Source organism: Nilaparvata lugens, chromosome 8 (assembly GCF_014356525.2).
Source record: "Nilaparvata lugens isolate BPH chromosome 8, ASM1435652v1, whole genome shotgun sequence".
In the NCBI taxonomy this organism is placed as follows: Eukaryota; Metazoa; Arthropoda; class Insecta; order Hemiptera; family Delphacidae; genus Nilaparvata; species Nilaparvata lugens.
Window position 1 is genome coordinate 13,044,908 of NC_052511.1, and position 288,358 is coordinate 13,333,265.

At 34.9% G+C, this 288,358-nt stretch overlaps 1 protein-coding gene across 1 annotated transcript; it reads right to left on the reverse strand.

Moving 5' to 3' along the window:
* Positions 1–16,981: 16,981 nt before the first annotated feature.
* Positions 16,982–209,952, reverse strand: LOC111054115 (alkaline phosphatase, tissue-nonspecific isozyme). Its single transcript, XM_039433984.1, has 10 exons — positions 209,713–209,952; positions 170,893–171,394; positions 117,131–117,363; positions 80,268–80,442; positions 67,418–67,596; positions 25,074–25,281; positions 22,713–22,847; positions 20,298–20,492; positions 18,928–19,247; positions 16,982–17,714 (listed from the first exon to the last, which is right to left on the reverse strand). Exons 2-10 carry the CDS (start codon positions 170,975–170,977, stop codon positions 17,499–17,501), a joined length of 1,746 nt encoding a protein of 581 aa, XP_039289918.1. The 5' UTR covers positions 170,978–171,394; positions 209,713–209,952; the 3' UTR covers positions 16,982–17,498.
* Positions 209,953–288,358: the final 78,406 nt, after the last annotated feature.

The following is a 288,358-nucleotide window of genomic DNA, read 5'->3' on the forward strand; positions in this document are numbered from 1 at the left end:
GCGGATATATATGGTCCATTGCCCATGGCGCAATACGGAAAAAATATATATTCGTTCTTACATGTGTTTTTTCAAAATATACCATGCTATTTCCCATAGGCAAATTGACCGGAGAAGTTTTGGCCCGATGCATAACGGAAAGATGGACAAGTGAAGTGGGAAAGCCCAAACGAGTACTATCAGACAACGCAACCTATTTTTGTAGCAAGCAGTGGAAAGAAATACTTCACCTGGCTAATATTAAATGGTCGAGGACATCTCTTTACAGCCCCAGCGCTAATCCGGTAGAGCGACGTATGGCAGAGATCTCTCGTTTTATGCGGACGTACTGTAATGAAAAACACCAACAATGGGTTAGGTATATACCATTTTTAGAAGAATGCTATAATAATAGCCTAAATGAAAGCACCGGTCGTACGCCTTACGAAATCATATTCGGTAAAAGGAATAATACATTTATCGAAAAATTAATTGATTTTCCAAGCTCAGAAGTGAATAAGTTAACAAACCCTAATATCCATCATCTGGTAAGGTTAAAGCTAGAGCAGAAGGCAGATAGCAGAAAGAGATTCCACGACCGAGCATATAAAATATTTTCATATAACATTGGAGATGAAGTTTTAGTAAAGAGCCACAGGTTATCAAATGCTTTGGAGAAAGTAACTCGCAAATTCTTTTTAATTTATTCAGGGCCATTCACTATAGTAGCCATATCGCAGCATAACACAGTTCAGTTACAAGAGAGTGAGAACATGCACATTGTTTGGTGGGAAAATGTAGCCAATATTAAGCCATATCACAGAATTTGAAATAAATATGATAAGAAATCAATGAAAACATTATTATCAAACCGATTACTAACCTTCCTTAATAATTTAATATTGGTATAGGACCTCGTGGCAACAATCCAATGTTTAATTCCTTCCAGCCGTTAGAAGCCTGCAATAAGGAAAAGAACAATTTTTAAATATGTAATTAAATTATATACATCAGATAAAAAAGGACACAAGCGGGGATAATAAAATTAAAATTTGTTAATTACCTTTTTAAGAGAAAAAATTGAGCAGTTAGGTTAGTTATGAAAGTCGACAGCAAATTCTGATGTAACATGTAGCACTATGAAATGTAGAACAGCGACCAGCTGAGCAAAGCCACCTAAATCAAATATGTGACGTCTGTTGAACATATGTTTATAAAAAGAAATACTGTACCCAAAAAGTTATTTATTATTGTTATTTATTATATTTATTAATGTCGATATATTTATTTATATGTTTTATATTTATTACTTTTAATTATGCCACGTTTGTTACCTGAAAAAGACTTAAAGTGAATACCAGCTACCAAAACCAAAGAGCCATTAGCAAAAGAAAAGTATTGTACCTGATGTATAGAAAATTATTTATATTAAGACCTAAGAAATACTATAAGATATAAGCCCAGAAGTTTTGTGAATCGAAATTATTGTCTAAAAGGAATCATTTGTGAGAATTATGAAATGTGTGTAGTTAGGTTGGCGGCCCTGCAAGCGGCGAATTTAAAAATTACTATATGTTAAGTGTTGTCAGGAGGAGTACGTTTAGAAGTTTATATTTATGATATTTTATGTGTGTTGAGGAGGAGAATTTGTTATTGTATTTGATAAAGGTATAAAGGAGATGCAGCAAATATGTCTGCGAACTATGATAGAAGTATGAGAGTATAATTTATAATAAAGTATAGTGTATATCGATGTATTGAAGGGTGGGTTTTCATTAAAAACATTGTGATTCTCAAATATTTTGAATTCAAACCCAGGGGCGCGTGTAACATATTAAATCTGGGTAGATAAAAAGCCCTAACAGAAACAGTAATAGGTCTGAAATAAAGTAACTGGCTAATATCGCCAAATAGATAATAACTAAGATTAGATAGCATCAGCTTGTTCTGGCTAAATGGTACAAGAACCTAAAAAGGATTTGAAGGGAGTTTATTGCTCAAAAATAGATTATTATATAAAATATTTAAAGATTGAGGTTATGTACATGTATTCACGGATCGGTGACCTAGAGATCGATCAAACCGAGGAACGTAGAATCTGACCAAAACCCCTTGGCAGAGCTTTATTGCAATCAGATGGTGTGCAATATGAAAAAACACCCGTCCACGTGGCTAATTATTAGGTAGCATGGAATTAATATTAATGTATAGAATATTAACTAGCATGCAAAGAGCATAAATAAAAAACCAAATAAAAATAATTTAATGTATTCAGGAAATAAGAGTTACCAGGCGCATGAATACCGAATAAAATTTGCATGCACCAATAGTAAAACGGCAGTTAATAGGCGGCAACTGTAGGCCAGTTCAAAAATATTTCTATATATTTATATAAATGTACTAGATTTTGTGTTAAAATTTGTGTAATCTATGTTATCGATATGGCTCGAATGCAAAGAAATTATTAATCATATAATCTAAGCAATATTTTGGTATTTTTTGTAAGATCTATTTGAACCTAAATGGCGGAGGACTAAGATATTTAAATTTTATGCTAATTTGAAAGTCGGAAAGAGGATCTGTAAAACTTGAGAAGGAAGAACCAGCACTCGCCAGCCAAATGCCACCATAAGAGGACTCCAAATATTTTAGAGCATAGTACCTTGCTAATGATTTTGTAAAAGTTAAAGTTAAAGTAAATTATTAAATTTCTTAAAAGACTTCGTGATGCTATTGTGAAGCAGAAGTCATTTTCATTTTGAATTAAACTTATAACCCCTTGGAGGAGACGATTCCGGCTACCATATTCCCGGACCACATGGAGTTGGATCGACATCGGCGGCTTACAAGAAGATTTTCGACACGTGAGTGATTAAATTTGAATTAGTGATGGGCGCCCTAGTGCTTCGAATTAATCTGATGATCAAAGCTAGCTCGCCGAAAGGGTTTTTATTATAAATTGAGAAATTAATAAGAGTAATACTTGCGCAAGTAAAATTAGTATTAAAGGTATTTATTTGAAAGAAAAATATATAGATCAATATTTTAGAAGTTTCTATTAAATCAAAGAAGTACGAAATCTAGGCTATTAAAACATATGCATATAATATTTAATTTTTTGCAATACAATTTGCGATAATTTATTATAGTTCTAATTCACTAGATGAATGGCTCTACCTATTCCGTCAGGTGCCGAATCTTGCACCCTGAGATAAAAATATATATTCGATACAAATAAATCTACTAAATACTAGAGATTTTAATATATATATATATTTGGATTATTAGTGGCTAATTTATCAAGCTGATCTTAGAGCACACATTTTTTGATTGAATTATCCAAGTCGACAAGTATTAGCAAGTGCATATCGCAGCTACATGCAAAAGAATGCATATGATTTTAAGATAAAGGCACATGGTAATGATTCGTGCCATAAATCTAGAATATAAAGTTTAGCCTGTGATATTTTTATTGATTTCAATTATTGTTCTATTTTTATATTATATTTTTATCGCTCTTTATATATTTTTTGCCTCGATCTATTTTTTGCATTATTTGTTTAATATATGTATGAACATTCATGGTGTGCAATTTATTTTTTATTCCTCAACACTATAGTATAAGTATCATATTTATATATATTTATTATTTATTGAATTACAAGAGTTATAGGAGAAGCTCATACCTAAGCCTATCAAGATTTTTTAAGACTGAATACTATTAGAAAACCACGACCTAATTATATCAAATCTCATGCTTTACCGACTGATGCCAAGCAGGAGGCTAATCGTTATTTAAATATAAAGAATAACGTGACATGTTGTAGACGCAAAATCATCATAAAAAGTCTGTTGAACGTCCATTCTATTGCTGAGTCTTCTTATTTGACTGAGGGAATTTTCCTGTATTCTGTCCTTGTTAGTTCTATTCTCTATGTTCTATTTCTCTATGGAGACCTGAACAAGAGAACGATTTTAGATTCTGTAGAGAACAGACATTATTCTCTGAGCTGATTCAATCATGACATATTCGTCTTGTTTTTTGTTCTCTCCTGGAGACTAAATTATATAATCGGGAATCATGTATTCCATCAGTTTTTAATCGCTTATCTTTTCTTCAATAACTTATTTATGAAGTATTTTATTTAATTCAGAGCGGTTGACTGCTGCACTTTATTATTATTGTAGGCTATGGATTAGTGACAGTCGAAAACCCATTTAAGGGTGAGTAATGAATATTTTATAGTATTGTTGTATTGTCTTTATTTTAATAATTTTGATATTACGTTGATGTATCAGGTAACAACCCCTGATTTAACAATTTTTCGTTATCAATTATTTTATGAATTTTACTGAATTTTGCAGTCTTACATCTGAGATGTATGACGATATCCTAATGTACAAGAAAGTTATACTAAATGGAATATATTCCTATTTTTTATTGATACAGTCATTTATATCTCTGACCTTTTGTAATTGTGAGTAAAGTTTGAAATACCTACTGGTTGTACATCAACTGTAACTCTGTAACTGTTCATCATTCTTTTAACTAGTAATTTCTTTTCATAATCCCATTCATTATGGATTTCAAATTCTACAATTAAAACCTATAATATTCCTCTAATTTTAATATTTATGTAAATTGTATATATTGTATTCATTAGATGATTTCTTGAGAAATCATTCATTGAATACAAGTATGTTATTCTAGCATTACTAAGTAGTTGTGACTTGTGTTGCAGGTTTTTTTTTTTGTGTGTGTGTGTATTCTTGAATACTCATTCGAGGATCGTGCTGTAAATATGCCTCGCTGTCAAACGAGGGCTTACGAATTCGCCGACCGAGATGGCCGGTGATATCGGACATCTGACCTTGCCGTGCGGGGCTGAAGGACGATCTTCGATCTGACGCCACTAGCCCGATGCCTGGAGGCCATCACCCTTCATCCTCATCCATCACCCTTTGGACACCGGACTCGAGGACGACAGATCCTAGATAAGTACTTGATACAATATCAGATGTGCCCCGTAAATTTGGTCTCTTAAAGACATATTGTATTTGGTCTCTTAAAGATGTATTGTATTTGGTCTCTTAAAGACATGTGTATTCGGTCTCTTAAAGACAGATTGATTATTAGATTATCCATGTAAAGATGTATTTTGTAATATTCTCTATATTATTCTCATCATTATAAGAGCAGTCAGTCAACCGCATATCTATGTTTTTAATTCCAAGACCCTCAAACCACTAGAATTAGGATCGCATTATTGATCAGATAAAAATCGGCAGACCTCAGGGCCTAGCAAAATTTCAACAACTAAGCCTTCTCCGACAAAATCATCTGTCACCAGGAGAACGGCTTAGGAACTATCTATGCTCAAACATCACAATTCCATGCATGTCACATTGAATATTACATTTTTATATTAAACTGGCAGGTATTCCGTGCTGCGTAAGGTACTGATTAAAAACTTGACAAATTGATAACTTGACCTAATTAATTTTTAAGAATTTGAAATAGGCCTATAAGCATTCTCGGTGAATTGGAAATGTATATGCATCATTTCAAGTTAAACAGTCCAGTAGTTCAGACGAGATGATGCGTCATCCGAGAATTTCCTATCCTGTACGTGTATAACCTAATTCTTCCCTTTATCATATTATTGATTAAAATCACATTACATAGTAATTTAGATGAGTTGGTTCGTATGAGTTATATTCAGAAAGATTTAGATTTGCTAAATCTTAGTTAATCTCATTCGAAGGATGAAACGAACGTGTTTTAAATTCATCAATACTGCTTGAAAAGTTGAAAAGACAACTGGTCATTTCTGGGAATAGGTTGAATAATATAATAAATTGAAGTCGACATAGATTCGTTGATCTATCAACACGTGGAATTGAATAAAATTACTTTAATTTTATATAAACTGTAATTCTTCATAATTAAACAATTATGAAACTCTATACAGATCAGATTCTATCCCGTAACCTGCAAAACTCCCTCTATGCCAAGTATTACCCTTTGTTATCGGAATCTACGCCATTGCAATATATTAGTTTTTCCCTGTGAAAAACAATCGACGAACCATGAAAAGGAAAAAATTGTGTTATTACAGAGAAAGGAAAGGGTTTAACAATTGGAGTAAATTAGCTTCTGAGAACTTTTATGGTTAGAAAGATCAGAGAATCCTTCTTTCCATAAAATTGAAGGGAAGAAACACATATTCCTGTAACATACAAACTCTGTTTGATCTTCAGTACGGTGAATTTTGTTCTTTAAAGCGTTCCAGTGGAAACTGGGGGCGTCTGAATGATTCATAGAGCGAATATTTATCATGCGAATATATATCAAAGCAGTCTCAGGGTTGGGCGGTGACTAATTCATCCAGAAAAATCTGAAATAATTCACAAGAACGAGGAAAATAGAACGAGGAGGGTGAATGGTATCTTGGTGACGAGTCCCACTGATTGGCAGTGTGCCAAAAAACAAGAATGCCATGGAAGAGAAGAGTTACGAATGAAAATACGAAGAAAAACTACCAGACTGACGGTTTTCACTCCAAAATAAAGGATGAGATACTCCCTCTATAACATTGGAAATGTATTATCTTTCTGCATGTGGGAGAAAGATTGCTCTGGAAATTTTTCTTGACAAGAACACAATATTCACTGGCAATAAGAGGCAGATTGAATATCATTCTGAATATTTCACATAATGCGGAAAATATATCGAAAATTTAAGGTATTTCACAGCTAAGACTTTCAGGAAATCCACTGTTCATCTAAAAGTTTGATAGGAGAAACATAGTATCACGGAGGAGTATAATGTACTGTATATTATTTCGTGGACAAATATTCACGTTTTTTACAAAAGTATTAGAAAATACAATATTGATGTTGTTATCGATATTAATTAAGAATACTGGAAGTTGTCATCAACCAGAAACTTATTATAATTATCGGGGTATACTGATTCCAGTTGTTCCATTATTATTAATATTCCTAATAAACTCAAACTAAAGAGCGGAATCGAGTAAGCAATATATTTGATAAATGACTTGTAGGATCTATCAACTTCTGCCATTGCTTAAGATAAGATATGTCACTCTCACAATAATACCAGTTCTCTTTCAAAGAACTGGGTAAGTTTGAGTATCTCTCTCAACTGGTTCTTCATTGAATTATGATAATTGTAATTCGATTCAATCCAAAAATCATCTGTAGGCCTGCATGTACACGTTACAATCATTAGATCAGCGATGGTGGTCCAAACATTAAACATAGCATTGACCATTCATTGCGGGATTGGCTTTTCTAAGTTGATGGTAAAAGTTCGCCTGTACAGGTTGTTCATTATTTATTTCCAGAAAATATTTCCAATCAAACTTAGTATTCCAGGGTGATATCATGATTATCGAAGGATTCATTAATTTTACGGAATACATCATGATTATTAGAAATTTCAAAAACCAAACATCCTTCAGAGTGGAAAATATAAATAGAACCGAGATTAGTTTTGAAGTTTTGAGCGAGTTACAATACACTTTTCCCATGATAATGGAATAAGATTGTGACTCCAATCCGAGCTGAATCACCAAATCAAAAACCTTGTTTCTACATAACTCGAGTCTGCGGCCTAATTTAATGGAAAGTGGATGAGAGGCTGGGAAAACACTGCATAAAATAAGCACGCATGTTATATGGGTCTGAAAACGGGGGACAGTTTATCCCGATATACGTGACAAAGCTGGTCGGTAAAGAAAATAAGGAAAGAGGGTGTGAGAGAATAAAAGATAGATGTGAAGTGAGAGGGAGAACGGTCACAGCGGTCTCGCAAAGGGACCGCGCGAAAATTTGAAATGCAAAGAAGTGGTCCGCAACCCGCAACAAGCCGCTTTCGTTAGACCCAGCCTCGTATTATTCCGACTACGTAACTGTGTTCCACTTGTTCTCGGGTCAGATCTCTGTTTTCATACAAGAAAATTGTGTCAAATCCCAAAGCAAACTTGATATTTTCGGATAAATGGGACATATGCTATCAGGATACCATCTAGGGTCCGTATTTTTTGCAATAAAATATCAGATAACACACTGTAGTCCAGTCACGTTTAATGATTCTATTTTGTTGATTTTTTCTATTGATAAGATTGATAACCAAGTGTCTCCGAATATAATGGCAGCATTCTGTGCAAACAAATACTTTGGTTGTTGTAGTTTGTAACGTTATCTTTTTCGCCAGTTATTCAAATTTATAATCTTACAAGTTTTATTTAACTCCAGAAGAAAATGATGCTCCTTCTAGGGGATTTTAGAAAATCATATGAGAAGAGAGTGTTGTATTTTGTAACTGGATACTTTTAACCGTATAAAAACTGAAGTTAATATACCCATGGCATCATTTCAGTAAAACGTTGAGTTAAAATAGTAGAGGAAATTGAATATTATAGTTCTATTTCATTACGGAACAGTTAAAAATCTTTGATGGACGTGTAAAATGTCTAAATAAATTTATTAGAAATTATCCTTTGAAAGGCTATACCTGTCATTTCTATTTCTGAACAGAGTGTACATGACTACAATACTGTACTCATGAAAAATACCTTCGAGACTTGATAATATCAGCAATTTCCATTTTAAGCTATTCAATTTTCTATTCCCTTTCTCATATTTACTTACTGATGCAAAAATACTTGAATAATCGAACATCTACTCAACTTCCAATTCATTCAATTTTCGGATTGATAAATAACTTCACAAAGAAACAAAACCTTTAATTTACCGTCATGTTCTCTTTCTAATGCACCTTGATATCAACTAACATTCCATTCAACTCAATTTTAGTATTCTTCACTCTAATAGAAATTCAAAAAGACGAAAATTTCTCTCTCCTTCCAATAGTGTAACAACTAGTAGTTTTTGCACTAATATAATAACCAATCAACAGCAGACATTAGGTCATTACGAAGACATCAGCCAAGATATTATGTAAGTTAGTTTGCGATGCGCCCGATCTATTAGACAGCCTGATGCATTGGCGGAACCACATGTGAAGCCACCCTATGTGTGTATTTCCATACCGTTACGTCAATTAGCCAAGGCATAGTAAATGCCTTCCTGCTGTTGTGTATGACAAGTGACCTGAATTCGAGTAATGGATATCCATCATCGTTATGCTCGTCTCACACCACAACTGAGAGATGCTGTTATGTGCACTGTGAAGTCTTATCTTATATCTCATTAGACTTCACACTTCAAGAGGTGCACTGTCTCATTACTTGTGACAAATCGGGTATGATCGTAGGGGAACATGTGAATTGAATGTGATCGGAGGAAGAGAACTCATTCATAGACAACATGGATTTCATGATCATAGTTTGAGAATGTGATAGTAGATTGCAAGGGATTCCTATAATTCAAATAGGAACCTGAAAAACGGCTAAAGAGACATTAACATGTTGTACATCCAGAATGACAATGTTCAGAGCTTTACTATATCTGATCGACATGGTCTATGATGAATCGTATCCTCTCTTGAGAGTAGAGGATAAACAGTATGGATTCATTATATAAAATCATCTATTCGAATTTTCTTCGATGACACGACTGGTTGCGGGTATTGATCCCATTATCAAGTGTCCAAATGAATAATATTGGATATACCCATAGAGATACTACTGTATTCCTATCATTATGAATCACAATTCTTAAAAGTGACTTTTTTGGAGACTATTATTGTATGAAATATGACAAGCATTGGGATTCATAAACTGATTCAATAACAGTCATATGAAACTCGTCTTCGATTCTCTCACACTCTGATTTCAAGTTAATCAAACTCTACAAGTGTTTGAGAATTGATTCATTGATTGGATGAATGATCGTCTAACTAGCCTAATCATGAATGATTGGGAATTGCTTCGCATATCAAGTTTTGGAATTTTTCTCCTCTTCTGATCAAACTTTAGATGGACTTGTCTGACTACTTGGATTATTAATGGAAAGAAAATCAATTTATCATCCCAAAAGTGCTCAAAACGTGATTGCCCATTCAAAAATAATTCTGAATATTATATATTTTTGAGAGGGAATCAATGAATGGAATAAGAAAGTTAGACATTTACGAGATGATCAATGGATGATTTTACTCTACGAAGAAAAGATGAAAAATATTTACCATCCAGAATTTTCTTCAGGGTTTTTTCTATCGCTTGATAACTCATCCAGAAGCAGCGAGAAGGCTGATCTGAAAGTTGATCACGCGGAAAAATATTGAAATTTCGGAGGCCTACTGTTATCTTTGAAAAATAAGAATATCAAAGAGATGTATGTTGATGCAATGCTGGAAAAGGTCTGAGGATGTATATTATTGGAGTAAAAGAATGTTCAATAGCTGGAGGCTTGATTTTAAAAAACGATGTAAGTCTGTGTAAGTAAAACGTTGGTTGTACATCGTTACAACAACCATTAATATCTCAGACTGATTCAGCTTTGGCACTGAAATCGACGGCGTATTGTAGCAAGCGAGGCACGCCTCAACTGATTCATTTGAATTTGATAAACGCTGAATGGTACCGACTGGCCTTTGTGTTTTGTCTGTGCCGATGTGTGCCCAGAACAGGAAGATGATCAATGAATCAACTGCAGACTCGTCCCCGTTCTTATAGTACCATCCTCCTCCTTCTCATCCTCCTCAACCCCCTCCTCATCATCCTCCGACTCGAATATAACCTTCTCCCCCTTCTCATTCTTCTCCTCCTCTTTCATCCTCCTCATTCCAACCACCTCTCTGTCATACAGAACTACCCCTTCATTAGCAGTCACAAACCTAGTGGATTTATCATGTGAGAACCATTTGTAATATTGTGGTTGAGGATGATAATTTGAACGTCTGTTTGAATCTGTTGACTGAAATTATGATTGTTTTTGTTGAAGGTGAAGGATGGGATGATCTCTTCCTTTTAATCTATTTCTATATTATTGTTATTGTATGGTTATTCAATGTCATTATATTTTGTAGGCCAATAATTACTTTTTTCCAGTCACAAAACGTAAGGATGGGAGAGGCACTTGCAATAGATTGTAGTTTGTTCAAGATGATAATTTTTTATCTGTTCAAATCTGTTAGCTCCAATATTATTACTTTTGTTCTGTTGGAATGATATGTTATCAAAATTAGGAAGCTGGTCAGAATGTCTCATGTCGTGTGAGAACTTCGTATAGCAGATTCCACAGATTTGTACACTTCATTACATAACCACAAGTTTGATCATGTGTTTCTTATCTCGATCAATTTCCATGATTGATGGAATAAAGTTATTTGATCCTTAAATTTCGCTTCAACAAAATTTCTACTTTTAACTCACTATGTTGCTATGAATGATTGGTTCTATGTTGGTCCCTTCTCTGTTTAAAATTGTATGATATTATAATATCAAGATTATTTCACTCTCAATTTACATCATGCTTGTACCTACTCACTCGGTAAAGTATCGACGAAACCTCATAGTTGAATTAAATTATCTTATAGATCTTCCATAATTATTTTTTGAATCCAATTCATTTTTGGTAATCTTGGAAAATGATCTTGGGTAATTTTAAAATCATGAATGAATCACTATTGATAAAAAATCGTTGTGAGATGCTCTTCTTAGAAATTGGCTCCTAATTCATGAAACAGACAAAATTCTGAGAATACAAAATCCTTGTTCATTCAATTCCTAGGAAAACTTATTCAATTTTCAATTCCTGGGAATAGTGACATAAATTTTCATTCATAATTTTTAACTTACAACGAGTATCAATGTGATAATCTCAAGTTTTTGTTTTTACCCTATTCCACTTGATTATTTTCCTTTGTTTTTCCTCCCTTTCAAGAATCATTGAGTTCTCTCATTACCATTTTTCTCAGATAACCGTATATTCCAGTTTAATATTCCTGCTGATTTTTTGATTGATTTATTCAACATTCCGTCTCCAGGTATAATTATATCGATAGAGTTCTTCATTCATCATCTTTTCAGTGTTATAAGTTTATTCATTTATTTTCCATATTATTCTCCCGCTTTCTAGTTGATTGATTCAACCCTTTATAGATTCTTCATCTAGAATCTACTTTCCAAATTATTTGATCAAATTCAATCGACAGTACCTGTTCCAAGTACAAATCCAGCCCACATTCCCATTCACAAATCTCACGAGAATCCAAGCTGAAAGCTAATGTGAGTACTGGAGTCTGGAGCTTCTCATCATGTGTCTTGCAAGTGGAGCGCTCTTAACAATGGCTGCTGAGTGAGGATTGTAAGCATATTTCGACGTGAACTACAAGGTGAGAGCCGTAATGAAGAATGATTCTACAGTGATTTAGCGAAGATGTATTTGCACTTCTCGACATCCGGTGACGGAGAGGGTGAACTCTCTTGTTCCGCCGTGACAGAGAAAGGTGAACTCCCTTGTTTCCAGTAATATATCTTATGAATGTCAACCGGCTCTCAAAGTGCAGGCACGTTCTCTGTCTCTGTCACTCGCGCTGAAGAGTGATGCTACATACGAGGCAGATAGCACTGATATGTCAGACAAATGACAGACTAAGATGTGATGTGATTTGTGAAATGTGCAAATGCGAAGGCATCGCTCAAGTCATCTTCACGTATCATTTGGCTCTCGATCCCAAATGTTTAAGTCTCAAATTCCATCGAATTCAACGTCAACATGGTTTATTTCGAATGATAGGTCTTGCATGAGTGATGGATTCCTGTTATAGTTCAATTTGATAGTTCAAGCTTGTGATAGTTCTAGTTCGGCTTGAGTGATGGTTACGAGTACTACTGCAAAGTGCACTTCTGAAGATGGTTCTATCAAAGTGATGGTGAAGTAAGATGAAGGTAACGGTAAGAATAATCGTGAGGTAGTTTCATTATCGAAGAGAAGAAATTCAGAGACTGAAAATGAACCTTCCTGAGATACAAATCATGCAAACTGTTCAACAAGAAAATTATCACACAGTGAAGATTGAACAATAATATCACTTATATGGTAGCTTCTAATATTTTGATGAATTATTGCATAGGTATTGTTACAGACGATTTACTACGAAACTATTTCCGCTTAACAAACATGCAGAACTTATAATTAAAATAATCAATTCTATTTTTTCATAGAGAAGCTTACAACTTGTGTGTTAATGGGTATGAAATGATTTGAAACATTTCCAAAGATAATGGGAATTGCACCCATGACCGACTCAGAGATACCACGCTGAATATGTTGAACTGACAAATTGGAGTTGTGGTACTTTGATCGTCTAGGTTTAACTGGTATGAGCATCCAAATGGTTCACGCTACAATAATTGACTCGAGTCTCAGTAACCACTCCCCCCCTCCCAGTAACAGTTTCAGTATCGAGTTTCAAGTCTCCACCATTATTGATGGGAGCTCTACTGGTCAGACTTCAACCTTTCTTGTGCCGGAATAAGGGTTTGATGAAGTGTTCATAAATCTAATGACTATGAAAGTCCGTGAGATTTGCAATCTTCTATAAGATACAATATTTTTGACGCTTTTCTTACCTCAAGAGAAATCTTCAGGATAGCTTGAACTCCATTGAGCACTGAAGCGACTCAGAAAAAATGAAAATTATCCTTAGTAGATACTAAAAATTTGTTCCGATGGTAGAAGAATAGGGGAATCACAATTTAATAAATTATAATGCAGTTGATACAATGACCTGGAACAAAAGAAGCAACTCTTTGGATTGAAGCTCATTTCATTGTTTCTGATACAAAAACGATGGTCATCATTAAGCCAGCTTCCAATAATAATTGAACCAAGAATAACGTTGAGTTTGAGGTTACCTCTTCCAAAGTTCATTCATAACGAAAGCTGATTCAATTGAGATAACTCCATTTCAGGATCAGTGAGCATTGCGGTGCGGTGCGATGCACAAGTAGGCTTCCTGAAAAAATAGGTAGTCATCTTTGTACATAATCACCAGGAACCCGATATTATTTCATTTATATTGCTTGGACATGAAGCAGTCCGTACCAAACTAAGTGTTGCATGGTCTACTGATCATGGGCGATTTCAAAAACTTTTAAGAGGCTTAGAGAAAAGTCGAGATATCCGCGAATTGTTATCTCAGTTCTCCAACTTTTTTGTAACGGAAGTTTGCAGTTTTTGTAACCGGGCGTCCAGAGAGGATCTTGAAACTTTTCCGGAACAAAAATGAGACTGAGACTCAACCAATGCCATCTAATGATTGACTTTTGGATTCGTTATTGAACTCTAAACTCGTGGAATTGTGCCGGCTTCTGACTCTCCATTGATTTTGCTCCATTGCTTTTCATGACTGTACGTCAATGAAAGTTTGCAAACAATGCAATAAGAACTTTTTTCGGACTTTCGTTTGATGTCATTTGTGTTTTGAATCAGATCTTTACTTGGTGAACATTGCGTTAAATGCAGTGAGTAATATAAAGTCGGAGGAGAGGAAGAAATTTCTATTCCAGAAACCAATTTATTGCTTTTCGAATTAGCATAGTATCTCATCGTAAGTGTTGATTTTCTCTGCTTGTTTCAAACTATTTAATTGGTATTTTGAATCATCGATTTAGTGGAAACAACAGCTACCCAGATTATGTGTGGAATGAAATTATCAGCAGTGCGTCAATCTTTCATTTTTTTAATAGAATTCCTTATTTTGATCAATACTTTCATAAGCAGGATGATGAATTGACATAAGTTGAAAAGTACGTTCTCTTAATCACGTTCAGCGATATTGTTGCAATTTTGCAACTAGGGAAATGGGCAAATTTATCCTATTCACGATGGTCTCAGACTCTCAAAATCCATTTCCAAGTGTATTTTTACTCATTTCTTGATTCTACTTGCAACGGTTGGAAAAATCAGGGGTTATTGATGATGAATGGAGTTTGAACTGTGGAACTGTGTGGATGAACTGATTACTGTTACACCAAATAAGACTCATGATGTCGACATTACTCCTCTGAAGAACCTCAATTTTTTATTTTTCCATTGGCTATACGTAGGATTGATGAGGCATTCAATGTTTGTTATCAACAAACATACCATCATAGAAATTATTAAAGTGCAGTTTCAACCTATGGTTATGAAACTATAACTAAAGCCTCACCCAAAAGATGTGATATTCTACTCAGCGATACTTCAAAACATACGTGTTATAACATCTCAAACTAGTTCCATGTTCACCTACTTTGATAGTTAGAAATGTGCTTTATGTGAGTTTTCATATGCTATGAACTTTTTCAAAGTTGGCTGCTACTCGTCAAGAAAGTAGCAATGAAAACTTCAACAAGCTGAAACGGCTGTTATTAAAAGCTTAAGTGGTCTGGAATTAAATTCTCAGATAAGTTACACGCCAGTCATCAAACTTAAATTGTCTTTCTCTGTTTTCAAAGGTGACCTAGACGCTCTAGAGTGAAGTGCACACTTTTTGCCAGGCACTATTATGTCTATATATCTGGCTAGATGTATCTACTAGTGGAGGCGAGATGGATTTATGAACTATTACAAAGTATGAAGTTGCCGATTACGTGTAATTGAAAACAACTTGGCGAAACGTTGCCATTTATCCTGCAGAAGAGCACCAAAGAGAGAGAGAGAGCGATGAGAGAGGAAAGTAGGAAGAAGGGTTCAAGACACATCCTGTGAGAAAGAGGAAGAGATTGGTACCTAGCGAAGAAGTTTGAGAGAGAAGAAAGGTGCTAAAGCGACTGCAAAGTGCCAGTAACCGTTTAGGACATTAGGGTCTGGAGAAGATGATCAATAATCTCTGTTGAGCTTCTAGTCGCGTTTTGAGAAAATTCCTTCACACCACGGCTCTCTCAGCAATCATTCAATTTTTAAATTGCTTTTCATGGGAAGAATATTAGTGTTGATTTTCTCTTCGATGGAATGATTTGACATTAATCTTGTTTCATAATTTAAGTTAGTTAATTTGTTCTTTTAGTCAATCAATTAAAATAATTTTAATAGATTTTGTACTCAAAAAATGTATTTATTGTTCCTTGTCTCACATGAATCTATTCTCTCTAAAACGTTTGACTTTGGGCATTGTGAGTTTTGAGAATTAGAATTGACAAAATTATCTATTCAGATTAAATTATATGAATTGATAAAACATGGTACAATATATCCTTAATTATGACTGTTACACTAACTTATGAAAAAATGAGAATGAAGGCCTTGTTTGAAGATAGAAGATAGAAAAGCTCTTGCTTTCGATGATAGATCGATGGTGAGCAATGGATATTGTGAATAAGTTTTGTAATACGAGTAGCCTAGGTTTAAAGTTTCTGTGATATATTTGCAATTTATTCAATTTGTAAGTTATGAGAAAATTCAAACGAATGAAATATCATATCAAGGGAAGGAGAGTTTTGGGCAGTGCCTCCTATTGATCCTCCCTCAATCATTTCAATTAGCATAATTGTTCATCAAAAAATGAGAGAATGAATTCTATGTCTTGTATTGAAGATTAATGATTCAAAGTATATTTTGTGTCACTATTTTTGTTATAAAGCTTTTCGTTTCAATTTCTAGTTATTTTAAGGATTTTTTAAGCAGCTCTCACCAGCGGGCAAAGATTTTTCTTTTTGCTGGTGATGCCTAGAAATTTTAACTAATAAATTAGTTTTCTCTTCTCTCATGTATATGCATGTATGTGTTATATTGTATTATAAACATTTTATTTTTATTTTTGCTCATGTATGTATGTGTATGACTAAATTATTGTTTGTTTTCTTTTTGGCAATAGATGAATTTTATTTGATTTGTAGATGTCAAATACTAAATCAAATTCAAATCTTATACCAATGAGAATAATATGTCACATACAATAATTTGACTTTGAAGTTGAGTTCTCTTTTCTCATGAAAAGTGGTAGTTTCTTACGGAGTTGTTGAGAAACATCGCAAAGGGTACAAAGTGGACTCATTTTGGAAAAGTAATGAAAAATTCCAAGTAATTGATGCAATTCTTTATTTACAAAATCTGACACGTCATCAACACACCAATTAATTCAACAATGAAAGATTCTTGGCGTTCTTTGGTTTCACTGGGTAACAATATATTTCTCAATGGAGCACACAAGTCATGAAATTGTTCGGTGATCGTAAATCAACTACTATTATAGCAAACTTCAACAAACCACAAATATAGAATAAACTTTGTAGTATAATGTTTCTCTCAGTCACTCATAGAAAATACTTGAAGCATTCTTACTGTGTCTTCTTAATCTACATCACTTCCGCACAAGAAATAGACAGATAAATTGGTAATATTTCCACTCATTTATACACACCCTTAAACCTAGTTAGAAAGTTATTTTACACTGTACAAGAAATCAGGCCAACTATGTTACAATGTACACTGTTCCATACCAATTTCACTTTTGAGAAAATAATGGTTTTTACAAATAGTTTCAATCAATTCCACTTTTTTGAGAAGATTTCTTCACAAATTACAGCTTAGACAGCCAGTCAGGTTATTTCGTAGTGGATGAATGCGGTAAATGTCAGTAGTGCCACATACTGTAGGAAGTAGTTGAAGGCTTTCACACTGGAGTATTGGTATGTTTGAATAGCATGGCTTGCTCCACTGTCACTCATTTCGCTACTGGCCAAAACGACGGCAGGACTGTCTTTGCTGCGTCCGCTGGCTGATGTCACTCCACTCACTTCGGGGGGACCACAGGTCTGTAACACATCAAAACATTCATCAACAAACTGCAATCTGAGATATGCGATCTAGAAGATAAAATCTAGAAACTGGATTCGTGGCATAGAAAATGATACACTACCAGCTAAATAATTCATTTATATCCTAAAAGCAGTGTACAGTATCTACTGTCTTTGATAAGTTCAATTTCGTAAGTATTTCTGACATGACAGTAACAAATAATGATATGAATAATTCATATTAATAATAAATAATTCATTTATATCCTAAAAGCAGTGTACAGTATCTACTGTCTTTGATAAGTTCAATTTCGTAAGTATTTCTGACATGACAGTAACAAATAACACTTCTATGATATGAATCACGTTACTAGCTGTGCAATACTTCTTATCCCTAGCTGCACTTATGAAGTGTACGACTTATCATATCTCATACTCATATCTGTATTCATCTTGAATATTTCGAAACTCTTGAAATAAATAGGTTCAGCCTCGATCAAGATTTGCATGTGGAGTTGTCAATGTTGTGACTTCGAAAACTTCTTGTAAATATTTTCCATTATTGCCAGAGTGGTGAGTTTCTACAAAACTTAAGTCAAAAATGAGAAACAGTCTCTGGCGTGAAACAGATTACAGTAATTGACAGCTGAGTCCACAGCTAGCAAAATATATTGCTAATCCATGAATTATTTTCTATCCTTATAGAAATTTTCGAAAAAAGCGGTTTTCAGCAATAAAACTTTCTAAAACGGTATGAACATAATTGGCCAACGGATCATGAATCAAAAACTATTTTTTTCCTTGAAACACTCTTTATTTGGCGAAGTTATGACGTTTTTAGTCCCCCCTACCACTCAACCTTGAAAATTTGTCATTTCAACAAACAAACCGAAGGTTATTCAGTAATCATTAATAATTAATGTTTTATAATAATTGTTTAATAATTATTATTGCTCATTTGATAACAAAAACAAAATTCATTTGATATGTACTCAAACGAATATTTTAATACTCTAGAACTAAATAAATGATCTACGAGAGAGGAATAATCAAGTAAGTACGAGGAAATATCATTAAACGGTATTTTTACTCTATGGATCTATACACTACAACTGATCTAGATATTTCTGTTATCATCTAATGTTCACTGATGTACAAAATAATTTCAGTTCTCATCGATCAATGATACACGTTAATCAAAAGCTATCAGTGTTATTTTAGTTGAATTTACCTGCAAAGGTCTAGTCTGGTTCTCGACGCACCGCTGTGAGTACTCGCCGAGACAGGCGATGTAGGCGATTGCGTGCGGAATGTAGCTCTGGTCGACGGTGCCGCTGAACAGAACGGACGCGAGAGGCCCTCGTGCGTACACGGGCACATCCTCGCCTCCGTGAGTGGCCCACTGGCGGGGCACAGCCGAGCTGTGCACGGCGTTCTTCTCGGCCGTCGTGTTGGTCGGCACAGCCCGTGGCGCCGAGTAGCCCGGTCCGTTGCCGTACAGAATCGTCGAGTACGCGTTGCCGTCTATGTCCGAGTTCTTTGTGTCCATGCCTGGAACAGTAAAACACAATAATCATAATGAATAATTGGCTATCAGAAATAAACACCAGAATCTGGTTCCCCTTGTTCTTGTTCTCTTCGCAAAGATCTTTTAAATCCAATTTTTTTCTTTTATTCTTGCTATTTTGAGAAAGGTTTTTGAGCTCTTATTTTTTATTATTATTTTGATCTTGTTATTTCCAATAAGTTTTTCCAAATCGTAATTTTTTGTCACTTTTCTTCTTGTTTTTCCACAAAGTTCATTCGATACCCACCAGTAGCATAGATTTATATCTTATAAATTCACGCACGCACTTCTCATTACACACACACAAAAAAGTATATGTGGGCATCATCCGCAATAAATAATGAAAGAAACATATTTTCAAAAGAGAGATACAAAGTTTTGTAGATTAAAAAATAGATAGTGAATCTGCCGTATTATATATAACAAACACAAACATTTTCTTGATTTTCTAATATTTGTCTTTTTAGGTTGAATAAAATTGAAATTCTTTTTCTTCTACTTTTTAGTATTTTGTGAAGTGCATTCTCTAATCTTTTTCATCATTTGAGCTCTTAATCCACCCCTCAAGTCTCTCTGAAACACTTTATTATGTTGCACTTTTGTTTTGCAGTTCATTTTGTTGCACTCGATTAATGACTTTTCCTCCATCCACATGATCGCTCTTCTTTACCCAACTCTCATAATATATGAGAATTCAGTGATCCTTTACTTTTGATCATCTATCATTTCAGGCACCTAGTCCCTGCAATTAAGCGAATTGATTATTCTATAATCACTAAATACTAAACGAACAACGATCTCACTTTGAAAGCTATTTTGATTAGTTAAATTGAAGCAATAACAATTACGAAGAACAATAACTCCGCAGAACAACATATTCATAGGATATAGAGATGATATAAATCGATATTGCGGACATTGAACAATGAGACTGTAGCAGTGAACTGCTTTCCAGCACGGCGAGTGATTGCAATCATCTCAGGGTAATGTGTGTACTGCACTGTGCAATCATATTATAATAATTGAATGCTCACCGAGAATGGGATTGCCGCGTGGTGTGGACAGTCCACCCAGCGTCATCACGTTGCTGTGATCCGACGTGACGACAATCAGTGTCTCCGACAGATTCACCAGCGAAAGTACCACCAGCAGCGCAGATTCCAAGACAAGCGTCTCGTCCAATGCCCGGTACGGGTTGTTGTAATGGTGGGCGTGGTCTATTCTTCCGCCTGTTGGACAAAAAATATCAATTATGGAAATGTGAATGATATTGTTTTCAAATGTCGTTGAAGGCTTCAAATGAAATTCACACATATGAGGCTTTTCGATTGTGGACTGACAAATGGAAAGTATTCCCACTAGAAGTGAAACAATGATGTTGTTTCCAAATTTTGTTGGTGGCTTCGAAGAAAATAAAATATTATGCTTTTCGATGATAGACTGACAAAGAAAGACTGAATACTATGTTTTACTTAGAATAAAAGAATGATATTGTTTTCAAATTATATTGTTGTTGGAGGCTTTAATGAAAACTTAAATATGAGGCTTTCTGAAGATAGACTGACTAAGAAAACGTAAATACGCACACAATTGCTTCCAGTTACAAGCCTTGTGAATTGAAATACTAGTTATACGGAGTGGCATGAATTTGAAGAGTGAAATAATCTCGCTATGAGAGGCATGAATTTGGAAAGTAAAACTATTATTCTCTGGCCAGGACTATGAATAATGTTAAGATAACACCAGTCGAAAAATCGGAGAATAAAATTAGGAGAATCAAAAACTATTAAACATAAAAAGCTTGTAAGTAAACAAGAAGGTCAATCCAGAGCTCTCAACTCCAAGTAGGCTAAACTTTAAGGTTGAGTGACTCGCCAGTTTCGATAACCACTCACAATGTGTGAACCATAATCATGGTTCTCATCAAAATATTTCGAATATTTCACCTTATTTCATCTTTTTGGAGCTAAATTTTGGCCATTCGAGGTATCGATTGCTCACCAACACATGTTCACCTTCTTTGAATATTGAAATTGAAAAACAACGTTGCGAACAGAACGAGTGAGTCAAGGTGTAGATTTGGGTTTCGATAGGACCCACTATTCAGCTTTTATTGGAAACATATTTTATGACCGTTCTGTTGTACCAACTGACCGTTCTGTTCGTTAAGCTAATACAACAGTCTAACACCACACAACATCGAATCCTTCAGTTCTCGTTTTAATCGACTGTGAAGCAATAGTGGCAATACCTTGTCACTATAGTTATATACTTTTTGATGTCAGTGCTTCAGTATTTCGATTCAAATAATAATAAAATAATCCAGTGCTGCTGTTTTCCTTCCAATTCCAAACTGCAATATACATTCACAATGTCTATTTGCAAATTTAACAAAACTTTAATCTATAATTCTAACAGAAGCTAACATCACTTCATTTTACAGTTCAAGGCCCAAGCTTAATAAAGGAATGAGTATCTAGGAAAGTGTGAGATCTGAATAAATGGATATGATTTCAAGCAAATATGAGAATGTCAAATTGGCGTTACATAATGTGTTAGCGTGACACCGTTTTATGGTGTCAGAAGCGTGATAGTCGATCTGTTTAGAAATTCACACGCGAATCTTGCAGACTATTACAAGAGAGGGAGATATTGTTTGATTTATTTCTATTCTTATCAACATAATATAACCCTGCCGAAGTCAGAATACGAGCCAAAACGTACGACGTTAAGACTTGAATTTATTTAACCTCGTGAACAAAAAATATATATTATGTTGCAGTTTTTCAGTACGGTAATTATTATTGAAAAACTGCAATATAGAATATATTATTACTGTATATTTCGTTATATAATAGTTCTGTAATAATTGTTTATTTCAGATATTATATTGTGGAAAAATTTCCAATTATTCTCACCTACTTTTCTAAGAAAAATTCTAAAAGTTTATCAGTTTGAAATGTGCTTTTTTCAATCTTTCAAACACGTAAACTACCATTTTATAAAAAAAATTGAATTTTATGTATCTTCGATTTCATAAATATCCGAGAAACGTTATGATAAACCTATCAAACTTGTGAGAGTTCATTGACCTCGAAGTATACAGCTTATCTCAAAGAAAGAGGTTCAATATTCTTGAATTCAGAAAAATTATATTATTGAATTGATCCTTCGTCGTTCATGACAGAATTTGATAAAAATGTTTTTTAGTAGGGGTATGATACAATATTGATGATTTTGAATTATAAATTCAATTCAAATTTTCAAACATTTGCAGTATTGATGCATCTTTTGTCTGTCACATCTACTATGGCAGAATGATTACTAGGTCACCTTTCTCTCCTCATTCCAAAAAAAACACTATTTTGATTGATCAATCTCGTGGATTCAATTGGAATAACTTGATCACATGCAGATCTTGTGGAGGTGAAAAAGCAGTTTTCACTTACTTTCAACGAACAGAAAAAATCCACGAGGGTTCTTCAGCAGAAAGTCAAGCGCCTTTTTTGTCATTTCAGCAAGTGATGGATCGGTCTTATCGTCTCGATCGGCTTCAAAATCCATATGGGAGTATGCGAACAAACCTGCAGGCAGAAAGAAGATTTATCGTACATGTACTTTGTTGATTATTCATGAATATTAAACGTCTCAGTCCCATATCATCAAACAGTAACGTATGGTACAGAAAGAGAGTTTTCAAAAAATAACTTGAAGTAGGCTGTAGTAGGCTCAGTAACTTTAGTAATTTCAATAGCTTCAAAAATAGTAAATTTACAGCCTTCTAGAATTGAAATAAAAAAAAGAAGGATGTTTTTTATAATTTCCTCTTTTCGAATAATGTGAAGAGTTGAAGTTTGGAGGAGAATATAATATGTCGAATACATTTTACAGGAGAAGAAAAATGGAGATGATTGTACAAGAGGAGATAATATTGTAGATGTGATGAGATATTTATTTGGAATAAGTTTTGAAGGAATTTGAGCGATTTTGAATATTCAATAATGAGGTGTATTAATTTTAGTATTTTTCACAAAGGATTATTATGCGATGCGGTGACAGGAATACATGATTAAAAGCAGAGGCAACTGATAAAAGTATTTTTCTTTACTCTATGATAGAACTTTGTAGCTAAATAAGAATAAAATTGAATTGGAAGCTGTCAAGCCAAGTGCCCAGTATAGATAAACTGAGAAAGAAAGTTATCGAACTAAATAAACGCCATACTATTGAATTTAATCGATTTTGCATTCAGGTGCTCTTACTCCTTACAGTATTGTTTTACCCATTTGAGAATTTTATGAATATTATTATAGTTTTTTTTTGGTAGCTAAGCGTAGTACATTGTTCCATGTTATATATTATAATACTAGACTTCTACATTCAGTTTTGACCTAAACCAACCTATGCTAGCAGAAGAAATACAACGGCGTGTTCCATTGTGACGTTATGCTAATGAAGGGAAGCTGTGGTGCTGTGATGGTTGCATACACAGCTCCTGAAGGATTTGTGCTATACGCCGAGCACAGCAGAACCTCTTAGGAGGTAGCTAGCGCACTAGAATACTAACATAACGTTTGCAGCACTACTATTATAGTAACTCACTGGGACAACGGGAAATGTGACTGGATTCACTGACGTTGCAGTAATTATTATTCTGTTAACTGAATAATTCAGTAAACTATTCAAACTCAATCAGAGTTCAATAGAAACAATCAAAATCATTCTGGTTGAGGGTGCTGATGCTAGTTAGAAAATCTTGTTCTCATTTATTTCCAGCAAATTGAAGAAGATGAATCTCTGTATATTAGACATGCTAATGAACCATTGGGAGAGCCTTAAGGTTGAGTATATTACGAGCTCTTATTATATTGAGTATACGTGTATATTTTATCGCTTCACAGTTATAGAATCTCATTGTACCATGAAGAGTTTGAAATTTTGTTTTAAATCAGGATTTATTTGTGTAAAAGTTATGGATCCTCAATATTAGTTTTGTGAAATCCTATTGGAAAGTGATGAGAGTTTGAAAACCCACATAGACAAGTTGTAACAACTTTAGGGGAGTCCCAAGAAGCTTGAGTCCTAAAACCACCGCAGACACTTTCACTCACACTTGGGTGCTCAATTTAACCGGATTATTTCAATCTACTCTACAACACCTTCAAACTGTGCTAATCCTTCTTCCAACTCAAACTGGATAAGTCTTCCACTCGAGATATTTCAATCAGTGATGATATATTATATAGGTAAGATACTACCTATTTGTATTCTTGTTTTTTAAATATTCTATTAATATTTTAAAGGGTACTATGATTTTATCTTATAAAGTAAGATACCACATCTATTGTTTGAGACTACCAAGTTATCAAGTAGAAGATATGAATAGTCAAGAAAGATTACTACTAGAAGTGGTGACTACTTTATCATTGTTAGAGAATCATAGTATTCAATTAATTTTTAACTCTATTGGATTGAACATAACTTGACAAACATCATGAAGTGATACTTCCACAATCTGGATTGTGGGACTTCTTGTGATTGTCAAGTTCCATTCAATCTGGTAGAATTCTTAAAGACAGCAGAAATCGTATTTCCAAACATCGATGTGGCTTTCAAACTAACTCTACTTCTAAAAATTTATTTGTTTTGATGATTAGATATTGATTTTTCTGTTATCGTACTATTCTGTAAATGAATAAAATCCCATTACATTTCATTATAGAAATCAGCAAAATTTGAACTAATTAAACGAACAAATGAAATTTATTGAAGATAAATAATTTACTAAAAATGATTTGGTTGCTGCTCACCAAGCAAGTGGTCAGTCTTGGCCGGATCAACTTTGTCCATCTGCTCCTTGTTCCAGACGTATTCGCCGCGCAGGTTGCGCCGCTTCTTGTCGCGCACCCAGTCGTCAATCAGGTTGCGGCCATCCAGTCGCCGCCCCTCCTCAGCAACCAGCTCTGGGTCCTTCGCCACCTTCGGCAGCCAGTGTCTTCGACCGCCTCCCAGCAGAACCTGAAACATTCATCAAAATGAATTTTTTTCAGTTTTTAGAATCATTCACCTGGAACATAAATAGAATACCAGGCTGTTTTAGTTGTCTGAATTCATTTCATTTCAGTTTCAGAATAAATTTTTATGTGGAGTATTGAGACAATAGAGATCCTCTGTTTATTCTAGCTCCTATGATTGAGTACTCACAACTTTTTGATGAATTGATCACATAATATTATGGAAGTTTCAATAGAATATTCATTCATGAAATTTATCTTCATTTATGTATATACTTTATATATAATTCAGATAAAATCAACAGGCATTCGCCTGAAAACTGCTTAGACTGCTTAAACTGCTTAGAAAACGTCATAATCCAGAGTATAGAGTAATAAATAATTCTCACAAGTAGTGATGAAGAGTATAATAGAAAAAACTTATAGTTATATAGAGTACGAGAAATAGTGGAGGTTCACTACACTTTTCTTCGATTGAAATGAGAATTGGAACCATGATATGTTGCGATCAATTTTCCAATTGAACAAAGAATGTAGTAGTTACAATGTGTAGTAGACATACTCTTCTTGAATCTTCAATTGAATCTACCGATAAGAAGGATGTAATAAGTTTTCCATTTACAGTGATTCATGTAATCTTATACTAATCGTTTAACTCATAAATTACTCTGATACTTGAGTAATTGTTTTCAATAAAATAAGTAAGTCACGAATATATTATACATAATAATCAACTTAGATCTTTGTGGCGAGCTCTATATAGCGATAACATTAGTTGTGGTCCTTCATTCAGTTCAGATTCATCCTCAACTCAATTCTGGAAGACGACAATATAAGCTCTTCGTTTCATGCTGTGGAAATTCGCGCTATGAGGATTATCATCAAGATATTAATATTGATAAACGAATCAGTGTTCTGGGACTCAATAGTCACGTCCTCATTTCCACTGAGTGGTATTTTCGTCTGAGAAGTCTATTCGCCATTTCCATTCTAATGACTTACGGGAACTGCTTAATGTGGAATGCTTGAAGCCAGAGTCCTTCACATTCTCTCAGACCTATCCAGGGCTTAATGATATATCCTGTAGCCGTGTGGTTATTCTCGGTATTCCGGAAACATTACTATGCAGCTTATATCATGGAGGCTGTAATATTACCCCGAAACCTTAAAAAATCTTGAGATTTTTGTGAAGAACACAATGGAATGTTCTACCTCCTCCAGTGTTTCCTGTCGTCTGCACCTTTTCATTTTTTCTCCTCTTATGCACCTTTTTATTTTTTCTCCTCTTATGCACTATGAACCAATTCTACAAAAATTGCGATCATATCTTCCAGTCGACGCGAAGAAATGTTGCAGATTTTTGTGACTCTCAATTCAGTCGAAGGTGTTCTTCTCATTGGTGGCTGGATATCTCTCTACGATGGGATGATGAAATAGTTTGATATGCATTGTTTGCGTACTAGTATTGTTATTTGTAGGAAATGTCAGAATCAATTCCGAAAAATACGGGAACGAGTACGGGATACGAGGAATACGGGAGGACAAGTATCCTCCACCAGGACAGGTATCCTCCACCAATAAACTAAGAATCGACATTTGTATCTGTATCTATTGATATAGATATAGCGATTGCTGTGACGTTTACTTATAGGAGTGGCATATCTACACGAGTGGAAAATATTAACCTGTCATTCATATACCAATAATATAACTTGTTCAAGATTAAAAGTACTATATTCATATTTTGTTGCTTTAGTTCTAGTTTGGCTCCAATTTTATTCTAGCAGTTTGACACTGAAACCTTTATTTTCACATTATGACTCACTTGTGACTTTGACAACTTCAAAGATTCTCATTCAATAATAAGTATTTCATTTTGAAGATGTTTCTTGAAAATAATGACTCTATCAATTGAATGGAAATGTTGTCTTATAATTATTTAATTCCAAGAGACAAGGCAAGTGTTAGATTGCAGTAAAATTTAATTTTGAAGGAAATATGGTTTTGACTGAACGATTTCATAGAATAGAGGAGAAAAATGATGACAGGATTAAAATAAATTGGCAATTGTGAGAAACATGTCCGGAGCAACAAGGACTTGATCCCTTAGTTTGCCATTATCACCACTCTGTGATGAAAGACTTTCACAACAACACTAATCCCTTCCACTTATCCCTGAATCAACAGAAAGTTTCAGTTCTTGTAGAATGTATACAAACATACGAGATGTTAATCTCCTGTAGAATAAGTTTTGAAAAGTTTGTTCACAGAGGACTGTTAATCCTTTGTCATACAGGACGCTGAATCCAAACAAGCCCGTGCATAAATAAATCAAGTTCTGTATTTACTTGAAGATTAGCACAACATATCATTCACAGTTCCCTTGGCAACAGGAGAGCTTTTTAGTGTGAGCATCTAGAGAACAGGAGACAGTTGAATAAAAAATGCAAGCAGAGCGTGTATCCTTTGTGCAGCGCGTATCAAAACCTCGTTTCCGAGGGATTTAAGGCTAGCAGTTTTCTAAAAGTAAAGGTTTAACGGAATTTTCAGCGTTAATTTTTTATAGTGGCCGGCGCTCGAGTGCTGAGGGGCCCTGCAGCAGAAGTGCGAGTTGAAATAACAAAACCACAGATAAATTTCGTGGCCACTCACTGCGCTTGTCGGGGAATACGGCCACTGCACACTGTACACAATACACCACACGTGCAGTGTGAACCAGCCCTACACTCCTTCAGGCAGTTTGCAAATTCTGTTATAACCATCATCGGAATTTTCGATCATCAATTTTAAAACTCCGGCTCATGTTTTGGATATCAAATGCGGTAACTGGGTCAGCCTCTATCTTTTCTTGAATTGGTTGATGGTATATTATTGGATTATTTTCTCCCACGCTTTTCTGCTATAATATCATGACGAGAGAGATAAAACTGGTATTGATCAGACAAACAAGCAGTACTACCAAATCATAGACTTTGCATTGTTATATGTTGGAAAAATTCAGCTTAACACTGGAAATAGGGGGAACTGAATTGATTTCTACCAGGTGTGATGTACCAAAGGATTGTACAGCCCTCGAATTATAAATCAATTTATTCATAGGCCGTTATACGAGCAAAACAAATTCCATCACTAGGAAAGCACCACAATCTTATCTAAGGCAGATAAACGACGGTTATATGACCTACAGAGGATGAAACTAATAAATCAGTAATTATATACCTTTTCAGAAATTTATCAACGGAAAAAACCATATATGTTTGTATGTTTATTAATTTGATCAGTAATGCAATATTTGAAGGTTAGAATTGAACCAAAACATAACCCGAAAACAGACCAAAGCTAACTTGTCAACAAGTAGCCAATTGAGAAGGCAGTTTGATTAACGATCGATCGTAATAGTTATATAATATCAATTTTGTTTATTTTTTATATTATAATTTCTATGCCGAATGGGCCTAAATATTTATTCAATGAACTGTCATGAAGATATATTTGTTAGAAATATGATGACAAATTAGCTTAGCCAATATATGATGATTGAGGGTCGATAGTCCAACATATAAAAAAACCATATAAACAAAAAAGACATATTTAATTATTATTATGTCCATCATTATTACAAGCATGTATATTTTTATATGTCTTATACTTCTACTTTATGTTATAAAAGCATGTCTATATTCTACAAAATCATTAGCTACCCTTGAAGTTATTTAACAAATGCATATCACCATAGATGTAATTTTATTATTCATTTGTGTATTCTTATAATTATATGGAACCAAATGATAATTTAGAACAACCTACAATCAGGAATTTTGCCCCATTTAAAAGCTTTAAAGTTGGACACATTTACACCACCCATTCAGTGTATTGGTTACGTCACAGAATGTGACCAATCCTGAATTAGTATGTAGATTTGGCGAGATAAATTTCGAGGAGAAACTCAAGTAGAAATTAGAAGAAGAAGACTCGAGGCCATTTTGCGGAAATCACCAGTGGGATACAGACCTAGTCCACATACTTAATTGTCTAAAAGCTTTAATTCCTGTTTTAATGTAATTCAATCTCTGTCTTCCTGTTTTAAAAATTTGTTCTGAAGTTCCTATAATAATTTGTGATACAAATTTTTGCAATTTCATTCAAATAAACCCTGAAATTATAATAGTGAGGTCTGTTCGACGTTTTCTCGCCATGCGGAAGTATCCAGCCGGAACGATATATTCTACAGCCGAATATACTTCGAAAACAAAAAATTGAAACAAAAGTCTACGTAAGTTATTCAAATATATAAAAGGGGATCCCCATCAATCTACGAAAATTATACAGCGTATAAATTCGTCAATTTGGGGAAAGTCATGACTATAGATTTAAGGGTATAAAGTTATCATAAATGATTTTTATTGTATCAAGTAAATTTTAATATCCATGCTGTACTTAGCCAAAGGGTCTATTTTCCTTAGGCAAAACCCCACCCTGATAATAATTTTAACTATTCATTTATTTTATTTCCTGAATTATAATTTTGTATTAATTTACTTTGCCTATTTGATTAGTGCAGTTTATGACCTTTTCCAAGGGCTATCACCCACTTCATTTTGTTCAATTTGAGAGTACTAAGTTTTCACATAGTATCTATAATTCGAAGATTCAAATTCGCTATCACTCAATATTCATTCTGTATCAGTTGGAAATTATAATTGGTAAAATCTGTTCATTTATTTATTCAATATTTTGCTGTAAAAGTATATCTTCCAGAATATATCCATATTACCGTTTCATTAAACTGGGTTTACTTCATTACACCTCCAAATTCGTTCTTTCTCGACTGACACATATTGATCGTGCAGGACACATCCTGTTTTGCAATAGTCAGACATTATCAAGTAGAGTATCTATTATTAGAATATTATTTCTTCGGGTGGTAAATGGTGGTCGATATTCTTATCAAATAATAAATCATTTTATTGGAAATATCCTGCCGAATCAAATAAAAAATCGACTGCCACTAGCCTACCACACCGAGGTGTAGTGGATCCAGCATTCACATCCAGTCAACGTCGCAAGGAGAGGTAATAGGTCGCATAGACAGCATTAGGATTAAACTCGGTACTCGAAATATTTACTATTTTGGTTCAGCATTTTGCCATCATATAACCTATAGTATTTATCAGAGACCCGGTTCGCATGGATTTGCTATTCTGTCTGTTGTCTTGTGCGGTCTAACATCTCTTCCAACTATAATACAGGTATTAGAATCTAAGTATATTGGTTATTATTTGGAGAAGAAGCTCACTCCAAAATTACTATCTCTGTCTGATTCTAGTGACAGCATTGATGATATTCGGCAGATTCAAATTGGACTGCATTTTATTACTGAATTGGATTTAATTCTATTCCACTACATAATCACCTACAGCACTAAGTTAGAAATTTACAGTCCTTACTTCGGCTACCTTTGTAGACCGCCAAACCATCCATCTAGCAAATTAGTTTTTCAAACCAGATTCATCCGTAAACTGTTCATTCTATTTAGACACTCTGAATTTAGTGATACAACTTCCCCAGCAAAACGAAGGTTAGTCAACCTAACCTACAACTACGAATTACCAAATTATAACCTCAAATTCCACAACTGTTCATTTATCTTTTTCAATCCAATCATTTCAGTTATTATTTTTCTTTTTATTGCACATTCATGCCCCTCCACGGAGCGAAATAGGCTACAATATGTGCCGACACAAGATGAGGCACTTAATACTAAGAAATCGTATTCATGATTGAAAATTATAATCTTGGTCTATTGTCTCATGACTCAAAGTCATTAATTATATATTTTTGTGTCCCCCCCATGGAGCTAGACTGTGACACATGACGCTTCAACGTGGGACAAGATCTTGACACAGGGAAATAGAGTGATGAGGGAAGCATTTTTATTCTTCCCTATCATTTCTCATTTTCAAGATAGATGAGTGTTCACAATCGATCGCCACAAACAGTGTTCATTATCAATTCCAATTAATCAACAAGTGTGCATTCAAGATACCTCAAACCAATCAAAATTTTAAAAACAATAAGATAAAATTAATCCCGAAAAAATTAAGTTTCACTTAATATCCATTCCATACATCTATTGTTTGTCTGTAATTTTGTAATGATTCATGTTTGTTTATTGTAATACTCATGAGAAGCTCAAGAACAATGGAATGTTCGATTTGGATAATATTAAGATTTGAAAGCATTTCAGATAGTGGATACTCTTTCGCATCTACTCAGTGTTTGTTCAGTACATGGAGATGGAGCTGGAGGAAAATTAATTTTTATTATGTGATATATTTCCGAGATGAATATGTATGGTTGTAAATGTAACAGTATGACTGTCGAACAGGTACCAGATTCAGATAGATTTCAAAGAGTGGAAATGTCTTATTAAAAAACTGATACTAAAGCTGATATCAATTGAACAAGAATCCAAATTCTCATGCTCTCAACTACACATTAATTTTACTACTGTACTGGATCTCAGCTTTCCAGCTCAGATGAAGAATATTTTTTTCAATATAACGCTCATCAAATTGAATTACCTTTAGCTAGTTCTCTTGTAGCTTCTATTCTCTTCTGTGTACAAAAGTCATCAGAGGATGTAGTAGCATTCATGTGTATCAACTCTCAATTTATCAGTTCATTGTATCAGCATTGATTTAACATATTTTGTTGCTTATTGTCGAGAGAAGTATTTTAAGTTTATCGACTTCACATTTTCAAATGCCTATATCTCTTAAGTGGAGCACTTTGTGAAAAAAGGAGAGAAGACACCCCGATATGAGGTGCAATTGTCTCGGTAAGTGAGTTGTATTGGCTAGTTTGAGCTCCCTTGACACACTCCCAGCAAGCAGTTGGAGCCATGTAGAGCAATAGCTGTCCTCAATAACATTCCGAACCCGAGTTGTAGGCTCCGGTTATTGCATCGAATTCAGCCGGGCCATTTGAACACGCTTATAATACAAGGCCTATGTTGCTATAGGGTCTATTGTCACAGCTGCGAACAAGAATTGAAGGCTCTAAGGGTTGGCAGATCTCTAATTTGAATCTCACAATTGACATTATTTCGAAAAGCTACTTTTTACCCTGTAAGTATCTGCAATTGAACAGAAAAGTGTATATTTCAGGGGAAGTTTGTGTTTTGTGGTCCCCGAAATGGTTCTATGATAAAACGGGAATATCCTATTCTGGAAATGGGATGAGAATAAGTGGAAATAGGATAAAAATCATTGAAGACAACGAGTCATGAAGACTCGCCCCGAAAAACAAGCTTACAAAGGAGATAAGAATCTATGACTCACTACTCGTGAAGAATGAGAAATAACTTGAATAACCATTACAATTCAACTATGAAAAATCTGGTGTGGTACACTCACACAACTTTCCTTGCTCATATTCGAAACTACGATCAGACTTTTGTATATGTGTATATATAATTGTTTTCAGAGTACTTTTTCCTTTGTGTAAATTGTGAAATTCAATGATTTTTTTTAGTCGTCATTTTTTTAAAGTCGTCAAAACAGCTGTTCTACAGATGAAATATCTCGACTATGTGTTCTTTTTATGAACTGCTCTACCTACCTACCTCATGCACGAGAAGGAGGTTACAAAGTCCATTTCTCAAGGATGGGGTGGACCCCCCATTAGTTTCCCAGAAAGGAGACTCATGCCAGTTAATAGAGCTGATAAATAACTATACAGAGTATGAATTTGAAAAAAATCGGTCAAGTTATTTTGAAAAAATCGTGAAAAACATGGTTTTTTAGTAATTATCCGCCATTTTTCTCAAGAATATTACGGAGCTCCTGCAATTTTCCAAGGAAAAAACTCATGTCATTTGATAGGACTTATGAATAGCTACCCATGGCTTGAATTTGAAGAAAATCGTTAGAGCCGTTTTCGAGAAAACCGTGAAAAACCTGGTTTTTGTTCATTATCCGCCATTTTTCTCAAGAATATTACGGAGCTCACAGAATTTTCCCAGAAATGAGACTCATGCCAGTTGATAGTGCTTATGAATATCTATCCATGGTATGAATTTGGAGTAAATCGTTAGAGCAGTTTTCGAGAAAACGGTGAAAAACATGGATTTTTAGTCATTATCCGCCATTTTTCTCAAGAATATTACGGAGCTCCTGAAATTTTCCCAGAAATGAAACTTATGCCAGTTGATAGGGCTTAAAAATAGCTATCCATGGTATAAATTTGAAGAAAATCGTTGGAGCCGTTTTCGAGAAAACCGTGAAAAACATGGTTTTTTAGTCATTTTCCGCCATTTTTCTCAAGAATATTACGGAGCTCCTGAAATTTTCCCAGAAATGAAACTTATGCCAGTTGATAGGGCTTAAAAATAGCTATCCATGGTATAAATTTGAAGAAAATCGTTGGAGCCGTTTTCGAGAAAACCGTGAAAAACATGGTTTTTTAGTCATTTTCCGCCATTTTTTCCGCCATCTTGAATTGAATTTTATTGAATTTCTTATTGTCGGGTCCTCATGGTATAGGGACCTTAAGTTTAAAATTTCAAGTCGATCGGTTAATTAGGAATGGAGTTATCGTGTTCACAGACATACACACACACACACATACACACACACACACACACATACACACACACACACATACACACACACAGACCAATACCCAAAAATCATGTTTTCGGACTCAGGGGACCTTGAAACGTATAGAAAACTTGAAATTGGGGTACCTTATTTTTTTTGGAAAGCAATACTTTCCTTACCTATGGTAGTAGGGCAAGGAAAGTAAAAACTGATGTAGCTCAATGTTCGTGATGGAATTGATAGAGTATTTTAACTCCTTTTTGTATTATATTTTTATCTTCACTGCTGGGATTACGTTTATCAATTAACCTGCTCCGGTACCCATCCTTTCTCGCCTCCCTACAACTGTTTTTACAGAAGGTTTATAATGTAGGACTTTAAGGGGCATTCCTCCAGGTATTGCTATATATTATTTTTATATGAATATAATTAATTCAACTCTTTCGAAATTCAATCTCACACTTCCAAGATTTAAAATTTAGCTCTCATTATACTATTATTGGTATATGAAAACTATGATGGATTTGTTTCGTTCAAGCTTTTTCCAAGTAATTGGCTTATACATGTACGGGATAGGAAATACACTATTGTCGCATTATCAGTCATCACTTATGAACTGATTAACTTGCAATTTAACATACAGTATATATTTTGAATTTACTGAGGATAAATATGGAATTATTTTCATTTTAATCAATCAATTAATTACAATTGAATCATTTAAATTGATAAATTGAATATTTCTTTCTAAGTTCACGCTATAATAAAAGCCCAACCAGGGAGAGGAGCTTTCTTCAACAGAAACATTGGTAACGATTCAGGAATGAAAAGTTGTTGGGTCGAGACCAATCATACTCAAGTTTCGTGCAGCCAATTTCAATCCTTTTAAAAATTCTGTATCAACGTGATTTTAACAAAATAATAAAATTATTTTTTTTTTCATTTTTCCTACACAAAAAGAGATTGTTTCTCACAACACACAATTTTAGACGATGCAAATCACGGGTAGCCTGCTAGTAATTTATTATCTTAACTCATCAATGCTCTTTTATGACGTGAAGAATAATTTGAACGGCTTTATCTCATGAGTTTCTTTGTTCTTGAATTAATATTCCAAATAGCTTCACAATATTTTGTCGATCCTAGGCCATACATACAAAGTATCAAATTCAAGTCCATTGAACTATCTGGTTTCAAATTTATATTCCAAGTTGCCCTACTACCATAGGTAAGGAAAGTATTGCTTTCCAAAAAAAATTAAGGTACCCCAATTTCAAGTTTTCTATACGTTTCAAGGTCCCCTGAGTCCAAAAACATGATTTTTGGGTATTGGTCTGTGTGTGTGTATGTGTGTGTGTGTATGTGTGTGTGTGTGTATGTCTGTGAACACGATAACTCCATTCCTAATTAACCGATTGACTTGAATTTTAAACTTAAGGTCCCTATACCATGAGGACCCGACAATAAGAAATTCAATAAAATTCATTCAAGATGGCGGAAAAAATGGCGGATAATTACTAAAAAACCATGTTTTTCACATTTTTCTCGAAAATGGCTCTAACGATTTTCTTCAAATTTATATCATGGATAGCTATTTATAAGCCCTATCAACTAGCATAAGTCTCATTTCTGGGAAAATTTCAGGAGCTCCGTAATATTCTTGAGAAAAATGGCGGAAAATGACTAAAAAACCATGTTTTTCACGGTTTTCTCGAAAACGGCTCCAACGATTTTCTTCAAATTTATACCATGGATAGCTATTTTTAAGCCCTATCAACTGGCATAAGTTTCATTTCTGGGAAAATTTCAGGAGCTCCGTAATATCTTGAGAAAAATGGCAGATAATGACTAAAAATCCATGTTTTTCACCGTTTTCTCGAAAACTGCTCTAACGATTTACTTCAAATTCATACCATGGATAGATATTCATAAGCACTATCAACTGGCATGAGTCTCATTTCTGGGAAAATTCCATGAGCTCCGTAATATTCTTGAGAAAAATGGCGGAAAATGACTAAAAAACCATGTTTTTCACATTTTTCTCGAAAATGGCTCTAACGATTTTCTTCAAATTCAAGCCATGGGTAAGCCATTCATAAGTCCTATCAAATGACATGAGTTTTTTCCTTGGAAAATTGCAGGAGCTCTGTAATATTCTTGAGAAAAATGGCGGATAATTACTAAAAAACCATGTTTTTCACGATTTTTTCAAAATAACTTGACCGATTTTTTTCAAATTCATACTCTGTATAGTTATTTATCAGCTCTATTAACTGGCATGAGTCTCCTTTCTGGGAAACAAATGGGGGGGTCCATGAGGTGCATGAGGTAGGTAGGTAGAGCAGTTCATAAAAAGAACACATAGTCGAGATATTTCATCTGTAGAACAGCTGTTTTGACGACTTTAAAAAAATGACGACTAAAAAAATCATTGAATTTCACAATTTACACAAAGGAAAAAGTACTCTGAAAACAATTATATATACACATATACAAAAGTCTGATCGTAGTTTCGAATATGAGCAAGGAAAGTTGTGTGAGTGTACACACCAGATTTTTATATTTGTAAAATTTTATTGTGTTTATTTGTTTCGTAATTCTTTGTAATTTTGTTTTGTCTAAGTAGTAATTTTGTTTAAGTAGAGGATGACGTCTTTAATGAGCAGTTAATCACTGTTAAATTTTGTAAAATGTTCATGCAACCAACATTAAAATTTTATCTACACGTGGCTTCTTAGTGAGATTCACGTGTTAAGTCAGTGGAGATTATAGGAATTAATTGTTGCCGGTTTTCCGTTTTCACAGCCTTCTACAGTAGCCTTCTGCTCTCCTTAAATTCATCGAACTCATTCAATTTAAGACATCATATTATTTCATTCAGCTTATTCAAGCATTAAATTATTGTGTATAGTGAGGTCCACGTTATAAAGGCAGTGAATAAAGATTGGAGAATAGCGATGCCGATTCTCTGCATTATTTAATTATATTTCAACACTGTCAAAAACATAATTGACATCGTTGTGAACCTAGAAAAGGATAGTACCACCGGCTTTGTCGAATAATAGACAAGGATAGCAAAACCAAAGTTGATCAAATACTGTCATTATAACGTGGATCTCACTATATATATTCAAATAGAAGCTTCTTGCATGTACTATACAAATTGAAAATCATAGCAATCTTTTAATTGTTTTCAAATGGTGACACTCAGACCAGTCGATTCTAGTCTCCGCGACCTCATGACCTCGAGACTGAGCCGAGCGTCGACTCGACATGTTGGTCGAGCCTCGTCTTCAGTTGCATAGTATCGTGCATTTTCTATGAATAATACGAATTATTTTGATAAAATAATTAATATAAAATTTGTTAGGCTACATGCAAATTAGTGTCGAATTAGATCTCAAATTTCTAATAATTAGTTTTGAGTTTTGATCGGATAATATTGCATGAGTTGCATTGAAAGTAACATGACAGGATCACATTCTATCGATATCTTTTTGATACTCATTCTCATGATCTTTAAATCTACAGCCTGAAAAAAGACTAAGAAATAAACGGAGAAATTATTCACGAATGACATAGAGAGATCTGACAACGCGTCTGAGCTGGTCAATTTGTTTTGAGATTTAAAGGTGGATTCCTAAGCTCACAAGTGACGACTGGAACGACTCAAGCCGCTCTGCTGGTGCCGAGCTAAAGCCGTTCTCCAGTAGCAGAGTAGCTCTAGAGAGAGCGGGCCGCTCTCCGGTCTCCTAAAACTAGAACTGGTACAGTGTAGCCCAGTGTAGGAATACCATCCGTGTTTTTCACATCATAGATGATTAATTTTCCTGTTTATTACAACAATAATTTTATTTTGTTCGATATAAGTAATGATGCTACTCTCTTATTACTTTCCTTGCCCTATTACCATGGGTAAGGAAAGTATTGCTTTCCGAAAAAAATTAAGGTACCCCAATTTCTACATTTCTATACGTTTCAAGGTCCTCTGAGTCCGAAAAAGTGATTTTTGGTATTGGTCTGTATGTGTGTGTGTGTGTGTGTATAAGTGTATGTGCGTCTGTGTACACGATATCTCATCTCCCAATTAACGGAATGACTTGAAATTTGGAACTTAAGGTCCTTACAATATAAGGATCCGACACGAACAATTTCAATCAAATGCCATTCAAGATGGCGGCTAAAATGGCGAAAATGTTGTCAAAAACAGGGTTTTTCGCTATTTTCTCGAAAACGGCTCCAACGATTTCGATTAAATTCTTACCTGGAATAGTCAGTCATTGATAAGCTCTATCAATTGCCACAAGTCCCATATCTGTAGAAATTTCAGGAGCTCCGCCCCATCTATGCAAAGTTGGATTTCAGATTCCCAATTATCAGGCTTCAGATACAATTTAAACAAAAAAATTTGAATGGAGAAGATTTAGCATGAGAATTTCTACAATAAATTGATGTTGAGTAACATTTTCACCTAAAATTGAAATTAAGCTCGAAATTCGAGAAAATGTGATAATCCAATTGCAAACTTTTGGCAACTGTTGATTCTATTAAATCATTCACTATGAAGAGATATCAGGCCTCGTATGTCTCCAGCGTTATTGTCCTGTCACCAGCTGGCTTAGATCTTTGTTTATGAGTAGACTTGTGATGCGCGTGAACACTAGCGTCAGGTGATCAATTCTAATAATGGTAAGGAAAGTTATGTGAGTGCGCCACACCAGATTTTTTTCATTCTGTATTCATTGAGTAAATCATGTGTTAAACTGTATTCTGTGTGAATATGATGAATTAAAATGTATAAGCTGTTTCTGTATGGAATGTTTCCTGTGAATATGTGTTTTGTATGGAATGTATGAACTGTTTTCCTTGGAATGTATTGAACCTTTCCAAGGGCAGATCAAGGTCAGTAGGTCACATTAAGTGTACACATGAACATCGTCTCTATTCTTTTGTATTATAATGGAACCAACATACAATACATCATAGCGATATAACTGTGTGATTTGGTCGCCCACGAAGTGGAAAATCCTGACAATTCTGAGTACAGCAATAGGGAAGTGAGTGGGAGAATTCAGAAGCTGTATAAGCTGAAATCAGCCATGTCCTTCGCAAGTAATAGAATTCATCTCGACACAACTTTCCTTGCTCATATTCGAAACTACGATCAGACTTTTGTATATGTGTATATATAATTGTTTTCAGAGTACTTTTTCCTTTGTGTAAATTGTGAAATTCAATGATTTTTTTTAGTCGTCATTTTTTTAAAGTCGTCAAAACAGCTGTTCTACAGATGAAATATCTCGACTATGTGTTCTTTTTATGAACTGCTCTACCTACCTACCTCATGCACGAGAAGGAGGTTACAAAGTCCATTTCTCAAGGATGGGGTGGACCCCCCATTAGTTTCCCAGAAAGGAGACTCATGCCAGTTAATAGAGCTGATAAATAACTATACAGAGTATGAATTTGAAAAAATCGGTCAAGTTATTTTGAAAAAATCGTGAAAAACATGGTTTTTTAGTAATTATCCGCCATTTTTCTCAAGAATATTACGGAGCTCCTGCAATTTTCCAAGGAAAAAACTCATGTCATTTGATAGGACTTATGAATAGCTACCCATGGCTTGAATTTGAAGAAAATCGTTAGAGCCGTTTTCGAGAAAACCGTGAAAAACCTGGTTTTTGTTCATTATCCGCCATTTTTCTCAAGAATATTACGGAGCTCACAGAATTTTCCCAGAAATGAGACTCATGCCAGTTGATAGTGCTTATGAATATCTATCCATGGTATGAATTTGGAGTAAATCGTTAGAGCAGTTTTCGAGAAAACGGTGAAAAACATGGATTTTTAGTCATTATCCGCCATTTTTCTCAAGAATATTACGGAGCTCCTGAAATTTTCCCAGAAATGAAACTTATGCCAGTTGATAGGGCTTAAAAATAGCTATCCATGGTATAAATTTGAAGAAAATCGTTGGAGCCGTTTTCGAGAAAACCGTGAAAAACATGGTTTTTTAGTCATTTTCCGCCATTTTTTCCGCCATCTTGAATTGAATTTTATTGAATTTCTTATTGTCGGGTCCTCATGGTATAGGGACCTTAAGTTTAAATTTCAAGTCGATCGGTTAATTAGGAATGGAGTTATCGTGTTCACAGACATACACACACACACACATACACACACACACACACACATACACACACACACACATACACACACACAGACCAATACCCAAAAATCATGTTTTCGGACTCAGGGGACCTTGAAACGTATAGAAAACTTGAAATTGGGGTACCTTATTTTTTTTTGGAAAGCAATACTTTCCTTACCTATGGTAGTAGGGCAAGGAAAGTAAAAACTGATGTAGCTCAATGTTCGTGATGGAATTGATAGAGTATTTTAACTCCTTTTTGTATTATATTTTTATCTTCACTGCTGGGATTACGTTTATCAATTAACCTGCTCCGGTACCCATCCCTTTCTCGGCCTCCCTACAACTGTTTTTACAGAAGGTTTATAATGTAGGACTTTAAGGGGCATTCCTCCAGGTATTGCTATATATTATTTTTTATATGAATATAATTAATTCAACTCTTTCGAAATTCAATCTCACACTTCCAAGATTTAAAATTTAGCTCTCATTATACTATTATTGGTATATGAAAACTATGATGGATTTGTTTCGTTCAAGCTTTTTCCAAGTAATTGGCTTATACATGTACGGGATAGGAAATACACTATTGTCGCATTATCAGTCATCACTTATGAACTGATTAACTTGCAATTTAACATACAGTATATATTTTGAATTTACTGAGGATAAATATGGAATTATTTTCATTTTAATCAATCAATTAATTACAATTGAATCATTTAAATTGATAAATTGAATATTTCTTTCTAAGTTCACGCTATAATAAAAGCCCAACCAGGGAGAGGAGCTTTCTTCAACAGAAACATTGGTAACGATTCAGGAATGAAAAGTTGTTGGGTCGAGACCAATCATACTCAAGTTTCGTGCAGCCAATTTCAATCCTTTTAAAAATTCTGTATCAACGTGATTTTAACAAAATAATAAAATTATTTTTTTTTCATTTTTCCTACACAAAAAGAGATTGTTTCTCACAACACACAATTTTAGACGATGCAAATCACGGGTAGCCTGCTAGTAATTTATTATCTTAACTCATCCAATGCTCTTTTATGACGTGAAGAATAATTTGAACGGCTTTATCTCATGAGTTTCTTTGTTCTTGAATTAATATTCCAAATAGCTTCACAATATTTTGTCGATCCTAGGCCATACATACAAAGTATCAAATTCAAGTCCATTGAACTATCTGGTTTCAAATTTATATTCCAAGTAGCTCTTCAAACAAGGTGTGACAATATAGTTTTCAAGTTTATTAAATAAACGTTTGTAATTTCAAATTCAAATTCATTCATTTGCCATGGAAATTTTCAACAAATAATTGAAGAAATAAATAGTATCAATTACAATACGGCACTACCGCCAAAGAACAGCTTGTGCGTCGGCAGTGAGTTCCAACAACTCAGTCAATAACTCAAAGTATTTCTCTCAATACTTTAGCTGTTTTTTACGAAGATCATACTCAACAAGACAAGCTTTGACATGAGTACACACACACAGCCAACCAAGCAACCACTTGTCAACAGCGGAAAGCATGCTTCATAGACTTCCTGACCAACCAAGGCATTGCCGAGATGGCAATGCATGGTGGCCCGGCTAGGAGACTCAATGGATAATGGCCTATTATTCAATACCTCTTTTGTGTGTTTGATATATGGAGTTCCCTTGTCGATTACCATTAGAAGGGCACTGCAAGGGGTACTGAAAAGAGGGGTACGTGGGGGAGGGGGGGTTCAAAGGAGGGGGTCACTGGATGGGGTCACTAGAGAAGGTCACTAGCAGGATGGAGTTCACTGGCGATTGAATGCGCTTGCATTATGTCTATTAGAGGATCTGCATAGAATGGCCTGCATAAATGAAGCTCGCCTCAACAAACAACGCTCAGGTTTAATAGCTATCATAGATTCGTGTACCGTAATTTCTTGATTCATTGCTGGAAGGCCAGAGATATGCCATTGGTGGTCAAAGCAAATGGAAACTTGAAAATGGTTCAATTTTATGAAATGTACAATCACATGAGAATATGTAGATACATGTAAATCGAGAATCGATGTACACAAAGTACCCTTTTCAAACATATATCTCTATCAATCACAAAATGTTTCAACACTAAAGCAATTTTCAAGTGAATCAACCATTTTCGCTTGAAAATGGCTTTGGAGCTCAAACATGTGGATAATAGAAATATATGTTTTGAAGAGGTTACTTGAGTGTTGAATTTTCATGTGAAATAATAACCCTAAACAAGAAAGTGGAAAATGGAGATATTCTTTGAAGATGGGTATGATATGAATATGATACATGGTATAGATATGTATTTTGTACATATTCCAAGTAATGCACCTCAAACCATAACACCCAAATTCCTGAAAATTATTCCACATGAATCAAATTAGCTAATTTAAACTCTCTGCTTTACATCACGTTTTCTATTTGGCCTTCTCATCGATTCAGTCACCTACCACCCATTTGTCCCCTGTCAGATTTCATGCTTAGAGGGATGCAATTTCTGTCCTGAGGAATTATAAAATAATTGATAAAGGATGATATCGAGTTGAGTTCGTATACAATATGTCTCCGTGAGTTGGGACGTTCTCCGTGATAGGTGATTCATCTACCAATCATTATTGCTTGCTCAACACAAAAAACATACTTTGCTGCTCTTAATTTCATTAGTTTTAGTCTACTTTGGTTTCATTTATCATTTTGATAACTGTGTAACAGACGAAACCGGTATCTCGATACTTTAATAGTTCTGTTGTTTTGATAATTATCTCGGAGTGTACTCATTTGAAAGGCACTCTAAAACCGAGAATATGAGTGCTCTTCACTTCTACTCAAATACAATCATGTCTCAAGTTACTCTCACTGTTCAAAGCCTCTTGAATTCCTGTGCTAGTTGATCCTTCTCTATTCAAACTCAACTTACAACTTTCTAAGAAAAGTATCATCTTTAGTGCTTCATTTTCCAAGAAACTCCCTAATAAATCACTTCATTGTGATCAAATCATTCCTTGGAGCAAGATTTTATCAATTGATTTCAACTTAGCAGAGTTTAATCTCTTTCCTATAAGTTCTCATATCACTGAAGTGGGTCTCCACATGTTCCAATTTCCACGTATCAGATTCTTAACGCAGTTGCTTGCTCAGGAGCTGAACTTGGAAATTGATACTTTGAAGGCTAAGTCCTAGTTGGTACGAATTCCCTCAGGGGCTTAAACGAAGTCCCGCAACTGATGAATATGCAGCAGGTTCAAGCAAATTATACAACGTTGTAGAAATTTTACAAGGTGCATAAACTCTGATCGCTTCACTGGATGTCATCCAGCGATCTTCTTGAAAATACAGTCTTCGATGAAACTGGAGCGTCTGCACGTTAATACGTTCACTTTTAAAATTGTGTTTTGTCTGATTCTGAGAATTTAAATCTCCGCATATAAGGATAGGATCGTATAACAATATAGAACGAGTACATAGTAGACCACTCCTCCTCATAATATACTGAAGAATTGTAGATTCAACTTTAGCGAGTAAGTCGTTACATGAAATGATATAAGAAGAATATTATCTTGATGAATATTGAATTTAATGTCTACAGAGTACAAATTTCCCACTTTGAGAATATAATCAAAATTTTTAAAAATCATAAATAAATTTGGATGGATACAAATTTCTAATAATTAGTTTTGAGTTTTGATCGGATAATATTGCATGAGTTGCATTGAAAGTAACATGACAGGATCACATTCTATCGATATCTTTTTGATACTCATTCTCATGATCTTTAAATCTACAGCCTGAAAAAAGACTAAGAAATAAACGGAGAAATTATTCACGAATGACATAGAGAGATCTGACAACGCGTCTGAGCTGGTCAATTTGTTTTGAGATTTAAAGGTGGATTCCTAAGCTCACAAGTGACGACTGGAACGACTCAAGCCGCTCTGCTGGTGCCGAGCTAAAGCCGTTCTCCAGTAGCAGAGTAGCTCTAGAGAGAGCGGGCCGCTCTCCGGTCTCCTAAAACTAGAACTGGTACAGTGTAGCCCAGTGTAGGAATACCATCCGTGTTTTTCACATCATAGATGATTAATTTTCCTGTTTATTACAACAATAATTTTATTTTGTTCGATATAAGTAATGATGCTACTCTCTTATTACTTTCCTTGCCCTATTACCATGGGTAAGGAAAGTATTGCTTTCCGAAAAAAATTAAGGTACCCCAATTTCTACATTTCTATACGTTTCAAGGTCCTCTGAGTCCGAAAAAGTGATTTTTGGGTATTGGTCTGTATGTGTGTGTGTGTGTGTGTATAAGTGTATGTGCGTCTGTGTACACGATATCTCATCTCCCAATTAACGGAATGACTTGAAATTTGGAACTTAAGGTCCTTACAATATAAGGATCCGACACGAACAATTTCAATCAAATGCCATTCAAGATGGCGGCTAAAATGGCGAAAATGTTGTCAAAAACAGGGTTTTTCGCTATTTTCTCGAAAACGGCTCCAACGATTTCGATTAAATTCTTACCTGGAATAGTCAGTCATTGATAAGCTCTATCAATTGCCACAAGTCCCATATCTGTAGAAATTTCAGGAGCTCCGCCCCATCTATGCAAAGTTGGATTTCAGATTCCCAATTATCAGGCTTCAGATACAATTTAAACAAAAAAATTTGAATGGAGAAGATTTAGCATGAGAATTTCTACAATAAATTGATGTTGAGTAACATTTTCACCTAAAATTGAAATTAAGCTCGAAATTCGAGAAAATGTGATAATCCAATTGCAAACTTTTGGCAACTGTTGATTCTATTAAATCATTCACTATGAAGAGATATCAGGCCTCGTATGTCTCCAGCGTTATTGTCCTGTCACCAGCTGGCTTAGATCTTTGTTTATGAGTAGACTTGTGATGCGCGTGAACACTAGCGTCAGGTGATCAATTCTAATAATGGTAAGGAAAGTTATGTGAGTGCGCCACACCAGATTTTTTTCATTCTGTATTCATTGAGTAAATCATGTGTTAAACTGTATTCTGTGTGAATATGATGAATTAAAATGTATAAGCTGTTTCTGTATGGAATGTTTCCTGTGAATATGTGTTTTGTATGGAATGTATTGAACCTTTCCAAGGGCAGATCAAGGTCAGTAGGTCACATTAAGTGTACACATGAACATCGTCTCTATTCTTTTGTATTATAATGGAACCAACATACAATACATCATAGCGATATAACTGTGTGATTTGGTCGCCCACGAAGTGGAAAATCCTGACAATTCTGAGTACAGCAATAGGGAAGTGAGTGGGAGAATTCAGAAGCTGTATAAGCTGAAATCAGGCCATGTCCTTCGCAAGTAATAGAATTCATCTCGACCCTGCTTTCATGTATATCTACAAATTAAATCAAATACTAATTTACTTGGGACGGCAAGGTGAATTGAAGAACTTCTTATCTGCTAAGACTTACGAAGTGGCTGTGCTGGAGAGTATGATTTATGGATTTCAAAAGGGATTGTTCTGCTTGCTTCTACTTGTACGTGGTTTCGAACGGGAAAGGTTGGTTGAAAGAGACAGAAACCCCATTGAAAAGTGGGTCGAAAGAGTTGGAGGAAGGAAAGGAACTTTGGAAATGAGAGAGGATGAAGATTGGAAGAAGAACAGCTGTAAGTAGTCGCTTACTTCGAATTTAATACTTTACACGTGACATTCCGACTATCCTATAAATTTTACTTTCTCAAGACTTTCTGTTACAAGATTTATCCTTGATCAGGGAGATCTCAAATAATCAGAGAATCTTAAATAAGAGAAACCTTATTCGTACAATTTATTATTTTATTTTCCACAAGTGTTCCATGAAATATACCTGTACAATATTAGTCGATATTTTGATTTTTCACATACTCGCTCACTCACCTTTTTACTATCCACAGACACGAAAGTCTCAGCTGCTTCAGCCAAGGATTAATTATCCTTTTAATGTCGTTCAGCGAGTTTTCCCAAGGATGAGACCTAGTGCAATCGAATTTCCATATCATAAACCTACTATGTTCCAAATTTCGTGAGAATCGTTAGAGCCGTTTCCACAAATAGCCGTTTTTTATCCATTGAACATAAATAACCAGATATAAATATGAATAACCAGATATAAAATTACACAAATTGCTCGCTTAATATAATAGAATATCTGTATGTGACCGGATCTCGAAAACGGCTTTAAAGATTCTCACGAAATTTAGAACAAAGTAGGTTAATGTTATGAAAATTCGATTGCACAAGGTCCCAACCCTGAGATAACTCGCTGAAGGACATCAAAAGGATAAATACGTCCTTGGAAAAAGAGCTGGAAATTTTGTCGTCTGTCGATACCGTAATGGAAGAGTGCATGTGTGGGATCATCCAGCTGATCTCACGAGAAGAAAAATTTAGCAAGAAAAAACTTATTTTCATTTATTTCTATTTTTTTAAGAAAACATACTTACTTCAGAAAGTCCAAAATAGTAACTAGATGCTGTTAGTGTAGAATAGTACATAGTATATTAACAAATATTGTAGCAAACATAGTATATCATTCTAAATCGAATTCATAGTATATCTATTTGTAATTAATTGATGATATGTTTGTTTTTTGAAGTGTGAATAAATTGTTATTTTAATGAGTGTTAACCTAGATTTTGATTTGGACTGTAGTATAAATTTGAAAAGGGACAGTTTTGGGCATAAGCCTGTTGTGCCTATTCATATAACTGTAAAAATAATTGTACGACTGAGAAGATTAATAAATAAATATAAACCATAAATTCAATCTTTCGTTACAAATTTTCTATGCTTTTAAACTCCAGAGCGAAGCTCGGTACCCCGATATTACTGTTAATTTGAGCTATATAAATTTGAAATTTATGGTTTTCATGTTTGATTTGGACTAAAATTGTATATAGAAAATATTGTACACATGAAATTCTAACCCTATTTTGGACTGTTTCATCACCTATGAATTTGAAGAAAAAATAGCACAATGTCTACCTTATTATTTTATCTACCAATGCTATATGTAACATCAGTTTTACTTGTATCGTGAATAAATGAATGAATGAATAAAAAAAGTGAGTCAAATTGATACTTTGAACATGTTCCGACGAAGATCAAAAGGATAAATTATCCTTATTCATAAACTATAAATGACAATGAATCTCTTCTAAAATATTTTTGTTGTGCGTTTATTCATGAAGCGATTCGTAGTTCTGTTAAAGTAAAGCATGATTATAGAATATAGAAACCCTCTCTGATCTTAAAATCTATTGTTGAAGAATTTCCAGCTCTCAAGTCAACCAACAGACAGTTTTGCAAAAAAGACGTATTTTCTAGTGATAAATTGCATCAATAATGTTTGTAACACTCGATAATAGAGAAAAGAAATCTATATTTTTGAACTTAATCTTTATTAGAGATTCAGTTCATCTCTGATTGATGAACTACTATCGAGGTACATGACCGATCAAGAACTTTACTAAGCAAATCCCCTACTCAACAAATTGAAGAACTTCAACATATTCATTTTGATCGAAATATAAATGAAAACACAGCTGAATTATTATAAATTTTGAACAGACCGCTAGATATAGTGATATTGGAATCAAGCAGTTCAACAGTCTCTCAAGGAAGTGAAAAATCGGGTAATAAAATATTTGATACCGTTTAACACAAGGCGAAATCTCCAATATTTTTCAATTATCTATTCTCTCCATCTACCACTTTCAAATTTTGCTTTCATTTCCAATTAAAACTTTTCCAACGTAAGTAATTATCCATTCTCCCTTTTTACCAAGTTGCGATTACTGAATTTGCTCCAGTCAAGTGTAAATGGAAGCTGGACCGGAGCAAACGTGAAGAAATCGTTCTTTAATCGCTTCCTGGTGAATTCTTCATTGCAGCTTACTTTCTTCAGCGACTAGCTCAAAGTTGTTCTATCTTTCTCGCCCACTCCTCAACTTAGTATCACTCTATCTCTATCTATACATTGATGAAGGCAGACCCTGGACTCCTACGGAAGCTACCGGGCTACAAGGCAAGACTGCATTTATATTCTAGGGCGGCCTTTCATCAAGGGCTGTACTGCAACTACCTTTGTGAATTTTGTGCCTGCTTTCTCACAGCTCTATAAAATATTAATGGACTCCAAGTACACACACACTGCTCAGCTCTAACTCTATTAACGCTGATGTGTGCTCTTTCCTGTAGTGGAAATCACTTAAAACTGTCATCATGCTTCAGGAATAACATCAAAGCTCCATATTCATCCAACGCTGACAATCTCCAGTGAGTCTGATGATTTGTGCTCCAGTAAGCTCTTCTACAGCTGCCGGCCAATTAATTGATCCAAGCCAGGAAAGCCTATTTCCAAACCTTCGTGTACTAAAAAATCTGTGTGTTAATCTGAGTGTTTTATCTACTCCATTGAGTAGTTCATGCATTTTTATTGACATAGAACATCGAAGTGTTAATTAAATACTCGATTAGTAAGCAAGTTTTCCCTCACCAGAGTTCATGCAATTTGAACAATATTCTGTTGAAGCTTTATACAATTCAAAGCTGATTTTCATACTTGGATGATGAGTGATGAATTATAATTGATAATACGGCAGTCATTGAATTTAACATTTTATCAGAGATGTCTATAAGTGTTTCATGATCAAATAAAAACATGAATCATATTTTTTTTTCACTTCAACTATTTTATTCACACAAAACTTAAATTTCAATACTCATGGCATCATCATCATTAGTAATTGTAGTAGTTGTAATCAAATTGAAGCTATTGAAGCTTTAGTTTGAACTATTGATTTTGAATTGAATGGAAAGAAGAAGAAAAAGAAGATTTTTAATTGAACTATGACTAGAAAATACAACATAATACGTTAGACTATTTTGTACTTATTTTATTTTCGTTATGAATGCGCTCAAACTGGAGTGAAATAGAATAAAAATACTGGAAACGTTGGTAGAGCTGAGGAGGTTCTCTGTAGGTTACAATGAAAAAGGTCATTTCCAATTCATTGATCAATAGAACTGAGCTCTGAATAAAAAAATATACCTGAAAATTCAACTCCAGGATAGTGAATATGTACTTCAAATAGTACATATAGAATAGTGAATAAATGGACGTTAAGTCCAAAAATAATTAATAGTGAAAAGATGAATGTATATTCAAGAAAAGTGATCGAGATAGAAACAGTAGTGTTGCAACAAGGAATGAAACACAAACCATAAAGCTTTCCAAAAATGATCAACCGCATTTATAGAGCGGCTGTGTCTATTGAAGAGCGTCCATATTCATCCAACATACTCATTGTGCTTTTTACAACGTGAAAAAGATGTAAACTTGCAATGAAAGCCAGTGTTCACAGTGAGCTTCGAGTGTGTGGGTGAAAAACACTTGATTCTCTTTAATTATTCACACGTTTGCCCATTGAGAGCTTTCAACCCGTTTCACACCACAAAACTTGAAACGTTCCGTGCTGGATCAGATTCACTACCAACTGTCAGCATTCTTTACTAATAACATCATTGGTTTCCATTCAACCAATGCTGAGAGTAAAGTGCTCGCCATAGTGCTCTTCATGATAATCAGTCGCGCTCGTTTGAACATAAACGCTGCCAGATATTTGGCGTAATACCAAAAATTGGCTCGTTTTTTGGGGCTTAGGTGGATTGTTTTGCAAGTACAATATCTGAAATTCATAATACAAAGGAGCTATTAATTGATTGCAGTGGAAGTACACTAGTATCCAAGGCAAATCAGCCATTGATTCGCCTGTCAATTTTTTAATACAACCACCAACTTGACTGAGATAATATCTTGAAGCTGAATTCATCAAGTTGGTGGGTGGAATAAAACTGCAGTTTGATCAGAACAGTGATACTAATTTCAATGAAATATTAAATTTATCTCCAAAGGAGTATACATTTTTAATGAGATGATCCACATCATGTACTTCTGTCTCTATTATCAAATTACTAATCGAATCAAGGCAAAATATGCTATTCCAAAACCCTCAATCTATACTCCGCTCTCTGAATTAATTTGACCTTGATGGAAGAGTGATAATCGAGAATTTTCTGTGATATTATGCAGATACATACCTTACTTATTATCTAATAATAATTAGAAGTAGCACACCCAATTCTATCAATTATTCCACTGTATAAGAGAATGTGTTCTGATAGGAAATGAGTTCTATGATATGATTGGAGAAATCACACCTCCCAAATAGTACGCTTCCTCATTATTGATGATAAAATTCATCATTTTTTGAAGCATGATCATTTATTTATTTAGTTATATATGTATATATATCATAAGATATCAAGATGTACGAGTTCAACAAATATATATATATATATTATATATATATATATATATATATATATATATATATATATATATATATTATATATATATATATAACTAAATAAATAAATGATCATGCTTCAAAAAATGATGAATTTTATCATTATATATATCATGATATATATATATATATATATATATATATATATATTTGTTGAACTCGTACATCTTGATATCTTATGAAGATATCTTATCATCTTATAGATAATAATAGATAATCTTCAAGATAAGACTTATCTTAATAATACTGAAGAATAAAATAAATTTAAAAGAATGAAAAATTATCCATTTCCAATTTGCTCTTGGAAGTGTTTGGATTTCCTGCTCCATTCCAAAAAAATCGTGTGGAAAATTGAAATGATGAACCAGCAGAGACGTTACAAAAACGTCACTTGCGTCTTTTGTAGGCTCAGTGGTGCGAACAAAGTTATTTTCACCGAGCGATCAATCACAAGCTCTCCAACCCCTTGTCAAAAGTGGGAAGATATCAATTGAAGGGAAAGTTCTTCACAGGAGTTGAGGGATGGAGGACAGGATGACACTCTTTCTTCATGTCCACGAAAAAATTCCAGGCGATAGGTCTGAGGAAAAAGATTATTTCCATTCACAATAACAATTCTTGTTATGAATTTAGATACCTTTCATTTAGATTGATTTCAGTTGCTGTATGTTGTAGAATTCAGGAAACTTCAGCCCACAGAAACAAATTTCGAGAAAGTATAGAGAAAGTGGACTAGTATTCTGCACAAGTGGAGTAGATTGCAGAGCAACACGTGAAATATTCACTTGAAACTATACAATTGCTAGCAAGGTGATTGAGAATTGATATCAGCACTGAAACTGAATAATATTTTTTACAGTAAGAGAGAAGACCTACGATGAACCACCATCAAGAAAGTGAAGTAGTGAAGATATTCGCACAAGAAGAGTATAACAAGCAGTAGATTCACTTTAAAAGCTCCAAATTCCATACACTGTGATTAAACTTAGAATAATAATATTGTAAGGCTCATGCTATCCTTTCTCTACGACAAAGAAAAACTGCAGCTCACGAGATGATCCACTGTTCAATATTGATAGTTGAATAGTAAAGGTACTACTTGCAAGAGTGAAGTAGGATCAGGAAGAGATTCACAGGAAACTATATAGAAGGGCATAGAAGGTGATAGCCTATTTAGTATTGCTACCAACACTAAAACAAAATGAAAAAGTTCATGTGTTGTGAATGTAAAGGTGCGTACAGACTTGAGCACCACAAACACGCGCATTTCACTTTTCATCAGCTGAATCTATTGTTATATCTTTATCTTACTGTTCAAAAAATACAGTTATAATCAGCTGATGAAAAGTGAAATCCGCGTGTTGAGTCTGTACTCAGCTCAAGAGAAACTACAACAAGCAGAAATGAACCACTATTGAGAAAGTAGTGAAGACAGTACTTGTAGAAGTGAAGTAGAATCAGCAGTAAATACACTGGAAATTATACAACTAACATGGAAGGTTATCAATAAAATAAACCACTATTGAAAAAGTACAGAAGTGGAAATAGTACTTCCAGAAGTGAAGTAGAATCAGCAATAGATTCACTGGAAACTATGCAACTGGCATACAAGGTGATTGAACATAGCTAGCTGCTCTGAATTCAGACGTTGAATGCAGCCTAGAACCGCACACAACACACAAGGCAGGGAGGGGGAAGACAGACTGTCATGTGAAACAAACTTTTGAAACGTACTCCCCAATGGAACCATGAGCAACTCGTGTGCTACAATAGACAATCTGAAAAAGTCGTGTTTTGCCGAGTCAGCTTTCGGCTCCTTTGAATCTCTAGTGGAATGTTTCGAGTGTAGTCGGCGAAAAAAAATTCTGCAGCAGACTTTGAAAGCAGATCCATCTTTTGAGGGCAGCTACAGGATCGTCTTACAGGTCGGAAATGTTTCTTCCCAGCGTGTTGAAACTGTTACCGGAGAAAGCTGTTTTATTATACTACTAAAACTTTCTAAACTGGAGCTCATTCTTGAATGAATAAATTTTCACGCTCACAACAAAACCTGAGATCACTGACACTTTATTAGCAGAAGGTGCATTGAATTTCTATGAAGATGATGAAAAATTGAAGCTAACAAATTATAGCAGATCATTCACACTCAAATATCAATCCAGGGAAAGATTGAGAATCATTCCATTATGCAGCACTTGAATCTTCTCAATTTCTCAACTTATTTAACATTTTTTATCACCTGATAACCCATTATTCAAAATTCATGAATATTGCTCCAAGCTATCTTGGGAATTATAAATTTTCTGGGTACATAATCACATAATCCTACAATACCAGCATCGCTTCATTCATTATCAAGATCATTGGACGAATACAATTTGAAATCGATAAATCAAATAATTATGTGAAATATTATCCAGATTTCAAATAATTTAGTGAAATTCATTAGAATCTCTCAACACAGTAATGTATCATTTTTTTCTTCTTCTTCTTCTTCTTCTTCTTCTTCTTCTTCTCTTTCACCATCACATAAGATATATTTTGAATGTACCCTATTTTCAGTGACTCTCAACGAATTTCTTGTTCTCTCCAGTTCTCCACGGATATGAATGAACAAAATCTATGAATATATTCGCAACAAAGTATGTCGACTACATGTGAAGATTCGATTACCCTCAGTTGAGGAGTAGTCAAAGGTCGTAGAGCACAAGTCGCCGCCAGTTCACATATGAAATACGATTCCTGTGAGGATTGGAAATATTGAATGTATCTGGAAAGTCCGACAACAAGTCATGACTGGATAAAATGCTCCGCTTTTATGTGAACACTATAGAATCGGCCAAAGGTCTGCTTGTGACGTATGACTCCTTTTGTTCCTGCACCGCCATTTCTCCTTTTTTATCTGCCCTCGATTCAGTATTTACAATTCACCCTGGAGACAGCTATAGTCACATTTATTTAGAATGGGCAGCATTGGTTATATGGAAAACATTGATGCTTCACTATAAGAAGTGCTGACAGTTAGCGGTGCTTTCCAGTTGGGTCGGTCGGTCACCCTTTCCTTCAAGCTACGACGACGACGTTCTTTGCGATTTACTGTCGAATTATTTCTGGATTCTGGTGAGAGTTGTCTTCGAATAGATTTACAGTACACTGATCTCTTGAAATACACTGATTCAAAATCCATTATGTTTGTGAAGTTGTAAAATAATTCGCCATACGAAATAGAAATCCTTTGCTCCGCGTAAAACCGTCTCAGTCATGATAATAAATTTTAAGATTCTGTTACACAGAGTTTATGATTTAATGACTCCAACCAAAGAGATACTTCTTCAAATGTTTATCTGAACCGGAATTGTGGGTTGAAAGTTTTTAAATATTACAGACTGGTATCATCATACTCCCTTAGAAAAGTTTACAGAATGATAATCACCATTCACTAGAGATATTAAATTTCAAAAATATAATTTCCATGTGCTTTTAGTATATAGTTCGAAATACGGAGAAAAGGGTCATTATTTATTCTCATCATGAAAATCAGTTTATTCTCATAGGCCTATATGTCAAGTAGTGATACTAACAAAATAGTTATTTGTGCAACTAGTGCGCAAAGTGACAGTTTGCTGCACCGAAAGAAACGTTTACGCACGATCCGAAGGCGAGGGCGGAATGATTTCTTGAGTGCAGCAGAGGAACTTTGCTCACGTATTTCACATTAAATGTGAGAATTGAATATGAGAAGTGGTTGAATATGGGTAAAATGATGGCTGAAATCTATCAAATGTTTGTCTGTATAAGTTTGCTATTAATAACAACTTTAATTTTTTTTAAACTTGATTATCCAATTGAAAATTTAAAAAAATATTTTTTGAAATAATGAATGAAATTAATAATATTTAAAATGTATAATTTAATGAGTTCTCATTTTTATTTATTTGAAAATCAGAAAAAATATAGATAGAACAAATTCGCATTCAAAATATACGTCAACAATGTCAACAGCTGATTGGGATGGCAAAGTTATACTTTGCGCACTAAAGCGTAAAAATGATTCTTTGCGTTCTGTAATCAGTGCAGGAATTGTCACTTTTTATGTTAACTGTAGGAAAAGTAAATAATACTTTTCATAATATAGCATACTTTTCATACATGCTCGATTATTTCAATAAGCTCCCACTCATTAATAATAATTATTAGATATAAATTGGCAGGATTTGATTTTTCGAGTATGATTTTATAATAGTTACTTTTCTGATTCAAACGTTTTCATCTTCAAGTTGTTCACTTTTATTCATTTCAATTTTTATTCCAATTTAAAAGCACACTGGCAAATTCAAGATGTTGAAATATTTGATATGAAGACGTATATAGGAGTCTTTTTATGAACAAAGTAGTGTTTAAAGTCATGATTTTATGTCATAATAAAAAATAATAATATCGTGTGACCTGGCTGGCTCAGGTCTGGTGTAAGAGTTTTCTGGTCGCAACTGATCAATTCCAGGGCCTCTGACATGACCTAACGACTGCTTTTTAGGCAGCCGGGACCTTCGACTTAACGTGTCCATCCGAAACACGAGAGTGGCCCGAGATAAATATCTTGCCCGGGCCGGGAATTGAACCCGGACCTCTGAATCATTAAGCCAGCATCCGATCCACTCGACTACGGCCTCTCCAAAAATTATTGTTTATGCCATAACAAAATAATCTCACTGATACTCCTCTTGTGAATATTCATAAGGTGAAAGATTAGGCTTGTATTATATCAGTGATTATACAAGAAATTGAATTGTGACCATTAAGAAAGCATGGAAGGCAGAGGCAGCAAGTAATGAGGAAGTGTTCAGTAGTTGATAACAACAACCATTAGAATATCATTTGAGACTCTCAACAATGGGCTGTGCTGGTAGTGGAGTAATGTGCAGAGTGAGAGAAAGTGAGAGGGACCGATGAGATATGCGGAAGCTATGTATGACTCTCTGCTCCAATGGAGAGGTGGCCAAATAATGAAAGTTTTGCTATAAATTATCCTTTCCACACAATTTGCGGGGGATACTCTCGAGGGAGTTGAATAGCCTCTACTGTACGCAACACACTTGCTGATAATAAACATGAAGATCCCGGAGCCTATCATGTTAGACTAAGAGAATCAATCCTCTTATTTATTTCAAATGAAATAAAAACACACATATATAGTTAAATTCTACAGTGACTCAGTCGATTTTTTTTAAATAGAAACAAAATGTTCTATTTAAAAAATGAACAAGGATAAGTGTCGAGTTTTGGGAGAACGTTAAGATTTCCCTTATTTGGAAGAAGTCACTGTTTGTGGATCTAGCAGTTTCTTAAACATATAATCAATTTCTTCTTGTTTCATGCATTTTAATTTGAGTATTTTCGACCCCTTTTCCTTTTGCGTCCATTTTCTCATCGACTGTCGTAAATACAAAAGTAGGTATATTTTTGTATTAGTATCTGGCCTCATTTTGAAAACATAATTATTCTATTACTTAGAAAAATGAATGAATTTTATTCATGAACTTTTGTTTTCTCTTCGATTCGAATTTGTATTGTATTTCTGTGGTTTGCTGTTTGTCATAGGTCTTCAGAACTGACAAAGGAAATGAAACCAATCAATCAATCTTGTTAATTGGTTGATTATCAAATCAAACTTGGTTAATTTAACACGATCTTAGTTATTTTGTGTATGCGGTTCAAAATTTAGAATCAAGTTAGCTCCTCCATTAACGGCAATCTGAAATTAATTATAGATTTACAATTTTCCAATTCGTAAAGAAATATTGAGGGTTTGACTGAATAGTATACTAGTTAATCAATGTTATTGATTGTTTCTCTATGATTTATTGTTCACCCCCAGAAATTGTAATAACAGTAGATATAAAAGAAAATATCATCACATATCAACTATTCTTTTCATATCCTAAGGGATGATGCATAACATATTATGAAAAATTGGTCATGATCTACTACTATTTTCATAAATAATCAATTTTTTCTGTGATGATTTATCATTCCACCCCAGCAGGAAACTCATGAAATATTTGCAAAATTTATCAATAGTAGAGTTTCTATCGGTCTCATATTGGAACCAATGATGAGGGTTTATGAAGAAAAGTGGTAACATTTAAAATTCACCCCTCTTCTCACCAGAACTATAGTAGGAAACGATTAAAATCCCATGAAAATATTTTTCCGATGATGTTGAAAGCTTCGATGATGGTCTGGTAATAATAGCGTGGTCACGTGATTGATCGCCACTTAAATCGATACTTAGTATGGAGCATCAATACTTCTATACCTCGAAGGACTGTTGAATTATTTAGATTGAATTATTTATAAAAAGCTTTGGATCGGGGAGCTGGCGCCTGAAATATGACAGGAGAATCCCACGGGCCAAGAATCCATTTTGATGATGATCGGCTCGCCGCTTTGCCATAAAAAATGCAACACCTTCACACAACAGACTCCAGCCGACTGCTGAAAAAGTCCAGAGTGGACCAAGATGACATCATGACTGATGATGTTGGCCTCATCTGTAGGCTTTCTTCCTTGACGACATCGCAAATCGTCTGAAAAAATGCCGCTATCAAGTCACCGGATTCGAGTTGGTAGGTAAATTTTGTCGTGACGGAGTGATTGACAATACTGCGAGACCCTTATACCGTCATGCAAGAGTAGTTTCCCCAACACAGCATGTATTGACTCGGCTATTGAGGAAATAGCTTTTTGGTGACGTGGAAAAAAATTACCATTTCCAAGGCAGGATTTGGCCTTGTAATCAATCTGTCTCCAAAGAATGAGAGTAGTTATCAACAAGACAATACAATAGTGAAAATCAGTAGGTGGGTAATCAAAAACAACCAAACCGGAATCAAAATAGTTCAATTGATTCGTAGATGTGACTACTTTGTATATTAATGAAACAATCTGCTTCGAATAATAATGGTTGAAGGTCCTAACCTTATTATTATTTATTCTTACTACATATTGGAAATTGAAGGTTAACTCTTGTACTCTCATACTTGTAATCAGTAACAGTATCACATTGGAAATTCCTGTCAACTGGCAGAAAATGAAACTAGGAGACATAAACTATAATTTCCCCCTCTAATATTGTCAATTAATTGTTTTTTCCATTATATTGACAATGTAAAACATGACTGGTGGACCGATGATAAGAAAATGCTCTAAAAAGACCCAATGATTTTACCTGTCCATATGATTTACAATGGTATTGAAGATGTCGCCTTACAATACTCTTCTCCAGTTTATTCGATAGGAATTCTTTTTCATGGCACAGTCTCTGCCCGACCAGGTACATGAATCATCTAAGTTTTTCCCCAAGAAGGTAGAATCCCGGTTGACAAAGATTTGTAGCTTTGGACCCTTTTTTCAGTGGCGTCTTTACGTTGATTAAATTCGCACCGGTTTCTGGGGCCGGAGAAATACCTCTTATGAATCAAGGATTATACCTCTTGTTCGACTTCGTCTCGAGATCCCTGCTTTGTCGGTGATAAGCCTCATCTCACCTTTCAATAACTACAAAAGCTGGAAATATCTTATTAGACTTGGTCTCAATGAGTTCACAGCCAGAATTTTCCTTCAGATGTAGAATCTGCGAAAAAATATCATCGTAAGGGGGAAAAAGAATTTAATTATCCAATGAATGACTAGAAAAAGGAACTTTATAAGACTTTATAAGACTCTGGATAAAACTTATCATTATCTAAGGTGTTCATTATGTGAAAGACTAAAAAGTACAAAAAATACGTAGCGAAAGAAAAAAATTATTTCCACTCATATAGTATTCCTGTAGTATTCAAAAGAAACACAATTCACCGGTAATTTTGAATATGTTCATTACAAATTCAATCATTCCATTCATCAAAATGCATCAAATAAATCCACTGATCATATTTCAAACCCATCTGATTATGGTTGATATAGCGGAGCATGAATAAAAATGAATTTAAAGTGGAGCTGAATCAAACAAATTTATTGATACTTTATAAGATATTCATTCGCATGCGATAGCGTTACTACGTTCCTTTTCTACCCATGACATATTATTTTTCAATACCAGCATCAAGTTCACCATAGAAACCCTAGTAATGCAATTTTGATTGTTACAGATACAGTAATATATGTATATTGAAGTCTCTTAGAGAAAAATATCAAAACAGCATTCCAGGAGCGAAAGAATTGTTTTTCATTTTCCATCAAGAAGGGAGATCTTTTTGCTGCCTACTGGATCACTATCAACCCTGCGGGTCACAAAGCGTAACGTATATATCTGCTGGAGTCACATTAATAATTCATCGATTCCACCTGCTCTCAGACGAAAGTGACAACGTTATTTAAGAGACTGTATTTTGAAAGGTCAACTTGTTCCACCTAAAATGGAATTATTGTTACAGTATTGCCGAGTTTTTCTCAGATCCTTCAAGTAGAAATGTGTGTTTTGGGAAAAATAGTAGAATTATATATAGAATTTGGAAGTGACATCTTTCAAATTCAAGTTCTCAAGTTAACTCGAGTCATAACGTGTGTTTTTATTCTCTTTGAATTGTTTTTTTTCAGATATGGAGGTTCTGGAGAAATGCGTTCACTCTCCATTTGCCTTTTGTTATATCATAGAGATGTCTAGAAGAGAAAGACTGAGAATGATTCAGATAATAATGATTTCTCTATATGAGCTCAATTAATTAGTTGTATCATTCGAGGGGTGAGATTTGGAGAAAAATATTTGGTTCCATTACAATAATGGAAACTGTCTTGGATTTGAATTTTGGAAATTGAAGTCGCATTCATAAGTATTATCTGAGCACTGTTGAAATATAAAATAGTATTAGCAATAATATTCAACAGAATAGAGTTTTACAATATCAAAAGAGATCCTACATAAAAGTCGAAAGAAAGTATGTTAGGCTAAATTTACTATTTGAAGAGAATATTATTTTAAGTGAATGTGAAACATGAAGCATGAAACATGAACAGTGGAGTGTGAACCTGTTTTTTCAAGTGAATTAAAATAATAGTTCTATTTTCATGCGATAGATGATGATGTTATCAGAGATGATCATAAGAAATGATGATTGATGATTCTTGAGAAATGATGAGATGATTTTAGAAATGATCTTCTTCATGACCTTTCCTCCACTCATTAATCATTATAATATAATCATCACTTGAACTCAATGCTTATAAAATAAAATTAATCAAATTCATATCCCTCTTTGAGTGAATGGCAACTTGATTAGATCTTCATTTCTGATAGGTTTTCCTATAGATTTATCTAGTGGAATTTGAAATATTGTTTCCAATTGTATAAATAAATAAAGTTTAAAATTCTCTTTTATTATATGTTATTGTATTTTGATTAATAGTTTTATTTACTTATATATTAATCTTATGTAATTTTATTACATAATATGTAATCTATTTTTTTCTGTTCTTATGTAAATTTTTCTTCTTTTGTAAAGGGTTGTGTGGCAGAGAGGACCAGGAGTCCTAATTCCGCCCTAATAAAGGCATATAATCAATCAATCAATCAATCTTTCACTAATATCATGGATTAATTTTACTATCTAGTTATTCCAAGCTAATAATTGGGATTCAAAACCTAATCGCACAGAGCGCAAATAACGATCTTATTAGGATGCATTTATGTGGCCCAATAATGATAATAATAAAGTGCATTGAAATAGCTTGTCAGCAAGAGAAAAACAATGGCGTTGGCAAATGGAGTATGCCATTAAAACACGACCACCATTAATCGAATATGCTATGAATTACCACCACCCACAGCCAATAAAATTTGTTTATGACTCCATGAGGAACTAGCAGTCAGGCCAGATGCTTGTGAGCACGGGTTTGGCCTGGATTTTTCAATAATTTTCCGTCCCAATCTTGATTTGGCTCACTACATTCGGTCGTTCAATAAATATTCATCTGGAAAACGCATCCGCTCGTAGTTCTTGATCACCATAAAACGAGTCACAACAATTGTTTTTCAGCTGCAGCCAACTACAGCTAGAAGCTCGTGGCCCATTAATCATGACAACTGCACAACTATCTGTTGCATGGGTGCAGTTTTCCTTTCCGCTCAAACTGAATAGAGATGGAGATCGAGCTCGTGTGTGAATGAAAATTGAATTAACCCAGATAGTGACCCAGAAACTACCAAGAAATATGACTGGAGCGCATGACCATGACGCGCAGAAACTTGACTAATAAAAAATGGGAGTTGAGCTTCAGAAACATTGCTAGAACTGAATCATTGAGTACATGACGCCTGAAAATTGACGGGGATAAAATGGGATTTGAGTTTTAGTTGCAATAGGTATGTTTTCTCAATTCCACCGAATAATAGAATTCAATCATAATTTTGCTCAATCCGTTCATTCGTCATATCCTAATTGAGAGAAATTAATAAATTGCGAAATAATAAATTATGTTGTGCGATTACAGATCGAGAAAAATCCAGATCGTTGAATAATTATTATAAGTTCATTGGGGATTGAATTGAGAGTAAGATCAAATGTATAGTATTAATAATTATTGCTGGATTATGAAGATAATTTCGTGTGATTTGGCTGGCTCAGTGTTTTTAGTCTGGTGTCACAGTTTTCAGGTCACATCAATCTGATAAATGTTAGAGCTTCTGACATGACCTAACGACTGGTTCAAGGTACAGTTACTGTACTGTTTATATAATAAATGTAGTTGAAGGTAGCCGGCACCTTGCTAGATTCATGAGGTTTTTGTATTAAGATTGTTATTTGAATCAATCCCACTCTCATATCACGGAAATCCAGTTTATTTGACATCATACTTATGAACACAAATCAATGAACTATTTCATAGATCCATATCAATTTCTCAAATATCTTCTAATCGACCCCATTAATTTCAACATCTCTTCCAACTCTATTTTATAACTGTTTTCTAATCCACATTCGAGATTGAAAAAATTAATAATCACTTTGCAAAAAAAATTGGCAAATCTGTTGAATCTTCACCTTTCCAGTGGTTTGATTATATAAAGTTTCTTATCTATAAGGATATTGTTCTCATTATCTTAATACAATTTGGAATCTCCATTCCATAAATATAAACTGATGCAACTTCTGTAGAAGTAATAATATTACTAATGGTCTGTTTGATTATTTTCCACGTGGAACCAACCTTTGACACCTCGACAATGTTTTTCATTCGCTCGAAAAGTGGAGCGATCATTTAATTGCATATGAAAACAATTCCTGAAACCAAATCTCAAACCTAAATAGAAGTGGAAGGTAAGCCAAACAACAAAAGTCCCCCCATCACCCATGTCACAAACTCATAACTTACAATGAAACAAGCTCCATCCATATGCTCATGGTTAATAATTCAATCGGAATCAGGAAACCTCTCTTATTTATCAGAAATATCTCAAGACATACTCATAACTCTCCAAGAAACAAGCTCAATTTCCATACAGCCATTGGCAATAATTCAATTTCACCCAGGAAACGTCTCTTATTTATGTCGCACAGTATTCATTCAACTGCATAATCTGATGTCATTTCGTGTCAAACCAGAATTAAAACGACGTTGGCGACAAGGATCTGATTCGAAAGTGGACTCAGTCATGCAAATACTGAACCTCCTTCAAACATGAATTTGAATCTATTGCATGTAGACAGGACTGAAAAACATTCGAACGTTTTGTTGTATATTGTTGGTTTGAAATATCTGCAGTCATAATTCAGCTGAGCTGATCAGTGCACTACATGAATTATGATTGAATAAGTTAAGGGTATTCAGAATTAATTAATTTACATTTTTTCTCCCGTTGAATTCCAAGTGGATCCAGTAAATTGATGCTTATTCGATTATTGACTTGGAAATTCAATCATATAATATAATAACATATAGTTTTTGACGCGCTAAATTTTTTCCTTTGAAATGAGCGTTGTTCAATGAGGTATTTAAATACCTGGATGAGTTGGGTGAGTTGGATATGTTCATAATGTATGTTCTTGAATAGCAGTTGTAGATTGTTTAACAAAAACTCACATTTTTCCAGTGTGTACCTCTAATGTTGTCATTTGAATAATAATCAGAGATGGAAAAATCATACCATGTGCAATAAATTGCTGTTATAAGTAGTCTTCGAATAGAGAGTGAACATAAGATTAATAAACATTTCGCATGTACTGCTACTGAAAAAACTACATTCATCAACAGAGAATTGCATCGATATTATCTTTCATTGAATGAGAATTCCTCCACTATTTCACATTGATTGTTATAAATTCCCAACGATACCCAAGAAAGGAGATTATTTCAACATCTATTGCTGCTCTAGTGTTTTTCAAAGCCTGATAGAGATGTTGCTCAAGTTCAATCCTAGTTGGATAACAAAAGATAATATCATAGAATAAGAATAGAGGAGCATGTACCTATGCTTTCGATGATAATATCAAAAAAGTTCTGTACTTGAACAGAACTATGCTCACTCATATAATCGAGCTGCTTTGTAACAATTGTGGGTGGAATTGAGCATCGAACAATACAAGACAATACCAGATGTAGTTGGAAAGAACTAATCTCGCTGACATGATGGCGTTCCTTTGTAATAATAATTGTAATACCCGATTGTGACGTGGGCAACAGAAGGATTGAGGATTGAGGGTAGACAAGAGTTATACAAGCAGCGTCTAGTATCATTGTGGAGGAGAATGGTTTGGTCTCTGGCCAAAGTAAATGTTGTAGTAAGTTGCCAAGCATTGTAGTCTGCTGGATAGAATATAAAATCCACATGCCTGAAGCAAGAAGCAGAGCAGAGCATAGGTTAGCAACGAGCGGCAGCCAAGCAGAAATACCGAATTCAACGTGGAATTATTCGCGCACTAGTATTATGATATCCGAATTGTAACGTTGCCATTAGTTTGATGTTTCCTTCCCAGACCTTTCCAACTTCGTTCTTGACGTTCCAAAGTTTGAGGCTACCATGCATGGTTATCCTGTGTTTGTATTTTCATGAATATTACTGTATATACTCGGGAATGCTGATGCCCTGTTATAACACACGTGAGATCCTCTTGCAACTTACAACATCGACTCAATGCGAAGCATTCAAGCTATATGCTTTATATAAATGCTGACAGATCAAAGTGAATCTTACTAAACAAGAAGTGCTCGTGCTTTTGTTGCGAGTATGCTCGCGTTCCAGCTCCCGTCCGAATAATCTCTCGAAAATATTCGTCCGAAAATGTTTGCAAGTATTATTGCAGATGAATGGTTGAGAATTCGCTGTTGATTCATTGATTCATTCTAATAGTCCGTACTCATTTCATTAGCTCCACCTCAATGTGTAAATTGATACGTTAACCTACTTTATCGAAAGGGAAATCCTTGTTTGATACATAGGATAGTTCATTCAGATTTATTCGAAAAATTCAGAGATGAGAATGTATGAATGGGTGATGAGTTTTCATAATTTATTGTCCCATTCTGTTTGTATGAATGAGTGAGGAATTTTCGTTATTGACCTATTCTGTTTGTATAAATGAGTGAGGAATTTTCATGATTGACCTATTTTTTTTTTGTATGAATGGGTGATTAATTTTCATGATTGACCAATTATGTTTGTATGAATGGGTGAGGAATTTTCATGATTGACCTATTCTGTCTGTATGAATGGGTGATGAATTTTCATGATTGTCCTATTCTGTTTGTACGAATGGGTGAGGAATTTTCATGATTGACCTATTCTGTTTGTACAGAAAAGTGGAGCTACATTCAGTTACATTTTCACCCAGAATAGCCCATTATAATCTATTAATTTTCCATTTCCGTGAATCAATTATGTATTATTTAGTGAAGTGACTCCTATTATTGAATCTTAACGGAAAATGAATAATATTGAGAGATAATCAATTATTAATTGATTCAGTGCTGAAAGAGAATATTAACAACTCCTCATTGCATTTGATAGATTATAATAATATACAATAATAGAGCGAATAAAGAAAATAAAAATCTCAGTACCCTTTTTTGAAATATTTTATCACTTTTGTTTCAAAAAAGGGTACTGAGATTTTTATTTTCTTTATATTTATATTACAAGTAGCCCTATACAGAAAATAATAATAGAGTATCTTATTAGATTGAATCCTAAATAATATGCATCTCAATAGAGCATCTTATTAGATTACTTTGCCCAGGGAATTTCATACCAAGAACCAGAAAATTGAAATTAATATTTTTATACAACTAGTAGTATCTCAATCAACAATTATGGATTTCTCTTTAAAAGTCAATCTCTATGTGTGTATAATTGGATTCTAGATGTGTATAATGCATGTCAAATGTTGACATCTAGTACAGTGCTAGAGAATCGACTAACCGAAACTATTTCTTCTTTTCTAGCTCCAGTAGAATCAAGACTAGATTTTTTGCCCGTTTGAGCCATTTGGCAGCCGAGATTGCTCTGCTCCAGTACAGTATTGGCCCTTTCAGTGCAGCTGTTAATTAATCGTACACGTTGGAAGAAGGAAGCCTGCATTCTCCTTTAACTCAGCGCTGACTTCCAAGTGACGATAACTCATCACTTTAATTAAGATTTTTCTTCTAGCCGTTTCTTGGACGTCTCTTTCTCTCTGCCTCCTCTGTTTTCATTATCAGCCTTTCACGTTATTGGGCCTGGTCCAATGCCAGAGAAACCTCCATTCCAGACTCACGACAATCTTTTCCTCAAGTACGAGAGATTCACTTGACCAAGTAGTTGAAGATTTCCGAGAAATTACAACATTTTCCAATTTCTTCAATCAAAAAGTGATTCTCTCTGATTCGATTAACAACGGGAAATACTCCAAGACTATAAATAGATTGAAACTTTTTCTCTGAAACGATGAGGGGAATTGATTGAATTTTGTAATGGACATTCTCAGAAATGACGCAAGTCTGCTACACATTAAGTAATCAATAAAGGAGAACCGACTTGAGAAGTAATACTGAAAATGACAAGTGATGATGTCTGATGAGGAGGTTGATCAATTATTGATTATAGGAAATGTGCTTTTCGTGGCTCATGAGTTTGTTTCAGACAACAATCCATAACCTATTAGGTGGGAAAAGATCAATGAAGAATGATTCTTCAATGCAGGGGATAATTTTGTGTAATCTGAATATATTATTAATATTACTTCATACACGTCTTATACTTGACTAGAAGATGTTCGAATGGATGAAAATGGATTGTGTGAATGGAGCTAAACGGATTCAATTTCAGGTAAGCTATAGATTGAGACTATCTATGCAACCAAGTGTTCAATTCGCAATCAATAGACAAGATATTCTTTTTAATCTATTGGAAGACAATCACCATTCATTATTTGACGTTAAATTTCTTTCACGACTGATTAGATCCAATTATGATCATTATCACCATTCAATATTTCTTCAGTTTTTCATTTTGTTACATTAGGTTTGTACTCATGATAATCTATTTATTATGAAGAGTAATCCTATATTCTTTCCATTCCAAAGACCTATTTATTTTTGAATATGATATATTTCCAAGACAAAAATTCAATAATGAAAAAATTGAACATTATCTTTGTTTAGTAGCAGCTAAAATTCCGAAATCAGTCAATCACTTTAATAACTAAGAAAACTAAAATCAGCGCCTTTACATCAAATCGATGTGAAAGTATGAGAATTCTATCAAAGTTGTTTTAGTGGCTCAGCATCCCTTGGGCTTGTGTCGAACTTCAGGTACATACAATCAACTTTTTCCATTGTTGTTGTTTGTTGTGCGCCTGCGCACTTCATGAATCATAAATGATTTCCCCTGAGCGTTTGACGTTTCTACTATAGAGAAAATATCAGAATATTACACCAGCAATATATTTCTGAAAAAAAAACATCGACGATCATTCCCAAGGAGTTTGTCTTCTTTCTATCTCACTCAGTATCCTCGTGTTATGGGAAATGTTAATCTTCAACGACTGAAGTATCATTAGAAATAAAAGTCTGAACCGAAAACCAGAAGGAATAAAAACATGAATGTTTTTAAAAAATGATTTTCCTCGGACTACTATACTATGAAGGTACTTACAGACTTCTGCGCCATGAACACGCGCATTTCACTTATTTCATCAGCTGATGAAACTCATATATCATAAATCTGAATCTGAGGCTCAACTCACACTTACGTGACTCAGGCCGAGAAGAGACTCGACTCTAGTCGAGAGCATGTGTTTTCAAATGGTGACAGTCGCGGGGACTAGAGTCGACTGGTGTGAGTGTCACCATTTGGAAATATTGGTCGAGTCTATTCTCGACCTGAAACGCGCAAGTGTGAATTGAGCCTTACTGCTTTTGTACAAACACAGATATAATGAGCACAGTATCAGCTGATGAAAAGTGAAATGCGCGTGTTCGTGGCGCATGAATCTGTACGCACCTGGAAATTCAACATTCCAATTTTGCGTTAATTTTTTTTTAAATAATTTTCCACAATTCAGCAAATTGTATTTTATGTCTTTTATGGCTTTAGCCTCCTTTATTATTTTCCATCTTCTATATCATTCTATCTTTTATAATTAGATTTCCAAATACTTTCTCTACTCAAATAAGATAAATCGATGCAGACTCTTCTTCGCACACAGGCACCGTAGCCCATGTCAGGCCTTATCCAGGTATAGGAAGTCCTGCCTATGTGAAGAATGTTCTTTCTCTGAATTTCTGTTACTATTATTCAAACATGTTTGTATCATTGAAGAGGAAATGAATGAAAAATTGAATTAAATTCGAGAAAAATGTTAAACAATCAATGCAGATAATGATTTTCAACGAATTTTACACAAAATTATATCACAGAATGCAAATTACACAACAAATCATAAAATCAAACTACAAAGTGAAGTAATTATTGTATGATTAATGTTTCAAATAAGTGGGTACTCACATTAACATGTCGTCCGGGATCATCTTCGACGAGCTGCCTTGCGATGTCCTTGCAAGACTTGCGGGCTGGCGGCGGGACCTTCCCGTCGTCCTCCCAGTAGCGTGACGCGGCGTGACCATACAGAGCAGCCGGCGTGGCGTGCGTGATCCGTGAATTGGTCACGATGCCGGTTGCTTTGCCTGCAATCACGTCGCAACACATAAATTAGTCCGGCAATTATTAGATCAATGGATTGCGGAGGGACTGCGTGCCGTGTCGACTGGCATTATGCGCACTTTGTTAATGGCTGGCTTGTTGACAAATCACGTGAGGCTGTTACGTTCATGAATGAGAGCGATTAGTTCTAGTGGTGAATGGGAGAAAATCCAGCAGTAAATTGAGATGGTCTCCAGGAATTGGGTTCATGATTTTCAACTAGGACTATTGAAATTTTGAAAAACTTTCCTGACAATTGTTAATTGTTATTGCTAAAAGGAGAAAAAAAGGAATCAGGTTGATACTGTGATGATTTCTAACTGAAGTTATTGGAATTTACTATTTGAAAAATATGTTATTTTGTTATTTGGAGATTATTATTTTCAAAAGTAATGTCTATCACTGACATGAAAATTATATCAAATGGTATTATGAGATTTCGTCTTTATGAAATAAAATAGTGTTGGTAATGGCTGATAGTCATAGTAGAGACCCAGGTTGGGACCTAGGTTTGGGGTTCTCTGTGACGATGGTTTCGAAGTAACAGTAGTGGCAAGACCGGGTGCAAACTTCAGCACGGTCCCACATCCTATTGCTGAATTTACAAAAGAATTCGATTTAAATGACAGGGTAGTTGTACTGGCTGGAGCTAACGATGTAGTAAATAATACTAAACAGCCAACTGAATCGAATTTCCAACCAATTATGGAATTATGGACATTTCGAAGCGCACAAATGTAACTATATCAACGATTCTGTGCAGATATGATAAGCCTCTTATGAATGTGAACGTCGTCAACAAGCTGAATTCATGGCTATCAGAACAGATTCCCAGTAGTGATGATTTAGACCTACTCGACCTTGGCCACTTTGAAATAGGGGATTACAATCGTCACGGCCTTCATCTAAATAAGAGTAGGGGAAAGACAATAATCCGAAAATACATACGAAATCATCTGGTGTTGGTGGACACACTAGTGATACAGTTGTAACACTTGGAAAATTTCACGGTGGTGCACAAATGACTAGATTAGATACAGAAGGAACAAAAATAACATTTCGAGTCTGGGTGATGATAACAGTAGAGGACATTTTTTATAGGATGCGAAATTTTCCATGTAAACTGTCAGGGCCTTTCAAATGCAAAACAGGAACTGGAAGCTATGTTATCATTTGGAAAATCTAATATTGATGTATTATGTCTGAAGAAACACTGGTTATGAGATAGCGAACTGAAAATGATGTCATTGCCTGGTTACACATTGAAAGCTCAATACAGCAGAATAGTCAAAATCTGAGGTGGATCATGTATATTTGTGCGAGAGGAATCGATGGTTGTTGTAATGTTAGAAATGATTTAGCATCTTTGGCGTTGGAGAGTGTATTTGAAATCTCGGCAGTAGAAATAAAACTGAAAGCAATGTCGAAAAAAATAATAGTCCTATGTGTTTACAGAGCTCCAAATTTAAACTGCGACATTTTTATTGAATTGCTTCGGACTGTACTTTCAAGGGTTAGAAAAGGAAAGCGAAAACTGGTGTGTCTTTGCGGAGATTCAATACTCATAGATTATCATAAAGATGATAAGAGCAGTAATATTCTTAAAAACCTTATCTCGACATTCAACCTGAATAAAATAACGAGTGGTCCTACACGAATAACTACAAATACTGCTTTGGAAATGGATTATATAATTACAAATTATATGCCTACTTTATGTAATGGCGAAATAATTCCCTGTACTTCTCTGACCATGAAGGGAGCAGTATTGAGTTTCTTACCAACAGTCCAAATTATAAACCTGATAAAACATTCAATGGTAATTACGAGAAAAAAGGAGAGAGGAAAACCATACGAGTCATTAACGGAACTAGTATCGAAGACTTGAATTGTGGTCTGGCCAATGAAAATTAGTACGCCGTTCATAATTGTAACAACGTTGAGTGTATTATGTTAGCAATTTGTTATCTATATAACTGCAACAGGTACGTTCCGGAAAAACCAGCAAAAGCGAAACGAAAGCAGCAGTTATCTTGGATAACGCCGGGCATAAAGGTCTCCAGAGATAGGTTGAAAATATTGAATTCTCTTTTGAATTTTTTGAAGAATTCAAATATGAGGAATTCACTGATCCACATTATTACAAGAGATGGTATACGATATTTTAGCTTCGCATCCTATTACAAAATATACAAGAGTTTATATAGAAAGGTTTTAATAGCAGCCACTTGGACATTGGTTAGAAATGAGTTATCCACGAGCAAAGACCTAAAATCTGAAACCAATATGGCCACTGATACTGGAATATTCAAAACAGGTAACGAGGCCGCCCATTTAATGAATAATTATTTTGTAAATACGCCACTAGATATTCCTTAGCTTATAGCTTACACAAGAAAACAATATGCACAACTTTCTCAATTTCTTGGATGACTTTCACCAAAATAGTTGAATAAGACTAAAATACTTCTATTGAGCATGAAAGAACTTGGGGAAATAATAAAATCGCTTAAGAATGAAAAATCTTATCATTGCTAAAACATCTCCAACCACTTTATTAAAACAATCAGCCTTGCCAATATTAAAGCCACTAACATTTATTTTCAATAAGTCAATGCAGGTAGGTTATTTGCCGTCAAAGATGAAAATGTCAAAGATCGTTCCAATTTATAAGAAAGGTGATAGCACCCTTCCGGAAAACCACTGTCCTGTTGCCAATCCTCCAGTGTTTCTCAAGGTTTTTGGATATGCTGTCTTAGGACGATTGAGAAAGTACTTAAACGAAATAGGTTTGCCCTCTTCCAAGCAATTCGGATTCAGGCCAGGTTTTTTCTGTTAATGATGCATTATTCTCCCTAATGGACGAGATATTGATTTCGGTGGACAATAGATCAAAGGTAAGCGGTTTGATAGCTGATCTATCAAGGGCATTCGACTTGGTTAATACAGATATTTTAATGGAAAAGTTGAAGTTTTATGGTCTTGAGGGTCCGGTACTTAAGTGGTTTGAGTCTCACTATGAGAATCGATTCCAGAAGGTTGTAATAAAGTCTCACCCGTGAGTTCATAGCTCTAAATGGTTAAAAACAAGAAGCGGAGTACCCCAAGGATCTGTTCTGGGACCCTTGCTTTTCCTCTTATACATTCATGATTTGCCTTCTTATCTCGAGCCAGCTCACTGTTTTCTATATGCAGATGATGTCAGCATCTTGCTGAAGAATGATAGTCAATCCGAAAAGGAAGCACAATCTCAAGAGACCGTTCATAAACTCGATAAATGGCTAGCTGCCAATATGTTGTGCTTAAATTATAATAAAACTAGAGAGATTCCATTCAGGACGACGAGAGAATTTGATTTAAGGATTGATAACTGCGCTATAGAGTTCGTTAAAGACATTAAAGTACTCGGAATAATCATAGATTCAGAGCTCTCCTGGAAGCCTTATTTGACATACTTGAAAGGAAGACTGAATTTGGCAATTTTCGCTATTAGAAATTTAAAATCACTCATTAAAAGAGAAACTCTCTGAGAGGTATATTTTGCAATATTTCATTCCCTCTTGTCGTATGGGCTTGTTTTCTGGGGCAATTCTAGTGGTATTATCAAGATATTCCGAATTCAGAAATGGGCGTAAATAGTAATAGCAGGAGAATCAATAAGAGATAGTTGTCGGCTACTTTTTAAGGAATTTAAAATCCTACCATTGCCTAGCCTATACATCCTTGAAACTATATGTTTCATGAAAAAATATGAGAGCTCATTCAATACGGGAGCATTATTCCATAATTATGAGACAAGATACAGGCGAAACTTAAGGGATGATGCCCATCATACGGTTCTATATGAGCGAGGTGTAAAAAGCTCTGGTATAAGATTATATTATAATGTATTGCCACGACGTCTGAAGGAAATCACAGGGAGGGAGTTTAGAGCTCAATTGAAGAGGGAGTTACTGGATATATCTTCATATTCAAGGGAGGAATTTATTGCTCTTCATGAGCAACGTTTGGGAAGTCACGTTAAGAAATATTAAAATATGACTAGTTAGATAATGGACTCAAATTTTGACGAATCCGCATGCCCCCTCCATGGGTGGTCAATGGATGATTGATCAAAAATTATAATAATAATAATCATTATTATTATAATTTCAATTATGCGCATATTTCAATAAGAGGCTTGGAAACTTAGGACTGAAACGTTCAAGAATGTGCTGGATTAGTGCTAGTAGCAAAATTAAATTCTCAATAGTTAACTATAATTTAAATTCCATAATTTGAATAATTATAATCGAATTTCGTCAGTTTATAATTCATAAAGGATTTATACTTTTGTATTTTGTTTTGCAAGTTGGCAAAACTGCTGTTGAACAGCTGAACTGTTATGCTGTATTCCTACTGAATGCTTCGTCACTGACTACTACATTGGATTTTAGCATTGTCTGACTTAGAATTTAAGAAATGGTTTCTTCTTTTCGTTCAGTATTTAATTATCTTCCAACATGATTTAATATTGTCAAAATAGGCTTCGGCTTTTTTTTACTTTTAATGTTTTGATTGAGTCTTTTCTTTAAAACCCAGATGGGTAAGTTTAAAACCTTTTTCTGAATTTGTAGATCCTGAATTAGCTTGAAGACTTTTATCACTTTCTCATGTTCTTGAAGATTCATCTATATTATTTTTAAAATCTTGTTATATTTCTTTATATTCTGATCTTTATTCCGAATTCATTCTGGTAAAGTAACTACTTCTTCTAAATTTCGGTAAGCTGCATCATCAGATTTCTACATTCTCTTCAACTACATTCTCTTCTCTTTGCAAATTAATAACTTGGAAATCTTTCAAAACGTCGAGTGAAATATTAAAGGGGTAGCGCTACTTCCTAAATTCATGAACTCTAAATTTAAATCTATATCAATCTATTGTAATTCTTTACTTTGTGACAATCATAGTTTCTTCTCAATTTTCATATTTGTTTAGAGGAATATATACTATTTTCTTGACTCTCTCAAATTTCGAATTTTCTTAACCTGACTTCTTCCATGATATCGAGCTGCTGACATGATCCGCCGACTCTGGGGTTCATTGCATTCTTTCTCTTGTTCGCAAGTAGTTTATTATTAAACTGGTTGTAACATAGTGAATTGAGGTGGAGGTAGTGATTGAGATTAAATGTAAGAAGAACTGCAGAACAGTTGAGTTAATACTGTAATGATTTTTCCAACTAGGCTGCTTGAATTTTGAGATTATTACTTGTTATTTTCGAAAGCATTGTCGATCTCTGCAATATTGGAATCGTTTGTGTGTAGGTGCGAAGCTCATAAAGATTGATATAAGAGCTGCTAATTTATTCCCTGGATATGAGATTCAATGAAATATGAAAAAATCGAGACGTATCTGTGAAGACTTCAGAGAACAGGTATGTTGCATGTTCATAGATATTCTGAAAACACCAGTCTTATAATTATTGTGATGACTATTTTTTTATGCTTGCTTCTTACTCACCGACCATAACAGCTCAAAAATACACATGATTTGAGATACAAATTGAATATATTAATACGATACATATGAAATATCCAATACTCGATGTTATATTATTTATTTAAATCAATAACATTGTATTTAATTCTGTAGAAAATTCCTAATATGGGATACATAGGCTTACACTTGAACTCGAACTGGATATAGACTAGGTTGAACTCAATTTTCAAGAGGAAATACAATATCATAAATCATTCCAAGATAAAATATTTATCCATGGAATTTGACATAAATAATGTTTCCAGTGACCAATCGAGGATTTTTTTATTTTATCGTAGTGGTATCATTATGATGGTATCATGAGTCACTTGCAGAAGCTGCAAACTACGATGCATATTCACAGGAGACAATATTCTAACCTTTGATCAATAGACAAATAATGTAAATAAGTCAGAATAACGTGCATTATATTCTCCCATGTTATTTGAACTTTGCTTCAGTACTGTGAAATGGAGCGTAACGTCGTTTCCAAGCGAAAAAGATCTCTCCTTCCAATAAGTAGTTTCTCACACAAAAAGCTGTACAGTGAGTTGAAGGTTCCTGTAAAATGGGAAAGTTTTCACTGCAGAGGAAAAACTTGTGCTCTAATGTCAGTGAAAGGTGCACTAGATAGCATACAAGTACTTGCAGCGTTTTTTCAGAAAGGAAATGATACTCTCAGCTCTTTCCCTGAGGAAAATACCCGTTGGAGATTAAAGACTCACCTGTCCGGTTGCTTTAGACATTCATCCGTTGGAGCTGGCAATAAAAATTGAATGAAGAAGTAGCTCAAGTGCATGTTTTGGACCACACATCCTCTTCTCTAAACTATTTTCATCTCTCTCATTGCTATTCTCCTACGATCCCATCAACGTATACAGTTTTCCCTCTCTCTTCAATACTGTACATTCTCCTCTCTAAGAATAATCTTTTTGCCTCACGCAGGCATTGTTCGATGTATGACGGGATTGGAACATTGACATATTTCCACCATCGGGAATAATTTAGTGGTGGACTTATGCTTCTCAGAAAAGTCAACTCGAGCTTGTGAGCTTGACCTAGAAATAACGAGACGCAGTGAAGTGTTTTTCAATAGCCAATATCAATTCTAGCTCCAGGTCTAGTGCATTCTGAGTTGAGAAAACTGATCCATGGTAGAATATGAGATATAGAACTAGAATATATGAGAGAAACAGCCTGATAGAGGAAAAGTGGAGCAGGAAATGAAAATATGAGATGGGGAAAAAGAGAGTATAAAATAAAATTGAATATTAATTGACTTTTATTGAGGGCAGAGCTGGCCCTCCAGGCTCTCTCTAAGAGAGAGAAGGAGAGAAAGTGGGAGATGAGAAGAGAGGATAGAAGTAATTGAATATGGAATAAGTAGAATAAGATGGAGGGAGAAATGGTTATTTAAAAAAAATGTCTAGACATTCAATGTCTATCGAATGTCTAGACGAAATAAAATTGATCGAGGGAATGTTGGAGGCAAGAGATGTGGAATTTGCGAGAGGGAGAGAAAAATGGGAAGTAGAGAAAAGAACTACGAGTATTATAAGAAGAAGGATAGTTTTGATAGTGACTTACATTCTTGCAATTTTATAGAAAATTCTAAGATACGTGATCCTGTTCTTGAAGACTTGTCACATGGAACGAAATTACGTTTCTCTCCCATTCAAATCCAGTTGAATATCATGAATTTCAAAACGAGTTCAACATCGCAATATCGAAATAACTCTGTTTCCCAATCCTTTTCCTATTACCACATAGCAATTCCATTTCATTCCAAGGCTGTTCCAAGATCAATTGAAATATGCAAAGAAGTGGAATAAAGCATTGGTGTGTTTATGGAGATTGATATGAAACAAAAGAAAAACAAGTTCCCATCACAAAATATTTAAGGGTATACCTACAACAATAACATATTAATCTTCCGAATTTTTGTATCTGTGAGATATTACAGGACAAATGAAACCTTGATGACATGTTAGAAGAGTACTTCTCGTAATTATCACGCTATCCAATTTCATTTTTCAATGAGATCGTTATCGAGCTCATCATAATTTATTTAAACTCATGACTTGCATTTGATTGCTTGTCAACACATGACAAATCAATTTGGTGAGGAATCATGATAGGCTATCAATCAATACATTGATAGTATTATCAAATTTCTAAAACTCTTATTATTGAACCACTCAGTGATCTAATGAAGTATCAGATTTTATTCTCATTACATGTATTAAAACGTCCGAATGAGTTTTAAGGCATTTTGCGTCATTTTCAGGATTGAGTATCATTATCATAGAATTATCATAAAACCATCATGAATTTAATACCTTGATCTGAGAAACGTGTCTGGATTGCACAAGTAGTTTTTGGTAGGCCTACTGTTGTGAAATGTGAAAGTGGAGTTAGATACTGTATTGGATCAATAAGTGGAGCTGGTTATCATGATATGATAGTCGAATTATAATATAATCCTTAGCACCTGGCAGAATAAGTTGTATGCTCATATGCGTAGAGTATCATCGATTAATATCTGAGTACTTGGAAAGTTGCGTTGAAACTCAATGCTTAACACATCAAAAGCAATTAGGTATTACAACTTCCCGACCGTTTAAAGGCTTGCCTGCCAGGGGGACATAAAACCAACCATTTTCATACTCGAACCACCTGCAATTAGGGCGAATCTTATTGGAAAATCATACAACACTTGCTTTACTGTACACGGAACTTTGTTATTAGACTGCTGGTAATTGTTCTTTGTTTGAATCAGCACAATGAGAAGGACTAGCACAATTTCTTAGGACTTACAACGCGATCGTTTTACCCCACTGCAATCGGCAGCTGAAAGCTATCTCCTGTTCTTAAAAGGGTTCCGGTACACGCAATTCGTGACTCGAAAAGCCAATAAAACTTTCGTCCATTCTCATTTTATACTAAAATCCTAAATGCCCCACATTTTGAAAGTATTGTTCACTTCAGGTTCATATAGAAATAAATGAAGGGGTTTATTATACTGTAGTTGAACTTCTAAAATGAAATGTTTTCGGCTTTTTCAATGCTTGCAAAAATTATATATATATATGAGCAAATTTTGCTTACAGCCTTAGCTATCTCTCGCATCCCATATGTCAATTTTTCCTCTCAATTCAATCCTCTTCAATCAGATTCCGGTCTATCATATCAGAATATACATGTTTGGGTCATAACTCGGGTGGTCAACCTCTTTTACTCCGTCCAGGTGGGTTCCAACTGTGCACTCTCTTTGGCCATCTCTCATTTTCAAGTTTCTTATCTCATCCATTTTTGATATACCACAACTCCTCGGCAAGAAATCCATGTCAACTGTTAATCCCATTTATTATTCTCCCTAGTTTCTGAGCCATGCAACAACATGCTTTCGACAATTGATTAGATAGACAAATATTGATACTAGGGTCCAATCAAATACATAACGATTGGAACATTGATGCTTTAATGATTCAATTTTGGTATAGATGGAAATAACAGTAAAGTAATTTGTAGATACTAGATGATTGATGAATTATTCAACAAGAAGAAAAACATTTGGGGAGAAATCGATTTTTCAATTTTCTGAGTGCTACAGCATATCATGATTCAACCAAAACTCATAATATTGATAGCATATTTTCAGTTTTCCGCCATAAGGCTCCTCCCTATCGTATCATACAAACAATATTGTACAGAACAAAATCGTATCTTGGTAGGAGTTGAGTATGCAGTACAGTATTTTCATTATTTCTAAAAATAATTCCAATTTTTTTTCTCCAATTTCAAGGAATGAGTTCAGTTGAAATCGAATACTTCTAAAATTCTGAACAAGATTAAATTTGGTCTATATACGTTCCATGCTCCGAAATTCGATAATTGGATTATAATGCAGTAAATGGGAGTACACCTTCAACGTTCCACGGAATTTACTTTACCTGTAGAGTAGAAAACAATTTCGGTTGATATCTCACCACAAAATAAAAACGAATCACACCTCGTCAACACAGGCAGTCCTCTTGAGGTGTGAAAGCTTCGCCTTTCTTTTCAGCCAATAGGCGTTCAGTATACAAACTATGTGGAGCAACAACTGCATCTCGAATAGTGGAGAAAGACATTGGGAAATAATAGAGAGCGGATTTCCGGTATCTGCTTGAGGCACTCGCGAAAAACAATGAACGTGAATGTGTTTGCTGCCTCTGAGAAAAGCGCTTCAATAAACGCCATTTTCTTTCCCTTCAGGTTCTTCTTCAAGATCTCCGCCCCTCATTTCACTGTCATATTTCTCTTCTGCTTATTCTTATCATTCTATCCTAATTCCTTGTTATTTTTAATTTTTGTCAAAAAATCTTCTGAGTTTACTCCTTATTGAATACTTTCTCTTTTTTAAAGATCATCACTACTCCACCTTTTCCATTTCTCCTTTTTCGAGATGTGAACGCTACTCTATAATACTTGCATCTCTCAACTTCTCCTTCTATCAGCTTCATGGTAATCCAAAGTTTATTTTTCACAAATGTATTGTATTGTTCACATTTCCATATCATTTTGTATTTTGTCATCTTATCATTTATCTATCCATCTATCTATCTATCACTCTCCCTCCCTCTTTTCCACTTCTCCTCGTTTCTCTAACATTCACATGATGCTTACTTTAACAAGATTCTACTAGAATTTCAAGTATTTAACTTCATTATCATTTCGGTCCGACTCCTCATTTTCTTCTTTAAAATCCTCTGTCTTCTTTTTCTTTTACTCCTTATAAAAAAGATTAAACTATTGCCTATTCCAACTCACATTCAGTTTATAATAAACAAATTATATATCAAATTATTGTAATAAAAATGTTATTCAGTTCCAATAATATTTCATCAATAAGAATGTATTCAATCTAATAAAATTTGTTTTGATTTTATCCATTTATGATAGTAATAATGATTGCCACCTTTTCCGTGGCCTGCCTACATATATTTTGCCTACCGGCTGATGATTGAAAATTTTCATTGGGAGCCTATCAGCTGACATTGGTTCAACATGCTCTTACCATTGTTGGCGATACGATGCAACTATCTTTTCCTTTGTCTTCTTTTCCTGTTATCTTATTGTGATTCTTCCACCTTATAAATCTCGTGACTCATTCACCAAACCCCCATTGCTCTTCAATCCTAAATCATCCTAGTACTCAACTAATCCCAAATATTTTTTCTCCGTCCCCAAAACCTCAAATTCTCTTCCCTACTCTCTCTTCCAATTTATGTAGATGCATAACAATATGATTATTATCTATAGTTATTATATTACAAATTGCTTTTGCTTTTTCATATCATATACAGTTCAATAATTATTTTCTTAGTCTATATTATGTAAATTCATCTATAATTTTGCTGTATTGTAAGCTATTAGTAAAAGTACTCAATCAATCAATTCCACTCACCCTTCCAAGTTCCAACCTTCTCCAACGCTTACCTCTCTTTTTCACGATTTGATGCATTTTATTCATTCAATTACACTCATTTTCCTTCTCCACTCTTTTTTTGTCTTCTTCAACTTCTTCCACTCATTTTCCAGTTTTCAACTTCTTCAACCCTCCTCCCTTTTCACTTTTCTTTCTCCACTTATACTCCTCCTATAACTCTTCCAGTCTCTTCACTCTTTCTGCTTTTTCCGCTACACCTCCGTTTCCAATCCTCTACTTACTCCTTCTCCATGCGAATCTTTTCCCTTCCCGCACTCTCACCCTCTTACTTCCATTACTATATTCCTTCATCACATCAGAAAACTTCTATCCTCATCCCGCTGTACCCTTTAGTTCCAATTTCTCCCTACAACCTTCTTCTTTCTTTTTTCTCTACACTGCCCCTCCATCTTCCTTCATAACATCGTCAGAAAGTTAAGCGACGGTGGGAAAGTAGCAAGCAGCAAAGAAGACATCGCTTTTTTCTGCAAAGTCATAAAGAGCAGATGCTAGGAGAGCTGCAAGCCTGGAACGGGTGCGGCTCCGGTGGAGGAGGATTTTATAACGACACTCAAAGTCGATAATAGGTTTCTTTATCGTGCATTATCCAACTTCGCTTCACTGTTTAAATCGTAAACGGGCCTCGCGAGTAGCTTAGAAGTGTCATCAGTATTTCCAAGAACAGAGGAGGGCACTTACTAAGGAGTGTTAAGTCGTATCGATTTGAAGAGTCCACAGGAAACTGAATCTGTAAATGGGATTATTATTAGTGAAACAGTTACGTTATGCAGTTGGAATTGATGATTTTACTGCATTTCTCCTCAACCACTAGTGATAGTTCCCTTTATTCCTCTCTATGATAGTTGCAATAATCGATTCAATTGCTATTCGAAATTTAAACTGGATAGAAAATGGTTGATACAAGTGTCGCTGTCTAGGAATAAAATTGGATAGAGTAGATTAGAATAATCATTGAAACTAGAAAAGCACAAAGTCTATATGTATCTTCAAAAGGTTGAGAAGACTTTAGTGATGAGGAAGAAATTGAATGAGTCAAGTGGAGAAGTTGGACTGTGGTAGAATATCATCAATTCAAATGATATCTAATTTTCAGTCCTCTGAGCAATCTTTGTTCAAATTGGATAATCTAGTTTGCTTATATGATGTGGTTCATTCACACCAGGTTTTCTCGAAAGTCTATTAACTTTTAATTACGAATAATTTAGACGAGAACCAATCAGAGAGGCCTTTTTTTTTAGAGAAATCTTCTCTGATTGCTTCTCGTAAAATTCAGTCATGATTAACCTTTGATAGACTTTTGTGCAACCGGGCTTTCGAGTTTGAACCATCAGCTGATTCAATCCAAAAGTTAAAGCTTCCTTTGTGCAAACAGCCCTTAATCATTCATATCTAATCGAATTCAATTTATTATAGGTTATTCAATAGCTTATCAAATAGCTAAATCACAATGATACATTGTATTCTAGGTACATTGCTAGTTCTAATCTAGCCATCCTATGAAATAAAAAGTGAATTTTAGTGTTGCATGTATTGTTTATTTTATATTGTTCATGAAGGGACGGATTCAAGGATCCAGAGGTTCAAAGAACCCCACAAATCAACCGAAGCTTAGGCATGTATTAGGCAAGGTATTGAAAGTACCTTGACTCTGAGCCCAATCGACAAGCGAGTCTACCCTGGCCAGAAGACTTGAGGTGCAATTCTGGAAGCGGCCTCCGGCGTCCAGACCGACTGTCTCTAGGCGAGCCTTCACACCACACACCAGAGCAGTGGCACAAGCTGACGACTCACCGATCTGCCCATCCAAGTTGTATGTCTGTCAACAAAAATGCAATAAATGATCCGATTGAAATTTTGATTAACATTTGAAGGTTTTGGGCATTTCAACTCTCTATTGAGAAGCGTTTACATTAGTAAAGTTCACTTGAATTCGAGTTTTGTATAAAATGAATGTATTTTGCAAACTTAAAGTCATGTTCACAAGAACATTAACTTGAATCCACTACACCAATGCAGTTATTTCTTCAAGTTTTGTAGATGTTGAACATTTACGTATTGAATTCAACATTAATCTTGTAGGTACAATCAAGCCTACAATTTACAAATGGGAAATATATGAAAAAAGGGAGATGAGAACAGTTATTAGGCAACTTTGGATGTATAGAAACAACTGCAAAAAAGTATGCAAAGTTAACTCTGAAATTGATAGGATTTTTATAGTGATAGGATTTTGGTTATTCATACTTTTGAAGCTATGAGAAATTGAATTCGAGTGAATTCGACTTCAAGTTTACAAAACCGCCCATTCAGTTAAAACAATTCGACTCTACTAAAATTGGCTGAAGTAACGTATGAGATACTATGAAGGGGTTTTCTTTCATGAGTTTCAAAATAAAATCAGTGGTTTCAGAACTTATTCGATTTGGGAATGAAGCCAATTAATACCCAACATCAGAAATAATGGATAATTAATCATCCTTCATTTATACTTGAGACAAATTCAACCTCCAGACTTATTCTTGAACATTCAGATATTATAAACTGATCACAAATCCTTCACAAACACAGATATACAAATCCATGAAAAGCTGAATTCAGAAGGAGTTCTTCAAAGAAAACATATTTTCTTCGAAATTGTGTGGACACATAAAATATGGGAAGTTGTTCAGAAGTTTTAACAACGGGTTGGTCCAGGTTCAAGTTACACATCATTCACGTTATTTTTCCACAACTTTTGCATGTACAACCAAATATATATCATAGCTGGTCCGACGACAATGCACTTTATACACGACCCTCGCGAACGTGCTCCACAGAAAAAAGCTCTAAAATTACCATACACGGGATGAATTGAAGGGGATTCAAAAGAGTGAAAAAAGGAGATCAAGTACCTACGTGAGGAAGAGAGACGGACTACACGCTGAGCGTGAAATTTAGTGTTGAACGTCATAAGAGGGAGTTTTCATCTATATATCATGTTTTCGTGGAAGATTCACATGACTCAGACGCCCTCAGAATTTGAAATATATTCCAAGTCAACTGCACTACGTAGATGTATTTTATAATGCAATACGGTCAGATAATAGTGTAATAAATAAAGTCGTTCCGACACATAAATGGCGTCGAGATGTTGTCCAGTGTAGTTGGGGCTTGTTTTTTAGCAGGATAACCTGAACTGAACAGTGTCCACTGTGTATGCATAGGGTGATGACAAGTGAGGAGTCAGACACGTCATTTTTGTCTGTCACTTTTCAATCCACTCCAGTTTTTTACGCGGTATGAAATTAATAAGATCACCGTCCAAATTTCTGAACTGATTATCGGATGAGATGTCAAGAAAGACTTTACCGACCATCATACTTCTACTTCGTTCGAGTGTTTATAAAGGCATGAGGAGTATGATTAATATTTTTCCACTGACGAACTGCTAAGCAGAAAAAATCTCTTTTACAACATATTAATCAATTCCATTACAGATGTGAATATCAGCTCTAGTGGAAACTACTTCCTACTTCAGTCTCATCCATTCTTCAACTGATTTACATTCGTATGCTATGCAGCTCACCCCAACTATTCCCATCGACACTTCCACATTCTCAGGTGACGTCATTCTCTTCGGAATATAGCATCGTTTCACTAACTAGTATGGAGTGCTCAAAGCTGCTTGAGAATGTAAATCTCATGCTGTTGCCAGCTAATTGATAGTTAATTGATTGACGTTCCTCTCTATGATATTATTTGCCTCATGATTCACTTTGCACTTTGTATCAAGTTTGTAAATCGTTTGAAAAGCAGTACATTAGCAAATTAATACATGAGCAATTTATACATTCCTTCCTCAATATTATGCAAAGCTCTGAGATCCATTCAATTACTTGCAATAATTATATCCAAAGGATATTCGATCGAAGAAGGGTATGCAATTGACATGAGAGCTACTTTTATAATATAATGTGATGTGGAGTGATAAGTTTGCATTGACATTTTCCATCATTATTTTATAAAAATATCACTTTCACATCACGATAATTGCAATTCCTCCTCTAAAGCTATGCAAAATCAATATGATAATAATTGGTATAGCTTTTTTGAAATCAACTACGGAATTCTTGGTTTCATGGAATGAATTTATTAATTCGCTGTTTCTGCAATATGATTAGGATTTGTAATGATCAGAATATCATATATTATAATTGAGATATAATTAATGTATAATCAACACTCTAGAATATTTTTCAACTGAATAGTAATATTATCCGATATTGATCTTTTTTTTCGATCTCTTTCCTCTTGCAATCGTTTGATTCCATAGAGTATCAAAATAAAGTTACATTAGTAACTCGTTAAACAATGGGTTGAAATACCTCAGGCATTCTAATATATTTGAGCTACAACACTTGAGTTGTGCTCGTCGCCTTATTTACGAGAAATAAATGATATCATCTCCTTCTAAAAAGCTGCGTTCACTTTGATATCTGGCTTGACTCATTAAAAACTGTACACAACCCAATCAAATTTTATTAATGAAATTCAAAAGTCAATCCTATTTCCCTCAATCCCATAATATATTTCCCACAATGCTTTATCTGGTATAGTAAGTACATCATAATAGGTATATTATAGACATCAAGTGTTAGAAATTTTGCGAGAAAGTTTCGTTATAATAATTGATTCAATTAAATTCAAATACATGGATGAATTTGGATAAGAGTTTAAACCAGTAATCCAATCCGCTATATAAACGTCTATTCATTTCCTCGCTCATTCATCACTGACAAAACTCGCAAAAATTATACACAGTCGAGATATAAAAGTAAACTATCATAAAAATGAATAAACAGTACTATTATTGTATCTAGGCTTAATATTATGCTACACAATAATATTGATTGATACATGTTCATTTTGTTGGTAAATAGTAGTGAAGACTGATTTGGGCGTAATGCCTGTAGTCTTCCTTGACATTGTAAATAAATAAATAAATATATAAATAAATAAAACTTACTTTTCTGATGAAATGAATCAAAATATATTTTAATGAATGCACTTTTCTCTCAAAATAAATCGTAAATGAACGATTTAAGTGATATCGATCAATATAATATAATATAATGCATATTGTGAAATGACATAGATACGTCGTCCTGTTTGCCATGGTTGTCATGTTGTACATGCACTCCTACACAACACTGTTGCTCCATGTCAAGCACTATGGAATACAAGAAGGGCGGTAATCCCAAACATCTCCCAGTAGGAATATCACAGTACAAGAACAAGAAACCGTTGCACTGCACAACGCTCCCACCAAGAGATATGTGAAGAGGTGGCTTGGGAAGTTTTTGGATGGTGAAGTGTTGCCGGAGAAGGGAGCTTTTTGGGTGTGAGTTTGAAGTCATGAAGCGGTCCCAATGTAGAAGCACCACACGGATGTTTACACAACGATAACTCTCGTAATCTCTCGCAACTCTTAGATTCTGGCTTCGAAACTATCCAGCGCTGTAGCTTCCTTTCGAGACGGGTCTCGATTCTTGCTCCGACTCACAATATGATGGTGGGTTTCCAGTTACATTTACAAGAAGTTGGGTTACGCTGTTGAACAACAATGTTTGACGAAGGAAAAAGAGGGAGTGATGTTGATTGTCAGGCAAATGAGTGAGAGAGCTGAGTTTGCTCATTTATGAGATGAAAATTTAAGTGTTTTTTAGTCGACTAGTGGTTTTTAGTTTTATGAGTCGAAGTTTTGAATAGTTTCACAGTCATCGCAAGACTGATTCCAGAACAAATTTCATCAGCATAATAATTTAAAGTCTGCTTACTATAACTTTTATTATATTCATGAGTTAAAAATCGATGAGATCCTTCTAGACTACATTGTAGTTCCTCGTACTGATGAGTTTCTTGATAACACTATGTAACATGGATTTATGAAGCAATAACTACAGTCAAATAGAGCTGCAGTTTCAATATTGAATTCGAAAAATATTGAATTTGCCTTTCTACAGACAGAGTTAACAAAAAAATTATTGCATATTCTTTCATAAGAATTACAAGAACCTTCATTAGTGTATTGTTTCTATAGTCAGAAATTCATGTCAACTTAGAATGAATTCATCTTGTCATGATCATTCTGAAGATAAATCACAACCGAATTGAATAGTTTATGGAGCTACTATTGAGTAGTAATAAAAGTTGTTATTATTATTAGTATTATTATGGGATAGAGAGCCAAAACCACTCAACTCTATTGAACAACGAGTATGAATCCAAAATAGAATCCAAAGTATGAATCCAATTATAGAGTTGACATTTTATAACATAATCAAAAATCGTGAAGAGAGTTCCTCAGTCCTGTAGTCTCTAATTCTTATTGGTTTTTTATTATAATAGAATTGATCGGACTCACATTTGAGATTCTGAATTTTTACTTCATAATACTTGTTTCTTCTCTTGACCTTTATTCAGCATCTTCACTTCCTCTCTTTCTCCACAAAATCTATTCCCCTTATCACGGAAATCTCCAAAGTACTAATCAATTGTATTCTCAATTTAAAATGAAAATCAATAAGTCAGTTCATCTTGTTTCTTCTCGGCTCATCAATCGGCATCATGCTTTCCATTTGTTCCGTTGATATATGACATGTTGGTTTAAGTCAGACTCCCACACACACATCACACAGACCAGTGGAACAAAGCGAATTCCTATTCGGGAGCTCACTTCTGTTAAACCCACACTAAACTTCACTTCTATCTGCTAGTTTGTAACAGAATCTCCAACTTCACAACAATCTCTCATCAGTTTTCAAATTAGAATCAGTTTGCTGGTTGAAAACAACTCACAAAGCACATAAAATCCATCTATGCCTGTTCAACTTTATCTCTTCGAGACAGTTCATTAGTGTATGCAAACTCTTTGTAATACAAAGCGTTGGGAACTCAGAAATGTGAGACAGCTAGTTTTTATAAACTGAACAAACTCCTCCCCTTCATCCAACGATATGAGAGAATTGCTTTGTGTTTCCAAATTATTCTGAATTCCAGCTATTAATCAAATACAATGCTTGATGTTCATCATTACCTTTTTCATGAATACAACCACCCTCTATTAACGATAAAATTAACGTTATGTACTTTCATGGGTATAACAGTATCTTAAATTATAGGCCTAATTGCTCATCTGAAAAGCAATATAGTATTCAAAATTCAATTCGACGATCCAGTTCCATTAATAATGAATTTAGTCAGTATTTATTCACATTCTAAAAATAAATGTATTCTTTATTCCACAGTGTATACATGAGACAACTGCGAACTGCGTTGTATTGTAGTTTTTGAATACTCGATAAACTCTGTACAATTTCTTGCTTCAATTTGATTAGCAACCGTGATTAAATTGAAAAACGTGTAGGAGAAGCGGAATTTTTGAATCGTTACAACTTGTGATGAAAATTCTAGCAACGTGAGAGAGTCGTCAACAGAACAAGTCAAACAGTTCTGACTAAACGGTAGCCATGAGGATTATGTCAACATAATTATGTATTAATCAAATTGATATCAATGTGAATGGGGCAATAATCACTTCAAATTTGAATAATTCAATTTCTAACTGCATCATGAGATTTTGGATATCTGAATCATATTATATAAAACAACCATTTCGTATCAATGGATATAATAAATTATTCCAACAATTCAATTCTTGATCTTTCCCATCTTCTGTCATCAGAAAATCATTTCCAATTATTCTATCTTGATAGTAACACTTATGGAAGAATATTTTCCGAGCATGAAAGAGAACTCTCTATTGACGTGAATCCACATAACTCTCCGATTCAACTGTTAGTTAACAAATAAGCATGAGAATTGAGAGAGATGCTGAATTTTGAATCAATTCCAGAAACAATTCATTGTTGGCTGGAGATTTGGGGTTTGTCCAAACCGTTCACCAAGGCATTACGTAAAGTCTCCTTTTCAAAGCACTGAGTCTTTTTGCTACTCTTTAAACAATCTTATTGAGTTATCGAGGAATTCTGCCACATTTCCAATGATTTTGAGCAAAACCATTGAGTTTGTTCAGAGGATTGTGGATGAAGTGGAAAGAGATGAGAAGGGGATGACTAGCAAAAACACAAGTACTGCAGTTGTAGAAACAAAGAAAAAAGAGATACGTGAGAGACCAAGAAAAGTAAAAGATAAGAAAAGGAATGAGAAGAAGGTGAAGAATGAGCTTACTACAGCAAGTGGGAAGAGAATAAGTTTGGGGGTCAGAGACAAGTTCGAAAAGGAACTAGTGGCAGAAAATGATCTGACTAAAAACGTGTAAAAGCGGATGATTGTTAGCGAAAGTGGGTTAGATTATTAGAGAGCAACGGAGAAAGTCGAAAGAAGACAAAGAAAAATTCGAGGGGAAGTTGGAACGATGTCAAGTTTGAAAAACAATGGTGTCAATGTGAACAGGGGAAACTGTGTTAGTTTCAACAGTCCCTGCCTTGTTCAATGGGGACGATATTGGTGGTGCTCTCTGGAGGAAATCTAGGGGAAACTCAAATGGCAACAGGCGCCAGCCAAGGCTAGTGATAATCTGATAAGCGGCTATTTGTTTAACTTTCTCCAAGTGCCACACCACTTACTTTAAATAGGGACAAAGCAACTATATCCATTCTTGTGTTCCACTGTACAGTTTACAGGGTAACTGTAGATCTACTGTACCACATTTGCTTCGAATAATTTACTTGGTCATAGATATTATAATGATTTTGTTTTCATAATCATTGTAGATGTATGGGTGTATACTATTGAATTACTACGTTTATATTTGAATGAGAATTTAATAATCTGACTCCAATAAATAAAACTACAAATAATACGGTACAATCACATTATTGGCAGGCCAGCTACAGGAACTTTCGGTAAGCACGTGTTTTCGGTAGGAATTTTGGAACTAGACTGTCTCCTCGTGGAAGGTCTAATATCTATTAGCAGGAAAGGGAGGTGAAAGTTACAAAAATAGGAAAGAGAGTGGGAGTGTTAAGAGTGAGACAAAGAAGGAATGGATGTGAGTTGTGAGGGGTGGAAATACTATGCAGGTATGTGTTGGTGCGACGGACTTGAAAGAAAGGAGCTTGGACAATGGTAACAGAATGGAAAGGAATAGGGGAGTGCAATGTTACTGGCCTGCGAGGGTTCAATATGCGAACAATAAGCAATACAAATACACACATGGAATACAAATATATATATATACAGTTTTTGAATATAGGCTCTATCAGCAACACCAATCATTGAGAGATTGTTCAAGGAAACTATAACTCAATTTGACGAAGAGATTAGTGAAACTAGAAGAAAATTTCAAGAATTTGGATACTCTTCAGTTTGTTTGTTTTAAATTTATTCCATTTCTTGAAATTTTCTTCTAGTTTCACTAATCTCTTCGTCAAACTGAGTTATAGTTTTCTTGATTATTCTTTCAATGATTTTGAAAACAAATGAAAACCGTTGTCTCTGCTGAAGTGAACTATTGTTCAGTCAAACAGCCGAGAAGTTTGTTCACTTCCTCGAAATTTATTATTCAATTGCAAACTGTTGGCAACTGTTGATTCTATTAAATCGTTCACTATGAAGAGATAGCAGACCTCGTGTGTCCCAGCGTTATTGTCCTGTCACCAGCTGGCTCAAATCTTTGAATAGTAGACTTGAGATACGCGTGTACACTAGCGTCAGGTGATTAATTTTCATAACGGCAAGGAAAATTGTGTGAGTGCGCCACACCAGATTTTTACAATTCAGGGAAGACAATAATTTTTACAATTTAGGGAAAACAATATCATGATGGAAAAAAAAGAAAAGAACTTTAATAGCTTAACAGCTGTGGTTGAAGTTCAACATTATTGTATATAATAATATATTATATATATCCATTTATCAACTGAATGGATTTATTCATTCCTTGAATGAATTACTTGATTTGATGAGTGCCATCAGGAGAAGTGCATGTCCCACCCTGCACTGGTCTACATCGTCAAACCTTCACTTATTTGTATTATTAGTGCGGGTCTGATGAATGAATTCCAAATGGGTACTAGTGTTCGAAAAAGTGATAGTCAATTACAACAGGCAAGTGGAGTTTTGAAACCACAGTACATTTAACTATGTAAAGAAAGCACTGCTGATTTGGTTCTCAATCACAGAGCACGAGAGCACCGCAGCTGTAGCTATTCAACTGAAAAAACTCAAACCGAACTCATTCATCATCATCAATGCCGGTTCGCAATTGCACAGTTCCATTCTGAGCTTGCATGATTCCATCCTGAGCTTGCACAGTCCCATTCCGGGCTTGATTCCATTGCAGGCATCACTCGAGCGATGCAAGAGTCAACAGAATATATCCGTCTGGCTCCAAAATTGAAATTATTCCAAAGGGGCCAGTCTGGTGTGGTTGAGCAAACAAAATGGCCGATTAATCGGTCAAAAGCGGAGAGGAAACCACACGACGACCACCGTCGCGGTCCATTGGTGCAATTGATTCATTTCGTTCGCACGCTGAGGGCTCCTACCCTCTGCACTGCGACCTACCCCAAACAATTCCACACAGGCTGGCTCATAAAGGCTAACGTGCTGTCTCTCTCACTCTCTCACTATCACATTACCCCACTTCATTTTAGACTATACGATCAAGACATTCATCTATCATCATGGACCGTCTATTTACTGTTAATAATTGATTGGCAAACCTAATATTATGAACAAGTGGTGTTGTTTCCCTCGGTGATTGGTTGTACCAAAGACATCAATATAACGAAAATTAGAATAGAAGTATCCTATATACAATAATGAATACTATTCTATTTGTATATTTTATGGTATTGATGCTGTGCTATGCTTATGATGATAGAAATGAATTCAATTGCTGTTGATGAGTGAATGTATTCACTTCTATTCATCTATGAATTTATTATGGAAACTGCCTATTAATAAATTATTCAACATCAAAAAAGTACGCCTCATTTCTGTTTCTATCATTTGATTGATTCATCTGGGAAAAGTTGATTCAAATTAATTCAATTATTTGCATTCCTTGCTATTGATGGTGTAAATTAGAGGAAACTCTATGTCTAATATTCTATTCAATGACAATATTACTGTAATATTTTAACAGTAAGTAAGAATACTTGCCTGGAGTTCTTAAAAGTTCCATTTTACTGTTCAATGACATTCAAATATCTGAAGAAAGTTTTTCGTGGAATAAGAAAGAATGTTTAATGCTGTGTGATATCAAACACACTTATTTTGTAGAGAATAGCTTATTATTTGATTCTATTTCAATGCAGACTTAATATTGTATAAACTCGGTGATAGTATGTCATTTCAGATTCCACTCATGCATTGTAAACTCATCCATGATCTCCATAGGTAGTTGGGTCCCAACAAGCCATAAGTATCACACTGACATGGTTTTCATGTAATAATCCATACCATATTTTTATCAGGATACTAAAAAATCGATTAACGAAAATATATATTTCAGAATAGGTTTAATTGGTACCAGAATGTAAATAGAATGGAGGAGAAGAAGAAGAAGACTGAAAAATTGCCTGGTTACATCCAATCATAATATGGTTCAGCTATTACAGGAAAATATCCATTCAGCTCGGAAGCTGATCAAATACAAAATAAAAGCAAAAAGGCTATAGATAGTACCGTATTGATAATAGTACTACTTCTTTTTCATTATTATGTTGGTAAATTGTTTTTCAATTTCGAACACTTGACTGCTAATTGGATTGATAAGGGATAATGATACCAACTATTCTACAAAATTATTCGGGAAGGATAGAGACTTCTAATTTCCTCTGGAGAATGCAGATTCGAAATGGCCACAGCCTCAATACCAGCGAATCGTCATCAATTCGAGCCACAGACATCGCACTCCGCGCAGCGATCTCTTTGTGCTTTTTGAGATTCCTTTCGCACTCTCACCCGCCACTCTTCTTTATTTCTTTCTCTTTTGTATGGCAGCCACAACCAACGCAAGACGGACGTGTACTGAATGAGAAGATTGATGAAATTTTTCGCAGAAAAAGGTCGACAAATTGGCACGAATAGTAATGGTGCGCTGTCATATGGACCAATGTAATTGTGCAGTGGATAATTTATTTTGAAACTTTCCAGGATATCATCATTATTCATCCGGAACGAATCTAGCGAATGTATTTCAAGATTTATTGTAATGCTGGAAGAATGCCGGCACTAATAGAGTTACATTGTGAGAAAGAGAAATTTGATAAAATACACCAGCATTTTCTTGTCGTACTTGTTCCAATCTCTTGGAATAAATTATAATGGTCTTGTTCGTTGGAGAATATCCTCCAGCTCCATTCTAGTTCATACAATGTCATTGAATTTTAGCACTTGGATCAACTCCTATTTCCGTTGAGAGAACTCTTAACTTTTGAGAAAACTGAGAAATCCCACTTATAGCATAGAGGAAGGATAAGTGTATAAGCTATTTGTTTGTCTCTGCTTGTACTTATTGAATGAGGAGTCATTTCTCTCATATAATTCCATCCAATTGGAGAAAAATACAGTTATACACTAATTGCTATCTATAGAAATAATGATTATCACTCATCTAAATTTTGATTCCGCAATTTACAAATTTTTCAGTGAACGATAATTTCCCTTCCACTAATGTCGTAGAAGACGAGTCGATACAATATTGACCTATATTCAAAAAAAATAAATGTATATTGAAGGTCTATGACATTCATCCCTCTCATATAATTTCATCTCAATGAATCACATTATACTTTATTATACTTTATAAACCCAATTATATCAAATTTAAAAAAGATGTAAGAATTCAGAATTGTAAGCTCACATATCCCCGGAATAATTATATAACATGCATGAATTCTGAATCACTCTATACAAAACATACAGTCATACAGAGTAATAAATGAATTCTTGCTTGTTGACCGAGGGTCAGGTTGTGCAGGTTTAATGAGAAATGGCAGAGAAAGCATCATATCTAGGAGTTATAGATGAAACAGTAGGTCTGATAATAGTTTGTTATTTGTAATAGAATGTAATATTCAAACTGTATATCATGCCGATTAATATCCGTCTACATTGTATTGGGTTGTGGAGAGTGATACATTAGAACTATTATTGAACTGTATTATATTATATAAGCACATTCATAGGGCTTATTTATGAAGATAGACAACTTTGGGAAATTGTGTCCTGATACTCCTGATCAAAAATGTCATCAACTCTTGTAGTGAGGAATCTCGATTTTCAATTCTCGGTATAGGAATTACAGCAGAGAAAAGAGCCATCAGCTCTTTACTAGTGTCATGTGCTCTTCCATGAGGGAAAGGGCCCACATAGTGGCTCTCTTTTATCAAGCCATTCAATAACCACTTGCCACAGCACATTGAAAATCAGCTGGTAAGAAAAGTTGCACATCTAAAAATATCGACATGAGATTCTCCAGAGGTCAACGCGTAACTTTCGTGCTCGAAGGGTCAATCATCTTTTCTATTCAGCAAATTTATAAGTCTGACATTTTTTGTAAATATTACCATTTTCTGTTTGGGATTTTCTACCTGGAGAAACAGTTCGGGATTCAGTGGGGTTACTCATTCATATTTATGTGACAGGTTTGAGGAAAACTTTCTTTGAGGAGGAAAAGTGGTAAGTCTGCGTAGACGACTCTGTAATCCTCCAATTACGAATTTTAAGTCGCAATTTGATGATGTTGAATTGATTGGAGTTGGGAATTTTTTCTCTCTTACCACACAAAAAATATAAGATATTACTTTCACAATCATGACTCTACAGCAATATTCAATGGTTACCGAGCTCTATCCCAATTTTATACTTCAATATTAGGAATAATTAATATTGCTGATTACAAAATTTAGGAATTGTAACTGGAATTAATGAGAGAAGTGAATCTTATCTCTCATGCAATAACAGTTTTTCTTGATCGATTACAGACAGAGGTCAAATGATATTTTCCCTGTTAGATATAATGGAGTCACTCTAGAAATCTATTGCTGAATTTGAATTGAAGATGAACTCATCCAAAATTATATTCTCAAGCTCATTCCCAAGAGCTTAAAATCATACTTATTTTTAAATATATTAAGTGATCCTGGTGTTTTTTTTAGCTTTCTGAAATCAAAAGATATTTTTCCAAAATGATTTTTATGTGATAATGGATATCAAGCATAAAACATAACAGTATTCCGTAATGAGAGATTGTGGTTATGTCAGCTAAGTGCAACTTCCCACGGGAATCCCCTCCATTCTAGCCATACGCTAATAATAATGATGATTTCTTGAAATTGCATTCTTCAATACTGTGTTGAATTTGAAGATGATTAGTTCACATGACGTAATCAATCAGACTTCGAAATGATTAAAAAAGTTGCTTCTTACATCAGTAACAAGACAGAACTCCCATCTGAACGAGGAATTTTAATGTTAATTTCTTAAGTGTATTTCAAATTATTCACTGAGTAAGTGGCTGTCGTAATGGATGTCAATGATTTCTCATGTAGTATGCGCTATTGGATTATCAAAGGCTCTTCAATATATTCTACCAAATATACACGATAATGATACTCTACGGAAGAATATTGCCTCGTTAAAGTCAATATCATCACTATATCTTATCTGCTTGTGACCGTTTTGCTCAACTCCCTGACAAAAAATATTATTGATACTTGGCTATGGAGGCTGTTGTTTTTTTAAGTTTTCAACTGCTTGAACACAGTCCATTCATTGTACCTTAATGATGAATCTAGCGATATTTGATTCTATTTGTTTGTTGATCCTAATTGTCCCTATAAAATCCTTCATCTTTTTTATTACACTGAACAGATAAATAAGAAGAAGAAGATTAATAGAGACACATCGATCTATCGAAAGTACCCTCATTAAAATGATAAATGAAAAAGAATGAAGAAGTATATGATAGAGGGAATAGACTAAGAAGGGAACAGAAGACAAATGGAAAATTGGCGGAAAAGAAGAAAGAAGAACATTTAGCGAAGCACGTCGTCGTTCCTTGACCCGAACTCCAAATTAGAGTTGTCCAAGTTCATAAGTCAATCTCACCTCACCACCCATAGGGTTACCTCCAACAAACTTCAACAAGTCTGCACGCCCTAAATGGAGCTGCAAAGATTTTCAAACTTTTTGAGTTATTTTTGCTGAAGTCGGACATTTGATTGATGGCAAAACTACTTATTGATTAGGCCATACAATTTTCTACTTTCATACCTTCCTAATCTTCATTTTGTCAGCATCAAGATATTCGACAGTTTCTATTATACATGAATTCCAAAATTATACCTTTGTTCGAAAATATACCAATATGATAGAATTGAGCTGCTTGTGATGAGACACATTCTCAATACCTACCAGAAATACAGTAGTGATTTATTGATACTTGGAGAGTAAGTTTAATATCATATTAGTTAATGATTTATACAACAGAATTATAGTACCCTTAAAAAATTGATAAAATATTAATAAACAAGAATACAAATTGTAATGTAACTACTAGTTTCGGTGATCACACCATCGTCAGGTTAGAAAAATAAATGTTTACCAAGTGTGAAGGGAATCCCCTTCATGGCATCCATGTCATTAGCATTCGTAGCCTTGGCAACCCTTCAGACTAAGAGTTTGTAATCTTGTTTTACGATTAGTCATTAATGTTCAAGTTTTATTAAAGAGAAGATTAGTTCACTTCAAACAGTATAATTTTTCATTTTATTTTTAGCATTGTCAGTTCTTTACATGTTTAATTAGTAAACATTTATTTTTATAACCTGACGATGGTGTGATCACCGAAACTAGTAGTTACATTACAATTTGTATTCTTTTTTATGATATTTTATTAATTTTTTAAGGGTACTATAATTCTATTTTATAAATACAAGAAAGTAGCCCTGAATTCATAAATTTTAGCTAATAATATTATTTAGTCACTATTCCTTCATGTGTAACTTTTTGTCAGTATTCATTCGTGCACATAAACCTACTATGAAGAAGTCACTGACGAAATAATCATGGATGAATGTGAAATATAACATACTTCTCAATTATAAATTATAGAACACTTGATTTTTCTGGAAATTGAAAGGCTTCTCCAATCAAAGACGAATATCCAGTAATTCAACAATTCGACGTATATCTCTATGATAATAATTATGAAGAGTGGAGAGAGAAAATCGAGGAGAAAGTAAATTATCTTCACAAGAGAGAACCCTAGGAGGAGTGGGAGTGATGGAGAGTGAGGCTAGATGATGTCAGAAAGTATTTTCAATTCCAACAATTATGAAGCCGAGGCTAGAGTAGCTCCTTGCAGGGTAAGTGAAAGGGTTGTGGCTCCCTCTCAAAATTACCAGGGCTCATATCCTTTCTTCACCAGACCACTAATTGATGTCTGGTTTTTGAAAAAAAAACATCTTTACAGATTCAGCGCTCTCGTACCTTGGAAATTCCGCCGCTCATTTTTAGAAAAGGTTCAAGAGAACTCCTTCTCTCATTAACAGGGTTTCCGGTTCAAAAATGGGAAAGATATTGCAAAAGAACTCCTAACGACCCTTTTTTTGAAGGTGCAAATAGCAAACTCCGCGTGGCTAATTAATTATTTTGCTCATTTCCTGAGGCCAGCAGAGGTGAATGCGGCACTTCAGTGATTCATTCCCAACACCTGAATATTCTTCATCTGTAGCTCGTGATGCATTCATCAAACCCTCGACACCATAAATGAATATACTACACATTATGTGTGAAAAATCTAAAATATATCATTCAAAGTGTTTCTGTTCAAGTGAATATATCCAAAAGAACCGCATATGGGAATGTTTCTCTCTTAAGCTTGTGATATGAAAGTGTTTATTCTTTGATCTTGTGATATAAAAGTGTTTCTTCCAAGAAATATCATTCGAGAAGGAATAAACTCATAACAATCAGTATATTAGTCAATGAGGATCATCTATTGATTTGAGTCAATCATTTTACTTAGGCTTGGAATGTTTAAAATATTTGGAGTGGAATAACAGATTTTCAATGCCTTCGTTCCTCTACTTTGAACCTCTGAGTTTCATTCTTACCCCGAATTCATTCTAATTAGATTTGGATAGTTTCCGAAGCATTCTCAAATGCGCACTAGACATTCAAAACCTATGCTATCAACAATCAAATAATCATGATAATGAAACAAATCCTGTCAACTGATATTGAAAATCGGTGAACCTCATATGTGCAGACGTAGTCGTGAAGGAATGCAGCTGAGCAATGTAATATGAATGGAAATTCCAAACTCCCTTTGGAGAAGAACAAAACTGGAGAAATAAATCAGCAGCACTCAATTGAAAGCGATCCACGTTTTCGAAAGTGATTTATTGAATTCTTCCAGTTTTCCGTCTGTTTTCTCACGTGCTCCACCTCTGTTTCGCTTTAATCTCACTTGTTTACATTACCAACTTGCTTTTCCTCTAAACGACGCTTTCCCTTCGCTTGTGCATCCTTATCCTTGCAGACTTGAAAATATTTTTTCGCCCCACTTGGATGTAATGAGCTGGTTTACGTGCGTCATATGGAGGCCGAAAGTGATTGTTTTCTGGCCAGGCCGGTAAAATTTTTACGGCCCTAGGGCTGTAAAATAACCTTGAAGTCAGCTGATTCTGATTTGATGTGAACGTGTTTACAAAATAGTTTATGAAACGGAATAAGTTTATGCTTCTAGAATTGAATAAAGTATTTTGCAATAAGATACTATCATTTTATTTGGATGAATGAAATACAAATGAGATATTATAAACTATTCAAATTCAATTTTCAGAGTATAATAGAATCTAACCTCAAACCTCCTAGTACTGCGTTTATCACAGAACATAGTGGATAAACAGAATCATTTTATGCTTCTAGAATTCAATAAAGTATTCTGCAATAATATACTATCATTCTATTTGGATGAATAAAATACAGAGAAGATATATATTATTATAAACTATTCAAATAATTCGATTTTCAGAGTAGGATAGAACTTCTAACCTAAACTTCCATTGACATTCAGATTGGCCAAATTTCAAGTGTGCTAAAACAGCTGATCAAAAACTTTTCATTATTTGTGTTTATCATTCAATAATTAAAACATTTATAATAATATCATCTTATTGTCATTTGGAAGAATAAAAGTTTAAACTCAACCTCTTACATAATTGAACATAATCTTTTAGGTTATTTAGACAAATCAGAATAAAAAATAAAAATACTTGGACAATTTCCTGATATTCAGATTACCTCAGAATTGCTAGAGCTATGACCTTCCACTTTTGCTTTTGGAAGTGCTTATAATAGACAATAAATTATTTTCATATATATATTGTTTATTTTTCTGTGTGGCGAAAAATAACGTTCTCACCATGGGCAAAAATGTTTTTCCGGCTCTCAATCTTTTCTAGTCCTCGGCCTACGGCCTCGGACTTGAAAACCGATTTCGAGCCAGAAAAGTCTCATTTTCGGCCCTAGGTGCGAAATATACTATACCGATGATCAGTGTCTGGTGAGAAATTATAGTTTTAGCATTTCAAGTAATAGGCTCAAAAACTTTGTCAATAAAAACTCATTAAATATTATTACATGGATTAAATATTTTTTTAGCTTGAAGAGGAGAATTTCAATTTCTGTCTCAATCGAGTACTAAGAATCCATCACTAAACAAAGACAATAAACAAGTTATGGGATATTGAAAGTCTTAATGGGCTATGTCAATATTTTGGCATTAGGTCAGTTTCTTCTCATTACACGAGTAAATTCCTAGAAAGTTGCGAACTCTATCGAATCCCAATTATCTACAATTGGAAATTAAACAATGACTTGATGGTTAACTTCTCATTTGCTTTTCTGAACATCATATTGGGAAAATACTAGTTATTCTGTATTTTTTTATAATATTGTAAATCCACGCTCTTCGTCTGCAGTTTTCTCTTAATTTTCTATTCAACAGAGGCTTTCAAGAACTCTATACTCACAAATTCGATCAAATTCCCCATCGTTTTTTACTGAAAATTAGTGATTGATTCACTGATACATGAATTGCCTCCCGTTAGTCTTGGACATGGAATAGCACACGCATACTCATTGAACGACACTCAATACAGTTCACCCTCATAATTATCACCTAATTTTCTATTTAAAAAGGTGCGCGTGTTTCCAAAAACGTTTCACAGACTATCAAATTCTCATTATATGAAAGTGGAAATTGGTCATTAATTACTCACTCTTAGAAATCTCTTGCTATTCTGGTACATCATATTGTTATATTATCGTTTTTACATCGTGAATAATCATCTTTGATCATCTGCCAAAGTAGTTGTCCGACGATATAATATGCGCTTAATTTTCTATTATCAGTCGCAACCTAATTCCGCTCTCCCCGCAAGCAAAAAGGCTACTCCTCGATGTTTTTGCATCCCCTGATAACAACATGAGAAAAGACAGACAACTGCACACAAACAAACCAACTCAAGTCAACTGTTGTTGAAAAAGCTACGGTGACAAAAGGACCCGTTCACACACAACCGACGGGCGACGTTAATTGAACAGTATTCTGTGCGATAGAAATTACCGTGACAGTAATTGTGTGAAATGGGCCGCGTAATTTGGAATGTTCGCTCGCTCAAAGCGTCGCAACAGTCAGCCTTTGCTGACGCTCATTGTAATAATGAGGGAGAGAGACTGGGTATGTGATGAAGACAGGTACACCGGGAAAATCAAGGAGAGAGAATGAGAGAGAAGAGTGTGTGAGAGTGAGATAAAGTGACCGCAACATCAAACCTCGGCGACATTGTTATTTCGAGTAGAGGTTGACGCAGTGAGGTTGTGTGGATCTTACGGTCGTTGCTGACAACCAGTTAATTAGTGTTGAAGCACTCGGCTGAGATTTCTTCTCGTTCCAAGGTTTATTTTGCTTGTAACAATAATATTGTTGTGGGAGAGACCTCTCTTTATCCACTTGATTTTTCTTGAAAGTTCTGGTTGGACCATGATTCCGTATCTGATGCAGGTGTGTTATATTTAAAATTCTTATAGAGAATTCATCATCAAAAATATAAAAAGCAGGTTAACTGATGAATTCCTTCAAAATCATCAACATTTTTCGAAATTCAGTTGTAGAGTTTGATTGTGATTCAGATTGTGTTTTTTCCTATTCACCCAAACTACTACTACTTCTAGGAAGAAGAAGAGAGATTATGATGATTATGGTGAAGACGAGAAGAAGTTCACACGATCTTTTATCGAACGTTTGAGTATAGTGATCATATGGCAATTTAAAATAAATAACTCTAATGATACAAGGCCATCTGATCCCAAGACAGCACCGTAATGAGCATGCGCACGTAACGTTCTATTCAATCAGTTCTTCAGTTCTAATAAACTAGTAGCTTTGTGGACAGTAGACTTCGCGCAGTTATTGATGATAATAATAATAATAATTTAATGATGGGGACAACAGGATGGACCCATTTTGCCTTCTTCACACAATACAATATTTTCAACACAGTAAGGTTCAAGACAGTAAGGTTGACTGATATAAGTTTAGGAAATTCCTAATAGAGTCGAATCATCAGAGGAGTATTTTCCATGAGATACAGTTTCCATGTTGCGTCTAGAGGCAACACGTCTTGGGGCCAGCAACTATAAATTTCTTTCCATTTTTATGAAAACTGAGTGGCGCAAATCAGGTGACGGAATTCAAACGTCGGGGAAAAGTTGAATCTAGGCAGATGAAACAGTGATACCAGAATAATCATCCATTCATTTACACATCATAGATCTGATCAACATTACTAAGAGAAAGTAGCAATTGCGTTGTCATAACATCAGCCAATGAACGTTGAGTAATAGAAACTTCAACCAATCACAGGCCAATCAATAACAGAGCAGAAATTGAGTTGTCTCATGACAACAGCCGAACAAACGTTGAAGAATCAGTGGAAAAATTAACAAATCACAAACAAATATTGAGAGAGCCGGAGTGTCATGACAAGAGCGATTGCTTATCGAAAACACTGATGATTGATTCGTAACATCAATACAAATTCGTATTTGCAGTCGAAAATTTATTTGTACATAGTAAATCTGCGTTTAAACAAAAGTTATCAACAAAATGTTGATAACTTTATCTTTATAGATCCTATTAAATTGAACGGAGCTTGACAAACATATATGTTCATCATGTGTATGATAAGTTATGTTCAATCTAATAGAATCTATAAGGATTAAGTTATTGATATTTTGTGAATAATTTTGGTGTAAAAGCAGCTTTAAATTCTGGTGTTTCAAGGCGCAGCACACCTATTTTAATAGTATCCAGGGGCAACGAATGAAACATATTTGAATTTGGCCCCGAAACTCTTTTAATGAACTGGATCACAATATTATTATGAATCGGTGAACCGATTTGTTATATAGAGAAACTGCAATCGATTAGCATGGAAGTAACTTATACCCAATAATTGAGTCTTGTTCTCGACATGCAAGAAAACCTCAATTTGCACTCACAGTTGTTTGTGGTTTACAATCATTACCTTTTCCGCCAATCAGTCAGCTGTACCTGCCACACTCGAGCAGCTTCAACCCATCAATTCAACCCATTAGCCTTGTCAATGGTGTTCTTGGAATTTCGAAACCCATAAGCGCATCACTGAACAGTGATACTCTCCTATTAGTTCAAGCATTGCAAGCCATCGACGGCCATCAATAGTCAGCAAATTCAAACCACCGATTACAGGGAATACGAGCTAGTAAGATTCACTTCAAACTGTCACACCACTGTAACGAAGTGAAATCAACGCTTCCCATTCAACCAATTCTGACAGTTTAGAGTGAATCTCACTAAATAAAACCCGGTTGAATGAACTAGATAATTCAGCTCTAAACGATTCCCAGTCAATTCTGTCCACATTTCGGTCGGAAAAAATGAGAAAATGTTGATCATGTGCCCCATAGCTGTCATGACGAGTTATAACCGGTGAACTGGATAATCTGCAGCCACCCAATTAAAAATTGTCACAGCTCTCGTGAACCCAATCAGTAGAATTCCGGTGATACATGATGTCGGAGCAGTTTCAATCATCACGGTTAAATACGACAAGAGTTATTGGAAAGGGTTAGCTGTAATTGATAGGACACCAGAAGAGTTGAAAATTGAAAAACAAATTCCATAAATCAGAGGCTTCATAACTTGATTTGAACACTAATAGTTTGGAAAAAGTACTTTGAAATAGTTGATTGTGAATGATGATGATGATGATGAATTGAAAATAATGTAGAGTAGATATCGATTTCCACATATTGATAAATGATTTGTTTCTATGATCAATTCAACTTACAAGTGACTTATAATAGACCATCAATATTATTGTGTTCATGGAAAACACAATTTATCGGTCAATTAAAAAGGTTGGTACTGATAAAAATGTGATTATTTTCAATATTTATTCTCATTCATATAATTTCGGAAACAATTAGAATCGGAATTTTATACTGAGAATAATAATTGTATACCTTGAGTTATTATATCTGAAAGATTCAGTTAATGATTGATGCCAGCAAAAATAGAGCTGATAACAATGATATTATCACGTTACATTGTTACGTATACATAGACCATTTTTGTGTAGAAAAAGTTTCCCCAGCACAGGAATCAGATGACAAGCGTTACAAATTGGATAAATCGTATAGGCCCTCGAGAAATTTCTCAATTTCAAGCAAATTGTTTAAAATGAATGTTAATTAACGGGACTGGAACGCACTATGTAACGGCAGACATCGAAAATTGCTTATAAAGAATGCAGATTGAATTACGTTCACTTTTCGATGTTTTCCTCTCACAAATAGAGGAAGAGGTGTGAAGAGAAAAAGCAATAGGAAAGAGAAAAGGGAGACTATAAATATGGCTGTACTTTTTCCACTGCAACCTCCATCTCGCTTGATCTGATTTATCGGGTTGGGAGTACTTGGGGAACAATTCTTCGCTCCGGGTCGTATATTCAGGATATTAGAGCACGAATATACGTTTTTCTGCTGTAATCACGGCGAAACAGGCATATTTCTGTCACAGCCCGAAAACGAGCGAAATTTATTCGTGATTTCATCCCCGTGCGGCCACTAATGTAACAGAAGAACTACGACACTGTAGTTATCAGGCATTCTCTACACCTGTCCCACTAGTTCTAGTACAGATTAAATTATGAATAACTTACTGCAGTATTTCATTTTCCAGCTGAACACTTCATGGAGATATATTGGTCACATATTTCAATTCTAGTCTATAGTGTGATCATTTGAATGATGTACTCATGTGTAAGGATATGATTGAATATGGAATTCAAGAGCTCACATCTTTTCCTTACATGGATTTTATTTCCAAGACGGAAAACTCATTGAAATTCCATTACTGACTACAGCAAGTACATACACACAGTTTCTTGAATTACATTTTTTGGTATAACCGAATGTCAACAGGAGTGGAATGAATTTCATTTATGAATTCCAGAAAATCAATTGGTGATATGAGAATTCACTGTATATATATGTCATGATCTTTGTCATAATTTTCTGACATGACCGATACAATCAAATCAATGATTTTATTGATAAATGAGAATACTTATAACAATTCAATTCATAGTCATCACTGTGTTTTGCATAAAACGATAACTACATCAGAGATGAATCTCCTAGTTACTAAACCGCTACACACCAGATAATACACGCGAGAAGCCCAATATGAATGTGAAAAGTGGAAGAGTACTCAAGTCATATTCAGTTTGAAAAGCAGGATAAGTGAAAAGTATGAAAAATTGCAAATAATATAGACTTTGATAATTCAATATCAACTCCAATTTCTACATGGTAGCTAGTTTCCCTAGTACTCTCATAATCATTTCATCTATATAGTTTCAAATTTACTAAGGAGCTCAGCTAATTCCGTGACCCAAGAAAGGATAGCCATAGGCCTGTGAGTATATTAGCCAAGTCCTGTAAACCGTGAAGGCGGAGTTTGAGCGGAAACCACTTTTCGTTTAAGTTGAGGCATTAAGCATTCATTGGGCCAGTTTTACAACGAGATAACCACCAGCAAACGCCACAGGCCAAACTAAGCCAGACTCCATTAGAAATTTAACAGCTAACAACGCAATCGGTCCCCGCTATTCGTTTGAAGGATTGTATGATTTGCAAAGTCCAATGACTAAGCGATGAGTGCCGATGTCTGTTCACGGTTTATTCATGAGAATTCCATTGCCAGAAGGCATTCAATTCTGGACTTGGGTAACAAAACATCGGATATGCCAGTATTGCTATAATCATAGTCTGGAACTGGACCATGGAAGGAGTATTTATTTGATCTTAGAATATTCGGATTCTTGTTGATTGAGATGAAACAAGATTGATCTACATGATAGACAACACTATTGCATTGATGAGTAACTGAAAAACTGGCACAGAAGATAGAATCATAAAACCTTTCACAAGAGCTTTATTTGTTGCCCGCAAAATCTGATTTTATGGGACGTTGGAGTGGCGGGAAGTGTGTAGGATTCGCTTCTTTCAAAGACAATCAAACTGCTTTGTGGAGCTTGTTGTGTGTGAAGGAAAAAATCTGCTACCAATCGTTATCGGATAGAGAGAAATCCGGGCTATATCCATTGGGTGACAAAGCCAGCTCGCTATCGAGGTTACACAACACCCAATATCCTCCTTGCGAGACGATTCCAAGACTGTATCCTTTGTATTGATCTGTATTGTTATATACCTGTGTATCTATAAGGAAGAACGGAACAATTGAGTCTATACGGACTGTAGTTTACGACCTATGAATACAGATTGTGTCTAGATGGTCCAGGGTGGCTTCACATTGTTTTCAGGTCCATTCGACGGCTTCAGTAGATGACTTGTTTATGGCACCAGGTTACTTTATGACGCGGCATTGTGACGTGATCCTAGCAAGTTCTGCGTCAGAAGGTGAGATCGCAGGGATCAAATTGGGCGATAAAATCGCAGGTTTTCAAAATCAGCAACGTTATGTGCCAATGGAAACAGTACGAGATACAGTGCACATACACATAATACCGGCAAATCGACAGATTTCATTGCAGAGCTAACACCGTGTTCCCATCTAAATTGGAATATTTCCAGTTTGTCGAAAGCAATTGAATGATGCGATCATTCAAGGCTATCTATAATATTTCCAGCTTATCATCGAAAAACTGACAAACTGTTAATGTAACTACGCCATAAACTGGGAAAGCTATAAAAATAGATGTGTTGATAAGAAGGGTAATGGACAATAACTGAGTTGTACGAGTGTATTTGTGTTCTTATAGCGGATTTGCTCAGCAAGTATCGTTTTATTGGTATCTAGATCAATGTAAAGTGTTTTGAGATCAAAGTCATTACTATATTGATCACGACAACTTGTAGCGTGTTGACTTAAACTCATAAAATGTGTTTGTAGTCTAGACACTGTGTTTCTACGTTTCTACGTCTAGACTACTACAGAGTTATTATAATTTATTATAGTGTTCATCATAATCTTCATATAGAAGAAGTTCCCGAGTGGAATTTGAGAGAATTAATATACTCCGATAAAAGAATGATATACTTAGTAATAAAATGACGGGAATAAATTCTTCAGAGTATATTTTTATGGTTGTTACACCTCCCAAATACTTTTTTATGTAACTCAGCGTTAGGTCTCATAGGTTTCATAGAGCTACTTCACTAACAGAATTTGGAAGAAGTAATAATAGAGATATGGATGGAACTGTGCAAAATAAGAACAACATTTTAAAAGTTAAGCGTTGAATAACGATTGCGTTAAATTTATGGGGACAGATAAACTTTCATATTCATTAATGAAAATATAATGATAACAATCATTAATGATTATTCATAATTTTTCAATGATGAATAATTGATCAATGCCAATGTTAATGCATTTGATGATCATTATTATAAACGTAGAGTTTCTACATCAATAAGGGGAGGATCCTTTGAATAGACTCATAATTTTTGTTCTGGAATTGACTCGAACAGTTTTAGTTCATAAATTTTAATAAAACTACATATAGTCAGTTATCACCGAATTTCCGACATAGTACCTGTGTAGATTTATGAATTCGTTTTTTTTTATTTGAAACACTAAAGCACAATTCAAATGATCCAATTGCATGATGAGGGTCTTCGAAAAATTAAATTACGGAAATAAAAAAGAACTCTCACGAGGTGCTGTATTTTAGGAAGATGTTGGAGGATTCTTAGTTTTCTGGAAGTCGACAAGGAGTCAGGAGGCTCTTGAAATGTTTATCACGTAGCAGTTCGTTTTCTTTTTAAATTAGTTGCATCGGCAGCGAACGGAGCCGCAATGAGAAAGTCTTCTCATCTGTGTGTTGGCGCTTGGCGCAATTTTCATTTGTTCGCACAGCGTATGAAATATGAGCCAGACCTTTGATCCTAGTTTAGCGTGGAGTCTTCCGGACAACCGTAATTGTACCACAAGGAGCTACGCTATAGTCAGATCCACTTCATTCTGTCAGCATCCCTCATGAATAACACCAATGCTTCCACATTCAACCAATGCTGACAGTTTAAGGTATATCGCAGTATTGTAACCGATAATGTAACGGGATGCTGTCTGTTCCACCCCTTAGCTTCCCCCTCCTCTACTTCCCAACCATCTTCTCATCCACCATCGTCCTTTGAACTCCAGGGAAGAAAGGAATACTGCCTGGTAACTGTAGACGTCTGCTGGAAGGAGACTGACAAGCTTCTAGCATCACTAGATATCATTGTCTAAAGGGGTGAGTCTTGATTATTTTTAAAAGTCACTATGAGTTCATGTCAAGCTTCTAGCATGACTATCAGTTATAAAATTGTGTGATGGCGTGCAATTGAATTAATAATAAATATTATAAAACCAAAATATAGTTTTCTGTGGGTGGTTGATGAATATTGAATAGTGTGAGGATTCACTGTTATAGTTGAAATCACTTGTCAATATAATGTGGAAATACAATAAAAATTATTGCATTCGATGTTCACATCTTCACAATTTGCCTTACTTGTGCGAAACTCCATCATGGAGGGATTATTGGGATACTCAATTAATTCAATGTGATAGGCCTTCATATTTCCAATGAGCGATTTTCAATTTCTCATAAATTCCAGAGAAACTCTTCAGTATTGTGATTACATAACGATAAAAAAGAATACTGGATTATCTCAACTCTCAATTATTTTCAATGTGACAAATCAAATTAGAGATGATTTTATCACATTACTTCAAAACTTAGAGGCATGTCTGCGCCCGGACTTTCTACAACAAGAGAAGCATGAATTTCCAGGTGTGTTTCTCGAAATGAGAGATGTGATGATGGTAGGGATTTTTGCATTTTCGGATAAAGGTATGCGATATATGCTATGGATATTTACAACCTTCAATACAGCAATCTCAGTACTTTTAACCATTTCAAACAAATCATGGACAAACTACTTGAAATTTGTAGCTCCTTCAAACAAACGATGATCACTTGAGTTTGTGAATACTCGTGAGAGCTCAAGATTGTAAATTCAAGATTGCACTGAATGATTTGTAACAAAAAATTTACAGAATCTTCAAACATACGGAATATAGACAAAAGTAAAATCCATATTTTCCAAGTTTAGCCAGTTAAACCAATACCTACTATTACTTCAGGCCCCACAACTGATCTTTAATAAACTATGACATTATCACACATGTAGATCGATGATCTACTGGCGGTAAGCAAGCGAAATAAGAGCGCTGATGCTTGTTATTACATCTGATATGGTAATCAACAAAATTGGAATTACAAATTCAATTTTCACGGTCTTCCATTTCAATGAATATGGTTTGTTTATCATTCTTCTAATATTCGTTTGTGAAAAGTAATAATGAATTTGAGGTTTTCAATCATGGGATACTGTTGTGTACCTAATTGTCGCGGGAATTATAACAAGACTCCAAAAGTTTCCGTACGGTATTTTCTTTTTTGAAAGATGAAACTTTGAAACGAAAATAGATACGAGCGATCAGAAGAAAGAACTTTAATTTCACAAAACAACGGTTTACATGAAGTGTAGAAGAACAATGTAAATAAATTATGAGTGGAAAATTCAATTTAAGTGTGAAAGACCAGTGTACAAATGAAATGTGAAATAACAGTGTAATTAGAGTGTAAAATAACAGTGTAAATAGAGCGTGTGAAAGAACTTTTGAACTAATAAATTGAAAAGTAAATGCAAAGTGTTGGAACTGTCTATAACATTATAATATTGAAGGTTTTACCTAACTGAAAAAACATTCTCCTGATGGATTTCTTTGTAGCACAGATTTATTATGATCAAGTTTGTGGGAGCCTCTTTCCTAATAAAGAGTTACATATAATTTGGTTTATCTTTGATTTACCTCTCTTTTGATTCCGATAAAGGATATTATTCAGTATTTTTGGTTGAAATGAATTTATCAATAGCTCTATCACTTAATTGAGTAGGTCCATGTCTATCAAGCTGAAAGTATGGATAAATTATTGCATTTGTGGAATGAAATGTTTTTATTTCAATAAAATTTCTATTCAATGAAATACAAATGTCTTCAATCTAAATTTAGATAGTACTCCATCCAATAAAAAATCGATACAGTAACAAAAGTTACATTGATAAGCTAGTAAAAACTACTATGATCTAGGAAGAATCAATCTACATGTTATGACGTCATTAATTAGTTGTGGGGCCTGAAGTAATAGTAGGTATTGGTTAAACACACATAGATTTTTGGATGTTTGATTTTTTTGCCGTCCTTATAAATTCTACCAGACTGAACGGAGCTTGACAAACATAATCTGTTTGATCTAATAGAATTTAAAAGTATGGTGAAAAAAGGAACGTCCAAAAATCAATGTGTGTGACTGGCTTTTCGATCCTAATTTCGTTCAAATACTCAGTAGAATCTGACTTTGGAAATGGATTTGGAAATAGTACTGAGGTGTTGAAACATATTGTGAATGAACGTTTCTGATAAAGGGTACTTGAATTTCTATTTCCTGGTGAATAAGAGTAGGCCTCACAAGAAAGTAGAACTTTGATAATGTCAAATTTATTGTTCTTCTTCAGTTATAATGTCTATCCTCTAGCCTTGTATACTTTCCAAATATTGCAATTGGAAAATTTTAAAGAATGTAGCATTGAACATCGATCATGTGCATCTCGAAAATTCTTTCTATGGAATCTGTCACATTATGATCCAACAATGGATCTTACAAGATAGAATGCATCATTATTAGCATTGGATCTGGTCAGCGACCGGAAACATTCACTTTTGGCATGCCGTCGGCCAATTTCGTGTCCAACTTGCTTTGAATTGATGAATGGCTGTTCACCAGACCAGCACTGACCATCAGTCACTGTCACTTATGATTACAATTCACAAGAAGAAGCAAGCAGCTCCAGATCACATCACACTTTCCCCAACAATAATCGTCTCTTGGAACAGCACTGCAAAGGAAAACGTCGACTATGATGACAGACCACTTTCAACTGTCAGCATTCGTTGTTAATAACATCGATGATTCCCATTCAGCGAATTCTGACAGTTTCAACTGGACCTCACAGTGGATGGAGGAAGGATGTCTTGTGGACAACCACTGAATATTGGCTTTCTTCGTCGATTCCAGCTGAAATCAATCGCAGAACATGAACGACTTGGAGGAGAAGGTGGAGTGATGATGAGGGATGAGGTGGAGGAAAAGAAAAAGAAGGAGAAGAAGGAGAAGAGAAGGATCCAGGACAGCTCAGAGACGCTATCCTTCACGGCTAATGGCAGAAGGATGTGGATCAAGGAATTTGCAGAACGTCGAGTATGTGATGTGTCCCTTGGCTTCTTGTGTAATGGAGCGGAAAGACGAAAGAACAAGCGTTCGCTTCTCCTAGCTCGGCTATCCTCAGTTCTCCTCGCTTTTCCTTCGCTAGTGGCAATTTTCCTCGTTTTCCCTCCTCCTATCCCTTTTCTCCGGCTTCTACCAACTTTCTCTCCACCCAAACTATCGCAAAGCTCTAGTATTTTCACCTGCAATGCTGTAGAATTCTAGTATTTGTTATTTCAGGGTCTACTTATCCAAGGCAGGAACGTTTTATTGTGGTTTATATGTGACTTGTTTTTGATTCTGAAAATCCATTTTTGCAGGGTTTTCTCTGGATGTTTCTCCTCTCAGACTTATACTTGTACTCACATTTACCGTTTTATCTTATTTTTTACACGTTGATAGCTTCATCTCGTCGTATAATAGTTTCACTTTTGATAGCATTCACGAACTGTCCATGAATTGTACGATTTTTCAATTTCTTTGACTAAGAGCTCACTTACTCCTCGGTACTACATCTCATTTAGGGCTCCTTCGACCTCCTTTTGATCTCCTTCAAAATGCCTCTTCATTCTTCTCTGTCAGCAGCTTTCCTTCTCCATCCCATGACACCCGCCTTCCTCAAGTCTTGTTTCCAATCTTCCAGCCAGCATTGGCGTGGACCCCTGGGTTATCTCTGAAGATTCTCTTAATGTTTTTGAGTCATTCATTCTTCCAACGTGGCCTAACCAGTACAATCTTCTGAATTTTATTTCATCTACAATTTCTGGTTCCTGGACTGAGAGCTGAAAAGCCCTTTTCGGCAAATTGTTAGTTCATCAATCCGTTTTGATTGTCAGAATGTGTGCTATTAACAATTCAATACTTAGTTTTTGAATTAGTTAATCATCAAATCAAGTATCTCATTCTCCTCGTTAGATATTGCACAAACAAAGATGGAGGTTTTTAATGTAAATATTGTAATTATTAACAGAGACAAACGAATAGACTTACGTTATTACTGAAGATCATCAAGTAAAAAGTTACATGACTAAACTCCATTCAACCGCACTGAGTCCACGTTATCAGAAACTAAGAAAGGTATTTTCTGCTCAAAGGCATGTTGAACATGGGACGTTTCAGACGTCGAACATTCACTTGAAAGTTTAATGTAACCTAGAAACACATGTTAAACCCACCTCAATAGTGATAACAATTTCTAACTAGTTTGTTACTGCAAACTTTTAGAGTCTGATTTCAGTTAACTTGGCAATAATATTAGCCTACTCTACACTAGTGATGTTTCCAGAACTTTATGTACGCCTATTTAATGCGCCAGCGTCTGCTTTTGTGGACTGTGGTTGGTTTTGGAATACCATTCTCAACTTTGACTCATCAATCCTTCACACTGTTTGTTCACAGTGCGTAGGGCCGATAGCGTTCAAATATTGACACATCCTGTAAAATAGGCCTCATGTCAGTAGCGGTCAGCAAAGTCACTACATATTTGAGAATTCAGTTCTCAGTATATTCAGTTAAGTACCTACTCTAAAATAGTACAGTATTTAGTTTGTTTAAGTGTATATTTAAAAATAAAGTATGTCTGAAAATCGAGGGTAGTGATAATAATGCTCCTTCCACTTCTACAGGGTACTTTCTTAATAATACTACACTACTGGTATTTTCAATGATGAAATGACAATGATGACATGATTGTAATGATTTACAGAGAAAATCTGGATAATAGCCACGGTAGGCTATTGTTAATCGCAACATTTGATGATCTTTAAACTGAAAAGAGGAAAAATGAAAGTAGATTGGAAACAATGAACAAAAAAAGATTGTATTTTTCATGGCAATATTCTAGTATAGATAACATCAATGCAATATGAAATTTGCATTGCATCGAATGTACCATTTCGCATATTCTGTGAATGTATCATACACGTCAAAAAATTATATCTTTATACCAAAGACATTGCTCACACATATAGAGTCTTGTATGGCGATCATCAGATCATCAATTCAACATTTGCAATGCATAGAAAGTATTACTTTGGGTCGATATAAGGCCAAACAACACAGATTAAGAAACAAAAGACAAGGCCAAATTCGATGAGAGGATTTGACGGAGAGCGACTCTGACAAGGTCACACTCCAAGGTGACTGAAGCTGTTAAAGAAGTGGACGAAAATAGTGGTTGTCATCTTCCAAGGGAATTATGAAATGAGAGGGTCGGCTGCTATCTTGGCTATGATATCTGCCGCTGAAAGTCATCTTAGTTCAGCCTTCCATGTCTGCAGTTCACGCTTCCATGGTCTCAAGTGTCACATCTTATTCGTGTTAGCTTCCAAATTTCAACCAGTCTCCCTTCTAGTTGCTCGGTTAGGGTGGGGGATATTCGGAGCTTTACTCTTGGATAAAGGCACGTGTGGATAATGGAAAATAAGATTGCTAGGTTCATAGTCAGGTTTGGAGGATATGGAAAATTTTGGTACTGGATGTAATAGAATGATCGAGTGTAAAAATAAGAGTTAATTATTTTAAAGGCATAATTGGATTGAACATCTTACTAATAACATGTTTCGATGAAAAGAGCTATAAATTCGAAGTAGGAAAGAAATTGATTGTAAACGAATGCAAAAATTATAAAGATGGTGCCAATTATAAATATTGATTCGAACCAATTCATTTTCAATTAAATTTCTGGTGACATGGTAATCTTCCATCACATACCTTCTAGAGGATATCAATGTTGAAGTCGTGTTGAATTCTAATATTCTATGAATTATGGAGCTGAAATAGAAATTCCATCATATATGGTTCTAATTCCTAGAGTATTATCATCCTCCAGACAATGACGGAGAACCAGAAAATTAGAGAAGCTAATAATTATTGGGAAGTTTTGGGCTGGTTTTGATGCATGATGTGATTCATCTAGCCTGCTTATTTCTATGCTTCTGATCTCCGTTTCGTTTTCAATTAGTATCAACAAACATTCCTTCTATTCACAGTATCTGATAATTAAAGTTTCAATTCGCTGGTTGATTATGATTGCAACCCTGTTAGTAGATTCTAAAACATGCATATTTTGATAAATATGAAAGACCTATCACAGATGAGTGCTCAAAAATATCGAGTTACAGTCATGTTTGATACCAAATTCTGTTTAATGGAGGACCATTATTTGAAAGAAAAATGTTATTCTTGGCTAAATGTAATTTCTCATGGTATTGTTGATATTATATCGCTAAATTGTCGTTCTCGTCACTGTTCTCAAGAAATTGTTTTTCAACAAGTACAGTCTTCTTTAATTTTATCATCAGGCGATCTCCAATGCTACAAATGAATGAATTAGGTAACGATTGATTGTATAAAATGATACGATGAATATGATCTTCTTGGACTTCAACACGGTCTCAACTAAATCTCACGAATCAACATTTGAAAGAATATATCTACGACAATTATTGAATAGGAGACGTAAATATTGTATCAATCTTAGGAACAAATCAACTTCACCATAGATTGTGTATATTGAGCAGCATATATCACCACTGTCATGAATTCTTATTGAAACAGTAATCATTGTTTGGTATGACCCCAATATTCCAGTTCAATTTGCAAATCAGTCAATTGTTTTGACTCAGGTGGGCATCTCATCCAATAACCTGGATTGACATCAGATGAGGGATGGGATGGGGGTTCTATTCGAGAATTATTATGGATGGATTATCGACAACTCAAAGTTATAATCGAATTTCGCGCGTCAGGATATTTGCGTTCGTTTCAAGATGCACGATCAACGAGAACACTTCAAAGTTGTTCTCATCTCAATGTTTGTGTCTCACCGGAGAGAACTTTGTGAAGAAGCAGTTTGAAGCCTCACCTTCACTTTCCGCAATTCTTCAAGGTTTGAATGAAACAAGAGGGGAAACAAGAGGTGCTACATCAACTTTCCTTTCTCATTTCAATGCCTCACCTCATTACTTCTGAACAATTGAAAGGAAAGTAGATGGAAAGAGAAACTACTGGAAAGCATCAACTTCAAGTAAACGTCATGGAAAGTATTTATTCAGATCATCACATCATCAGATAATTATAAATTGGGTTTCATCTGGGAACAAAAGTATTTTCTCTTGCTAAGGAAAGTATATGAGAGCGCATCAACTCTGCATTAGGCCTCAAACACTGAATGGGAAACTACACAAATACTTCAAAAGAATTCGGTTCTACACAATGCTCGGTTAGAACTGTGTCGAATTGAGTTGGCATTACATGGAAACCACCTGTAATTCCGTATGGTATTAAATATTATGGCTAAATAGTTAGTAAAAGTTGAACAGAAACAACAAGTTAAGTTTTCAAAACATGAAAGTTTATAGGAAACGTAGTTCTCTCTCACTTATTTTCTCCACTCATTCTTATTCTCTACTAATTTTCTCTACACTACTGTTACTACTTCGACGTTGTCAATTTATGATGCTGTGGATATCCATTCCAAATTTAAATAGCTTGAGATTGTCAAAATCACTGTTTTATTGAACAATTTTGAGTTATTAGTTTCGGTTCTTACATCATTATCAATCTCTAGTAGACTGAAATCTCTAACATCGGGGAGCAGAATGTATAATGTGGATGAAACACTACGACTGTTGGCCAATGACATCAGTGTCTGGCTGATGCAAGACACAACAGTTTCCAAATATGGGCATGAGGGCCGTTAATGTCGAACAACATTAAACGAATGAATATTAAATAGACTAATCAACAAACCACATGAAATATATGCGTGAGAATGGCAGAATCGCATACAATATTAAAGCCAGTAAACACGTAAATATAAATAATAACAGAAACAAAGGTAGGATACCTTTGATATCAAGAGGATATGATCAAAATCGGACGTGAATAGAGAGAAGAGTAAAATGAACCTTCAAATTGTCAATTTTATTCACAATTATGTTAACAATTGATTTATACTTGAATGGAGAAATATATATTTATTATCATAATAGAATCAATATTGAATTATAGTGAAGATTGATCCTCAATAGAAATAATAATTCACCTAGAATCCGATATGCATGCATTGTTATGCACTTTATACATTGTCATGAATAAATTACAACACATACATACTTATAAATAACTTTATACATTTATCATGAGTTTCTTATCTCATATTATTATTACATGTTTCACTTGTAACAATGAGCAGCTTATGAGGGATAAAAGTTTTACACTATCAAAATACTGCAATTGAATAGAGCTCCACAGAAATTTGCTGACATAAATAACGGTGAAATTATTTCATTACTATCTCCCTCTGCGCATCTCTCTGAAGCTTCATTAAAAGCTGGACCAAACACTATACCACCTCATTAGTTGAAGGTATTTCTAATTACAGCAGATATGCCACAGCTTAACACAACAACAAAGCCAACTGAAATTAGGTTCGCTATGTCTGTCTAATGGCGAAATTTGCGATTACTGTTTGTGATTCCGCAAACAGTTGAATTAATGAAGGATGCTAATGTCAACAATACATAATATTATCCATATCTGTATTCTTCTTTTTCAGTCCGCTTCACTAGTTCCTATGGATTCCCAATAAAATATTATCACATTTTGTCAAGCATTTTTCCAATAAGAACTGAACATGTATATTCATTATAATCATTGTTGAAACTATCATGTACGTTCCTTAAACAGAATCCATTGACAGCAATGAAAACACATTTCCAGGTGAAGACTTAATCAGATTCACTTATCCAATGATATCGTCAGACTCAATAAGATCCACTCAACCAATGATATCGTCATTAAATGAACATATGGATACTGAAATGGGAGGATAAATCGATATCATATATTCTCATCACATCTAGAATATATTCAATTTTTCAAATATTTTGTCTCTCCAGAATCGAACAAAAGTCGGATTTTGTTACCTCATTTATGAGTCCAGTAAGGCACGGTATATTTTTTAGCTTTTAAATTGATTCACCTATTTTCCAAGAATGTCATGAGAAGGCATTAGTATTGTTCTACCTCCATCTGAATTCACATTTTCATTGTTCCTGTAATGAATGTATTGTTATCTCTATAATAAACTATCATTATCCATAATTTTTTGATGTGATCCTTGCATTGCCTCCTTGATATGGATGTGTAGCAATACCTTTATTACAATCTCCATAATTGTTTGATGCGTTTCCTGCATTGCCTGCTTCACAAGAGTATGGAGCAATACCTCCATGAATTATCCACTTGTATAGTAATTCAATCAACCATAGCATAACACACATTATAAGAATGACAGAACTGTTCTTGTTTGCTTTCAATTAACTTGTACGAACAAGAATGGAGATAATCCAATCATTGTTAAATCACTGTCAACCAGATTAGAAATTGTGATAACACCCCACTCTAGTTATTTTCTGGTTCTGGTTGTGAATATGAAATACGGAGTGGATCAAAACCTGACATAAATACGAGTATCGAGTGGAATTTTACTATTACATATTTTCATATCAAATTAATTGATGATCATTGACGAAGAAGATCCATAAACATGTCAGAGAGTCACACTATGTTGAAGCGAAGTTGATTTAATATCATTGGAGTCAAATGGTATGATCTTATAATATAAAACTTATATTCTTTTTTTTTAACGTTGCAACCAAGTTATCTAGAATAAAATATTGTATTCTAGGTACATTGGTTGCAACTAAACTCATTTTCATGAGAAGTTGAAATTGAATTGAGCTTATTTTCTTAGTACTTCTATGTAAAAGGATGAGGTACTCCTCAAGGATACGCGTTACTCTCTAGCTTAATGAGATACAATTTTTGCTCGAAACCAGATTTCAAAAGTGAACCGTTCTTATAAGAGCAGAGATAAAATATCAGTTGTATTGTATTCTCTCCTCTCTGATATTAATAACTAAAAACATACATCTTGTAAAAGTATGTGAAGCCTACATCAAAGAGAAATGCATCACTATGGTCTCGAGACGAGCTCGATAGAATTCAAGTTTTGCTTCAAAAGCAAGAACTATAGTTAATCACTTTTTTGTTTTGAGTTCAAACACTCAACCTCTTATCCTCTCAACTCTCAATCTTCAATCTTCTCTCAACTTTTTTCGTATTCAGTTCGTCCCATAGGCTGGAGTTGATAACACTCAAGTATTCCTCTTCCCACACCTCTGTTTGGTTTAGTGATTACCAATTCTCTCAGTATTCAGAAAAATAAACTTCCAACTGGATTACAACTATTGGAGTAACTAGTTATTTCACAGCCTTGAGCTACAAGAACCAATGCAAACAGGATAGACTGCGATAGGGCATGCCTCAACTTAATGGAAAATCGACACGGCTCTTCCCTATAGAATATCAAAGATTCAAGACCACATCTTGGCTACTTGGGCTGAATCTCATTTGAATTTTCGATTGAATAATTGACCAATGAGGTAAGTTTGCTCAGAAAAGCCTCTTGCTTGCTGTCCTGTTTCCGACATCTTTTTTCTTCTAAAAGTTCAATCAAACTTTGTTTCCATGATTAATAAATGATAAAACAACTATCATGTAGTTGAGAAGTAGGATTACTGTCATTTTAAGCTGAAATTTATATTTCTTCATTGAAGATTTCCATAAAAGTCTGAATTTTAGGGATGTGGGATACAAATGTCTTCAATATTGCTCGTACAGTATTAGTTTTCCATTACTTATTCAAAATTTTACCAATGAGAAACAGCAATAGAGTTGCTCCCAGTGATCAGTTTCTTGAATTACTATTGGCTGAGAATTAAATAATAAATATTATAAATTATAATATTAGCATTATTTAATATTATTCATAAATATTTACTCAACATCGGGCTGCTTCAGGATGGAATACATAAAGTCAAGTGCTTCATAAATAAAGTAAATAAAAATCTTGCATGGTGCAACCTGACAAGATGAGATTTTAATTAATAGGCATTGAATAGTATACAAAGTTCATGTAAAGAGAATCAACTCTTCCAATTTCTCCTGCTGTCTACAGCGTTCTATTTTTCTAGCAATTTTTTCAGTCTGCTATCTCTCAATATTGAAATGTTTTGATATAATGATGAATAGTACCAGCAATTAATAGAATTTCATATGATACATGATACCAGTAATTCATTGGTTTATTGATTTACATTTCCTATTTATTACATTTATGGCTATTTCATTTATTCTACTTGGAAATGGCTCTTGAGGAGTTAAAACTAGTTGTGTTGTGAAATGGATCATAGTATAATTTATACAGTATCTTTTAATAAGAGAGAAGGGTACGTGATATATTCTAACAAGTTTCAATACTTTCAGTAGCCCTAAAAATAAAAGTATTATTTTATTTATTCAATATTGATCTCGTCAACGAAAGCGCATGAATCATTATATTTGACTATCAGCCAATACTCACATAATAGTTGAATTTCTATGGTGTTCAATAGATTTGTCATGTTTTTTCACTAAAATTCAATGATTTGGAGTGATTCAATTTGAATAGTTAATGGCGCATACCTTGGCCAAAGCAAGTGCAGGAAACTCGTCCCAGGCGAGGTAGTGCTCTTCGCCGGACTGACCGAGCCGTTGTCCCTTGAAGATGCGGGCCGCAGTCAGGGTGGACACGCCCATTCCGTCGCCGACCAATAGGATGACGTTCTTGGCCGATACCCGCTGACCTCGCAGCACATCGCTGTCCGCCAATCGCTTCCTGATCACCGATCTCGCCTCCTCGTACCAGAACTCCCGATCTGAAAATAATCAAATTGAAAACCAATTTGAAAGGCTTTCATTTCCACCCATCTCTTGCACAGTGAAACAGCTATTTTTACAGATAAGAAAATTGATTTCCCCTGATTTATTTATTTAGAATCACACAACTCATAAGAAAAGTACCACAGGCTGAAGCCCAAAACGGTTCCGAATCTAATTTATACACTAGTCCAAATTCTAGGTTATATCACTCTCACATTTTTGAGTTATACTCCAATTTACGATCCAATCAAAAAACATTTTCATTATCAATATAGACTTTTCATCGTCAAACCGTGTCAATATTCATTTTGTTCACTGTTTAGTCTGTACTTTGTATTGTCTATTTCAGAGAGTAATACCATAGAAAAAGAATAGGGAAATATTACTCAATGCTTCCTGTATGATAGTAGACTACTATAATTTTCTCAATTCACACAATTGATACAATGGTAGCATAGGCTTTAATTTTCCAATTGAAACATTTGATTGTTTGTGTTTTGGAGAGTAAATTCAGGAAAATTCCAATATTAAACTATTAGTGGACGATGGTCAGTTGTCAGTTTGAACCTGCAGCTCTTGAGTACTTGAGTAGTGAGTACTTGTTTTGAACCTATATATTTTTTCTGATTTATATACTTGTAAATTAAGTTGTTAAATAAACGAGTAAATGAACATGAAGTCTGAATAGGTATGGACAAGCTTTATGGCAATTTCCTATGTAGTGGTTTGGTGATATTTATTTATTGGATAGAGTAAAGAATACAGTACTCGGAAAAGAAAAAACAGGAAAATTGTGGCTGATATTGGAAAAATTTACTGGAAATTATCAAAACCACTGTTTAATGAAAATCACTATGTATCTTTGCTAATGTTACTGGCTATGGCTATTGAAGTATTCTCATTCATCGCTCCTATGAGAGACGTGGAGGCGAATTCAATGAACCGCGAGAAAGGTTCGTCCATAAACAATGTAGTTACAATTTGGATTTGTAGAGGTTGCTGATAAAGTCTGAGAAGAGCATGATTTCTTATAACAATACTTGGTAACAAATCCCACCAGAAACATGACACTTCCATTTCAGTAGCAATATTTTTATGTTCTAAATTCTTTTAAATGCTTTTATGATAAATGCTTTTCTTATGCACGGTATGATACAGCACGTTGCTGTATCTTATATCTATAGTAGGGATGGGTATCGAAAGACAAAACATCGATGTTTTGAACATCGATGTTTTTTTCATCCTAACATCGATAAGTGAAAAACATCGAACAGTAAACATCGATGTTTTTGAACATCGATGTTTTTAAACATCGTTTATCGCCCTACGTTTTTATGGATGATACTATTAGTCCAGTCAATATAGACATAAAAAAGGGGGTGTGCTTGCAATTTGTATAGTAGTTCTGATTTTTTAATATATTATTTGGGTACATAAGAGAAGTCCAGATCAAAATTTCAAACACTTATAATTTACTTTTGACACAATGCTCAGATTTCATCGTACTACACTTTATTCTTCTCGGCTCGCCAAGGCGGTTCAAAATCATGCATCAACAGTCAAATTCGGTCAAAAAATAGAAAATTCATTGTTGAGTGTAGGTACTTATTCATATTCAATACATAAGAAATGGCCAATTTCTATATTCAAAGCTATGTATCTCGGTAACACCTTATTATCAGAAGTATTTCACAAGACATGCAACTTTGAATATAGAAATTGGTCATTTTCTGTGTATTTGGAATATGGGCTCAAGTACACTCAACAATAAATTTTCCATTTTTCGACCGTATTTGACTTATTATGCATGATTTTGAACCGCCGTGACGAACCGAGAAGGATTAAGTGTAGAACGATGAAATCTGAGCATTGTGAGTAGCTTACATTCAAGATTACTGGGAAGAATTTTTGCGCAATTACCGAGAAATAAGGAAAAATTTTTGTGCAAATCCCCCTCCCCCTCACCCTTCCCCCTCCCCCTCTGCGCATGCGCAAACTCCCCCTCTCCTCCCCCTCTCCCTCTCCTTCTCCCTCTCCCTCTCCTTCTCCCTCACCCTCTCCTTCTCCCTCTCCTTCTCCCTCTCCCTCTCCTTCTCCCTCTCCTTCTCCCTCTCCCTCTCCCTCTCCCTCTCCCTCTCCTTATCTTATCTCCCCTCTCCCAGTGAGGATGAGGGGGAGGAAGAGAGAGAGTGATCTTTCCCTCTCAGTGAGGGAAAAAAAAAATTTCCCTTTTTGGAGGAAAAATTCCCTCTCTCTCTATAGTGACAGATTAAAGTGAATCCATCTAATGCTATACTGACAGATTAAAGTGAATGCTAAATGAGGGAAAAAATTCTCTACTGTCAAATTAAAGTGAATCCATCTAATGCTATACTGTCAAATTAAAGTGAATGCTAAATGAGGGAAAAAATAATTTCCCTTTGAGGGAAAAATTCTCTACTGTCAAATTAAAGTGAATCCATATTTATACTGAGTAAATCTGTTACATCTTTATACTGTAAAATTATAAAGTGATTGCAAATTAATACAACTAATAACTTATACTGTATCTACTGACAGATTAAAGTGAATCTGTTACATCTTTATACTGAGTGAATCTGTATAATTTCCCTTTGAGGGAAAAATTCTCTACTGTCAAATTAACGTGAATCTGTTACATCTTTATACTGACAGATTAAAGTGAATCCATCTAATGCTATACTGTCAAATTAAAGTGAATGCTAAATGAGGGAAAAATTCTCTACTGTCAAATTAAAGTGAATCCATATTTATACTGAGTGAATCTGTTACATCTTTATACTGTAAAATTATAAAGTGATTGAAAATTAATACAATTGGTTTGCTTTCCACCCAACAGTTAAGAAAAATTTCACAAATTTATATTGAAATTTTCTATGTGCTGTACAAACCGCAGGCGTTATTTTTTAAGTGTTTCTCCGAGAATATCTATAGTAAATTTAGTATGAACAAGCATTCCAAAAATGGCTATAGATATCCTCAGACCTATATCACTTGGGGTATCAGCTCTATTGATGTCTTAACAGAGAGAGGTCAATGATCTAAGTTGATCTTTTACATTTTTTATCTGCAATGTCATACAAGCATTTCCAAAGTTCATCGGAATTTGTAACAATAGTTGAGAAATCATTTGCACTACAATAATGTAGATGACCTGTATCTAGTATGTCCAATAATTCGAAAATCTCAGATAAAATTGGAAAATGTACATTTTCTGTTTTTGTTAACGCTTGATCAACATCATCGCCTTGGAATCCTGTTGAAAATTTAATATTTTTTGCAATAGAATCAAATTCATTGAATGAAATTGACATCAAGAGGCGAGATAATTTTTCGAATTTAGCAAAGCTAAAACACTGCATGACCTCGATTATGTTATGAACAATAAAATTGATAAGGAAGGAATGTGCACTTAGCTGTAACAGAGTTGGCTCTGAGGGGGCGTATCTCTTGATAAGGTAGGAATGTGCACTTAGCTGTAACAGTTGTGTCTGAGGGGGGCGTATCTCGCGTCCTCACTCAATCAAGTCTACACTGATACTAAACCAAAATGTTCGAGGAAATATCTATATATTTGTTTACAACATTTCACTACAACAATACATCATAACTTCATCTTCAATTTTAATTAATTTATCTATAGACAAATTGTGTGGACGGTAATAACACAAATAGTCTTTTATATCGTTCAAATTAACTGTGCTTAGAAAAATGTCTTTCAATTGTTTCGCCAAACTATAATTTTCACTAGATGATTTCTGAATTGCAATTTCGCATTCGTCATACCAGTCTATGCAGTTTTTTAACCTCACTTCCAACTGGTGGTCAGCAGCTAACCACTTTGCCGGATCCATCGTTGTCGAGCGAATGGAGAAAACTATGTGTAGGCTGGCACTATTATAGAATAATTAAACGGTCTTTCTTCATTAATAATTGTAGACAGACAACACGTGCGAGCTTTATGCAATCTCAGTGCATGCAGGCAATAAACACACTGTAATTCCTTTACGTTGTAGAAGAATCCATATCGTGCAAAGTTTCTTTTCTGAGCATTCGTATACATCGGTGCCAATTTCATACTTTTCATACGAGTATTCTCGCACAAGAAATTATTTGTTTGATACATATTTTTAAACAGCAAAGAATTATAATGTTGAGCAGAGAATAATGCACACCTTCCATCGGGTCTATACTTATGTATCTTACATGCATCATAACACCACAAAGTGGTGAAAAAGCTGAAATCGGGCTTGAGAAAGTCCTCCGGTATGCATTGTACATTAGAATGCAATCTTCTCAAAAACTTTGCTTTTTCAGTTCCTTTTGTAAAAATTTTTTCATAACCTGCGAGGTATTCACGGATAATTGTCTCATTCCATTCCAAATCTCCATCTTCCCATTTTATTTTATGATAGTTACGTTCCAGCCATGTTACGTCGTTAAACAATTTTGTAGTCAATTCCATCTTTGGAAATGGTGATTTGAAATGAAATACAACATAATTATTGCTCTCATTGACAATAGCAAGTTCCTTTACAATAATTTGATTACAAGTTTGCTTAAACCAGTGAAGATCAACCGTAGCAATTTTCGTAGGTGTCTGCTTTTGCACTCCTTTCTGTTCCTCTTCTCGTTTCTGTTCCTCCACCTCTGGCGCCCCCTCCTCCTCCTCCTCCTCCTCTCCCGACTTCTGGATTGGTGTACTACTCCTCCTTGGTTCATAATAGAAATTTGTTGATTCAATATCGTAAAGTAGCGACAACTGAGTTTGAGCTTTGTCCAAAATATCAGAATCAAGATCACACTGCATACCAATAGAGCGAGTTTGTGGCTTGTCCAAAATATCAGAACACAAAGAATAGGACATGATTCCTGTTCAAAGGTAAAACTGATAATGGCTTACATTTGGCGCAGTACACACCTTATATAACCTGCAGTGATGCACTCTATCAACAAATTACTGAACTTCTTTCACCATGCTCGTGAGTGGCGTGTACTCCATCACACGATCGCTAATTAAAACACAATACGCGGAAGTATTTGCAGGTACTGCACTATTAAATTCCATTTCAATACGAACATCTGTCGATGATTTCAAATGACTTGGTTGGTGTGAACAATCTACAACAATCAGCGGTGTTGATTCACAAAACGTTTTAAAATCGATTTCTGTTCCGAGTTTGCTATTGATTGAATGATTATAATACGAGGGTGCGAAATCCAGGAACATCCGGTATAAAACTTCCTTCTTACCTAGCAGATTTTCGTATGGATAATACTCACTATTCAAATATACTTTAACATTGTAAATATTACAGCTGTCAAAATTAGATATTGATTTTTTAATTTTATTCTTTCGATCAATTTGAAATGCAATTATAATATATTTTGGAGTATCAAAATTCGATTTCGTGCGTACTGACCAAGAATGAACAAGTGAATTTTGCAAATTTGGTAATTCACAAATTTCCCAATGGCGGAAACTTAATTTCAGTGGAGTGTCGGCATCGAGCAGTCTCAAAAATTTCAATCGCACATGATCTTCTAAAGTAATGTAGGGCATCCGCCATTGGAGCTTAGTAATTTTTACACTAACCTCTGTACCGGTTGCAGACTCGACGCAATTGAGGTCTGAGGGCGACCTCAATAATACAAGCTCTTGTTTCAAGTTAAAATTATCTTTGAAAATCTTCAAAAATGGAAGGATTAATTTCAACGGCACACAGAAAGTGAATTTATTATCTGTTAGCTCATATCCTGCTCTGTCAAAACCAGCTAAATGATATGTGTTTTTATCAGATGCGTTCTTCACAAGAATAGCTTTAATTGTAGAAGTTAAACCAATTAATCTTGATTTGGAAATTTGTTGACCTGCTAATTCGTATCGTATTTCATCAAAAAGGTTGCCCACTATGTTACTGCTTAATTTATAGTCTGCCGCAACGGGTGCACCAGCCGGTTGAGTTGCCTCCCCTGCTACTGTAATCGCAGGCGCTGCCGGCTTTGTACAGCTCACCGTTCCCTCAATTAATATAAAAGATTTGCAAGGTAGAGTATAAACATCCAGTGAATTTATTCCAATTCGAGCTTCATCAGAGTTCTTTATCTCTTGACCCGAAAAAACTGTATGTGTATGAAACTGGAATTTGGTTATGTCATTATAAAACTGAAGCTCTGTCTGTACATCCAGAATATCACTAATTGCGGCCCTTCCTGACATGTCGCCAATCAACTATAAAACCTAATCTTTCCAAAGTTCTCGCACTTTTAGCTGATAACGCCCTATTGCTTTTACTAGATGTTGACGCTATCGCGACCTTTTCTCTAATGACTTGATTATGCGTACACGTACTACGTGTACGCGGGTTGAAAATAAGATATCCCATTACTTTTGTTTTTCACGTATGTGCAGTCTAATTGTAATTGTATCTCCGCGGAAATCAATAAACGATCCGTTCTGGTCTGTTACCTTTACATTAATAGTTTGAATTCGACGTGTATTCAAAGGTACATAAATAATTGGAGAGGGTACTTCATTTATTAAATAACCGCTAGGAACCTTTGGCAAAAATCGTAGATTATATGTTTTTCTTTTCCATTAGAATAACTGCCACATGCTAAATTACATTCAACAAGAATACCATCAATGCTCGATATGTTAACCAGATGTTTGGAATAATACCATTTATTTGCTTGTAAAACTACATTATCAAAACCGAGTATCTAGCAATCGAATCAGAGCGTGTTAAATCAATAGGCTTATCAGAATAAATTTCAATCTTCATAGTATTTGCATTTGCACGTATAATAAGTTTATTCTTCTTCCCATCAATATTCAATTTATTCTTTAAAGATTTTATAATATCTTCAAATTCATATGCACCGGTATCCAACAAGATTAACTTATCACCATATTTGAAGCTAGAATTTGTTCCTTTGTTTATGTTTGCAATACTATTGTAACTACAAAAATTAATCAGACCAATTTCCCATTCACTATTTTTGTCCAATTCTATAATTTCTTGTAAATGTTTGTGTTCCTGCACTATTTTAAAGATGATAAAGAAGACAATTTTGAATAAAATTTAGAATTTAGAAATAGGCCGGCACATCTAGAAAATACCTGAGTCTATACCTAATTCATGCAGGTGAACGGGCTAGAGTCAAGAAAACTTCAATTAATCTTGCCATGCCTGATTTAATAGGTTTATACTATAGAATAACACTACAATTTGAAATAATAGAAAAATACAAACAGCTTCAATAAACATTGGCAGCTAAAATCGAACAACAGAAACAACAATATCATGTTACTTTGTTGACATTCTTCATCTGATTCGGGGGCGCATTACTATCCCCGTTTAGATAGCAATACGTCACAAAACCAAACAAGATCAGTCATAAAATAACCAATCAATTTCAACATGAAATTACTCAAGAAAGAAAAAAACCGTTGAACCCAAATTTCGTCGATAGTAACCCATATAACCCATTTCATAATAATTTTGAATCCCCACTTTTTATTGACATTCTCGAATGAACCTTTGCTTCACTACACTGCACTTTCGTTGGTCTGTACGTTGCTTTATCGTCGGGGTTACAGTACCTTGTTTTTGACGGTGAGCTTTTACCGGTTGAATTTGGCTTGACGGCGACGTCCTCTTACGTCCCTAGACCTGTCGTCTGAACGGGTGTCTTGAAGCGGTGTTACATTAAGTTGCGGAACCAAAGGGGTGGTAGTACAAGAAGTTGGTTTGGGGACACACATGAACCGCTGTAAATAAATGTATTACAGCATTAATTTCTAACTCTTCCTACAATTCATCAAAAGCTAAAACAGGAGTTTATTCGGTTATTTAATTTAGATTTTATCTTGACGTTCTGATTTCCTTCTCAAAATTTAACAGATTTAAAACAAATTACTTGCCAGAGTGTCATTAATCTACAATGCAACTTTATGAAAACACTCGTAATAAATTAATATAATGCTTTTAGAAAAATGAATACTTCATTAATTATGATGTTAACTTTATGATATTTTTCGTTTGGTTTGCGAAATCAAATATAATTTTTCATATAGTAGCTCGGCTAGTATTGTTGGAAACTTGTGCGCCAGCCAACATTTATTTTATTATTATTTATGAACTATAGGACGCAATCCAAGTGTAAATAACGGGCATTCGCCCAAAACTGCTCAGAACCTTAATTAAAAATGAACATTCATTAACATTAATTTCTGGAAAAGAAAAACTTTCTTCTTCGTCTATTAAGATTCTATCATAAAAATTTACTAAATCATTCGAAAGCCTTAATGACATAAGAAAACAGAGTCTGAAAAATATAAATTAAAAAATGTCATAAACTCAATATGAACAATTCTTAAAAGTTTCATTCCAATTTAAAGGCTATCTTCCTGACTTGCAGCCATACTCTACGATAATATATCTCCAGAAACAATAACTCAAATGTAACGTAACTGAAAACTTTCTATACTTCTGTAGAAAAAAAATTTATAATTATCTTCCATCACTAAAAAAATCAAAAGGATTATTCTCAATCAATATTATTAACTGAAAAATAACAGGCTTATTAATTCAATACTCTTATGGAAGTTTCAATCAATTTATAACACTTAAATTATTCCCTAAATTATATTTTAACCTTATTTTACGTACCTTAGCGGTTATTTGAAGAAACAATATTCGTACATGGTGAAGAAACACAATTAAACCTTCAGGACATGGCACTACTAGAAATTTAGACATTAATAAACAATAAAACTAGCTCCTACATTAACTACTGAAATAAACTTATAAACCTGCCCAAAAAGGGCGAAACATAGTGACTACATCTTTACTCTCGTAGTGCTCCTAGCAAAGTGTCCTCCGAAACGTAATCTGGTCTGTCGACTGGGGAATCCCCACTACTGTATTTAGAAACAGGTCTCCTATTGGGCGAATGGAATCAATTTGACCAATCGTCGCGTGGCTTCTACAGCCTTTGGACCAAATAGTAACTGCAAAATCGGTAGTTTGTTATAATTTCAAAGCTAGCTGTTTTCCAACTTATCGCATTTTATGTCGCGACCAGAAGGCTAAGTTTTAGAGATAATACCATACATTACTTCCTACCTTCTTATATGCAATCCAGTGTGTCCCCGGTTGGCTGTGCTTGTCCAAATTCACGATCGCATTTTCGTTTTTTAGAATTTTTTTGGGTAATGCATCTAGCATATATATTCTTCTTAAACGAATTCGTAATAAGCTAGCCCAATCCATTAAATCATAGTTACTCAATTCTCCTTCAATATTCATGCCTTCTTCTTCTTCTTCTTCCTACTCTTCTTTGTTGTTCTACGTTTCTTAACTTGAGGGAATAAACTCACACCATATGATGATGGTGGGGGTGGGGGTGGAATTAAAAGCCGCCCACCACTAAGCGGGGGGTACGGCTTCAAATAATACCCTTTACCTGCTATATGTTGTTTCAACTGAGCTATAGCCTTGCGTCTAATATCATTACTATAACTTCTCCTCTCATTCTTCTTCTTCTTCTTCTCAAAGAACCACCAAAGTAATTTTTAGCTTTCATTACATTCGTAACAAGGTAACTGAGACCTCTCTCAGCTAGGGGAGTTTTCGGATTTTTAAAAATTTCCCACGCTGCGTTTGCTAGAATTCTGTCAGCTTTGGCTCGATTAGAATTATCACTATTTAGTGAATATGCTATATCATGGGCCTTACAAGCCTGGTCAAGTTTGTTTATTCCAGGATCTCCACGTGCTAATCACTTTTCAAGTTTGGTTCCTGGTCGGCAATACTGGTAGCCAGGTGCTATGGGGATTTCAAAGGGTGTTACATCGATCAATGTATTTAAAATAGTTGAAGTAATACCTGTAGCAGCCCCTGCCGCCCCCTTAAGTACTTTCGTGGCCGAGCTTAAAAAGCCTCTCCCTCGTTTTCTTCCACTTTGCTTTCTCTTACATACCACCATTTTCATTACCTTTCAACTCAATGGTTGAACATTAACTAAAGTTAATTAATTAATCATTACACTAACTTAATCTAAAAGAAAAATGGAAATTTTCTATTAATTTGGAATAATACTTTGAATTCATCTATTCAGATCATCTATTTGAAATGCATTTGCAAAATGCATTTCAAATAGCTGATGTGAAAAAGTCAAACACAAAATAATATTGATGAGAATGAATGGAATACCAATCCAGCCAGATGTGTGTGGGGGCAACACTCAACATTCACAACAAGACCTTGTGAAGGTCGCGAATGAATGAAATGCATCACACCAGATGTGGCAGGCCAACGCCCCCACTTCGCAACAAGGAAGGCAGAGCGTTGAGCCGACCTTGACACAGTGAGCGATCGGCCGATGTTGTCAGCTCATGCGCATGCTTGCGCGTGCGTACACACTTCATTCTATATAAAAACACATTTTTAATTTCTTATCACTCAATGCAACTTGGAGAGTGATTGAGTTCTCTACACATACTAGCTGCCGAGGAGGCCTATCACAATTGGCGAGCACTGCATACTCCACAGAGGTTTAGCTCGACGCTAACATTATTGATTGTAAGTAAAAATTTTTGTTACATTCTCATATTTTTGTGAAATAACACTAAATTGATTTTTATAATATATATTTGGTTACAGTTATTAAATATTTCATTGTTTTTCACAGCATTTTCTCACCTCACTACTCGGTCTCATAAGCAGTTGTGCTCTCGTGAGGGAAACTTACCTGCATCGAGAAAATCATAGCCGAGGAGCTAAGCTGGAACAATACCTGAACCGAGTCGAGGAGCTGAGAGAAGCATATCCGATTATTTCATTTCGTCAAATCAACACATGTAAGTTCATTTTTACTTAAATTTTCCTCTTCTCCGAGGACAATATTGTTCTCCATGTTAGATCCTTCAACATGGAAGTAAGAGGAGCTCATTTTTCAAACATGAATCTTATCTTGACAGTGTTTTCTATCATCAATGAGATAACGCATTTTAATATTTAACCAACCAGTAGCAAAGTTGATGCATTTCATTTATTTACAATATTGCACACATACTTGATTTTGATCTTTCTTTGTCAATCTTGTTCTAAGCCTGTTTCATCTGAAGAATCTCGTAAAAAATTCCAGATAAGTTTATTTAATTGTTCTTTTGTTAAATGAGCATTGTTTTCTATTATAACCTTCTTAATTCTATTGATAGACTGTGTAATTATTGCACACACACATGAGCCTGGCATATCGCCATTCCCCAGAATTTATCATATGATGTACCATATAAATCACAAACAAGAATATGATTATAGTTATCACTATGCCAAACTCCTAATTTTTCATAATCTCTCACAAAAGTTAAATATTGTAGATTTGTCCATCCTTTTTCTGCTAACTGGTCCAATATATCTAGGTGCATGTCCAAGAGTTCACTTAATTTATATTGATATCTCATTTTTTCTAAAGGAACAGAATGGTATTCACTTAATTGATTAAAATGTCTATCTATAATGAATTGAACGCACAAATCTGAAGACTTTAACTCAGACTCCGCACCAAACACATTATCCATCTCAGTACAGTAGCTTGATGTTGTATCAGCAAAGACAAGATCACTACTAACAGATTAGCTTGCTCTAGCTTATTATTATTATTATTATGAAAAGCACACTCTAGCGATAATTTATTGTACTTTATAGTACTCTACTTATATATATTTGGTTACAGTTATTAAATATTTCATTGTTTTTCACAGCATTTTCTCACCTCACTACTCGGTCTCATAAGCAGTTGTGCTCTCGTGAGGGAATCAATCATACCATAGGCCGCTATCTACACCTGTACCATAGACCGCTATCTACACCTGTAGCATAGGCCGCTATCTACACCTCTACACTCGAGGAGATTCACGCTGCATCAACCAGTACATGTAAGTAAATTTTTACTTAAAGTTTTCTCCTCCGAGGACGATATTGTTCTCTGAGGACAGTGTTTGTCCTCGGAGGATAAAAAACCTTCTACATTATACTGCATGCTTGTGATTTTTTCGCTTCATCTGTATGATGAGCTTCTTCTTCTTCTTCTTTTTTCTTACACTCATCAGCATATAAACAAAACGGTAAATGCATTACTTTTTCAAATGGTTCAACGATAATATATTTACAAAACACACATTGTAGATAGTGATAGTTATGTAAGAAATAACCATTTCTTGCAAAATAGTCTGCTCTATCAGTTAATGGTTTGCAAATGTAACAATGTAGATGGTGATGCTTTTCAAAGTACTCTCCTTGTACAGATAAATCTTCTGGCATATTAGTAAATGATAAATATCTTTCTTCATATAATCGTAGAATATTATTATCATAATTCTCATCTTCAATTGTTATATTTCCTTTCCTTCTACAGTTCGGGCTAAACTTTGCATGTTCGTTGGCTACAACATCATTTTGCTCCCAATCTCCTATACAAACTGAACAAAATACGCAGCGCACAATATCCGGTTCACTTGCGAATACAAAACCGTCTTTCGCCATATTTTCTGCCGACAAATTCTGACTAGTTTTTGTCCATTTTTTATCGAATGTTAATAATCTCAATCTTTCATGTAACATTATCTGTCCTTGTGATAACATCGTGAATGCCAATTCACAACTGATTGTGAATTACATTCCTTTACACATACTATTAATTATTGCCCCTATGCCATCCTGATCATTATTCTTTTGTTTTTTCAGTATCATGCCGAGGGAACGCAGACTTCGTGGGATCAATTCAAGCGCAGTTCGCCATCGCATCAGTTTTGAGGACGAGGATATTGACATTGAGAGTGTGCTTGAGAGGACGAAAACTCGAGTTTTCGAGATAATTAGGGAGCATGCGGCACGGTATGATGCAAATGTAAAGTGGTACATAGTTTTAAACGTTTTATTGTATAAATTAGTGGTGCTGGATGACAAGGTTGATGAGTCTGTTTCATCTCTAATAAATCTACATAGTTACTCCAACATAGCGCTAAACGTGCTTGAGAACTATGAAGATTTTAATGAGCATTTTTTCTTGGCTGTGAGAAAAATCCTCTCATCTTTCGAAAATTTCGTAAGACATGGGAGCGGATGGGTGTTGAAGAAAATTGAATCACTGGATGTGAACGTGATTAAATTTAATCCTATATACACATCCAGTTTCATTCAAACACCCCAGTTTTTGAAAAACAAAAAATGTATTATAAATGTCAAAAATCTCTCTGACGAAAAATGTTTTTTATGGTCAGTGCTCGCGTATTTCCATCAGAAGCCAAGGAACTCGGACTTGACTGTAAAGTATTTGAGCAAGTTTGCTCACAGACTCAATATGCGAGGTGTAAATTTCCCGGTGACGACACGCGATATTAAGAAATTCGAAATACTCAATCCGGACATTGCAATTCACGTCATCGCGTATGACAACAAAAAGTTTTTCCCCTACCGTACAAGCATTTTCCGCACGCGTAAACACCAAATTAATCTTTTAATGTTGAAAGGCGATGCAGGAAAAACTCATTTCTGTTTAGTAAATACCGCGAACGGGAAAAACGGGCTATCGCGTCTTCTCTCCCACCTTTCAAAATGCCACGGTCAAGTACACATTTGCAATTTCTGTTTTCACCGGTTCACATCAAACAAATCTAAGAATTGTGATGGTAAAGCAAATTTGTTGAAACATGTGGAACTTTGTTCCAAGTTTGAATCTCAGCGCGTTTCATATCCTAAACGCGGAGAGACAATTAAATTCAAGAAACTAGGCGCGACGTTGAAGAAAAAGTACACTATTTACGCGGATTTAGAAACATACGTTGTGAATATTGATAATGATGATGATGATGATTCCGATTCTGATGAAGTTACTCGTAGTTACACAAAGAAAACGGCGCGGCATATTCCTTGCGGGTATTGTTTCGTTGTTATAGATGTAAACGGAGAAATCGCCTACGGACCTGTACTCCATAGATCGAGTAGTTTAGACGAAAAAATCATGGAGAAATTTCTTCAGGAAATTACAGATCTTGGCGAAATTTTGTATGAGGATATGAAACGTGAAATTCCGATGCAACATTTGTCCGAAAGTGAAGAGCGCGAATTTCAAAATTCAGTAAACTGCGGGCTTTGTGCTGAACCGTTCTCAGAAACCGATATTAAATGTCGTCACCATGCACATGAAACCGGTAATTACCTATGTGCAGCACATGTTTCTTGCAATTTAACAGCTCGTACTCCGGAGTACATTTCGTGTTATTTTCATAATTTCTCCGGTTTTGATTCGCATTTTATTCTGAAATCGCTCGGTAAATGTAAAAAAGAAATTTCCTGCATCGCAAATACGTCAGAGAGATTTTTGACACTTTCAGTAGGCAAAATTAAATTTTAGATTCCTACAAGTTTATGTCTGAATCCTTGGAAGTATTGGTGCGTAATTTGGTAGAAAGTACAGACATGGAAAAGAAGTTCGAACGATTATTTTCGGTGTTTCATGATCCACCTCGCGAACACAGACAGCTCTTGTTGAAAAAAGGAGTATATCCCTACTCGTACATGAGCTGTCCCGAAAAATTCGCGGAAACATCGCTCCCTCCCATTGAATGTTTTCATAACGACTTAACTGATACACCTCTGTCTCGCGAAGAATATGAGCATGCGCAAAGAGTGTTCTCAACATTCAAGCTGAAAAATCTGGGTGAATATCACGATTTTTATTTATGTTTGGACGTAATGCTATTAGCGGTAGTTTTTGAATCCATGAGGTCTACGCTTTTTAGCTCATACGGCCTCGATGTGACCCATTTTCTTTCCCTCGCGGACTTCACCTGGAATTGCATGTTGAAGTACACTAAAGTCGAATTGCAATTACTTACAGATCCGGACATGCATCTCATGTTCGAAGCGGGAATGAGAGGCGGGGTCTCATTTATCGGTAAACGTTATTGTGAGGCGAATAATAAACATCTACCTGAGACATACGATCCCTCAAAACCGTCTAATTATCTCCTTTACGTGGATGCTAATTCTCTTTACGCGGATGCTATGAGCAGACCCCTCCCTTTTGGGAATTTCAAATTCCTCACAGAGGAAGAAATTTCCAAACTTGATTTCGCGAATTTGGACAGCAATTCAGGAACTGGTTACATAATTGAATGCGATCTCGAGTACCCGAAAGATTTACACGATAAACATGCCAGCTTCCCTCTCGCGCCGCTACACTTAACTCCACCGCGGGAATTGCTGTCCGAGTATCAGACAAATGAGAACGGTCAGGGAGTGACCAGAAAACTCATGAACACACTTTTTAACCGTGAAAAGTACATTGTACACTATGTCAATTTAAAACTCTACCTTCAGCTCGGTTTGAAATTATTGAAAGTGCATCGCGTAATAAGCTTTTCCCAATCTCCCTGGCTGAAAAGCTACATCGACTTCAATATCCGGAATAGACAGAACGCGAAAAATAAATTTGAAATATCCTTCTTTAAGGCCTGTTGTAATCTTTGTTTTGGTAAGACTATACAATCAGTTCGGAAACACATTAATGTTAAAATTATTACAGACGAAAAACGATTAGACAAGTACATTTCAAATCCGTTATGCAAACGCTGGCAAATAATTAGTCCGGACGTGATCGCGGTTTTCTCTCGCAAGTTGGAACTTAAAATGAACAAACCTGTCTATTCCGGCTTTTCCGTACTGGAGTTGAGTAAATTCCATATGTACGATTTTTTCTATTGCAAATTACAAAAAATCGTACCCTGGAACCGCGTAGAACTCTGTATGACCGATACCGACAGTTTTCTTCTAAACCTAAAAGTAGAGGATGTGTATCAGTTGATCAAAGATAATTTGAACCTATTCGATACTTCAAACTATCCACCTGCCCACCCTTGCTTTTCCATGGAGAGAAATAAAGTTGTAGGTAAGTTTAAGGATGAAACGGGCTCAAGGCCGATCTCTAAATTTATAGGTCTTAGATCGAAACTTTACAGCTTTTTAGTTTGTAATGAGAATGATGACGAGGTTGTAAATAAATGCGTAGCAAAAGGAGTAAAGTCATCGGTTAAATGTAGAAAACTTAATTTTAATTTGTATAAGAAATCATTGTTTGAACGTAGTGTACATGTAGAAAAATTTAGTATGTTAAGATCCTATAACCATAGTATGTTTCAGGTCGAATGTGCTAAGGTCTGTTTGAGTCCTTATGACGATAAGAGATACATTGCAGAAGATGGTCTGAATACTCTCCCTTTCGGTCATTATAGTCTCAACACTTCAACTGATTGATCAGTATGTGTCGTGACAATCATCCAACACCACTAATTTGATTTGTCTGTTGTAAATATCATGAATATTATTAGATCTAAGCTAGCTTTAGAGCTTCATAGCGTGCCGCGTGTGAACTATCCCACTCGCAAGTATGAACTGAAAAGTGAAAAAGATCTCCTTCAAGCAGACCTTATTGAAATGATAAGTTTATCACGTTTTAATAAGGGTTATAAATATATCTTAGTTGTTATTAATTGTTTTACAAAATTTGCATATTGTGTACCATTAAAAGACAAGACAAGTCAATCTGTATTTAACGCTCTCCAACCAATTATTTCTAAAAATAAGGGCATTAAGCTGTTCCAAACAGATCAGGGAACAGAATTCTTCAATTCAAAAGTTAAAGCATTATTAGATAAATATAGTATTAAACATTACCATGTTTTTACCGATAAGAAAGCCTCCATAGTTGAAAGGTTTAATAGAACACTTAAAGCAAAAATTTATAGATATTTAACTGAGCACGGAACAAAAAACTGGTTAACCAATCTAGACAGTTTGGTTCAAAATTATAATGCTACAGTGCACAGTTCAATTAGAATGAAACCTAAAGATGTGGGGAAAAAAGATCGTACACATGTTTTATCGTCATTGAATTCTGCATTCAATAGACGATATAAATTGAAAAATTCAAAACCAAAATTTAAGCTAGGCGATATCGTGCGAATCTCGAAGAAACGATTATTTTTCGATAAATCTTATAACATAAACTGGAGCGCAGAGTATTTTGTGATTCATTCTATATTTCCTTCCAAACCTATAACCTACTCACTGAGAGATCTAAACGGTGAAGTAATTAGTGGTCGGTTTTATGCAGAAGAAATTAAAAAAACGCAATTAAACGAAACGGAGAGACAAGTGTATTTGATTGAAAAAATATTAAAACGTGATAAAAAAGGATTGTTAGTGAAATGGATTGGATTTTCTAAACCTAGCTATATTAGTAAAGATCAATTATTAGATGAAAAATAATCTTTTGTACTCAATTGTAAATAACATGTACATTTATTGTAAATAATCTATCGAAGATTTTATTGTAAATATCATGATGTACATTTGTTGAAAATATATTAGAAGTATTATTTGTCATCATCAAACATTGGTTCTCATTTCGTAATATAAGAATCTTTTGAACATCCATAATCTGTCTGATGATGATGTGGAGAGGAGGTGGAGAGTGTTGCTCTGCATTCCAATCTCTGGGAAACGCCTCTCTATACATGTAGCGTCATCATGACCTCGGTCATTGTTCTAACTATTGTAAAAATTTTCAGTACCTTATCAGATCACGCTCTGTACGTTTGTAATCATGAGTCAATTACCAATTGTTAACTTTGATACCTTAATTACAAATAAAGAAAAGCCTGCATTTTGTAAAAATGGAGAGCTACTACCTCACAATGCAAGAATGTTAATTATATCTCCCAGTGCTGGGGGAAAAACAAATCTCTTATTTAATTTAGTATTTGCTGAAAATGGTTTAAAATTTAAGCACATTTACTTATCTAGCAAAAGTTTATATCAACCAAAATATGTTTTTTTAAATAAGGTATTTGCAGGTTTGAAAAATATCGGATTTCACATGAAAGATGATGTGAGCCAAATTCCCCATCCAAACCGTATCCCTGAATATAGCTTGGTAATTTTTGATGACTTGCAACTGAGTAATGTGCCACAGATAAGAGAATATTTTACAATGGGTCGTCATCGTAATATTGATACTGCATATTTAATTCAGAGTTATGGTGCCACACAGAAACATTTCACTAGAGATAACGCAAATATGATAATAATTTTTAAGATGGATTTATTGAGTCTCAAATTAATTCACAGAGATCATGTTGGAGGAGATATGTCTTATAAAGATTTCAGTAAACTTTGTCATACAGTTTGGAATCGTAAACCGCATAACTTTCTTACAATTTTAAAAGAATGTACTATAAAGGAAGGAAAATATCGGGATTCACTGGACACGATACTTTCCCCTCAGTAGAGTATAATTCTTTGTGCAGTCATGTTGTCTAAAACACATAAGAGTAGGAGGAGGAGGGGGAGGAAGAGGAGAGGAAATAGCTTAGTAAATAACAGGAAGGAGAATTTAATAGAAACGATTAAGACATTACGAAAGGTGATTAGTGACAAGCATAAAAGCCTTATTAATTTTGAAAAACGAACGGATGAATTCAATAGGAAATCTCTTTCGCCATTAATTGAACCTATAATTGAATTGGGAAAAACCAAATCTACATTGCATTCTAATCATGATTTTACACCTAAAAAGGAAGAAGTAAAAGAGGAACAAGAGAGTATGGAAATTGATAATGAAGATGATGATGATGATGATGATGAGTATGAAGATGAGGAAGAGGAGAGGAGGATGGTGATGATGATGATGATGATGATGATGGGAGTTCACTTGGTGCTAGCAGAATCAATGATTTGTTGAGCAAATACCTAACAGTGTTTCATAACGAAAAGTTGAATAATTCAATTACTTATGGAGTTTCATACAAACATCAAAGTGAAAAGTATTATATCGGTGATATACAGGTAATATTTGATAATGGATATATAGATGTTGATAAAGAAAGAATTCAATTAACTCGCGGATTACTCGAATTATTATTCAAAGCGAGACCAAACAGAAATCTTTATAATAATGATGACCTTGACAAGTACAAACGTATCTTATTACTTACTGGCGTACATTTAGATCGAAGAGGCTATGTTAAACGTAATCATGGAATTAAATCGCAATTGATTCAGAAATTATTTCCCAGTAAAAAACTTGTTAAAAAGAAGGGACAAGGTTTGTTGAATTTTGCAAAAAATATTTCTCATGAAAGAAATTACCAATACTTTGATAGTTTTGATGAACTAGTGGAAAGATTAAATTTACTCTATTCCTCAAAAGCTTCTGGAATTCTGCTCATGATGTTGAGATTTCATCTATACTAGAAGAGCTCAGAGAAGCAAAACTAATTATTTAGTGTCACGATGACCTTGCATCGATTCGGACGGATTGAAACACCTACTGCTACCGCTTCAACTGCTGAGGTTTCCTGTAATATTGATGTCATAACACAGACTATAATTGATTCAATAAATCAGCAGGGAATCAGTGAAGCTGTTAAAAGTTCATTACAGAATTTTAGTGCAAATATTGATAAAGTTATCATAGAGAGAACACAAACTCTACAGAGTGCATTAGGAGAAGTGAAAAATTTATCAGATACCTTTTCAACCCAGTTGGTTAGTATTGACAAAAATAAGGTTGATAAATCTTATTTGGACGAAAAATTGAAAGCCATTTCTGATAAAATTAAAAATTTAGAGATCTTGGACAGAAACTATCTTAACACTAAACTGAAACAGCTTAGTACAGAAATTTTTACTAAAGTAAATGAAACACAACCGTCAGTAATTGATAATAAATATTTAGATACTGTTTTGGAGAAATTGACTAGTAAAAATATAACTAAGGAAGAATTTGAAAAAAGATTATCTGGAATGGCAGACGCAATAAAAGCTACTATTTTTGATGGGATTAAACAATTCGTTACAAAGGATGCTGTTAATGCTCTGATTAAACAAATTAATGAGCAATATGCACAAAAAACTGATTTAAAAGATTTTATTAAGAAAGATGAATTGGATCTTGCTGTTAAAAAGGTTAATGATGAACTAACAACCTTGATTACAAATTCTGAAAAAGATACTGTGATGAGACTGCAATGTTCACCCGCTTTTATAGATTATTTAAAATTATTCATTCACAAAATGGCCTACGATATTGTAAGGAATTACGCAAAAGTTAGTTTTAATATGAATTGGATAGAGGCTAAACAACATAATTTGACTGAGGAACAGGTGGGAGATTTGATTACATCGAAAATGGGTCTTGGTCAATATGCTGGGTTTGTATTAGCCCCAAAAGAAAATCTATAACGAGCGGTAACAATTTAATTGTAAGCATAGCTGGCGAGGGAAAGCAGAGCTGGCGAGGGAAAGCAGACTTCGTAGCATCCAATTCAACTGCTAGTAGTAGCGAACGGTCGATCATAGTGGAGAACGGAATGAATTCTCTATTCTCTCTTTACTCCTCATTCGTAAAATGCTGTGCTCCGCTACGCGGAAAGAGGCATATGCTCGTATACGGATGACGAAGTAAAGGAGAGCAAACTCAACACACATGGCTTTTGCAGCAGAGGAAAAGCAGCAACGCGCGAGGAGGCCCGAATTGGGTGCATACCAGTCTGCTACTTGTGTGAGAGAGAAACACATAGGAGCGCATCACCATTTCTCTCTCTCTATAACCTTGGCACGAGCGATGGATTTCACTACGTAACATCACATTAGATAAGGAAAGTATAGCACGCGTCGAATTGCAGCAACAGAAGGTGTCATTTGCTTTGAAACGTTCGAACTGATAAGACGATAAAATGAGTGCTTATTTCGATTGCGCAAGCTTTAATGAATTTTCAATTGATGCAGACCCGCAAGCAAATTGGGGTTTTGACCATTTGGCTTACGATTGGTTTACTGTAACCAATGTCACATTTCCTGATAGTGGTGAAATTTGCATACACATAATTGATATTGATAGTGAAGGAGACTTTAAAGAGGTTATCAACTTGCCCAATGAGTATTCTCTAGTCTTAAACAAGCATAAACTTAAAAGTTTTCTTTCACGCTCGTGGGAACTTAATGTCAGTGGAAATCGAATTTTCCTAAGAGAACTGCACCGATATTGATGATGTTGATTTGAGCACACCAAGTGATATAGGTCTGAGAATATCTATAAATATTTTTGGAATGCTTGTTCGTACTAAATTTACTAATAGATATTCTCGGAGAGCACACTTGACCAAAAAAAGCAACGCCCGCAGGTTTGTACAGCACACATAGAAGAAGAGGAATTTTAGAATTTGGAAATTCTTCTTCTTCTAAACTGTCGGGTGGAAAGCAAACCGGATTCACTTTAATCTGACAGTAGAAAGGGAAATTAATTTTTCCAACAGGGAAATTATTTTTTCCCTCACTGAGAGAGAGGGAAAGATCACTCTCTCTCTTTTCAACCCCCTCGTCCTCACTGGGAGAGGGGAGATAAGATAAGGAGAGGGAGAGGGAGAGGAGAGGGAGAGGGAGAGGGAGAGGGAGAGGAGAGGGAGAGGGAGAGGGAGAGGGAGAAGGAGAGGGAGAGGGAGAGGGAGAGGGAGAGGAGAGGGAGAGGGAGAAGGAGAAGGAGAGGGAGAGGGAGAGGGAGAGGGAGAGGAGAGGGAGAGGGAGAGGGAGAGGGAGAGGAGAGGGAGAGGGAGAAGGAGAGGGAGAAGGAGAGGGAGAGGGGGAGGGGGAGGGGGAGGGGGAGGGGGAGGGGGAGGGGGAGGGGGAGGGGGAAGGGGGAGGGGGAGGGGGAGGGGGAGGGGGAGGGGGATTTGCGCAAAAATTTTTCCTTATTTCTCGGTAATTGCGCAAAAAAACCCGTCTGAAATCTTGAATGTAAGCTACTGTAAATCACCCGAAGACTTCTGCTACTGCAAATATGCAAAGGGCTATTTAATTGGATCTCGTTAATATAATGATTATGGATTGCATTTGAACAATGCAAAACTTCCAGTTTATTCCTCTGATTCTATGAAATAGTCTCCATTCATTCAAATTATCTATTCGACGTATTTAGTTCTTAAACAATGTAACCCATATAGAAACTCTGGACCACCTTACCTATTCTACCAAAGACCAATATTCTATTCCGTTAACGTTGCAACTCAGGCTTTTGGCCCATCTCAATCCTTCAGGACAAAGCTTTGAAAGCGCCTTGTATTTAGCCCGAGGTTTCAAACAGAGCTTCTATATCAATTAACGTCTGCCTCAGATACGCAAATGCCATTCACACGGATATCTTGTTTGATGGGTTTGGTTGAACTGTCTCAAAATATCCAGTAGTATGACCTAGAAACTAATAGAGCTCCACCTCTTGGTAGCTGATCAAAACATTTCAATCTGCTTGATGAAGAAATTGAAAAAGCGAAGTATGTATAATGATTTGAGTTGAGAATAGAGCTGGATTCGGACATATCATACACACATCAGTGTCAGTGAAAGTGATCGGATCAGTGAAAATGTAATGCTCATGAGTTCCAATTATTGGACTATTTCAACTCAGTATGTATAGTCCCATTAGAGACTATGAGAATGATATTCTCACGCTGTACCGGACCCGTTCACTGATAATGATACTTGGGAATACAGCTTTGAAAAGAAACTTAGTTATCACACAGGAAAGTGAAGTATATATTATATAAAATGAATATCATCATCAAGATATATTAATATGTTCTGAGAAGGATTAAAGTTATGATTATTATTCTTATCTGGAGGTGATTACATTCCATTGGATATTTAATGTAATATAGTAATAATGTGAGTATTAATGTTATTAAATACTGTATTATCAAATTAAGTACTATTATAGCACTAATCTATATAACATTGAATATTTGCTCTATTTGAAAGGGGAAAAAGCAATAGAGGTAACTCCATTCAATAAAAATAATGACAAGAAATCATTATGATTTACCATAATTAGTATTTGGATATATGACACTAATTGAGATTGATCAGTTGAAAAAAGTTGCATGATAATAGAGAGTTTGGAGACTCAACATCATTTGCAATCCCATTTCAACAATGCATACACCGATAATGTGATGGAATCATTCATTTTTGGTACAACGGGTGAATGACATCATAAACAAAGCCAGAAACAAAGAGAGAAAAGGGAAAAATTGAACGTGGTGGTGAAGAGAAATAAAGGATCAATCTCCGAGAGAAACGACCATCAGTTGAGCTGATGTATGCAGTCCCATTTCTGAATGCACGAGATAAATTGATAAGTTTCTCTGCATTCCGCATCCAAATCAAATAATCATTAATCATCAGGCATTTGAACCGTTTGTTTGCAATTGTGCATCATGCATTGACTAAATTCAGTTCGAACTGAATCAGCTTTTTCTAGAGGTCGTGCAGAATTAATTGATTTTTAACTGTAACTCATTGCCATTTCACAAATTCAAAGTGAGCATCAATCAGGTGCAGTCGATTGAAGCTCATTATTTAGAATATCTCTCAAATACAATAGAAGTTACAATTGAATTTTTGTTAAATTGATAAATTATCCTGTGCATTCTGATACTGAAGTTACAAACATTTGGGAATTTGGAAATACAATGACTCAGACTGAAGGGAGTTCTAAATGCAATTTAAACAGAGCTCATGATTAATTTGATTGTTGATTCATCTGGAGCATGGATGGATTGATAGACTTTGCGTGAGGTTCATTATATCATATTACGATAGCCCCTATTTACCATTCATTCCATGTACTCGAATAATTAATTTTGGATTGTACTGACATTAATTCACAAAAATGTCAAATGAAACTATCACTGAAAAATCCGCTTCAATTCTAAATAACAATACAACTGACTAAAATATTAACTGGGTTAAAGATCTTATGTGGGGTCTTAAAATATCATACAATCATTTTCATCTTCATTCATCTCTATCTCGTACAATACAATGTTATTCTTGGTTAATTATTTTTCAAATAAAAATTTTATTTCTGATACTAGCAGGTTACTGTCCTGTGCAGGTTACTGCAGGTAACGTCCTTCGCAAGGGTCTGATTAAAAACTAAACAAACAAAAAACTTTACCTACTGAGATCTTAGAGGATTAAAAAGAGGCCTATAACCATTCCCATTAAATTGGGAATCTGTATGCCTAATTTCAAGTAGTATTTCAGATGTGATGATGCGTCATTCGTGTATTTCCATTCAGTACTAGAGAAAACTTCTAAAATCGTTTCATTCTACGCCCGTGCATGAAAAGCCGATTCTTCCCTTTATCATTTCTTTATAGACTGACTAGTTAATATTTGTAACATTGGGTTTCTTAATTTTTTTTCTGTCTCCCTGAATTCCATCACTAACAGGAATATTCCACTCACATTATATCAATTAATCGCCATTGTATACATTATCATCCTCTGGATGATGACTATCATGTATATCATAATCCTCTGGATATAGGAAAAATCCACTTGCACCCTTCCTCTACTTCTAAAACTTCAAATGTCATACAGAAACGAATTTCAATGGTTATATAAGGGGAACAAAAACATGATTGTGAATTGATGCACAGGCATAGAATGATACCAAAAACTGCCATCAACTAGGCTTCATACGACAAGAAACCAATCAGGCATTACTTGAGGCCAGAACAAACATTTCAATGATTCATAACAGACTACTGAACACATCCGCATGCGATCGTCACGTCAACCCATAATGTTTCCCCTTGCCATTGTCACAAAGTATAAACGACCAAAACAACAAAATAAAGCGTCAAACTTCTATCTAAACGGACGGGAAAAGTGGCGAAGTCTGGTGACGATAATAATTCAAGTCTCTTCTGTCGATACAAATTCACAATGCAACACACATTCTGTCATGGGGAATTAATGTGGCTGCCATTCAGGGTTCGACGCTTGTGTGGTGAGTGACGGTGTTTGATCAAGATAGCAGTGAACGCGCCAAAAAGCATCAAATGTTGCGAACAATTGTTACTGCTAGTACGGGAAGGTATAGTCAGTATAGACTGTAGTCAGTACACATGGAGAGACAGAAACATTGTACAGTAGTGCAATGTACGCTTGTCAAAAATCAAGGGTAGTGATGGGTTGGAAACGTGGTTATTGCAGGAAAATGCAGATGGAATAAAACAATGAAAGGTGGTGATTCGGTATTCGGGGTAAAATAGAATGACTGACTTGATTGATTGGGAGTTCCGGGTGGAATAGAATGATATGATAATATTATTCAGATGTGGTTGATCAAATAAACGATGATACTCGTAACTTCGAAATGTTATTCCCCTCGGAGTACTTCGTTGTAATTTCAATCGAGAATCAAATCTTTTTGATCAGAATGACACCTAAGGTCAAGAAAATTATAATTTGGGCTCTAATCCATCTGGAAGTAACTTGAAAAAGTACATACGGTACAGTTATACTTTCCGAGAGATCCAGGTTCAAACGTGGAGACTAGGTCTATTGGAAAATCCAATGCTCAGTGATCCATTGAAAAATTCAATGGAGATATATTTTACTCCGATTTAAACTTGATAAAAATGATGGAGGATAGTCATGATGAACACCAACACTAAGCAGCTAGAATGTCATTAGTTTCGTATGAGAGTTTTTTTTGTGGGGGGATGATCAAGACTAACATCTTTATTATTTCTTCTTCTTCTTCTTCTTCTTCTTCTTCTTCTTCTTCATCATATTCTTCTTCGACTGTACAATTCGCTTCTGATAATATGAATGGATAATATGAATATAGTTCATCTCATGAACTATATTGGTAATTCTAAATGGATTAACTAGCTCCCTTTGAATTACATTTTTCTATTAACAACATGTTTCCGTTACAATGTCATTATGATAATTAAAGTAGTAGATTTATTCAAAGGATATACTGAGCAGCACGAAAGGCCGATAAAGAGCATCATAACTGAATCATTGATTGATCTATTCAGAAAATAGTTCTTGATTGATTCTCTTGCTTCTCCCACAATATTATTGATGCATTTTTGAATCCATAGTGAATGGATTGTGTAGATCAATTTCTGTGAATTTGGAAATGCTGCTGTCAGTTGCATCGAATCAATTTAAGTCTTCACTCAATTTATCTCCCGATTGAATAAAGTCTATTCAATTATGTTGGAATCCAATCAGTCTTTGTACGCTGATTGATTACTTCACGCCATGAACCGTCATTTCAAAAAAGCGTTTGAGTTCAAGTCTCTTAACAAAAAATCAATAACCCAACCGACACATGCGACTGTTTCCAATGACAATTTGCTCTGTGCATGATAAATGGTTTCTGGACCGATTAATTTATCAAAGAGTATCAACTGTAGAATAGTGCAATCACCGCTGGTTTCCATTGCAAGAGAGCATCCAATCGAAGTTCAGCAATCAGTTTCACACCTAAAAGACACAGGCTGTCATCAGAAAGGGCGCGGGAACCTCTCCCTACAACAAATAACCACTGACGACGCTGCTATAAATTCGCCAGTAATCAATTTCAGGTTTATCTTCGCTGATTAGAATCGGACACTGGTAATGTTCTAGGAAGCCCCTCGTCCATGCGACAGGTTCAGCCCAATGATCACCGACTGCCTAAATTGCAATGACCTGTTAACGCCCATCGGCCAGGAATTTCAATTTCCGACCATCATTAGGCGCTGATCCTAATTCGCATTACTTGGCTCTGAGATTTCATAGGAAACGATTATGCGATAGTACGACGGATTTGCCACACTAATTCCATACAACTTGGTCACACTTGATATGATCGGCGACAGGAGTACATGATCAAGATTGATTAGCCTAATCACATGGAGTTAGATTGTTCATGATAATATCATAGAGGTATAGGATAACAACGTTTCAAATTATAATCCTTGATAGCTTGATCTATGATAATATTCGATGACAGAACTACTTCGAGAGAATGATCACAATGAGTGAGAGTGGAATTGCAATTATCGGCGATCAAGTAAAGGGTAATAATTATAATCATGATTAACACTTGTTTAATGATCTCAATGATAATCTCAAATGTGAACACTGGTGAACATGAATCAGGAACTGACAATAAATATGTGTGTGATAGCAGTAATAAAACTCCAAAATGATTTATTTATATTGTATTAAGTGAACAGATACATTATTCAGAGAAGGAAAAAGGATATCGCCCAAAGCGTCTGGCGCTTTGATCCAAAGGATAGCCGTCAAATCCTCACAATTTTTGAATTGAGCCTCAAAAAGTTCAAATATGTAGATTTTGTCCATTATAATTATAACTACACCAAATCATCAAGGTTAGTCATATTAATCTTGGATTGAGATTATCAAAGTGTGTGTTCCAAAAAGAAGGTTACTGGCTATGGGAGAATTAATTTTTTAGACCGAGACAGATACTTTCGACCTTTCAGCAGAGATACTTTTAGCCGTCGTAAACTTTACAACCCAACAAACCTGAAACTGTAGTATGTGTCGTGCAGTGCAGTTCAGGCCACAGCTCAACGTTATTCTTCATGGAAGTTTCCTAACTGGGGAATTTCGTGGGAATTTTTTCCAAAGAGATCCAAGCAGCCACATTATATTTTCCTAGCCACATAAGACATAGGAGGGAATTTTATAAGTGCTTTCAGTCCTAGGATGTACTAGCTACGGTGATTGAAACAGAGAAATAACCCATGTTACAGCTAAATTACGAATGCATTTTCACTGACTTCATTATAAGTAATCTAAATCATTAATGTCCACAAACAACAAATTAACTCGGAGTATGGAACTCTCTATTATTATGGAATGGAGGAGATGTGGATATAACGAGAATTAAGTTATGACCACGTGACTATGAAACAGTAGTCTTGTAATCAAAGGTGAAACACGTGAAAAACTAGTAATTGGAGAGGAAAAATGAAGACACGTAAGCTTTGTGTTATGGACATTTGAAACACATGAAAGAGATAGATTTTGTTTGAAAATTTTTCTGTTCGTGACATGTATGAGTAATTCACAACAAACGAGTACCTGTGAGAGAATGATTGTAGCATAAAAACTGAATACATGGAATGAAACGTTTGCTATGATGAAGCTCATCCAATTGGCCATTGTGAGTTTCACTTGGAACTGTCAGTATTACCGAAGAATAACACCAAAAAGGAGCGTTTAACCTATGCTGACAGATTGGATTAGCAAGTTGTGTGTGATAAACAATAGGGTTCACATGGATTGTCGACTGTAATGAATAAAAACCACGGAATTTCATTATGGCGGCGTTGTTGTATGTGGCCTGCGGGTTTATTAGATAGACGTCGATGCGTCGCGCACTAATTGAAGTTCAACCGCAAAAACAGAAATGGGTCGCTTAAAAATCTCCTGGCGCTTGTCTTGTCACCAACGTTGACTGTTGACATGGGGTGACCTTCACAAAGACGAAGAGTGGAATCAGACAAGACATGCTTAGTTCAATTTGTGAGAATGAACATGAGAATACATGTGGTTTTTAATAAGTTTTCAATTTTATTCTATTGTGTTGAAATTCGTATTTATAAAGGTATGGAATGAGTGCTGATTCATTACCACCTCGACGTTGGACAAAATTCGAGGAATTTCGATGACAGGGAAGTTTCTCATAATCTGAGATGTTATGTTATGATTTGATTGTTACGGAGCAATCCCATGTTCCTCCCCTAGACTCCTCAGATCTACATAAGTTCCAATTAGGTATATTTAAACGAATTCTAAGGAGATCTTCAAATTCAAAAAAAGAGATGATTCACTATAACAACACATAATATTATCAAACGAACCTGAAATACCTTCGAATTCAAGCATTCAAGCTTTGAGTTGTACAGTAATATTCAACAAGAAGCAAACAATAGAAATCTCAAATTTTCATGAGCAGTGAAACCGGATAAAACAGTGATACAATACACTTTCCTGACCAAGAATAAACACTTTCCTCCGAATACCATTTCAGAATAAACTTTCCTCTGGTGATCATGTAGGTGTATTCCCCGAATGTACAAGTGTTATCTAACTCTAAAAGCTCTCACACGTATGTTATTATTAATCCACAATTCTACAATGTGAGAGCATGCTACTACTAATAATGCCTACTGGCATTATACATTTTAATATATGAATACAGATAGACAGCACCGAATTTGACGTTTTAAGGCATAAAGTAAACATTTCGGGCATCGCTAGCGCTGATTTCAATTGCGGCTATTGTTCGAGTGTTGAAATTATTGTTTCAGTAGCGGCAATGAGCATCGCTCAGTCATTGTGTCTGGTTCAGGCCGGCTATTGTGTCAATGGCTGCCGCATTCATTGTCCACTCATGTGCATGCTCCGACCGCCCGCCATGATAATGGAGCCACTGATTCACTGGCCAATGTCTCACACTTAAATACACAATTAGAGTGGCAGAGGGGTGGTTGGAGGGGGGTTGTCCGGAAATGCTGGGATGGTGTGAACAGTGCTTGGCAAAGAAAGAGATGAATTAGTGGGTACAATACTTGAGGAAAGATTCATGTGAAGGTGGAAGGGAGAACGAGATAGATTCGTTGTGAGGAAATGGGTCAACAAGGGGGTGAATAAGTTGATACAATGAACTATTGAAGATACATGTAACGGTTGAAGGGGAACTAGGTTTGTTGTGGGAAAATGAGTCAGAGATGATAATTTGGGTAACTATGGAGGTGAATGAGATATGTATTTGAGATTATGGATAAGATCTGATTACATTTTTTTGCTCGAAGTGAATATCATTTTTTGGCTGAAGTTTAAGCTTTTCAGATGTCATTCGAAACATTGTCACCTATGGAACTTAAATATCAACAGATTTACTAATAAGAGTTTGAGAACTTGATCGACTAGAAGTAGGTCATTCTGCTACTACGCTGCATCTAATCCATTTCATGACCCCGATGAACCTACAGTCTCTTTCCTATATAACATATTACAATCAACACGTAGCTGTGATTGAACTTATTTTCAAACTTAACAAGAGTGATTAGTTGATAACCTAAACTAACCTGACCTATTCATAATTAAAACAGTAGTTTAATTGCAGAGCTAAAGCACTTTTAAATATATAAGAGACGGAAGAACATGAGATTCGAGTTTATCAAAATATTCCTGAAATTGGAGTTTGAGACTATTGAATTGAGTTCATCAGTTCATCTACAAGTAGCTGCAAGAGTTATTGAATAACTAGCAGGTAACCCGTGCTTCGCAAGGGTCTATTAACTTGACGTAATGAGATCTGGGAGAATTGAAAATAGTCCTATAAGAATCCTCGGTTGATTAAGAATTTATATGCAGCATTACTGCATTTATATGCAGTAAATCAGTCCAGTAGTTCAGATGTGATGATGCGTCAAACATAATTTTCCTTTACTTTACACCTGTATACGTGTATAATCCAGTTCTTTCCTTTATTATATTATAGAGATGATGGCGGTTCCAAATGGCGGAAAAAATTTGGGTGCCACGGAAAATCTGTTTTTATCATTCGAAAAGGATCCCCAATCATACCTATCTTCTAATTTCCCTTTTAAGAGAAATGTTCTGCTGCTTCCATATAACAACTGGAAGCATGACAAATAATTGAAAACTTGACAAACTGAAAGCCTTATGTAATCGAATCTTGAAGAATTTGAAATAGGTCTATAACCATCCTCGGTTAAGCAAGAATCTATATGCAAAATTTTGAGCTAATCAGTCCAGTAACTCAGACGTGATGATGCGCCAAACATAATTTTCCTTTACTTTACACCTGTATACGTGTATAATCCAGTTCTTCCCTTCATTATAGTATAGAAGATGATAGATGGATGGATGATCATTGTTATGTTACCAAAAGATAGAATAAGTTGAGTAGTTTCCCTTTCAGAGGGAGTTTTGACAACCCACAAAACTCATTTTCCATTTGAAGATATAACGAAAAGGTGCATATGACCATATTTTTTTGCTCAGCTTGCCAAAATACCCCTTATTCCAATATTATAATCTTTGACTGACTGTACAGTGAGTCAGTCATTCTGTCAGGGCTCAAATAATTTTCAAAATTTGATTAAATAAGAATGAAATAGAATAATTTCTTTATATCAACACCTTTATTCAAAGACATATTAGCTGCATGCGTTTTCATATTGCCGATACAGCATTGATGAAACTGTAGACGTTTATTTAGCACTTTGTCTCAAAAATTGTTCTAGCTGAAAATTAATAATCCATGCCACGTGTAGGCCTAAACATTGCATCAGGAAAACGAAGTTTCAAAACTATGTTTTTTTCTAAACAGATAATTTCGAGATAATTTCTTTGATGCAGCTGTTTCACATTCACCATATTATACAGAGTTTGTGAAAATGAAAATATTTATTAATTATCAAAACAATACTATTATCATATTTATAATGAAAATATTATCATTATCATAAAAATATCTATCAATTATTAAAACAATACTATTGAGGTTGAGTGGTATCAGGTAAAAAGCAAAATAGGAACAGATGTTATTTTTTTATTTCGATATGATTTGGTGATTTTTTATCTATTATATAAAAGCGAAATGGCACTCACTCACTCACTGACTGACTGACTGGCTGACTCACTCACTCACTCGCATAACTAAAAATCTACCGGACCAAAAACGTTCAAATTTGGTAGGTATGTTCAGTAGGCCCTTTAGAGGCGCACTAAGAAATCGTTTGGCAATATTTTAACTCTAAGGGTTGTTTTTAAGGGTTTAAAGTTCGTCTTTTAGCATGTATATTCTCCTTCTCTCAATCTCTTAATTATGATTGAAATATCCATATCATATGTTACTATAGAACTATAATCTAGATAGAGTACCTCTTCGAAACAGGTTGACATTAAGTTGAGTTGACTTTGTTGGTTGGCACCAAGTTGAAGATTTAAATGCATTTATCGCGGAAAAAATTGATTGGGCACTGCTACTTCAATCCTGGGAATATTATATTACTAGCCGTCAGGCTCGCTTCGCCATATCCGTTTAGCCAGACGTTTAGTCTGGACCCCCGACTGGATTGTCCTAACATATGATAAAAATTCCCAAATGAAAAATGCAGGCGAGCGAAGCGAGCCTGCTGATCTCATTCTTGGACGATCCAGTCGGGGGTCCAGGGGGCGGAGCCCCCTGGCTATACAGACGGATATGGCGAGCGAAGCGAGCCTGACGGCTAGTTTTTTTATGAAATCGTATGTACCATTAATGAAATTTGAACACTAATTCTGAAAAATCTAGAAGGAAAATTGGAATTTGGATTTCCAGGTGCACGAGATTGATATTTTTAGAATGTATGTGCAAAATTTGGAGATCTAAATCATTCCCATTTTTCCGGTATGCAATCCACAAGTTGGCATGTTTTAATGGGAACAAACGAACACACGAACAAACATAACCCCTCTCTCTCATTATATAGATTCCAATATGATTTAAAAGAATTAAGAAAAGTCATTGAATACGGGAATAGGAGAGAAATAGAATTGCTTGAATGCTTGGGATAGGATCTAGGTGACGTTTGTTTGAAGAACGAACTTGATCTAGCACCTAGACAATTCGAGGCTCTCGAGTGGACATTCAGAAATTCGAGTTATCAAGCTGCTCAAGTGGTGGAGAATCTAGTTCCGAGTGTAATGCCATTGCAATGTGAACTCTGATAGCATGCTATGATATTAGAAGATAATATCCCAGTCCAGTATATTGCGTTTGAGAAGAGTTTTTTTTCTCTGGGAGTGGATTTGTTTTTGGGAGACGCTATGAAAAAAAGTAGTCTATTCATCACACAAATCATAAAACAATGTTAATTGGTACTTTGATTCCTCTGTAAAACGATTGATATCCCAATATAGAGTTCTAAATAGAAAGTTTCTTGAGAAGAGTTTTCTTCGAATAATTTATACCAGTTTCTAAAGCGAATAGTTTTAGAAGAGTTTATACCAGAGCATTACATATTTTGAATAGGCTAGTCATATGGCTAGTCTATTTATTACAATGGTAAATTTCAATGAGGAATCAAAGAATTGGTTGAGCTTAGATTTTATAAAATTGGGGAGGGGAATTCATGAGAGTATGATAATTTTTGGAAGAAGTTTCAATTCTTACAGGCTTCAAATATTCTAATTTCTTGAAGATTTGAAATTCCCGAAATATTTTCAATAATTATTTGAAACAAATGAGGCAATAATGTTATAAAGAAGTTTCTAGTTATCTTGGTACATGATGTGATAAATTGAGATTGGTTTTGTAGTCGGGTTGAACCAGCTCAAAAAATGTACAGTTATCAGGATAAATGAAAACTGGTCAGGATAGAAGTATGCACAGTTATTCAAATTTTCGAGCAGCACGATGTCAACACATCATTGATTCTCATTGATGTTAGAGAGACTGAAAATTGCCAGTGATCCGAATGTGATTCTATTGATTGGATTATAGAATGTTCAAGCATCATTTGACATGGAGAGAAGCGTGGCATTTTCAACTGAATACCTGTCATTTTCAGCGTGTCAGCTGCCAGTTGATTACTATCAGATCACCGCAACCGAGTTACAGGGTGATACGCTCCTCTCTGAAGGCATTAGTCGGTGAATTTAATACCTCATAATCTCCAGCAGATGAAAGAAGTTGGAGCTTGAGCAGAATTATCAAAAATTGATATTTCCCATATATATTGCGTTGGTCAAGGTGATTTAGTGGTGGATGATTGTTATTATGAATTGAGTTATGCATTATTGAATTTATTCAGTATTGGATACTTTTATATTAAATGTTGTCTGTCATGAATGTTTGCACCTAATTGCAGGATTGCATGATTGATTCCAATCGAAGTAGTGGAATACAAATACATGGATAACATTTCTGAAGATGATTCATAGAATCTTCTTCAAACCTTCCTGTTTCAAATGTAGTTGAAGCTGGATAACGCTTCAAGTATTGTTGTGGGGAAGAACGAATACAACATTCACCAACAATATTATGCAAATGAACATTAAGGAGAATGAAAGGAAATAGGATGAAAGAATTGAATTGATAAAATTACTCAATGGAGTTGTTTTTTTTTCAATCAAACTTATGGTATCATTTCCACGTATTATGTTGAAGAGAGTTGTAGAAGATTTGGACCAGAGTTTGATAAAATTCTGTTGGTAATAACACTGTCAAGTTTAGTAATGTGTTAGTTATGTGTTCTGTTAAGCCTCGCACACACACATCGATTTTTATTCATATGGTATTTTCCCGTACCTATGAATTCTATCAGATTAAACGGAACTTGACAAACAACATCTGTTTAAACATATGTTTAGTCATATACATTTGAAATAATAATCATATGTTAAATCTAATAGGATTCATAAGGACGGCAAAATACCGTACGAACAAAATCGATGTGTACCTGGCTTCAGTTGATTGGACTTGAAAAATAATATTGACAGCGAGAAATTAGACGCTTTTCCCCAGCAATCCTCTCTAAATGTTTTCATGGATATTTCCATGTTATTTGAACCGTACAAAAACAATATTGGTAGCAGTTCTGAGAAAAAAAGTAAAAGCAAAAGCCTCAGATCTGCGTCTCAAATAAGATGTGGAAGGATGAGCGCTGCATCTTATCTGAATTGTGAGCTACGGTAGGTACATCATACGAGAAACACGTGCTGCATCATTTCACATTTATGGATTTATTTCCATGCCCGTGTAGGAAATGATATTCTGCCTGAACGATATTTCGAGATAACAGTATTGTGTTTCAAAGGTTCCTTGACATATATGTGGATGGATCACGTTATCATCGCCGAGAAAGATGTTCGAAAAGGCCTACCTTTTGGATACGGGGTATTTGGTGTTAAGGGAAAACAAAGATATCTCCAGCCTCGTTCACACCGGAAATAGAAGTGTAGTTAGAGGATGTAGGTGAAAAATTGTAACTTGATATTAAAACAATGTGGAAACCCATCATAATTCAGTTCTGGAATGATCGGTATCACATAAATGGTCATACAAATCATACTTCATCTCAATCATACTACAATCATTCCAAGTTTTATGAGAATCAAGTATATTTCTTATTCATTGCTTACAGAGTCGGTTTATTCTGTTCATCCCAAATATTAAAAATTCTAATTATTTCTCACTTTCGAAATTGTATTCAATTAGATCAATGCTCAGCATATTATCAGCATATATTAATGATTGAATTGAATTGCTGCCTTTATTAAAAACCTAGGAGGGCGAAGTTAGGGCGCAGCCGGCCCTCTCTTACACTTAACCCTCCATACAATTCTAAGTTACAACTAAAACAACATCATAAACAATGAACTAAAGTAAAAGAAAACAATAACTTAGAAAAACAAATTAACAAGAAAAAATATATATAAATATAATAACTATATTTAATTTTTTATTATATTATAATTATTTATAATTATATATAAATATAATAAAAATAAAAAAAAGAGAAAACTTGAACTCCTTTCGAATTTGAGTACGTAAAGGTGGTTATGCAGAAAGGAAGAAGAGAAAAGTGAATACAGTTGAGAATTTTCAGTCCAAATCCATAGATTATTCCGGTAGAAAGAAAGAAAGAAAGAAAGAAAAGAAAAAGGAAGAGAGAAAGAAGGAAGAAAGAAAGGAACCACACATACACACACACACACACACACACACACACACATATATATATATACACTATATAGACTTGAATTACGTACGGGTTAGGGAGCATTCCAGCCGAGTCCACCACCTCTGATCCACCGCAAGACAGCCGCGCCGAACCGGCGACGTCCCTCAACTAGCTTCAGCTTCTAGCTTAATGATTATGTTACAGGTGGAGAGGAAAAACTTATATTGATATTTGTGTATGTAGAATAATGTATGAATGATTGTATATTGAACAATACATCCAATTTTCTGAATCTTCCAGGTTTTACTCTGATTCTTGGTTTGAGACAATCGATTCCAGAAGGTATTACCTATTCTAAGATGTGCAGTTTTGTACTCATTTACAATATAGATGTTTACGCTAGAAACGTGTATTTGTTAGGTTAATAACAAGAATCCAAGTTTGTGATCATCATAAAATGTGTCATCACCTTTAAATTTGGAAGAAAAATAGCACAAGGACTACCTTACTATTTTATCCACCAATGCTATTACATCAGTGTAATTTGTATCGTGAATGAATGAATAAATAAATGTTTAACTTTTCAACTTTGATGAATTCAACTTTGTGATGACCAGGAGTAATGTATGCATATTGAAACAATGATGTATGATACAGTTGAACCGTTTGGAGACCCTTGACGACTTCTCAAGGATGTTTCACGACTTTTCAAAGTAGTTTCATGACTCGATGCTGTCACGTGATTTGTTCGCGGCTGGCAGTTGGGTATAAGGCCTGTAAGACAGTCACTAATGGACGAACTCGCTACTCGCGAAATTAAGATTTAGATGGCAGTGCTTTGGCCATTCGCCATGACCCCCTCACCCCTTAATTCAGATCCCCTCTTCACTCCTACACCCTCACCAAGCCAACGACATTAACCGCCTGGTGATAAGTGTGTGCTTTATTGTTATCGTCCTACCTAGTCTCTTCCATTAAGGACCTACTCTCTTCAAGTCTTGACACTCGAAAACTTGTAAAAATATGAGAAAATTATTGTGTCTTTTATCGCTCTCTAGTATTGAACTATAGAAGGCGTTATAATAAGGTCTCTGTGACAGTGATCAGCTAAGTAGTACCACTACCACCTAAATATTGATTTTTATTTGTGAATCCAGTTAGTAGTGGCAATGCACAATCCTCATTACAGCTGGTTTGAATTATTATGTTTATCAAATTTAATTAATATTCCTTGAAAAGTATTCAACTTCCACTAGATAATAAGCATGTGTATATTTGAATCCATAGTTTTTGAGACTTCAAATCAAATCAAAGCAAACTCAATCAAGAAGGTGTTCCAAATTATGGTTAATGTGGGTTAGTTAATGTGAAACGATCAAGACGATCGCGCACCCCTCACCAAATTTTCTATATGTTCGTGTCTTTCTTGAGAAAAACATCATTTTGTTATTGACTCAGTCAACTGAAATCATACCAATATTCCACTTTTAATGAACTGAGCTCCCGTTATTCCAGTTTGGTGAACAATGTAGTTGGTATCTTGCAGTTTGTCCTAGAACTTAGAATCAGATTCGAATCTCTATCACCTCAATTTATTGTTGTGATCTCAGAGAGATTATCAATGCTTGGAGCAAATGAGGACAGTAGTAGCAGTAGTCTATATTACAGTTCTGCTACAATTGTTACACTAGTTCGCCCTCAAATCGGAGCATTCATTGTTGGAGGAGAATAGTTTGTGAAATTGTATGAGGCTGAATGCTGCTAGTAGGCTACTTGATAGTAAAGAGGAGAGATTCCGCTTGAAATAATTGAGTCTGCATCCGTCAGTGCTGGCAATAAATTCATACCAGTGAAGTGTGAGAATTTAAACCGACAAGCGTTTGTTTCGTGAGAACAGAGATGGGAATTGAGAGAGGAAAAATCGGAAAGGAATTCCGGGCGTAAATCATTCGAGTGCAGAGAAGAAAATTCAAAGGAAAGATGTAGTTCGTTCTCCAACTGCTTGTGCGCATGCGCTGAGTTGAAGTTGGATGTAATAATAAATGGATAGGATGGAGCAATATCCGGTGAGAAAAAATGATGCTGGGAGAAATAGAGAAGTTTGAATGTGGAAGGAGGAGAGAAAAGAGAGGAGAAATAATTATTGACATGAATATAGGAGAAAGTGATGAAGAATGGAGGAGAAAAATTATACACAAGTGAGAAAATATATGATGGTTTCATTTATAGGAAAGAAATATGAGAGCTGAAGAAAAAAACGCACGAAAAGGAAAGTAATAAAATGGTAGATAAGTGAACTCTTTGATGTGGAAACAATTTTTGGTGGAAAAAGCAGTTGTAGATTGAAATTAAGTTGTGTAAGATGTGGAAAAGTGAAGAAATGAAAATGAAATGACAATAAATTCACAAATGAAATAAAATGAAGAGGAGATGATGGATGACTAAGAACAATACACTCACCATTATACACTGTTTTTTAATGATGTGGGCTGAGAGGTTAAAGAATAGAGAGCGAATAGGTTCTAAACAAACAGGATCCAAGTAGAAACTGTGAATATAACAAGAAAGAACAATAAGATTGAGAAAGAATGTGTGTCTAGGAGAAGAAAGAGTGGGAAAATGGTAATTGAGGAAAATGACAAAGATAGACGGGGAAGTGAAAATAAGGAGATGAGTGAGAGCAGACAGTAATAATACGTAGGAAAAGAGAACTGAGATGAAGGAAAAAATGAAGAATAAGCTCATGATTTATGGCGCATTACTCCCCGGTAAGAGATTAGTCTTATAATGTCCCATTCATAAAGGGATTCCGAATTAATATATTCCACGCGCTCCTTTCCTTTCCTTTCCTTTGCTTCCTTGCCCCCCCTCACTCCAACACTCCAAGCCTACTTCCTACCAGACGCTTTTCACTTGAAAATCATATAATCCTTGCGCCACCACAAATGAAATACAAATGCCAGCCAAGGGAGCTGTGGTCCAAACAGCGCATTACGATGCATCTTATTCTTATGACGCGATCTTTCATAAAACATGGATCTCAATGGATTTCCAGGTACAATGAATTATTGTGGAAAAGTAGCGGATAGTTCCTAATGGCCCTGCATTTAGTGTTATTTTAGGCGTCATCATTCACTCTTGGACTGGATTGATGAGTAGGTCGTTTAATGTAAGCTGGGCTTGTTTCAGGACTCATTCTGAATGATTCTTTTTTACCTGAGTGCACATGAAAATAACAGTACTACAAGTTCAATTCTCTCAAGCTTTTAAAATTCAGAAGAAAATCAAATTCTCATCATTCATATAGAACCCATTCCAATAGAATTGATGAAATGCTACTGAGGTAGACATTGAAAAGATTTTAGACTCTAGACTGTAGACTATTTAATAGAAGGTTAATTCCTGTCATTAATAAAATATAATAATATTATATTGATACTAGGGACATTCAGATAATCAAAAAATTATACTTCCATCAAACAGCAGAAGTTAGAGTCCAATCAAAAACTAGTCGAGAATCTGCAATAAAGCGTGGAGTCCGTCAAGGATGTGTACTCTCTCCACTCTTGTTCAATTTATACTCGGAAAATATCATAGCAAAAGCTCTTGAAGAAGAAGCAGCGGGCATTGTCATCAATGGTACCCATATATACAACATCCGCTATGCAGATGACACTGTACTCCTGGCTGAAAGCATAGAAGACCTGCAAAGAATGCTAAGCAATTAGATAAGGACAAGTGATGAATATGGGCTCACATTAAATGCCAAAAAAACAAAGTACATGGTCATTACAAAGCAAGGAATTCCACAAGAGCACCTTTTGCTGGACAGGATATGATAGAACGGGTAGAGGCATATAACTATCTGGGAACCCGCGTCAGCTGCAATGCAACTCACATGCCAGAAATAAAAATGAGAATTGAAATGTGTTCCCTGTTCTCTTGTATGGGTTGGAAGCATGGACACTGAATAGGGAATGTGAGACCAGACTTCAAGCATTTGAAATGTGGAGCTACCGGCGGATACTCCGTATATCGTGGACAGATAGAGTCACGAACGTAGAAGTTTTCAGAAGAATGGGTAAGCAACTAGATATTGTGCTTGACATCAAAATACGAAAGTTGACTTACCTTGGACACATTATGAGAGGACCCAAGTACATGATTCTGCACCCCATCCAAGGTAAAATAGTTGGTAAGCGCTCGGTGGGACGCAGAAGAATGTCTTGATTGAGAAACCTGAGGGAAGCGTTCAATTGCACAACCAATGACCTATTTAGAGCGGCTGTGAACAAAGTAAAAATCGCCATGATGATTGCCAACCTCCGAAATGGAGACGGTACCTAGAGAAGAATACAGGGTGATTCATAATTAGGGTAAAATAATTTAATACGTGATAGTAGAGGTAAAAATAATAAAAAAAGTTCTCATAAACATATATCCATAAACGCTTCATTAGCGAGCTATACAGAGTGAAAGATTTCGCCCAGAATTCAGTTCCTCTGGTGAAATACACAGATGCTGAATTGTTTGGAGACTAGTTTTTGAAAAACTTATGGTGGATTCATATAGAAAAATGTCTGAAAAATTTAATAAAACTAGTCCGGAAGCAGTAGTGTGAGTAGTTTTCGAGAAAAAAAGTTGAAATATGCAAAACATCTAAGTAGAAAAACACAAACTTCTAAATTTGATGCCCAATAACTTTCTTTAATGACCAGTAAACGAATAATTTGTTGCAATTCTGAAAAGAATCATGTAAGCTGTGTAAACTAAATTTGAATAAAAGTTCAATAAAATGTATTCTTATGTAGTACATTACACCACAAAAATTTGCTGTTTCATGAGGAGAGAACTTATAACTCTTATAGGTTGTAGCTGATTGCAAATAAAACATGCATTCAAATAACAGCTGTTCCGAAACAGCTGACTCAATTTGTTATAAATAAGGAAATATTTGAAAGAAATTATCAGCTGAAAATTATTTTCAGAAATATTTTAGCTCACTGTTGAACAATACAACAAACTGTAAGTTAGGCTTACTGTAGCAGTGCTGTGTATTTTGTTTAATCTATTAATCAGTTATTTGTAACCATTTCACTTTGCTTTCGTGTTAAGTGTTAAATATTTGAAAAATGGCAGGTAATTTTAGACATTATTCATACTCCGAATTAGCTGACATGCATTTAATTTATGGGATGGGACACTGTAATATTGTAGTACTGAAGCAAGACGTTTGTATCAAGAGAGCTTTCCTAACCGAGTATGTCCAAGTTCAAGATTTTTGGCCACTACTCATCAACGACTGCCAGAAACAGGCTCTTTGATGTCCAAAGAGCACATTTATGCAGGCAGACCACGATCTACTATGACTGTTGGGTTAGTAGTTCTTCATGAAATTTTTGAACATCCAGAGAAGAGCAGGAGACAATTGTCAGTGCAGTTCAATGTCAATTAATCTATTATTTGGAGGATACTAAAAGAGCAACAATTACATCTATAACACATCCAGAAAGTTCATACTCTATTGCCACAAGACTGTATTCCCCATGCTGGTATTTGCCGATGGTTTTTAGAAAAACTTGTTAACCCAAACTTTTTAACAACCGTTCTATTTACTGACGAGGCACACTTTACAAGAACAGCCATCGTTAACGTCCACAAGCAACATATTTGGGCAGATGAGATTCCTCATGCCATCAATCCTAATCGTCCACAACATCAGTTTTCAGAAAACATTTGGGCAGGAATCATAGGAGATCATCTACTTCTGTTCGAGCTTCCTCGCAGGTTTAATGGCATAATCTACTTAAACTTTTCGAGAGAGGAGCTATTTATCTTACTTGAAGATGTACCTCTTCAGTTGCACCAAAACATTTGGTTCATGCAAGATGGAGCTCCAGCACACTTCAGTGTTGCTGTTCGTGAACACCTGAATCACAGCTTTCCAAATCAATGGATAGGCCGAGGTGGGACTGTACCATGGCCAGCTAGGTCACCACACTTAAATCCTTTGAATTTTTATCTTGGGAACACTTGAAAACCTTAGTTTACAATACTCCGATTGATATCATTGAAGAACTCCGATTAAGGATTTTGAACGGAATAGAAATGATAAAGCAGACTACTGAAATATTTGAACGGGTCCGACAATCCATGAGAAGACGTCTGAACATATGCATTAAGAACAACGGAGGTCACTTTCGACATCGTCTTCAGTCTTTTAGTATAAGTTTAATGTCATTTAGATATGTTACTTTCATATGAAAATAAAACTCTTCATGAAAAACCGAATATTTTATTTGCAATCAGCTACAACCTATGAGTTATTAGTTCTCTCCTCATGAAACAGCAAATTTTTTTGGTGTAATGTACTACATAAGAATACATTTTATTGAACTTTTATTCAAATTTAGTTTACACATTTTACATGATTCTTCTCAGAATTAAATTTTCTTCAATTTGTATTGCGAGAAATTATTCGTTTACTGGTCATTAAAGAATGTTAATGGACATCAAACTTAGAAGTCTGTGTTTTTCTACTTAGATGTTTTGCATATTTCAACTTTTTTCTCGAAAACTACTCACACTACAGCTTCCAGACAAGTTTTATTCAATTTTTCAGACATTTTTCCATATGAATCCACCATAAGTTCTTCAAAAACTAGTCCCCAAACAATTCAGCATCGGTGTATTTCACCAGAGGAACTGAATTCCGGGCGAAATCTTTCACTCTGTATAGCTCGCTAATGAAGCGTTTATGGATATATGTTTATAAGAACTTTTTTTCTTATTTTTACCTCTACTATCACGTATTAAATTATTTTACCATAATTATGAATCACCCTGTATAGAAGAGCAATGAGAATAATGCGCAAATTTATTCAGAGTGGGCTGAGTATAAGCATTAAGTAGTTTTTAGTCTTTCTGTGTCGAACATCCTCAACATCTTTTGAAAAGATCAGTTCCTTCATTACTCGTATATAACAGGTGAATGAGAAGAATTTTGGTAAAAATCTTGAGTTATGATCATGATTATGAGATTCTGGTATGGATGAGTATTCAGTTAATAACAGGATGGATAAGTAACAGTAAATGGTGTATTTCTATTACGTGTTTATGAATTGTCATGGAATGGGTTCAATGGAAGCCTCAACATTTCAACAAGACTGTAAAACAAACCATTAAAAGTTGGATACTTGGATGAACTTTTCTCATTGATAAACCTGTAAGGTTTACGGGTTAGTAAAGCCTATGTCCTTTTCGAACAAGGCTGAACGCGGCGGAAATCCAGCGCATTTCACCATCTTACAAGAAAAACAACAACAGAATCATCTTATTATCTGGCGCACGTCTGGTAGACGAGTAGTTACTCGTAATCCAGAAGGCAATTTTGTCGACAGAGTGAAATAATGCACACCTTCACACGATGCGTCACAGCCTCCTGGATCTGTTAGGACATTGCTTTTGTTTAGCATTTGGAATTCGAATGAGGTGAAATGAGAAAGAATGCGAATAGAGTGGGATGGGAAGCGAATGAAACAGAAGGAACAACACTTTTTATCCTCATCCTACTCATCCCCTATTTGTTGAGGGTTTCAAGTCGTTCAACCCTTTTGTTAGGCGGCAGCAAAAACAAGAGAGTCTACCAGACGTGAACTCCAATCCTCATCACTATCATAGCCGTCACCCACTTAACCCGATGAGATCATTTTTCTTTTTCCAGTCTCTCGTTCTGGCCAGGATTTTTATAGCTCTCGTTTCCGTCTACATTATACTGGCCATCCACGATGTGAACAAAGTAGTCTATTATACTTTCTACTTCATATCAACGTTATTTTTCTCTCCAACAAATGTAATAATTCCAGTGATGATGGATGTGTCGGAGGGAATGATGTTATTTAAACACGGATCTTTCCAACTTGTGTGACAGATATAACTTGAGTGTCTCAGACATAAGTTTTTTAGAATAAATATTCATCTAGATATTATTATGTAAGACATGATCTAACTATTTCATGAGGCTGAATCCATTTCTACAATAAATTAGAGGATCATCAAAAGATAAAACTATTCCAATAAGTAATAAAAAAAATCTTTCTTTCTTTCTTTATTCTTTATTAAAAAAAAAATAATTATACAATCAAATGCATTCCAAAATCAAATACAATATTGTTTCCTAATTTCTAATATGTGTTCCTATAGGCTACCCTGTGTGGGGACACTTGAATATATATAATAAAATATTATATACAAATTTAAATATTATATCATGAAGAACATAATAATTGAATATGGTATTATATTGAAATAAATCAATATGTCAATATTATAATCATTCTTATTCATAATCATAATTACAATCATGTGATATTAGTATTCCATACAAGGAACTCCATGTACTTTATCCACATGAATGTACTTATCTATATACATATATAAGATATGAATATGGTATGATGATAATTTTTCCATTAGTTCAGGTTGAATCCATTGTACCTGACATATCACCTTTTCCTAATAGGATTATTCAATTATTTATCCATCTATAACTATAATTTGATGAGCATAAATAAAATAATTAATAACCTTCATGAATCAGTTCTTATTAATAACCTCAGACCTTCTTGATCAACCATCACGAGATACAGAGAATCATGCATTTATAATGTGCGTATAGATTGAATGGATGGATGAAGGATGGATAGTAATCATCCTGTTTTTTTCTTTCGATTTGAAATGTCCTTATCGTCTCAGAGCCAATGCTCAAGTTTCGATTCTCATGACATCCTTTGTTAGAAAATCATCCCACAAATGGTTCATCGGGGAAAAGCAATTCGTGAAATTGACAATATTCATTCCAATTATCTACTTTAGTATCGAGAGATTCACACAAAGTATCATATCAAGTGTGAAGATATTAATTAGATTTATAAGATAACTAGCCGTCAGGCTCGCTTCGCTCGCCATATCCGTCTAGCCAGGGGACTCCGTCCCCTGGACCCCCGACTGGATCGTCCAAGAATAAGATCAGCAGGCTCGCTCCGCTCGCCTGCATTTTTCATTTGAGCATTTTTATCATATGTTAGAACAATCCAGTCGGGGGTCCAGACTAAACGTCTGGCTAAACGGATATGGCGAGCGAAGCGAGCCTGACGGCTAGTAATATAATATTCCCAGGATTGAAGTAGCAGTGCCCAATCAATTTTTCCGCGATAAATGCATTTACTCGTAAATCCTCAACTTGGTGCCAACCTAACAAAGTCAACTCAACTTAATGCCAACCTGACAAAATTATTAATTTAGTTGCCAGTTAACAACTGTTTCGAAGAGGAACTCTATCTAGATTATAGTTCTATAGTAGCATATGATATGGAAATTTCAATTATAATTAAGAGATTGGGAGAAGAAGAATATACATGCTAAAAGACGAACTTTAAACCCTTAAAAACAACCCTTAGAGTTAAAATATTGCCAAAAGATTTCTTAGTGCGCCTCTAAAGGGCCAACTGAACATACCTACAAAATTTGAACGTTTTTGGTCCGGTAGATATTTAGTTATGCGAGTGAGTGAGTGAGTGAGTGAGTGAGTGAGTGCCATTTCGCTTTTATATATATAGATCATGAGTTATTCAGATTCTTATCTGTTTGGCAAAACATGTTCAATCAGAATAATTGTGTTATATGTTGATATAGTCTTCAATAAAACCAGATCAATTCATTTTCTACATTGCATCATACAGTTATGTAAAATTACATGGATTTTGTTGATATAATAAATTAATTTTAAATAGTTAATAATATACAGATGGTGTGAAATTCCCCAAAGAGTCTGTGTATGTAGTCTACTGATGATTATATCAATTATTGACAACAGAACATCAACCCATACTATATCACGAGTCTTGAACATCCGGAACTAACGCAGCTTTGTTTTTTTTCTCTTAATGCATAGGTGGTATTCAAGTGGGTGCGTGATTATGGACATTTTAGTTCCCTTTCACAAATGAAACTTGTAATGAAAAACGAATGGTCGTTCTTTGGGAGATTTGACGGGTAGGAGTGGTGAAGAAGCCCCTTGTAAGTGAAGAATGAGAGTGGATAACATTAATTTCGCAACTCGGTCTCAGCAAATGCCTACTTGCAATGTTAAACACAGTACCGTCTGGCTCACGTAGTCCTCCTACTCCTACTCTCGCAGGTTGCTTTGCATGTTAAATCTTGTTTAAGAGGTAAATGCGGTGGTAGGCTGTTGAGCTTTTGCCACTAGCAACCGTTTTAGTCGCTCCTATTCGCTATCACACATTTCCTTTCACCCCGTCGTTCCCCTCATTGTTCTACCTCCTTATCACTCCTCATCTTACTTCCTCCTTCTCCCTCTTCCTCCATTCTTTATCGCTGCCCCTTACAGAGTACACAAATTTCAATTCAACTAGACACCGCAACGTCGCATTTCCATTCTACTACAAAGTATTCTCGAAATTAGGCTACCAAAGCCTCGCCAACTGTTCTTTCTCGTTTTTTCCGCCTGCGGTTTACCTTTCAAATGAGCTTTAATCTTATTTCCGGCAGCCGCACTAATCTATTGCGGAATTGCACGACAATTGAAATTTGATTGCAGTATTTTCGCACGTGATTTGGAACGAGATGTACGTTTGTTACTCACGTTTTCTTGGTAGTTCGAGCGTGTTAACATCTCATGTATGCAGTATGAGCTAGATCTGACACTCGTCCATAGATTTTATCAATTTAGCATGTTCCTTTTGTTATTTCATACATAACAAATTCCTTTTGTTATTTCCTTGTCATGTTCCTTTCCTTGTCATGTTCCTTTTGTTATTTCATACATAACAAATTCCTTTTGTTATTTCCTTGTCATGTTTCCTTTTTGTCATGTTCCTTTTGTTATTTCATCTTCTCTCATTCTAAAGCAAATTTATTCTTCCTCCATCTAACTTTCATGAAAATCAGCATATAAAAAGCATATTATTTTTGATTATTTAAAAAAGAACGTTAATGTGGGTACCTATTTCTTGAAGCTCGAGTTTACTCTTTTGAGGTTAAACTGTGGTGATTCCTACAGTGCATTTTTAATTGATACAGTATTTTAATGTGATGTGTAATGAATAAAAAGGTATAAATGATTGGAATAAAATAGAAGAACAAAGAGTAACAACCTCGAATGAACTCTTTTGGACTTTTAACATGATTTATTTCGTTCCTCCTTATTTTGCAACCGCCTTTTTCAATGTGGCTTTCGAGAAAATATCATCCTATCCGTGTTGTTCACTGGGAATATATTTGTGGAGTGACAAAGTCTGTGAACCTTTGTGCGTGAACCTCAACACTAGGATAAATAGTATGGATTCGAGTCTGGTTGTTGCAACAAATATTCCATTATCCACATCAGAATCAAATATGACTACTTTTCCAATCTTCATGCATTAAATTTGCCTTTTGAAAATCATAATAAGACCGTGAAACACTCGAAGCCACATAACTCATATCTTATTCCAGATCCTCAAACATTGAAAACCTAATAAAATGTCAGTTTTTCCTCTGTATACGTTACCAAGGAAACTTCAAGATGAGATATATTGCTAGTTTTAGAGAAACTCCAACGAAAAAGTAGAATGCTAGTTTGAAAGTACCGTATAAAGTAGTTTTGTGGGTGAGGGATGGAGGGAGATCTCTTACTTTTATTGTGAGCTGGGAACAAGATTGGATGCTTCAGAATGTGACTGCGATGTTGTGGATGATATTTGGTCCGCTTCAAAGTCGATTGTAATGGAGGAAGATGGAGTGAGCTTGGAGGAAGTGTAATGGAGGAAGATGGAGTGAGCATGTAATGTAGTCGCCGTGCTTATCTCTCGATTCGGATAATGGAATGGGACTGAATCGTCTGTGAATAATCTCTCAGCTAGCCTTTCACAAATGATGTGATCCTCTTTGGAACAGTTAACAAGATGGCTTGCTTTGGAGCAGGGTTTGGGATATCCAGTGTGGTCGACATCTTGAGAATGGCTTGGTCAGTGCAATTCAAAGAATATTTCCAGCAAGCGTTATGCTGGCCGATTGCGCTACAAAGGATAAGCTCGATTTTAGCTAGCAGATGGATGGAAGGATGATATTGCCTGACATGCACTATTGGGCTCATAGATTCAATGTTCTATACAATAATCTTATCCATGGATAATTTTCTGCAAGGTAGAATCTATCCGATCAGTCGGATAACTTTGCTGCATAGCATTCTCGATGACAATCCGGATTTCAAATACCTGAAACCGACTTTCTGAGTTTCATCATATCACATCTCTCACATCTCATATTTTACTCTCTACAATTTGGACAAAATCTTTAACAATGTTAAATATAATTAGTTCATTATAATGTTGATTAGTTCTTTGCAGAGTTGATTTATATATTAACTATTATTTTATTAAGTTAAGATACATTATTATTTCATGGATTATCTGATTTTCATCAGAATCAGTTCAACAGATAGAAGGTTCAGGCAGGTAAATTAGTCCTTGTTGATTAGTTCCTTGCAGAGTTGGATTATTCCAACTATTATTTTTTAAGTTAAGATAGGTTATTATTTCATGGATGATCCGATTTTCAGAATCAGTTCAACAGGTAGAAGATTCAGACAGGAAAAGGTTCTCTTTCTACTCATTCAATTCTTCCTCTACGGAAACTGATAGACAAATTGTTACAATATTTGAAACAGATGAGACACCAAGAACTATGTGTGACATTAGCATGATGAATGAATAAATTTATGTGAATTACTCCAGGTTAGAATAATATAAGTTACATTATCGTATGTTTGTAGATGGTGAACTCTTTTATTTGCTTGTAACATAACCGCGGAATTTCAGATATGACTTTCTATTACTTCAAGCTCATTTTGAAATTATCGTCGTCATTTCTGATGTTATTTTTGTTACAAAACATATCGAACTGATATCAAGGGAATGGTTTCAATTTTTCCTCCGCTTTTCTTGTTTGAATTATCTTGCACAGCTAGAATGCGCCCGGATGGAAACCAACTAAATTTCAATCTCATAAGTTGCCACAGCAAACTCTATTGGAAGATAACAATTCGGGACACGTACAGCCACAGCCAGTCACAAGTAGAAAGAGATAATACCGCTAGAAAGAGAATACGCTTGGGATAGCACAACAAATGTATATGTGGGTATTATAGTACAGGCTTGCCTCCAAGCAAAAGTGTGGCAAGTAATTTGTACGATAAAAAAGTAAGTCTCATTTTTATTTTCATTGCCATGCACCCACACATTCAACTGGTTCATTTTCCACCTCTTTTATTCCATGGAATTTCACCTCTTACTGCACCTTATTTTTATATTACTATGACTCCTTAGTTTTTCCAGTTTTATTTCACATCCTTTTCCATTCATATCGAGATCAAATAGATCTATGATATCTGATAAGTTGTTCACTTTATCATTTCCTCAGTATTTCTGAATGTTGTACAATCATCATGTTGATCTATTTGTTGCTGATCTATAATCAGATATAGCCGATTTCCTCTTCTATTCACTAAATATTCATTATTCTTCTAAATGATTCCCAGAACCATTTCAACTTTCAATTTTTCAACTTTCCTCAGTAAGAACATAACCTTTTTTTCAGACATTTTATAATTTATCAAAATTTGGGAACAGAATAGTTTTGGGCTATGCCTGTTGTTCTATCCCGATCATATTCATATTATGATTTGTAATTATATCAACGAATAAATAAATAAATAATTCATATGATAAATATTTTCATTGAATTGGAATAAGAACTGGGAGCTATAGAATCCTTACTTGCAATATTCTGGAGTTTCCTCGATAACGCTTAACTCCAACGCAATGGAGAGAGGTATATTCAACTCTCGATATGTATTTAACATGATTATTGTTTATTCTCTAACTATTATTATTGTGAACTCTCTGTACTTACAAATCAATCAAACAGATTAGTTAGGCAAATTCTGGTATGGCAGATAGCTTTTAGGAAAGCACATTCTAGTGTTCAAACTCAATAGTTCATGTTCTCTCATATTAATAAAAACAGTTGACTCAATTTTTTTTTTAACTCAATTCTCGAAGTTCGCTCTTCGGCAGGGTTAATTTCAACTACTTAATTCCAATCCAAATTTCATCATAGACTATATTTTAGAACTCTGTGATATCAATCACGAGAATAACTCTGGGTAAACTATCAAATTCATCATTCATTCTCTATTTCCTTTCAAATATCCTCTACAAAAACTTGTTTTCTCAATTCTTCCATTCTCATTGTCATCGATTTGCAGTCTCTTTTCAGTTCCATTCTGATCCTTTGAATTCTCTACTGTTTCCTCGCGCTTCGTCATAAACTTACTAAGGCTAGCTCAACCTCTCACTTTGTTCCTCTCTCTCTCTCTCTCTCTCTCTCTCTCTCTCTCTCTCTCTCTCTCTCTCTCTCTCTCTCTCTCTCTCTCTTACAAACTCACTCTCACTCCCTATCTCACACTCCCTTTCTCTCATTCTGCATCATAATTCGCCCACTTACTACACATACATTTCGTAGATGGGAAAGTGTGCAAGTGACCGCTTTAGGTTATTATTCAAACTTCCCACCTCCTCCTCCACTTCCTCCCACCCCTCCTCTTCCTCATCCACCTCCTCATCCTCCTCCTCATCATACTCCTCCATCACCTCCTCCCCTTCCCTTTCCATTCAATCCCCTCATTTGGAGTGGCAAACTGAAATTGCATATTTTCTCTTGCTTATAACTTGAACGTTGTATTCGAAGTGCAGCATTTGAAAATGAAGCCCAGTTTTTCCGAACGCTTATCCGCTTTTTATACATTGTTGATTATCTATGGATGGTTAGTGCTCTGTAACACTCTAAAAGCTTTTTTGTGATATCGCAGAGTGGAACCAACTCTTGTGATATGTTCCATTGTGATAAATAGTATGTGCATTTCAACGACTACCACTTAGCATAGATCTCTGCATATTTTTTAAAATTTGATAAATCATAGTTATTCACATATCTACATCATGTGGGGCACTAGAAGAGGATTTTCAATAATTGAGAGATGTTGGAGTGTTACTTTTTTCAATCAACCAATCATTAGTGAAATTTTTTCAAATATTTTTCACTGACCTTTCTTATTGGTCTGTTTATTCTAGAATATCACAATCTATAAAAGAATGAATCGATTTTTCAAGATCTATGAGGTATAGGATGAAAATAACTATCATCATAATAATGATTCTAATGAATAATTATGATTCCTAATGATGACTTTTATTGTGCAGGAATTTCGCATAATAATCAGTAGCCTCTTATATTTTTCAAAGAGCCTAAAATCAGCAGATATTAACCGAATGATAATCTGACTATTCCAGGAAGCAGAATCTTTGGAAAACTCAATCAGTAACATTAATCAATCGAAATCACCCACATCCAATCAACATAATGTTATACTGGCCACAAACGGTAAAACATGCATGATAAACATGCCCACATCATCTATGTTCATCATGCATGTTTTGTCATCAGCAAGAGACTTCCAACATACGATGAACAACCGAAAACATAAATAAACCACAGGAAAATTATAATGATAGAAAAATAATTTAACCTCAAATACAGCAAAGAAAACATAAACTACAAAGAATCAGAGATACAAAATCTTTACCACTCCTCAAATATTCTTGCTGGAAGCCTTCCTTTCGCTGTAATGCCATTACAATGTATGTCGTCATGTTAATCATGCATGCTCTACCGTTAGTGGCCAGCCTTATTATTCGCGTACAATTCATATATTTACCATCACCTTAATTCCCACTTAGTTACATGAACGTTTCAAAGACAAAACTTTCCATAGGGATCGTTGTATGAATGTTTCCTGCAGTCAATAGGCAAGGGAGAACCGATCGCGTCCCTGGACTGACATAAACTTTGAAAAAGTGTAACGCAAACTCACAAATTGGCAAAAATTCTCCCTGTCAAAACGCCAAACAATTTTTGATATCTTGAGCGGATAACTTGTTGAGGGGCACACTCTGGGGCCCAATTTGGGGCCCGACAGCAGGCAGCCAGAAGTGGAGATGTGAATAATTGATGAGACTTTGCTCGCTCCCAATTGGCTAGATCTCGATACCAGGCTACGCTATGCACTTTCAAAGCTCTGTAAATAGCGGATTTATTGGGCTTCCAACTGCATCCACGATCCCGCTACTGCCACCAGTATTAAACTCCTGCGAGAGCGGATTAGCCGCCAAGTGAGATTAATTAGTCTTCTGTGCACGTACGTTTGACTGCATTTATAGTTATATTCACCTAAAATTGTCAGCAATGGTCGAGTGGAAACGAACTGATATTACTCATGAAGTGTTCTGACAGCTTGGAAATTGTGCGCGCGACGGATTAGAGACGTTTAGACCGCGCTTAATGAGAACATTGACTGACTCCCGTTTATTGGAGCACTCCATTCATAACGCATTCATAGTTGCTACTGTTCATGAGGCATTCAAGTTACTGGAAGACAAGTTCTACCAAGTGACTAACTGTTCATGTACCTAAAAGATAAGTTCCGCAGTGTGTTCATGTTACTGTAAACTGGGGACGAGTGCACACTCACAACTCATGAGACGTGCATGGAAATGGGAGATGAGTTCTACGAACTGTTCCTATCAAGCTGTTAATAAGGTGTTTATGCAAGATATGTTGTGCCTATGAAAGGTTGACACTATGTAGACAGGTTAATGTTCCTCTGCGGAACGTTCTGAGTTGGAATTATCCAATCAATATCTTGTTAAACAGAAAGAGAATATATTATACTATTCTATAAGTGTTGAGTATTTGTTGAGTATATTAGATTGTAAACTCCCGCATCTCCTTTGAATTGGAAGCATTATAGGCGAAAATGCTGAGCTCCTGCCAATCACTTGAGGATCTCTTATTGGGAATACACCACTCAATTGGGAATACATCACTTGCTAATTGAATACTCCACATGCAATGCTTCAGGTCTCGCTGTTCCTGCTCCAGTGATAATAATACGAGTATGAGCAACAAAAGGCGTTTAAACTTTGAACGTTGAGACTGAATAGTAACTTTTATAGTTAGAAATATAAAGCCAAAAACGTTCTAGTGCATACACTACTATGCCAACACTTGTGATATAACATTGTTTCTGGTTTTGAAACTTTTGCTTACAATAAAGAGCTCCAGTCCATGATTGAAATATCTATCAATACTTGCAGTTAGAACAATTATTGGATGTAGGTGTTTCCAATAAGAATCAAGAGTGCCAAAATTGAATGCATGGAGAGAAATAGAGAAAAATTCATAGAGGATCTCCAGTGAAAAATCAGTTGTAAAGGTTAATCGCAATTAATTGAATAGAGATAATGGTTTCTCAATCCATTCCAAGCTGCTATGTATTAACACACTTTTTAATGTATTTCACACGACATGCAGTCAAATATTTAGGTAAATAATAAAAATCTTTCACTTTATTTCAGTCTGTAAGTGTGTGAATAGAGATATTTACATTAATCGTTTTATGTTTTTCAATAATTAGTGATTAAATTTCAATCACCGATTGATGTTCAATTGAACATTACATTTTATGTCTAGTCTCTGTGTTTTTGTCTATTTCATGAACCCTATGCTCATCCACCTCCTTAAAATCCGGTGAGAAAAATAATCATTAATGAGATCATTCATTCAACCTGTGAAGGAGAATATTAGTCTGTTACTGTGATCATGAGTGGAGAATGTTTTGGGATACCGGGAGTGGTTAAAGTGGGTGAATGTGAGAAATGTTTGAACTACTCACCATGTAGAACAATGGTATCGGCGACGATGAGAAGACAGATGAGCAGAAGGCAGAAACTTTGCTGGGAAGCAGTCAACTTTGACATCTTGTTAGGGCGGCCGTCTTCTCAGAGTAGAATCGCTGCTGGCATCATTGATGACTTTGGCTTCTGACGAGAAGATGATTCCGATGATGCTAATGACGGCGAAAATCCTTCACGCATTTTCTAAGCTCAGTGCTCCCCACACAAACACTTGCAATCTGTCGAACTTTGACGAAAATTGTTATTTTGTTAACAAGGTGACTGTTGTATCAAACTTTTTCGAACTGTAAACTATTTATTGACTGTGAAGTCTTTGTTCATTCCGCTGATGACATCCAGAGAAAATATTATATTCGAACACTATATTATTGATTAAAATTAGTTTTAATTGGTGTCAATCGGAAGGTGGGGAACGTCTTTCAAATTCGTTGGAATTGTGTCCTTAATTACTCGAATGAAGCTTGATGCTGCTGTCAACACCTGGGAACAAAGGTGAAAGTAAGAATTATTTGAGGTTTTTATATCACATATTGATTTGATTAAACTATTATTTCCAATAGATAAACCCCATATGAAATTTCATCATTATTGTAAAGATGTGGAAAACTCAATAATCCTGTCAATACTCAAAAGTGATCAACAACGGGTCGATTGCATAGAAACCGGAATCTAGTGACTAGCACGTAGACTAGTAATCAGTTCTAGCGATACAACTGAATTATAAAGCTGACTTGAATCCAAGCATTCGCTTGAAAATTACTTGGAACTAGAGTAGCTATATTACCCACAGTATGATCATTGGCATTTTTTTCTCCCGCCACCGCCATGAAGATTCCAAATATTTGAATTTTACAATTGAGCTTTTATGGGATTATAAGTAAAATCGCTCGCTTGTACTTATTAAAGTATATTTTTGTGATTATTAACTTCGATATGATTTCTTTTATGTTTTTTTCTATATTCCCAATATAGTTTTAGAACTTGAAATAGTGAATGGTAGATAACATCGAGTAAAAATGAAAGTTAGGTAACGTAAACTGAAAGCTGAATTTCCAAAAAAATACCATAAAACTTTTGAAATGCGTCATGATATTGTAATAAATGTTGTTCCATTGACAAATGATAAAGTTCTCATATCTATTTCTAGGAGAATGATGGAATTCTCATCACAATATATTCCATAACATTTAAATAGTTTGTTTTATTCAGCCAATAAGTCTGACGAAAATATTGTAAAGCACTACATTGAATAAAAACTCTGGCAGAGTCAATAAATTATTCTAGCCATAGTACTACTTGATGAATTTAATAAATATGTAAGAAATTAAAAAATAGCACACATAATCATTATTGTATATATTTAGTGGTATTTCTAATCTTAACCACTGCTCGTGGTAATGCAACTCGAGAATCATATCAATAGCTATTGTACCAACATGTTATGTGTAGGGTACTCAGTACTGGAGAGAAGCAATCAGAGAAGTCAAGACGTCTTTAATCAGCACTTAATCATGGTTAAATATTTCATAAAATGTTATATTCAATTGAGCCACAAAAAATATTTTTAAATTTGATTATTTGAAGTTCGATCCAATAAATGGAATGAGGAAATACACAAAATTGAAATTTATCTTTCTACATATTTATATAGATCACTGGTTCCCAATAAGTTGTCCGCAAAAGCTCTAGAAGTGGTCCGCGAGGAGTCCGAGGGAAGGAAAAATAATGTTTTAAGCTAAATTAGTGTTTTTCAAAGTTATCTTTATTGTCTATATTAAAGTATAATCATTTTCTCTTCGAAAATTATATAAATCAAACTCATCGTAAGTTCATAATATGTTTCCAATCGGTAAAATAAGTGATAAGTTCCAAATGTCCAATGCTATAAGATAGGACTTGAAAGTTTGTTTGGAATCTTAATGGCGGATTTGTACCATGTGACCGAGCTAACCAATCAGAAGCGTGATAGTCAATGGCCTTACTGTGGGTAATATAGTTACTGTACTTGGAACTAGCAATGACTAGCTTTTATTCAATCGACCTATTGTTTCAAATTTTATAGATCAACTAAATAAGAAATGGCATTTTCAAATGAAAATGAGAATATTTATGATCCGGAGGTATAGTTGTTCAATACGATGTAGTAAAAAGACATTCACATCGTATTTGAATCTTCATTTTTCGTGATAATCACTGAAATATAGAATTTTCAACAAAATCTTATCTGAAGATTCTCACATATCCCACTCATCCCCTGAAATAACCGTTCATTCACTATGGATTGACCTGCTTCGCGAAGAATATTCCATTTATCCGTAGTGAGCGAGATAAGAGAGACTAGCAATTCTCACGTTCACTTTCGTGCGAAGATGAGCAAAATTGAGGAGAAAATCGAGTCATCAGACCATAGACGTTGCTTTTGAAAGAGGCAGCAGACTTATCGTATGTGGAAAAGCGCTTCCGCCCGTTCAGGTAACACGATCTTAATTGCATTCCCTCAAATTGTGCGCGAATTGTAAGCGCTCCTCTAGGTTCTAGCTGAACAAGGGGCTGACATCACTAAAACACGATAGGTGCCTGGCTACAGCAATTAAAATACAGCCTGCTCCAATTTAATTCCACACTCATATCCATAACCTCCGCCTCAAACCTGCACAATAACAAGGGACCATCTACAATTTAAAACTAATCAAATTCCTCACATCGTGGCTTTAATATGATAGAATCTGGACAGCACAAACACTCAACGAACGATACGTTGAGCCTCAAATCACAAATTTGAATAACCTCTTGAAACTCTAGGCTTACTTCCAGGAATTCCACTTTATTCCCATCTCACTGGAATTCTAATTTGGACAGTACAAATTCTTAAGAGGATTCACGATTACAAATTCTAATCACAGGTCGTTGTTCATAATTGGGAAGATTATATCGCTTTCAATGGAAGCTGGGAGATTTCTAAAACGTTGAAAGTGCTCAAGGATACATTTAACTCCCGAACTGCGAATCTTTTCAGGTTCCTCTGAGAACAATTTTCAATTTCCCGTAGGAACATTGAATCGGATCAATATATTTGAACACTGTTGATCAGGGTCTCGAATTTCCAACACATCAACGCGGGATGATCGTGGGGAGTGGAGCGAGACTATATTTTATATAAAATTTGTTTTAATTTATCACGCTAACGCTTTCCACCCTCATTCCGCAATAAATCAGAATAAATGTCAAGCAGTAAAAATTCATAGATACGTTCAAAATAGCAGAAAAATTCCCCAATAATCATGGAAGTGCTGACAAATCACGTTTTATTAATTTGAGATTCTCTCTATGAACTGATTATCCCCAATACCCCAATATATACATTATTACTATTATTCCAGATGTATTGAATACGGAAGTTCTATTAGTATCGAATGATAAATCAATCTACAAATCTATTCCATTCAAATGAAAATCAATTTCTACAGTGAGATCGACTTTGAACAAACATAATTCTTTTTAATAGCAACAATGTTTCCAATTCAACCAATCGTGACAGTTTGAAGTGAATCTATTTCAGGAATTCAATCTCCGCGACCAATTTTGTCAGCAGATAAACTAATTAAGCACGGTCAGCAATAAGTAATAGGCCAAAATCAATATTACCGCAGCCAGTAGATGCGAAGTTTGCCTAGCTAGTTCATTATAATCGAAACCTAATCAACAAGTTCGATAATGTTGGGGGTGGAGGGTGTAGTGTCGACTTTATGGAGTGGGAGTCGCCTATTTCAATCACCATGGAATAATCATTTATAGCTTGCTGGTGACAGAAATCATACTGAATATCAATCGATTCACATATAAATTAGGAATTGTCTAAAGAGCATCAATATTATCATTGATATCAAACTCATAGGATTGTTAAAATCACTAGTAAGCCTGCAACCTTCAATTATTATTATTGTTATTAAGAATCATAACATCCAAATCAAAATGTTCTTCTTAATTCTGAAGGGAACTGAATTCTTCAGTTATTACTATTCAGCATGTAAATCTTTACTGTTCATTCTAACTATAGCTACGGTATCTTTGACTTATTCTAACTATTTTCAACGTGAAGAGTCATAAAAATATGTTTAATGGCTGTTTTATATGTATTTACAAAATACTATTGTAAAGGGCATCATGTTACAAGCATGAATTTACATGAATTCATTATACAAATGAGATTTACATGAAATTTCTCATATAAAAATGAGGTGTTGTGATGAACAACATCAGACCTCAGACATTCAGGGCACAACATTTTCCACTTTTTTTTTAACCGTAATGTCTTTATACTTCTCGTCAACACTGTTTTGGGTCTATGAGATATTATAGATATACAGATGAGTACTGCAGTGTAGGCTATGCAGTACTAAATATATAGTTTGTCTTCGGTCTTCATGAAGGAGGAGTTGTCAAGTTTTATACTCTGAATCACCGCATGAATATAAAAAATTCTAGATAAATTTCTAACAAATTTTCAGAGTTTATGATGCTCTTTGAATTATGTATTTCACACAATATCCATCTCTTGAATATTTCATTCCAAATCTTGATTGCTCTCCTGTAATCAAAGTTCGGTAGGGTGTTCATGATTAAAAAACAAAATCATGTTTAAGATGAAAGTGTTAAGATGAAAATCAAGAGCTTAGTTTATTAATAATGGAGAGATTAATTACTAAAAGCTAGTTCCAAACATGCAGCGCCCGAATATTGTAGTGGTGAGGTGAGAGTAGGAAGGAGTTTAGTGGAGTACTTTCTTTGAACCCACTGCAAAGTTGAAATACAGTGAAAAAATACAGCTAAGTAGACCACTCTTACAATGGCGAAGGAAAACGTCCATAAATATCTTAATTTCTTCTCGGGCTCTGTCTTTTGTGCATTATCACAGAACGTTGCCGCCTTCCTTCCGATGTAGGAAGTGCTTTTTCCCATTGTCCTTACCTTTCAGCACTTACGGCAGCCAACAATTGCTAAGAAAGTACTTGCAACGCTTTTTTCGAGTCTCGCCGCGTTCTGTGTCATCTTTTGAATCCTCCGACAACTTCGAGGGGATTTTCAAGGGGCACTAATCATCTCCCACCGAGAATGAATGGGTAGCATTTCACAGGATGTCTTTACAATTCGGCTGAATCCTTTTGTTCATCACGGCATCAAAGAAATGCTACCAGGAATTATGGCGGATAAGAAGTCTCAGGTGTATCTGATAGTAACGTTGAGAACAGAATTGTTATTCTAGTCTACGTAATTCAACTTAAAGTATGAGCTCGTACACCTATTATCATCAACCAGGATATCGAGCAAAGCAAGAAAGATGTATACTAAGTAAATCATAAAGTCTTTTTGATTCTACATATGTACAAAACAAAATTATGCATGGACTATTAAAGTTATTTATTCCATTTTGTACAATAATCACTGTAATAGTGGACGGGCAGAACAGTCTCATACTCGTACCTGTCCCTTTCCCAATAGCCTACTACAGTTCAAATCGAAATGGAATCACTCTTCTAAATTATTGGGGAAAGGCACAACATACTCAAACTCGTACTCGTATCTGTTCATTTCCCAATACTACAAACCAAATCCAAATTTTGGTCGATATCACTCTTTAAAATAATTGGATCAAATATCCAGTCCCATAATTTATTAAATCTTCAAAGTGAGTAATACTCGTGGGTAGAAGTTTTTGTAATTTGCAAAAAGAATCTTGATTTTCACAAGTCTATAAAACAAATCATGGGGATGTACCCTCAACTGCATATTTATACACTTTTCCGAAGGATATTATCCATCTGATCTGACAAAACTGTCTGGTATATATGTACCCTGGAGCATCCCTTTTCAACAGCAAACCACTACTCTAGATAATTATGATGAGAGATAGGTGTAGATACGCTTTGGTGATAATAACTAACATAAATTAAGATACAACATGAATAAAATATCACAAGTATATCAACCAACTGATGAACAAATACATTTTATGGTTTATGTCACCAGGATATAAACCGAGCAACACTGAACGATAATAATTTTGCTAGCCCTTATTCTGATCCGACTTGATAAAGCACCATATCGCTCTTAATTGAATACCACACGTCAAATCCATGCTTCACTTGGCTCTGTATAGCGACGCTCAACTAATTTCATTTCTAATTCCATCTCTGTGTGACAAAATACTGAGCTACAGTGAGATTCACTCTAATTTGTCACCATTGTTTGCAGGGGAAGCATTGATGTTAATAATAGGGGTTATTGACAGTTTTTCAGCATTGTCAGCCTGTCAGTATTAGTTGCATGGGAAGCATTGACGTTTTGCATTAGAAATGCTGACAGTTCGAATCGAAACTAAAGCTGTTGTAGCCGCCTATCCAACAATAACAATGTTCTCAGTTGATTTGCGATTTGTACAGTTCATTCAGCATGCGATGCAAGTGGATATTCGCGAATCATTACTCGATCCAGTTCGAAATTCTATTAATGTGCTCTAGCGAGGCGCGATTTTGTTTGCAATTCCAATATTGCCGTATGAATGTCCGTGAATTTGCCTCAATCATTCTCCAGACACGACCAGAGGCAAACATTATTATGTTCAGTCAATTAGAAGCATTGCGTGTTATTTGATCTAACTATTGCAATTAGTATTATTTGCTCGGAAAACTCACGGTGTATTGCATTTTGTGCGAGAATCAATTTAAAGCAACTCTCTCGGTTCAATTGTTTGGTGAGGCTCATGATTGAAAACAAGTCTTGTGCTAATTCTATTCACAAGAATCCAATCAAATTTAACCGTCGTCAAATGACGTCAGCTAAAAGTACCAATGCCACTACAAGCAATGAACGAATCTGATGTAATTGCAATGAATTCTACGGTCAGCTAGGGTGGTTGAATTCTACTTGATTGTTGATACAAAAAGGGGAGTATCTACGTGAAACAGTGGAAGTTGATAAAACTGTTGGAAGAAAGCAAAGTGACAACGAAGAAAACTCTCACAGGTGTCAGCGTTGTTTAGTTCATTCATGCAAAACAAGAAAACTTTCCCATGGAACAGAAAAAAATATGAGCAAGAGCAATGAAAAAATCACTGTTTTATAGGTGGTTGATTGAACGAGTGGGGAATATCAAAACACAGTTTATGGGGTAATCCTAGGATGGAAAAGTTGATCCATGAAAATGGAGCAATAAATCCAAGAGAACGAGCAATCGCAGTTTGGTAGAAAAATCGGCCATAGAAAATATGGACGAACACCTGTTACTTAATAACCTGTTTCCTCACGTTTTAATGGGGTATGACTTGAAAATCCTTGACTCAATTTATTAGTGGCAGTAAAATACTGTAATAATTTTTCCAGCAAGATTTATATGACGATATGTGACAAAACTGAGATTAAATAATAACACACCAACATACGGTTTATGTGAGATTGAGTCCAGAATACTACATGCAATGAATATGAAGTATCTCACACAAAAGACATACATATAAATCTATTCAAGGTTGCAGGAAAACGTTATCAAATCGTCTCTGGTCTGAATATTGAGTTAGAGCAGACGGAGTTTATTGATATCTCTACTAAGCTCATGGAAGAGTGTATTATTCAGAGTATGCTATGAAATACTTTCCAATATTGAATATTATGGTTTGAGATGATGAGCATGGGATCATTTTGTGATGAACATGATACGTAACCTCTTTCGAGAGAAGAACATTATCCTAATTCGTCTTCTTAAGAAAATATCTTCAAGAATCTGAAACTAAGTGGATCTTAGAATGAATCAATTGACAAAACTTATCTCAAAAAGCCCAGCATTGCTGTTGAATTCAACAATTCAATTCTCAAATGACTCATTCACAAATAAGTTTGATTCATCATCATCTTTTCATGAATCTCTTGATTATTTATGACGTTTTATTTTGATATGCAATCGAACGGTTTTTTTTTCTCTGAAAAGTATTCAACAATCATAGGTATCTAGCTTTAAAAAACTGAGGATAAACAACACGGTGAATATGAACCCAAAACCAGTAGTTTTAGAATAATATGAACAGAGAATGAACGATTTTTCTATTAACAATTGTTTCGAAATGCCACAGTAGTAGTTATTCTTTATATGATTGTCAATTTTATCGACTTTTTATCAGGAAAGAATTGATACTAAATTCTAGAATCCTGTGATTCAATAATTTATTGTAACTCATCACACTAAATTGGGTCACATTTTCTCATATATCAAACTGCGGGAGCTATTTCAGATTGTCGAAACAACCTGCCTAGCTTCCCAGAAAAATGCAACTGCACAAAGAACTCTGAATCAAATCAAAATTGAATTTGATCAGATGTTGAAATTACATCTCTGTTCTTTGAACTTAATTACACAACATGGAAAAAATTCTAACGTTGAAAATTAATTCTGCAGTTGAATATCCAACTTCAACAAAAAATTCAATCTCTCTTTGGGAGATAGAATGCTTGGCGTCAAACGGTAGGTAGCACAAGGCAGTTGGCAATTTATACAGACTTCACAGCTGAGAACTCATTAACGTGTTCTAGCTAATGTACTCCACTATAGTGAAATTCACCTTCCACTGTCAACAACAGTTGAACTGTCATCAGAGAGAAAATAGGATGTTACTAATAAGTAATGCTGACTGTTTAAAGTAAATCTCGCTCTAGCAGTGAATTGAATTTTTTCGCTGGAGTCTTTACAATTTCGGGGTGACAATCCAGCTTTCCATCATATTCTTATTACATCGTGGGGATTCAAATGAAAAATGAACGGATGGGAATAATAAATATTATGCAGATTATCCAAATGAACGACGTGAATGGACTCGGCAACAGAGTTCAAAATTGACGGTTCACTGCCTTTCCCTTTCCAGGCCTACGAAAAAATAAAAGGAAAATGAATAAAGTTTGATATGAATTGATAAATATTTGGAACCAGAGACAAAGATGGATAAGGATAATCACAATAGTTGGAATGGAAAATCAGGTGTACATTCAGAATAACTCAAAATTATCTTAGTTTTTCTTATTTGGTTGAAGTTTGATATAAGATATGGACAAATTTATTGGTGGCTTGGTCGCCAATCCACCCTATGAAAAACAAGATCATTCTCCAAAACCAAATCTTAAAACCAATTTGGGTGTATGGAATCCAACTATGGGGATGTCCCACTCAAAGTAACATCAATATGATACAGAACTTTCAAAATAAAGTATTAAGAAATATGGTCAACGATCCTTGGTACAATAGAAACAATGACTTGTATAGAGATCTACGCATTTCATTTGTGTCCAGTGAGATAAGTCGATTTGCTATGCGGCATGAGTTGAGACTCCATCATCATGACGTCAACCCTGAGGCAAGCCAACTACTGCAAAACGAAGATCTTACCATGAGGCTGAAGAGAAGAAAGCCTTTTGAACTAGTTTGAAATCAATTTGTGATGTGTACGCAGACTATATAATTTTTACTGCTCTCATAATCTTAGAGCTACTTAGGCCATCAAAGTTTTTCATAGTGTAAGATTTATAGTTGAATGAAAATAAATGGTTATTCTCTGATACTGGTTTAATGACAATCAACAACAACAAAAAATTGGTTGAAGTTTAATATCTTTGGATACATAATACCAAATGCCTTCAATTAGATAGAACGTTCCTGAAGATATACTTTATTTCAAGTATGTATTCAATTAAATCTCATTCACTATCTAGAGCAATGAGATCGAAATGTGTAATCAGTTTCACTCATTCATAGAAGAGTTGGAATCACAAACTAGTAAAGGTCAAAGTGAATTCAAGAGTACAAGTATTTACAGTATAAGTGAATTCAAGTATTTTACAATGAGAACTACAAATTTGAGGAAGTCAAATAATTCAGTCAACAATTATGAACTTACAAAGGTTGTTTGAAGGAGCCCCACAAACTTGAGGAAAACAAATTTCAAATTTTGAGTGGGAAAAACAAACATGCGGAGGTCTAAACTCCACAAGTAAGCACATGTTAGAAACAGAATCCAGGCCCCACATAAAATGCCTTGTTCACTCTCATCTGTAACGCTAATTGAATAATAACAATTGGAGCCTTAATGCTTGCTGTCACATATAGGGACAACAACCATCCTGATATTGCAATCATTATTCGCAGGCAGCTCTCATCAGATTACATGACGTTAGTTTATATAGGTTAACGCGACTCCGCAATAGTTGCCAGTGTTGGTTGATGAAACCGTATCATGCGAGATCCACCAGCAATCGATGATTGCATCTCAATCGACCGTCGATACAATCAAGATCGATATGTAAATTTCCAACCACCAATCAGTATTTAATGATAGTCCACCCACAAAGAAGAGACGTTAGATTAGAGGCTTATGGTCTGCAATGATAGCTGAGGTAATAGAACATCCACCTTGATAGTCGCAAAGGCTAATGAATGTAGATGGATTCTGAATGAATTTAGTGTGGGGTATGAAATCTGCCAGTTGCTGCCTAGTGGTGAATTATATAAAGCTACAATTTTATAAGAGCTAAATTATATAATTTCATAATTATATAAAATTAACAACAACATAGTATCCGATTTGAATATTATGGATTTGATGATTTTTTATAAAGATCTCTATGGATTTAGATCAATTTAAGTGCTGTAAGTGTAATACATTCAATACAAGTACGATACAGGTGAAATACATGTACGGTACATACTATAAATATTATTTATAGCTACAAATACAAGTGCAATACAATTCAACATATAAATATATTAATAACACATGGAGAATCAACACAAATTAAAAACATTTCTATATGATAGGGAACATCCTCGCAGATAACATCCACTGACTACTTTCAGAATAACTGTTTAATAGTAGATGCTAAACATTTAAATACATCTGAGATTATTATTAATTGGTAAAATTAGTTTTCACAAAACCTCAGTTATATTGATACACTTTTATATTGAACATTTTGATATTCAACGAAGAAAATATTTATTCAACTAATTGCTTCTTGTAAATATCTTGGAAATTTATCCGATTTCACTAGAGATGGATCACAAAATTGAATTGGAATAATATCATTAACCGAAATTTGAAATTAAATTGAAAATGAAGGTGATCCTGATGAGATATTCTCCACTTGGGAAAATTTCAACTCTCTCTTCTGAACTTTGTTCCTTTTTTCATTTACTTAAATACACACACAGATTCGACACGCTCTCCTCACCTCATCTAGCCAGAATGATCTGCTGCAGCATTTCCCTTTCATTCATGAAAAATAGACCAAAAGAATCAAGATAGATGATAAATGAAACGTGCAGTCTTGGTGAGATTGATAAATAAACTGGGTAACGTCTGATTCCACCTCTCGAGAACGACTTGGTTCTCAGGCAATATTTATTCACGTTGGCGAATGATTTTTTAGAGCTTGGAATGAAGAAATGTAACTAACTGAATTAAAAGTAATAGAGAGCTATAGCTGTGAGCGTTTTCCTCGATGCAGTGCACGGGACGAAGACGGCAGTTGAGTCTTTAACGAGGTCGACTCGTCGAGTGATAAGGTTAGAAGAGATACGCAGGAAATAACGTCCGTAAAATTGAAGAAAATGGAAGTTCAGAAAGTGAGAGCAGAATACTTGAAAGCTGCAGTGAACTTAAATTGAAATAAACGTGGGACTCTGAAAATATGCTTGCGATTTAAAGTGTAGTACGGAACAGTGATTCTAGGGTTTGAAAATTTATGATTTGAAAAATCAGCAAGAACTCGGTACTTTTGGCGTTTGGCCCTCTCGTTTCTGGCTGCAAACATGGACGATTTTTATTTTACAATATTTTCAGATGTTTTCTGTCTCTGAATGGGTTTCAACTTTTTGTAAACGGTCTCCACCAACGATGTTTCAGCAATTATTTCATCTGCAGCAAACAAACGAGCGGCAGCCTAAACCACTCACTCGCTTTTTCTGCTCTGAATCTGTTGTAAAACTGTTACTGTGATATACATATGGAAAAACTAGCGCTCTCTCATTCAACTGTTCTGGGGATTCACAGTAGATAAATGTGTTGTCAAACAATATTTTCCATCAGAGAAAATGACAATAGTTTGCAAGCTTAGATCCTGAACAATAACGATATTTTTCCCTGTTTTCCCTCGTTCCTTTGAAACCTGGAATAATTGGACTGTCTGTTTCTTTTTCACACGTGATCGATAGTGAATGTTCAATGGGAAACATTTTCTGTGATCCAATCACAGAGATTGTGAAACACGTGTTAGGCTAGAGTAAAGAAAATTTTCAAATATGATTTCATTGTTCTTTTTTATTCAATCCTTCTCGATTTTTCTAAATAATTTGGTTTTTTGAGTCGATGCTCATAGAGTATATAAATAACATAGAATATCATATTCTCCAATGCTAATCTATATATATAAAAGCGAAATGGCACTGACTCACTCACTCACTCACTCACTCACTCACTCACTCACTCGCATAACTAAAAATCTACCGGACCAAAAACATTCAAATTTGGTAGGTATGTTCAGTTGGCCCTTTAGAGGCGCACTAAGAAATCTTTTGGCAATATTTTAACTCTAAGGGTTGTTTTTAAGGGTTTAAAGTTCGTCTTTTAGCATGTATATTCTTCTTCTCCCAATCTCTTAATTATAATTGAAATTTCCATATCATATGTTACTATAGAACTATAATCTAGATAGAGTAACTCTTCGAAACAGTTGTTAACTGGCAACTAAATTAATAATTTTGTCAGGTTGGCATTAAGTTGAGTTGACTGTTAGGTTGGCACCAAGTTGAAGATTTAAATGCATTTATCGCGGAAAAATTGATTGGGCACTGCTACTTCAATCCTGGGAATATTATATTACTAGCCGTCAGGCTCGCTTCGCTCGCCATATCCGTTTAGCCAGACGTTTAGTCTGGACCCCCGACTGGATTGTTCTAACATATGATAAAAATGCTCAAATGAAAAATGCAGGCGAGCGAAGCGAGCCTGCTGATCCCATTCCTGGACGATCCAGTCGGGGGTCCAGGGGGCGGAGCCCCCTCGCTAGACGGATATGGCGAGCGAAGCGAGCCTGACGGCTAGTAAATAATAAATATTAGTGCATCTCCCTGTACTTTCTTCAGACACCTGATTTCCAAAGACCTTTTCCTCTACTGGATTTTATTATCCAATGTCAAAGAGCCCGATATCTATTTTGTTCTCAAACAAAAACTTTCTAATAGAATATGAACACCATATTGTTTCTATATATTGTTTCTTCCACTCAAAAATATCCTGATTAGCTTGAAAATAGAAAAACAGATTACACTTTCTCAGAAATTTTGGATCTCACTTAAAATAAAATTAAATGTCGAAACATGAGAGATGAAATAGAGTTGAGAGAAGAAATGTTATTTATTATATTTTACGTGAATACGAGTAGGCCTTACCAGGGAAGATATGAATATTTTTATCAAATACGAACTTAGTATTCAATTTTCAATATTCTAACAAATATTGACAAAAAAATATTCAAGAAAAAAATATATGAATAAATATTGTGTTTCCATTTCATTATGGAACAATATTCTACAGCATATCTAATAACACTGTTCTTCAGAGTTTTATCAAAATTTCAGTTAAGGAATTATTAGTGAGTGACATGGTACTGTAATGTGAATCGCCACTTTCCTCTTTGGATATTGTTATTGCTGTGGAAGAACGCAGCTTACAGGCTCCATAACTATAATTGAACTAGTCTACATTGTCGCTAGTAAGATTCTCTTCAAACTATAAGCATTCATCAAATGGGAAACATTGGTTTTATATTCAAGTAATGCTAACAGTTTAGAGTGTATCCTCTCTGGACCACTACTGTTATCGGCTTGAAAGCACGCTGAACGAACGTAACCAATCCCACGCAACGAATTCATGATTGCAGCTTTGCCGAATTGCCGAATGCCAGACTCGCCTCTGCGTATTCAATCAAAATAAGTGGCACTGCAAAAGATTCGGGGCACTCATGAAAATTTGAGTTTACTCGAAGCGTCAACTGGAATATGATATTCATACATTCATTTATTCTAATATATTCAATTTTTGTCCCTATCGGAAAGTTCCCAAATGCAAATGGGTTGAACTCATACATCATCATTTTATCTCATCCCTCTGTACAGCATTCTACAGATTATAGTACTATAGTTTCAATAATGTCACTTTGTAGTGGTTGAGAGAGGTTTCCATGGCGGTAAATGCTATCCAAGGACATAAATTTTATCCAGACGGTACAAAATATGGAGGAGGTGTTGACAGAAAATGCTATGCGAAGACATAGATTCCATCCACACTGTAAAAAATCAAGTATGAATTATTTTTACTTCAAGTCTGATACAATTTCTTAGTTGTACTTTTTAAATTACTGTACCTTCAGTTGTAGTTGAACATAGTTTGGACTTCAGCGAGATAAAATCGGGTCGAAGAAGAATATCTTGGTTGGCAAATCTGAGGAAGTGGTTCAGTAAAACATCAGTAGAACTCTTCCGAATCGCAACCAACAAAATCAAGATAGCCAACATCCGGAACGGATAGGTACTTAGAGAAGAAGAAGTTTGGATGAAATTAATGAGATGTAAAATATTCATGATTACTTCCCGGTGACTCATAACGCAACTTAATCAGTGAGATTATTCTTTTCTCATAATCTCCAACGCCTGAACGCATGTAGTTATGAAAATAGATAGAAACCGAGTAAAACAGATTTCTGTCTTTAGAGTAATAGGCCCACGCACACAATCTCCATTATTATATTCATAATAGATACCTTTGAAATAGTTTCACGGTTTGAACATTTTCACAAAATTTACAAACACATGGATATTAATACAAATACACTTCTTTTTAATTTTGTTAGCTTTATAGGTTAATAAAATCATTAGAATGAGGATCAAATCAGAGGAATATCAAATCATTTTGTACTAGCACGTAACCAGTGCTCCGAAAGGGTCTCTCATTTGAAACTTGACAAACTAAAAACTTGATCTACTGAAATCTTGAATTATTCAAAATAGGCCTATAAACATCCTCGGTAAATTAGAAATCAAAATGCAAAATTTCATGATAATCAGTCCAGTAGTTCAGACGTGATAATGCGTCATTCGTGAATTTCTAACCCAAAATAGGCCTATAAACATCCTCGGTAAATTAGAAATCAAAATGCAAAATTTCATGATAATCAGTCCAGTAGTTCAGACGTGATAATGCGTCATTCGTGAATTTCTAACCCGTACATGTATAAGTCAATTCTTTTCTTTGTTATATCATAGATAAGTTTCATATTATCAACAATTCCAATTCATTCTATGATACCAATAGTGTTTTATCGAACAAGAACTCATTCTATCAATTTATTAGAAATCGATTGACTTTCTGAACCAATTGAGACGAAAATTCATAGATTTTCTCATAAATGAAATATGTCGAAGCATATTTTTGTTAATTCGCTACAGCTGGAAACTTCCGAAGGAAATCCGTAAATGGTGTCTATTACGCATCACCAAAAAGCACTCCCACATTATTCACTTACTTCATGGATAGAGCTTGTAATATTTCCAAAATATCAATAGTATGCAACGGAAGATATATCAGAAAGTCCTTACTGAATCCTGAATTCAATTCAGTTTCTTACATCGGTAAAGGAGCTTGTAAGCAAATCATGCTTGGGTCATAAAGCAGGTTCCATCGGGAATCGACCAACTGTTTCGTCGTGGGATTCAGCCAATGACAGAGTTCGATTCCCGAACGTGGAATCTTCCCAACTTTTCGAACGTGAACACGAAGACGATCAAGCTGTTGAAAGCGGTATAAAAAGAAAAAGTGCTAGGAGATTTAGGGAGATGGAGAAAAAGCGAAAGTTGGAGGATAAAGGGAAGAAATGTGAGGCAGAAGGGTCTCGATCGTATGACGACGACGACGTTAGTTTGGAAAGTGAGAAGTCCAGAGAGAGGAGTTTGGTGCCATAACATTTGCACTGGAAGCCAGCCAGCTAGCAAGTCGACTGAGGCACGTACTTCGGATTATCAGGAGCAGTTTGATTTCTCAATTAGACAGCTATCAAGCTTCACTAGATTTTTACAGAAGAAAGGGATTCCCTGTACTGGAAAGGATTTAACTCGTAAAGTCTAGTATGGCGATCATACTAGTTAGATAATTAAAACTTGGAGAGGAGACCAACCCTATCTAGCTCGATTTCTCAATTAGACAGCTATAAAACTCTATTGGATTTCGAGGGGTGAAAAAGAAATTTTCGATAGTTTACTTGATGAGAACTAACTTGTGCAAGTACGATGGTCAAACTAGTTTGATAGTTAGAACTTCAACGTCATTTTTTCCTCAACGAAAATACTTCCTGTAGATCTGGTGCTCTCTTAAATGTAGTATAGTTCATCTTTCATATTAATCATTCATCAGAGTTCATATTTTTTGTATTTTGTGAATGAAAGTTTGAATTCGAGTTAGGTTCTGTATCGAAGTTTTTCGTATTAAGAGTTACAAAAGTATTGGTGAAAGTTTATGAGAACATAGAGACATGAGATGAAGGCACTCACTCAATAACAATTCTCATTCTCTTTTCAAAAATAAAAACCGATGGATTCAAACATAAAGTTTATGAGAACATAGAGACATGAGATGAAGGGACTCACTCAATAACAATTCTCATTCTCTTCTCATTCCATTTTTTAGTGATATTTGATAATAATATTGAATTCCTTTTAAACAAAAAATACGAGAATTATCAAGCAGCAAGATACCGGTTGAGGAGAGAATAATTTTCTCGATCACCAAAATTTAATTAAAAATGAAATATTTGAAGTCAATTCAGGTTGATAAGATCCTATCCGAAATAATCAATTGATAAAACATTTTTTACATGTACCATTTTATGGAAGTTGGAAAGTATAGTTAGAAAGACTATAGTAGAAGAAGAATGAAATAGTTATTTGTGCATCTAGGGACTAAAGTGCAACTTTTTCTCCCTGAGGGAAACTGTTGTCGCCCGATGGCGTAGCCGAGGGCGACAATTTCCCTGAGGGAGAATAAGTACTTTAGTCCCGTGATGCACACAACATTTTTCCTCCACCTACACCAATACCTATAACAATGAATAATTTTACTACATCTTCACGCTTTCACACTATTTCAGCTCTATTTCGATTGTTAGGTTATGTTCAACCGTTGGTGGATATGAAAAAGTACACACCTCTAACGTCATTAGAGGTGTGTACTTTTTCATATCCACCAACGGTTGAACATAACCTAACAATCGAAATAGAGCTACTTATTTCCTAGAGCTAAAATATTCCAAAGATCGAAATAGAGCTCTTTTACTTTTCCTCTACCGACCACGACAGTGTTGCCACATTCCTCATTCTTCAATCGCGGCGTTGTCGGACTTCTTCCCATGTTAATCTTATGGGTTTATTTTTACTCCCTTGGGAGTAAAAGTGATCACTTTTCCCGCTGGGAATTATTTTTAGTCCCATGGGAGGAAAAGTAGTACTTTAGTATTCGATTCCAGGGTGTAAAATGAGACTTTTGATAGTAGGTGGAGGAAAATTATATTTCAACCTGGTGCTTATCAAGCAATGTTCCACACTTTTGCAAGCGTTCATTCCACCTACTGCAACTGTAATAGCTATTTCAATTTAAAACTTATTCCAACTAGATTCAAAACTTTCAACTGCAACTATGGTACGTATAGTACCATAGTATAGCGCTTCATCTATAAACGAGATGACTATCATCCATCCATTGTATTAGTATCAACTATGTAAGTATTCTACATAAATGCAAATTCTACATTAATCGGCAACGTCATCAGAATTTGTGTCAAGATATCGACAATGGTAATTCATTCCACGTTACATGATGCTGTCATTGTATGAGATGCATTGTCAAAATGTGCTGTAAAGTGGAAGCTTTTATTCTTGTCAGCTGGAGTTTGAGTGAGAAGTGGAGACATTGTTTGACGAATATTGCAGCGCACTCGGGTGGGTCCATTGTCATCGCCCGATCTCCATTAGTGTAAGAGATTTGCAGAGCTGTCTATTAATCGTATGATAAATTGAGAAGATCCCTCTCCGGGACTCGTCGGACGGAAAATTCCGGCTTAGTGCGCGCTTACTATCAAGAGCTGAAAACTCGGGGGAACCCGTGTACAGTATACTGGCGAATAAATACACTTTCCAGCCAAGTTTTAAATCCGATTTCCCACTGGAGAAGGCGAGAAGGGGCGAAGGAGTTGGAACGTGCAAAATCCCAGCAGTATTCTCTTACCAGCAGTTGACTAGTCAGAAGAGATGTTTGAGCTTGGATCTCGCCAGCTTATAAAGGTATGAGCACTTTATTAGTGACCTTCCTGTCAATAGACTGACGTGAGGGGGACTATGAACAGTGATTATCGTATAGTTACTGTTGACCTCAGTTATTATTCTTCACAGCAGAAGAGTTGAAGCTGACACAGCCAAAATTCAAGATTCAAAAATAGACCGTTAGAAATATATTTTAATTGGAGTAGAGCTCTGAATAAATAGAGGAAATATCAAGTTGAAAGTGGTGCAGTAACTTATATGAGAGATACTGATACTGAATTATCAGTTAATATGATTCAATATTATACTATATCATACTATATTAATATAATAATATACTGATTCAGTATTATATATTATACCAGACGTCAGGCTCGCTTCGCTCGCCATATCCGTCTAGCGAGGGGGCTCCGCTCCCTGGACCCCGACTGGATCGTCCAAGAATAAAATCAGCAGGCTCGCTTCGCTCACCTGCATTTTTCATTTGTAGGACGATCATATGTTAGGACGATCCAGTCAGGGGTCCAGACTAAACGTCTGGCTAAACGGATATGGTGAGCGAAGCGAGCCTGACGGCTAGAAATATAATATTCCAAGGAATAGCTCTGATTGCCCAATCAATTTTTCCGCGATAAATGCATTTCAATCTTCAACTTGGTGCCAACCTAACAAAGTCAACTCAACTTAATGCCAACCTGACAAAATTATTAATTTAGTTACCAGTTAACAACTGTTTCGAAGAGGTACTCTCTCTAGATTATAGTTCTATATTAACATATTATGGTATGGACATTTTTCAATTATAATTAAGAGAATAAGAAGAAGACTACTAAAAGACGAACTTTAAACCCTTAAAAACCACCCTTATAGTTTAAATATTGCCAAAAGATTTCTATGTGCGCCTCTAAAGGGCCAACTGAACCAAATTTGAACGTTTTTGGTCCGGTAGATTTTTAGTTCTGCGAGTGAGTGAGTGAGTGAGTCAGTCAGTTAGTCAGTCAGTCAGTCAGTCAGTCAGTCAGTCAGTCAGTCAGTCAGTCAGTCAGTCAGTCAGTCAGTCAGTCAGTCAGTCAGTCAGTCAGTCAGTCAGTCGTCAGTCAGTCAGTCAGTCAGTCAGTCAGTCAGTCAGTCAGTCAGTCAGTCAGTCAGTCAGTCAGTCAGTCAGTCAGTCAGTCAGTCAGTCAGTCAGTCAGTCAGTCAGTCAGTCAGTCAGTCAGTCAGTCAGTCAGTCAGTCAGTCAGTCAGTCTCCATAAAACTCGATTAAATACCATATCTTCGTAAAAAGTTGCTCCAACAAAACAACATACCGGAGCATTTTGAAAAAAAGAAACATTAAGAGAAGGACCACGTTTTTCATTTTCTTGGAAAACTAAAGTTTGTCAAAGTGTTTTCCTGGTTTCACAACAGGAACGAAGGGAGTTTTTTTCAAAAAAAGATATCTTTGTGATCCTCTCAAATTCATAATCTTATTTCTTAGAACAGTATTAGAGGTATCATGCTCTTCTCCATTAACAGCAACTTTTTCCGAGAGTCTCCCTTGAAAAGTATATTGTTCAGAATCACGTTTCTGAGTTTAGAACTCAGTAACTGAGGAATTCCAAGAAGAGGTAAGAGCCGCTTGTGAGAAGTATTCAACAATGGACAATATTGTCCGTTTGATCCTGTTCAATGCTTCCTTAATCGTGATAAATAATGTCTCCTTCTATCCTTCCCAAATCGTGATAGTAAATAGAATGTTTTATTATACTGTATATGCTTTCTTTGGACATAAATCATCCTTAGTCAAATTGTGTAGTCAAATAAGGAATACAGCACAATAATATCATGATGTATCTTGCTGTATCAGGACAATAGCAATATATTAACCATGCCTGAATGATATTGAATAAAATGATTAATAGACGAGTGTACTAATTCCGATGACTTGGAATAGGATTATGAATAATATAATTACACTACTAACTGGTATTGTACTTTTTATCATTAAAATAAAAATAAATTCGTATGGCTTTTGTTGGTGGGGAGTTCCTTGCGGGAATGTTCCACCGCCTGAATATATAATTTAAGCCGTCAATGGGCCTTACGACTGTCATACTTCAGCCGGGACCGACAGTTTAACGTGCCCATCCGATAACACGGGATTCAATTTATCATTGATTTTTTATCATTGAATTCATTATACAGATGGAAATTACTGAGATGTTGCAATTAACAATTTATTATCTTATCTATTGAGTTAAATTGTATTTATTGTTTTTGGCTATTTAACTAATGAATATCATTGCCGAATAATGGAATAATAGAAAACAAACTGGATTATCATAGCAGTAATTTGTGTTTTGTATATTATCATAAAATGTGAATTACAGAGTAAATCATGATAGAGAACCCCTTGAAATCACGTACCCTCACCCCGCAAATATCGAGTACATTATCCCACCTAGTTTGCACTGTCAATCAGTTATGATAAGTTTTATAATATTCTCAATCAATTTACAGCCACTCATGCTTTAAAACGCCACGACTTCAATAATGTTGAAGTGGGGTGCTGTGCGGTAGATTGTTGTTTATCGTGAATTCCCATCACGATAGGAGTGGATTAGTGTTTGTCAAACCGTACTCAACATGGTCACTTTTGTCAACAAACTTTCACGTACCCAAGCCGGAAATATTGATTGTGAGCGGTATGCTTGGCTGCTGACGTCCCTGTAAACATGCAGTTGATGATCACGCCAGTCAACCCGTAATTTCGTGTCACTATTCAATGAATATCGGTGATGCGGATATCCATAGATACTCAACGGATATCAATGTGCTGAAATTCAATATTGCATGCATAAAGGATTGATTGTACCATTGTAATTAGTTGGTGGGATTCACTTCAGGCTGTCAGAATTGTCAGAATGGATGATATTATTATAAGGAATGCTGACACTCTGAATGTAACACTCTTACATGTATCTGTCAATAGTAGTGTCATGTTGTTGACTAATCAAACACAGTGTAACATATATTCATAGATAAATGTAGTTGCTTTGAAAATATTATTTGAAATAAAATTATAGATTAAGTGAGTACGGTTATCAATGTTATTTGGTGGAATAACATTTTGGAAATTTCATCAATCAGGAAAAATATGAAAGAAAAAGACAGGTGCTACAAAACTTTTCATGTGCATATAGTGTTTATGGAAATATATAGGTAGTACATGACTTCTCATGTGCTTATATTGTATATGGTGATATATAGATGGTACATAACATTCTCATCTCTTGCCAGATCATCAAAGAAAAATTATCCTTCAATTATTAATTGATCATCATCAGAATAGATGAGATTGATGAATTCACAGTGGCACACACTAATAAGTTTCTATCAACTCTTGATGCACTGAATCAATCGTGTGTTGAATCATCCAAAAATTTATTTATCAATACAGTACTCTTATAAGTATATTTTTAAAAAATCACATGAACTATACAATAATGTAGCAACTTATTGGTGAAAATCAATTGTTTCCAAATAATATAACCACCCTGAATGGAAATGATGATTTTGGATTTAGAACAGGAAAGAGAGCAATATAATTATGTTGTTTCATTATCACATCTTAACTACCAAACTGATTAACTTAGAATTTTGCCGAAAGAATATATCCAACATCAATACCTTCAATAATCTTCCATGTAATATTCACCCATTGCAGAGCACGGGTTACACCTGTGGTCCATTCATGAAAAATATCAATATATTTTAAATGAGTTCAGTAATATTTAATCTATATTCAATAATATTGATGAATTTATAGCTATTGTTTGATAGATTATTGTATCACGAATTAGAGAAAATCAATATTCAAACAGCTTGACTAAAGGAGGAATTACTCAGCTGGATGAAGGTATCCAAATGAGTGAATTACTTTCCATTACCAATTTCCCTGCCAACAAACCGGGAGTTGAGACAATGTAAACCTTCACTTCCCCCAAAATGGAACAAACTTGTTCTCCACTGTGACAAGTTCTACCCATTCAACACGTACACAAGATACATACTGCAAAAGTTGTGTTGAATCGAATCGTCAGTTACGAAGTGGAATTGAATGAGTTTAAACGAATTTCCGCGAAGTTCGCATGCAGCTATGGTAAGGTTCACTTCACACTGTCAGCATGCATCATGCTTCTCATTCTACCAATGTTAATAGTTGGAAGTGGATCTCAGTACAGTAACAGAATATCAACATCGCTTCAACTCTTAATTAAATGCAATGATGATGCAGCAACGTTTTGTCTATTTTCAGTTTTCGACCCGCAGGTGATTTGAGTTTGTTCTGTTTGTTTGCAGCGATACAGAGGCGTCTAGCTTAGCTGATTATACGCTCTGAAATATCAAACAATTTATTACTGTGAACATGTAACTGGCGATATAACAAGGATTTAAATCGATATTATAAAACCAGACAGTGGCGCTGGTATATTGTTAGTCCACAGTAAACGAATCATACTGTGAGATTTATCTTAGCCAATTAAAAATTAGTTTATTCTCGGTGCATGATTAAATTATTGGATAAGGGAGCTTTATGATGTTCACGATGTTACTCTCTTATAGTTGAGAAAACGGTGGTATCTGTGTATCAATAAATCTGTGGTTTTTGGCAATTTCTTAGTCTTTTTCATTCAATAGTTGAGAAAAACATGATTTCATGCTCTGGTTACATGGCATTCAAGTGCAACTTTTAAAGAAATGCCTTCAATATTCTGAATTCAGTTCACTATAACATAATAACTATTATATTCTCAAGAATATAAAAATGAGAATATTTTAATTATTATATTCTCAATGAGAAAATCTATCTTAGAAAATAACCGAATCGAAGAATTATTGATCAAGTAGAGTTGTAGGTTGTGATGATGTATCAATAATAATATTGTCCAGAATAATATCTACTAAATAAGCTAAGATCTTCTCTTCGCGGTTACACATTATCGTTTTAGCTAGGTTTTACATCTTCTTGGAAGATGAAAGATGGACGATGTTTAGATCATAATAGAAAATACGGGAATAAAATTCAATCTAAAAATAAGCGTTACAGGAAAATATTATTACGAGTCAAGTATGAGTATGAGCTTAGTATGAGTAAAGTATGAGCTTTTTATAAGATACAACTTCACATCTGGTAACAAACTTACCAAGTTTGAAGCCATAGAGGGAATGTCTGAGATTCAGCAGATTGTAAATACGCTTCGACACTTACCTCAACTGATTGTTATCTTATTAAGATTGTTAATTTCGATTGAGTTGGAAAAGTAGAATACTATAATCGATACTGTTTGGAATAACAATTTCTGACGTCATCAATCAATAAGAGAGGGAAAACATTTTCAGAAAAACGAAGTTCTAAAGTTAAAAGTTGGCGCGGTATTTTTCAGAATGAATCAAACTTTCAGCATGAATATTCAAAAAGTTTTGAAAAATAAAAACCGATGGATTCAAACATGAAGTTTCCTCATCAAAGACTAATAAATTGGAAGGAGAATTTGACCAATGTCAATTCTCTATTAAATGTGCAACACGAACAGCTCTGAGTTCATTCATTAGGTCAACTTTGATGAATACGTAATCATTGTATCAATATTTTATTCATGAGTTCATATAACAGAGCGATGATTAACGGGTTTTGTCGACTGGAGAGATGCAACCGATGCGCTGTAATCCAGCAAATATTTGGGATTACACAACGAATGCGATTTGAATTATTATGTGCCTCACAAGTCTGAAATAGCATGAAACTGAATAACTAATTGATCCCTTCGTTTTGTGGCATGATCAACGTCTAGAATGATTGATCATGTGTAGAACAACTAAATAAGTCATAACAATATACACAATATACTAGATTCATTTGAACATAGAATACATCACTGGTGATTTATTTATAATTGACTAGCTGGAATGTGAGAGTTTTTGCTCTAGCTCTATTTTTCATAAAAATCGGATGTAGGGTTACACTTACACTAGGGTTACACTTAGGGTTAGGGTTAGGCTAGGGTTACCTAGGTTAAACTAGGGTTACCCTTACACTATAAAACTTTTTTGCTGAGTGTGATGCTCAAATAATGAGACGGACTTCTGATGAGAGATAAGTGGAATTACAAATTTTGGTGGGTTTTGAGCCACCAGTGAGCGAATTTCTAATTATTAAATAAGATTTTGAAAGAGTCGGCTCTTCAAGTCGTCACCCTCGCGATGGGAGTAGTGGCTAGCGAGTGCCTGGTTCAATGAGGTAGCTCATCAACGCGACCACGAAGCCAATTGATTTCCAAAATTTGTATCATGTTGCCCAACAGAGCAACAGATTGGAAATGGAAGATGAAAAATTCAATATCGAGGATTTCAAAAAATGAGGCTTCAAAAATGTTTGTGTTCCATTTCAAAATTTGAAATTCGACCTGCATTTTCATTCAACCTAGAAAAATCAATAAACAATTCATATGTATTTTTCTGAAATTTAATCATAATTCCTTTATTCTAGAATGTACTTTTCCATAAAGGAGCATAGATTCTGATACGGCACTAAGGCTGGTCACTGGTAAGGCTGATAACTGGATATGGCTACTTCAGGAAACATCTCCACACAATTGGACTCAGAAATGAGAGCCAGATGTGTAGGCTTTGTAATCAGTCTGAAGAGACTGTTAAGCATATCATACTGGGCGTTTGGCTGTACGCAACCAGGTTAGGAATGGGATGTTGGTATAGTGAAGAAACTCCTGGATCTTGTAGAGGGCACGATAGTTGGTTTGCCTAACTAACATACTTTTGGGACACACAATAATCTTCGGTTGACGTGTGAGGCTCTTTGAACCTCACATTCAACCTCTTTGAATCCGTCCCTTCAAAACATAAACTTAAACATAAGGCTGGTCTCATACCGATTAGTCAAGACAAGACTAGTCATGTTTAGTCACAATACTTCACATAGTTACTTATTGAGTCATGTTTAATTGCAATGTCTAATCAGTGTGTATTGCGTCATAATAAGCATCAATGTGAAGTATTGTGACTAAACGTGACTAGTCTTGTCTTGACTAATCTGTGTGTGACCACCCTAAGCTCGCATCAAAATACATCACAACAAAGCTGCTACTTTATAGAACCGATTTATGCCTAGTTTCAATATCTATCTAGTTTTGATGGAATTAATGTTAAAAAAATATATTCCTTGGGAAACTTCCAAGAAGCTTTTCTTTTATAATTTATCTTCCAGCTTTCAAAACATCAGTTCATTGTTGAATCTATCTGAAGAGTTTTTGAACAGCTCATCTCAGTTTGAGCTTCATATATACTGGAAAAAACATGTGAACAAAAATTATAATTCATCGGATCTGGTTTCTTTCCAGATTCATTTCCAGCGCCAGAAACATCTCCATCATCGTCATAATCATCTTCAGATTTCACTCAGCCAGATTCACGACAATGGCTTCAGCCAGAGCCCCGAGCAGAGCACGTAGTCACAGTAAGCTACAGCTTCTTGCCAGCAACAATGAGAGGCGCCCATGACATACAACAGGAAAAGTTGAGCCTCGAGTTATAAATCTCAGGAATATGCTGAGGCGAGCTGAGACACTGAGCCCGGAACTTGCTGCTGGAGAAGGTCTTTATTACGCCTGTCATCCCAACCTCGAGACTCAGTCCTGAGTCATCCTAACCATTCATTTCCGACTCTAAGAGAGCCAACGGACCTCCTTGTTATTGTAGTGTACTGTCTTCGGAAAAGATGTTCATGCTTAGGGTGACTAAAATGATATACATTTTGCGGGTACCTAAACTGTTTTGCGTGACATCTAACTACAATATTCTGAACTGGAGACTAGCTGAAGATTCAATTGAAAATTACGCACCATCTCTAATGAGCCATATTGTAAACTTGAAATATTCATTCCTTTACGAAAATACATGATCAAGTTGATGATTGTGTTCAATATTCAGTTTGAACATCATTTTAATCGAATTAACCAGGTTGGAGATTATTTTGATCAAATGATATCAAATTAAGTATGTGAAGTTAGTCTTAGTATGCTGGTTGATGAATGAACAATGGATATTCCAAACTCACACTCAAAATTCAAAAGATATCAATTTGCAAACTATAATTATAATGAATTTGGTTACAATTGCTCCACAGTCAAAGGATGAGTCACAAGCTAGACTCAGTGTCTCGAAAATCAAAGCTCAATCTCTGCTGGGCGTGGTGGGGAGTTGATTTTATTGGGACTAAATTCAATTTTATAATCTCGTTTCACATGGAAAAAATTCATTCTCCTACGATATCAGATTTTTTCTGAGTGAAAGTTCCGTGGAGTCCAATTAGAGATTCAATGACTAGTGGAGTACTTCTCTAGAAGATCCGAAAATCAATTCAATATTCTCACCTCTTCAACTGATACGTAATCTGTTTCGAGAAAAGATGGATGCAAATCATCACTTCAACAATGAACATTATTCTTCGATATTTGATGATGGTATGAGAGCCGTTAGTGAAACTCAATGATCACGAGAGTTCCAATTAGGTAAAATTATATTATATTCGAAATTTATTATCCATCACTTTTACTGATCATGAGACTTCAAAGTTATATTTATCCACATTCATCTGATTGTTCAGAGGAATTTTATCACATAGAGAACAATATTATCATGAAGCAATCAATTCAAGTTTAAATTCAAATTGAGTTTATTCACAAAATCATCAAAAATGCAGTACATGTATAAATAATATAAAACACTTGTGATTTTCCCCACATAGACAAGTCTGTGTGTGGGGAAAAAGTTCTGATGAGAAATAACTTGAAACTAACAAGAGAATGATGAATATTTACAATATAACTTAAAAAATTTAAAAGTAAATTAAATTTAGTGAAGAAAGTATAGATATTTGAATTGAATAAGTACAATATAACTATTACGGTATACGCAGCTTTAACATGGCACAAGATAAAATTTAGTACCTGAACGCGATGATAAATTATGAGCAATATATTGATGATGTTGATATAATAATAATGATATATGAATGATACAATGATTAAGAAATCCATGTAGGATGAAACTTACAATCAGTATAAAATCACCGATATCTTATGAAAAGGCTTATCTGGAAACGATAATTTGAAGAAAGCATAAATATAATTATTTTCCTGCCTTAGGAAATATTTTCTGATTCGTTAACTTCTTTGGCATAAATTCAAGCAACTTTCTCCGATGGATAACTCATGACGCAAAAAGCTCCATCTCCTCGAGAATAATGTTTTCCAAGAATTTGACACATAGCCCAAGGCTATTCAATCCTCAAAAACAAACAAACTTAGACCTACAGAGGCTCACAATTTTCCATTTTTACCAGGAGAGCAGAAAAATTTATTTTTCTCAAATTCAATTCATGGTCAGAAATCTGAATAGGAATTTCAGTGAATGCAGAGTATGCGTCCAATAAATTGATTCAGCATCCATTCTTTATGGGAAGGATCAGCTGAATTTCTTTTCTCAAGTATTTTGCCTGGAGCTGGAATTTCTTGGTACTCATCTCCGAAGTTCCTATCCCGTTGAGAGAATTGTAAACTTCCGGACTTCCTTCATCCTAATGGATTGAGACCTTGGCTTGAGATGATTAAGATTATTGCTGACTGCGCTAAACTTCATCCAGCAACCCATCCCAACCAATAATCCACTGTGATCCACTCCAATGCCGGCAAATTATAACCTCTAGGACAGATTTGTTCTACTTGCTCGATTCACCTTTCAACGAATGCAAATCTTCTGAGGGCTCTGCCAACTTGATTCCAACATGCAATAACTTCCTAGCAAATTATATTATCAACTTGGACGATGAGTTCCACTGAAGACTGAACTACTGTTATCAATGTCACTTGAGACCCAGTACTGTTCAATAATTGTTAGTTCTCTTCTAATCAAAAGAGTAATAATCTTTCAAAATTCAAAATTTCTCAATCTAAAATAAGACGATCAACGATTAAAATTTCTCAATTCAATTCTAATTTGAAGTGATAAAGAGGAATATGATGTTCTGTGAAAGTATTGGATGTTAAACACTTGATTTTATTATTCCAGTTTCTCAAGAAACTTGATGAAACGAAAATCTCGAATCAATTAAAATGAGAGTTAGTTATTACTCTTTATTCACCCGACAACCTCCTTAACTCTATTTTTAATAGGTTATTTGAACAGGTACTCTTATTGAGAATCAAGGTTATCTAAAGTTACAGTTTTTAAACTATAGTTCAATTCAATTAACATATCTGGCATAAAAGTATAAATCAAGTAGAATGTAATGGATTTATAAATAGATGTATTACAGTGCTTAATCAAAATTTTCCTCATATGGAGTTGAAGATGGAATGTGCAACACGTTGCAAAATGTCAAATGAAAATACAAAACGGTATATACTCATTTTGGCATAACAGAACTATGAAGTTGGAAATTGTGTGCTAGCCGAAAATTAATTATATTAATTAGGTGAAGGGAATAAATTAAAATTTTCAATGTAATAATTATAGTTTTTAGGACATTGCTGTTGTTTTTGTGAATGACACGTTCACTATTGGGTTCATTGTCGGCTTATCTGGGCCAATGGCAAATGTTCTCCTTGATTGGCCATTCATTGACCAATCATATTGCTTACTCACTTCTCTCCTCCATATTCTGCTGCTCTTCCCTTAAGCTTCATAACACCAGATAATGGTGTATCATCCGGAACCTGTATTTCTATATTCTAATGAATTTGAAGTTGTGACAACGAGTTTCTTTATCCAATAGCTAACACCTACTGTATCACCTTGCCACTACACAGTACGAATCTTAGATTGCTTAGATACATAGTTTTGTTTATGGTAGAGAGTGCCATACAATATCAATATCAGTTCAATCCAGATTGAAGACCAAGTTCGTCACGAATTTGGTTCGCCAATTTTCCACATACACTGGGGAACTTTAAGAAGCTATAAGAATAATTTTACACCTAGACCCCATAGCATCAGTCAAAGAACATTTCGCTCACTTGAATATAATGACAGTTTACAGTCTTTAGATCTTTGAGACAATAATGAGTGTGAAAGAAAATCTTGGAAATATTTTGACGTTAGGACATAATCATAGGTACAGCACTAGAAACAGAGATAAACTTTTACATTTGCAAAGCCATAGACTTGAGTTCTACAAGAAGAAGCCCACATACATAGGAGCCAAGTTCTATAACAAGCTACCGACGCGAATCCAACAAGAGCTGAATCCCAATAAATTTAAATTGGAATTGAAGAGATATTTAACTGGGAGAGCTCTTTATAATATCGAAGAATATTTGAATGAATGAGATCAGCTCCTATGAGTTGAATTGTATTGTATGTTTGTATGTTTGTATTGTTGTATTCTGTAGATGTTTTATTTGTTATGTATTTCATTTTTAATTGTATCTAATCAAAGATATATATTTATGACACTATTCATTGTATACACTGTACAAATTTATGAATAAAGAAATTATGATATGATACCTTGCAGGTTATGGACGATTATCCTGTCTCACAAGATTCCAAATTATCAACATATACACCGAAAAACATCCATGAATTGATTATTTGGCACTATTGATCATTTGATCAATATTGTTGTAAGATGATTATCGAGCTAATATTCTCTGAGTTAGTACTATATACTCTCACCCTAGATGAGAAGGTCCAGTCATAATCATTAGTTAAACATGAGGGCATGAGGTTGATGCTTACACGAAGTTCTCTACGGAATAAGTTGACGACCAGGCAGACCCATGCATCATATCAGGCTGGAGAGTATTGCCTCAGGCACTATAACTCTGTGGTGAAATTCACTCTAAACGGTCAGCATTCCTCATTAATAGCACAAGCCCTTCCCATTCGAACAATGCTGACAGTTTGAAGTGAGCTAATTGAGCGCTGCACCCCTCGTGTCTTAAGAGAACGGATACAAATTTGTGTTCAATTAATCTGAAGCAGATGGCCCTGGGGACTCATGAGGTGGGACGACAACTTGACCATTATGGACAACAGTGGAGAGGGAGATCTTCACCTCCTTCCCGATTACCTTATTCTACACTTCATCTTTGTCACCAACTCATTTTCACCTCCTCTTCTGATTCCCCCCGTTCATTTCCCTCACCGTCTCTCAAATTTAAATGTGTTATCATATTATTTTCTCCCTCTACTTTCTCTTCTAACAATAACTTATCCACTTACTCTACTCAATTCTTTCTTACTTATTTCTAAGATTCAGTTTTCATCTCATCGTTCTATAACTCACACTTCCTACCATTTCTCCCCATCAACATTTTTGTTACTTCTAATCATCGTCTTCAAATAGTGAATTTCATTCTGACGCTGTTCCTCCCCATTTGAGCTTTTCGACCTTTTTGTTCTTGAACTTCAACTTTCTCTTTTAAAAAAGCGAAATTCTCTCATTCTCTTACACAATTTTCTCTCTTCTCCATCCTATCATGCTCAATGTTTATTCTTCTATGTTTCATTTTATTATTTTCCAACTCAGTTTTCCACATTTAACTCTTCAACCTTTCTTCTTCTTCTCTATTGCAATAATTTCCAATTCTCTCCACTCTTCCTCGCCATTTCTCGTCACCGCTCCATGCCAAATCTCTCTGTCACACCCTCTTTCACAAACTCTGCACACTCTCTTTTTCTCTCAGATCGCTTCACTTTCTTCTTTTTCTGGCAATCATTCTCCTTCTATCAATTGACTCGTCTCATCTCACTCATTGCCAATTAACCTTTTTTTGATTTCTACATCTCCTTCTCTTCTCCATCATCCTTTTACTTCTCCTCCTCCTGCTCGCTCTCCGTCTTCTTCCAACTCCTCCAGTCCTCTTTCACCTACACCTTTTCCGCCACCCCTCCTCATCCCCACCACAACCATTTCCCCCCTCTTCCCCACCCACTTCCATTTCCTACCACATCTCATCATCCTCATCCCTCTTATCATCTTTGTTCTTTCTCTCTTTCACACTTTATCACCACTTTATCTTTATCCTTCTTCCTTCTCACTCAAGACATGACTGATACTGCTCCTCATCTCCCTGGACTAGAGACCCCCCTCCACTCACTTGGCCGACACCTCCAACTTTACTGCCTTGAACATTGTTATTAATTATTCAGACAAGAAGAGACCTGTTAACAAGTAGCCGTTAGCCATTGGGCCAATGATGGAGCGAGAGGAAGAATCTTGTTTAGACACTTCGGGCCCAACTCAATCAACTGCACACCAACGCCAGTCTCTACACCGGCAACTTAGTCAGGGATTATGTATGCCAGAATGCCACCACTATCAATAGCACCGATTGACAATTGTGCGATTATGGTATTTGAAAAGTACATCCTTTAATACAGGTCCTGGCATTATTACTTTGTTCTTCTATTACATTGAATACTAGTTTGATACAAGTATGAAATATTCCTCGAATAGACAGTTGCAATCTCATAGTATGCAACTATCATGATACTTTATTTAATGATGATGATAATCGGTGAATGTATATAAAGGGATTGAGTATGCTACTGCAATCAATACTTTCTCTTTTTTCACCATTTGTGTAGTTGAGAAGTTGATTTTGTGGTTAATGCATATATGGTAAATACATCTATATGAATAGAAATCGAGCCTCAAATTTTGACATTCAATAACTTTTTTATATGTGCGCCGAATTTGATGATTTTTTTTTAGTTGTGTTCGTTATTTTCAGGATCAGGTGGCCTATCAAATTCATAATCACACTTCAGGACTATATCCTACGGTCCTTCAAAGTTTACATGTAATCCTTATGGGAGAAGATTTGTGAGCTGGCCAAACACAGAAATAAAAATTAGCTGTTATAATCATTGCGTCATCCAACAGCCATCGGTAGACTAGATAGTACACAAGAGTGTGTGCTGCTCCATAACCGCCCATGTATTTTATTGTAAACGACCCGATTAAAAACAATGACTATTTTGTGTGTAACCATCCAGCAATGCGGCCTCAGCTTAAAGACTTACATGCGCTAAAGTCATTGCTTTGTTTCGAATAATTGTGATGTATTCGGTATTTAGAATTAATTGATTTTTAGTAAATTATTCATTTTGCAGTTGGAAAGTTATCTATATTGATAAAATAAAAAAAAATCAATAACTGCAATAATAGCATCTGCTATCCTATTATATTAAGCGAGCAATTTCTGTATTTTTATATATATCTTGTTATTTATGTTCAACGTATCTCGAAAACGGCTCTAACGATTTTCACGAAATTTGAAACATAGTAGGTTTATGATATAAAAATTCGATTGCACTAGGTCTCATCCTTGGGAAAACTCGCTGACGACATTAAAAGGATCATTCATCCTTGGCTTTAACAGCTGTGGATAGTAAAAAAGTGAGTGAGTGAGTGAGTATGTGAAAAATCAAAATATATACCCCGAAATTCATAAGATGACATATAGACAGCTGTGAAACATAAACACGATCATTCTAGAGAAATGTGTTCTGTTTATCAATAAATAAAAATAACGAGCGAATCTCGGTGCCCCGATATTTCAAAACTAATAAACAAGAAGCACCTGGATGCAAAATGCCGCTTCGCGCCTCCTCAGGAGTGCTGCCAGCTAAAGTTTTTCATGAGATGCATTAAATATTTGGCGGTACGAAGTTCGCCGGGCTAGCTAGTATTGAATAATTTCTACTTTCAATGAAATCTTTGGCTTTTGACTATTTCTTAGTATTTGCATTTAATACTATCAATAGCACCTATTGACCACGATGGGCATATAGTAATATAGAAGTACATCCTCGAATATAAATTCTGGCATTAATACTTCTTTTATCTTTTACATAAAATACTAGCATGATACGACTATACGAGTATAAAATATACCTTCAATGAATAATTACCATCTCATAGTATGCGTTTATTATAATACTTGGTTTTATGATGATGATGATGATATTCAGAAAATGAATAAAAATAAAATATTCATTTGTGAAGTGATGAACAGCCTTCAAATGCTCCCAAAGAGTGGAATCACCTTGGGGAGTAATCAATGCCAGGTTAATCCAAGGAAGACCTTTGGGATAATAAATCTATATAATTGTGTCATCAATGGAAGACATAATTCAAGAATGATAATTTTTAAAACGAGATCATGTGAAATAGCTAAGGGGAGTGTTCATCAATCTAGGTGTATATTCCCCTTTTTTTTAATTTTTGCTTATCATTCAGAATTAAGAAGAGTTCATTGCTGAGCCCTGTATTAAGAGACTTCTGAAACTCATGGAATCCACTTTGAGCACTTAATGATACAGAAAGAAACCATTAATATTATTTTTTTCTATATGACAAACAACACTGATGTAAAAAAAATGGTAGATAATAAAATACTAAGTCAATCCTTGTGTTACTTTTTCTTCCAAATTTAGTTGATCACACAGTCAAGAAGTAGGTTAAATTTCCTTTACTTGTTCAATTTGTGATGTAAACACAGTCATATAGACATGTATTTTTGAATTTATGTAGATTGAAAACCAAATTAAATAACGAACTCGCAATTCATATGCATCTTAAATAATCGAATTCAATAACGAAATTTTCATTATTCGTCTCTGGTTATATTGAGCCAGTTCACATGCGGTTGGCAATTCCATGCACATTTCATTATTGTATTTTGGAGAGAATTTAGTTCTGTCAAAAATTGTGAATCTAGTAAAAATACTCACACCTAGTAACATCTCTCAGATTTTCCAGATCTTCTTACTTTTTCAATTAACAGTAACCATGTTTATCATTCAAATCTCATTCAATTTATCAATGTGGCAATCGAATTGGATTTCAATACGATACCTGATTACACTGATTTCAAAATTCTTAATATATAATAAATTGAAACTGAGATTCTATGATGCTGTTTGAAACTTCTCATTACCACGCACGAAGAAAACAAGCAATCTACACTTTCTACTGAATACTGAACCAAACCAACTGAACTGAACCAAAACATGAAATGAAAAGATCAATAGGGTAGACACTGGAACTGAGCGATAACTATAAAGCTAGAATTGATTGTCTGGTTGTGTTTTGACACAGAATTCGGTGGACTGGAATGATCGAACGCGTGAAACACTTTGCAGAGGGTGACATGTGTCAAATACAGACTCGTGTCACAAAACTCAAATCAAAACACCGTATCAATCACACTATTATCGAGCTCACATTCATTTCCGGTTACTGTATGATTCCCTTTATCAAAACTCGATTTAAATAAGCAAGAACTAATAATTAGATAGTTTCCGAATACTCATCAATTTATAAATTCCAGTGATGCCCAATTTAAATAAGCATGAACTGATAATTAACTATCTTTCGAATATTCCTTGATTTATTCTTAAAATCCAGTCATGCTCAATACTTTCATTTGAGAAGTAACAGTTTATTGGTCAGAAACTCTCGATGTCCATTATGATGGCTTTTTTATTAAATTGAAAATTAGAGATGTTACAAAATCGGCATCAAAACCTGATTTTCCACTGCTGTATTTTGTTTGTGGAATGAGTATTATTTTAATAAAATTGCTTATTTTATTAAATTAAGATTTAGAGATGTTTCAAAATCGGCATCAAAACCTGATTTTCCACTGCTGTATTTTGTTTGTGGAATGAGTATTATTTTAATAATAATTTATATCTATCTAAAACAATAACACAGTGAAAATGAGGAACGACCCAGTTCCAAAACTTGTCTCTCTTCTGATTGATTCTCATTAATCTTTTCTCAAGAATATTATAGGTCTTACAAAATCACTCAGTGATGTCATAGTCAATAATGATGTCAACAGTGATGTCACATTGAGTCAATTTCTGTGATTTGTGGATGTGTAGATCACTTAAAAATGTAGGTCTATTGATCTCTTATTTTGTCAGATATGGTCATTCAAGCCTGATTGATTTTCAGATGTGAAAATAATTGATTTTTTTTCAATCTGGATGGAGAAGTACATTAATTCGATATCATTCTTCAATCTACATGATTTAAAATGAATTTGCCAGAACTATAATGGCATCTTTATTTGGAATACGTTTACTCGGAGTAGTTATAATAAGTTTAGTTTGGCCAAAGTATCAAACTCCAGTTAACTTTCAGTCCCAGTGCTCTCAATTACTTAAAAACTTCTCAAGATGTGAAACAGTTCACAAAGTAATCGATACAGAACTATAACTTTTAAAAGCGACTATATTGTACCATTGGACTAATCCCTAGTTCAAAACTTTGAACAAACTTTTTCAAAACTTTCTTGTTCCACGAAAACTCAGCATAGTGAGCTTTTCTGTAAGACCACCCATGAGTATAGGATACACTGTAAGTCTATAGCACTGAAACTACGTATTAGTATAGAGTAAATGGATGTGGAGAAAGAGGAATAGAGTAACAATGAGAAACATTATGTTTTTTTTGTGACATTGATTCTGCTAACTATCAGATTATGGATCGTGATTGATGAAACATTGGTACCAAATAAGTTCAGTTTCGTTCTCGACTGGAGCATTAAGTTTGACCCAGTTATATACTGGTGCCCCAACATTCAGCAGCGTCAACCAGACCCTAGATCTCTTGAGAATTAATTATCCATCGCACTCTCATAGAAATTAGATTTGAGCTCTATCAAGGTTCATGAAATCGACACTAGATATGGAGTGTACAGTTGAGTGGTATATTCTGGGGAGTTACCAGTTTCTTTCCGTATCAAAATATATATTTATTTTTATTGACAATTTTCTGATGATAGTTTAAATGCTGATATCGATTGGAGAATTGTGGAGAGTTATAATATCATGTACTATAGCCGATGGCACAAGTTAAACGGTCTTTCAGAATATACTTTATTTCAATAACGTAGCAGGTCTCTCATAGTCCATCAAATTCAAATTATAATTGAGTTTTTCTCAATAATTCATTTCTTCTTGAAAATGTCTTTCTTAATAACCTTTTCTCGTTGTGCAGGATGAACTATTTATGATTTCTCAGGGTAATCTATAAGAGAATTCTATTAAGAATGCATTATCCTAGTTATCTCGATTAATCCTCATTTATTTCAGCTATGAACACCAGAAAATTATTGAGAAAAGTGTAGAGGAAGTCGGTATAATCGTGAATGAAGGGTCAATATTGTTTTCAATCTGATTCAACACTCGAACAGGGACCATTGAATATTACGAACAGTGACCTTTCAATAACAATTACCCTGATAATTCTTATTTCTATCTCAACCATCTAATACTCTGGTTATTTTTTTCAAATCACAGTCCAAACTCCTTTATCTCCTCCTGTAATATATTGTTCTAGAAATGACAATCATGAATATAAAGCATCATTGGAGTTTCTTCAAAGCAAGAAGAAAGGAATATGAAACATCAATTGCAAAAATGGATCAATAAATTGAAATGAATAGTTCGTCTATGGAGAGAATGCACTTATTTTTTGTACTAGATTCAATTTTTCCCAAACGGGAATGTTTCCGAAATCCTTCCGATTTATAAATGTTCCAGCATATAAATAGACCAGCAAATTGATCTCTCCAATGTTTTACAAGAAATGGTAGTCTCTATTAAGAAGTATGACTATCAATAATTTATTTTCACTTGTTCTTCATAGTTTCTGAATGTTCTACAGATTTCCAATGTGATTGTGTCTGGTTCTCCAGAGCATGTTCTAAAAATTTTAATTCACGAATAAATCGAAACACACTCCAGGGCGTCATTTTCGACTTCGAACTGAACGACAACATTGATTATTGAAGACTCGGGAGATCTTTCAAAATAATGTGATCGAAAAATTTGTTAAAAGTCCAAATTTGAAACTGATTTGAGACTCCCAGCATTTCTAAAACAACGAATGCGCTGATGTCAAGATGCTACTAGATGATAGAGAACGAAAAAAGTTATGGAGATGCCTCACACACATATACTTTTGCGTGCGGAATCTTTCTGAGGCGTTGTGCAATAAATTGTGAAAGAGACAACCTCATCAAGAGCTAGTGAAGATACTGAATAGTTTATGATACATTAAAAAAGTCAATAATACTAGGTACTTGGGAATCATAATTGATGAAAACCTTAAATGGGATGTTCATATTAAATACATATGTAGAAAAATTAGATATTTATCTTTTAAATTTTACCAAGTTAACAGAATTCTTAATAAGAACCACCTGAAAATGATGTATCATGCTCTAGTCAAGTCAATTCTGCAGTATGGCATAGTTGTTTGGGGAGGCTGTTTCAACTGTCATATTGCTGAATTATTTGTAGCACAAAAACTGATAATTAAAAGTATATTAAGCAAACCCAGGCTCTATCCAACGGATATGGTTTTTAGTGATTTTGAGGTCATGACTATACGTCAATTATACATAAAAACCGTAATTGAATACTTGATAAAATATAAATCCGATTTTCCTCTCACAATAAACTCTACACTTAATTATTATAATCTAAGGGCCACTGCTAACAAATATGTAACCTATAACACTAATATTGAATGTATAAGAAGGCAGTTAATTTACATAGGTACTAAAATAATAAACCTCATTCCAAATCACTTTCTCATGGACAATAAGATCAGCGGAAAAATTAAACTGGATATAAAAAACTGGACATACAGTAATTTCTTCTTCCATTTAGATATATGACTCGAGATTTCTGCTCCAGCATTGTTTTTTCATTTTTTAGTGGACTCGCTTACCTTTATTTTGAGTACCTATTCCTCTGTTTTCTTCCTTCCCCCCATTTCTCCCTTACATTTTTCCCTCATTACTTCTCTTCTCTTCTTTGCCGGCCTATTACATGGGAAACCATAGTTGGCTAGGTATCTTCCTCTCTTTTTTTCTCTTCTCCAACACACCCAACCACAAAGCCCATGGTTTTTTATATTTGTAACATTTTATTGTGTTTTATTTGTTTCAAATTCTTTGTAATTTTGTTTTGTCTTGTTATGTGTGTTTTTAATAATAATAAATTGAATTGAATTGAAATTGAATTGAATTGAATTGATGGTGTTTTGAAACCCTTAATTTCATGAGCCTATCCAATATAACATGAACTTTCGAGGAAAAGCTCAAAATATACCTATGAGGAAAGCAAGAAAAAGTTATAGATATCTCGTAAAATTCAAATAAACTTTTCTCTACAAAGTTTGCAGCTATTCCAAGTATTTTTCAAAAAATTTAACCATTTCTTAGAGAATTGAGAATAATGCTTTATTATAGTTGTGACCAAAAAAAGTGAGATAAAGATGTAATATTCTCCATGACATGAACTCACAATTTCTTCTCAATTTGAGCCGGCAAGTTCCAGGTCAAAACTTGTGAGCTCTTTATTTTACTCCAGTTTGTTTTTCTTCCAATTTTTCAAAAACAATTCTCAACAAATCCATCCGTATTTAGAACACTGAGCGAAAATTTTAAATCGGTTTCTGGCCATCAGAACCCCAAAAAACTTCCTACGCGAACACGGAGGTAACGAAACACACATGCGCGTCCTTCAAGGGATCCGCGTCAACTGAACTCAACCAGTGATGCAGACGCCAAGCGAAGATTTCGTCCGAATTTCCCACCCTGCTTCCAAATTTCCCTCTCCTCTACTTTCTTCCCAGTTCAAATCGATAGCACATAAGTTACAAATTGAAACTGTCAACAAGTGCTGCGTAATTTTAATTGAAAAAAGAACGAGGCTATTCAGTAGACGAGCCAGATTGCCTTTGGTGAGGTGATTTTTCCGTCATATTGGACATGGGGAAGAAATCGACTGTGGAAATTTTGGTTCGACCAGTGATTTGTCTTTCATGAAAATTTTCCCACACAAAATCTATGGTATTTCACCACAAACGCATGAACTTGTATTTGAGGATGTCCTACGTAAAACATCGTAATGATGATTTAAACATAAAGTGGAAACAGTACTCAATTATAAAAACCAATGAAGTATCGGTTTCTTATTATTCCGACCCATAAACTATTCCTGATTCCTGATTTAATAATAATTATTCTGTTCAATATGAGTTAGATACAACATTCAGTGTCACTCCGATGTTATTATGTTATTAAGAAGACGAAAACAACTAATAGTTTTATAATAATTTATAATTAAAAAAGAAATAATCCACGTCAAATCCATTACAATTTTGGTGTAAGAATCATTTTCCAGTTACTGATAAATCTATATTGGAAGAATTATTTGAAATAGTGATAGCCTACCATGGTTTGCTGCCTACCCATAGTAAACCTGAGCTTCAAATGTGATCACTTAAATTGCAAAAAATACTTGAATATGAATATTTAGCTTTTAGTCTATTATTTTATTCGCCACCCCAGTTATCAAATGATATATGAGTCATCGCCACATTTTTCATTAATATTCAAAAATAATGTGGAACACTCATTCAGTAGATAAACTCTATTCATTGTTTCACTCATTGTGCGGATTAATATAATCTACAAATTATTACAATGTAAAAAATATTCATCAACTAACAAACCCTTTATAGTTTCACCACCGTTTGAACATTGTGCCAGCTCGAATTCCTTCTCAATTCCAAGTAAGATGAGCGTCGACCCAGGATCAGCTTGGCCCCAAAGCAGTCCTTCCACGTGTGGTATCTCCAGCTTGCCACTAGATGTGCATAAATCAGACCCCCCTCGCCCCTCCAGCCACTAGACTAGATGCATCACGGTTTGCAAACATCACGTTATGTAAATCACACTTTGATGATCCACAGGGAATATCATGCGTACATCAAAACAGTTCGAGTGATTCACACTGGAGTATATCCATGACCTGAAAGCCAATCTCTCTATGCGTGTATGCGACTGATATAGAGAATGTTCAGGAGGATCGTGCTGAAAATGCAGAAAATGAAAAATGGGTTTATCTGTTGAATCCGGGAATTAACAGCGGAAATAAATGTTCAATCCAACAATTATGATTATTTACCAAGCATCCGAAAGTGAAGATGAAAAATATATATGGATGAATACTGAAAATACATGACAAACTGTTTCGAAGGAATGGATTCTTCAAAAAGCTCTTTCCAATCTGAACATTCAATTTTCTTTAATTAAGAAATATCAATAACATTCTGATCAGAATTCCAATATCTGTTCACTGGTTCAATCCACGTAATACTGAGTTTTGTGTGTTAAATTCAAATTATTTTAATTATTTTATGTGAATTCGATTCAACCAATAGATCAATAGACTAAAATAGTCACAAGTAATAATTTGATGGATTGAAGTGCAAGAAGAAAGCAACATCTCATTTGTTACCTGTCAACATATATCGATTTCATAATAAATTTGATTAATTCATTCATCCTATGTGTTCACTATTATGCATGAGCCGCTATTGCTGTGACGTGTGGATGACTTGTGAATTGTGGGAGGGGTTTGTCTAAACTTACTGCAGACCAATGGCAGACGTTCACCTTGATAGAACATTCATCTTCCAATCGTATATCTTGTTCAATAATATATCTATCGTTCTGCTGTTTTTCAGTTTTAGTTTACCAGAGATTGGCAATTGTATAACAACCAAGACCGATATCATGTTATTTTAATAAATTTGTGGCTATGATAGTACATTTTATCCAAGTGTTTTTATCTCACAGTGGACATTATTAGCAGTCTAAGAATTAAGTAAGAAGAGACATACATAAATACTCTTACAGGAGTATAGGAGTTTCAGAATTGTATCTGATAAAACTCAGCTTTGATGATAATAAATTATTGATTTCCAGTGTTCAATTCTATAACTATTCCCTATTCAATAGTGATATCTACTCACGTACCTATTTTACATCACAGAATTTAATTAATAGAATTGAAGAACAAGTTATCAACTATCCATATGTTAAAACAATACGATCAATTCATTTGTTCCACAACTTTAGGAATTTCTTTCCAACTGTCTAATTCGAAGTCTCACAGTCTGGCTTTTGCTGCAAGTTACTCACTTCTGGAATCAATTACTTGTAAGGAACCAATCTCCACACATGTCGTGATTGTAGAAGGCATTCAAGCGAACGACAGAAGTGGATCCACATTGGAAGTTGCTACACAATCCGACTTTAAATTTTACATTATAAGTTGACTGCTGCGAGCTGCTTCAAGTTCGACGACACAGGCATTCCATTATCTTGGCTTCCCACCTGAATTACACGCATGTTAGTGGAGCCTAAGCTGCATGTATGCTTTGAAGAGGTTTACCCATCGAATTTCCAATAATCCATCCTCTGGAATTTTGCCCGTCTGTTCCTCCGTGACGGCATCTCTGCATTACTGAATGCTGCTTTCACTTATGAAGTTGGCTTTGTCACAAACTGTAGCAAATTACTTCGGATATGGAAAGCACCTGTACAATCACAATAGCTATCATCAGAATCCTCTGATCTTCTTGGATATTCGTTTCCTAGAATGATATATTTTTAATCCAATCTTTACTGTTTCAAGTAGATTCATGACATTTATACAATCCATTTCATTGTACTTAATACTCTTGACTTGGTATATCTCTAGTGAATGCTCTAAAAATATTTTTCAGTGCCTAAGCAGGAATGATTTATAATTTACATGGAAGAGGAAGTATTTTTCTCCAGTCTATTCAATAAGTAAAATATTTGAACACTTTCAGGTGTTACAGTGATATTGAGTGCAAATGTTTGTGAGTGGAAAACGCTTTCAGAAAAAGAAGTGAGAATATATTTCTTTTGCAATGAACGTTCGAGTGATAGTGGGACCATTTACTAGGAAGAATATGAGCACTATCATAATCAAGTCAGAGACTGGGTTTGGAGCATCAACTTAGGCAAGGAATAAGAGAGTTTTCATGTGGTGAAGATGCTTTTAGTAGAAAGTTGATGAAAAAATCGAAATCATTGACGAAGTTCCACTTTTTAAAAACCTATCTGTTCCATAGTACATTTTCAAAGGAAATTATCAGTCAACAAGAATTCAGGCAATTTACTACCTTGGTGATCTATTTTCTACTATGAAACCAGTAGGAATTTGATGACAAGTATTAATTGCAATTGATACTGTACATTTTCTATTTTAAGAAGCTTCTTCGGTCTTCAAAAAGTAGGGAATAATAATATTCCTCTTTGTGCCATCTTCATTCAATCCATCAAATTTATCAAATGAAGCAATCATATTACTTCGCAACAGTACTTTTACAAACAAAAACCTCTCCTTCAATCTCTATTTAGTTTCAATTAGTGAGGAAAAATATGAAAATGAAACTCGGTTATTCATAATATTGTTTCTTCCTTTCCAGTTTGAGGTAGAAAGTGGGCAGGCTGTTGATGAGAAAAATTGCAGTCTTTTGAGAGTTCTTTCACTGAACGGAAATGATCACCAGAAATCCAATTCCAAACTTTGTTTCTAATGGAAGCAATTAATTACTCTCCAGATTCCTTCCAGGTGCTGTAACCGAAGCAAAACAATAAGGCTCTGTGGTTGATGCCAAGCCCGACGCAAATGGAAAACTCATTACGAATGATAGATAATATTCATTATCCAGATATTGCTGGTTTGTAATAATAAAAAGTCTTCCAAGAATCACGTACATTATTTAAATCCATTTGTGCTACACCATCATTGATTGTCTTACAATGGACTGAATTTATTTAGGAACTTGAGAAGTCTTGGGCGTCTACCTGTTTCAATAGAAATATAGATAATAAATGAAATAATAATGGAGCAGAGCTGACAAACAATAACACTTTCTTCTGAATGAAAAATTGGAGATGCGGTAGAACTGTTAACCGACTTCACATTGAGTAAACATGAATGAAGTGGATGAAGCTGAAGGAAACTCATTAATTTGCAAGATTTTAGAGAGATTACATTTTAGATAGTCTTGTGTGTACAGTATTGAAACATGTGGGAATATGCCTATCAATGTCAGTTAGTGATCATATCCTGGTTTGACAGTGGGTTGGGATCCGTTCACTCTCATTTCAAGTATTCATATCCAGTAGAAACTCAAGGACTTAATTTGTTCAAACTAATCAAGATATAACTAGCTAACATGAGATGAAGATGAATACCTGAATGAAGATAATGATCAATATTGATAAAAATTTTCAAAAGAGGAGAAAACTCCAATTCAACGACGAAGTTTTCATACGTCTATACATGTCAAAGTAAGACAAGATAAAGTAACTTGCATTGAGATTGATTGATAGTCCACAAAAATAAGAATTTGAGTTCAATTGATTCTTTGCAGTTTTGCATACAGAATTGAGCAGCGATTATACATTTGATATAGCGTTTATGCATTTAACCATAATTGGAGACACGATGATTTGCATACACCTAATCAGTCTAATCATTGAACAACCAAATGAGAAAGTGGGATCACTATAGTTTCTTCTGGAGACTCCTCACCTAATAGTTCCAATTCGACAATTAAGGAATGAAAGCTGACGGCAAATACCTCGAGTGCACCAGAAGTAATTTCCGCCCAACAGAACCGGCGCGGTTTAAAGTTTGCCACAATCTTTGCTCTCGGAAGCAGCAGCAGAAGACGTTATCCTCATTCATCGCGCTAAATTAAATTCCTATCTGTCCGCCGCCGCAAAGACAAACAACAAGATAGATGACGGAGAATCGGCAGCATTCCTTGTATGTACATCAGGGCTTCCCATTCAAACGATAATGACTGTTTGAAGTGGATCCCGCCATAGATGGAGAGATGTGTGCCGGGAATTGCAACATCTTTGGAAACACCACTTCGGTATTTTCTGTTTGCTACTGTGTCACACAAAACCACACCCGCCCCCTCCTATACACCTCTAACAAAATACCTAACCAGCAGGAGAATACAGATCTGAAAAGGAATAGAAAGAAAAAGGAAAATGTAATGAAATGAAGAAGGAAGAAGAGAGAAGAAGGATCAGGATGAAGGGACTTGAAATACACGGGTGAGGGGGAAAGAGGAGCACGGAAATGCCAGTCTTTAGAAACTGAGAGACTTACTTGTGAAAAAGTCACATTACAGAAGAGTTCATGTTATCATTTATCGTATTACATGAGCGAAATATTGAAAGAATGTTTAGCAAAGTGGAAAGGAAAATGGCTAAGGGTTGATAAGAGAAGACAAATGAAAATGGGAGAGCGAGAAGAAGAAGAGAAGAAGAGTGATAGTTTGAGAAAAAATAATTGAGGGGATAAGGTGGTTAGAAGGAGAATTTCAATAGGGGACCATAGTTTATTTAAAACTTGGAAAATTCAGACAAGAACTGGTTGAATAGACTAATGGAATTATTAAGGGAAGGGGAGATTTAGTGATTGGAGAAGTCATATATTTGAGAATTGATTGATTGATTGATTGATTGAGTACTTTATTTATGTAGATTACAATATATACTGTCTTATACACTTATATACAATAGCTTACAATACAGCAAAGTTATAGATGAATTTACATTATATAGACTAAGAAAATAATTGTTGAACTGTATATGATATGAAAAAGCAATTTGTAATATAATAACTATAGATAATAATTATATTGTTATGCATCTACATAAATTGGCGGAGGTTTGGACATATCAATGTCCATTCTTTGGAAAGAATATTAAAAATATCCTCCCCACTAACTCTCTACCAAAACGTTAATTTCATTATTTAAACTAAGGATTTATTTATTAATGGAAATATTGTGAAAGTTTTAATCAATATGAATATTTAAGAGAAAAAAAAACAGAAAATTTATAAAGTAAAATAATTATATAGGTAGATAAGATCAAATAATTAATAATGATTAATAAAATGAAGTATGCTGAAAGTAGATCAGGGTAATCAACTTTCAGTAATATACAGCAGTATGCAGTGAATAATTGAAATAACATGAGTTTATATAATATATATATACAATTCGTTCTATAACAGGTTTAAAGGTTTGTATTTGTGGGATGGGTGGGGGATGGTTGTCATGTGATCGTTCTAGGGCCGGACAGTTTCAGTCATTTGTTCCAAAAGATGTTTTTTTAAAGTCAGGATGAAGATCGCTCGGCTCTCGATGGACCTGATAGAAACAGGAAGTGCATTCCATGCACGACAGGCACTGACTAAGAAGGATTTTGTGAAAATAGTAGTTCGATGATTGGGTATCCTTAAAGTACTTTCTCCGGTTCTAGTATGTGAAGCATCTATCCTCCTACCTTCGGAGACAAATTTGAAATCATCTTTAAAATAGTTCGGATTACCATATTTCAAGATATCTCTAACAAGCTTGACTATTCGAAAAAGCCTCTGATCGGGAAGCTTTAATGTTGAACTAGCAATGTGGGCTGGGGTGATATGATCATGGCGTTGGAGAGAGTAGACGAAACGTAGACAATAATTTTGGCAACGCTGTAGTTTATCATTCAGAATGACTTGCATATCGTTAAGAACAGAATTACAATACATTAAATGTGGGAAGATGAGAGATTGAACCAATAATAATTTAATGTTTCTAGGGAGAATATCGTGCATTTTCTTCAATGCATGCATGGCTGAGAATACCTTTTTACAAGTTTTGTTCACTTGTTCTGACCAGTCAAGACTATTATTAATAATAATGCCTAAATTTTTAACTGAGCTACAGTAAGGAATGTCATTACCATCTACACTAATTTTGTGAATCGATTCATAGTCAATATTGTTTATAAGACGAGAATATCCAATTATAATGGGCTGTGTTTTGATGGGATTAAGCTTAAGGCCATTTTTCTTTGTCCATTCCACTATCGAATTGATATCCTGATTCATTATTCCAACTGTTTCGTTAATTTTTGTTATGGGACAGCTTAAATATATTTGAAGGTCGTCTGCATAAGTATGGAAACTGGAGAATTTGATAATGGAAGAAAGGTCATTAGCATAAAAAGTGAAGAGGAGAGGGCCTAAAATTGAACCTTGTGGTGCTCCATGCATAACGTTTTTCCAAGTAGACTTTTTGTCACCGACAGATACACATTGTTTCCTACCTAATAGATAGGATTTAAACCAAACTAACGAGTTGTGACTGAAACCAAGAATAGCCAACTTATTCAGAAGGACTGTATGATCAACAGTATCAAATGCTTTAGAAAAATCAAATAGGGTGAGGATGGTGCATTTTCTTTGGTCCATAGCTAACCTTATATCATCAGTGACACGAAGCAGAGCTGTTTCAGTTGAATGGAATTTTCTAAAGCCTGATTGAAAGTTATGAAGCTTACTATTGTTGTCTAGAAATTTTACAACTTGAGCATGAATGAGTCTTTCTAGCACTTTGGACAATGCAGGTAAAATACTGATTGGTCTAAAATCCTCAACTTTATTGGGTGATGGAACTTTATTTAGAGGGCGAACCAGAGCAAACTTCCAGTTTTCAGGGAAAATGCCTGCTTCAATAGACTTGTTGAAAATGTATGTAATGGTTGGTAAAACAGCAAATAACATTTTCTTGATTAATTTAATAGGAATTTTGTCAACACCCGTAGCATTACTATGAATACGTTGAATTGCTCTGAAAGTGTCTTCTTCTGAGATTGGATGGAAATGAAATTGATCAGTAATTGGTAAATCTAAGTTTGTAACCTGCTCTTCAAGATCATCGATATGATTAGCAATGACAACTTCGTCGCGTTGGTTAGAGTGTGAAACGAAATGGTCATTTATATTGTTCAATGCTAAGTCAATTTGTGGATTCGATTTCTGCTTGCCAAGCCCGAATTCTTTTATTCCCTGCCAAAGTGATTCAGAGTCTTGTCTGTTGTTTGTCATAAACGAATTCAAGTACCTAATCTTTGAGTTCCGTAATTCCTGTTTAACTCTATTTCTAAGGCTCCTATACTCTATCAAACTGTCCAAGTCAAATGTCTTTTTAAATGTTCTATGTACTTTGTCTCTACGTCCCATCATCTTAAGTATGTCTTCAGTCATCCACGGTACTCGTCGTTTTCTATTAATCCTCCTTGTCACATAAGGTGCATGTTTGTCATACAGAGTCAAAGTCCAATTCTCGAAAGTCTTGACCATGTCATCAACTGAGGGTAATGCTTCAATTTGATGCCATGGAGTCTGAGCCACATCAGTCAGGAAGGCGGCTTCATCAAAGTTTTTGAAGTCTCTATAAGTGATAATTTTCTGTTCTGGCTTGGGTATCTTATGGGAAAGTACACAGTAGATCAAATCATGTCTAGAAATAGCTGGGACTGAGATTTGGCCTGCTTGAACAACCTCATTGGGATCACTAACAATGAGAAGGTCAATGAGTGTGTCTGATTCATTAGTATGATGAGTTGGATTGAGAGGTAAAATAGTCATGTTTAGGCATTGGAAAATTGTAGTCAGTTGAAAGTAGTCAAAGTTCCGAATTGGAGAGGAAGAAGCAATATACTCAATTCGGATAAATTTCTAGAGAAGAGAATCAAAGAATGAAAGGAAGGTGCAGTAAAGAAAATGTATGACTCGAGAAAAGTAACTTATATGACAACGTATTATAATTATAAGTATAAGAAGATGATAATGGAGAAGATATTACCTAATATTTTGGTAAGAAGAGAGATTAAAAATAAAATTTGGAAGTGAGATGATGTACATAAGAGGAAAAGCAAGAGTACTCAGTGTACACGGAAATTATGAATGAGAGGGGATGGATTCAAACAAGAAGGAAAAAGAGAGAGGTCGAATGAGTAGTGAATGAGAAGTATATTAGATTATGATTCGTGAGAGGGAATAGTCATTTTTGTTTGAAAAAGAGTAAGTGATAATAAAGTCTCACTTGAAGAAAATGGAACGCATTTTCCTATATACAGGTAGAAAAAAGAAAGTGATGAGGATTGAGAAAGATCAGAAAGGAAGCTGGAGAATGTGGTGTCTGATAAACAGAATGTACAATATCAGAAAAGTTGGTGAAAAGTCGAGAAAAGAGAGATTGATAGAAAGTTGTAGCTATGGTAAAGTATGGTTGAAAGTGAAGTCGGATGACAGTTCAAACATTTGAAGACTAGACATAGACAACGTCTCCTCTGTTTACCCAATTTTACTAGTTCATTCGGTGACAAATAGACACAAGCAGCTTGCCGTTCAGAAAAGCGGATATGACACGAACGGAAAATTGCTTCCAGCGTCAAATCAGCATGTGTTGACAATACAAGATGGCCATTTTTGAACCGTCTTGTTATTTTCGGTTCCATTTATTATATTGTCGCAAGTCACGGCAAGTGTGATCAAGAGTTCCATTGACATCTGTCTAGCTCAAATATAAATCTGCTACGTTGAGATACTGCTGGCATTGGTTGAGTGATGAGCATTGATGTGAAATCTATGAGGCATGCTGACATTTAAGAGTGGATTCTCAACTATGGAACTGGAATGAGTGTAATCATCAATCCACACACCCTTGCGTGATATCTGACTATATTGTCATAAAATATAAATGATTCCACCAAACTGCATTATTCTCCCGCTGTTCCCAATAAGAGGGTTCAAATCACACTGTCAGCTGTGACTACGGAGCGAAAAAATATCCAAGATTGTTGGAAAGTAAAGACCTTTTGAAAATTTAAAGAAAGGAATTGATGAGATTCTTCAAGATTTATAAAAGTTTTTGACTAATTTTTTCAACATTCGTCATCGCATTTCTTTCGCATTACAATAATAGAATTTTCCAGTTATGATTTCCGAGTTTTCCCTATTCGATTGCGATTCCCTCTTACAACTACAATGCTACTGATTGATTCAATTTTCCATATAGTTTCCAGGTGAAACCTCTATTGTGATGAAAACTAGAACATGCTCCACCTCTGCAGCAGGGGTGTTAGGTGTTGTAAACTTTCTTCTTATTCCTGGTTGGGAACTCGTAATTGAAATTAATGATGCGACTAAGCATGTCCTCGCCTTCAACAACAAATTAGATTAAGAGGTTGCAGCGAATTTGGCAACAGATCTCTTCTCTTCCATCGTCACTGGCTCAGCAAACTAATTTAGACTGAATTTCGAGCTGTAAAGTCTCTATATATATATATCGTAAGGAAGATGCTTCTATTGTATACTACTTTGATCGATATTTTTCATCGGCGGAAATTAACCCTGTGGAATCATAAAAACCAGGAGATATCACACCAGATTGATAGAAAGTTGTAGCTATGGTAAAGTATGGTTGAAAGTGAAGTCGGATGACAGTTCAAACATTTGAAGACTAGACATAGACAACGTCTCCTCTGTTTACCCAATTTTACTAGTTCATTCGGTGACAAATAGACACAAGCAGCTTGCCGTTCAGAAAAGCGGATATGACACGAACGGAAAATTGCTTCCAGCGTCAAATCAGCATGTGTTGACAATACAAGATGGCCATTTTTGAACCGTCTTGTTATTTTCGGTTCCATTTATTATATTGTCGCAAGTCACGGCAAGTGGGATCAAGAGTTCCATTGACATCTGTCTAGCTCAAATATAAATCTGCTACGTTGAGATACTGCTGGCATTGGTTGAATGATGAGCATTGATGTGAAATCTATGAGGCATGCTGACATTTAAGAGTGGATTCTCAACTATGGAACTGGAATCAGTGTAATCATCAATCCACACACCCTTGCGTGATATCTGACTATATTGTCATAAAATATAAATGATTCCACCACACTGCATTATTCTCCTGCTGTTCCCAATAAGAGGGTTCAAATCACACTGTCAGCTGTGACTACGGAGCGAAAAAATATCCAAGATTGTTAGAAAGTAAAGACCTTTTGAAAATTTAAAGAAAGGAATTGATGAGATTCTTCCAGATTTATAAATGTTTTAGACTAATTTTTTCAACATTCGTCATCGCATTTCTTTCGCATTACAATAATAGAATTTTCCAGTTATGATTTCCGAGTTTTCCCTATTCGATTGCGATTCCCTCTTACAACTACAATGCTACTGATTGATTCAATTTTCCATATAGTTTCCAGGTGAAACCTCTATTGTGATGAAAAATTGAAAACTCTTCTCTGAAGAGAATTAAAAAAGTATCTTTGTTATTGTGAAACAACTTTTTTTGAGAATTGAATGAATGTCAATTATACTGGAAAGCTCTTTCTGATTCCACTGTCACGAATATGACAATCGAAACACAAAAAATCCCATGAGATTTCATGTTTGATCAACGGAGCATTGATGAATAGGAGCCATTTCAATTTTATGTTTAATATTTGATGAGACAATATTGTTCTATGCACTTCAACAATACGAATAGTTTTTGTAGGATTTCCTTATCACCGAATGTATCGAGCTAGCCTTGAATAACTGATGTGAGTGGATTATGTGTTATTTGTCTAATAGTATACTCGATTGCAATATGAAGAGAAAAAATTGAAAAGAAATTGCTTTTAAATATCTATAATATTGGATAAATGCTATACCATGGCCATTTTCAGTGTACCTATAGAAGAGAACTATAGAATGTTCATGGATATACGAGTGTAAATCGGAATAATAAAAATACTGTTGTGAATATGCTCTGAAAAATCTGTAAAAAAGCAAAATAAGAATTTTTGGACAAAATTTAGAGTGTGCAAAAATTAGAGAATACTCTCGCATTTATATTTTTCAAACATTTTGGACTTTCACATACAATTTCACCTATAATTTATTGTATTTTTTTATTTCCATGTTTACTTATATTGTCAGGTTTAATACATTCTACATGCGATTCAACAAATTATCTGGTGACCATCGTCAAAAACTAGAACATGCTCCACCTCTGCAGCAGGGGTGTTAGGTGTTGTAAACTTTCTTCTTATTCCTGGTTGGGAACTCGTAATTGAAATTAATGATGCGACTAAGCATGTCCTCGCCTTCAACAACAAATTAGATTAAGAGGTTGCAGCGAATTTGGCAACAGATCTCTTCTCTTCCATCGTCACTGGCTCAGCAAACTAATTTAGACTGAATTTCGAGCTGTAAAGTCTCTATATATATATATCGTAAGGAAGATGCTTCTATTGTATACTACTTTGATCGATATTTTTCATCGGCGGAAATTAACTCTGTGGAATCATAAAAACCAGGAGATATCACACCAGTTTGAAAGAAGTCTGCTTGATGGAATGTAAATTGCTGAGTCCTTATCTAAAAACTGCAGATGAAACCACCCACGATTTGATTTTGAAAACCCCCTTCCCCCCTAAACAAAAATTCCATGGATCTCAAGGACTGCGTCCATAGTAAAAACCTCCCTGTGAGAACCCCTGCTTTCTTCAATCTTACTATATGATAGCAACTCAATTATCTTAATGATTCTTAGAATCAAATTTTCAATGTTCTAACAAGAAATCAGAATTGGGGCGTTGCATTTGTTAAATTTTAGTATAATTTTGTTCAGTTTATAGTTTCAAAGTGTTCAAAGGTATTGTAAATCACTGAATCTTGAAGTAGTTACATTCATAACTTCTCGATAATCTATTCTTCTATAATAGGAATCTATAAACAGAAACTTTGAGATTACTGTATTTAAAAAAATGAATCAACGGATAAGGTGAAAAAATAGTACTTTACATAACAAGTCCGGTAACGGTAGTTTACCGCATAAGTATGATTGTTTCTGCCCGAAACGTAGTTGAGGGCAGAATTATCATACGAATGCGGTAAATACGTTACCGTACAAGTTACGTACAATATTTTTTGTCATACTTTTCTCAGAAATAATAATATTTCTGAGAAACAGTAACCATTACCTGCTGCTGCTCGAGTTACTGCATTCTATAAACATGACCTAGCCCGTAGCGCCTAGTTCATAATATACCCATCGAGCTGAAATAGAATAATAGAGGCCAATGTTAAAAAATGTCAGATATAAGTTCTTATAACTTGAAACTTATTAGATGAGTTCTAATAATATTTGAGTTATTCTATTAGTTACTTAGATATTATTAACTCAGTGGACAGTGCCTCCGAGAGCTATTTTCTACGAGGCAGAATGAGGCAGACACTGTAAGGAATTTGAAACTGGAACAATTTTATTAGAATAAGAAACGTGTTCAGATGTTTTCGTATTGTAAAGTCATAAAGGTTTTCTTCACGTAGCTACGCTAAGCTAAAATACATCTTCAGAATACGTAGCCGTCCTTTCTACTAATAATGGGAAATATACTCGACTGTAAAGAGAAACATATGATCTCTTTACAGTATAGCATGCTGTAATGAGAATCACATGTTTTCTTGTTCTGCAAACAGCTGTTTACCGGCTTGATTTGAAGCATGGAAAACAGCTGCAATTGAGTAAGTATGACAAAAAAAATTTTACAGCTAAACTCTGAGTTACCTTGGTTTGAGGAGATGAAGCTAGCTTATTGATGTCGTACCTTGAATCCAGATTCTGCTAAGAAAAGCGATCTTTATTGAACTAGAATCCACATTAACATTCGAGGCTCACAATTAATTCACTTGATTAGATCCACCAGCCAACCAATTCTCCTAAGTTCATGAAAATTCAATTCAGTCTGTCTTGACTAATTCCGATACGTTTCACCAACAAATTTATCCTATTGTCCCTGATATAGGTCAAAAATGAAGACAGTCATCCTATTCCATTCTATATAATTTCTGTATCTTGAAAATAATCTTTTTTCCAAGTTACAAATGCCCTAATTAGTCCTTCATGGTCACCTAAGTCCTTCAAGATTCATTATATCTGGGTTTGACTGCACCTTTCTCGCTGTTCGATTAAATATAAAACAAATTTCTTAACGAAAAAGTTGTTTGAAGACATTCCAATGTTTCAATAGGTTTGAGGAGAACTAGTGAGTCAGAAGAAGGTAAAGGTTGGAGCCATTTCAAGTGAAATTCGCCTGGTTTCCGTCATTCAACATGAGACTCATATGGAATCGTAATCGTGATACTCCCCTCAATTCAGGAAACGTTCTCAGTTATGAATTTCCAGAAGGCACTTCAACCGCTCACTGTGCCATTCAACTTATTGACGGATGTGTCACAACCAGACGACTCCATTTTTCCTGCAACTCAGTCTTCGCAACCATGTTTTCATTATTCACTTATTTCATCTGGCTACTGATCAATTCTTTTTCAAGATAGATTACCATAGTGAAATGAACATTTTTGTCAGAGGTGTTGTAGACTTGTTCCGTAATGGAATTAATGTCATTGTACATTCCATTGAGATGGTTTTATCCACACAAAACTCCAAGTTTCTATAATAAATTGATTTTCCTCTCTTATTTACAAGTGCAAATACAATTCACTAATGATAGAATTACATCAATCCAGTAAATTGAGATCTTGTTAACAGAGATGATGTGTTTTTGATGAAACAAGAACACAATACCTTGTATATATTACCAGAAGACTCAAGTATCAATGTTCATGGCATCATTGTTGCGATTTGCAAGTTGAGTTGGAATTATTAAAGTTGGAAACACAACAATTCACTACAGTTTCAATAATCACTATTGTAGTCTAGTCATGGAAATTGATGCATTGAATCTAAATCTTGCTTCAGGAATTGAGATTTTCCCGATTTTTCTTTATGAATGATGTTTGAAGGTCGGATTATTTATTTATCTATCATTTATTATACGAACATAATAATATAATTACTAGTAGCTCTGTGAACAGAAGACCTCACGCAGTTTTCTCATCCACAAGTGTCTGATGTCCTGTTCTAGTTGATTCAGTTGAATCACAATTCACAGTCACATTCACAATTCACAAATCACAATTCACTCTTAAAAACTGTTATTTGTTTTCTCCTAGATCAAAAACTCTCTTATGTTGATAAACTCAGTTCACGTTTGAATTTGTATCCCATATGATGATTTATCCAGTTTCGTGATAATCTTTCAATCTATTTTTCTTCAAGAATGTTGATAAAATGTTAATATTGTCCCAAGTATTACAAGGTTATGAAATCAGACACTGCTTCGCTACTTGATTTACGGTTCAGGAATAAAGATTTGAAAATTTTGAAAGGTTGACGTAATAGATTGAATGATTACGATAAGTATTAGGGAAGTGGGAACGATTCATGATGACATTATTCTTCAATTGATTGAATAGAATTGAATAACTTTTTTGTTTGATTGACGAGTGAGATACTCACTATTTTCTTTTAATAGCACCAATTCTTCTGTTAGAATTGTGACTGTTTCAGGCCAGAAACGATGGAATACATTTTTGTAAGTATCGAAATCACTACCCGTTGAATTCATTGGGTGAATTCAAATGGAAAGTTTGATTAGTTAATCCCCCATCATCAGTTCTGTTGATTACGTTCTTCCACAAGCCTGACGCTTATGTAGCCATGGTCTCAATAAAAAATAGATTATTGAAGAGAATAGATTCCAAAACTCACATCAAATAGGTTAGTTATTGCAGATTTGTATATGTGGAGAGCATCCACTACTATTTATATAAACTGAATTTATGTAGATTCATTTTGACGTAATAGACTGAAAGTAGTTGTGTATATTACACATGGTAAGTGAGAGAGAGGTACTATAGTTTATTGAATCAAAATCCTGTTAAGTATAATCGAAATACAAATAACCTATAAGAATAAATCATTGACGTAGACCGGGTTTCTAGGTCATTTAACCAAATGAAAATGGACCATGGATCCTATAGATTTAATAAGCAGTTTCCTAGAAGCCAGGCCTAAGTAATATAACGTATTTTATATATTATTCAACATAATATTAACTAGAATGAAGAGTGCTTCATTTCTGCTATTACTAAAAGGCCTATGTACCAGGCTATAATAATCAAAATAATGTATGCAGCAGAGACAAGGTCGATGACATCCACGAGAAACCGCTAGCACCTCTGTACATCGATCCCCCTTTACCAATCCACACACCCCCTACACCGCAAACACCCATCACCAACATCAGTTGTGCAGTTGGAATGCTTGAGTGGCTGACATGGCATAGCATACCACACACTGCTCTCAAGTCAGAGAGGTCACTACTTACAGGTAATAGCCAGAGTAATGATCGTTCAACTCCTCTCACCTGGTCACAAGGCCAAACTACTGCTCCAGCTTAGCTGGCAACCTACACCAACCACTACGTGCCGCGCTCAAAGTGTATACATACACTCAAATCGAATACTCTACTCAAATGTATTTGTCAGAAGTTTCAAAATACAAATGAACAGAATGCAACAGTGAACAAGTTATGAATATACCAGTAATAAATTATCATTATAATGTTTCTATAAAAGGTATAATTCAGATTGAAATCATTGTATATGATTAAGATTATTTCGGCGTGATTACTCTGTTGTATATCCATACTTTTTCACTGTTAAAATTAAACTTGAATTTTAAAAAACACTTTTGAAGTGAAAATACACTTACTTTTGTAGTGACGATCGTTTCGACCTGTTGTTGGTAATCATCAGACTGAAAAAGTGTTTTTTTAAATTCAAGTTCAGATTATTTGTAGAGGTCAAATATTACCTTTTCATAATAATTATGGTTCAACTAGCTTAGGTATAAACTTGTGCGCTAGCCCAAGTATATTCATGTTGTAGATAGTTGTAACCTACAATCCTACTTCATTTTATTCTACTATTACCAAACCGAAGTATTCTGTTCTATTAGAGAGTATCAAATTCTCCTCCACATACTTGTTCTATACAGTCTAGAGTTCCACCAAACAAAGGGCTAGTGTGATCTAGTAATTGTGATCATTCGACAAATCCAACTGAGCTTGATGTTGTGAAAACAGACCACACTATTCTGATCGGGTTATATTTTGAAATCTGAGAATAGAGGTCAACGTGTCATTGCAAATGAAGGTAGAGCATACGAGTGGAGGAGGAATGAGGAGGGAGAGCTGTAATTATGAATTCCCGACGCGATAAAAGAAAAGAGATGAATGAAAGTGGAGAGAGAACAAAAAGAATCTATGATTATGCATGTGGTGTCGAGATATCTAACGGTTGGGTTGCCTATTCAGTGACAACGCCAGTCGCTTTGTTTGGCGGTAAGTGTGAGCAGGGGAAAAAAGCGCGCGCGGGAAGGCAAAAGCGCGGGAACGAGGGTTGGAAAGCGCGGGAAGGCGAAAGCGTGGAAATATGTTGGGCGAGTGTGACGGGTGGGTAGCGGAGAACTTGCGATTCTTTAATAAACACGAGCCAAAGGGTGGTGACAGAATAAAAGCCTCTTTGTGGCCCTCCTCACACCTAAAATACTCACCCTTTGCAAAGCTTTATTTGTTGTTATACGTTTCGAGAGCACTGCTAGAAAAAAGCTTCGACTTCTTGTCGTTGTTTTACAGATAGATCCTCAGTGTCCACGTGGTGACTGCTGTGAGGTACATTTTGTCAAGAAGGCATTAATTGTGAAGCAGCCTCTCCAATGAGGGGGGTTTTTCTGACTGCATGGAACTTGATTGTATCTCAGCCTAATGAGGCTTTTTGTCGCACATTACTGTATTTTTATAGTAGCTTTTTTAACAATAGAAATGATTCAAATTCCAGGATAATGCTATGGAATTTTTATATTATTTCAAGATTTCGTATAACAAGAAGCAATGTGAAATATTTCATTAATAAGACATTGCATGACGTGAAATTCGTCAGTAGACTGAGTAAACAACAAGAACAGTATGTTGACAATAGATCCTGATATCCAAAAGCATGCTCATTCCAGTTGAGTGGAGTTATAATAGTCACGTATTACGCACAAAAATTGTTATCTGCGAACCTTTAATAATGTGGAAATTAAGCCTATTGAAATGCAATACCCTTTTTACTTTCCTTGCCCTATTACCATAGGTAAGGAAAGTATTGCTTTCCAAAAAAATTTAAGAGGCTTGTTAAGATTCAAGAATAGCACGTCAGTAAGTTTATATTCTTGAACAGGCTTCACTGAGAATTCACTTACTGTTTTAGAGAAGCGGATGCCTCAAACTTTGCTAACCTAACATTGTATCTCAAGATCAGGATAGCCTATGATAAAATGAAATTTGTCTCTTAGTTTCTCTCCATATTGACATTTTCTTCTGTGTCTGTCAATCCTTGCAAAAACTCTCTTGTAAACCTTGGATTGAATATTTTACTTGTGTACGGCATGCTCACTTTTTGTGAAAAGACGTTGTTCCGGAGAATAGATTTAGTAATCATACCCTGCTCAAAAAAAAAAAAAAAGTAGTCACAACACCTTTTCCAATTTTATTTGAGAAAGTAAAAAGTTAATTTGAGAAAGTATCAATTGTATTTGAGAATAGTCACTTGTAATTGAGAGAATGTCAGATGTAGCCTAAATGAGAATAGTCAATTGTATTTAGGAAGTCATCACACATGTAATTGAGAGTAGTGAATTGTATTTGAGAAATCGTCAAATGTAAATGAGAAGATATCATATCATGAGCAGACATTTGAAAATGAGAAAATTTTCCAATTGACATGTCGTGACTCTTCTGTAGCCTACAGTACAGGTTTGATTTGAGCAGAAAGGATACTGTACTACGTACACAGTATTCCATAGGCTTTGTATGTGTGAAATTATTATTTTCAATTGTGAAATTGAGGAGCTGGGTAGAAAAACGACCCGAGGCCACTCGTGTCGTTTTTCCGCAACACGCTTCATTCTATCCGCCATTGAATTCTGAACAGATTGGTACATAAAATGTTGTTGTATCTTGAAAAATGATTGAGTTGTGAAAATTTTTTGTTTGTGTGGCAAACCTGAAATTATTCAGCTGACAAGCTGTGAGCCAGCAGCCAGTGAAATCCTTATTTTGTTTTCTTACAAAAGAAGAAGCTGATTGATTGATTGATTGATTGAGTACTTTGTAGATTACTTGTACTTATGTAGATTACAGTATATACTGGCTTATACACTCATATACAATAGCTTACAATACAGCAAAATTATAGATGAATTTACATAATATAGACTAAGAAAATAATTATTGAACTGTATATGATATGGAAAAAGCAATTTGGAATAACTATACAAGATTATATTGTAATGCATCTACATAAATTGGCGGAGCTTTGGACATATCAATGTCCATTCTTCGGAAAGAATATTAAAAATATCCTCCCAACTAACTCTCTACCAAATGAATGGTATAGAAGATCATTAATACATCCAAGGGAACCAATTATCCTCTAGATGATGAAAATAATGAAGAAGACGCTCCTGAAGAAGAATCCGATGCTGAAAGCATTGGGTGTATGAATTTCCCGAAAATCAGAACAGTACCATGTAACATTCCAGAGTCTTGATTATGGGAAGAAACGTGTTCAAGAAGAAAATATCATCTTCAATTGTTCACTTCTAAATGACATTTTTTAGATCTTTATTACCTACTTATTAATTATCCAATATCATGAGCAATATATTATCATTATCACTACTCTTGATACGGGTTTTTCATCATTTTATTGAACCTCTGAACATGTAACAACCAGGGTTATGGAAAAACGACCTGAGACAACACACCTTATATCAATTATTATCAGTTAGCCTTGGATTACTGGCTAATTATGAATAATAGCATTGAAAATAGTATAAAAAGATCAATAAAGTTCAAATACTTGCAAGAATATTGCATTCTGATGAAATAATGAAGATGTGTACTAAATATTTCAAACTCAATTTACACAAAACTTGATTTTTTGACTCAGGTCGTTTTTCCACCCAACTCCTCAATTATTTCCCCTGTACTGTTCACGAATGATTAATGAGAATCATTTCTATGTATGTATTGGCAACACGACTTTTGTCTCCAAACATTTGAACTTGATGAAGATCAAATTCTCTATGTTCACGGCGCAATTGAACTTTATCATCAATCAATTGAATCTCTTGATCAAGCAATTCGGTAACTCTCCAATGGATTTTGGGGCTCAAAAATATTTTTTATCTAAAAACTAAACGTTTCATTTGAATATAAAATATATTATCATATTATTTTTTATGAGTACAGTTATGGAAAATAAAAGTATTGGTTTTTTAAAATCATTCCCCAATTACAACTGACAACTTTTCGATTTCAAATCGTATGTTCTCAAATTAGGAGTTGATAGTGAGCTGTTGAACGGAGCGGTCGCAGAATTGTTTTGCTCTCTTATCTCAAGTTTCCGGACGGTTCGTGCTTAATCGGTTCATTTAGTGCATGTTTAACCTAAAACGTTCTTTCGTAATGAATTGAATTATCAATTTGTTATTTATTTGTGAAATTGTTTTCAAGTGAATCGAAATATTCAAAGTTTAAATTAATAAAAACAGTATCCACCAGACGGTAGTGCTAAAAAGAGACCTAGAGCTAAAAGTTCTTTCGTAATAAATTGAATTATCAATTTGTTTTTTATTTGTGAAATTGTTCTCAAGTGAATCGAAATATTCGAAGCTGAATAAATAAGAACAGTATCTAACAATACTTTTCACCGGACGATAGTGCTAAGAAGAGTCCTCGTGCTAAAAGTTCGCCTGAGCTCGAAGAGATGGAACAGAAAAAGCGTGCTCCAGACCCAAGTGTTAAAGCTTCCGGTAATGTGAACTCAGACTTTATTGAATCACTATTTGACCGTTTTGAAAAGCGGTTTAGTAAGGCTATGGATGAAAAACTCGCGCTGCTAGCTACAAAGATGGATTTAAATGGTCTAATTGAAAAAGTGAATAAACTCTCTGTCGAGAATTAACAGTTAAGAAATCAAATTGTTGCTCAAAAAATTCAGAATAATCTCATAATCAGGAAGATGGAAAATTTTGAAAATAGATCGAGAAGGAACAATATAATTTTTCGCGGGCTGAAATATGAATGTGCAACAGTGGATTACGTGAGAACTGTCAAAGACTTTTGTGTGAGTCATTTGGGGGCACGAGCAGGTACCTGGGTTAATCGAGCACATGCATTGGGCAAGAAAATAGATAACGGGCCAATCATTGCGCATTTTCCGGACGATCAGGACATCCATTTCATCACGAGAAACAGTAGGAAGCTGAAGGGTACACAGTTTGTGATTCATAAAGACTTTGCTTTCGACACAAGAAAACGACGATCAAAGCTTTTCCGGGTGCTTGGCGAGTTGAAGAAACAAGTTCCGGGAGTGAGAGGAGAGTATCGGTTGAAGTGGATCGTTTAATCATGAATAGTCGGGTTTTCACGCTGGATGAGGAGAATGGACTGGTCTCGGAGGGAGAGGATGGGCTGCAGAAGATCGGAGCATGTTCGATGAGAGTGTGATGCGGGCCGTGAGCGGGAGCATGTGTGATGAGGAGGAGCGAGGCGGCGAGGACGAAGACCGCAACCGCTGAGATAACGCCGTCAGTCCGTGTGAGAAGGGACAGTTGAGTATAGTAGCGTACAATGTGGCTGGATTAAGTGGTAAGATTGTTCAAGTATATAATTTTATTTGTAATTATGATGTTTTTGTACTATTGGAGACGTTTGTTGAAAGAGGAAAGCAATTGTATTTTGAAAACTGTTTTCCAGATTACAATTTATACTGGGAATTCGCAGTTGGAGAATCAAACTGAGGTAGAGCAAAGGGAGGAAAGTTAATAGAAATTAGTAAAAGAATAGAGAGTTTTTGTAAGGTAATCGATGCGCTTGAGAGGAAAGTTATTCACATGAATGCAGGACAACGGGATGAATATTATATAGTTCCAATTTACCTGAGTGGTGGAGGAGACATGGAATGGGAGAGAGAATTCAATACATTATGGGAGTTTATGATAGTGCAAGAGCATAATAGAAATAATATGATTTTAATTGGAGATTTTAACGGTAGAATAGGAAATGGACAGGACATGTCGGAATTAACAGATGTAATAGAATTGGGAAATGCACTGAGTAATAAGCAAGAGTCAAAGGATGAGGTGATTAATATGAAAGGTAAGAAAATATTGGAGTTCTGTGAGGTTTTTAATTTCATCATTATGAATAGAAGGATAAGTGGAGATAGGTTGGGAGACTTTACTTTTATAGGCAGAGGGGCTTCCGTAATAGATCTATGTTGCATGGCTGTCGAATTAGCGCAAATAGTTGGAAAATTTTCTATTGTGCCAGAATTTTTATCTGATCATTTCCCAATTGAAGCTACGCTAATCACGGTTGATACTCTAGAAAGAGAGAGCACAATTTTACCACTCTTACCGAAGTTGAAATGGAAGGAAGCGAGGAAGAATGAATATATATCTAAACTCACCAATGCTTGTAGAGAAATAAATGGTCTTCCCGAGAGTAGTGAAGAGACTTATGAAGTATTAAATAATCTTGTATATAGAGCTGCAAATTATGTGCCCCAACCTGATAGAAAGAGAGAAGGATGGAGAGAAAAGTGGTTCGACAAAGAGTGTGCGGTTATGAGAAAGCGAGTGTTCAGCCTATTGAATGTGTTTAGAAAATCAAATTCGGAGCAGGTGAGAGAAAATTATATGAAGGTAGTAAAGGAATACAAACTGCTATGTAAGAGTAAAAGGCAAACGTATTACAGCGATATAAAAGAACAATTCAGAAGAGTCAAGGATTCCAGTGATTTGTGGGCTCTGATAAAGAAATTCAAGTGTAGAGAGTTCAAGATTTCGGGAACTGTGAGTGCTGAGGATTGGGTTGAACACTTCAGACGAGTGTTTGGATCAGTTTGCGGGGTAGTCACATATTATGCGGCGAGGAATGTTGAATGTCTTGACAAAGACATAGATATGAATGAATTGGAAAGTGCCTTCAAGACAATGCGCAACAATAAGGCTCCAGGTGATAACAGAGTTCCTGCTGAGTTTTACAAGAATGCGTCAAAAAATTACAAAGAGATTATTTTGACTTTTTCCAATGCCATCGTCAGAGGTGGACAGATACCAACAGGGTTTCCACGTTCAATTATATTTCCATTGCATAAAAAAGGTGATACTAATGAAGTGAATAATTATAGAGCCATATCTTTTATAAATGCTGTCGCTAAAGTATTTTCATTTATTTTACTGAGAAGGTTGCAGTTGTGGGAGGAAAGAGAAAAGATTATTAAAGAGAATCAGTGTGGCTTTCGGAGAGGTTATTCGGCTACTGATAATATTTTTGTTCTATTCAATATAGTAATGAAAACGTTGAATAGACCTACAAAGAAGTTGTACTGTTTCTTTTTGGGCTACGATAGTGTGGACAGAGAGGCTTTATTTTTTAAACTGAGTGAATTGGGAGTGTCGACTAAATTTATTGCGATGTTGAGGAGTCTATATAGAAATACGAAGTCTCCTGTATGGCATGGCGTGGAGGGTAACTTAACAGAATACTTTGAAACCAGAAATGGATTAAAACAGGGATGCGTATTCTCCCCGTTGCTATTCACACTATTTTTGAATGATTTGAGTGATGTTATTGGTGGAGGTATATTATGTTGGGCAGAGGCTGATAAATTCGCTGTTATATTGTGATGACGTGGTATTGTTGTCTGAGAATCCTCGACATCTGCAGTCAATGATAAATAAGTTAAAGGGATATTGCATAAGGTGGAATCTCACAGTGAACATGGCTAAATCCAAGATTGTAGTTTTCAGAAGAGGAGGACGATTGGGAGAAAGAGAGAAGTGGTACTATGGAAATGAAGTTATTGAAACAGTGAATGAGTACAGATACCTGCGAGTTGTTTTTTCATCAAGACTTGCCCTAACCGCACATTTTAAATGTAAGATAACAGCTGCCAGATTTGGGATTAATAGTGTATGGCGAAGACTCATTTTGAATGATGAAGCACCTCTGTCAATGAAATGAAGAATTTTTGATTCGATAAGTAAAGCAGTTGTAACATATGCAGCACAGGTATTGGGATATGCGGAGAGAGAAGAACTAGAAAAATTTCTGAGGTTGTTTGTCAAGAAAATATTTGGACTACCGTGTAATACGCCAAATTATATAGTATACTTAGTGACAGGAAAGGAAATTTTGTGGTTGTATACTTTGAGCGTTCATATAAAATATGTATTGAATTCTTTTGATATACCTGGCGACCGATATCGAACATTGATCGCAAGGCATTGTTTAAGATAAAAGTGTGGTTGGTATTCTGAATGGAGACGGATATTAAGTGAGTTTGATATTGAATTGCCGATAACAGCGGACAACTGGCAAGCAGCAAATTTCAGGAGGGGGTGGGAAGCAACGTGGGAGAGGGTAATGGAGAAGATAAAAGCTAAAGTTAAAAGTAAGTGGCTAGAGAGAAGAGAGCGGTCACAGTTTCATAGAATCTACGCAGATGTAAAAATTGACGATGGAACGAGAAATTACATGAATGATGAGTCCAAACGGAATGTTACCTCGATGATTTTCAAGGGCCTCCTCTGGGCTATTATCGCTCAATCACGCACCGCAAAGAGATGAGGGGATAGGTATCTGTTCTATGTGCAATAGCCGAGAAACGGAAGATGCTTATCATTTCATCGGTAAATGTTCAATTTTGGGTGAAATAAGAAAGAAATATCTGAGAGGGGCGATGCTAGAGAGAGAGACAGTAATTGAGTATCTGAATGGAAAATTTTGGACGAGTCTAGTAGGATATTGAGGGAGGCAGTGGAATACAGGCGAGAATTGATAAAGGAATTCAATTTTTAGGAGTTTATAATCGATAAGAGTAATTTCCTCTTTATTGTTATTGATATCTTGTTATGCATATTGTGAAATGTACATTTTAATGTTGAAGTGGAAAAGTCTTTTTAGGATTATTATTAGAGTTATTAGCTATAAAAGTAGTATTTTATCATAAACATGAGAAGCCGCAAGACTTTATGTATTATTAAGTAGTGCTTTGATCTATGCAGATGACTTAATTGATTGATTATTCTAAGATTTTTAAGAGGTTTTGTTTTACTTATTTATTCTTTCTCTCTTTTGTTTCTGTATATTATTTCTCTTTTTTTAGATTACTGATGAATTAATTGAAAGTTGACTGTATTTTAATTCAATTTTTTTTTTGTAGAGTACAAAGTAAGAGGTGACTCTATTTAAATTTCAAAGTTTTGGTTTTTTGTTCGTGAAGTTAATAATTATGTTGTTTGTATATTTTATAAGTCCAGCCACATTGACGCATACAAGGTCCCTTAAGAGGGTGAATTTAAGAGTGTGAATTGCTTTTTAAAAGTTGAGTTACAATGTTTAGTTATGATAATTACGAGAAATTAGTTAGGTATGAGAAGAAGGAGGAATTGGATAGGAATGATAGGGAGAAATAATTATTGAGTGAATTATGTAATCACAAGAACAATAATAATTATTCAATATTGGTATAATGTATAATAAAGAAATCTATCTACTCGGCTGACGGCCTCGGCTAAGCCTAAAGAACTTTTATTTATGATGAAAAGAATGCTTGTTCAATTTATTTGTGAAATTTAGTTGAGTTTGAATTGAATTGGAGGTATTATTTTCATTTTCTGTAATGTTGAAAGAAGTGCAAATAAAGTTCTGTTCTATTCTATTCAATTATTGTTCTCAAGTTAAAATGATACTTTCTCAGATAAAATTCACTATTCTCAACTACAAGTGATGACTTCTCAAATGCAATTGACTATTCTCATTTACATCTGACGTTTTCTCAAATTTTTTAAATAAGCACAAATAGCGAAAACGCAATGTAGACCAGGGGTTCCCAAAAAAATGTTTCTATGTACTCCCTCACCTACAAGCAATAATGTCGAGGACCACATCGGAATTTACAGTTGGGAGGCACTGTGAAACGTGTACTTTCTCGAATCCCAGTACTAATTAGCCTATATCCATACTTGGAATGTTTATTTGAATGTTAAATGATCAGTAGTAGAATTGGTAGGAAAACTGTAAGTGGAATATTGTATTATATATTAAATACCTGTCAGGCAGTTTAGGTTTATTACTTGGCATTTCAAACCCTTGATTCAATCCAGGCCAGAATAGAGTCTGTTTCTCAATTAAAGGATTGGTTCCAAGGAGAGATTGGATATGATAGACTATCATTTCCAATTATGTCATTTGAGAATCATTGATAATGCATTAATTGTCTGGAACCAGGTATAATCTAGTGCCACTTGCGGGTAGGCTGAAGAGCATACCGACGACACTAATTGAGATAAAATGAGAAAAATGCTAATGCGCTATTCATTGACCAAACGTAGTGAGGTCTATGTTTCAACTCGATTGGCTTTTGTCTGTCTGTATGTAACGCGATTACGGCCGAACGCGTTGATAGAATCATATGAGATTTGGCAGGAATACTCCTTTTTCAACTGCGCGTCGATGTATACACAAGGTTTTTTAAAATTTTGCATTTTAAGGATAATAAATGAGAAGAAAAGGAATTCCTCCATACTCTGATATCACTATATAAATCATCAACTTTGAAGATAGGATTAATCAGACTATAGAATTATTCATAATCAATCCGCTGACAAGTGGATTATTCATTGCATGCATTACACAGATGTCTAGCTGTGTATATTTCTATAAGGCAGGATTTCCATATCCTTTCATATTAAGCGAGCTATTTCTGAATATATAAATTTTGATCTGTTTATTTTCATATCTGGCTAACTGGCTATTTATAAGGTCATTCATGTTCAACGGATCTCGAAAACGGCTCTAACGATTTTCACGAAATTTGGAACATAGTAGGTTTATGATATAAAAATTCGATTGCACTAGGGCTAATCCCTGGGAAAACTCGCTGAAAGACATAAAAAGGATAATAATTATTCATTCTTGGAAAAACAGATGATAATTTCGTCGTCTGTCGAAACATAAGATGCGTGTGTGGGAGAGAAACAAAATAATTTCCAGCTGTGTATTCAATCAGCGAGAAATTTCATCTAGAAATTTTAATCAACTTGATCAAAATAATCTGATTTTATGAAATGACATGATAATCATTCTAAACTAGAGTATATCATAATTTACAAAGTTAATGATTATTTAACAATTTCAAGTTATTAGTGAGTGTTATTTTGTTAGTCAATTTGGTTTTAAAACAATCTAAATAGACTAAGAACTTTTTTGTTTTCAAATGTTTGGACTGAGAAATGAACCTGGAATCAAGTTTATGGAAAATAACCTACTCTCTGGACTATTTATAGTGTATAAATCAAAATTCGAGGAAAAACAGTTTTGTGCTGTGCCTGTTAGTCCTTCACCAATCATTTTAAAGAATTGTGTTCTGTTCATCGATAGTTTTATGAATTAATAACGAGCGAAGCTCGGTGCCCCGATATTTTTTATGATGCGTGCCCATCAGTATCAATATTTTCACATTTGAAAAACGAATTTAACAGGTGACTGAAAATAAAATGAGAAATTATTAATGAACTGAATAATGCTGAAGGAATTATAATATTCTTGAATGAAAAAATAATAATTTAAAAATAGTTGAGAAATATCTTTATCAAATGGAAAGATTATCACGAAACTGGATAAATCATCATATGGACTACAAATTCAAGCATGAACTGAGTTTTTCAACATAAGTGAGCTTTTGATCTTGGTAATTATGAGGAAGAAGCCTATTGATTTTTAACATTGATTAAATGTTATAACAAAATAAAACTTCTGGAGAGAAACTGAGATTGGACTACAGAGGGTGTCTCAATGGTTGAATGGAAATCTGTTCACATTAAACTATGAGAAAACCTTTTTTCTGACCTTTTCAGTGACTCAACATGGACAGCCAACAGGAGATAAGATAATAATCAGAAACCAACGGAATAACACTTCATACACAGTTCACAAGAAACAGTCACAGAAATACCTGGGAGTTACAATGGACTCTTTTCTTCCATTTTTCGCTCTTTCAAGTCTCATAACTATTGAAAAACGTTTCCAATTATAGAAATGAGAAAATAAAAACTAAGACTTCTATTATAAAAGCTGACCTTTTGGAAAGCCAATTTTCTGACTATTGCTGTTTAGAGTCTGGGACTTAGCTAAATCCTGAGCTCGGAAAACGGCCCTAAAAGTTCTAGTTTAAAAAAAAAATTCCAGCTTTGAAAGTTTCAAACTTCAAAAGGTTGAATCCAAATATGGAATCAGAAATCATCTCCCATTATCACTCAATAAAATACGAGAAAAAGTAACCTTGTACAGTTAACTTCACTGAATTATTTACGTTGTCGGGATTTCAATTTTGTCATACAACAATCTAATTCATTAGGTTGAAATCGTTGAATATTACCATGGATTTCCTGTTGAATCATTGACTTAAAATCTTTGCAACAATCAATAAAATCTATTACACAGTATAAATATGCAGTCGGTGAGTATAGAATGTAACATTCTATACTCACTGCATACAGTAGGCTATAAACATTGTGCTGATCTGAACAGTGAGTATAGAATGTAATTACATTATATTACTCTAACAGCTAACTGGATCTGAATTGATCTATTGTAATAATGGACATAATGAAATAATGTCTTACTATTCCAAGTAAAACGAAACTAATGTTTGTGTTTGTATAAGAGCTGCTGAGTGGATACTGCATACTGAGAAATTCATAAATGATCCAGACCAGCCTGGCGACTTCGATGCTATCGACACCGGAATCTCCTTTTATTTCTATCAATGAATGAATCTGAATTAAAACCATGTATTGTATCAACTATCCTATTATCGTATTGTAATTCGTGAAGCCTGTTTAGTAAAAGCCAGTTACATACACATCGATTTTTTACCGTCCTTATAAAATTCTATTAGATCAAACAGATGATGTTTGACAAGTTGCACTTATTCGAATTCATAAGGATGGCAAAAAACAATCGTACAAAAATCAACGTGCATGTAACTGGCTTTCGAAGACCCATACGATATTGTATTCTATGATCAAATAGAATAGTAAATATCGAAATAAGTGTTGCAGCCAGAACTTGTGTTAAGAACCGGTTTTGTCCCCGCTTTGTAAGTTAAACTAAACACACAATTCCTCCCCAGAATGTGGGTTTGAAGTGTACACACCATTTCTCCCCGCTTTGTGCAGTGGAAGTGTACACACATTTCTCCTCGGTTTGTTCAGTGAAAGTGTACACACATTTCTCCCCTTTTTGTAGGTTTAATGCGTAATTTTTTTTTCAAGTTAACAGAAAAAAAAAGTTACAACTGTATTGAACACATATTAATATACTTTCTAAAACAAAAATTAAGTCTCCAACATGTGTGTAAATGTGTGTAAATCAGCCTCCCCGCAATGTATGTTCATTTCTCACCTCCCCGTATGCTACCTTGTTCCAGTATGTGTGTGTGTGTGTGTGTGTGTGTGGTGTGTGTGTGTGTGTGTGTGTGTGTGGTGTGTGTGTGTGTGTGTAGAATCCGACAATAAGAAATTCAATTCAAAATGGCGGAAAAAAATGGCGGATAATGACTAGAAAACCATGTTTTTCACGGTTTTCTCAAAAACGGCTCTAACGATTTTCTTCACATTTATACCCTAGATAGCTATCTATAAGCCCTATCAACTGACATGAGTCTCATTTCTGGGAAAATTTCAGGAGCACTGTAATATTCCTGAGAAGAATGAATTTTGTTAAATTTCTATCACGATTTTCTCAAAAATGACTTGACCGATTTTTTTCAAATTCTCACCCTGTATAGTTATATATCAGCTCTATTAACTGCATGAGTCTCCTTCCTGAGAAACTAACAGGGGGTCCACCCCATCCTTGAGAAATTCACTTGGTAACGTCCTTCTCGTGCGTGAGGTCGGTAGGAAGAGCAGTTTATTCAAAAGAACACATGTCTATATTTTATTTGTAGAACAGCTGTTTTTATAACTTTTAAAAAATCCTCAAATTTCATAATTCAAACAAAGGAAAATTTACTCTGAAAATAATAACAATAGTATAATCATAGTTTTAATTACTTAGCCGCCATTCGGCATTATGTTATTCCCTTAAATTATCCTCGTTTAAGAATAAGGCTTATAGATCATTGAGCAAGGAAAGTTGTGTGAGTGTACCACACCAGATTTTTTGTTTTTCATTAGAATTCACAACTTAGTAGCCCTATAAGAGGAAAATGAGTATGTTCAAACTACTTTGACGATCACCAACTGAGCTATAGATTAAACAAAAATTGAACATGGTGAATTTTAGTCTTACCGAGATACATCACACTTCAAGGGACTGATACAGAAAAACTCTATGATTTTGTGTATTCTTGATAATGTATTCTCTCTCACACTGAGTCTCACGTTCTAAAAGTGCAATTGTGTACAGTAAAACTGCATATCAAAAATCAAGAAAGATTAAAAAATATACTTCCATCAGGCTCTGTTATATCATATTTCCACTGTATCTTTAACTCAACCAATCTTGAATATAATTGATTCTAGTATAAGACTCATTCCATGGTCACGAAACATGATTGAATATCCTTTATCTGGACTGCAATAAATATTGTGCAAACTTAATTGAATCCATTATTCCTGATGAGGGAGTCGAGCGAGAGAGATACATCGACATTGACCTTGAGAATAGCCATTTCCATCGATCCACCGGAATGTGTGATGGTAGGTAACTGTTATAATAGCTTTTGAAACGTTCTGACACACATAAGTTCCGTGCTCAATGGCTGCCACATAAAAGCTCCCAAGTACCCTACACGTAATGTCCATCATTTATACAACAATTTATAATGGAAAGAAGCCAATTCTGGATGAATTGTGATTGAACGAATATGATTTGTACAGGCTCTTCAACCCTTCGCCATTATTATCAATATATGCTCTGTGACTGAATGGCAGCCGTTCATTAAAGGCAACCGACGTTTCAAGTTTTATCACTTTGTCACCAGGCATAAACGGAATCCATAAACACGTTTATGACCTCTGAGTGTCGCTCTTTTGACGGTCGCATTATGAGCTGGAAATTGATCACGCTTTCGTGAGGTCACACTATTCTTGGAAATGGTCCCTCTATCACGGACAAATTGAAACTTTTACATTCCTTCTTGACATGAAGTGAATTCCAATAGAACTATGTACAATAAAAGTATATTAAAATGGGCTGGATATGTTGTAATGAATAATATTCTACCTTCTAGAAGAGACTTATTGGATCATGCTACCTCAAGTCTCAGGTGAATTTAAAATAGTCAATGTCCAACTAGATTTGTTAATGGATTATCACAATAGCAATAGAATCAGATATGAGTCCATTCATTTATGAGTTTATTTGTTTGATCAGTTATCAGTATATCACAGCTACTGATAAGTTGTGCTTCAGGATAGAATTTTTCTTCGATTGGCTCAGAGAAGTAACTTACATAAATATACTGTATTACTCGTATCATCTCGTGTGGTAATACAGTATATACCTATGTAGTTATGTTCTCCCACATCTAAGTCAGTTACATTTTATGAGAGTGATCAGAGTTTCGCTATTTCTTGCATGAAAAATGCTACTGGGAATACACTCCCAACTATAACATTTCAAACTAAGGTAAGCTGTCTATATACTTGTTATGAGGCTTGCTGACGTGATTGAGTGTTACAATGAATCAGTCTAGATGGAACCCTCCCGTAGTGCCACCAAATTCAAATTCAAATTCAAATGATCTTTATTCACAAAAAAAGTAATACAGCAGCAGAAACATTAGATAAATAGTGAATATTCCCCACAAAGACAACAAGTCTGGGTGTGGGGAATGAGCACCGTGAACTGCATTATAACAACCAACATAAGCCGTAAACAATTTCAACAGTTATAATAGAAGCGAAGTAAATAAATGATGAAAATAATAGTATTGACAGTTGAATAATACAATGCATATAAATAAAATTCTCTTGGACAATGTTGAATCAGTTTGGATAATAATTCAATCATTGCATTACACCGATGTGAATCATTATAGCTGACTTTCCATATTCCCAGATTTGTATTCAAAGCTCAAATATTTTCATTTACAAATGATGCATAAGACTAAATACGCAGTAAAAATATTCGTAAATTTTCTCACAAATGGACAAATCTGTGTGTTATGTTTCTAAATATCAATGTAGCTTAAACAATAATGTTATATTCCATTCATTTCCGGACAAATCAGTCACCCGGATTCTCGATTTACATGATATCTTTTCGAATCCACTTTTCTGATATTGATAACACGTCTGATATTATTAAAGCACAGGCTAAGCCCAGAAGAAAAGGTCACATGCGACCAAATTATCAGTTTTCTTCGGCGGGCGGAGGTTGAAGAAGATGATATGCCCGGATGTCATTGTGAGGATGATGGATTGGCAAGTGGCCTGGATGTTGTTTACACTGGTGTGAGCCGAGAGAAGGTCGAAGAAAACACTGCCGGCTCCATAATAATGATAGCGCACTTCTCACTCACTCAACTGTCCATTACTCGACAACGGAGTGAAGGAGGAAGGAAATCCTCGCCACAAGGAAACTCTTGCTGCAGAGAGGAAACTCTTGTGAGAGTTATCAGACTGATGACAACAGATAATGAAACATCCCAGTTAGCCATCTATCTAGACAAGTAAAGTGAGAACTCATCTTTTACTGCGACAAAGTGGAAAGGCGAGAATCGTCACAAGATCGCTGTTGGTTGCATTTGTATGAGTGAATGATGACTGAAACTTGAAGTTATCAGATTTTGAGTGTCAGGCCTCAAATAAATGTGACGGCGTTGTTCCTTGATAAATTGAGTGCCGGTCTGCCGCCATTTTCCAAGTTTGTTGAACTTCAGACAACATCTCAAGACGTTTGGGATATTTGACATGTCTATATAATATTCCAGTCACATTTACAAACATTTGTGATAGTATGAAAGGAGGAAGCTACAAGTAGTATTTTTTAACAGTCATATTATTCAAATATTCAGGGATCTCATAAAATGTATATTGTTTCTAATATATAAGATCAAAATTTGATATAAATATTCAATATTTCCATTCACGAATAATGCAGAATAGCAAAATACACAGTAAAGATTTTTGGGGATTTTTTTATATAGCCTATGGAATGAATGAATAAATATTTCCAGAAAATAAATACTTCATCCATTAATTAATTAATCGATTGTGTATTCCTGTTGTACTCCTCAAAAGTCAGGAGAAACCAACTATAATCAAATAACTGCATTTGAAAGATGGAATTCTATCGAGGTTTTAAAATAATACGGAAACTCATAGAATTTGTTACTCTGATGAGAATGACTTTATTAAGGAATTAATTGACACCATGCACTAAGAAGTATTCCATATAACTTTCCATGAGTAGCTCATTCCTATACTATCTATATCTAGCTCATGTTTCTATCTATCACGCTATCTATCACTATCTATATTTAGCTCATGTTTCAATCTATCACGCTTTTGGGTGAAGAGAAGATTGAGAAGAACGATGGATAAGTCAAGACAGATTTTGAAGCAAATTTTAAAATAAAAATTGTTCCATTTGACTTTTCCTGTACTCTTCCCGCATCGGTGTGCACATGGCTCCAATGTTCAGTCAAAATAATCAGCTGAACAAAGCAAACTGTTGGAGCAGAGGAATCCAAAGAAAATCTTCAACATTATAATTACAGGAATCTAAATGAGCCGCTCAAAGAACGTTTAGGTAGGCCTAACAATGAGAAGTGAGATTGATATATGCGTGAGGTTGAAGAAGAGCTACACAGAATTGGCCGAACATGTTCGGGACGCAAAAAGAGGCCGGCAAGCTTGTATAGCTGTTTGGTGCCACCCACAAACAAGCAGCTAAATCCGAATGCAAACCGGGACAGGAGTTTGCTTCATACGCTCCAACAGGATTGCAAGTTGCAGCCTACTATCGAAGTGAGCCTATTTCCTATTACAGCAGCATCTGCTCATGTACTGATAAGTCCCCCGGTCTTCCGCTGCAGCTAAGTTGTAATCACTTGTTCGCATGGATCAGACTGGTTCACGCGTTCATCCAACTTGAGAACAGTCCTAATGCTTTGCCTATCAAACAGTGCTAGGAAATCTATTCAGCCCCGGATCAGGACCGTAATCAGTTGGAGATTTTAGGTGACGCTTGTCTGAATCGCATAATATTGAGAAGAAGTGTGAAGTAGGAGATAGTGTTTGACGAGGTAGACCACATCATTTTTTTAAGTGATGAATGATTTTTTTTTAGATTTAGAGTGGAATGAAAATTAATCGTTAGTCTCTGAGACTAGTTTTAATGACAATCAACATAAAAATTCTAAAGATATCATTGAAGTAGGAATGAATTAATGTACGAAGTACAATTAAAGTACGAAATAATGCTTAGTAGTAAGATATACGTCTTATATTACTCGAACTGAGTCTTCATATTCAAGTCAGAGAACATAGATTTTGTTTTTCTGATTTGCATCTCTCTTAAAAAGGAATGTGAAATAAGTCTTGAAAAAAAAATTAAACGAACACCTGTGATGAAAAATGATGTGGAATATAAAATGAGACATCTTAAAGAACAATAAGAACATGAAAATGCCTCTTATCTCTAAATTGCATCACTTTGAAGAGAGAAATCCGAAGTATGGAATAAGGCTTGGTGAGATACTCATCTATGAGTACACGGTATCTGATCTTAAGATCATTCTTTCGCGTATTAAATAATAATGAATTATTGAGAAACTAATCATCAAATTCTCAACCCGACTTGATGGCGAAAGTCGAGGATGTGTGAGAGGTGTTGTATTGTTAAAAAACTGTAATATTGGACTTTGACCTCTAAACCCGAATCCTAAAAAGTAGTCAAATCTAGATTCAAACTCAAACCGTTCAAGGTTTCCGAAATAGCCATTCTGAACTTTTCATACCTTTTTTCAATCCGAATTTAGTTAATTCCTGCCGAACATAGATTCCATTTTCAGCATTTTCTGATTAAAACCGCGAATTGACCCAGTTCGAGAGAGCAACAGCAAACAATGAATATTGCACGAGTGTTTTAATGTATCGCTGTTAATCCAGCATGACCTCATTCGAGGGGTGTTGCAGATCTCTCAACAAAATCAATTATTCAAATATTCCGCTTATTACTTTTTCAATAAATTAATTTTGTTGCACAAAGTACTGAGTAATAATTCACTCAATCGTTTCGAGCCCTAAAACCGTTTTTGTATTCATATAGACTACTGATCTCACTGAGAAAGATTGTTTGATTGATGAATCAAATTTGAATTTGAAAGACTGTTCTGTGCAAAAGAAACTTCTGTCCTTCATCGAAATCAACAAATGTACTATCAACAAATATTGTTCTTTTTTTGAAAAAATCGTATCATGAGAAAACCTTGTGTAGAAGAAACTTTGTTACATTTGCGAACAACCATATTCAACTGCACTATGGGGACAATCATTGCTGTCTCTCACCAATCTTTCTGAAAAACTTTTATACTCCTGCGGAGATATCTTTTGTGCCTAGGATAGATTGGATGAAACATGTACTTTCGTATCTGTAAAATGTATGAGATGTTTGAGTTCATAAATGTGATTACTCATCATTTTCGTGCACATTGTCCCAGGATTACAATGAATAAGATATAAGATACTGCGAAAAAATCAAAATACATCCTAAAAGCATATTATGAAACAAAAACATACAGGAAGGAAATTTCATTGAATAAGAAATGTCACTAAGAAGGCAACAGCCTCCTCTTTGTATATATTATTGTACATTTATGATTCGGAACATTTAAATATGACTGGATAACTTGGAATAAGTCACCACAACAACTTGATAACTTGAAAACTTGATAGCTTGATAACTTGAGTCACAGTTGTTAGATATTGATCAGATTTCCAACGAGTCACAAATTTTAATCTCTAGTTCAATTCTCACGCTGAAAATGAGATGCAAGTGTTGAGGCCACACATTTTCTGACACGCGTTTTGCTGGTAGCTTTGAATAGCCTCAATTACAAGAACAAACGCCTTTGTTGTGGGCGGCGGACAGCCCCAGTGGTTAGCCACGAAAATGTCCGAGGCCGCCCCCGCAATGTGGCCCCCCTGGCCCCTATGTTGTTATGCATGGGGGCACGCATAATGCATTCACATTCGCATTCCGCAGCCGAACTCACTATGACAATAATGTCACCTATTCCACCTCCACCTGTTACACTGTCACATGTTTCTCCCAGTATTCAGCAAAGCTACCAACCTGTGTCAAAATTATATAATCAAAGTCAGGGCTATTTTGAATTCGATGGGAATTAGAACAATTTGAGTAGCCTACTGTGCCAAAAATATATTATCGAAGTCAGAGCTATTTTGAATTTATTAGGAATTATAACAATAAATTGAGTTGCCTACTTGGAGCAAAATATTATTGGAATGGGTATCGAGAATAAATTAGTGAAAAACTATTGAATTCTTCAAGTGATGACTATTGGAGGAATGCGATTGGATTGAACTTTTTGTCATCCTCAAAATTATGTTTTCAGTTCATTCTAAAAACTGTGTACCAGAGGTCCTCAAGTCGCATACCTCAAGTCGCAAGGGTCGCATACCCTTGAATTTTGAAAACAGTTGTTACTCCCCCTCTCTTGAAATGTAAACCCACAAAAATGTCAGTTTTAATTCTAACACTGCTGATTATTTTTCGTGGCTCCCTTCAAGATTCAATTTTGAGCTCCCCTCTCCTACAAGAATTTCAAGAACAGTCTGCGTCCCTCCCCCTTCTGTTGCCACCCCTGCAGTGTACCAAGACCAATCCTCTCATGAGTTCTCAAGTCACAAAGTTACAAATCTACAGCCTGATACTAAGAGAGAAATTGATAGCCTAATACATTAGCAAATTCTATTAGGAACTACACTTATTATATATAAGTACATTCTCTGATATGGTACGAGTAGATTTGCTAATAAGTATGAAAGGTATTTCATAAAAATCAAAAGACATATTTTTAATAGATATTTACTCATGATATTGGAAAAGGTTAATTATGTAACAAGTCCCATGCACCAAAATACATCTCAAGCATCTTGCAGCAGTTATCTGCTGTAATCACCTCATTGGTCAAGGTTGTACCAATAAACTGCAATTTTCTCAAGCAAGAGCATTTGAACAGACAAGTTCTCACGATGAGTAGCATCTGGTTTGTGGAAGAGGACCAAAGCATGAGTAAAATACGAAGGGCAAAAGGCTAACTGAAAAAATTCGTTGACTGGTGAGTAAGAGAGTTCGACCCTGCCAACCCCTCCACCACCCTACTTTTTACCTCCCCTACAACCGCCAACCCAACGCAAACCTTCTCACCAAACTTGGCGCTCCATAACTCCGTGCATAAAGATACTTTCACGCATCGTTTCAGCTTCCCTACACTTTTTGCACCCCTCACTCACGTTCCTCATATCCCACCTCTTTCCTCGTGCTCCTTTTTTCTCCACTATACTCTTCTTTTACCTCTTTTATTCTTCCGCTCTTCCGCTACTCTTCTTCCTCATTTACCTTCTTCTTCAGTCGCATTCTTTCCTGCTACCCATCTCACCACCATATTTTATCCTCTTCCACAGTTTTACTTTCTCCACAGTTTTTTCTCCTCTCCTTTATTATTTTTCCTTCTTCTCTCCCCTGTACAATTTTCTTTTTCAACAATCTTGTTCTTGTTAAACTGATTCTCCCCGTTTTCTTCCCCTCTCATTAAATTTTACCTTGACCTCTTTTGATCTTGACCTTTTTTCACCTTGACCTTGACTTTGACTTTTTTATGTTTGTGACTTTTACCTTGACCTTTGACCTAGGTTAGGTTATGTTGGGTGTAGATTGGTTAGGTTTGGTGACCTTGACCTTGACCTTAACCTTTGACCGAAGAAAACATTTCTATACAACTATCAATTACGTTTCAGGAATAAAGCTTTTATTTCCCATCCCATTTCCTCATTCCTCTCAAATCATCATCATCCCTCTATTTTTCTATCCCTCTTTTGTCGTCTTCTTCTTTTATGCTATCAACTCATTTCACTTCTATTTCCCTTTTCATTTACCCCCTTTTTTATCATTTTTGCTCAGATTTTCTTCCTCTCCTCGATCTCCTGCTCTTCTCTCAATTTTTTTTATCGATTTCTCCTCTTAATTCTTTTACCACTATCATTCACTGTTCTATCACTTCTCTCCTTTCGTTACTCGTCCACTCTTCCAATTTTTATTACAAAACTCCTTCTTGTCTATGCTACTCATTTCCACTGCTTACTTTTCAGTTCATACTTTGGTCCTGGTTCGTCTATTCTTCCCATATCTCCATTTCAACTTATTTTCCGGTCAAGCTCTCAACTCTTATATCTGATAGTATCACTCTCGAACTATTTCAAGTATGAATATGTATATAATAACAACATATCATGATACAATATTAGTATTTTCCATTGAGATGATATCAATAAAAAATTGCGTCACATCCACTCTTCCTTTACAGTACAGCCCCAATCCTCTTATTTAATGTTTTGTTCAATTTGCCTTGTTCCTTCTCACTCAACCAATCAGTATCCGTCAAGCTCTCTCAACTTTTACTCATGATATCATTTTCCTTCAAGAAATACGATTTTCAACGGGTATTAAGCCCTGAACTATAGGAACTTGTATGGGTAGAAAATGTAAATTTGGTTCTCCGTGTCCTCTCTCCATCACCATTGGATCTTTGATTTTCACTCTCTGTGTTATCAACGTGTGCGAGTTCATCGCTTTCCTGAATTTCTCTTCCGAGCGAACATATAAGGCTTCTCAACCCCGACAATGAAATTTCCTTATTTACCCGAAGAAAATGATCAGAAAGCTACAAGTTCAAATTTCTACGATCTTCCTGGTGAGTTACCAAAAACCTTCTTTTTTAGAGTACACCAATATCTGAGGTCTAAAATTTTACAAAAATCTAATAGGCCTAAATGAAGATAGCTTATTTACCATGTAAATAATACCATTTTTCCGTATTATAATTATCTCAGCATGATGGCAGAGCTACTTATTTATTTGACAAATTATGTTCTAGTTTCATTATCTAGATCATAATTATCATGGAACTGAGGTACTGAGGTACCGTCGATTTTCATCAAAATGTAGCAACGGAAACCAGTACCTCAAAATATACATATTTTCAAAATACTCGTAACTCATTGTGTAAATTTCAAGTAGTTTCATTCAACAAACTTAAACATCACCACCAGTACAACATAGTAATTTGAATATGGTATAATGTGCCAAAATTTTTTTTTTTTTTTTGAAATTATAACATTATAACTTTTCCAAGATAAAATTTTATTAGAGTGCTGGATTAACGTTGTGATTTTCTCACGGTATCGGAGTAGTTTCATGATGTCATTCCGCACATTACGTAATTAAATTCTGATATTTCCTCTATTGTTTTCAAACGTTTTCCTAGAGTACTTAGAATTCTTGTAAACGCAAAATCATCATAAAAAATCAGTTGAACGTCCATTCTGTTGCTGAGTCTGCTACTTTGATCGAGGGAATTTTCCTGTATTCTGTCTTTGTTAGTTGTATTCCTTTCTCGTTCTATTGAGGGAAATTATTGTCGTCCCCACCACGTCCTTTGTAATTTGGTATTTTTTAATGCATAATAGTACCAGTCCTGATACCTATTTTTGAGCCTGGTTCGGTCGACTTGGAGACCTGAACAGGAGACCGCTTTTATCTTCTGTAGAGTACAGACATGTTTTCTGAGCTTAATTATTTATTGACCTGATTCAATAATGTTTTTTCCAGACAGTTTTTTATTCTCTCCCGGAGACTAAAATTATATTATTGGGAATCATTTATCCCACCAGTTTTGAAATCGCTAATCCTTTTATTAAATTATTAATGGCATAGTTAATTTCCATTCAGAGCGGTTGACTGCTGCACTTTATTATTATTGTAGGCTATGGATTAGTGACAGTCGAAACCCATTTAAGGGTGAGTAATGAATATTTTATAGTATTGTTGTATTGTCTTTATTTTAATAATTTTGATATTACAGGTAACAACCCCTGATTTAACAATTCTTCGTTTTCAAATATTTTATAACTCAATTTTGTAGTCTTACATCTAACATGTATGACAATATACTAATGTACAAGAAAGCTATACTAAATGGAGTATATTCCTATTTTTTTATTGATACAGTCATTTATATCTCTGGAATTTTGTAATTGTGAGTAAAGTTTGGAATACTCACTGGTTTTACATTAACTGTTCATCATTCTTTTAACTAGTAATTTCTTTTCATAATCCCATTCATTATAGATTTCAAATTCTACAATATTAAAACCTATAATATTCCTCTAATTTCATATTTAATGTGAATTAATTGTATGTATTGTATTCATTAGATGATTTCTTGAGAAATCATTCATTGAATGCAATATTTAGTATGTTATTTATTCTAGCATTACTAAGTAGTTGTGACTTGTGTTGCAGGTTTTTTTTTTTTGTATGTGTGTATTCTTGAATACTCATTCGAGGCTCGTGCTGTAAATATGCCTTGCTGTCAAACGAGGGCTTACGAATTCGCCGACCGAGATGGCCGGTGATATCGGACATCTGACATTGCCGTGCGGGGCTGAAAGACGATCTTCGATCTGACGCCACTAGCCCGATGCCTGGAGGCCATCACCCTTCATCCTCACCCATCACCCTTTGGACACCGGACTCGAGGACGACAGATCTTAGATAAGTACTTGATACCCCCCCACTACAATATCATATGTGCCCCGTAAATTTGGTCTCTTAAAGACGTATTATGTTTGGTCTCTTAAAGACGTATTATATTTGGTCTCTTAAAGACGTATTATACTTGGTCTTTTAAAGACAGATTGATTATTCGATTATCCATGTAAAAATGTATTTTGTAATATTCTCTATTTTATTCTCATTATTATAAGAGCAGTCAGTCAACCGCATATCTATGTTTTTAATTCCAAGACCCTCAAACCACTAGAATTAGGATCACATTATTGATCAGATAAAAAATCCGCAGACCTCAGGGCCTAGCACAATTTCAACAACTAAGCCTTCTCCGACAAAATCATTTGTCACCAGGAGATTGGTTTCAATAACTTATACAGCCCAGAATATAACTCATAACTCATACAAATCAACAATCCACAATTTCGTTAATATTCCTATGTACTCCAGAGAAGTTTAGGTTTAACGTTGGTGATTTTTCGCAAACCACTCAATTACGCAAACTGTTGCTTTGGATGATGATGCTACCTACCATTCATTATGTTGTGTTTCGGACTTGGACAGCTAGATCGGAGTCATGCGCTGCACATTTGAAATAGCAAAGGCTAATTGAGCATAAAATGTTCAACACAGACATGTCGCCTCTATTTGCCAGACGATGAAAGTGCAATCATTGTGGCACTGGCCGATGCATTATATGCTAATCGCCCGTTTGATTTACATGCCTGTGTAAAGGATCCTATTAAAACGGCGCGTCATGATTTATTAAGCGATACTCTCGATGGTCGCATACAGTTTTGATTCGCGTGTTGCTATAAACCAAGGATAGTATATAGCTCCATATACTATTCTTGGCTATAAACAGCCCACCGATGCTAAACAGAGTATCCTACACTTTGTCGTTTTTGTCTCTTTCTAAACACAGTACAGTTGATTCTGCATACGAGCCGGCCAAATTTGAAGCTACGCATTCAGCTGAACTATATGGATTAGTTTGTAACCGAAGTCACTGATTGTGATGTGACTAGACGCTCATCAACTGGGTATGACAGTCAACCAAACATTCATTCACTCCAAACTGTCAGCATTCCTCATAAATAGCATCAATGCTTCCCATTCAAACAATGCTGACACAATACACTGATTCACACTTACACGCTCATAAACTGGGTAGACTGATGATAAACTAGTGAAATCCACTTCAAACTGACAAAATTGGTTGAATGAGAAACGTTGGTTCATCTATATAAGGAATTATGACAGTTTAAAGTGAATCCCACTGTGACCGTGACACAGAGGGTTGTTAATCATGTTGTTAGCCAGGGAACTAGTTGTGCGATCGTATTGGTTGTGTAGAACTATTCCAACACCGATACAGTACCACTTTGAGGATCTGAACTCTCATCCATTTTGTAATTGACTATATTACAACTTAGGATCCATTCTACCTAAATATGCTTCGCGTTGCAGAAGAGGAGCTCTTCGAATTATATATACGTATAACTATTCTTATTGTCTCTTTTATTTTAAACTATTTCTATGTATCACCTTACATATCACCATATTATACATGGAAGTACCAAATAACATCTTTTAATTTCCAAAAATGCCCTATCTTTCAAAAAACTCACTAAGAAGTTCATACTTGTACATTCATATGATGCATTGAAATAACCATTTATAAACATTGAATAATTATTCAGGATACCAGATATATAGCTTTCAATAGCACCTCGATGCTCTTGAATGAACAGAAGCCATTTCAATTATGTTCCATTCTTTTTCAAAATTATTTATTCAGCGTATGGAAGATACATAACACATATAAATCAAAGTGCTTATAAATTAAGTAGCCTCTCCTGTCAACGAAACTGGCAAATTTTCATGCAGATGAAGTGAAATTACCACTTGAAATCAAAGTTGATCTTCTACATCCATCACATCTAATATTTTCTATACATCTGAAAGTTTGATCGCAACCTGTGTTTGCAATATTGTAGATCAATTGATTGCTTGATTTACATGCTAGATATTGAGGCACTATCACAGACAGCCTACTTTCGGATAAGACTGATAATATGTCAACCAGCAATATTCATCGTTACTGGATCAAGTTGAGTGATGAATTTTGTTGAATTTTATTAATATCTTGCCCAGTAATATTAATTTTATTTTCTATATTAACTCGATAACTATAATTGAAGCCAATAAGTTTCGTCAAGTTTTACTAATATCCCAATCAGCAAGATTCATTTTTAATAAACTAATTCGATCAACTCATTATTTGTTAATTATTAAACGAAAATCCAAATTAAATTCTGTAATTCACCCCGAAGACTTCTGCTACTGCAAATATTGACAACAGGGTAAACAGCTAGATGGAAATTCGATGAGCGCTACTATTCAAAAACTATTTGTCAGCCCGGGAAATAATTCAAATAATTTTTGAATAGTAGCGCTCATCGAATTTCCATCTAGCTGTTTACCCTGTTGTCAATATTTGCAGTAGCAGAAGTCTTCGGGGTAAATTACAGGATTTAATTACAGATAAATTACAGGATTTTCGTTTAATAATAATTATTAGTTCATTGCATTTGAATAACTGAAATATCTCAGTAATATCCATCTATAAACTTATTATTTATTTATTCATTAAACCAGATACATTGTGTCGAATGTGAATGGAATCTAATCAAATACATAGGAAAGAGTTCTGGATCAACGTTACACTAAACCATCAATTCAAAGATTGAATTTGTTGATCTCATTTCCATGAATACAGCATATTTATACATTTCGTGAAATTCGACTAATATATCAATCAAGATCAGTAACATCAATATTCTTGTTCATCTTCACTCAATCAATATGCCGGAAACGTTTTGTCAAAAGTAATATTTCCGAAGTAACTTTGAAAAGTTTTCTGGGTCAATATTGCACTAAACCATTAATACAAAGGGGTGTGAGGTACTTAGTTGGAGACACTCTACTTTGTCGGGCGGAGACAGCACAGCAGAGTATGCCGACGACAGCCTTCAAAGTCTGGTCACTTTGCAGGCAACTGTAGCTTTTAAAGCTTGCCTTATGTTTGAGATCGGTGCCGGGGTCGGGGCTGAGGCATGTTTGTGTGCCTTGCCGTCACTGTGGTGGATGCTAACCAAACAATCGATGATCTGGCAGGAGCAAATTTGCTTTGATATGTCAACAGCGATATTGCTTCCTTTGTGTGCAGCAAGGCAAGGCTTGGATCAAGCATGTAACAAAAACAGATAGCCGCGTTGAGTGTGCCTTACATAAATAGGCCTGCTGCTTGAATGCTAGCAATTATCGGGCATGTGTCTTTGGGAAATCAGTCAATGAAAGATGGAAAAGAGAAGGAAGGATATTAAGTCATAAGAAGGGAAAATTACACGAACTGAGACTTCAAACACAAGTAGGAATAGTTAATTACTCGTAAAAGAAGAAGTTAGAATGAAAGTGATCTAATATATGTGCTCTCAAATTATTAAAAACAATATAAAAATCTTGAAGTACCCTTTATTTTTCAAAAACTTTGAAATAGTTTAACAACTATTATTTTTTAAAAACTTAAAAATAGTTCAACAACTACTAGTTTCGACCCTAACTTAGGTCATTTTCCTAAAGTTTTCAAAAAATAAAGGGTACTTCAAGATTTTTAGATTGTTTTTATTAATTGTTAAAAAGTAGCCCAAGTGAGTAAAGTGTTTTTATGTGTACTCAAGTATGTGAGGGTATTTTTCTTCGATTACTCTACTCATGAATAGTTATTCTGTCACAAATCTGATGGGTTAGAAATAGCCTAATATTATTTCAATAAAATGTTAGTAGATTTTGTGATCTTCTTCTGGTGAACTAGGAGTCTGGTAGCAGTATTTTTCTAATTCATTTCCTATCCAAAGGACATCATTATGCATCGATGAGCAATCAATATCGGAATTTTCAACAGATCCTGTCGGGAATCTGGAGGAATCTGTTTTGAAACTTTATAGAAATGGAGCCATTCCATCCCCACGAATAAAACGCCCCATCATCAGGTTGCACATAATCTCCCTACTAATTTATTCATAGTTAAGTCTCTAATTCTATAAGATCAGAATATCTTCCCAATGAAAGATTGCCTTATAATGCTGCACACACTCGCCCAATTACATTTTTCTTAAATTCTGTTTTTAATCCTATATTAGAATTGATGAAAGATTTTGATATTGATATGCGATATTTTATACTCGTGGGCAGTAGTAAATTTCACAAAGGATCATTGAAATTTCTAAAATTAATTTGGTTTTGATATTACATCATAGTTACTAACGAAAGATTTCCGCTGAAATTGATGCAGCCTATTCAATATCCCATATACAAGTTTCAAATTCCAAAATATATCACGCACCAAATTCCGAAAATGTTTTGTTGATAATCCTCTCATTAAAAGTTTTGGTGATGCATTGTAGTCATCTCATCTTCTGTAGACCAGACAAAATGAATATGGCATTTCCAAAAGTCTGCATCACTATTTGCAGAATAGGCTAGAGGAAGAAAATGAAAGCGGCAAGATTTTTGTAGCAGTGCAGAACACACGAAAGAACGCAGCATAAGAGAAAAGCAAACAGAGATAAAAGCATTGTAGATAGTGGATTAGATATGATATGATGCGGACCGGCCTGACAAGCAGTAAAGCACATAATGGCAAGAGTGGTGGCAGTGGCAAGCTTATTCTCATTCTCAAGCACCCTGAGTACTTTTTCATTCTTCATCAGTATTCTCTTTCACTCAACCCTCTTGCTTCCTTCATCTCACTCATATTACTTTCCCCTACTTTTTGTCTTCTTTTTCCTCCACACCAACCAGCTGTCATGCTGCAGCCTTCAGTGAAATTGAGATTCCAAAGGATTGTGAGAGCTGATGAGTAGCTCTGAACTTGATACCATCGAGTAGGGGATCCTTCATAATTAATCTCCAATAATAAACCAGAGTCCAAACAATAATTGAATATTCACTGTTCATTGTTACTCTGTTCCTCCTTTAACATAGAAAACTGCTTGACGTATTGAAATGTGCACACATTGTGTGGATGTCATAAGTAATATTATATCATATTTCATTATCATGTTACCATAGCATCATAATTACCGGAGCATTCCCACATTATATCCCGAATTCGATTATTAGTATGATTTTCGAAATAATTAGAGGATTTTTTTGTCAAGAGACTTTTCAATCTACGTTTAAACAAAGGAGCAGACATGGCTCTCACTGAAGCAGGAAACTTATAGAAGATTCTCGAAGAAATCAGCTTCGAATTCATCTGCACTCTCCTCAGCCTAGTATAAGGAACATCAATTGTCTGCCTATTTCTTGTATCTTAGTGATGAATGTCCTTCTTAAATGGATATGATTCAATATTTTTTCTTACATTTAGTGACAGCAGAAAGACAATCATGACCACGTCATCACAAGATATCTCCCATTAATTCTCTAAGTTTGTTAATTCGTATTGAAACTTGTCTATTATTATCATATCGACTTTTCATGGTTCATTGAGTTTATTTGAGGTACTATTCAGTACAATAAACATTTTGTTGAAATTCCTGATAAGTACTGGAGGATCATCCGTATCCCTCATTTTCTCCCATTCAGCTGAAGAATCAACTAACATCTGAAAAAATTGTATCGTGTGGAAATCTAAGACGGAATTTATTTGTGCAAACATATTCTGACATTGTAAGAGATTCCAACACAGATACGTATACCTCTAGTGAGAGCCATCAAGGCGAGTTTATTATTCACGTCAATCATTATGGGCGTAGTTGAGTAGATAAAATAAGGGAGTCAATATTTATAATTGCTGTAGGTATTTTGCATAGCATTTACGGCATCAGTAACATTGAGTGTAATTTTATGGAGTACTTCAGTCTTTTTTTTCAATGTTTACAACGTCTAGGGAGAAATCTTCAACAAAATTCAAGTATAATAATCATCTTAATGTGGAAGTCTACAATTTTGAATACAGTATTCCATATCAAGTTCAAGTACTCAACCTAATGAAATGTTTGTACAGCGAAAAACTCCTTGTTCTGCTGGAGCAAAGATATTTGCGCAAATGGAAATTTGTCCTATGCTAATAGATAGGAGCAGAGTCAAGTAGAGCTTTCCACTGTATGCACAAAACCATGAAGAAAAACTTCAAAAGCATTTCGGAGACTTTGCAATCCTCACCAGCTCAGTGTTCAGCTGGGTGATTAATATTCTTCAAATGACATAGTTTCCTCCCGAGAATACCTAGCTGTAATCAAAACCTGCAAAACCTTGCAACAGGGTCGTCTTAGAGGATGTCAGCTGTATTTAAAATAGTTAACAAATCTTGAAGCCGTCTACTTTTGAGGGAGAAAGGATCGGAAAGAAAGGAAGAGGAGTAAAGCAGCAAATTCCTAATTGGCAAAGAGGCTGAGAGGGGACTCTTGCAGCATGTATCATTAAAAGAGACGCTCTCCGTCTTTTAAAAGGCCTGCTAGCGCCCACTTTGCACCCCAAACGAGGCACAAGACCTTATGAAAACTACCTGAGGATGTTGATTCTCAGTGTAACCTCCTATTTGACAGTGCTCATCAGTCTCTTAACACTCTCCTCGAGAACTGAGACGGCGTCTGAAGTACAGAGCACGAAGCCATAGAGGATGAGTATTCACAACGAGTATAGACGTAGAAATATAGACTCGAGTATCTCAAATAAACAGGGCTGAATATTATCAAAAGATTTTCTTTCATTAGTGACTCTCACTCAAGGAGAAGTGGTGAACTGCATACAGGAATCACGAATTCATAGGATTAATTAGGAAATATTATAATTATGAAAGGAAGTATTCATGTGAAAGACGTCCTTCTATTTTACAAAAAAGGCGATTCAATTATATGACTATGATTGGTTCAGTTAGTGTTTATTGAGACGATGAAAACATTAAATTGAAGATCTAAGCTCTCATATGGATCTAAGCTCTAAAAATGGATTAAGCTCTCATATAGATCTAAGCTCTAAATAATTATGGATTACAATATTTATTAGCTCTAAATATGGATTAGCTCTCATATAGATCTATGCTCTAAATATGGATTTTCGTTTAATAATTAGAACATTAAAAGCTATCAAGGATTCGTAGAGTTTTATTGAATTGGTTATCACCAAGATTTTGGTTTCATTATGATTATTTTCCCGACAGCACATTTAAAGTTTGAATATATTTCTCATCATCTCATCAAAGTATTAAATTTGAGGGGAGAAGCGTTCTCACCACTCGAAATCGTAATGACTTCCATGGCATGTTTTACGTCCAAGAATATTACACATCTTTTTAACGCCACTCTTGCATGTTTAATATTTTTCAGGGCGTTGGAATTATTTCTCAACACCCTCTAATACCATTAAGGGACTTTGTGGTCCGTGAAGTATCATTGCTGCTTATTAAAAGGTGTGTACATGAACCAAATGGACCATTAAAGAGAGCTTGGAAATGCGTTGAATGAGTTGAGAATTGTCGGTGGTTAAGAGCGTGTACATGTAGCATCTAAGAAAAAAGTTGAATATAATCAAGAACTTCCACCAACTTTATAGGATTCCATAATATTAACTACAATTTTTTTTCTACTCCCAAATTCTCAATCCCTTCCTCAGTATTCATCTCCATATTCAATTTCACGTCTTCTTCTGCTTTTTTTCTTTATTCTCCATTATTTATTTCTTACAACAATTGCATCATTAAAATTATGACAGGGAAAGGGAAAATAAGGTAACCTTTTGCTATCCCTCTCCCTAAGATAAGGTTACATACATAGTCCTGAATAGGTTAGTCATGTAGCTCTTCACTTCACAAAAAATTATTTATTTATTCATTTATCACATAGTGTACAAATACTTAGCATGAGGAAAGGCACAACCGGCTCATGCCCAAATCTGTCCCATTTCCAATTTATACTATACTGACTCAATCAAAATGTTGGTTTTTTCACTTTTCAAAGTACAATTAATTTACGCTCTTCAATACTCAGATAAACTAGTAATTTTGAATTAAATAGGTACTGAAGGAGTCTAAAATCAAAAAATCTAGAACAATAACTTAGTAATTATTCAAAAAGTCTAAATATTGAATGAAACTAGAAATTTTATAACTGTAGGAAATATTTTATTTTGAAAGTTACCATTTCGTTCAAAAATACTTTCCTAGAAATAATTTTAGTAGTAAATCTTCTTTAATCTCTATGCTCACACCATTAATTACCCAACATATCAGTACCAAAATGAGCCGTATTCATAGCGAACGAAGATTTCAGCTTTAAAATTCATAAATCATTTAAGAATACTCTCAATAGTCATATTGATTATTCTATCTTATAATCACAGTCATTGTATTTAGCTGAATGTGCATTCCATCGAAATTATATTGGCCTTCGTTCAAGTGATACCATTTGAGACCTGAACTGTTTCTCGTAGTATTACAATATAACATCGCCAAACAACAAAATTTTACCCTCGAGCATTTTATGAAAGTCAATGATAATAAATAACCATTCAAGATTTCAAAAGCTGATGGCTATTCAGGGCAAGAAAAATCACACAAAGCCATTTTTCATGACTCAGCCTTGGAGAAGCCAATTGCATTGGGTGGGCTATGGATGGAGGATGAGGTAGTTACTCTTTGGAAGATGAGAGTTGGAACATTAGAGGATTGAACAGGACTATTGAGATTCTCAGCCTCAGATCGGATCGGCCAGTTAGAAATGGAGCAGGATAATCAATCGATACAACCGTTTAATGTAACGAGAGCCAATTTCATGAAACATTTCACTTCTCTTTCTATTTCGTTGGCTTCGAACTGGCAATCTTACGATCCTGTTATTGTTGCTGCGCCTCGACAATTTCTACAAGCTCCAACAGCGATTCGTTTTTTTAATCATGATGAAAGTTCATACAATTTGTTGATGGCCTGTGTGGCTCAAGCCCAGCTCTAGAGATTAAATTCTAAAGATTCTTTTCCATTTCATGTTAATTTGGAGAAAGTGAGAAGCGATTCAAGATAGATCACAAAGTTTTATATGCAGTCAAATATTTATTGACATCGCACTCAAAATAGCTTATAAAATCTGAAAAAATAATCTTTCACCTTTTATGTACTTCTTACTATAGGGGTATTTCATTCATATTCTAATGAATCGTACGTGGATCATTCCATATTTTTTTCTTATGCCGGGTCTACACGACAACGATATTTGCGCAAACTTGGCTCAAAGCCAGGTTTACGCAAATCTGGCTTTGAGCTAAGTTTGCTAAGTCTGTTCACACGACACCAACTTTAACACAAACCTCAAGAGAGTCACACCACAGAAGAAGTGCTGAGATTCTATTCAGTTCACTATCGATTGTTTTGTGCAGTGCAGTTTGTGTTCCTCACCCACACTGGACGAGCTACTCTCGTTGTTCATCTATGTTATTTGCCTTTCAAAAAAAATTTAAAAAAAGGGGGAAAAACCTAGAAGTCATAACTGTTGAATCCTCGGTTAATTAAGAATTTATATGCAGCATTTCAAGTAAATCAGTCCAGTGTAGTTCAGACGTGATGATGATTTTTCTATCCTTTACACGTGTAAACGTGTTTAAGCCAGTTCTTTCCTTTATTATAGTATAGAAGATGATAGATAGATGGATGATATATCTATCTATCTATCTATCATCTTTTATACTATATAATAAAGGAAATGAATGAGAATAAATTTTGAAAGGTTTGAGATATCGATGTGCGGTTTTCACCATACCTTTTCTCTGGAAATCCAGTATCGGAATATGACCGCATTTTAATTTAAAAAAAAGTTGGATTCAAAATGGCGGTTCCAAAATGGCGGAAAAAATTTGGGTGCGACGGAAAATCTGTTTTCATCATTTGAAAAGGATACCCAATCATACCTATCTTCTAATTTCCCTTTCAAGTGAAATGTTCTACTGCTTCCATACAACAGCTGGAAGCATGACGAATAATTGGAAACTTGACAGTCTCGAAACTTTATGTAATCAAATCTTGAAGAATTTGAAATAGCTATATAACCATCCTTGGTTAAGCAAGAATCTATATGCAACATTTCAAGTTAATCAGTCCAGTAGTTCAGACGTGATGCGTCAAATATAATTATCCTATACTTTACACCTGTATACGTTTATACAGTCTTTTTCTTTCAGTATACGTGTATAATCCAGTTCTTTCCTTTATTATAGTATAGAAAAGATGATAGATGGATGGATGATCATTGATATTTTACTAAAAGATAGAATAAGTTGAGTAGTTTCCCTTTCAGAGGGATTTTTGACAACCGACAAAACTCATTTTTCATTTGAAGATATAACGAAAAGGTGCATATGACCTTATTTTTTTGCTCAGCTTGCCAAAATACCCCTCATTCCAATATTAAAATTTTCGACTGACTGTACAGTGAGTCAGTAATTCTATCAGGGCTCGATTAGTTTTAGAATTTTAATTTAATAAAAATGGAAGAGAATAATTTCTTTATGTAAATATCAACACATTTATTCAAAGACATATTATTAACTGCATGCGTTTTCATATTGCCGATACAACATTGATGAAATTATAGACGTTTATTTAGCATTTTGTCTCAAAAAACTGTTCTAGCTGAAATATCCATACCACGTGTATGCATTTTTCATTGCATCAGGAAAACGAAGTTTCAAAACTATGTTTTTTCTAAACAGATGTTTTTGAGATAATTTCTTCGATGCATCTGATTCACATTCACCATATTATTATACAGAGTTTGTGAAAATGAAAATATTTATTAATTATCAAAACAATAGCCTACCATTGTTATATCTATAATAATTATATTATCATTATTATTAAAAATATTTATCAAATATCAAAACAATATTATCGAGGATAAGTGGTATCAGGTAGAAAGCAATAATAGAAACAGATGTTCCTTTTTTAATTTCGACCATATGATTTGGTGATTTTTTTATTTTGTTATGAAATGTGAACATTGTACCATTAATGAAATTTGAACATTAATTTTGAAAAATCTAGAAGGAAAATCGGAATTTGGTCTTCCAGGTGCACGAAATTGATATTTTTAGAATCTATGTGCAAAATTTGGAGATCTAAATCATTCCCGTTTTTCCGGTATGCAATCCACAAGTTGACATGTTTTGATGCGAACAAACGAATACACGAACAAACACAACCCTACTCTCTCTTATTATATAGATGTTTTGTATTTAAGGCAACCTATAAGGCGAGTGTATTGCGGCTGATCAAATAATTTGAATAGTTCAAAACACATTCCATTGCAACCCAGTATTCAAAAAATGTAAATGCATGTTTGGGCCTCAATAGTGCTTTTTGATCGATTCCAAACATTTTAAAACCCGATTGAAGAGGAATAAGCGGATGGGTAAGAGTGAGACGAGAACAATCCTAGAAATGTGCTTCGAGATTTCTGCATGCAGTGAGGGAGGAAGAGAGGAATTCATTCCTGGTGATGGCATACGAACCATTGTTCAGTCAGGGTTAGAGTCAATCAGATAACACCTTCCATTCCTTCCTTCAGCCAATCCTGGTACTGTGCTATATAGTCAGATTCACTTTGTACTGTCAGCATAGCGTATGAATAACACCAACGCTTGGCATTCAACTTTATGCTGGCAGTTTGTAGGTTATCACGCTCTAACAATAGCACTATTGCCGAATGAAACGTGACCATTAGGCAGGCTCACTGCCGCCTGCAGGCTTATCTGAGGGCCTAGATTTTGAGGCCGCAAAGTACACCCAAATACGACAATTTCCTCATTGTTCCGAAAAAACTCATTCTCATACAAGTTGGATGATAGAGCTAATGGTCCATACACAAATGAGAATGCTGAATTTGGATCAAGTTGATTGCATTTTTGTTCAACCTCAAAGTTGTTGTGATTATGTTCATCAAAACAACAATATTCAATCCCAAAATCAGTGGTCATTTATTAGATAGTAACAAACCATTCCCACTCTTTTCGTGTTTTAATTGATTTAATAATCAGTTAATTGGGAAATGTATTGTGTTCCAATTGCTACGTTTGCTGTTCTATCAACCGCCATTGCTGCGACATTAGTACGAGCCGCCCATTGTGGGAGGGGCTTATCTAGGTCAAAGCAGACGTTCACTCCGATTGGCCAATTATCTACCAATCATATCGCTTACTTGATACTAACAGTTTTGCTGCTTTTTAATTTGGATTGAGTTCACCAGGAATTTATAACTCTGCATTAACCAAGAACAGCAACATAAATTTGTGGTTCTGACAATTTGCAGTCAATTTTTCTAACATTTCAATCTATTTCTGCCCATTTCATCTCATAACATTGCAAAATCAAAGTAACAACAAATTACCTTATAATAAACATGTTCTCTAATGTACAATTCTGAGAACAAGACTCTACAAACATTCCAAGAATTAATTAGGCGTACAAGAAGAGAGCTATCAATTCATTTCAGATGAAAAATAAAAAAAATCAAATTTTTCACCCTAGAATCTATTTTTTACATAATATATATCTCGCAATTTTTGTTGAAGGACATCTTATTTGCCTTGATAAGTAGGAAAGTCTAAATTTTATGAAACTATAATATTGACGATTGACTAACTCTAACAATGATAGCCAATAAGTTGAGGAATCGAATGTTGATTAATTAATGTTTTTTTAAGCACGATTGAATTATATCATATGAGCGTCGAATGATAAGATGATCAGATGAATGATAAGATTCTCTCTATTTTTGTACGGAGAATATGAGACCTTTCACATTCTTAGAACAAAAAACGAGATTCATGAAACAAATTTGTCTTCTATCATTCTATATTGTTGTTCGGGGAATATAAAATCTTTCCCATTTTCATAACAAATGAAGAGATACAAGAGACAAATTTGACCATTGTCCAGCAACAGATGCACGTTTTGAACAAGTAGTATTCCCGTTTGAATTGAACCTTGCTGACCAACTCCGATGCAACTGTACTACATTTGCGAGGGAGAAGATTGTTCTAACATGAGAAGTTGGAATATGGTATAGTCAGATTCACTTTACACTGTCAGCATTGCTTGTAAATGATATAAACGCTGCCTATTCGACAAATGCTCATAGTTTGAAGTGAATCTTACGATGAGAATGTTGAGAAACGCCTTGAATGGTCGGGCCAACTTGGTGTTGGGGCTCAGCCGCTAGGGAACTCTGTATCTTCTCTCTGAGGCTTTAGTCTCTCAACAGGCCTAAACTCGAACACCTCCCCCCATGAGACAATTAAACCAAAAGTGACCATTTGCTAAACAATCTGGTCTACGATCCAACGCCTCAATTTTGGCAACTGTTGTTAAGCACTCGGTGGTTGCAGTGAGCCTTTCCGAATCATATAATTGCGGTATGAGAATAATCTAGGATTGAAGATCTCATGAAATGTGGGTTGTTGGAGATTTGATTGTTTCCGAATCATAAAATATCAACACATGATAAAAATTGAAATATTTACTGTATATTGAGACATTATATTGTGTATTATAATATGATACACATGAATATATTATTAATTCTAGCCACAGAGAAGTCCATTAGATGAATTTGTCAAGATATAATCCAGCACCGCTGCTGAATTGAGGGATATGGGAAGTGATTAAGGTAGCTACATTTTCTTCAAAATCAAATATCCTATTGATCTTCCTCACCTACTCAATGTTCTTCCTCTTCTATCTCTATCTCAGTCGACCAGCACCAGGAAACAAGAGGTATTCATGTAAGTGAATTATATATTAAGAGCGTCCAGGTTCTTATGTCGGATAATCATTAAAAAAATATCCAATGTGTTATTAACATCTGGATAATAATCATATTGCGATCTCTAGGATACATTTAATTGGATCAGAATAGAGGTGACGTTTATCATCAAGCTCTATGATCTATGACCAGTCTCGTTCAAAAGTTAAATTGGATCGTATTTCATATCAATTTTTTCATGCGATCTGCCTAGTCAGATTGGCGTTAACACGGATACAATTATGAGCTTGTCTGTTTTATTCAAATGCTTATTTGACGATAGATAAGTAATAATTTCTCGTTTAGTCAGGAAAAGTTATATATGAGATTCTTCCCTCTCCAAAATATAGCTTCGTTACAGAATTACCTTATTTTTGCATTTCCAATTCTAAAGGTGGGAATTTAACTTCAGACTTAAGTACGTCACAATTTTTTCCAAATCGACAAAGGAAATAAAACGTTGCTGTATGAAATCAAGATAAAAATACAGAGTTGAAAAATTAGATGCACTGCGAAAAATAAATTAGAGGAGGTGAACATGAAAAGAGGGTTCTGCACGGCAAGTTGAAAAATAGCACAAAACTCCTTTACTACGTGTTCCATGTAGAGCCAGCAATGTAAAAACGAATTATTTAGCTTAGCCGTGCAGCGATACAGCGTGCTAAACCCGGCAAATTCGAAAAAGAATTTTACATGAAGCCTCCTGCATGGAAAAAGCTAACTTTGAACACTCGACACGAAGAAATTGAGAGTACGTATGTTCTTTTCCACTGCTTACCTAGTATAGTCTGCTTTTTCCCGGTTTGATGATGTTATAACAACACCAGCGTACAGGGAGCGTTCAAAGAAAATGAAAACCTGCACTGATAAAACATGGAAAATGCAGAGACGGATTTCGGTTCAGAATTCGTCGTCTTGGCGTTATCAGCATACGGCTTTGCGCGTCCCTTCACGACTTTCAGTATTCCGATATTTTTCCCTTCTATTCCCACACCCTCTCTCTTACACTTTCTATCGCTCTCCCTCACACCTTCACTGTCTCCATCACTTTCTGTCTGGCTCCACTTGTTTTCGTTCCTGCTCTGTTACATTATTCAGTTGCGAATGATTTCGACATCGTTACCTCGTGCCTGAATCAGAACAGTCAGTCAGTCTGCACATCACATACACGGCTTAATATTTCACCCTGTTCCCCCCTCCCACCAACGCACCATGCCATACAAGACTATTTGTTAGTCCATGACATGCATCAAACGCGCCCAAGGGGACAAAACTGTTGTCTTGACAAATTCTCCTGCTGACTTATCATATTTTCTAATATTCTTATTCTTATAATCTTCATTCTAGATTTATGAAATACATGATGATAATAACAATAACAATATCATTTCACTTCAATTACTTCTTCATTTCACTTCTTCTTTTAATTTGTGTTGATACCAGTTCATTTCTTTGAGTTCTTCCAATAGAAACTTATCATACATTATCTACATTTTTTTACATATTATTATTCAATATGCAATTCAAATTACTCCTTGAATAATGGAAGAGAATTTTTAACAGAATTAGCAAAGAGAGAAGTAAGTATCATTCATTGTTTTATTTATACATTGGATGAAGCAAGCCAATACAAAATTCATGAGTAGTAAGGACGCAAGAAAACTCATAAATTCATTATAATTATAATATTACAATTACTATGATCAATACTAGAGATTCTATGAATAATAACGTTAGTATTATTGTTTTATTCGTATATTGGATGAAGCAAGCCAATACAATATTCATGAATGAAAACGCACCTGAACTCATGCATTTATAAAAATCATAATATAACAATAACAGTAATCAATACTTGACATTCTATCAATAGTTTTTGTTTCTAAATTAGCGGCGATAGTATATTCTGATAATCACTGAATGACTGAAATACTGGCCATGTTATAAAATTTTTAATAGAACTCATGTACAATATTATCCAATTCCCTTCGGCAGGAGAACCATTTGCATAAATTCTTCACAGAACCATGAAATTCTTCACTTTTCATTGGAAAATTCCTTCTCAGGCGAGGAACAATACTCAATTGGTAGCAGCTTTCTGGAAAATATATACTGTAATAATTGAAGATTATGTTATCATTAAATTCAGCCATCACGGAGATGGATAGCGAGTATTGAAAAATGTTAAAAGGAAAAACTGGTAAAAGTAGCCAAGTGCAGTAAATTTGCTACGGATATTAAAACGGGATGAGTGATAAGCATTTTTCTGTCAGCTGAAATCCATTGTTGGTATCATCCCTTCGTATCGGAGTGATCTATGGCTCCAGTGAATGTTTCCTGCCAACGCTTGGTAAATTTTAATTGCGCTGAGAATACGCCGGCAATAAATATTCGCAAGGCTCATCGCTCATTCCAACAGTGCTCATGTTTGTGCTTTCTCTAATTTGACTTGAAATTTACACAAATATTCTGCTCTCCCACTTCAAGTTTCACAATTCACTATGTTATGACATCACAAGAATCATCAGTTCAACTTTATCATAAAGAAAAATGTGATTTGGTTGACATTGTTTATCAAGGTCAAGTTCCAAGTTCATCTACAGAGATAGTTCTCCACATTCAAGGCAATGCACACAGCTCTTGAAAATACATGAGAAGTGTATGAAATATAACAGTTCTAATGGCAACCAAGCTAACACTACTTCTCGAGATATAATAGCTGTAAGGTTAATCAAGTTTACTGAACAAGATTACTGAAGAATAAATGTAGACAACTTCAATATTTTTGAAAAAAAATGAGTCTCCTATGAGAGTTTATTGTAAACGTGCCACTTTCATGGATGAAATTACCTTGTCAATGCCATTACTCTGTAAATTTCAATTTCAATACAGGCGTTTGAATGAACTAGGAATTCAGTTCTACTTTTCAAGAAATGTCTGACACGTACATACGTCACCTCGTTCCCATTTATCAAATAATTTCTCCTTCAGTTCAGTAATTCCAGAATGTACAATTATAGTCAATCTACAGTGGAAATATTACAAGTCACAATCTTGATTATAGACTCCCGTCTTGGAGATGTGATTTTACTTCCTCGTGTAAGTTTGCACGTGGTGATTGATCACTTATTATTCTCATTTTACAATTTATATGATGAGAGGAATACATTTTTTCACATCAAAACTAGATTCCTCATTCATCGTATCAGACAGAAATGACACAAATCAGTAAAGGAACGTTGTGGAATGTTTCATTGAATCAGAGAAATGATTTAAGATTGAGTACTTATCGTAGACATTTGAGTGGATTTGATAAGTTCAAACTAGACAGAGGATTGGACATCATTTAAAACTGAATCAGTACTCAACTTATATTTTATCAAAAGGGAATACAAATAAAAAAATTCCAATTGAAGAGAAGATAGAATAGAAAGATCAGGATAGAAGAGGAAAGAAGCGGGTGATTTGTAACATTCTCCTGTGCTGCAAAATTATAGCTAACTGTATATGCGTTAAATATAATGCTTCTAGATTATTCAAAATAGTTTCTTGAACTCCTGAATAAAAATATCCAACGGATGTGTTGACTATAATGCTTCAACTGTTCTAGATTAATCGAAATTCTCCCTTGAATTCCTTTATTTAAATATCTAACGATTCCACATGCTCAGCGAATGAAATGGTGGAGCTGACCGTGAAATAATGCGCATTAGTTTGATCCAGTTTCGACTCCCGTTACACTCATAGAAACTCAGCCACACAAGTTTGTCAGTGGAGTTTTAATGGATTAAATAGGAGCAGACTAAACAACCGACCACTTGACAGTTTTCAAAATGGGACAAGATCAAACCAAACCAACTTCAGTTTAGTGTCCGAAGTGGAACCCCATATCATGGTCGAATGTCAGTGACGTCAGTGACCAGACTGACCAATTTAGGTAATTTGGAGTACCACTCCATTATTTTGTGACACACATTTTGGAGCCCAGCATGCTTTATGGCTATATATGGCCACCCTGTAGTATGTTATCAACCTGTCCCAGACTATTGCGAGTAAATATTGTCAATCTTATCACTTCCAGTTTTGTAACACAACCTCAAGTTACAATATTTCTAGAAGGAAAAAGTTGAACATTACTTTTTAAATTGAAATTGAAATTCTTAGTTCCAAATCAACGAAGTAAAGTGGATTTTTCTTCCGATTGTCAGACTAAGAATATCAAAAGGACTGACTAGAGATAAAAATCATTGTCAATGACAGCCTTATCAATCTTGATGAGTCATTTGAATTTATTCTCCATCTATCGTCAGAAATATTCGCCTAATCCATTGGCCGATCGTCAAAATTCACTGAGAGTAGTAGCTTCTATTCTATTTGAGGTTATAGTACTAAGTACTGTATTATGTATGAGGAATACATCTTTACAAATTGTATTGATTATCAGATTATCAGAGATTGACATTGGTGTAATAACCGAAACCGGTCTTTCTAAGTATCAATAAATCTGTGGTTTTTTGACAATTTCTTAGTCTTTTTCATTCAATTGTGTTGCTCATTACATTCCTTCATGGGGAACTCGTGTCTCGCATTTCATTCATTCAAGTAGGTTGAGCAATTTCGTTTATGAAAATGAATTGTGAATGGATTCACGAATGATACAAAGTTGCAGACTGTGGCCGCAATCATTCTTCCTTATTTTTTCCTCTTATCCATCTCAATCACTATATTTTACCCCTATTCTATTGCTCAATGTTTCCTTCTATTTTTTCCATATTCAAACTCACTTTTCCCCTTTCTTTGCATCCTTTCTCTGTCTATTCATACATTCGCCTCGCTAACCTCCGGAATCTTCTCCTCTCATAATCTTTTTCTATGGTTCACCATACAATAAATATTGAACTAGCGAACTAAGAACAAGGTCAAATACTCGCTATCTATCTACCGTTGTACTATTTTCCAACTATTTATCGACAGTATCCTAGATTATGCATAAGATTCAGTCCGCGAAAGATTAATGAACTTCTTTGAGAATTGAATGTGAAGCCATTTCGTCCCGCCATTCATTCTCGCATTTATCAGCCGCTGATAAAATAGCGTCCATAGCTGAGTCCAGAGGTGCCCTATATTTCGATCAGCACTTTACTCTCCAGTCCAGCTTAAAAGGTTTTGGTTTGTTTATGTTTTTCCATTTCCCTTCATACATCATTATGGCTACCTCCTCCGCCAGCCATTTATGTGCGAGTTGATGCACGGCTTCTAATTCTTTTTCCACATACTTTCTTTTCTTTCGCTGCCTGAGGAAACTGCAGAGGAAATTGCAAATCACTGCTGGTGCGAAACTGATAGAATCTTCGAGATTGAAATATGTGTTCCATATAGGTAATGAATAGGCGGTCAAATCCTTTCATCTGGAGAAATGTGAATGGACGCTTTTATCCTGTGTAATTGAAGGTTTTATTCAGACTCAATAAGAAGGTAGATTCATAAGAATTGATACAAGATCAAGGATATCCAAGCTTTGCAAGTGATGGCTTGATATTGAACTCATATTCCATGGAAAGCCTTGGAATTTTAAGATGCATTCCGTTAGTTGTACATTGATTACTTGAGTTCAATATAATGGTTAAATATCATGATTCAATAAGATGACTGCTTCATTCATTCCAATTTGATAATTAGTTGCCCAGTTTTTGGTTCTGAATCTTATTGTATATTATCTTCTGAAGTTCATTATCTATTATTTATAATTACCTATAATAGTTGATGAACGTTTCAAGACTACTCAATATTCATGTTCAATTTCAAGATCAAACGAATTCGGAATTCTTTGAAATCTAATGTCCTACTAATAACTCATGATATCATCATGAGTTTTCTCTCACAACCACTTACTTGAATTCCCACTCCAATGCATTAATTCTTCCCAAGTCTAGAGGTTCAAATCACCTCAACTTTTTAATTATTTCAAGTTTTGAAATTTAAAAATATGTGAAGGGCACTTCCTGTGAATATGGATTCTCATAGGAGTTCAAACGTCTAAATTGATGGAAAACTGAGATTGATGTTGCTACTAAAGTGATTGATTGAATTCCAACACTTTAACCTTTGATGATCAATAATAATTATAAGCTCATTACTTCCTACCTACATACGGTGCACCTGGAAAGAAACCGTTGCTCTATATATGAAAGCGATGCAATATTGATGTATTATTGTTCAGCTTGAATATTACCAAACACATCATTAGTGTTTTCCATTCCAGCCTCAGTATTACCTGAGCTACTTGTTTGTGTACTCGAAGAAACACGACTTATTACAGGTACGTTTCAAAGTTTTTCGAATCGTAAGAAAAGAATTCAATGGAACTTCTCAAAATATTGAGGTTGTATTCGAAAGAATACGAACACGATGGAAGGGAAAAGTCTACAGAAATTGTGTCGTTTAAGGAGTTTTTTGCTTTAATGAGCTTGCAGAAGTCTAACGATACCATCCAAGGCGGAAATAATGGTGACTGAGAGTTTCATGAAAAGTTTGGCTCTGTCGGATTTCCTCCTGTAACTCGACAAGAAACTTTCGACGTCACTCTTTCTTAAATATTCTGTTTGATCCGCCAGCATTTTCATCTCTGCCAAGACAAGCTCCAAGTGAAAGTACAGTAGTTAGGTATTACTATTATGAGTGCAGTTCCAGCGTTTAAAGTAACTCGACTTAGTTTTGAACAATAATTACTTCCAGAATGCTCAACGATTCTCAGTTTAATTTCAAATGTCAGTTATATTGCAAATGATTACAAGAACAAGTGGAAAACGGCACCTCCTTAGACATATTCAAGCAGTGGATTATGCGCATTCATGATGATCGTGTTACCACGGTGACGAATTGAAAATGATTTTTTCTCTTGCAGGAAGTTTCTTTTCGAGCTTTTATTCAGGCCTTCCCAAGATTCTTGGAAAACCTCCGAGCAATTGCACTTGTAGAACTTGAATCTCATTTAAATTGGTATGAGTTTTAATTCGCATGAATTGATTTGAATGGAAGTTATAGTTCTACTGTATAATCGTTTTGCAAGCTGAATACGTTTCATTCAACTTATCATAACTTTGAAAAGTCTATTCATACAAATGCATAACCTAATAACTCTAATGAAAGCTTAGATTTTGAATGCTTCTCATGGAGCTAAGAAGTTTCTTCCAATAATCTAGATCTATTTAATGATTGTTGTTGTTGTCATTATTATCATCATCATCATCATTATCAGATTTTAGTTAGATTTTTCATTTTATTCATATTTTTCCGCAGATTAGAGTCCTCTATTTAGTTTCAAGATGGAAATTTCAATACGGTAAATGATCAGTTGATTCTCAAACAAGTATGAATATGTGAGTTCCATTACTGAATTAGAGAAGTACTAGAAAGGGCCGTTTGGTAGAATACTTTTTGTAGGAATGATCGTTATGTATTGAATAGCGTGCGGTAGAACGTCTAGACTTTAGAGCTACATATACCATAGAAGACACCGCTGAGAAATAAGAAACAGATCAATTTCAAAAAGAGGTTTCATACAACACAAAGTTTCAATTCTGAAACGCAAAATATTCCTTCAATAGTCATTCGAAGTTGCCACTCATTATAATTGACAAGAGTGGAAGCATCTCCCCCTCCCTTAAGTGCAGGAAAACAGAGGTAGAAAATAGATAGATAGACAGAGTTAGTGAGAAATCTCGACCGTCGGGGAATGCAAGTTTCAGGAGACGAAGTGTATTCTTGGAATGAGACGTTCTGTGAAAGAAAGGGTGTGTTTGTGGGAGAGGGTTCTCATAGAACAGTTCACCGGCAACAATTCTGGTGTCAAGGTTTTCTTTTTGAGAACGAAATTGCGCTGAAAATATTATTCCTCGGTAATGGGTTCTAGCAGCCGTAGCAGTCATTAGAGTAATGAGTCTATGCCGAAGTGGCGCAGACAAAAGCTTAATAAAAAGCGCAGACCGCACACTCTTGCACCCCACATTTCTTCAGACTCTCACCCCTCCAACCCTAACAAGACAATGCACGGCATATCTACTACTCTTTAATGACACATGAAACGTCATTCCCCCACCTCTCGCGTTGAGTTAACTTGGTCCTCACGGCCTCATTCGCTGCTTCTTCACATCTGCCACAATCTCTTCTTTAGTTGAAGATTTACAGTCCTGGAAAAATGAAACTTTAACGGGTGACAGTTTGAACAGAGCTTATTATTCAACTTTGTTATCAGCTGGCGCATTTCTCTTGCGCAAATAGCTTCTGATGCACTTGGTGGAGAAATTATTATGAAGCTTCGAGCGTATTTTGATTCGCAAGCATAGCTTGGCCTGAATAGATTCAGGTTTGTTGAGAGAAGAATTGAGAATCACTGTACTTTGTGTGGATGGCTATTTTTCCTTAAAATAGGAAGTATAGATTAGCGATGATAAGAGATATAGGAAAGAAGTGATGATCGTGAAGGTCTTCCCATATCATTCTCATTACTTTAACCAATGTACCTAGAATACATTATTAGTATACAATACCTAGTATTCTAGGTACCTTGACTGTAACCACTGATTTAGATGAATTTGTAACCAGCAATAAATTCGCTGGAAATGGTCGTGTTCATTGTAATATCAATTTGGGAACGAAACCGCTTTCATCCATCCCCTTCTCCTCAAGCATATTTTCAAATACGAAATAAAAACATGTGTTGGAAGACGCAATAAGATAAAGTAATAAGAATTTTTTTTGATTGTGTTTAATAAGAAGTATTTGTAGGAAGGCTATTGTAGGAATGGTACTATTTAATTGTTTGATTCAAGGCTAAAGTAGACTATGCGCTTGTCACCTATTCTTCGTGAATAGTGTGAGAGTGAGTGAGTGCAAGCAGAAAGTTGATTAAGTCATTGCGGGTGAAGTAGAGAATATGAGAGCATGTGAGAAAAAATCAGATTGTAATAATAAATTGTAATATCAGATCCAGATTATCGTACTCCTTAAATGCTACAGCTTCAAGGTCAACGATGTCATATAGGTGACAGTAGTGAAGCGCGGGTTGCATATCTCTTTCCAAGGCTCTTAAATCGTGAATCAAGTTTTTTTTTAGCTTGATGTGTGAGTAAAATTATTTAATAATTTAAGTTAAAATCATTTTAATAATTATAACAATGGATTCAAAGTTTTCATAATTTTTTCCGAGTGAGGCTGTTCCAAATAATAGGTTATTTATACATGCACTTGTAAAATGGAGTTAGATTGAAGCAGGAAGGCATTAAGAAGATTTTCTCAACTATTTGGTACAGTACCATTATTTTTATTATTATTATTATTATTATTATTATTATTATTATTATATTATTATTATTATTATTATTATTATTATTATTATTATTATTATTAGTATTATTATCATCATGCCTAGATCATGTTAATGTAAAGTTAGATCCTAACAACTCTTATATTTCATTTTTGATTGAAAGCAAAATTGCAGACCATTACTGGACAGGGATTAAATTGTTGGAAACATGTACAGATGGTACACACCAGACTATGGAAATGAATATAAAAGTGTCATTTTAACGGGGAGAGTAAATGAATTGATTCAAACTGAAAATTGGTGGCCGATTCTAGACTTAAGAGAACCATCAGATATTTATAATGATATAGTTCAGAGGTTCGAAAATATATATGCTAAAAGTGTCATAAAGGTTAACAAAAAACTAAGCAACTACATAATTCCTGGTTCAATGATAGAATTAAGCTGATGATAGAGAGAAAGAACTATTTATGGCAAATGGTTAAAAGAGATAAACATAATGTGGATTTGAGAAATCAGTTTAGAAACATACGAAATAAGTTAACAGACATGATTCGTAATGAGAAAAGGAAATATTATTATAGGGCTTTCAATGATAACTCCAACAATACTAAGAAAATTTGGGAAATCATCAATCATTTTATAAATAAGAAGAATAGGCCGTCTCTAAAGGAATCAATTAAGTTAAATTTCAATATCAATGAAGATCATCAAATTATGAACCTAACAGAGAAATTTAAAAACAGCTTTAAAGAAAAAATAGAAGAAATTACAACAGAAATGAACGGGCAACACTTTGATATAATACCATATTTAAAAGAAGGTAACTATACAATAGGGATAGGATGAGTATGAATTTTAAAAAAATGAAAGAACATCAACTTTATAGTATCATTAACAAACTAAACAATAGATCATCTGCAGGACCTGACAAAATTAGGCCAAAAGATATCATAAATAACATTTTCTATCTAAAGCTGATCCTGATGCATTTGATTAATAGGATAATTGAAACAGGAAAAATACCTCAGCGTCTAAAATAACACATCTCAGACCAATTTTCAAGAATGGAGCAAAGAAAAATGTAGGTTCTTATAGGCCAATAGGATCAATCTCAGTAATTATGAAAATTCTAGAACATTTCATTTGTATGCAATTGAATCAATACCTGATCAATCAGAACATAATAAATAATGCTCAATATGGGTTTATTCCAAAAAAATCAACAATAGATTTATTAGAAAACTAACAGAAAATATATTTGAAGCTTTAAATGACAATAAATTTGTCATAACTTTTGCAACAGATTTGACAAAAGCATATGATTTGGTTAATTATGAAATTATGTTACAAAAAATCAATAGAATAGGTATTCGTGGAAAGCTATTCAACTTGTTTGAAAACTATTTTGAAAATAGAAAAATACATGTTAGTATAGGTGAATATTAGTACCGATTATAATCATCCTGTGGACTTATTCAGGGCAGCATTTTGTCTCCTGTTCTATTTAATCTGTACGTAAACGATCTAGCTAGTCTAGTTTCAAAAGTAAGGTGCTGCAGTATGCGATGACAACCTGCTATATATGACACACACTGATTAATAATGGCATAAGATACATGCAAGAGGATCTCAATTTGGCTAATAAAATTTTTTCAACAACGGTATCAAGATAAATCACAGAAAACAAAGGTAATTATATTTAGAAATCCTAGAATTAACGTAGGTTTGTACAATTATAAATTATTTGCCATAAAGCAGAATGTCTAAGATATAATAATTTGAGAAACACATGCGGTGTCAGCATTGGAATACAGTGAGAATATTAAGCATCTAGGAGTGTTTTTGATGCAGACATGAAATTCATTCACACAATAATAGGATGCTGCGAATTATGAAAGCTGCTTTATACAAATGCTCTAGAATTAGCCACTGTTTTCCAATAAATATTAAAAGAATTATCTATTTCTCTATGATTCAAAGTATAATATTCTATGGTAGTACAATTCATAGTTTAGCACCAGTGTATTTCATTCAACTTATCATAACTTTGAAAAGTCTATTCATACAAATGCATAACCTAATAACTCTAATGAAAGCTTAGATTTTGAATGCTTCTCATGGAGCTAAGAAGTTTCTTCCAATAATCTTGACCTATTTAATGATTGTTGTTGTTGTTGTTATTATTATTATTATTATCATCATCATTATCAGATTTTAGTTTTATTTTTCATTTTATTCATATTTTTCCGCAGATTAGAGTCCTCTATTTAGTTTCAAGATAGAAATTTCAATACGGTAAATGATCAGTTGATTCTCAAACAAGTATGAATATGTGAGTTCCATTACTGAATTAGAGAAGTACTAGAAAGGGCCGTTTGGTAGAATACTTTTTGTAGGAATGATCGTTATGTATTGAATAGCGTGCGGTAGAACGTCTAGACTTTAGAGCTACATATACCATAGAAGACACCGCTGAGAAATAAGAAACAGATCAACTTCAAAAAGAGGTTTCATACAACACAAAGTTTCAATTCTGAAACGCAAAATATACCTTCAATAGTCATTCGAAGTTGCCACTCATTATAATTGACAAGAGTGGAAGCATCTCCCCCTCCCTTAAGTGCAGGAAAACAGAGGTAGAAAATAGATAGATAGACAGAGTTAGTGAGAAATCTCGACCGTCGGGGAATGCAAGTTTCAGGAGACGAAGTGTATTCTTGGAATGAGACGTTCTGTGAAAGAAAGGGTGTGTTTGTGGGAGAGGGTTCTCATAGAACAGTTCACCGGCAACAATTCTGGTGTCAAGGTTTTCTTTTTGAGAACGAAATTGCGCTGAAAATATTATTCCTCGGTAATGGGTTCTAGCAGCCGTAGCAGTCTATGCCGAAGTGGCGCAGACAAAAGCTTAATAAAAAGCGCAGACCGCACACTCTTGCACCCCACATTTCTTCAGACTCTCACCCCTCCAACCCTAACAAGACAATGCACGGCATATCTACTACTCTTTAATGACACATGAAACGTCATTCCCCCACCTCTCGCGTTGAGTTAACTTGGTCCTCACGGCCTCATTCGCTGCTTCTTCACATCTGCCACAATCTCTTCTTTAGTTGAAGATTTACAGTCCTGGAAAAATGAAACTTTAACGGGTGACAGTTTGAACAGAGCTTATTATTCAACTTTGTTATCAGCTGGCGCATTTCTCTTGCGCAAATAGCTTCTGATGCACTTGGTGGAGAAATTATTATGAAGCTTCGAGCGTATTTGATTCGCAAGCATAGCTTGGCCTGAATAGATTCAGGTTTGTTGAGAGAAGAATTGAGAATCACTGTACTTTGTGTGGATGGCTATTTTTCCTTAAAATAGGAAGTATAGATTAGCGATGATAAGAGATATAGGAAAGAAGTGATGATCGTGAAGGTCTTCCCATATCATTCTCATTACTTTAACCAATGTACCTAGAATACATTATTAGTATACAATACCTAGTATTCTAGGTACCTTGACTGTAACCACTGATTTAGATGAATTTGTAACCAGCAATAAATTCGCTGGAGATGGTCGTGTTCATTGTAATATCAATTTGGGAACGAAACCGCTTTCATCCATCCCCTTCTCCTCAAGCATATTTTCAAATACGAAATAAAAACATCTGTTGGAAGACGCAATAAGATAAAGTAATAAGAATTTTTTTGATTGTGTTTAATAAGAAGTATTTGTAGGAAGGCTATTGTAGGAATTGTACTATTTAATTGTTTGATTCAAGGCTAAAGTAGACTATGCGCTTGTCACCTATTCTTCGTGAATAGTGTGAGAGTGAGTGAGTGCAAGCAGAAGTTGATTAAATCATTGCGGGTGAAGTAGAGAATATGAGAGCATGTGAGAAAAAATCAGATTGTAATAATAAATTGTAATATTATCACATCCAGATAATCGTACTCCTTAAATGCTACAGCTTCAAGGTCAACGATGTCATATAGGTGACAGTAGTGAAGCGCGGGTTGCATATCTCTTTCCAAGGCTCTTAAATCGTGAATCAAGTTTTTTTTCAGCTTGATGTGTGAGTAAAATTATTCAATAATTTAAGTTAAAATCATTTTAATAATTATAACAATGGATTCAAAGTTTTCATAATTTTTTCCGAGTGAGGTTGTTCCAAATAATAGGTTATTTATACATTCACTTGTAAAATAGAGTTAGATTGAAGCAGGAAGGCATTAAGAAGATTTTCTCAACTATTTGGTACAGTAGCATTATTTTTATTATTATTATATTATTATTATTATATTATTATTATTATTATTATTATTATTATTATTATTATTATTATTTTATTATTATTATTATTATTATTATTATTATTATTATTATTATTATTATTATTACTATTATTATTATTATTATTACTATTATTATTATTGGATTAGAAGTGGAAGTTGATGATAGAGATAGGGAAAAATCTGGTGTGGTACACTCACACAACTTTCCATGCTCATTTAACTGTGAGCCTCATTCTCAAACGAGAATAATTTAGAAGAATAACATAATGGCAATTGGCGGCAAAATATTTGAAACTACGATCAGACTACTGTAGTACATTTTCATCTGTGTAAATTGTGAAATTCGATGATTTTTTAAAAGTCGTCAAAACAGCTGTTCTACAGATGATAATCTCGACTATGTGTTATTTTTATAAACTGCTCTACCTACCTACCTCATGCACGAGAAGGAGTTTACAAAGTTCATTTCTCAAGGATGGGGTGGACCCCATTAGTTTCCAAGGAAAAAGACTCATGCCAGTTGATAGAGCTGATATATTACTATACAGGGTATGAATTGAAATGAATCAGTCAAGTCATTTTTGAGAAAATCGTGGAAAACATGTTTTTTTAGTAATTATCCGCCATTTTTCTCAAGAATATTATGGAGCTCCTGCCATTTTCCCAGAAATAAGACTTATGTTAGTTGATAGGACTTATAAATACTGTAGCTATCCATGGTATAAATTTGAAGAAAATCGTTAGAGCCGTTTTCGAGAAAACCGTTAAAAACATGGTTTTTTAGTAATTATCCGTCATTTTTCCCGCCATCTTGAATTAAATTCTATTGAATTTCTTATTGTCGGGTCCTCATGGTATAAGGACCTCAAGTTTAAAATTTCAAGTCAATCGGTTAATTAGGAATGGAGTTATCGTGTTCACAGACATACACACATACACACATACACACACACACAGTCCAACACCCAAAAATTATGTTTTTGGACTCAGGGGACCTTGAAACGTATAGAAAACTTGAAATTGGGGTACCTTAATTTTTTTGGAAAGCAATACTTTCCTTACCTATGGTATTAGGGCAAGGAAAGTAAAACAGATTTAATTGTGCTGGATGCAAAATTAAGGAACTCAACAAGGTTTCAAATGCAATAACAAATTAAATATTTATTGAAGCATAATATTTATAGCTATATGTGAGTCGAGTTTTCTAAGTGAAGATAAACTTAAAGAAACATGAAAACACTTCCTTAAAGAATTCATCCACAGATAAGGACAGAGAATTGATATTTTAATCACAATAAACTTCGTCAACTGAGATTGTATGAAGCTTGAGTATGGATGGCATCCTCATTTAAACAACTAAGTTACTCAACCCGGTCTTGGGAATAGGGAAGCCTATTGTTTCGAATCGATACACTGAAATTACCGAGTACATAATTTTGATTACAGACGTTCAATTCCCTTGTGATTAATCATGTGACGCTGACAATTGAATCATTAGAGCATTAATAGGTGATTATCTACAGCTTGGCGATAATTGCCCTCCAAGCAACAGACTATGGCTGCCTTGTAATCAAGACCATTGCGTTAATCATAAATAAACCAGAATCGGAAGATATAATTCATAGAATCTGTTTCTCAAGATAAATAAATCGAAACCTCACAATTCAATTCAAAAATGATGAATTTTATTGTATACGAAATTGGACTTTATTACTAGTCGAAAGAATTATCACACTTCTTCTTCTTCTTCAAATGAGTCAATTGTTTCACATATCATCGTCCTCTTCAAATTCCAAAGATTATCAATCAACTCTGCTTTTTTCTCCCTTTTACAAACATGATCGACGAATATATATTTTGTACATTCATATCGCATATCATAATCATTATGGTATTAAACTATATGGTATTTATCATTATGGTCATTTTCCATTGAATATTACACGTAATTATTTAGAATAGACATATTAAAATTTATTCTGGCAGCTATGTTAGTTAGTTACTAGTTACTAGAACCTTATACCTCCATTTAACATAGATTTGTAATATATATGCAAATGCTGTAAGCTAACTAACTTATTGTTTTTCTTCTTCTTTGTAATGTTTTTTCGAAATAAATTTCATTTCAAACTTTCTATGAGAAAACCAATAGAAGACGAATCAAAACTTACAATAACCAAAATATCAAGCGTTCAATGACCGCTGATTGAGAAAAAGAACTACATGTTACAATGTCTCAAATTTTCTTTGATATATAAACCATAAATTGGAAATGTTTGGAATCTCTTTCAGTGGGTCTTAAGAAAACAAAGGGACGTCACTATTTTTCCAATATATATTCGTATTAAGTGAATAATAGCCACTTCTTTGGAAAAAATAATTGAGGATTGTAAATCACAAATTATTATCTATAAAAAAATGTTGTTAAATTGTCTCTAATTAACTAAGAGTCTTCAGATTCTTAGATACAAAATATGAAGAGTTCTGAATCTTCTCTGAGCGAACATGAATTATTTTTGTGGGAGTAGGCATATGAGAGGGAAGTTTCTTGGAGTAACTACAATAAAGTATTTGAGAGATTCCCTTTGTGACCTGCGTTGTTCCGTATACGGTACCTATATTTTTAGACCCACAAGATGAAGATGGGGGAATAAGTGTGTTTAGTAGCTTCAATCTCCCCTTTCCCCCTTAAGATGGAAACTCCCCCTCCACTCCATCACCAAGGTGGAAATCCTTTCAACACCTCCTCATAGTCATTTGAAAGCTCACTTTGAAGAGGAACCACATCGCCCATTCCTCCCCATTTTCTAATGTCGAAGTAACATGAAACATCATTATCCCCACAGCTCTTGAGCATCTTCCTTATTTCTCATCAGGCTTCATGAAATGCCAAGATGACACGAGAAACTGTGTATGAGATACAATTCATCTGTGCCATCACAGGTGCTCAATTCAAGAAAGTCTCAAGAAAAGTCTCAGTTGTTTCTTTGTAATCAGAGTTGCATCGTATTCCACGTGTTACTTAACAAGCTTATCCAACCATTGTTCTCTTCCATCTTTTAGGAAAACTCAACTCCCTGCAATATCAACGCATCCTTGACTGATTCTTGAATAGAATCAGGAGAGCTGGTAAGGTGAGCATGAGATATAACAAAAAACGACCCTGACAAATTATTTTGAGACGAGAAACTTGTTTTGAAAACAGGAAAACTCAGCAGAAATCTTCTTCGTGATTTATACTTGTTTGTGTTTTTGATGTGCGTCACCTCAAGTAAACCTCACCGTTAACACTTCAGATTAGTATGATGGTTGGATTGGAGAATGGCAAATCTGTTAAAGGAGTATTTCATGCAGATGAAGTAGATTGATCTTGATTCTCCATCGAACACTATTCAGTGGAAGACAAACTTGCACAAGATTTAAGTCTTTTCAAGGTAACGAAAAGTAGTAGAGTGTAGAGTTGATAGTAGTGATGGTGAAGAGTGAAATAGTAGTATATATTCAACTTCTACTTGTATTAGTTTCTTTGTGATTATACCTTAGCTTGGGGATATTTTGAAATCATTCTCTTTTTGCATACGAAAATTTATTGAATAAGATCTTTACCATTGAAAAATGTATAGTTGATAGATCTGGGTTATCCAGATATAAAAGCTCTGGGTTTATCCAACTGCATAAAGTTCGTATATAATATGATCAACTCAAAAACATCCATTTGATTCTAGGTTTATGGAACTGAACAAATATCGAGGATATGACGAACTCTTGAGACGGGTGAGTTTCCGGGACATTGGAGTGACCAGCGTTCATCAATGGCCTGTAACGATGTGTTGCCACCACTCCCCACTCCCCGCATCGTAGAATCCAGCACGTTTGAAGCGAACAATCACAGTTCTCATACCACAATCAATCGGACAACTGGAGACTCGGATGAGAGACAGGACCTGAGGGAGGGTTTAACGAATAGCGGGTTTGAGGCTGGGTCTAGGGTCCGATGGAATCAAGCCAGACCTCGGTAATTAGCGAGGGTGTAGATCAGTGTAGCCAACAGCATAACTGACATCGCCAGAAATTACCACAGGCAAAAACAAGGCCAGTGTTTAATGTATGTGCGGTGTAAGGTCTACGATATATCGGTGCATAAATAGCTTTGATAGTTAAGGCTCGTATGGGAATACATTATCATACATTATTCACATGCTTGAGATTTAGCTCGAAATATGTGATCATCACGACAGAGTAAGCGAAAAGTATTATTCATATACTTGAGATGTACGGTAGCTCAAAATACGTACCTGAATGAGATCATAAAGCTATAAATTGTACTACAAGTTTAATGATATCCACTTGTATATCCATATACTTGAGATGTACAGTACCTCAAAATATGTACCTGAATGAGATCATGAAGCAATAAATTATACTTCAAGTGGAATGAGATCTAAAAATATTTATATTGAAGAAATTCTGTTGAGAATTGTCAAATATTTTGAGTTGAATACGAACAAAGATGAAAATACCAATTTATTCTGAAGTACAATTAGCAGTATCTATCACATCAATCAGACGACGCTCTAACAACCATTAATTTATAAAAAAATCGAGAAATCGAATTCGATTGTTAGTGTCATCAATATGCTGTATTTTACCTGTGATGAACCACAATATTCAGCAGAGATAGACAATATATTTATCGTAGAATACGATTACTGCCACAGCTCACCATAAATTGATATTAGTGTGACAACTTCTGAACCCTTGTTGTTTATATGGATAACATTTACAAACTCACCTTCACTGCTATACAAAAAATGTTGATGATTGATGTCTGAAATATCGGCTATATGAGAAATATAGTTAGCTCATAAAGGCACATGGATGAATGAGAACATTTGAATTCATGATGGTTGAATTACCGGATAATTGCACTGTCAGTACTGGGAGATTTCGTTATTTTACAACTTGAGTTAAACGAGTTTGAGACAATGTATGATGTAAGTCTTGAAAGTACAATTAGCAGTATCTATCACATCAATCTTGTTCATAGAATAGAGATATGTACTTTTTTACAGCTCTACATTTGTGAATTTGTGTCGCTGAATAGATCCTGCCGTCCTTAATGGAAAAAATTGTGTTTGACTAAGATAGTTCAATTTGTAAATTTTGTGCCTGTGCAGTTGTACACGTCAGTCCAATAGTAATATTCAACTAGCAGATCAGAACTAGAGACTTGGACATTCATCAGGATCTCCAGTATCGGCCTAATACACGCCGTATAGTAGGGCCGTTGCCTTGGCTAGTCATGGCTCAAAATGAGCTCTAGCCGGGAATTCAATACACGCTCGCTATGCGCGGCACGTACTTTGCTTATACGTCATGCACTGCAGCGGAAATTGGAGACAAAAAGAGACGCGAAAAACAATAAGCCGAGTTGGAAATTTGTCGCCGACACTTTGCACTTTTCCCCTTTTAATGTTGGAGAAAAATTTGCAGTATGACGCTAATTTACTGGGAAATTCGCTATGCACTTATTAGAAACTTTTTCAATCTAATTTTTCACGCACACTACGTGATCTCTGACCTTACGTCCCTTGCACACTGGCATGACAGATACGATGTTTCAAAATGGATATGCAATATATTATATAATACTCGCGTTGAAGTTTTAGTGAACCTATAAGCTACTGATATTACCAATATACAATGACGATGAATAAGTCGTACAGTGCTAAGATCCAAACTTTAAAGATTGAGAAAAATTGAGAGTTCATAATAAATCTTAGTGACCAAAGCAAAGCACAAAATAAATTCAACTGATGAAATAATAATAATCTAATTTGAAAAATAATACGATTTTTACAGTGAAGTGCATTCAGTTCTTATGATTGTTAGTGAACGCCAAAAGATCATTTTTCATTTCTGAAATCTGAAAAACATACGTGTTATGTTATCGAATATTTATTCAATAGAAGATGAATAGAGGTATCCAACATTTCTCCCTGGGGTAAGGGAGACCTGGCATTATCAATAATTGATCGATTTTACTCTCCAATTTGGATTTTCTCGTCAAGCCAATATCAAGAACGCTTTCTCATTTTGAAATACTTCCTCAACAATTATGGAAAAATTTCACTTATGGTATTCATAATTGATTTTTTTTAATTCTTCTGGAATTCATCTCAATGAAAACAATGCTGATCGTTGAGAGGTTTACTCAATCTCGCTTATTAGCAGAAAATTCCTTGGTGAGAATGAACTCTTTAGCTTAAACGATAACTATTAGAGATATTTTGCAAGGAATTTGATGATTGGATACCGAAATATTCCAAATCATCAAAGAACATTCCTTCTTTCTCTCTGTGCTCAATTTGTACGTTGATTACGTAATGGAAGTGATGAATGAGTTCGTGGTGAATGTATCACTGTTACTTATCCATTGCGTTCATTCGTGACACATCTCTTCCATATTTTCTTTATTACTTTCCCATATCTCTCAAATAAATCTGGAATCACCTTCGATACCGATTCTCTATTAATTCTCCTAAAACTCAAATGCATAATCACCTAGGCTTAAAATACTTCTAGAGAGCTACCTTTGTAAATGAATAAATATATTATTGTGGAATGACAATTATGACAATTATATTATTCTCGAGAAATAGTAGTACATGAATTGAACTTGAATGTGAAGGCTATAAAAAATTAAAACTACTCTACGTCACATTACAATTAAACTCTCTAATTTTAATTGCCTTTTTCCTAGTCCATGCAATGATCTCTCATCTTAGTCGAACTCGGATAAGATTTCTATACTTCAGGAAGAATCCAACATTGAAGGAAAAAAACAACGCTTCTGCTTCGAGTTGGATTTCAGTGTGAAGTCTTCTTCGCGGTTTAATAAGATAATGCTGTAGGGAAAAGGGGACAAGCTGTCTCATCACGGAGGCATTACTCAAATCTGGCAAGACGCAAGCACAGTTTATCAAATCTGACACATCATCATATATATGCATATCAACACAAACATATATATTCGAATATATATTATATACATCATCAAGCGCAAGACGTTGGCCTTGACAGATACCATCCATCCATCCCATGCAATACCCAAGAGACAAGAATGTTTTCATTTATTTGGAAGGAGAAGCTAACACAAAATATCAGGAGATAATAGCTTTCTTGTAGCAACACCGATATCGAATTCAACTCGAAGGGGAGAAAAACTTTCCTTGTAACGGTGACAATATCAGATGCAACTCGAAGGGGAGAATGAGTACAATTTCCTGTGGTGACAATGATATTACCGATATGAATGTTTTTCAAAGTTTGAATGTTTTCCAGAATGTTTTGAGTGTTACTGTTCAAGTTTGTTTGAGTTTCAGACAATCCTTCAATAGCCTACTATTACTTGTACAATATCCTTCAAATACTTTGAAAATATTATTGTTTTTTGTTTTACAGTATTTGTTTAAGTATTGAGAGTTAGGTCAGTCACGTGGTTAGTATCCAGAATTGAATTTTAGTTGACTCTGACATTTGAGGCTCCAACTATAGACGCGCTGAATTTACTCCGCTCGTTAGCCGGATTCAATGGCCCATATGAATAAAACCAGAGCAAATGCTCATGAGCAAGAGCATGGAGCATAAGGTTTTGCTCATGAGCAGAAGGTAGAGGCAAAAGCATTAATTTGCTCATTTTTATATGGATAAGCTTCACCTTATACTCTTACCTTATGCTCCTGAACTCTGGAGCAAATGCTCACGTATTTTAGAGATTTTTCATCAGCTGATTCGCTTTTGTAGCCTTAGTTTGTTTTTATAGCTCACGGAAGCGCTAAATATGCAAATAGGGTGCACCGCTTGTGTTTGCGTCGTCTGCTCTGTTTTCTATTTATGAATAGAGTTTAAGGTTAGTTGAGTTTAGAATTTTGAAATAATATCGTGAAAAAATGTCATCTCTATAATAATCTTCAGCATATTCTTATAATATCAATAGCCTTCTTATAATCGTCCACACTCTCATCTTTTTAAATGCCTATCTCCTATTTTGTGATGGCTATCTTTTGTATTTATTCTTTTGTAGGGATAATGGTGATATATATCATGGTTGAATCTAATAAAAGTTTTATAGTTCTCAACTATTGGTTGTGATCGTATCTGGTATAGTTTCCTCTTCCTCATATTGATTAGTTGAGCCATTTTACTATGAGCAAAAGGTGATAAGCTGCTCTAGACTAGACTCATCTTTTTTGAAGCATTTGCTTCAAAAGTTGAGCAAATGCTCCAGTTTATTCATACAATTTTGAGTATAAGCTTTTACTTTTGAGCAAATGCTCAAACTATTTTGTTGATGAGCATGAGCAAAAGGTTTTGCTCACGTTTATTCATAGAAAATGAAGCAAATGCTCCATATTTTAGAAGTATAAGCAAATGCTCAACTTAATTCTTATGGCCCATTGTCTCTCATGGGGTAAACTGTAAGAGCGATACAGACGCTCCCAATAAGAAGCAAAGATGTATTCTAAGGACGCGCAAAAAATATCTCAGACGCCTGTATAGTTGGGGCCTAACAATACTGTTTTAATAATTCTATCTAATAATACTGATTGAGAATAAAATGAATATTCAACTTATTATAAAGTTTCATTGTTAAGCTTGCATATTTGTGAAGTGGCAGTTGAGAATGATTGAATTAAGACGGCTTGTAAGAAATGAGGAAAATCATAAATTAATACTGGTGCAGCAAACAAGTATTATTGATTACAACCATGTAATTCAAATTAATGTACTTTCATAAATTATCTTATTTCATTTCATTTATCAATAATTACCAACTGTAATCAACAATATATTAAACTGGATTTTTCTACTTGAGTCTTAGTTTTTGAGTTTTGAGAGTTATGCAATACGTTTGATGGAAGTAGTGAGGTGGCAATGCAATGCAGGGATAAATTCTCGTTCTCATTGCTGAGAAAGGATCCGAAGAAAGCGATTGAAAGGGACAAGGTACTCTCCAAGGAAATTAGGTGAAAATGTTCCTTCGATTCTGTCTCCTAACGTTTGTTTTTATCAGCTATAAAACTACTACCAATTCGGCGATATTCAAACATATCAAGCACACACTTTGTTTTCCAGCAACAGCAATGACGATAAATTCACTCATTATTTGCTATTGATATAAGATCTGTTCGTGTGGGATTATCTTCTTACTTCCTCGGCATTTTATTGAGAAAGTGAATTTCTTACTTCCTGGACAATTAAGGAAATATTAGTGAGATTTTAGGAAAGAGGAAACGTTTAAGATCGAGCATGATTTGAGAAAAATTGTTATTCATCTGTTTTGTGTTGTTTTCGTTCTTTTGTAGTCTTTACGAGATCGAAATGGGCCACTGAATACACTTAATATAATTCTCCACATTCATCATAATTATTTTTACTAGTATCTGAGGAAATTTTAAAAGAGTTGAATGAATAATCGATTGATCCTCTTGTAGGTTGAATTACTAGACACAATGATAATGGCTTAATATTTTATGCTCTTTTTAAACATTTATATGAAAGTCAATTCCCAACCAGCAAACGGCATTTTTTGTTGTATGAAGAATCCAAATGCGTAAGATTACTCTGAGTTTGGAAAATTTAAAACGATTTCAGAATGAAAAGTTTGAAGTATGGGACGAGCAAAAAGTTATATCTGCAGTCTCGGTTGCCGGGGTGGCTTGCTAGAGTCGTGTCGATATTATTCTCTTCTAGTACTTCTCCATCGAACAGAAGTTTCATAATTTCGCTTTCTGACCTATTCAAATACGATTTCTAATAAAACTGAATGCAGGCGACCACCATTTCCTCATGGCCTCTTTCTCCTTACCACTT

Excerpts from the sequence above, each read along its gene's own strand:
- LOC111054115 (XM_039433984.1), bottom strand. The coding sequence starts at position 170,977 with ATGTCAAAGTTGACTGCTTCCCAGCAAAGTTTCTGCCTTCTGCTCATC. Across the intron at positions 67,597-80,267 it reads CGATTGGGCTCAGAGTCAAG|GCAAAGCAACCGGCATCGTG; the intron begins GTACTTTCAATA and ends ACGTGATTGCAG. Across the intron at positions 25,282-67,417 it reads ATCCCGGACGACATGTTAAT|GTTCTGCTGGGAGGCGGTCG; the intron begins GTGAGTACCCAC and ends TGAATGTTTCAG.